Source organism: Podarcis erhardii (assembly GCF_964252035.2).
Source record: "Podarcis erhardii genome assembly, chromosome: 1".
NCBI classification, from domain to species: Eukaryota; Metazoa; Chordata; class Lepidosauria; order Squamata; family Lacertidae; genus Podarcis; species Podarcis erhardii.
The window spans coordinates 8,142,340-8,430,697 of NC_138497.1; the positions used below are offsets into that span (position 1 = coordinate 8,142,340).

The window sequence follows — 288,358 nt, forward strand, 5'->3', positions numbered from 1 at the left end:
AGTATGAAATTCACAGCATGTAATGCCTTGAGAGAGAATATTATGAAAATGATTTATAGGTGGTACATGACCCCAGTCAAGCTTGCAAAGATTTACCACTTACCAGATAACAAATGTTGGAAATGTAAAGAAAATGAAGGTACATTCTTTCACCTTTGGTGGACGTGCCCAAGGATCAAGGCTTTCTGGGAGATGATATATAATGAAATGAAAAAGGTACTTAAAAATACCTTTCTGAAGAAACCAGAGGCCTTTCTCCTGGGTATGGTCAGCCAAGGGGTGTCAAAGAAGGATAGAACATTTTTTATGTATGCTACAACAGCAGCAAGAATACTTATCGCAAAGTATTGGAAGACACAAGATCTACCCACCTTGGAAGAATGGCAGATGAAGATGATAGACTATATGGGACTGGCAGAGATGACTGGCAGAATCCGGGACCAGGGGAAAGAGATGGTGGAAGAAGATTGGAAGAAATTCAAGGACTATCTTAGTAAACACTGTAAAATTAATGAATGCTAGAATGACGTGGGTTTAGAAGCTTAGATGGTTTTCAGTGGTAATGACCAAGTAAAAAGAAAAAGAAGGTTAAAAAGTAAATGAAAAATAAGGGAGAGGATTTGCTGAATTGATAATTAGAAATTGGGATACAGAAAGGGGAGGTATGAGGAGGTCGGGGAAGTAAGTTATAAGAAAATAAGGATTGAAATTATACTTGTTTTTGTTTGTGTATGTTTGTATTGTTGTTATGTTTATGTGTAATATTTGAAATTTTAATAAATATCATTTTTTTTAAAAAAAGGAAAAGTCTCTCCAGTTATAGGTGCTTGCAGCAGCTGTCACCACTGAGACCAATTCAACAGGTGGATGGAAGCTTTGGTACATGTGGTGCCTCATACGGCCATTGTATGAACTGGATCTTGATGCTGGAGCTCTCAGCCTAATGCATCCATTTGCTTGAGCTGACCTTGAATTAGACGACATTTACAGTCTGTGCCTGACAGTCTTTCATGGCTGATTCACAAAACCTCTTGGAACAAGCTCACCCGATGCTACAAGAAGCAATAAGCAAAGAGTGTGTGTGATCCACAACCAACGTTACTTTAAAGCAGTAGCAGATCAAAACCTTTTCACACTCCAAGCTGCTTTCTAAGTTGACAGAGTCCTTTTAATGCAAATTCACTTCAAACCGTAATTTCAGAGCAAACTTTAAAACCCTCCATAAGGCTTAGAACCTCTACAATGTCTCATTGTTTTTTGTTCCAAAACAGTTGAAAGAAAGACCCTCTCTTTTCCATCTGGAGTCGGCGAAGTTTGGCTTGAAGAAAATAACAATCCCAACACGCAAACGCATTAACTCGAATTGTTAAACTGAAATTCTTCTACAATAAGAGATCAATGAAATTAAAGACCATTCGCATTAAATTACTTCCATCCATTATCCACGACGCATTACATCTGCTGCACTTTTGCCGATGGAATATTACTTTCACTGTTATGAGGGCAAGGAATAAAGATCCCAATAAAAGAACACACACATCAAACATCGGTTCCTTGTGGCATTCCCCTTTGAAGTCTCATTGGCTTGCTTCCAGGATCCAGTCACAAATTGATTTAGAATTTTCATATATATATATATATATATATATATATATATATATCCCAGTCCCCCTTCTGAAGAGTGCTCTGGGACCGTTAACCAAGATGGAAATTCCAGTCTCTGATTGAATCTCCAGCCATGTTGCATTAGTAAGGGTACTGTATTTCAAACGGATTTCTTTCTTTTCAGCCAACCCTGTTTCTCCTGGCTACATATGAAATGCACGGCGTTACCTTTAGCTTGGCCGTGTAGCATTATCAGCCATGAAAGAATTTGAGCTCAACTGGCTCGCTTGATTCAACTGGATGATATGTTTCCATTGGCAAACGTCCCCATTAAAACCAACATCTTGAGAATACTTGGGTGAATTTAGTTCATGTCGGCTCTGTTTTCCCACTGGTTGTTGAGGAAATGCCAGAAACACACGTTCTCTCTCGTAACGCTAGAACCCGGTGTCATCCAATGAAGCTTGAAGAGTGCGGGCTTCAGGGCAGACAAAAGAAATAGCTTATTCACACTGTAGAATTTGCTACCACAAGATATGCTGGCTGTCGCCATCTTGGCCAGTTTCAAAAGGGGGTTAGACGAATTCATGAAGGATAAAGCTATTAATGACTATTTGTCATTACAAGCCATATTACCTCCAGTAGGAATATTCTAGAAAGAACTTGACAATTGGTCTTGAATAGGTTGTTAGGCAACAGAAAAATCCACCCAGCAACAGGAGCCTTTTTTAAGGGCATGTGGTCAATCTGACCAGATTGGTTACAATATCATCAACTCCATGAGATATTTGAACTTGATAAACAAAATAGTTTTGCGACGGAGCCTTCCAGATTCGAAAAAGAATTGATTAGCTCCAAAGGAAAAACTCTTTCTAAAATGTATCGAGGTAAAACCAGTATCGAGTAAAAATGTATCGAGGTAAAACCAGTAATAGTTAAATGGGCTCAAAATCTTGGTGATTCCGGTAACATCCCAATGGATGCTTGGGAAAGACTATGGAAGTTCACCGTGTGTTATGTATTGAAAGAAAATTTTAGGAAAATGTAATTCCGCTGGTATTTAACGCCATTAAACTATCTAAAATGTATAAAAATACCTCAAGTAAATGTTAAATGCTGGAGATGTGGGGAAGCGGAAGGTACAATGCTACATATGTGGTGGAACTGTAAGAAAATAAAGGAATTTTGGGAGGTAATTTCTAACAAGCTCAAAAACATGTTTAAGATCTATTTTATAAAAAAGATGGAAGCTTTCCTTTTGGGTATACTAGGTTCAGACATCCCTAAAAAGGTGAGGAAAATATTCTTGTACGCCACGGTAGCTGCAAGTGCAAGAACTTTAATCGCTAGAAACTGGAAAGGGGACACAATCCCGACCAAACTGGCAGGGTGGGAGCAGGAACGGGAGTCCAGAAGCCAGGAGTCAGGAAGCCAAGAGTCTGAGGGTCAGAGAGCCAGGAGTCAAGAAGCCAAGGGTCAGGAAGCAAGAAGTCACGAAGTCAAGGGTCCAAGTCTAGCAAGGGTTAAATATATTGTTTGATTAACACAGAAATGAAAAATGTAAATGTATTAAAGAAGGTTTAAAATGGAAAATGGCTAAGTGTATGAAGCTAACCTTGACGTTTCCCCAATGTTGTTTTATAAAGGACTCTGAGCTGTAACCAGTTGATCACTTCTCTGCACTGAGAGTGAACCTTTGATCATGTGATGAAGGTATTGAGTTGCAAATCTGCCATCTTGAAAGGGTGGTGGCTGTTAAGTCTTTCTCTGAACGCCGTGGAGAACAAAGCATGTCATCCTGAGTCCCCAGGAGCTGCATAACCTGGAGATTGGAAAGCAGGTTGGAGAGAGAGATGTTTGTTTGGATTATTTCATGTTTTGCAAGATGCTGAACACAAGATATTGTGTGGATATTTTTGATGTTTTAATTCTTTTTTTAAAAAAATAGTTTTTATTAAAGGTTTTATTGGATTACAGAAGTACATGCATTGTCTCCAGGTTCAGATTATAACCCCACCTATCTTCTCCCCTAACCTTAAACTGTGTACAATACTGAAGTCTCGCATCGAATAAAACATTGTTTTCTTTCTGTTTTAAAAAAAGTTCTGCCAGTAAAAATTTGAATAATTTTTCCATAGGCCTGGACAATGCTTCATTTCCAAAGGAGTCAGTCGCTTCAAAGCATTCTAAATTTCAATTTCCAGTTGTTGGAAAAAATTGTTGATTCATTTCATAAAATTCACATGCTGCTTGGTTTTTATTTTTTAACACTCATCAGTGGTTTCTAAAATGCATTTTTTAAACCCTTAGCACACGGAGAGCGCACGCTGTGTGCTGGGGGCTCACATGGGTGTCAATGCACCACCATAGGCACATGTTATGCGCCGGCTTCTAACGCAGGTCATGATAAAACTATTTTGAGAAAACAGTGGGAAAGAGAGGTCAGCCGCCAGTGTAGGGTTGCCATATTTCAGAAAGTGAAAATTCAGAGTTGTTGAGCTTTTGGTGGGGGACAATTTTTTTTGAAGTTGTAAAGGAAATTTTAAGGGACATTTGCCAAAATCTAGCCTTCTGATTCTGCCATACATCCGGAATTCCCCAGACATTTCAGCAATTACCATCCAGACCTTGTTTTCGTCTGCCATATTCCAGATGTATAGCAGCCCTACGCTCACCCTTTACTCCAACCAGCACCCCTGAATTCCAGACTGAGCCTCATGCGGCCTGGCAGGCCTATTTAGTCACCTTAAATGTGATCATGGGTGAACACACACACTCATGTTCCTTCTCCATCTCCATACCCTGAGAAAAGACACACTCCCCCCCCCGGGGTTTTCAGCCCCCCAAAACAGATTTAATGTGTGTTCCAGATTCAAGCTTGCCATGTGATTCTCTAATAAAATAATTAATATGTATGAGCTGACACAATAGGCTAACAGCTTTAAGGCACCCGCCGCGTTCTATTATGTATGACTTGCCGAAAAGCAAATACAATTATTATCCTAAGTTATAATAATTATGTAATATTTCCTTGATGGAAGAAATTGCCATCTATTGTGCTGGGGAGTATTTACAGCCTTCTGAAAACCTTGATGGTCTTTGGAATCTTGAACAGGCAGCAGAAATCACATGTGCATTTAAAACAAAAAAGGGCCAACCTATAACACCGGGGATGATTTCTTCCAAAAATCTGGATGTGCCAAGAAGACTAAGAGGTTAAAGTGGTAAAGGTTAGCTTTAAAATATGGCGTGTTTTTATTCTCTTAGCAGTTTGATGGGGTGCCTTCCAGATGTTTTCAACTACAACTCCCATCAGCCATACCTGTGGCAGATAAAGGCGTCTGATTTTGCTGTTACAGATGCACATAGCATTTCTTTCTCTGTGTAATTCCCCCATTTATTATTATCATTTATCAGGACAGAGAAAAGAAAGTGCTTATTCACGCAGCGCCCAGTTAAAGCTTTTGAACTCACTCCCGCAGGAGCATAGCTGTCAACGTTTCCCTTTTTTTAAAGGGAAATTCTCTTATTCCGAATAGGATTCCTCACAAGAAAAGGGAAAAGTTGACAGCTATGCGCAGGAGGCAGTGATGTCCACCGGCATGGATGGCTTAGAGTTAGACAAATTCACGGAGGAGAGAGCTATCGATGACTACTAGGCAGGATGGCTATGCTCTGTCAGGTGTGTGTGTGCAGGAGCCAGGCCCTGTGACCAGTAGAACTCTGCAGGACTGGCGCCTTCCTAAGTTTGTTCTGAAGAGGCAAGGCTTCGCCACACAGGTGAGGCTGACTGGTAACTCACGGTACCTGGTGGCAAGAGCCAGGAAGGGTCAGCATTTTCCCTTTGGCTCTTTGCCACAGCAACACGTTCCCTGCCTTGCAGCGTTTGATTCCTTGCTTCTTGATCCTCGGACCCCTGACTTCGTGACTCCTTGCTTCTTGATCCTTGAACCCCTGACTTCGTGACTCCTTGCTTCTCGCCCCTCGGACCCCTGACTTCGTGACTCCTTGCTTCTCGTCCCTCGGACCCCTGACTTCGTGACTCCTTGCTTCCTGACCCTCAGACCCTGACTTCGTGACTCCTTGCTTCTTGATCCTCGGACCCCTGACTTCGTGACTCCTTGCTTCCTGACCGTCGGACCCCTGACTTCGTGACTCCTTGCTTCCTGACCCTCAGACCCCTGACTTCGTGACTCCTTGCTTCTTGATCCTCGGACCCCTGACTTCGTGACTCCTTGCTTCTTGATCCTCGGACCCCTGACTTCGTGACTCCTTGCTTCTTGATCCTCGGACCCCTGACTTTGTGACTCCTTGCTTCTTGATCCTCGGACCCTGACTTCGTGACTCCTTGCTTCTTGATCCTCGGACCCCTGACTTCGTGACTCCTTGCTTCCTGACCCTCAGACCCTGACTTCGTGACTCCTTGCTTCTTGATCCTCGGACCCCTGACTTCGTGACTCCTTGCTTCTCGCCCCTCGGACCCCTGACTTCGTGACTCCTTGCTTCTTGATCCTCGGACCCCTGACTTTGTGACTCCTTGCTTCTTGATCCTCGGACCCCTGACTTTGTGACTCCTTGCTTCTTGATCCTCGGACCCTGACTTCGTGACTCCTTGCTTCTTGATCCTCGGACCCCTGACTTCGTGACTCCTTGCTTCCTGACCCTCAGACCCTGACTTCGTGACTCCTTGCTTCTCGCCCCTCGGACCCCTGACTTCGTGACTCCTTGCTTCTCGCCCCTCGGACCCCTGACTTCGTGACTCCTTGCTTCTTGATCCTCGGACCCCTGACTTCGTGACTCCTTGTTTCTTGATCCTCGGACCCCTGACTTTGTGACTCCTTGCTTCTTGATCCTCAGACCCTTGGCTTCTTGACTCCCGACTCTCGGATTCTTGGCTTTCTGACTCCTGGCTTCTGGACTCCCATTCCTGCTCCCATCCCGCCATCTTGCCCCCGGTCCCGACGTCCCCAGCTGGGACTTTGATCGCCCGTGAACCAGACCGTGACATGCTCTGCCTCCAAAGTTGTGGGAAGCAATGCTTCTGAACACCAGTTGCTGGAAACCATGGGAGGGTAGAAGGATAATTTGCTTGCGAGTTTCCTAGACGCATCTGGTTGGCCAATGTGACGACAGGACGCAAAACTAGATGGGCCAGCAAACTCTTAACTGCTAGCCATCAGTAGTGTTGAAACAATCTCCAAGGTCACGGTGACATAATCATTGCTATAAAAGAAGTTTGGCAGTGATTTCATAGAATCATAGAATCATAGAGTTGAAAGAGACCACAAGGGCCATCGAGTCCAACCCCCTGCCAAGCAGGAAACACCATCAGAGCACTCCTGACATATGGTTGTCAAGCCTCTGCTTAAAGACCTCCAAAGAAGGAGACTCCACCACACTCCTTGGCAGCAAATTTCACTGTCAAACAGCTCTCACTGTCAGGAAGTTCTTCCTAATGTTTAGGTGGAATCTTCTTCCTTGTAGTTTGGAACTATTGCTCCATGTCCGCTTCTCTGGAGCAGCAGAAAACAACCTTTCTCCCTCCTCTATGTGACATCCTTTTATATATTTGAACATGCTTATCATATCACCCCTTAACCTCCTCTTCTCCAGGCTAAACATGCCCAGCTCCCTTAGCCGTTCCTCATAAGGCATCGTTTCCAGGCCTTTGACCATTTTGGTTGCCCTCCCCTGGACACGTTCCAGTTTGTCAGTGTCCTTCTTGAACTGTGGTGCCCAGAACTGGACACAGTACTCCAGGTGAGGTCTGACCAGAGCAGAATACAGTGGCACTATTACTTCCCTTGATCTAGATGCTATACTCCTATTGATGCAGCCCAGAATTGCATTGGCTTTTTTAGCTGCCGCGTCACACTGTTGGCTCATGTCAAGTTTGTGGTCAACCAAGACTCCTAGATCCTTTTCACATGTACTGCTCTCAAGCCAGGTGTCACCCATCTTGTATTTGTGCCTCTCATTTTTTTTGCCCAAGTGCAATACTTTACATTTCTCCCTATTAAAATTCATCTTGTTTGAAAGAGGGAGGGTATTCCAAACACACGGTTCATGTATCGGCTCAGTTTTCTAAAATGTTATTCTGACGCTGGTCTGAAAATATTCGGTGCTGAAAACGTAACAATATGAAAAATGTCACTTTCCTTGCTCTGCCATTCGCAAAAACACACCACAGAAATCTGAGATGAAGACGCAAGTTGTTTGGACCATTCTTATTCCGCACTGGACAGTGTTTTCCAAAGGATTTCCTGAGGAGGAATAAGAGATGCTTAGGGAATAAAACGAAGCTCCAAAGACATAAAATGTAAAAGACTTTGGTCCTGCCGTGGTAACAGTTTGTGTTTCATGGAACGGGCTGGAGATGACGGAAAGGGTCAAGAGAGAGGTGGCAAAAAGGCAGACATGGGTGGGTGTGGAGAGGCCAAATGGAAAACACACACGCACTCACAAAGGGGCATGTCTGAACTGCTCCACCCCATGTCAGGTGTGCATGCAGGAGCCAGGCCCTGTGACCAATAGGACTTTGCAGGACTGGGGCCTTCCTAAGTTTGTTCTGCAGAGGCAAGGCGCAGCCACACAGGTGAGGCCGATTGGTAACTCACAGCACCTGGTGACAAGAGCCAGGAAGGGATATAAGGTCAGCATTTCCCTTTGGCTCTTTGCCACAGCAACACATTCCCTGCCTTGCGGTGTTTGACTCCTTGCTTCTTGATCCTTGGACCCTTGACTTCGTGACTTCTTGCTTCCTGACCCTTGGCTTCTTGACTCCCGGCTCTCTGACCCTCAGACTCTTGGCTTCCTGACTCCTGGTTCTAGACTCCCGTTCCTGCTTCCAGCCCGCCATCTTGCCCCCGGTCCCGACGTCCCCAGCTGGGACTTCGATTGCCCATTAACCAGACCGTGACACCCCAGCTGATTTAGAAAGGCCCAATTAAAAGAAATTTCTACCAAGATCATGTGGGGGGCCGGGTGTTTTCTACTACCATCCCCTGCTGCAAGCCCACCACCCGTTCCCCAAACTTGCTGCACCAAGAGGTGTGGCAGCCATTTGCACATTGCACACACACAAGGAAAGGTGCGTCCATCACCACAAAAACGACATAGATATGCACATTTAATATAGGTGTATAGATGCGAATTTAGAAATAACTACCCAAACTTAGATCAATAGCTAGATGCTATTTCTATTTATCTATCTTTTTCACTCTATGCAAGAAGAAAGGAAGGCTGTGGCCAGGTGATAACTGCTGTCAGGCTGCTTCAAAGACCCTGCAGCTCGGAGGGCAATTTATTTATCCATTTCAGAATGGATATATGTATTGCTTTCAAAATTGGTTTACAAAACCAACTGCAGTACAAACAATGTGGCTGGGTGGGGGGAATAGATAAGAATCATCCTTGTAATAATAAAAGAAACATATAATGGAGTGGGGGTCGGGGGCGAAAAGTTCACAAAAATAAAAACTCTCATTGGAAATCATTATTTGCCTTTCTGTTTGTTGATCTACTGAACTGCAATTCTGACATAGCTGGAAAAGGGCTAACGCTAGGGAGGCAGTATGGTGTAGTGGTTAGTGTGTTGGACTAGAAACAGGGAGACTGGGGTTCGAATGCCCACTCAGCTATCTTTCTTCTTCTTTGGCGACCACTCGGAGCTGAGTGTGTTTGTTCCAAGTTTATTTATTTAGAGAGAGAGGGACAGGGAGGTTGTTGACTGCAACCACCGAGAGATGATTCACCATGGAATCTATTCAAACACTTTGGGGAACCGACTTCTGAATTTCAAGGGCTGCGAAGAGCCAGGAAGTTCAGTTTCCAGTGTCTTCTGGTCTGGCCCTAATTCTAACGTATCGCCAGTATGTCCTCCACCCCCAGATATCTTTTTACTTAAAAAAACAACAACAACCAAACACTTAAGAGATGATTTGTTCTCTTCCAATCCCCCCCCCTCCATTTTTGCAAGGTACTGAGCTGCATAATCTCGTACAACTCAAAGAGAACAAGATTAGAGTGTATTCCCCAAGCCTCCTAATGAGATGAGGAATTAATATTTGAAAAAAGTGAGGAAATCCTGGCTTAACACACTTCTGGGAGAATGTGCTGCAGCCAGCCAGTCGCTCGGCCATGGTAAATCCTCCTTTCTTGGTTTTTGTGATATGAGGATGCCTCCCTTTAAAAAGGGGATTTAGCTGGAATTCAACATGACCTATTAGGTGGGAAAGGACTTGAATAAGGGACTCTCCGAACCATATCCCCTGTTCTTTGGCCAGCTCTTTAAACTGTGATGCCCAGAACTACATACTGTACAGTACTGCAGGTGGGGTCTGACCAAGGCAGAATAGAGCAGTACAGTGGTACCTCGCAAGACGAATGCCTCGAAAGACGAAAAACTCACAAAACGAAAGAGTTTTTCGTTTTTTAAGTTGCTTCGCAAGACGGATTTCCCTACGGGCTTGCTTCGTAAGACGGAAATGTCTTGCAAGTTTGTTTCCTTTGTCTTGCAAGTTTGTTTCCTCTTTCTTAAAACCGTGCATTCACTTCGAGGAGCAACTCATAGCACGCGGTGTGGTAGCCTTTCTTGAGGTTTTTGAAGACTTTGGTGATGTTTGGAGCTTTTCCAAAGTCCGTGCTTCGCAAGACGAAAAAGTCACAGGACGGAAAAACTTGTGGAACGAATTAATTTTGTCTTGCGAGGCACCACTGTACTATTGCTTCTCTTGAAGAATCAGAGACTGGCCTTAGCTGAGAAATTCTATAAGGCAAATATAACTGATATAACGACCCAGAGGCTACCTTCTGAGCTTGGAAAAAACTTTCAAAGTCATCAGGTTCCTCCAAATGTACACAAACAGAGGAGAGAGACGGCTATCTTCAGGACCAGTTCCACTTGATATGCGCAGACCTCTCCAGCATGAAAAAAATTCTAACAATAAATTAAAACAACAAAACAAAGCACTAAAAGGAGTTAAGAAGTAAAATGGAAGAGAGGATAAAAACAAGTGCTAAGGGTTGGTTATAGAGCAGAAACTTGCCTTAGAGTTGGCCTTAGAGCTCAAAAACCCTGCTTCAGGCATTCAGCAGCCATCTTGACTCATTTATGTGCATAAATTGATAAGAAAACCATGCATCTGTAAACACATCAGATTTAGCCTGACCCTTTGCTAATCTGACACTGTGCATTCGTTTTCCCATTAAGACTAATCTCCAAATGCAATAGTACCAGTTATAGAAAATTCCAAGGATATGGCACTGTCGTTCTGGCACCTACTAATAAAAGGACACAACCCCACCCCACCCGTCGAACCTGCCACCATCATTCTGTTGGCTGGGGCCCACTCCCAGGCAACCCTGACCCTCTCCCCTTCAAAACAGAATACAAACTATACAACAAACCAGTAAGACAGTAGAAACCAATAAAAAATTAAAAATTTATGTTTATACTAAAATTAAACTAATCCCTAATCCCAACTAAACGTTTATCCTACCCTCAACAGAGCAAAAACAAAACAAAACAAAACCCCAACATTTAAAACGCCACAGATTAAAAACTATTTTAAAACATTTAAAAGAATTTTTAACACAGTAGTGTTAAGTTGTGGATGAACATATCAGAAGACACAGCGATTCTTCAAACAGCTCTTGTTTATTCACAGGCCAGGACAGAACTGAACTGAAGGGTTCAGTCAGCCTGCTTATATAGAGCTCCAGTACAACGTTACTGTAACAACTTTCTAAAACTATCCAATCACTGAACGTCACTTTCAATCCCTTATTTGCATAACTATCTACAGTATCCCCCTGCTGGTCCAGGGTGAGAACTTCAGTACATAACAAGTAGGGCAATGTCTCTCCGGCCTCCCTGAAATTTGGGAACAGTGCGGTGACTGATTCTGGAGAGATATTTAAGTAGATCTGCAAAACTGAGCTTACTATCTGTGATTATAAGGAGACAAACGTTCATGCAACTTAATCTTACTGGGGTGAGATACCAGTGGCATATAAGATACATACCTGCATATATCTTATTGCTGCAATCCCCACGGGGACCTTATGGTAAAGATAAAGTCAGGGAAGAATAAATGGAAAGGAAGCAAGAAGTAAAGCCACAGGTAACATACCTGTTACCTGGATGATGTGTTGACGTTGGATGGGGTAAAAGGGCCTTTTAGTGGTGGCACCCCAGCAGTTGGCTGCCCTCCACAGGAGCTCAGTGTCTCCTCTGTTGTCATCTTGACCTTAGCTCCCCCTGCCCCTGCCAATATATTCCCAAACTCTTTCCCAACAGGCTATCTGGATTTCATCAAGAAGAAAGCATTGCAAAACATAATTGGATGCAAACACCCAACTAGGTTAAAGGAAAGGAGGCAAGCTGTTCCTTTTAGACGCACCCAATAGCAAAAGGCTGTTATTTCTTCTTCGTTCAATTAAGATCTACAAAATAATACAACAGCAGTTACCAGCCAGTTACAAAACCTTTGCCACAATTTGGATGTCGGCCGCAAAGTCTCTTCTTGGTGCCCAGAAACAACTTCTGAGCTTCTTCTTCTGTTGTTTTAAACAAAGAGGAAGTTGCTGTTCTGACTACTGATGGGCCTCGGGGACATGTTCCTGGGTCACTGGTCATACCCTTGGCTCTTGTGTGTTAAAAGGAGGAAGGAAGGCTAACTTTCGTTAATGACACAAGGGGATACAATTCTTCCACCAGTGCACGTTAGGAAAATATACAGGCCGGGCTTCAGGTTTTTGAAGGCCCTGAGAGGAAAAGATCTCCAGTGTTCCCTCACCCCCATCTCTCTCTCTCTCTCTCTCTCTCTCTCACACACACACACACACACACACGGTGACTCTACTATGGAGGAAGTTTAATAAATAATAATTTCATTATTTGTATCCCACCCATCTGACTGGGTTGCCCCAGTTTGCAGTGCTTGGGACATTTTACTTGAGAGAAAAGGCAAGTAAGGAGAGATACCACCAAAGTTTATAAAATTATGGCACAGATTAAGAAAAGGTTTCCTTCCTTTCTCATTCCACTATACTGTAACTTCGTTGTTCTGTATGGGACAATGACAATAAAGATTATCGCATCGTATTACATATGGTATGTACAGTTGTTTAATTTTTTTAATATTATTTTTGCTGTAAAAATGTGTGAGATTACGATATTGTATTTATTTGCATTACCTAGAGCCTCTTCTACTGATGAAGCCTAGGATGGCAAAACAAGGCGAATATTCCAGAAATCCTTGTCTTAGACACTGTGAAATGATTCTGTGGAACTGTAACAGCCCTTCATGTGGATTATTGGACTCTATGAACAGACAGGTGGAATAGACACTTATACATGTATGGACCTTATGCATGAACTGACCAGAGAATGAACTGATCCACTGGGTCTTCTGCTTTTTTCATTGAACTTTATGAAATCTACAATTTGATACAATAAATAGTATACCTTATTTATTCAAAAGTACGGCTGGTTACGTCTTGTGTGTTTATTGAGTATGTTTCACGTAACCATAGGTTTGTTGTTGTTGTTTTGCCTTTGGACAACGGCACGTTCCTCCTGGTCTTCTGCTGCAGCAAATCTGCGCATGGGACTCCCAGCCCCTTCCTTTGAAGAGATTTTCTCCAGGGTCTGGGCTGGAGGGACTCCTGACATCATGTATTTGGTGCTTTGCAAATACTCCAAGGTGCAAAACAATTGAGCCAAAGTATATCTGGAATTAGTAAGGGATGTGGGTGGCGCTGTGGGTTAAACCACAGAGCCTAGGACTTGCCAATCAGAAGGTCGGCGGTTCAAATCCCCGTGACGGGGTGAGCTCCCATTGCTCAGTCCCAGCTCCTGCCAACCTAGCAGTTCGAAAGCACATCAACATCCAAGTGCAAGTAGATAAATAGGTGCCACTCCGGCGGGAAGGTAAACGGTGTTTCCGTGCGCTGTTCTGGTTCGCGAGAAGGAGCTTAGTCATGCTGGCCACATGACCCGGAAGCTGTACGCCGGCTCCCTTGGCCAATAAAGCGAGATGAGCGCCGCAAACCCCAACTGGTCCAGTTGGCCACGACTGGACCTAATGGTCAGGGGTCCCTTTACCTTTACCTATATCTGGAATTAAGAACGCGTGAGAGTTCCAAGCCACCTCCGCTGGAGAGCTTTCCATGACGACAAGCTTCTCTTTCAACTCTGTGGCTTTCTGTGTTCAAAGTTGTGTAAACTTCGGGAAGGATTCCCGATTGCAAAACCAAGCTTAGCACCCAAGGAGAGAGTGTGTGTTGTGGTCTGCGGAGACGGCAGAACAGAGATTGCGAACAAAGAATGGGGCGAAGGGAGTGGCAGAGAGGCAAAGGGAGGTCAGCAACCAAAGTGGCTTAGCTGTGGGAACTGTGTACAGCCCGTTGATTGGTTCTAAATATATACCAAATTCCTCCTCGAAAGCTATAATTAAAAAAACTCCCATCTATTTCAGGGGACTTGTGTGCCAGAAAGAAGATGATTTAATTACAGCTTTCAAAGTGGAATTTGACCATAAGATATACAGAAATCAATAAGCAAAGAGCAATGCAGTTCCTATGCAACATGCAATAATGTCATGTATCTGCTGACCTTTGGGAACTCTTGCTACGATGCCTCGAACGAAAAGGAATATGCTCCTATCAAAGGGAAGGTAGAGGAGATGGCCAGCCTGGGCAGCTGTTTCAGAGGTCAATTCCTCACATTAAAAATAAAACAAAATCCTTCCACCAAGACGTTCAGGGTGGTGTCCATATTTGCTCTCCCCTCTTCTTTAACAACGGGACGCGGGTGGCGCTGTGGGTAAAATCTCAGCGCCTAGGACTTGCCGATCGCATGGTCGGCGGTTCGAATCCCCACGGCGGGGTGCGCTCCCATCATTCGGTCCCAGCGCCTGCCAACCTAGCAGTTTGAAAGCACCTCCGGGTGCAAGTAGATAAATAGGGACCGCTTACTAGTGGGAAGGTAAACGGCGTTCCGTGTGCTGCGCTGGCTCACCAGATGCAGCTTGTCACGCTGGCCACGTGACCCGGAAGTGTCTGCAGACAGCGCTGGCTCCCGGCCTATAGAGTGAGATGAGCGCACAACCCTAGAGTCTGGCAAGACTGGCCCGTATGGGCAGGGGTACCTTTACCTTTACTTTACCTTCTTTTACAACAACCCTGTGAGGTAGGTTAGGCTAGGTTGAGAGAAGGTGACTGGCCCAGGATCACCTTGTGAGCTTCATGGATGAGTTTACTGAGGGTGGGGGTAATCAATTTTTAAGCAAACACTTTGGATTAGCATATCCAATTTAATAAAGGAGATTCAAGGAGTGTCTGTGTTTACGTTTTAGAGATTTAGTGGTTGAGGACAGCTGGTAGTGAGAATCTTAACACGGGCAAGAAGAGGAATTTCAGCAAGATGGAAATTTACACAGATGTCTTGGGGAAAACATGGAATGGGTCAACACTGACTAAATTGAGCAATTTTGTGGGAATCAGATCTTTATGGGACACCACTGCTGAGGTGCAACATGAGATCTGTGTTATCCCCCACCCATTCTCTACTCCTTCTTTCTTAGCCAACTTCTGCTTCTAAGACACCTGCCCTTTTATTCCATGACTGTGAAGTTTATGTAGGAGCTTCCAGTAAAGGGACTTTCTCTAAATATTTTTGGAAGGCCAATCATATGATGTACTTGGACTGCTCTTATCTACGGATTTGCTTGTAGCCTTTTAAAATTCTTTCAGGGTTACTTGCCGACTGTAAAGCGGGTCTGAACGTTATTGTAAAAAATAAATTTGGGTCACTGGGGAAAGAGCTAAAAGCAGAAGAAATCCTTGAAAAAAGTAAAAGCCTATGTCCTATCCAAACTAAAAGCAACACACACACAGAGAGAGAGAGAGAGAGAGAGAGAGAGAGAGAGAGATTAAAGCAGCACAGTACTTGTAAATATAGCCAGAGTTCTGTGATTTTATAGCATTTCATATTTATGAATTATGGTTCACTACAACCATTTAAAACAGTATCACTAAACCCCACTGATCCTCTGGGCAGGCAGTGAGATGGTTCTCACTGCTTTACTGCCTGCAAACAACACTAACAAAAAGAATTCTGCTCTGGTCAGACCTCACCTGGAGTACTGTGTCCAGTTCTGGGCACCACAGTTCAAGAAGGACACTGACAAACTGGAACGTGTCCAGAGGAGGGCAACCAAAATGGTCAAAGGCCTGGAAATGATGCCTTATGAGGAATGGCTAAGGGAGCTGGGCATGTTTAGCCTGGAGAAGAGGAGGTTAAGGGGTGATATGATAGCCATGTTCAAATATATAAAAGGATGTCACATAGAGGAGGGAGAAAGGTTGTTTTCTGCTGCTCCAGAGAAGCGGACACGGAGCAATGGTTCCAAACTACAAGAAAAAAGATTCCACCTAAACATTAGGAAGAACTTCCTGACAGTAAGAGCTGTTCGACAGTGGAATTTGCTGCCAAGGAGTGTGGTGGAGTCTCCTTCTTTGGAGGTCTTTAAGCAGAGGCTTGACAACCATATGTCAGGAGTGCTCTGATGGTGTTTCCTGCTTGGCAGGGGGGTTGGACTCGATGGCCCTTGTGGTCTCTTCCAACTCTATGATTCTATGATTCTATGAATTATAGGTGATGTGTTGCAGCTCTGCCTACAAAAACACCAAGAATGTTACACAGGGCCACAACAAAAGCATCTCCCTATGGAACAAGGTTTCATCTGAGCCCCGATGTTGAATAAGTAATTCAAAAGTTCAGAGTTACCCTGCCCACCACCTGCCCCCCCGCCCATCCGTTGGCATGGGCCAGCCAAAGTTAAGCACTTGCGTTGATGCCTGAGAGATGTAAGGATGTGATTTGAACGCTTGACAGCATTTGACACTTCTCCCTACCCTCCCATTAGGTCCGTTCCCCATCCCCCTCTTAGAATTTGGACTGCAAACTGCTTGGGGCAGAACCTTCGCTTCTTGCTTATTTAGGGTCCTATGGAATCCACCCCTTTGCACAATTGGTTCCACGTGGCCAAACCATGGGCTCACCATGCAAAAACAACTGGCTGATTGCCAGAGGGTGTTGGGTAGGTGGGTGGGGATCTGCTCTTTGGGGGGGGGATTTAGGGCTATCTCTAATCTACTCTTTGACTCCTGAACCATAATGGTAACAGGAAGCCGTGATTGCCACCAAGTTGGTATCCTTAACCTAAAGGTAAAGGGACCTCTGACCATTAGGTCCAGTCATGGCCAACTCTGGGGTTGCGGTGCTCATCTCGCTTTATTGGCCGAGGGAGCCGGCATACAGCTTCTGGGTCATGTGGCCAGCATGACTAAGCCACTTCTGGCGAACCAGAGCAGCGCACGGAAATGCCGTTTACCTTCCCACCGGAGCGGAACCTATTTATCTACTTGTACTTCAACGTGCTTTCAAACTGCTAGGTTGGCAGGAGCAGGGACCGAGCAACAGGCGCTCACCCCGTCACTGGGATTCGAACCGCCGACCTTCTGATCCACAGTTTTAGACCACAGCACCACCTGCGTCCCAAGTTGTTAGATATAGTGATTTAATTTAATGAAACTGGGAATACTTCAATGCATTACAGTGTTTTTAATTCTGAAATGTTCCCCAGTAACTCTCATGTGATTGGTTAGCTCTGGTCACACGAGAGGTATCTTATTACAGTGGTACCTTGGGTTACATACGCTTCAGGTTACATACACTTCAGGTTACAGACTCCACTAACCCAGAAATAGTACCTCAGGTTAAGAACTTTGCTTCAGGATGAGAACAGAAATCGTGCTCCGGCGGCGCGGCAGCAGCAGGAGGCCCCATTAGCTAAAGTGGTGCTTCAGGTTAAGAACAGTTTCAGGTTAAGAACAGACCTCTGGAACGAATTACGTTCTTAACCCGAGGTACCACTGTACTTGGATGCCTTTAAAAGATGACAGCACAAATTCGTGAAGGCTACTTGTGGCTACTATCTGTGACAACTATGTTGACTCACTACTCGGGAAACAGAAATGCTTATTTCCAATTCTGGAAACCTCAGGAGGAGAGAGGGCACTTGTGCTAAGGTCCTGCTCGCAGGTTTCGCTAGGGCATCTGGTTGGCCACTGTGAGAACAGGATGCTGGACTAGAGGGGCCCCTGGTCAGATCCAAGAGGACTCTTCTTACCTTCATCAAACACAATCTCCATTCATTTTGGTGCAAAGGAAACACAACACAAATGGTCTCTGTTTGCAGATCAGTTGCCTATCATTTGTTGCTTAAGGCCCACAACAGCAGTAAATACCAGTTGCATTTGCTGAGCGGGTTTCCATTCCAGACATGGGGCAAATAAGTGAGTGTTGACAATTACTGCTCCCACTTTTGTCAGAGTTATCTGACACCTCTAGTCCCTATTAGTAGTACCTCAGAGAAGGGGTTAACAGGATTCTTCACTGTAACGGCAGCTATCCTGCATCCAGAATCTTAGGCTGGGCAAAAGGAACTCTGGGAAGGAAGCAAAGGGCAAGGGGAAGTTGAGCTGGGCGAGGGTTAAGCAGAAGTATTCCCAGACCTGAACTCTCCACTGAACATCTTGTTTTAAGTCCTGCGCCCGCAGATGCAACCAAAAGGCAGCAATGGTAGTTGGCCCTCAAAAATTTCAGCCCTCGAGTGCCTCAGTGTTTTGGATGGTGGCTTTGAAATCCAATCCATTTCCTAGAACTGGAAATGAAGAATTAATCCTTGAACTGTAAAAATAACATCCTGCATGGGAGAATTAATGGAAACAAGTAACAGGCCAGCCAGTAAGACACTTTCATCCGAGATTTTTAATTCTCTGGTTTATTTTGGACCAAACACTCGAAGTGTGCATTGTTGTTTTTCTCCTTGCCCGCCCCCCTACTTTCTTGGTATCCAATGTACACATGATGGTTGCAATAAATTAGAATATTTGGCGGTTTGAACTCTTAACAAAACACTCTCCTCCTCCGCCTTCAGTTATGTTCCTTTAGGCTGTCCCCAAGCCAAGGGCAATTCAGATCTCAGGCAGATTTGGGCAGCATATGCTCAAAACATGTTTCAGCTGCTGACCTCACCAACCCAACACATGAAAGCTAAAAATAAACTTGGGATGGCAGAGCTAGACAAATGGGAGCCCACATTCCTTCCTGGGAAAGGAAAGAGAGACAGCGACTCCTCTGATCTGTTTATTGTAGGAAGATAAGATCTGATGTCAAATGTCCAAACGGAGATTGACTTTCTGGATTCTGTCTTCCGGACAGCACAGTCATCTTCTAGATGATTCCTCTGAGAATCCACAGTGTTCTCCATCTCCATGTTGCATTGAACCAAATCCACAATTATTTCCTCGACGTCCCCCATGCACTTATTTAATCTACCTAAATGGCTGGTTGAAGATCCTCTTTGCAAACTCTCTAGCAGCCCAGCCAATTATTCCACTCTTCTGGGCGCTGGGGGGAGGACCTGATGCTTAAACCATCTCCCTCTAGTTGAGTGCCTTCTAAACAGACATGGACCACAGTCCTCTCAAACGGTGTGTTGAATGACTGTAATGCGCGCGCGCACACACACACACACACATATATATATATATATATATTAAGGTTCATAGAGGAAAATACAAAATTTAATATCTTCTCTCATTTTTTAACCAAACCAAGACTTTTATCTAGATACAATAAAAACACCAAAAAGGGGGGGGGGGGAGAAATAGATAAATGATATCCCTTGAGTCCGCTAGATGACATCGCAAGGGATCGTTGCCTTAGGAGAGTGAGAAAATTTCTCAGGGATGACTCACACCCCAGCCATCACCTCTTTAATCTTCTACCCTCAGGAATGAGATATAAAAGCACAATCAGCCATACCAACAGGCTAAAAAATAGCTTCTATCCGTGGGCTGTTAGGCTGTTGAACAGAAAATAACAGCGAAACTGACTTGCGAGGTGGTGTGTTGTTTGATAAGCACACAGAGTGCAATGAAACTGAGTGTTTTTTGGGGGGGGAGGCTTGTTTAATTTCATTGTGCACAGGTTGTACAATAACAATAAAGGTATTATTATTATTATTATTATTATTAAAGAATTAAAGAAAAGAGAGTAGAAAAGAGAAAGATAGAAAAATATGATTTAGAAAGTAAAGTACTTTCGATTCTTCATCTGTCCGCCATATAAGAAAACAATATTCATTTTGCCCAATCCAATATAACAATGTGCTTTTGATATGCACATATGAAGATTATACTGGCCTTGCAGAAATGGAACATTTATATTACGTTTTAACTTCAATGTGCTTTCTGTGCTATTGGTTGACCCGGTATGTGCTTTACCGTCTTGTCAAACATCTTTTTTAAAAAAATAAAAATGAAAAGGTGTGTGTGTTCTGCACCAGGCAGGAGAACAGCCTGTAGAATGAGGTCAAGGGCTCCAGCTAGTCCAATACTCTGTTCTCACAGCGGCCAAGCAGAACCGGCAGGTGACAGCATTCTCCCCAGCCATGTTCTCTAGCACTCAACGGCATTACTGCCTCCAGGTATGGAGGCAGCGCACAAACATCAGGCCCAGTAGCCATTGATAGCCTTACCCTCCACAAAGGATGTAACTCACAATAAGACAAGATAGAAATTGATATGTATGTATATATATATATATATATTGTGGTTGTTGTTTAGTCATTTAGTCATGTCCGACTCTTTGTGACCCCCATGGACCAGAGCTTTCCAGGCACTCCTGTCTTCCACTGCCTCCCGCAGTTTGGTCAAACTCATGCTCGTAGTTTTGAGAACACTGTCCAACCATCTCGTCCTCTGTCGTCCCCTTCTCCTTGTGCCCTCCATCTTTCCCAGCATCAGGGTCTTTTCCAGGGAGTCTTCTCTTCTCATGAGGTGGCCAAAGTATTGGAGCCTCAGCTTCACGATCCATCCTTCCAGTGAGCACTCAGGGCTGATTTCCTGAAGAATGGATAGGTCCAAAACAAGCTGTAATCCTGGGGAACTTGTGCAAGAGGAAGTTGTGAAGCAAAGCACCCTGCGCGCCTGCAAATAAACAAGGCGTCAAACAAGCAAAGACTTTACCGTGTCCTTTTGAATGCAGTTTTGAATTGTGTTCCCCTTTTCCGTATAGCAGAACGCATCTCATTTCTGAATAGTGGCAAGGTGAATCCTTGGAAGCGGTGCTGATGATTCACAAGTTGTCATTAAAGCAGATTTGAAGCCACTCCCCAACACATACTGAGTTTGGCTAGGGGTGCTCTCTCTTGTAGGGCTACATCACAGCATTGTGGTGAGTACAGCTCTATTCACACAGCTCACGTCTGTCAAAGCAAAATGAAGAGGGGGTGGAGATCTATTCACGTATATTTTTTTCTCTACTCATTTTTGTGTCCTTTTGTTTTTTCTTTGCATCTTTATAACTGAAAACTTTTCAGTATTGATATTTGATATTAACATTTAAAAAGAGGGGGTATGGATGCAGAATGCTGCCTCCTGGTCTCATCCCTGACTTCTATACTGTTAGACTTATAGGGGAGCCCCCCCCCAAAAAAACCCCATTAATAAATGGTAGGATTTTTATTAGTTGGGAGTATTGAAGAGAAAATTGCAGGCCAGTGGAAAATACAGGCTAAGCTTCCTTTTCAAGCCAGGGCTTCACCTGAAAAAATAGAGGCATTAACATGACAAAAGTTGTTGATAGCCCATCTAAGAAGAATTCTTGGGCCTGGGCAGACAGAGGTTGCCATGGTGAAGGGGTGTGCGTTTGAGGTGTCAGGAAAAGAGTCTTTTCAGCAAGGTGTGCTGGGGAAAAGGAGGAGAGGAAAGGGACAGATCCATCTTGGGCAGGTTGGCTGAAGGCTGGCTGGGAGAGAGGCCTTGCTGTGGGGAACAAACCTTTCTTGAAATGACCATGCTCTAAGTTCTGGACTCCCTCCACGCAGACAGAAGGTGTAAATATGTAAATAAATTGTATTTCATATTACCAACAGCATCTACAATATTGCTGGAAGTCTTGGAAGTATCACAAGATTCTTTACTGTTGTTCTATCTTGGGAAGGTTTCAGGGATGGGTGTTTTACTTACTTCGTGGCAAGGGGTTAGCTGTTCTAAACACCATCAGCACTGGGGAAATAAACATCATTTCAAGCCTCCTTTTTTAAAAGGTGAAAGAAAAGCACGGGGAGCAGCTACGAAACAGTACAAGGGACGGGAATGGAAACAAAGAGAAAGGAAATCCCTTATTTCATAATGGGGCAAACAGAAGCACTGGGAGGAATACATCAAGTGAAACCTAAAACCATCCCTAATGCATTTAAGAGGAGGCAAAATGCGAAGTATATCCTGCCTCTGGGAATAATACTGGTAGGAAGCTTTCACCAGGAAGGCTGGAGGACTTTCTATTTGCCCTGGAATTTGAGCTGTTGTTTGCAAAACCTTCCCAAGAGTCCGCTTTTTTTCAAGTGTCCTATACTTTTGACCAATCTGTTTTCCAGAATGACCGCTTTCTCTCTATTACGTTATCAGAAGCCAGGAGTTGTGAGAACCAAGTGAGGAAAGCAACAACCCTTCTGCCCCAGATGCAGGACGACAGGGGAGAACAGGGATTTTTGAGCAAAGTATCTTATGCGGCTTCATGCTATAGGAAAATAGGAAGCTGTCATCTGTTGAGCGAGACCAAATGGTCCATCTAGCTCAATACTGTTGACGCCAACTGTCAGCGACTCTCCAAGGTTTCGGACAGCGAGGCACTTCTAGCCCCATCTGAAGATGCTGAGGATTGAACCCTCTGCACACAAAGCTGTTCTCTCACTGAGCTACAGCTCTATATATAGACAGGAAGAGCAGGACAGCTGAAAAGGCAGCAACCCTCAATCACAACAGGATTGCAGAAGGCAACATATTTTTACAGTGCCGTGCTTGGCACGAAATGCCCCAACAAAAACTCCAGGCTGGTGTTTTATTGCAGGCAAATTCTGCAACATCTTCTTGAGTTAGGCTTCGTCTGCACTATGCATTTGAAGCAGTATCGTACCACTTTAAACCATCATGGCGTCTCCCAAATAATTATTGGAGCTGCTGTTTGTCTAGGTGCTGGGAGTTGTTTGGTTTGCAAACTACAGTGGTACCTCAGGTTAATTTGTTCCTGAAACTGTTCTTAACCTGAAACTGTTCTTAACCTGAAGCACCACTTTAGCTAATGGGGCCTCCTGCTGCTGCATGATTTCTGTTCTTATCCTGAAGCAAAGTTCTTAACCCGAGGTACTATTTCTGGGTTAGCGGAGCCTGTAACCTGAAGCATATGTAACCTGAGGTACCACTGTATTATTATAAAATGTAAAATACCTTGAATGTTTTGTTTCAAAAAGGGGGATATAAGCATGGCAAATAAATACAAAGGTCCAGAGGATCTGAATGCAGAATTCACAGATGTGGGCCCAAGGGTGGACCTGGCAAGAGGTGCAGGCACTAAAATTTCCCCACACCCTGAAATGTTGCCCCAAACTGAAGCCAAGCTACTTGAACCTGAATTTACCAATGCTTGGATGTCTGCAATAGCAACCACAACTCTTTGGACCTCACTCAAAGTAAGATGTAACCCCCCCCCCGGGGCCATCTCACCAATGCCATTGAAACTAAGGTGTCAAGCAAGGCTGCATACTGGCCCCACTCTTATTTAATTTCTACATCAATTCCATGGTGGGCCACCTCCATAATACAAACTTTCACTCCCCAAAACACATCTCTGTTCTGCTCTATGCAGGCGATGCAGCAATACTTTCAAGAATGGGATCATCTCAATAGATGGTCCTGGTTGCGGGCAAGTTCTCAACCTGGTTCCCCCCCCCCCTGGCGTGGGTGGAGCTATCACCCTCACGCCTTGGTGGCACCACAATCACCCAGGGTTATTGCCCAATCATATCAAAGGGTGATAGCGGGGGGGGGGGAGTATAAAAGCGGCAGCGCAACGTGTGCCAGGCTCCTGCTTCGTGCTGCCAAACAGAGCTGAGACTTCTGTCACCTGCATTCTTCAAAGGCCATAGCTATAATTCTTGTCAACTGTCAATTAATTCCTTTACCTTTTCAGTACATTAACCTTACAGAAAGGCTTCTTTTGCCATTTCTATCCTTCCATTTGTCGTGTTAATCTTCATCCTAGCCCTCCCTAGCCCTCCGGAGCAGTGCCCTTGCCGCGTTAATTTTTCCACCCCCCACCCCTCAGAAGCGGCTTCGCTGCTTCTGCCTTCCCCTTGCCCAAAACCATAAAGGAATTGTTTAGCTAGCTTGCCTGATAACCCCCCCCCCCATACCCATTGTGTGTGTGTTCATTATTTTGCCTGTGTTCCTGCTTCGTTGCCCTCTGCAGTGGTACCTCGGGTTAAGTACTTAATTCATTCCAGAGGTCTGTTCTTAAACTCATCCTGAAGCAAAGTTCTTAACCTGAAGCACTATTTCTGGGTTAGCGGAGTCTGTAACCTGAAGCGTATGTAACTTGAAGCATATGTAGCCTGAGGTACCACTGTATTTTGCTCTGAGCTGTCATTCCTTATCTCCAATCTGCGCTCCGTTTTCTTAACTCCAATTTGGGGCGCTTAACGCTTGGGTCTTTTTTGGACTTTAGTTGTTATTGTGGTTGCACATTAAGAATTGTAAAGTCAAACTTGTATTTTGAGGGTTGGGGGAAGAAGCGGGGGGGGGGGGTAGTGGCTTATTGGGGGGCTGTGGGGGGGGGAATTGGGTTTGAGGGTTAAGTGTTCCTTGTTGCCAATTTTACTTTATTTGAATTGGGTTGCAAGGTTTGTTTGTCAAGAGGATTCTGTGGCATTTGAAGTGCACGCTCTTGTATTGCGAAGGAAATCTTTGCTTTGTTATTGCGGGGAGCGTAGCTAACTTGGGTGTCTTATTATTTGACCTGTTGAGTTTTTGTGCAGGTTAATGTAGCACAACACTAAATTGAAGGGGCGGTTTTGCAAGCGCTATTTGTGGAGTTAATTCTTGTTAAAACTGCACTAGTTTGAGTGGCATCTTGGGCAGTTTATTTTGGCGCGAACAGCCATTTTACTGGTAATTTGCTGTGACCGCTATTGTCTAGAGCAATCTATTTAAAGGGGGGGGCTCATTAAAAGGGACTGCTCTTGTTCCTCTTTTTGCCAGTCAATTACAGTGGTTTTGCTTTTGTTTTTGCTTTTGTTATTCCTTCGCCTTTCACCTTTGCAATTTGGCTGGTTTGTATATCTGCTGTTTGTGGTGCAGCAGCGCCACCTTGTGGAAAGCTAAATAATAGCAGGGACAGTTGCAAGCCCAGCTAAATGGACTGTGATTAGCAATTGCTTCAAAATAAAATTCAAAAAGGCAAATGGAATCTACCAGATGGTTTGACAATGAGTGCAAACAGGCTAAGAGACACCAGAAGAGAGTTTACCGCAAATATAGGAACTCTAAATCCCCCCCCCACTCCTATTCACTGCATATGTGTGATGGCCTGGGAATCTGATTCAGCGGCTGAACCGGAGGAATCCCAGCCTGCACAGGAATCTCTGCCTCCAGGGCCGGCTGAGCCGGGGCAGGGACTTGAATCTGAAGGGCCCGCGCCTGTGCCGGGTCCTCAGGAGCAGACACCAGATGAATCCACTCTGGCTCCGGGGGTGATTGAGGACCCATTGCCTGCAGGTGCTCCTCTCCCAGCCCCGTCAGGGGAAGCTGAGGTTGCCTCTGAGTCCAGCAACCCTCCAGCCTCTCCTGAGCTGCAGAGGCTCAGGGCAGAGAGGCAGAGGGAACTAAGTTCTATCAGGAGGAGTGCTCGCCTTAAGGCCAGGAGAGGCAAGGCACCTGTGGGCCGGGACCGCCCTATGCCTCAGAGGAGATAAAAGCCAGACAGCCCAGTCCCAGGTTACGGGAGCAACGTCGTAGGAAACCTGTTTCTGCCAGCACCCAGACCTGTTTTTCCGGAGTTCCTGACCATGCCCAGCTTCTTGCTTTGGACCCCGCTTCACCCTTGGTGGACAGTCTCCAGACCCTCGACCCAGGACCGGACTCTGACCATGCCTCATGGTAACCCCCCCCCCCCAGGACCAGCACAATATGTCTCCCTCAGACAGAAGTATAAACTTCCAATAGAATGGAAAAGACAAAAAGCAGAAACGCTTGGCTCAGCTTAATAAAGGCCTCGCGCGACAAGGACACCTCCCTCTTTTGGCGTACTATATCAGGCCTCCTGGAGCATGATCGCAATGTGCCAATTCTGTGCCTCAGAGGTGTCCCAGAGATGCAAGAGGAAGACATAGGAAAGAAATTAATAAAAGAACTGGCAAATTGGTTGGGAGTTGAAGAGGAAGAACTGCTCTTAGACATAGACAAAACATTCAGAATAAGGACCGACAAATCTAAGACGTATAAAGGGCTAGGTAACTGTATGATTTTCTTGAATTCTGGATTACTTAAAGATAAGATTCTACAAAAAAGGAAGTTAGTGACTGAAGGAAGAAACATAATATACAAGGAAATCCCAAAAGAGACAGAATTATAGTATCATAACAGGGGCCCTAAGGAAAAACGATAATAGGTTCTGTTGAGACATTGAGTTCATACAGCTTTTGGAGTAGACAATTAGTAGGTCGGCAACAAGCCAAGTTAAACAGAGTACGCGAGAAAGTCTGCTTGGGGACAGGGAAGCCTAGCAACAAGCGTTGATTGGCTAAGTTCTCCCTTCTAAGCAGTATGACACAGCAGTTTTGTTGGAGTTTTGAGTAGGAGTTTGAATCTCGTCTGTGTATATAGTACCTTGTATAAAGCTGTGCTTTACTCTGCGGTATATAATAAAACTAACTAAAAATCAAGTTACTCGTCAGCAAGTTCTGTTCCTGTTTGTCATCCTGGAATTCATTGATTTGGCAGCTGGTAGCAAGAGTTACGGTTGAGATCCATCAACAGGTTATGGAGCGCTGCATGTCTGCAAGGTGCTAGCCAAGTCGTGGACGCAAGGGTCGGAAGTCTCCCAGATTCCTATCGAAGGAGTTGGTGAGGACGTGTCGGTGGTGATCAGTGGTAGAGTGTCATGGAGTCAATGCTAAGAGCTGATCAGTGTATTTTTGGTATTTGTGGAAGCTGCCCAGAGTGGCTGGGGAAACCCAGCCAGATGGGCGGGGTACAAATAATAAATTTATTATTATTATTATTATTATTATTATTATTATTATTATTATTATTATTATTATTACAGGATGACTGGATGCTGACTAACACAGACACCAGCTGCTGTATGCTGTAGCTGATTCTCAGCTGGAGCTGTGAGTGGTCATACTGGTTCCGGGTTTGAGGAAACACTGCTCCGAAAGCATGGCACATCCATTTGCATTGCCTTTCGAACTGCTGAACAATAACATTTACTTGTTGTGGTCCCAGCGGATGCAAGCTACTCTACAGAGATCTCTGGGATGCTGTAGCCAAACCTCCTCTGAAACCTGATGCCGAGGAGTCAGAGCGGGACCAGAGGGTGAGAGCCACTATTGCCCTGGGGCTGGATGATTTACAGTTGCCCCATGTGTGTGAGTGCAACTCTGCGAAAGCTGTGTGGGTGGCTCTGCGAAATCTCCATGTGCGGAAAACAGACAGTTCAAAGCTTTTGATTAGAAAAGCTCTTTATAAATCTCTACTTCAACCAGGTGTGTCAATGCAGGACCATCGTCATGAGTTGTATATGAAGTTTGTTGCTCTTCAGGAGAGAGGTTGCAATTGACAGGAAGAAGAGAAGGTCTGCATAATTTTGAGTTCTCTTCACAAGTTGGGACAATCTTGTTCTTTCGCTGGAGTCTATGCGTGAGCGGGATTTGACTCTGGACTGTCAGTGGAAGGTTGCTTGAGGAATGGCAGAAGTAGGAGTGCAGGCAGCTGGCAACTCTGGGTGTAACAATGGGTAGTCAGTCTGTGAGAAATGCCTGTAGTTTGTCTGATGAGAAGCAGCTGTCTCAGCGTTCTTGAGAAGCTATCAGCGAGGAGTTTGCGTTTGCTGTGCATCACTGCTACAGATGTGGTTCTACAAAACATCTGAGGAAAGTGTGTTCCAAGGCGGCAGGTTCCGAAGGTCAGAGACGTCGGCAGCAGAAGCAGAGACAGCGCAATTCATCACCACGGTGGTCAAGTGTTCAGAAGATTAACGACACAACACTTGGATTATAGATTCGGGCAGTTCCAGGCTGTGATGGCCTGGGACTTGGGCTCGAACTCAGAGCCAGAGGAGTCTGAGTCCGCACTGCACCCTCTGCCTCAGGCGGCAGCTGAACCTATTCTGGGGCCTGATTCTGAAGCTCCTGTCTGCCATAATGGGCGACCAACCAGAACTCCTTGCTTCTTGATCCTCACACCCTTGACTTTGTGACTCCTTGCTTCTTGACCCTCAGACCCTTGGCTTCTTGACTCCCAGCTCTCGGACTCTCCGCTTCCTGACTCCTGGCTTCTGGACCCCCGGTCCTGCTCCCACCCCACCATCTTGCCCCCCGGTCCTGACGTCCCCTGCCGCGACTTTGATCGCCGGACCATAACACACAGAGGGTCTTATCCTCACAGTCAGAGAGTAAGCAAGAAACCTTTTCAGCTAGTCCATGCTAATGTATGTGGTCCTTTTAAACCTAGAAGGGGTAATTCCCGATATGTGCTTGCAATAACTGATGCTACAAGGTTTTGCTGGGTTTATCCTATGAAACATAAGGGAGGGGTGTTCTCCAAGTTTAAAGACTGGGTAGCATATGTGGAGATGCAATTTTCCTGTAAGGTACAGAAGTTGCAATCTGACTGAGGTGGAGAGTTTTTATCTAATGTGTTTCAGTCTTTGTTGGGAAGACATGGAATAGGGCATAATAAAACAAACTCTCAGAGTCCTGAGAAGAATGGAGTCGCAGAAAGGAAAACTTTAAACCCTGGAACTTGGAAGCACAAAACCGAAGCTAAGCAAGATAACTCTGAAGAAGTGTATCTGAAGAAGTGTGCATGCACACGAAAGCTCATACCTAGAACTGACTTAGTTGGTCTTTAAGGTGCTACTGGAAGGAATTTTTTTATTTTGTTTTGACTATGGCAGACCAACACGGCTACCTATCTGTAACTCTATCATATTAGGAAAGGAATTCCCCAGGAAGAAAAGAGAACCTGGAATATAGTTGGAGTTGGATTGGATATAAGTGCTTACTGAAGACCAGGGAAATTTATTGCAACACTCCTTGCCAATATGTAACTTTTTAACATTTTCTGACATTTTTGGATGCATATCTCTTAAAGCTTAAAATTTGAAGATTTGGACTATAATATACTGGATTACAAAGTTAAAGAAGTGGACTATAACATATTGGATTACAATTATAAAGTTGGACTATTCTCCATTCACCGCCACCTTCTTGAAAAGGAAAGGAATTATTGAAGAGAAGTATACAATTTTGCACTAATTGTCTGTGTTGGTTTTGCTTATCTTTCAGTCTTATTCCATGTATGAACTGTCCTGTTTGATATATGGCCAAACAAGGTTTGTAGCCAGCATCCCGTCGAGGCTTTGTTCAATTTTAGGTTTTTCTAATTTTTTCCCCTTAAGCGTTTTTTTATTATTATTTAGTTTATTTCCACAAAATAATATTTCTAGTCGATTACTTCTCGTTTCAAAGAAGATTACTTCTTGTTCCAAAAGAGAAAAAAGCAGTTTGCTTTAAAAAAGTAGAAACAGAATTACTTGAATATGCAGATCAAAAAATTATCTTAACGGGAGATTTAAATGGCGTTCCATCATTAGAACAGAATAGATCAGCTAGCAAAAGAGATACAAAAGAAGGCAGATTACCAAAGACTTTTTTTGATTTGGTTCAAACCTTAAATTTGATAGATATCTGGAGAGTAAAACATTTGTTCGATAAACAGTTCACTTTTCATTCTTATGTCCATGATAGCAGTTCAAGGATAGACACTTTATGGATTTCCAAAGAGTTGGAATCCAAAGTAAATAAAAATTGAAATTAATCCCAGAACATTATCAGATCACAATTCCATGATAATGGAAATTCAAAAGGAAAGTCAAACTACATTTAGATGGAGACTAAATGAAGATTTATTCGAAGACCAAATTTTTATGGAAAAAGCAAAGACGACCTTGGGGGATTATTTTGAAATAAATCTCCAGGGCCAGACTAAATCACAAATGATCTGGGATGGAAGTAAGGCGGTGATGAGGGGATTGTTTATACAACAAAATTCAATTGAAAGGAAATAGAAAAAAAAATATAGATGAAATTATGAAAAAGGAGAAGGAATTGCAAAAAAGCTAATAAAGAGTCAGTAAAGCAGGCAATTACTCCATGATAGTTAAATAAGAAATCAGTTGGAAAATAAAAAGAATGAAACAGACATATTTTGAACATGCCAATAAATCGGGAAAACTGCTAGCGTGGCAACTGAAAAAAGTGAACAAAGAAATTTTATAAATAAAATCAATATAAATGGAAAAATTACAGATAAGATGAAGAAAATAAGAGAAGCATTCGTGAAATACTTTTCAGAATTGTATAAGAAAAGAAATGAGAAAACTTTTTAAATAGAGGAATATATAAAAAATAGCAATCTGCCAAAAATAAAAGAGGAACTATTAGTGATTTTAAATACCCAAATAACAGTTCAAGAAGTATTAGAGGCAATAACTTGGACAAAAAGTGGTAAGTCTTCAGGACCAGATGGATTAATGGCAAAATATTACAAAAAGCTAAGTGAACAATTAGTAAACCCATTGAAAGATGTGATGATGGATTAAATTAATAAGAGGCCAGAGATAAATACTGAGATATAAAAATTTAAAGGTTTCTTTTCGTCTTCTTCTCCCTCTGTACCTTCATTGTGGTGGATTAGGCCGACTAAGGGGCTGAAGATATTATTGAAAGACTGAGTTAAGGATTTTTCTTTTTTCTCCTGTTGCGTTTCCATTACGTAGATTAGGCTGATCAAGGGGCTGAAGACTTTATTGAAAGACTGAGTTAAGATTTTATGGAAGAATAGAAGAACAGAAGAGGACTTTTAATTGGACTAATAATAGGAGTCTTTATGTATTTTTTCTATGTTTTTTTCTGCTCCTTTATTTTTGTAACAAATTATTGAAGTGGAATTGTTAAGGATTTGGTATTAATTGGAGTTGGGAACAAAGAGATAAAGTGAAAGTCACTGTGGAGGAGGGGAGTGAGAAGGGGACATCTAGAGGTACAGTGTTGAAATTACAAGGTTGTTTTGTTTTGTGGAGACTTTCCCTGCCCTCTAGTGGACAAAATTGAGTATTACAGCAAAAGACTGAAAATGTCAGGGGAAAATGGGGAAAAAATTGGGGGGACACCAGGTGAAAGGAAAATTTCTAGACAAGAAGAGATTAAAGATTTGGATATTTTGTGGTTAAAAATAAGGAATTTAAACAGAATGAACAGCATATGGAGAAAAAAATAGGAGAAGTACAGGAAACGGATAAAAAAATAGAGGGAGTGGTGGGAGATCTCTCAAATAAAATTAAAGACTTGATTGTTAGGTCCAAGACGATTGAGGAATCAACGAAAAGGATTCAAAAGGAAGTTAAAGAAAACAGGAAAGAGATGGAGAAAATTAAAGATGAAGTGGTAGATTTAAACAAAACACAGAAGCAGGTCTGGGACAATTTAGCCTTATTGGAGATGCGTCAAAAGCAACTTAACCTGAAATTTAGAGGCGTAAATGAGGAAATGAATGAAAAAGGAATGGGGAAATGGGGAAATAGGAAAGCCACTTCCGGACCTGGCCAAGGAGGTGGGGTTGCGAGCTTCACACCCACCCCATGTGCACAGGGGCCAGGTCGCAGCCCCCACGATAGCAGGGGAATCCCAGCCACGTCGTCCGCCCAGCCAGCCAATCGTGTGGCTGGGGGGGCGTTGCCGGGGTTTGCCCTCTTTTGCCGGCCAGCCAGCACATTTTAGGTTTGTATTGGGATCCTGTGCTTGACCTCGTGCTCACCTTTCTTTAGAATTGTGTTTTGCAGGGTTGCGGCTTTCCTGTGGATTTGCCTTCACTGCAGTGTCCAAACGCCCTCGGTGGCAAGAAAACCAGCAGAATTCCGCTGTAGCCAGGGGGGCACAAGGGAACCGGGAGGGGTCTCAGGCCCTGGTAATGCCATGTAACCCACAGGCATTTGCACAGTTCTTCACTGCTTTTGAGGCATTTTATAGGCAATGCAGGCCTGCAGGCCAGGCTGTCACATATTCCACGCGGCGCTTTCAGCGAAACACTAAGAGTTCCAGGTTTTTCCAGTGCAGTCTTTTTAATGCGAGCTATATACAGGCATTTACAAAAGAAACAGTCCATACAGAGTACTTACAAACGAATACTCTCCACCACAGCACCACCACACTACAGCACAACCACCACTACAACCACACCCACTGTTAAACAGGCTTTCCTTTTTAAAACAGGTGATAGCCGATCCCACTAATCACACTCCTGCTGAGTCACTCTGACTCAGCACTTCACAGAGTATTGCATCATCCTGTTGAAGCCTGCAGACTTATTCAGTATCCTGCAAATCCCAACACTCCTCCTTAAGTCAAAGGCTTGAGACCTAATAATTCTCTTAAGTCTCGAAATTTAGGAGCATCCAAACATTTTGTATACAAATCTGCCACATTACATTTTGTGTTACAGTGCTGTACCTTTAACACATTTCTTTCCAAAGCATTTTTCACATTTCTGTATCTTATAGCAATATGTTTACTCTTGCTTTTAAAGTTCTGTTGGTTGGCAAGCTGTTGTGCAGCCATGTTGTCACTTAGCACAGTGATTGGCATTTCAGAAGGTATTCCAAGTTCCTTTGTTAGACAAGCAAACCACTCTATTTGTGACACACATTCGCTTATGGCTGAGTACTCTGCTTCACAAGTACTTGTGGCAACAAATGTTTGTTTCTGGGATTTCCACTGAACCAGGGCATTTCCAATATATATGGCATATCCAGTGGTAGACTTTCCATTTTCTCTGTCCCCCCAACTGGCATCAGCGTATGCATGCACTTGCTGATCATATCCTGTATCCAGCACCAGTTTGTAATCTTTTGTGCCTTTCAGATACCTTAGGATTCTTTTAAGTGCTACCCAATCTCTCTGAGCCGGGTCTGCACTTCTTTGGCTTAACATGTGCACTGCCAATGTTATGTCGGGTCTTGTCCAACAACTTAAATATAACAGAGAACCCATCAGAGAATGAAACGCTGTTGCATTCTCACATTTTTGCCCTTCTGGTTCATTTTTGTACTGGGTAGTTATGGGAGTGTCAACCTCATTTGCCCTCTCCATTCCATATGTCCACCGGTGGCGCTCACCCAAGAATGCATCCCGGATACTCCACCTAGTGATTTGGATCACCCCAGCACCTCGGCGGCCACCGCGGCAGTTCTAAGAACAGCCAATGATTCAACAGACCAGCCCTATACGCAAGCACAGACCGCCACCTCAGGGTAAGAAGGGCAAGGCTGGTACTCAGGGCTCTAGTACTACTAACCCACAAAAGGACGCAGGTCTCCCTAGTCTTTTTCAGAACCCACCACCGCAAGTGGCACCAGCTGAGGGCGCCTCAGGCTCCTCTTTGGATGAGGAAGCACAGGGGCGGCAAGACGCACAGGCGCCCAGTGTACCGGCACAAGCCACGCTGGATGGACAATCAGGGAAGAGGAAAGAAGGAAGCATACATCAAAGAAGAGCAAGAAGAGTAAGTGGTCTGAATCGAAGGATGAATCAGGTACCTCTTCATCTGACTCAGATAGCGATACTCCTATGGAGGAGTACTGGGGCCATGGGGAGGATAGCTCAGGTCTCCCTTTATGGGTGCACGAAAGGAGGGCTAGTTCATACCGCAAGTCCTTTAACAGTTCCCTGGAATGGAAGGACAGGGCACTAGTTCCAGATGTAAAAACTGTTACCAAAAAGGAGCAATGCAGCAGCGAGCAGCAGCTTCTTCAGCTGCAGGTGGCTGGAAAGCCAAACAGGATGTTTGTGACTGTTACCATGGGAAGAAAGGGGCAGTCCATTCACCGTACTGAGCGCCGGATGTTAGCTCAGTGTGTCATCTGACCTGTACTGGAAGTACATGGGAGGAGTTATATTCTCTCTGCTGTTGATGTAAAGTGAGTGCAGACATGTTTCTCTGTACTGCTGCAAAAGACAGAAATAAAAGCATGTAAATACATTTCTGTCTGTCTCTTTCCCCTCCCTGGGGATAGCAGGGAGGAGAGTGAAGGAGTGGTGTGTTCTTCTCACGTCTGGGAAGGATCGCCGATTACAGACCTCGCCTGTTTTCCTGCCGGGAGTCGCAGGGGGAGGTCAACAAGGAATTCAGCCGGTGCCTGGAGAGTGGCACATTCCTCTGACTAGGCTCGGATTCCAACAACCAGCTCAGGTCTCCCTTTATGGGTGCACGAAAGGAGGGCTAGTTCATACTGCAAGTCCTTTAACGGTTCCCTGGAATGGAAGGACAGGGCACTAGTTCCAGATGTAAAAACATCCACAAACCTGTCTACTGATTTTATCTTGGGGAATCATTTATCTCAGAGGAAGAGAAAGAAGATTCTTAATGGTGACTTTGTCGACATATTCACATTGTTACCACCAGCTAAGCTGACGGATAAAGGGGAAAAGAAGCGTAACTATGGGAAGCATAGGTACAGAACACCCAGAGCCGAACGTAATTTTGAAAATTGGCTGGACGGGTTCCAGGTGTTCATGGGTGTGGTCAGCACGGCTTATCCCAAGCATGCGATGCATCTAATTGCTTATCTGGCCCATGTTCGGAGGGCGCAGGAATTGGCGGGGGAGACCGCTGCACTAAATTATGATGAAGATTTCCACAGAAATGCTTCTCTGTTATCTTCTACGCACTGGGACTTGAGGGACCAGAACTGCTGGTTGGAGCACATTGGTCCTTATGTAGAAAAGAAGTCCCAAGAGTCGTCTAAATCCTGGAAGACCAGTGCAAAACAGAGGCGGCTGTGCTGGGAATTCAACAAAGGGGTTTGTGTGTGGCCTATCTGTATGTATAGCCACGAGTGCGAGAAATGCCTCAGAAACCACCCAGCCACTGCCTGCATTAAAGGGAGGCAGCCCTTTCGGGGCGGGCAAGGCTTCTTCAACCAGGAAGCCAGAGGTGGCCATGGAGCTCCATTCAGACCTCAGGGAAACCGACAGTAATTTCGATCTAGGCCTGGCTTTCTCTCCCATCAAGCTGACCCTGTTAAAAACCCTTTTGGATCTTTATCCCAACAGAACAGCTGCATTGTATCTGTGGGAAGGTTTTAGTACCGGTTTTAGGATCCCAGTAGATTTCCTCCCCAATTCAGGTGACCCACCAAATCAAGAATCAGTGAGGGAGATGCCTGAGGTAGCCCGAAAGAAAATTAGTAAGGAAATTAAACCAGGGAGGGTAGCTGGTCCCTTTTCCATCCCTCCCATAGTGGGTCTTCACATATCCCCTCTAGGCATTGTCCCCAAAAAAGCACCCGGTGTGTTTTGCATGATTCACAACCTTTCTTACCCAAAAGGAGGGTCTGTCAATGATGCGATACCACAGAAACTTTGCTCTGTGAGGTATGCCTCCTTTGACCAAGCGGTCAAACTGATTCACAAATTTGGAAATGGTGCACTGCTGGCAAAATGTGACATTGAGTCTGCTTTTAGACTCCTGCCAGTACACCCAGAGGATTTCCGGTGGCTGGGTTTCAAATTTGAGGGGGCTTATTTTGTGGACAAGGCAATGCCCATGGGTTGCTCAGTGGCATGTGCAGCCTTTGAGGCATTCAGTACCTTCCTGGACTGGGCGCTTCGCTTTAGAACAGGCTCTGAGGGTGTGTTGAAATACTTGGACGACTTTATCCTCGTAGCTAATAGTGAACCTAAGTGCTCGGAACTTCTTGAAGCCTTCATTTCTTTAGCGGGGGAGTTAGGCGTCCCTCTAGCCGCAGACAAAATGGAGGGCCCAGCTACAACTATGGTTTACTTGGGTACTGAATTGGACACTGTCGCCCAGACCTCTAAACTGCCCAAAGAAAAATTGATCGCACTCGAGGACCTCATTTGACAACTTCTCCCCCTAAGGAAAGTTACCCTCAGGCAGATTCAGTCACTATTAGGTCATTTAAATTTTGCTTGCCGTGTGGTTTCCCCTGGTCACCCATTCTGTGGCCGCCTAGCGAGACTGTCAGCAGGTCTGTGATCCCCTCATCACAGGGTTCGCCTATCAAAGGAGGTATAATCCGATCTGGAAGTCTGGTTGAAGTTTTTGAAAAATTATAATGGAATTTCCTTGTGGCAGGATAACATGTCGCTGCAAGCTGACTTCCAGGTACACTCGGACGCGTCAGGCTCTCTTGGGTTCGGTGTTTATTTTAGGGGGCAATGGTGTGCCCAGCGCTGGCCCGCAGCCTGGCAGGGAGGCCCCATTACCTGAGACCTAACCTTCCTGGAATTCTTTCCGATCGTAGTAGCGGTGCACTTGTGGTCTAAGGAATTTAGTAACCATAGGGTATGCTTTCACACCGACAACCAGGCAGTAGTAGCAGTCCTTTCCAAGCAGGCCGCCCGGTCTCCAAGGGTGGGGGTCCTTCTTCGTTCCTTCGTTCTCCTATGTTTAGAGCTCAATATCCACTTCTCTACCAAATTTGTGCCTGGTGTTAACAATGACATTGTGGATGCCCTATCTCGTTTTCAGATGGACCGCTTCCACTCATTAGCCCCAGATGCACAACAGCTTTCTCAGCCGTTCCCGGAGCACTTATGGAGCCTTGGGAACCAGAAGTGATTCAGGGAGTATTAGCCTCGGTGGCGCCTTCCACGTTAAGATCTTATAAGAAAGCTTGGTCGGCATCAGATTCGGCTGGCACGCATATTTGTGGCGCAATAAGGAAAAGGTCCACAAAGGATTCTTTAATCATATTATTAGAGGGCCACTGTTGGAAGTATGGGAGAGAAATAAAAAATTATTGGAAAGAAGCACTCCCTGGTGGTTATCGCCAATCGACATCTTAGCAACAACAAAAATAAATATTGAAGGAGAAAGATGGACTTATGAAGATCTGTTAGTAAAAACAGAAAAAGGATGGAAGATCAGATCATATGAAGAGATAAAGAATAAACTAACAGGTTGGATTCAATTTCATCAAATTAATGCCTTGTGGACCGAAGACAAAAAGATCGGGATGAACGAAAAAAATCCAGATTCCAGGTAGAAATATTGGAAGGCAAATCTCCGGAACCCCTCTGGAGCCCTCCCTCTCCCTCTGGCTCCGATGGCAGTTCCCTGACAGCAACAAAACCAGCAAAACCAGAGCCTAGTGCACCAGCAGGAAAACATAGCCCCTATTGAGACTCAACTTCATTTGAACGACAGAGAGGACTTTTTCTCCATAGAAGAACATGCCCTAATAAATCAGTTTTGGTCACTGCAGATGCCAGCCCAAAAGGAAATCTTGGTTAGACTGGACACCCTGAGAAGCAGACTGATCAAAAAGGAGGCCCATGTTGAGACTACGGAAGGCTCACACACACAGCCTATATCCCCCAAGTGCCTAGTGGACAAGAGGACGGTGGGAGGCACCTTTAAATGTGTAGATTCAGAAGACCAATCGCAGCCCCTGCTGGTGTATGGTAAGGCAAAACTAAAAGATTGTCACATCTCCGAGTACCTGGTTCAACTATCTAAAACTCTCCCCAAATGAAATAGCTACTGCCCCAAGTCCAAATCACCCCCTTAAGCCCCCAAGAGTTATGAATAATCATTCCCTTATGCAGCAGATGCCTATTGACAAACTTAATGGGAGTGTTTTTTTAGTAAAGGGGTCACTGGACACCGTGGACCCAACAAATCTACACCATGGAGGGACAAAGAATTAAAGCTGCTGTCCTGGAACATTGCAGGATGGCGCGCTAAGAAAAACAATCAACAACTTGCAATGTTTCTTAAGCGATTCGATATCATCCTCCTGCAGGAGACCTGGCACAGCAACCCCATTCTGTTCAATGGGTATTCTTGTCACTCCCTACTTGCTACTCCATCTGTGAGGGGAGGTAGGCTTAGTGGAGGTTTAGCTAGCCTTATCTCCACAGAGCTTGAACATTCCTTAAAAGCCCTCCCAAACGGCAATTCACTAGCCACGGCAGTCCTACTCAAATTTAAGAGAGATGCACTGGTAGTGGTCAATGTCTATCTGCCCCCCTGCCAAAAAAAATCTATAGTGAAAGCTAACTGGGCAGAGTTAGAGGCATTCCTAGAGTCCATAGAATCTTCCCACCCTTCTACACCGATTATAATCGGGGGGGATTTCAACACCCGTATGGGAATTGATGATAACAATCTTTACAGCCAATATAATCAGATTCAGGACCCTGAAAGTCCAACCGAGGCAGGCGTTTCACGACTTTCTAAAGATAATAAATGCAACTTCCCGGGGCTATGTCTAGCCCAGGGAGCTGATGATATTAAACGGTAGTAAGGAAGAGGATCGCCCAGGGGAGTATATCCATTTTTCAAAGATGGGAGGAAGTGTGATAGACTATATTCTGATATCAAGATTCGCCTATAACTCTGTGTTAAAGTTTCAAGTGGGACATAACACCGAAAGCGACCACCTCCCACTAATTTTAGCACTCAATGGCCCATCGTTTAACAAACCCACGGCTAACCTTTACTACACCTCCATCGTCAATCTGGGATCACTGGCCCCCAGAAGAATTAAATGGACCCCCATGCTCAATACAGAGCTAACTTATCTCCTCCATTCGGAAGACCATCTACTCAGCCATTGTATCAGCTAATACCGGGAAAAAGGAAAAAGGCCATGGACTCGTTCAACGAGCAAGACTAAAGACCTTCTTAACAACTGAGATACTTAATTCTGTTACAAAGCGGGCAAAGGATCAAGAGAGATGGTTTGATTTGGAGTGTAGACAGGCAAGGAAACGTCTGAGATCAACCTATCGGAATTACAGAAACCCCGGAGCACCCTCGCTATTTATGGCTTACATCTATTTAAGATGAAACTACAAACAGCTATTAAAGGTAAAAAAACAAAAAGCTGAGAGATTGGCCTGGTGTAATTTAGTGAAGGCCTCGAATGAGAAAGACTCAACCTCCTTCTGGCGTACCATTATGGGCCTCCTGGGCCAGGAGCGGATTGGTCCCACATGTACTGTAGAACCCCAGGAGTGGATGAAATATTTCCAGACCCTCTTCTATGACAACAAAGCTCAGCACATTGATCCAAGTGCCTACTCCGAGAATTTACCATATTGGCCTCCTGTCTCCATAGAGGAGGTGGGGAAACTAATTGCCCAACTGAAAAACAACAAAGCCCCGGGCATAGACCACATTCCAGCAGAGCTCATGAAGAACAATATCAGTTGGTGGGCTCCTATAATGGCGTCAATATTTACATACATCGATTCAACAGGCATAATACCTGGTTGCTGGACAGAGGCAGTAATTATTCCAATATATAAAAAGGGTCCTATGGCAGATCCAGCGATCACAAGTCAAACTTTGGGCTAAACTCAATGCCACCAACATTGACAAAAGATTACTATTCTTGATAAAAAGCCTATATAAAGACTCCAAGTTATATGTAAGAACCTCAGTAAATGGGCAACTAATTGGCCCTGTACCAGCCACCAAAGGAGTCAAGCAGGGCTGTATTTTAGCCCCGGCCTTATTCAACTTATATATAAATGACATGGTCAAATACCTAACATCCCCGGAGTTTCATGCCCCCAAATTGGCCGAAAAATCAATTTCAGTGCTCCTCTATGCGGACGACGCGGTTCTCTTATCACGAACTAAAGTAGGCCTCAAAAGGCTACTAAGAGAATTCTCAGCCTACTGCAGGAGAGATCAACTGGTGGTTAATCACCAAAAAACCAAAGTCATGGTCTTCGCTAGGAGACAAAGACATCACAGATGGGAGGTGGACAATCAGCTAATAGAACAGGTCAAAATTTTCAAATACCTCGGAGTAGTTTTCCAGTCAACAGGGGCCTGGGAGGCCCATCATAAATATGCTAGGGAAAAAGCATCTCAAAGCGCCAAAATACTGTCTCGCTTTTACTTTATGAAGGGGGGCAGACATATCCCAGCAGCTCTGGAGGTCTTTCAAGCAAAACCCTTGGCGCAATTACTCTACGGGGCCCAAATCTGCACGGGAAATCATTGCCGCACACTTGAAACGGTCCAGTCTAAATTTTTAAGACAGATTCTAGCCATTCCACCATGCGCGCCAAATGCGGCCCTACGGCTGGAGACTGGCCTCCTCTCCGTCGAAACCCGGACCTGGTTAAGAACATTCAACTATTGGTGGACTTCCGGTGCAGCGCGATCTCGTCGCAAGCGGGGATTTTTCCGTGAGGGAGATCCCGGGCTATTTTGGAGGAAAAAGGGGTGCTACAGGGCGCGGTGGCCCCCAAAAATACCACTGGTGGGTGTCCAGAGGGTCAGGATCCCAGCGGACCAGGAGCGGTCAGCCCGGCCGTCAGGTAGCTCCGAAAGGAGCGAAGAGAACGGCGGAGCGGACTTGCGGGTCGAGGGAAGCCATTATCTGCCTCCAGAATAGCGAAGCCCCGAGCTTGCCGAGGAAGCGCTACGCTCTCAAACTAAAGAAATCCGGTACCGAATAAGCAGAAATTCGAAGCTATAAAACAAGGAAGTCCCGGAGTAAAAAGGAGAAGTTGCGGAGCTCAGCTGACAGCCGAAATCAACTTCGACGCAGCACTTTTTGCAGAGCTGGGAAAAGTGAAAGTGAGTTGCCCCAGCGGATACCGCTTTTCCCCCTTGTCTGAACTCTGTTAAAAAGTAACTGATTTCAAAGATACTGTTATAGCAAAGGGGGGAACAGAAGTTTAACTGTTTCTAACTGAAGTCCTGGGTGAATCGGAGGGTGTAAGCGACAAAAGGGACGCTTCTCTACTTGTACGCAGCAACAAAAAGCAGCGAAACGGAAGAGAAGGTCCCGACGCCATTACAGACATTCTATGCGTCACGTATGGACATCTCAGCGGAATATTTTTGAGCAAGATCGAGCAACATCAGTTGGTTGGTGCAAATCGTCCTGCTTACTTTTTTTTTTTTTTTTTTCCCCGCTTTTTTTGTCTATTTTGGGCTTTTCTTCCTCAATTACTTGTGGAGTTTAATTTTTTATGAATTGGGGGCGCGGAGACTGACGGCGACGGATACTTTCCTTTGCTTGCCTTTTCTTTTCCTCAGTTGGAGTAACGCTATACAGACTAAGACCTCTAGTGGATAAAGAGAGGCAGCACAATTTGTTCTTTATTTTCCATTTTTCACTCAATTGACAGACTTTGATTGTCGTTCAGTAGTTATCTAAGCGATTGCTCCTGAATACATAATAGGACCACCTTACTTCAAAGGGGTAGAGGGCTCTGAAATACCCTTCTTCCATCCCCCTCCAACTGAATCTGATGAACTAGTTACTAAACTGTTATCTCAAATATTATACCTCCCCCCTTCGTGTTTGATAGGACCTTACTAAATGAACATCATTAAAAAAGGATTAGCCTGAGTGGAGGCAAGAAGACAATACAGCGGACTATTATTCGAACTTCTGGTGGTATATTCATAAGTTGTAAAAGCCATAAAGACTACTTAAACTTAAATAATTGTTAAATTGTACATAACTGTGAAATAACTGTGAAAGGACAGAATTGGGATAAGTTGACAAACTTTGTTGGGAGGAGGTTGTGGCTGAGGGTTAGGCAAGAAGTTGTTGGTGTGAGGGGAGAACCACTGGGTCATAATGTCAAACCCAACAAAGAAAGGGGCTGAGGGGGGGACACCGGTAGAGAGGAAAGGATCTAAACAAGAGATAGACTTTAAAGCAGATATTCTAAGAATGTTTGCGGAAATAAAGCAGAGTGAAAAGAACCTAGAATCTAAATTAGAACAAGTAGATAATAAAATTGGAAAAATGGATAAAAAAATTGACGAAACAGTAAATGAACTGAAAGGGCAAATGAAAGAAGTGTTTAGAAGGACTCAATCGGTTGAGGAGGGATTAAAGAAGACAAGATTAGAAATGAAAGAGGTTAAACGGGAAGAAGAGAGATTAAAAGTAGAAATGACGGATTTAAATAAAGCACAGGAAGAGATAAAGGATGTGATAGCGATGAACGAACTTCGGATGAGGGAGGTGAACCTGAGATTTAGAGCGGTGCCAGAGACTCAAGGAGAAAATATCAAAGACAAACTAATAACAGAACTGGCAAACTGGATGGAACTACCTACAGGAGAGATGGCAAAGGCGGTCCAAAGTGCATTTAGAATGAAAGTGAAGACAAATAAAGCAAAAAGATTTACAGGGGATTGCCTGATTACATTCAAGGATAGAGAGATGAGAAATTTGATCCTGCAGAAGAACAGAGAAAAAAGATTGAATATAGATGGGAATTTCATAATCATTTTTAAAGATATACCAATTAGGCTGCTTAAACGAAGAGACCCTTACAAACTGCTGACCCAGACATTAAAGAGAAACAATATTGAGTTCAGGTGGGAATTCCCAGAAGGAATTTCATTTATGTATAGAAGTAAGAGGCACAGACTGACAAACCCAGAAGAAACTGGGAAATTTTTGAGGAAATATAAAGAACTCAAAGTTGATCCAGAGGAAAGTAAAGGAGCAGAGGGAAGAACACCAGAGCAACTAAAACCAAAGGCGGCGGAAGGAGAGAATGGAAAGGAAACGGACGAGGAAGAAGACGAGGAAGAAGAAGAGGCAGACAAATTATAGGCAAACAGCTAGACTTTATTCAAAGTAAGATATCATGGCGCTAAAAATTTGGAATTGGAACATAAATGGGATGAACGAAAAAAAGAAAAGGAATAGTATTGAACAGTTTCTAAAAAGGAAAAATTTAGACATCATATGCCTACAAGAGACACATGTAGCAAGAAGACACAAAAAAATTTTAATTAATAAAAGACTGGGAAACGAATTTGTATCGTTAGACAAGGAGAAAAAAAGAGGAGTGGTCTTATATATTAGAAAACAAATTGAAGCGAAACAAATTTTCAAGGACGAAGAAGGAAGGATAATTGCGGTTCGAATCATCTGGCATGGAGAAAATCTGATTATTGTGGGGATCTACGCACCGAACGGAAATAAAACAGAATTTTATAAGGTGTTAGAAGAGAATCTATCTGAATATATGGATCAAAAAATCATTTTAATGGGTGACATGAATGGGGTGACCTCATTAGAAATGGACAGATGCAGAGAAGGAATAAGTAAAGAAGGAAAACTACCAAAATCCTTTTTTTCGATGATTGAGAGTTGCAATTTGATAGATATTTGGCGCCTCAAGCATCCATTAGACAAACAATTTACATTCTATTCTGAACCAAATAAGTCAATGTCAAGGATCGACCAGATTTGGATCTCGAGTGAACTGACACCAAGAACCCAACGGATAGAAATTCAACCGAAAGTAATCTCTGATCACAACCCGATAGAATTTGAATTAAGAAGCTTCGAAGAAGGAACCTTTAGATGGAGATTGAAAGATTATCTCCTAGATGATCAGAAAATAGTAGAAAAAGCGCAAAAGGAATTATCAGAATATTTCATAGCCAATTGTAACAAAGGCACAAAGGATAAAGTAGTATGGGATGCCAGCAAGGCAGTAATGAGAGGCTTCTTCATTCAGCAAAATTCAATTAAAAACAAAAATAGAGAAAAAGAGAAAAAAGAAATTTTGAAGCAAATTATGGATAATGAACAAAAATTAATTAAGAAACCAAACAATTTGGAGATAAAAGAAAAAATTAAAATTCTACAATCACAGTTTGCCATTATAATAAATAGAGAAATAGAGTGGAATATAAAGAAGTTGAGACAAAGAAACTTTGAATTTGCGAACAAATCAGGAAAATGGCTCGCATGGCAATTAAAAAAAAGGAAAGAACAGAATACAATAAATAAGATTATAATAGAAGGAGAAGAGATTACCAACCCAAAGGAAATAAGAAAGGGATTCTTGGACTACTATAAAAGACTATATAAAAATACAGAAAGAAACAACTCGAGGAAAATAGAGAGATACCTGAAAGAGAAAAAGACACAAAAGATCCCGACTGAAAAAAGAGACCAACTGAACACTCCAATTGATATAGCAGAGATAAAAGAGGTGATTAAAGAGTTAAAAAGGGGGAAAGCACCAGGGCCGGATGGCTTCACTGCCTGTTATTACAAAGAAATGGAACCAATTTTGATAACACCATTGAAGGAAGTGATGAACAATATTCTAAAAGAGGGAGAAATCCCGGAAACATGGAAGGAGGCGTTCATTACATTCATCCCAAAACAGGACTCAGATCTAACCCAAGTCAAAAACTACAGGCCGATTTCACTCCTAAACTTAGATTACAAGATATTTGCTGCAATTCTAGCAAAGAGGCTGAAAAAGATTCTGTCAGAAATCATACATAAAGACCAGGCCGGCTTCTTACCAAACAGACAGATGAAAGACAACATAAGATATATAGTTAATGTGATGGAATACCTGTCTGATAGGATTGATAAAAGAGCCGCAATGATCTTTGTAGATGCCGAGAAGGCATTCGACAACATAATATGGGACTTTATGATGAGAAATCTAGAATACATGGAGATAGGCGAAGACTTTCTTAAGGGAGTCAGAGCTATTTACACAGATCAGAAAGCTAAACTGATTATAAATAATGTAGTTACAGAAGGAATAAGGATACAAAAGGGAACGAGGCAGGGATGCCCTCTCTCGCCGTTACTTTTCATAACGGTATTAGAGGTTCTTTTGAATTCGATCAGACAAAACAAGGCTATAAAGGGAGTGACAATCGGACAGAATGAGTACAAGACCAAAGCATTCGCAGATGACTTGGCTATAATGATTGAGGAACCAACAAGTACGATAAAAGCAGTTTTGGAGGAAATGGAACAGTTTGGAAATCTGGCAGGCTTTAAACTCAATAAGAAAAAAACAAAAATAATAGTAAAAAATATGGATCAAGACCAAATAGAAACAATGCAACAAATAACCCAAATAGAGGTGGTCAAAAAGGTAAAATATCTGGGTATTTGGATAACTCCCAAAAATATAGATTTATATAAAAACAACTACGAACCAGCTTGGAAGGGAATCAAAAAGGACTTGGAGGTGTGGGCAAAATTGAAATTGTCATTTTGGGGAAGGATCTCTACAATCAAAATGAACGTGCTCCCAAAATTACTGTTCCTATTTCAGACTATCCCCATAATTAAGGGAATTAAGATCTTTAAGGAGTGGCAAAGAGTGATCTCAAAATACATCTGGCAGGGCAAAAAACCGAGAATCAAATTTAAATTGCTAACAGATACAAAAGAAAGAGGAGGTTTTGCCCTGCCAGATCTGAAATTGTATTACGAGGCTTCATGTCTTTGCTGGACGAAAGAGTGGATTAAATTGAAGAATAACGAACTGTTGGATTTGGAGGGATTCAACAACAGATTTGGGTGGCATGCTTATCTATGGCACGAAAAAAAGAGAGTCCATAAGGGTTTTGAGAACCACATATTCCGAGGTCCCTTAATTGAGGTCTGGGACAGATACAAAAATCTATTAGAACTTAGAACACCACGCTGGTTTTCACCCTTAGAAGCAAAGAGTATAAAGAGATTAAATATGGGAAGTAAATGGATAACATATGACCAACTGTTATATAAAGAAGGGGAAAAGTGGAAAATAAAACCGTATGAGCAGGTGAAGGAATATGTTTATGACTGGATGCACTATTTCCAAATGAATGAGGTGTTTAAAAAAGACAGTAAAGAACGAGGTTTCATGGACAAAGAATCGTTATTTCAAAGCGAGGTTATAGGTAATGATACGAAAAATTTATCAAAAATGTATAAACTGTTATTGGATTGGAACCTGGTAGATGAAGAAGTTAAGTCGGTAATGATTAGTTGGGCAAAGGATGTGGGCCACAATATACAATTTGAGGAATGGGAAAAATTATGGAAGGAGGGCTTAAAATTCACGGCATGTACGACGTTAAAAGAGAACACGATGAAGATGTTTTATAGATGGTATATGACACCGGTGAAATTGGCGAGGATGTATAAGACATGCAATAGATGCTGGAAGTGTAAGGATAAGGAGGGTACATTCTATCACATGTGGTGGGGCTGTGGGAAGGTGAAAGACTTCTGGGAGAAAATATACAATGAGTTAAAGAAGATCTTAAAGTATACGTTTAGAAAGGAGCCAGAAGTCTTTTTACTAGGACTAATAGGAAAGGAAATAAAAAAGGAAGACTGTAAATTTTTTAGATATGCAATCACAGCCGCAAGAGTGTTATTGGCCCAGAGATGGAGACAACAGGAAATACCGACCATAGAGGATTGGAGAACAAAATTGTTAGAATACGCAGAGTTAGATAAATTGACAGGAAAGATTAGATACTTAAGAGACCAAAAATTCATCGGGGACTGGAAGAAATATGTAGATTATCTGGAATGCTTAAGTAAAGGAAAGATGACGCTTAAGGGATTTAAAGAAGCACTGTAAAAAAGTAATAAGTATTGATTAAAGGGAATAGGAGGAAAAGAGATAAATAATGTCAATACAAGATTGAGGAATGCGTAATGAAAGTGATGAATACGGATGATTTACGGGACAGCTGAGGGAAGTTTGAAAGAAAATGTAGTGATGAAAATGATGTGAAATTACTGTATATATATATATTATTTTTCGTTGTTGTTGTCGTTTGTCTTGTTTTATGTTTGTGTTTTATGTTTAATAATAAAAATTATATGGCAAAAAAAAAAAAAAGAACATTCAACTATTGGCTTCGCTTAAATTTAAACCCATCCGGACAACTGCCTCTAGTAGCACGAGATGCTCATAGAAGTCGGTGGTCCAAAGTAGTGCATCAAAAACTACTTACATGTGGCCTCCAAGCACAGCATCTCCTGAAAATGGGTCTCCCCAAGGCAAAAACCTTTATTGACCAGCGCATGAAGGATATTGAGCAGCAGAATAATCTGGCCTATATTAAGAAATTTAGTGCTTGGTACGCTTATCTGCCCCCCTCCCACTTTGATTTTCGGGCACCTTATTTGTCTACCTTAACCATTCCAAAACTCAGGTGGGCCTTTACACTGGCCAGACTAAATATGTTACCCTCAGCTGTTCTTGAAGGTAGATATCTAAAAATTTCATTCAAGAACCGGCTCTGCCCCTGTGGAGCTGGCTACGTAGAGACTGTGTCACACGTTCTCTCGTCTTGCTCCCTATATAAAGATCTCAGGGACGAGACCATCACGCCGCTCCTATCTGCCATCCCGGGACGCTCTTGTGAAGCCAAATTGTTCTCACTCCTAGCCGACCAGAACAGCTCGACAACAGAGAAGGTTGCCAAATTTATCGAGAGAGCAATGAGACTGAGAGCGGCTATCTGAATGACATCAGTGTCGTCACCCAGAAACCTCGCCTAGGATCTTCTTATTATTATAATTACGTTTTATTATTATTATTTTATTACCTCTGCCAAGTTTTAAGTACTGAGATTATTAATTTATCTGCATCTGGTTATTATTATCTTTCTCCCTGTCCTGACCATCCCTCCAAGGTTATATTTATATTTATAATCTTTCAATTTGGCTGGTCTATTCACTTAACCGACCTGGAACAATCTACCAGAGAAAAGGCCGCCGCCCATGGGACAGAGGGTCATGGAGGAATAATAATCCAGCTTCTACCCAGGGTTTTAATAGGTCATAAGATTTTATGGTAACTATATTCGTAATGTATTTTTGTCGGTGTTTGTCTTTTGATGCTATGGCCTGTCGGCTACGCAAATAAAGTCTATTCATTCATTCTCTCAATGGTGAAATGGGTGATAGACTTTGGATACAATGTGGAATACGATAGTTGGAAGAAACTTTGGAATAATGGCATGAAATTTTCAGCTTGTACAACACTTAGAGAGAACATGGAAAAAATGATGTACAGGTGGTACATCACACCTGTAAAATTAGAAAAAATGTATAAAACCGGAGACAAAACATGCTGGAAATGTAAAATTAAGGAAGGCAATTTTTACCACATGTGGTGGACTTGTGAGGTAATTAAAAAAAATTGGGAACTTATTTACAATGAATAAAAAAAAATTTAAATATACCTTCACAAAAAAACCTGAGGCCTTCCTCTTGGGGATAATTGGAGAAGAAATTAAAAAGGAAGACCAAATATTATTCCAATATGCAACAGTAGCTGCTAGAATATTAATAGCACAAAATTGGAAGACACCAAAAACCCCAACTGTAAATGATTGGCAAATTAAATTATTTGAATACATAGAATTGGCAAAAATGACACAAAAAATAAGAAACCAAAAAGGTACAAAGTTTAAGAATGAATGGAATAATTTTTTGACATATATTGAAACGGGTGTAAGAAATTTAAAAATCACAGTAGGCTCGATATAGCGCCTGCGACGTAAAGATATTTAAGAAAGTGAAACTGCAGAAAGAAAACCTTTTGTAACATAGTCCAAAACTGAATTGAAGGGAAGTCAACTATTGTCGTGTTATTTAGTTATTGTATGTTTAATTTGTTGGTGTTTTTTGTTATTGCAATGTTTTTTTCTTTTTTTGTTCTTTCGTTTTATTAGTTTTTGGTGTTGTATGGTGAACTGAAACTAATAATAAAAAAACAAAAACAAAAACACATAATTTTAATAGCAATATACTCAAGTCATAAAAAAAGAAAAAAAGAAAGAAAGCTTGGTCAGATTTCTTAAAATTCTGCAGTAAAACCTATGCCGCTAGAAGCAATTCCCCTCCCGTCAAGTCAGAGGTTCTTTCCTACTTAGTACACTTGAGACGCTTGGGCCGCGCCCCTAAAACCCTCAACCTACAGGCGGCAATATCATTCTTTTGCAAGGCAGTTTATTCCTCTGACCCATGTGCCGATTTTGTCATGCGGAAGGCCTTGGAGGGCTGGCGCAGACTGCAGCCCCCCAGCTGCAATACAAAGGCCAATATCATTTGACATCCTTTGCCAGATTCATAAAAAGTTGAGAACTGTTTGCTGGTCTAAGTACAAGGCCTGCTTATTCTCAGCGGCATATTCCATCGCCTTTTTCGGCGCACTTCGTGTTGGTGAGGTGGTATACGAAGAGGGTCAGCGAGGTTCCTCCCGGGGTTTGCTATTAAGCGATGTCACGCTATCACAGGAGGATCTAGTCTTGCGGATACACAGTTCCAAAACAGATCAGTACGGGAGGGGGGCTTTGGTTCGGCTTTTGGCAACCATAAAATCAGGCCCATGCCCGGTTAAGGACACTAGGCACTTCTTGTGTTTGAGGGCTAATTCAGTAGGACCACTATTGATTCACGCAGATGGCTCACCCCTAATGCGGCACCAGTTCACTCGTGTCATGTGCTTAACAGTTGCAGAATGTGGCTTCCCCCCTGCAGATTTCGCGGCGCACTCTTTTAGGATAGGAGTGGCTACCACGGCAATTCACCTGGGCCTGACTGCTGAGAGGATTAAGGAGCTGGGCCGCTGGAAATCGGATGCTTATAAGCGCTATGTTAGAAAAAATTTATAACTGCTTACCTGGGGTTACCTGACCTTGGCCTGTTCTTTCAATTTTCTTGCAGGAGGGTGCGCATCTGGATAATCGGGCACAGCATTGTCCATTGGGCCAGGGTCCGCGCCATCAATTCCGGTCTCGGGCCACGCCTTAACTTACCGCTTGACATCCATATATCCTGGATCTCTCGGAGGGGAATGCGCTGGGCCGAAATGTTGCCCGTGATTAGGGCCAGAGCGGCAGCGGAGGGGCCCCCCTGGATGCTTTAGTTATCCAATTAGGCGAAAATTATCTAGCCTACCGAAAGGCAGTTGACTTGATGTGGCATATCTTTAGTGACTTTGGGCAGTTCCCTCCCTTCAGAAACAAATCCCCCCCCCCCAAGCTTTAAGTCCCAGAGTGGAATCCGCCTCCTGGTTTCCGGGAGACCCCGACTCAGAGGCAGAGCTGGTGGATGCCAGCGAGTTAAGTACTGTCCGGAGGGGTAGGCGTAAGTCCTGTAACTTGGAGAGAGCGAGAGGCATGCCAGTTACCCAAACTTTGTCACCTCATGAGGAAGTGGATGCTGGGATGGCCTCCACGCATCCTAAAGGGAACTATCTTGTTTATGCAGAGCCTCAAGAGATGGATATTTCAGTGGGCGCTGTAGAGTGGGTACGAGACCCAGTGCACAGTGGATATCGGTGCAGGGACAAATATCCGAAGATGGGCCAGTCCATTCTGATGGCGCCAAGAGCTAGCTGGATGGCTTATGAATATCAAGACCTGCTGCGGCAGCTGCAAGAAGTGACTGTGGGAGACTGCCGTCGAGGACTTTCAGCGCACGACAGTCACCGGATGGTGAGACAGCGTTCACCCAGCCCAGGTTGAGTCTACTCGCCAGTAAGAGCTCGGGAGGTGCGTGTGCCGGTGCGACGGTATGTGGCAGAGGAGGAGGAGGAATTTCTCCAGGGACCTTCGCGTGGATACGCAACAGCGGCAGAACATTTGTGTCTGGAGGGACGAGCGCCTCGACATTTTGTTCCAAGGTATGACTATAGTCCCGAAAGGGGAAGAGACTATTGTAGACAGTCTCCTCAGGGGCTAACCCTGAGCAACCTTAATTAGAGGGCATTTCTGAAATATTAGCCCCCCCCCACTGACGTTTTGAGTTATCTGACTCTTTTCGAAGTAACTTGCCAAGATATGGGGGTCGCCCCGAAAATTTACATGCCAATCTTGCATTCCCTAGTCTGTGGGGACTTAACTGAACTGATGGGTGACCTCCCCTCGTCCCAAATCAACGACTATGAGAGCTTTAAAAAGCTGGTCATGCAAAGGTATGGACTGCATCCTGAGAACTATCGGAGGGCTTTCCGAATAGGGGAGAAAGCTAGTCCCACAGACAATACTGCTGTGTACTCGGCGAAAATGGAACAGAACTTTGAACTTTGGCTTGCAGCCGAGGGGGTGTGTGATTTTGGAGAGCTTAAACAGCTGATGTTAATTGAGCAACTTATGCGGTATTTACCCCCAGAATTTGCAAGTTTGGTTGCTGACCAGTCCCCACGAACTTTATCAGCAGCTACAGAGCTTGCAGAATCTTTCCGGCTAAATCGTTCTCATCTAACCAACAGGGGACCGGGTGGTGGGTACAGACCGGCAGCTCCAACTGGAAAGTCTGCCCCCCCCCCAGTAAAGATCAAAGTAAAGGCTTCCCAACGCCTTCGAAGGACTCTACTGCAGCAGGTGGGGAACGTGCTAAATTGTCTCCAAATTCAGGATTGTGTTTTTACTGCAAAAAGTCGGGGCATGTGAAAGGGGCTTGCCCCCAATTGAGTGACAAGAAGCCTCCCGTTCTGACTTCAACTCCTGCCGTGCGCCTGATTCAGCAGAGGAGGACTTGGAAGAAGAACCACAAAAACCCAGAGTTGGGGAAAGCCCAATCCTGGATGGGAAGGGTGGGGCAACTCCTGACTCTATGGCTTCTGAAACAGCTGCAGCCCCTGTAAATGCTGTTACAGTAGGACCTGTAGGTACCGGTGCTAATCCAAGTGAGCCTCATGTGGAGTGGGCTAACTCAAAGTTTACAGCGCCCATTGAGATCAACAGAATTGCTGTGAACTCTTTCAGAGACACTGGATCTGATATTACCAGTGTGTCCCGTGATCTGGTTATGCCTATACAAATGCAGGCTAAACCCTTAAAGATTAGCCCCTATGGTGTGAATGAGATTTATCAGCCCACTGCTATTGTATCAGTAGCCTATAAGGGGTTCCATGGAAACCTGTTAGTTATAGTACATGACCCAAAGGTGTGTAAAAGTCCTGTCCTGGTAGGAAACGATTTGGGATATCAGGTTTACCAACAACAGCGTACAGTAAACAATTAAAACATATGAAGAATTAAAAGATGGGTTGACAGGATGGTTACAATACCACCAGGTAAACGGTTTATGGAATGAGGATAAAAAACTAGGAATTAGCGAGAAAAAAATCTAAATATCAAATAGAAATTTTGGAAGGAAGAACAAAACTTTTATCTAAAATGTACAATTTGTCATTAGAGTGGGATACTAAAGATGAGCTAATAAAAGAAGTGATTTCGGTTACAACATAGAATATGATAAATGGGTAAAGTTGTGGAACAAAGGGATGAAGTTTACAGCATGCTCCACTTTAAGGGAAAACCTTGAAAAAATGATGTACCGGTGGTATATCACCCCGGTCAAATTGGTGAAAATGTACAAAATGGGAAACAAAGCCTGTTGGAAATGTAAACGTAAGGACGGGGATCTCAATCATATGTGGTGGGTATGTGATGAAATGAAAATGATTTTGGGAGCTTATATATAACAAATTAAAGAAACATTTTAGATACCCATTCCCACCACCCTTCTGAGTAATACCCCTCCCCACCTTCTCACTATATAGAAAGGTCCGGTGACTTCTGTTTCAGTGTATCTGAAGAAGTGTGCATGCACACGAAAGCTCATACCTAGAACTAACTCAGTTGGTCTTTAAGGTGCTACTGGAAGGAATTTTTTTATTTTGTTTTAAAAAAACCAAAGGCATTTTTATTAGGGATAATAGGAGACAAAATAAAAAAGGAGGATCAGAAGTTATTTCAAATACGCTATGGTGGCAGCTAGGGTTCTCGTAGCCCAAAAATGGAAGTCATCAGAGATCCCAACAGTCACGGAATGGCAGGCAAAATTTTTTGAATACTCGGAATTAGCAAAAATGACAAATAAAATTCGACACCAAAAAGGGGCAAAGTTTATAGAAGAATGGGGCAAATTTGTAACATATATAGAATGTAATTGCAGAAGTTTAAGAACTACAGCAGGATGAACATAAATCTTGTGACGTATACAGAAAAGTAAAAGAAACTGTAAGAGAAGATGTATATTAAGAAAACCACAACTGGGAAGGAAGGAAGTCGAGGCGTGATTTAACGCAATGTTAATAAGATGATATTAAGAATGAATGTAAAGATGGTTTAATTTTGCTTTTTTGTTTTCGTTTTTTGGAAAACGTTAATAAAAAGCATTATGGATTTTTTAAAAAAACTGGCTCATGTTAAAGAAGAGCATTGTGGGAGAGCCAAATGCTGTAGAATCCTGGGAAAGTGTATCTGTTTCTTTAATTGCAGACTTTCTGTCTTTAAGAGTGTAAATAAGTTATCTTCATATCATAAGGGCTGCTGCTGCTGCCCAGGAGGATTCCCCTGCGTGAGTGCCTAAGGGCCCCGCTCCTGTCATTCACCACCTGGGCCAGGGCGGGGCCTGACATGCCTCAAAAGGACTGCTCTGCTACCCAAGAGGACTCCCCTGTGTGAGTGCCTGAGGGCCCCGCTCCTGCCATTCACCACCTGGCCCAGGGTGGGGCCTGACAGGCCTCATAAGGATGGTTGCTGCTCTGAGAGATAACGATCTTTGGAGCTCGATCGTTGAGCCGTGGCCTCTGATAGCTTTACGATCCCAATCAGTCGTTTACTGCGTCCAGCACACTTCCTTCTGTGCTGCGCAACAAATTCTGCTGTCTCTTTAGCCACGGCTTAGCAGAGTAGCATACAGCGGTGTAAAGCAGTCTTTTTCTCCCTTGCTCCATGCAAGCATACACAGACAGGTTCGTCTATTTACAGCTCTTTATTGAAACATTTCAGCCCATCGCTGCTTGCAGCCATCTCTCTCACAGACACAGAGAGAAAATGTCCGTCTCTCTCAAACACAGAGAGAACAAAAACAGAAAGTACAGGAACACAAGCTCCTCCTTAGCTTCCTGACGTCAGAAAGTGACGCACACCTCAGAACACTTAACCAGTTAAGTTCTGAACTCTCACAGCTGCTACTGCTGCTGCTGTCCAGGAGGACTCGGAGGGGCACGGAGTTCTTTTTAAAATGTTTTTAAATTTTCTTTTTCCCTTTTGAATTTTTTGTATATGGGGGGGGGGAGGATGTTTCGTTGGGCTTGGGAATTTGTTTGATTTTGATATATTTGTAATTTTTACAGTTTTTTTGTTTGTATTGTTTTATTGTGGTTTTTGTGGTTTTTTAAAAAGGTTTTATTTTGTTCTTAAGGGGAGGGGTCAGGGCTGCCAGGGAGTGGGTCCCAGCCAACAAAATGGCTGAGGCATGTTCCACGGAGGCGATGCACTGGGGCAACCGATCTCAGTGATCACGGGTAGGAGGAGGAGTTAGGCTAAGACCAGACCACGTCCTTACAGAGGAGGCAGGTTTAGTCATTGTCTGAGGACTATCCCTACCTCCGGGTCTGGTCCTGACCGGACGGATACTAGAATCAGCAAGGGATACCCACATGACCTGAAAGTGCTGCTATGCAATGCCAGGTCAATGATTCATAAGACCACTGCCATCCATGACTTGATCATGGATGGAGGACTTGACCTGGCATGTGTTACAGAGACTTGGTTGGATGAAGCAGATGGGCCTGTCCTTGCCGCTGCTTGTCCACCAGGTTTCTCTTACGCACAGCAACCCAGGCCTTGTGGGCGGGGAGGGTTGGGTTGCAGTGATTTTAGGAAGTCATTAGTTTGCACCAGGTGTCCTATTGGGAAGACCCAGTTCTCTGAGTGCATGTTCTGGAAGTTGGGCAATAGGGGCAGTACAGGATTCCTTTTGGTGTACCGACCTCCCCGCTGCACCAAGGATTCCCTGCCTGAGCTGCTTCAGGTCATGGCGGACGTTCTCCTGGAGACACCTAGCTTGGTTGTCCTAGGGGATTTTAACATCCATGCCGACATGACCTTACACGGGGCTGCTCGGGACTTCATGGAAAGCATGGCCTCCATGGGGCTGTCCCTGAATAAGTCTGGCCCAACCCATAGCTGTGGACATGCCTTGGACCTGGTGTTTACCTATATGGATGTTGATGATCTGACACTAAGTAAAAGCGAAACGAAAGAAGTGCCATGGTCAGATCACTTCCTGGTGCAACTGGACTTCTCCATGACCCTTCCCCTCTGCAGGGAGGTGGGACCGATTCGGATGGTCCGCCCCGCCACTTAATGGATCCAAATGGTTCCCAGAGAGAGGTAGGGGATACTTTATCCCATGTTGATGGCCTTTCAGCTGATTCCCTGGTGGCCCGCTGGAATGTGGAGTTAACCAGGGCTATTGACTGTTTGGCTCCAAAGCGCCCTTTCCGATTGCATGGAGCCCAGACAGCCCCATGGTTTTCCACGGATCTGAGGGCAATGAAACAATCGCTGAGACAGCTAGAGCACCAGTGGCGGATAACTCATTCTGAAGCTGACCGGACATGGGTTAGAGCTCAATGTCGAGCCTACCAAGTGGCGGTAGCGATGGCGAAGAAGACTTTCTTCACCGCCTCTATTGCATCTGCAGAAAACAGCAGCAGGAGACTTTTTCAGGTGGTCCACAATTTAGCGGAACCACCTGCTACATCGGGGCCCAGTACGGGCCACATGATCTCCTGCAATGAATTTGCAAAGTTTTTTGCAGATAAAGTCGCTCAGGTTCAGGAAGAGGTAGACTCCACCGTATTTCTGTGTTTTGTGCCTTCTGCCGGGGAAACTAAACCAGCACCTAACCACTTAGTTGCCTACCAGACCTGTTGAATTTCTGCGTGTATTTGTGGTAAAGCAATACAGGACGGGGCAGCCCGGTAACGCTGAAGAGTAATCTCCTTCCTTAGGTTGCTTTTCTGGGCTGTTCTGAGATAAGGAAGTGGTAGCAGCAACTACTGTTTCTGTTTGTTTTGTGTTCTGGAAAAAAAAGTTTCTGCACCCCCCCCTCTCCCAACCAGGCCTTGCCGGACTTGGAGGGCAGGTAGGGGAGGTGGGGGAGTGCGCACTAATGGTACAGCGACAGAGAAAATAGAGTGAAATCTGGGAAAAAAGCCAAAGCAAACAAGTGGCCAGGGCATTGTTTAGTACAGTGTTTCCCAACCTTGGGCCTCCAGCTGTTTTTGAACTACAATTCCCATCATCCCTGACCACTGGTCTTGCTAGCTAGGGATGATGGGAGTTGTAGGCCAAAAACATCTGGAGGCCCAAGGTTGGGAAACACTGGTTTAGTAACATTTACCTCAAACCGAATAAGGGACAAAATCTTGAAAAGAATTGGAAAACAGAAACTTAGAATATAGGAAAATGAAATTATAATATTAAAGGAAATCCCACATCAATTATTAAAAAAGAAAAATATCAATTTATCGCAACGGCATTAAAAAAATCACAACGGTAATATTTAGATGTGAGTTTTTCTGGAGGGTATCGCCTTTCATTTTAAAGGTAAAAGATGGAGGTTCAGAACGGTTAAAGATGTGAATATATTTTGGAGGAAATACTGGAAAGAATTGGGGGGGGGGACCTGGGAACAGTGAACTAAATATGAAGTCAGTAGCCTCAGTAGAAGACTTAGAAAGCAAAAGTTAATAAGCAGTCAAACGATTAAGGAATAACAGTAAATTTAAATAATTAACTCTGAGCCCTTTGGCTTCCCACAGGTTTTCTTTTTTTCCAATAATGTTTATTAAGTTTCTTACAAATATAACACAAACTAAAAAAACAAACCCAATAAAAAATAGAAAGAGAAATAAAACAAATAACAACAAAAGATATAACTGTGAGGAGAACCTGAGCTTACAGGGTTAAACAGCTCAGAGTCTACGTCCTGCCTACTGTGGGGTGGGGAGACTGCATCACTTCCGAGAGTCTCAGTCCTTTGTTCTATTCTGCTTTCGCTTTTACGTGAAGCAGACGTGTCTCACGATGCTGTGTGCTGTGTTAGACAATGGACCGCTTTTCTATAAATAAACTGCTTTTAGTTTCTTAGTATCTCTGTGTGAGACTCTGGTTTATGCACACAGAAGCACAGAAGACTGATTTCTCTGGACGCTGCTAAACTCTGCTCTTTTGCTCAGAGCATTGGAATGCGGACTTTGGAATGCAGGGGTTCCGACGCTACGTGCAAATTGGGGATAAAAGATCTTGGGAATGGCTGAGAAGGCGCACTCTGCAATCCGCAAATCGCCCGGCTGCTGATGTTCCAACTAAGTAAGCCGTCCTTTCGTCCTTTGTGATGGAGAATTGCGAAAGCCTCTGAATGCGGAACATTGAAAGGACTTTAACTATTCTATCTGTGTCTTAGTCGTGAGTATGTAAGTCAGTTAGATTTCACAATGTTCTTATTTTCTTGCTTGTATCTTACTAAAGAAGTGCCTGCTATTTTAGCATGTTTTCTTATGTTTTTTTAAAAAAAAATTAAAGAAGAAACTGTTTGGTTTGTGTGCCTTTCCGGGGGAAGAGCTAATTCCTAGCCTTATGCTTGGTTGCGCTCTACTGTAGAATTTCTGTCTGCAAGTCTGTGGATGCAACTTGTGGAGGGGGGGATAACCAGCAATAACGGGGCACAGCTTCTCCCTGGGTTGTGGCTCTGGGTTCCCCGGAACTAAGGGAGTGGTGGCAGTCCTACCGGTTCTAATTTGTTCTGTTTCTGTAAAACATAGATGCGCCTGCCAGCCCTGCTCAAGAAACCTGGTCTGGCCGGAGAGCAAAGACAGGCGAGGGAGGGGCGAGCGGCTGGGGGCAAGTTTACCACATGTTGGCAGCGTGGTGGGATCGAGCTTCCCTGTGGAAAGGCACTTTGATTTTTTAAAATTGGCACGTATCCTTTGTAGGTTACAGGTAGTTTATTTTTTGGGGATAGAGATAGTTAGGAAAGATGGAGGAGGAGGCCGCAACTCCTCAGGAATGCACAATGAAAACGTTAGACCAGGGGGGATTGGTGGGAGAAGGCAGTTCCCTTCCTCTGGAGACCAATCCCCCCCAAGCTTTAAGCCCCAGAGCGGAATCCGCTTCCTGGTTTTCAGAAGAATCTGATTCAGAGGGGGAGCTGGTGGACGCCAGCGAGTTAAGTACTGTCCGGAAAGGTCAGCGAGAGCCCTGTATTGTGGAAAGAGCAAGGGGCACGCCAGTTACCCAACCCCTATCACCTTGTGAGGAAGTGGAAGCTGGGATGGCCTCCACATGTCCTAGGGGGAATTATCTTGTTTACACAGAGCCTAAAGAGATGGACTTCTCAGAGGGTCATGATGTGGAATGGATGCGAGATCCGGTGAATGGTGGATTCCGTTGCCGAGAGAAATATCCAAAAATGGGCCAGTCTATCCTGATGGGGCCGAGAGTCAGCCGGATGGCGTATGACTACCAAGACCTGCCGCATCAGCTGCAAGAGGTGACCGTGGGAGACTGCCGCCGAGAGGCGTGCGCGCCCGACGTCCGCCGGATGGTGAGACAGCGTTCACTCAGTCTGGGTAGAGTCTACTCGCCAGTCAGAGCTCAAGAGGTGCACGCGCCGGTGCGTCGGTATGTGGCAGAGGAAGAGGAGGAGTTTTTTCAGAGACCCAAGCGTGGATACGCAACGGCAGCTGAACAGCTATGCCCGGAGGGGCAGATGCCTCAAAACCCTACACTGAGGTATGAACTTGTTCCTGCGAGGGGGGGGGGGAACACCGCCAACAGTCCCCTCCAGGACTGACTTTGAGTACTCTTAATTGGAGGGTGTTCCCGAAATATCAGCCCCCCACTGACGTTCTGAGTTATCTGCCAAGACACGGGGGTTGCTCCGACATTGTATATGGCCGTCTTGCGTCCCCTAGTCTGTGGCGACCTGGCAGAGCTTATGGGTCATCTTCCCCTAAATGAACTTAATGACTATGAAAGCTTCAAAAAGTTGGTCATGCAGAGGCATGGACTGCACCCCGAGAATTATCGAAAGGCTTTTCGAAAAGTAGAGAAATCGGGGCTCAATGACAATATTGCAGTTTTCTCAGCAAAAATGGCTCAAAATTTTGAATTGTGGCTTGCAGCCGAGAAGGTGGAAGATTTTAGGGAGCTTAAACAGCTTATGTTAATTGAGCAACTGATGCATTCCCTGCCCTCAGAAATTGCTAGTTTGGTTGCGGATCAAAAGCCACGATCCCTAGCGGAAGCCACCACCTTTGCTGAGTCTTTTAGGCTTAACCGCTCCCATCTGACCAACAAGGGACCAAGTAATGCGTACAATCCCGCAGCTTTGACGGGACGGTCTGCTCCCCCCATTAAGGAACAAAGCAAAGGTTTCCCTACGCCTGCAAGAGACTCTGCTACAGCAGGTGGGGAACATACCAAACTGTCCCCAAGCTCTGGACTGTGCTTCTTATGTAAAAAACCAGGGCATGTGAAAGTGGTTTGCCCCCAGCCGGGTAGCAAAAAGCCTCCCGTTCTCTGTGGAGGACGGCAACTGGGAGCGTCCATCCCATGACAGTCGCAGATCGGTGAGACGTCGTTCGCCTAGCCCAGTCTGGGTCTACTCACCAGTAAGAGCTTGGAAAACCTGTGGGGCGGTGCAACGGTACAAGGAGGAGGAGGTCGAACCTCACCCCAAACCCTTGCGTGGATATGCAGAGGAGGAACTTCAGCGTCCGGATGGACAGGCGCCTCGTTATCGTTATGCTTCGAGGAATGATTACAGCCCAGAGCCACAAGGAGCAATTTCCAGACAGGCTCCTCTGGGACTTGCTTTGAGCAACCTTAACTGGCGGGCATTTCCTAAGTACCAACCCCCCACCGATGTTTTGAGTTACTTAACTCTCTTTGAAATGTCTTGCCGGGATTGTTGGGATTCACAGGATGCTGTGTGAGTAAGTCTGCAGGCTTCAGTTTGCAACAGGCTGATGCAATACTCTCTGTGGAAGTGCTGGATGACTCAGCAGTAATGTGATTGGCTGTCACCGGTTTAAAAGTAAAGCCAGTCCAATAGTAATTGTGGTGGTGTAGATGAGTGTGGAGTCTTCTTTTGCCTCAAGGTGCAGCCAGGTACTCTGTCTGATTATATGAACTGCTTCTGTAGATATTTGTATATATATTTAGCTCACAATAATAAATACTGCACTAAAGAACCTGGGACTCTGAGCATTCTGCTAAAGCACCACGAGGAATTCGCAACAGGGACATGGGGGTGCTCTTAAAAATGTACATGCCTATTTTGTGCTCCTTAATTTGTGGGGAGCTAGCCGAGCTGATGGGCCATCTCCCTTTGTCTCAGGCAAATGACTATGAGCGTTTTAAAAAATTGGTGATGCAAAGGCATGGGAAAGGGAAGGAGGAGAAGAAGAGGAGGCAGAAGAGGGAGAAGAGAGGGAAGAAGAGGAAGAGGACCTAAGTGACAAAACCACCCAAATTTGAACTCAGTTACAATTAAGGCTGATTTGAATATTTTAAAAAATGACTTTGAAATTAATAACTTGGAATGTGAATGGTTTAAACGAGAAATCTAAGAGAAATAAAGTTGAGAATGTACTGAAGAAAAAAAATCTTGTAATTTGTTTACAAGAAACACACGTTGCAAAAAAACATAAGCACATTTTGAAAAATAAAAGGCTAGGGGCAGAATTTATTAATTCAGATGTGAATAAGAAAAGAGGAGTAGTGCTTTACGTCAAAGAGAAATGGGAGCCTAAATTAATTTGTAAAGATGAAGAGGGGAGAGTAATAGGGGTACAAATTAATTATCAAGGGGGGGAAATTAATGTGGTTGCCATTTATGCGCCAAACACAAACAAGGCAGAATTTTATAAGAAGTTAGAAGAAAGATTGACAGAAATAGAAGATCAGAAGATAATATTAATAGGAGATTACAATGGTGTGGCAACACCAGAATTGGATAGACTAACAAAAAAGAAGAAAGTTAACCAAGGGAAATTGCCAAAGTCCTTTTTTAATCTGGCAGAAAAATTGGATTTAATAGATGTTTGGAGACATAAACACCCAACCACAAAACAATTTACTTTCTTTTCGGAACCACACCAGAGTTGGGGAAGGATAGATCAAATTTGGATTTCAAGGCATCTAACTCCAAGAACATTGAAATGTGAAATACTGCCACAAACATTATCAGACCGTAACTCCATAGTTTTGGAGATAAAAAGCAACATGGAAAGTACATATAGATGGAGGATGAATGAAAACCTCTTTGAGAATTTAGAAGTAATTGAAAAAGCCAAGGAGACTCTGAAAGAATATCTTAAATGGAACTTAAATAAAGAAACAGATTTGGATATTGTTTGGGATGCAAGCAAAGCTGTCATGAGAGGTTATCTGACTCAACAAAATAACTATAGAAGAAAATTGAGAGTAAAGAAAAAAGAAGAAATCCTAGACTGGAATCCAACATGGCGAACGGCACTTAGTCAGCGTGAGTGTGAGCTCTCTGACTTATTTTTATCTTTTATCTTTCAAATTTGTTTTAATGAGTATAGAAACCTATTAACTTTTAACCTTAGTTTTTAGTTTTTAGTTTTAGTGTTAACTAGTAAGTAGGACGACGCCTCTTTCTATCGAGGAGACAACCATTGACCCTGAAACTTGGGGCGGCTGCATGAAGAGAGAAATGACTAAGCAATTATACAGCCCTGCTTGTGGGAGAGAGGAACTGGGAAACGTACCAGAGATTCCAGAGATTTAGACGACACAGAGGAACTGAGATGCCTGCCTCTTGCTAAACAAACAAAAATTAGTGAATCTGAAAGTACAAAGGGTATTTTTAATATTCCGGTTTCAAACTCTTTCACACTGCTAGCAGAGATGAATGACGAGGAAACCATTGCGAAAGAACCTTTTGATAACCTGCCTATTAAACCTTCAAGCAATAATAATACTGGTATCCACTTGTATGACTGCACTAGAGCCCGTGAAAGTTGCATTGATGAGATACTATTTGAACACTCGACTACTCTAGACCTAGTTGCTAAAACAGTGGACTGTATCTTTAAATACATAAAAGACATCCGAGGATCCTTGGAGAAGATTATCTCGCTTGTATCCCTAACAGGTAAAGACAGTTCCCCTGATGTACCACCTGAGATGAAACCCAGACAAATGTCCAGAGCACCCGTTTTACCTCACACCTCCTGTATAATTTCTCAAGTTGTTGGCAACCAGAAAAGTGAGCAAAGTGAGCAAAATAAGAAGGAACAACACTATGCACCTCCTTACAAACTGCTGCTGCAAGCTACTAAAATCTGCTTAACGGTTTGCCCCTTTAGAGGCAGGGTGATAAACTTGTAGAGATAACAATCTTTGGAGCTTGATCGTAGAGCCGTGGCCACTGATTTCTTTACGATCCCAATCAGTGATTTACAGCGTCCAGCACACTTCCTTCCTAGCTGCGCAACAAATTCTGCTGTCTCTTTAGCCACAGCTTAGCAGAGTAGCATACAGCGGTGTAAAGCAGTCTTTTTCTCCCTTTTTCTCCATGCAAGCATACACAGACAGGTTTGTCTATTTACAGCTCTTTATTGGAACATTTCAGCCCATCTAAAACCGGGGCTTCTTTCAGCCATGGTAAAACATGTCCGTCTCTCTCAAGACACACAGAGAGAACAACAAGAAAGTACAGTCTCCTCCCAGACTCCTCCCAGCTTCCAAGCTGACGTCAGAAAGTGACGCACATCTCAGAACACTTAACCAGTTAAGTTCTGAACTCTCACACACCCCCTTGCGTTGCTTTCTGACAAGACCTGTGTAACATCTTCAGCAACACCCTGCGAGATCAATCCCTTCCCCAATGCCTTGCGCCCTACCTTGGCGTACCTGTTAGGCATCTGTGGAATCACCTCACAACTCTCAGAAACGCACTGTGCGAAACTTACCCACGCACCTGTGGCCTGGTACCTCTCAGGTGGAATACCCTTGGTTGTGCGACTGGATCGCCTGGGCACAAACTCTGGTGTTTCCTCTGGCTCACTGTCACCAGCAGGTGTGTCCTCTGCATCACGGGATTCCCCCTCTGACTTAAAGCGTCTTCGAATCCTTTCCATTACACTCACAGGAGAACTAGGCTCACTCTTGGGCTGTCCTTTTCTAACAACTTGTGGAGACGCCCCATCCTGCTCCCGACTCTGGTCAGTGACCTGATCGTCATCAGCAGACTCAGCCTCTCCTTCCTCCTCAACAGAACTGTCCTCTGGATCAGAGAGACATTCTGAAAGAACATCACGCTGTGCAGAAATCTTTGGCCTTTCATCCTGCTCAAAGAACTCAGCGTGTTTACTGATCAGCACCTTACTCTGATCACCTGACGGGTAAGCAAATCTCCATGCATGAGCGTCTGGCTCATACCCACAGAAGATCATTTTCTGGACTTTGGCTCCATCTGGCCCTTGCAAAGCCTTAGGCACAGGGACAACCGCAGGAGATCCAAACTTGCGCAGAAAGTGAACCTGGGGTTTTCTGCCATTCAACAAAGAATACGGTGTGTCACCTACCAGTGAGTTGTAGACACGATTCCAGGTGAAAGACACACATCGGACTGCCTCCAGCCAAAACTTTGGAGGTAACCTAGCTTCTGTTAGCATCACCTGTGCAGCCTTAACCAGAGCTTCACTCCTCAGCTCTGCCACCCCCCTCTTACTGGGTGAAGTAACTGTGTAACTTATCCCTCTTTTGTGAAAGAACTGCTGCAAAGCAGAACCAGTGTACCTAGCATTTCTGTCACTGACGATTGCTTTCACCTTGGTGGAGAACCTTAGTTCCACCCCCTCAATCCAGCTCTTGATCAGCTGTGCTGCATCCTCCCTGGATTTGAGACCGTGAGTCCAGGTGCTCTGCGAAAAATCATCCTGAAACGTTAGCAGATACCTGGCCCCCCCTAGACTCTGTTCCCTGACAGGATTGAACAGATCTATGTGTACCAGCTGAAAAGGTTTAGTGGTTACCCGTTCCACCTTTGGGTAACTGCACCCTTGCACCTTTGCTTGTCTGCAAGTGGCACAACTAATGGCACGTCCACAATCTCTAATTTTACACCCTCTGGTAACCTCAGGAAGCACTTGCAGTTCTTCTAGAGAACCATGAAAAGTCCTCTGATGCCATACGCAAGCACATTGAACATGAGCGGGAACTGTAGCACGCTGCGCCTGTGCTCTCTCAACATTCCCCTCACCCCCAAGAGACGTTTTAAGAATGAAAAGATCATTCTGCCCCTTCTTCTTCGCCTGCTTGCCTTTGCAGGCTTGTTGCCATGGAAACCCGCCTGATTCCCATGAGAAGTGTCCTTCACAACATCCTGCTGTGCCTGTGTGCTCCGGTGGGGGCAACTGCCACGCAGATGTTGAACTCCAGTGGAAAAACACTGCCTGGGGCTCCTCCCAGCTGGCCTGGCCTTCCTTCTTCTGGAACGGCGCCTCCCACCAGCCTCGCCCCCCCTGAAGCTGCTCTCCGCTTCAGGACTTCCTGTGGAAAGTTTCTTAAACTTGCCTTTGGAACTCTTCGCCCCCCCGATCTGCTCACCAGCGCTCCTACAGGCCGATACATCGGGAAATGGGCCTGCCAGTCCAGCGTCTCCAGGGCTCTGGCCTTCTGCTGAAGCTTCACACAAGCCCTTCAGCACATCCCAGGCAGCCCTTGCTGACTGTACACCCTCCAAATGAGGTTTCAGCGATGCATGAACGCATGATCTGAGCATATCCAGCTCTTGTTGCGTTTTCTGCTGGCCATCTTCCCAGCTAAGGGGTGCTGCTTTTGGCTCCCTCTGGCTTCCTTCCCAAAGCCCATGGACCAGGAACCAGCCCCTTACTCTTCTGCTCCAGGTTGCCCAACTTTTTAAAGTGAGCTTCTCCACCGGAATATCCTGGCTCTCTGCCATATTCTCCCGTTCTCCCAAGGTGCCCCACAAGCTGTACTCACTCAGTACTCAGTACCAGCTGCTCCGGCTTTCCCTTCAGTGGAGAAACGATTTCAGCTGCTCTTAGCTGCTCTTAGCTTCCAGCTCTGTCTCTCAGCAGCTCTCTTGCCTCTCAGAAGCAGGCAAAAACTCCCTCTGCTTCCCGGCATTAGGCTAGACTCACGGAATGCAGCTTCCAACCTCCGGCTAGCTTCCGTGCGGACTTCAAAGCATTCCAGTGGCTCAAAGCCGACTGTTTTACGAGCGTTTACTGACCTCCATAACCTGTAGAGATAACGATCTTTGGAGCTTGATCGTAGAGCCGTGGCCACTGATTTCTTTACGATCCCAATCAGTGATTTACAGCGTCCGGCACACTTCCTTCCTAGCTGCGCAACAAATTCTGCTGTCTCTTTAGCCACAGCTTAGCAGAGTAGCATACAGCGGTGTAAAGCAGTCTTTTTCTCCCTTTTTCTCCATGCAAGCATACACAGACAGGTTTGTCTATTTACAGCTCTTTATTGGAACATTTCAGCCCATCTAAAACCGGGGCTTCTTTCAGCCATGGTAAAACATGTCCGTCTCTCTCAAGACACACAGAGAGAACAACAAGAAAGTACAGTCTCCTCCCAGACTCCTCCCAGCTTCCAAGCTGACGTCAGAAAGTGACGCACATCTCAGAACACTTAACCAGTTAAGTTCTGAACTCTCACAAAACTGGCATTATAAGAGTGATATAAGGAGACACCTAGCGGAGCTCCTGGGGGTAATCCCTAGTTCTAGTGACCTGAAGCATACTGACCATATTAGCAGCAGACCTCAGAGGCAGAGAGTGCTGCTCTCCTTTAAAACCAAAAAGCTCCCTGTACTTATTATGTCCTCAAGAAGCCTTCTAATTAACTATGGAATCCTTGCTACAAGAGTCTTTACCAATACCAAGATCTGCCCCCTCTTACCAAACTGCTTGTTCAAAAAGAAAGCAGACAAGTCTGAGGGTCCACCAATTGCCACGACTCCAACTCCCCTGGCCGCAGATCTAATTAGCTGGACTGACACACACCCCCCCGCCTCCACTGACAAAGGCTATACATCTGGATAATTCTACGGAGCGTGAGTTACTTCTATCCTTCTCCCAATTGCCAAAACTGGAGCGAACAGAGATAACGGACAGACTGGACGAGTTGCTACTCTGTCTCGTTACTCAGAAAATCATGCTCATGTAAATAAGATGAATTCCTCACCAATTGAAGAGCAGCCTACACAAGCCCAAGTGGAACCCGTTTTAATGACCTTTGATCTGCAACCTGGCTGTACACGGCCTCGGGATGTCAAGCCCGGCAGGATACAGTGAAAGATTCGACAACCCTCTGGTCAAACTCAGAAGCTGTGGCAAGACTTACTGCATGTTCCCTACAGCAACCGCTAACCCAAAAGGCCCACGCCTCTCAATTTTACAGCATACCTTAAAAGCAGAGTCTATGGACCTGTCGTTAAGTGATACTCCCGTGCACCAGAATCCATCCCTGCAGCTACCAAAAATTAAGCCTCAATCCATGGCTGCTGCTGCGGTAAGTGGTGTTTGGAAATTGCTGGGTAAGCAAGCTACAATTACTTCCTTCTTCCAGCCTATTGCCCCCCCCCTCGCCGCATGCATTCCCAGGTGGATCCTGCCGTGCTGGTTCTGCAAGGCCCAGCATGACTCGAAGGGGTGACCAGGAGATCACTTACTTTCTTATCCTGGAATGTAGCTGGCATTAAACCTAAGCTGATGGACCCATCCTTTGTCGCCTACATAAAAGGCAGTCGCATTCTTTTACTGCAAGAGACCTGGGCTTGTGAGGGCTTCTCCTTATCAGGGTATAAGGGCTTCTACCTGAATGCACAACAGAATTCACTATCACCTGGTAGACCACAAGGTGGGTTGGCTACCTTAGTTTCTTTGGCCTTAAATCTGCAGGTGGAACAAATCGACATCCAGTCGTCATCCATGCTGGGTGTAAAGCTACAAACAGCGGAGGAAGTGTTCGTGGTGATTAATGTTTATTTGCACCCAACCTACAAGAAAAACCTGGTGGACCAAAGATGGAGGGGAATTCAACTGACTCTTGAAATTCTGCTAGAGAAATATCCTGAAGCCACCTTTCTAGTTGCAGGAGATTTCAACGGCTGATTGTCTCACTCTGATAAATCATTATTTGCTAAATATAATAAATTTCCCCCACTACCCATTTTAACCTCAGACCTTTTACCCAGGAACTTTAAAGACAGTGTTGCTACATACGCAGGTTTTAAATGTAGACAAACTTTGATGGCTCTTAATTTTCACCTTCTAAACGGAGCTCTCAGTTCTGATTACCCTGCCGAATTTACTTTCTGGTCAGGCTCCCGAGCCTCTACCATAGATTTTATTTGGACATCAGTAGACCTAATTCCCAAAATTTCCAACTTTAGGGTGGTAACGAGGCTGGAAAGTGTCCATTTTCCATTAGAACTCTCTCTGACTCTGGATAGAGAATTGGCTACCTATTCCTGTGTGCCTATTACAAATAACCAGCTTCAGATGAGGCCTACTGCCTTAAAATGGACCGACAATTTGGCTCAATGGATAAATGAACTCCTTTGGTCTGACCAACTGCAAGAGACAAGGGACTCCCTTGTCCAGGCAGTTGAGCCACTTCCAATATATGACAATTTAGTAGAACTGCTAAAACCTTCGTTGGCTAAGGCCTCGGTAATGAATAGTAACCATTTCTCTCATAAAAAGTGGTTTGACGAGGATTGTAGACACTTCAAGAACAACCTATATAATGAATTCTTGGCATATAGGGCATCAAATGACCTCGCACCTAGCAGTCACCTTATGAACCTCAAGAGAAGGTATAAAGCACTGCAGCAGAAAGAAATGATTGGAATAACCTTCTAAAAGCTGCAGAAAATAGAAATCCCTCCTCCTTTTGGCACCAAATTTCTCAATACCTGGGTAGACCGTGGTCAAGGATAGAACCCCAAATTTCAGCTGACACCTGGGAAAGCTTCTTCTCCGATTTATATGCAGCTCACGGAATGTATAACTTGCTGTTAAAATGGAATACTCAGGATGAAACAGTTAAATCAGCTATGATTAAATGGGCACAGGACATTGGTCATAACATTATGTTTGCTGACTGGGAAAAGTTGTGGACCACCGATATGAAGTTTACGGCATGTAATGCCTTAAGAGAAAATATTATGAAAATGATTTATAGGTGGTACATGACCCCAGTCAAGCTTGCAAAAATTTATCACCTGCCTGACAACAAATGCTGGAAATGTAAAGAAACTGAGGGAACATTCTTTCACCTTTGGTGGACGTGCCCAAAGGTCAAGGCTTTCTGGGAAATGATCTATAATGAACTAAAGAAGGTATTTAAATATACCTTTCCTAAGAAACCAGAGGCCTTCCTCCTGGGCATTGTCGGCCAATTGGTGCTAAAGAAAGACAGAACATTCTTTATGTATGCAACAACCGCAGCAAGAATACTCATCGCAAAGTATTGGAAGACACAAGATTTGCCCACTCTGGAAGAATGGCAGACGCAAGTGATAGACTATATGGAATTGGCAGAAATGACTGGCAGAATCCGAGACCTGGGAGAAGAGTCGGTGGAAGAGGACTGGAAGAAGTTCAAAGAATACCTCCAAAAACATTGTAAAATGTTTGAATGTTAAAATGATGTTGGATATAAAGATAATATGGCATCAGTGACATAGCTAAAAGGAATATGCAAAAACGTTTTAAAAGAAAAGGGTGAAAAGACCAGAGTAAAATTATGTCGAAATTAAAGAAAATGATATAAGGGATTAAGTTCTAAAGAACATGTAATAATGGATTTAAAAGGAAAGGAAAACGGAAGACATAATAGGCTGAAATGTATAATATTGAATAAGATTTGAAAGAGGGTAAGGAATTGCTGAATTTGATTGTGTAAAGGGGAACACAGTAAAGGGAGATGTGAGGAAGTCAGGAAAGAGGGTTATAAAGATAATAAGCAAAAAAACTAGATTTTCTTTGTTTTTTGTTTTTTCCTATTATTTTTTTCCTTTTTCTCTTATGTTTTTTATTGTGCTTTTTTGTCTTGTTGGATTGTGCTGTTTTTTATTGTATTTCTCTTTTGTTTTGTTTGATTGTGATATTTGTTTTATTATGTAAAATCTTAATGAATATCTTTTTTTTAAAAAAATTATATGCAGCTCATGCTGCCAGCGGAGGAAGGATAGGATTGGCCCCCTTGCCTGAGTGGGATCCTGTTACCTGCTCTGAAGTGGAAACACTTATAGGCCAATTTGAGGCAGGCAAGGCACCCGGAGACGATCCTATTTCCATAGATGTTATTAAAGCCAATAAGGATTGTGGTGTTCACCCTTAGCAGCTCTTTTTACTTATATAAACAAAACAGCACAATTTCCTCCAAGCTGGAACTCTGCACTGATTGTGTTAATTCACAGGAAAGGGCCGCGCACAGACCCGGCCAATTTTAGACCAATTAGCCTGCTAAATGTTATTGGGAAGATCTATTCAAGATTTCTACTTAACAAATTAACGACCTGGATGGAAAGCAACAATATCATCGCAGAGGAACAGGCGGGTTTCCGCCCTGGAAGATCAACAACAGACGAAATCTTAATCCTAAATCACTTGGCCACCAAGTACGCTGACAATGGCCTAAAAGCCCTCCACGTCGCCTTTATAGACTTTAAGCAGGCCTTTGATCTAATTCCCAGGAACCAGCTATGGGCAAAATTGGCAGCGACATCTATCGACCGCTGCCTTCTCCTGCTGATTATTAATTTGCATACAAATACCTTCCTGATGATTAGGCTAGATAGCAAGGGGCTAGTCTCCAATCCGGTTGCCACCACAAGGGGGGTAAGACAGGGCTGTTTGCTTGCCCCTGCTCTGTTTAATTTCTATATTAATTCGCTAGTGGTGCATATGGCAAATGCTGATTTCCATCCACCAAAACTGGCAGGACAAGCCTTGAATGTCCTACTGTATGCGGACGATGCCGCCCTATTAGCTACCTCCCCCATCGGATTAAGGAGGATGCTTCGAGCTCTTCATGAATATGAGACCCAACATGAGCTCCAACTAAATTATGCCAAGACCAAAATAATGGTCTTTGCTGCTCGACTGAAACCTAATTTATGGTCAATTAATGGTATTCCTTTAGAGCAGGTCAGCTGCTTCAAATACCTGGGTCAGGTAGTAAGATCAAATAGGTCCTTCTTGGCGCACAGAGAATACATAGCCTCGAACGCATCGAAAGCAGCCTTGGTGATTAGAACCCTGTACTCCAAGAAACAGGCACAAACTGTCAAAGTTGCCTTGCGACTCTTTAAAATGAAATTCCTCCCTCTTCTGCTGGTGGGCATTGCCTTGGGCTCACGTAGGGACTCTGAAAAATTGGAATCTATCCAAACCCAATTCCTCAGGGCCATACTCAGGATCCCCCCCTCCGTGGCAGGTGCGATAATGAGATTGGAAACCGGTTGTCAAGCCTTTAGGTATGTGGCCCTGAAAGCGAAGTTATGGCTACGGCTCAAGCTCTGTTTCAGACCGGTGGGTTTGGCCCCCTTGATTCTGAGGGATAACTTTAAATCTCCATGGGAAGGGGAGATAGTGGAGGAAGTGCAGAAGTGCGGGTTGTCCTCCCTTTATATAGAGTCCATGACGTATAGCCACGCAAAGGCGGTTAGAACAGTATCTTGACAAACTATCAAATCAATTTCCTGATGCCTCTGTAGTGGTGGCTGGCGACCTAAATGCCAGAACTGGACAATCTGATGGGGCTTTGTATGCCCATTTCCATGAAACAGCCCCCATTATAGAGGAAGCCCACTCAATACCAGCTAGAATCTCAAAGGATAAAGGCTGTAATTATGCTGGCTTATGCCTATTACACCTGGTCAATAAGTTGGACTTGGTTATACTGAATGGCCGTACTGAGGGGGAGAAGGTCGGAGAATTCACATTTATATCTAACAATGGCGCCTCCACAATTGATTATATAATCGTGTCGTATGATCTTCAAAACAAAGTTCTGGAATGCAAAGTGGAGGAGCGCTTAGATAGTGACCATCTGCCATTAAGTGCACTTGTAGTTGCGGGAAAGGATTTATCCTGCGCTGAGAAAATCGAATATTCGAGCCCTACAGCTTTGGAGCTCAGATATTCTCGTATTAGATGGACAGATGAACTGCATAAGGAAATTTCAAGTAGGCTATGCTCAAAGGAATTCCTCACTAAGAGAGATAACCTTATAACTTCCTCAAGCCATGAATTAAAAATAAATTTATTTCAGGAGTTAATTTCACTCCTTCAAGATTCCCTGAAGGAAAAAAGGAACAAGTCAAATAGGCAATCCTCAGTATATAAAAACTCCAAACCCTGGTTTGATCAAGAATGCCAGGACATGAAGCTAAACTTACTGAAAAAATACAAGAATTATAGATCTGCCAATTTACCCCAACTTCCCACGGTCTGGTTTGAAGATAAACGAAATTATAAAATCCTGATTAAAAACAAAAAACTCCTGGCACAGAAAAGAGAATGGAAATGCCTAATAGATGCATCCAGAGAGAGAGACTCGGCCACCTTCTGGAGAATGGTAGCGAATGGAGTGCGATCTACCTCCTCAGAAGTGGAGTATACTATACCTGCAGGGACTTGGGAGGCATTCTTCCAATCATTATATTCAGCTCTGCCTTTGACACAGCCACTAACACAGTGTGCGGCAGGTGATGAGTGGCCTCCGGTGTCGGTTGCGGAGGTCAGGAGGCTTATTCAGGCACTCAAATACAGAAAAGCCCCAGGAGCAGATAATATCTCCCCTGAGCTTCTCAAAGCCAATATTGACTGGTGGGCCCCAGTCCTTGCCACCCTATTCACCAGCATAGATCAAACAGCAATAATACCAGAGGACTGGGGATTGGCAATCATCGTTCCCATTTTCAAGAAAGGCTGTAAACTTGATCCAGCCAATTACAGACCAATCAGTCTCTTAAGCATTATTAGCAAACTTTACGCAACTCACTTACGTGAAAAGTTTGCGGACTGGCTGGAATGGGAGCACATCCTTAAGGAAGCCCAGGCTGGTTTCAGGGCACATAGATCAACTTTAGACCAAGGACTGGTATTGCAACATCTAGTGGAGAAATACACCTCAAAGAAAGGAGGCTCCCTCTATGTAGCCTTTATAGATTTCAAATCAGCTTTCGATTTGATACCCCGGCACAGACTTTGGGAAAAATTAAGTGCCACAAACATCGATAGACGTCTTTTGCTTCTCATCCGTAGACTACATGAAAATACTCGGATCCGTGTTAGATGTGACCGTTATGGGAACCTATCAAAGGAAATCCAAAGTTTCCATGGTGTCAAGCAAGGCTGTGTTCTTGCCCCTATTCTATTTAATTTCTACATAAACTCCTTAGTTAGAAAGATGGAGGATGCAAGTACTCATCCCCCAAACCTAAATAATATACCAATCCCAGTCCTTTTGTACGCAGATGATGCGGCACTTATTTCCTTCTCTTGTGTGGGACTAAGAAAACTTTTACGAGCTCTTACAGAATATTGCGAAGCTGAACACCTAATAATAAATTACACTAAATCAAAAATTATGGTGTTCTCCAAGAGAAAACTCCGACATAAATGGAAAATTAATAATCAACCTATTGAGCAAGTAACATCCTTTAGATATCTTGGAATAATCTTTGATGAGAAGGGATCCTGGTGCCATCAGATTAAGAATTCCATTGCAAATGCGCAAAGATCTTCCAGAGCTATCATAAGTTTCTTTTATAGAAAAGGAGGTCAGTATGTTCCTGCTGCCTCCCAGGTCTTTGTCGCAAAAATACTTCCACAACTGATGTATGGCACCCAGATATTTAATTGTCAAAAACTCAAGTCCCTGGAATCTGTACAAACTAAATTTTACCGCTCCCTACTAGGGTTACCTACCTGTGTTTCCAACACAGCCATTAGGCTGGAGGTAGGTCAACTCCCTATCAATGCAAGGATATGGATCCTGAAGATTCACTTCTGGCTAAAACTCATATTTTTCCCAGTGGGAGTGGCTCCTTTGACTCTATTAGACCCGTTCCAGTCTAAATGGAGATTGTTGCTCTATGAAAAATTGAAGGGCCTGGGGCTTTCCCCACAAGAACTTATAGCCTCAGGTTTTGAAAAGGCTAAAAGGATGGTGAGCCAGCGAATAGGAGATGTAGAGCTTCAGGACCATATGAGCAAGATAGATAAATATCCAGCTATCCAAGATTATGGAAAAGGGTTCAATCTAACACCATATTTGCTGGATTTACAAATCGCAAAATACAGGCGGGCGTTTACCCTTACCAGATTTGATGTACTGCCATCTGCCTTACTAAAGGGCAGATACGTGGGCAAACCCTATGCTGAACGAGTCTGCCCATGTGGTCTGAAAGAGGTGGAAACGGCTTCACATGTGTTGCTACACTGCGACCTCTATGGGGATATCAGGTCACTGTTTATTTCCCCTATCGTTCAGAAATTTCCAGGTCGATCTGAATTTCAGCGGCTGAAAATCCTACTAGGAGATAAAAACCCAGAAGTAACACTGAAAGTGGCCAAATTTTCTGCGGCTGCGATCAAGCGGAGGGCATTAGCTGTAAAAAAGTAAAAGACTTGACCCCTGGACAAGCCCACTCTTTTTTTAAGTCTATACATATATTGTAGCGCGTGTGTGCGTGTGTGTGTGTGCATATGTGTATTGCTTTTATGTATAATTTTTTTAATTGACACCATTACTCCCCTTGTAAACTACCGTTGTTTTTTGTTGTTGTTTTTCTGGTCTATGACCGTAATAAATTAATTTCATTTCATTTCATTTCAAACTGTTATCTAAGATGTACAATTTTCTATTAGAATGGGATACTAAAGATGAGTTAATAAAGGAAGTGATGGTAAAGTGGGCAATCGATTTCAGTTACAACATAACGTAAAGGTAAAGGTACCCCTGCCCATACGGGCCAGTCTTGCCAGACTCTAGGGTTGTGCGCTCATCTCGCTCTATAGGCCGGGAGCCAGCGCTGTCCGCAGACACTTCCGGGTCATGTGGCCAGCGTGACAAGCTGCATCTGGCGAGCCAGCGCAGCACACGGAACACCGTTTACCTTCCCCGCTGGTAAGCGGTCCCTATTTATCTACTTGCACCCGGAGGTGCTTTCGAACTGCTAGGTTGGCAGGCGCTGGGACCGAACGACGGGAGCGAACCCCGCCGCGGGGATTCGAACCGCCGACCATACAATCGGCAAGTCCTAGGTGCTGAGGTTTTACCCACAGCGCCACCCAGTTACAACATAGAGTATGATAAATGGGTAAAGCTGTGGAATAAAAGGATGAAATTCACAGCATGTTCAACTTTAAGGGAAAACCTGGAAAAAATGATGTACCGGTGGTATATTACCCCGGTCAAATTAGCGAAAATGTACAAAACGGGTAACAAAGCTTGTTGGAAATGTAAGTGTAAGGATGTGGTGGGTATGTGATGAAATGAAAAAATTCTGGGAGCTTATATATAATGAATTAAAGAAACTTTTTAGATATACCTTCCCAAAAAAGCCAAAGGGATTTTTATTAAGAATAATAGGTGATGAAATAAAAAAGGAGGATCAAAGGTTATTTCAATACGCAACAGTGGCAGCTAGGGTTCTTGTAGCCCAAAAATGGAAGTTATCAGAGAGCCCTACAGTTATGGAATGGCAGGCAAAATTATTTGAATATACAGAATAAGCGAAAATGACATATAAAATCCAGATGTCCTAAGGGACTGCTACCTTGCTTCCTGGCCGCAGTTCCCTATCCTCCTTGGCTTATGCAAATAGCTAACAAGATCAAACAAATTGGCCTAAACCTTGAAAATCTTTTTCTCGGAACTCAGAACAAGGCAAAGGCAATTATCATTCAGAGACTTTACGATGTCGAATTACAACAAGAAGACGCTCTACTCCCGGAGACATATAGATGTTTAAAAGCTTGGCCTAACTTTGCAGCTGCCCCTTACTTAACTAACATCACTAACGAAGCTTATAGATGGGCTTTCTCTAGAGCCCGCTTTGAGACAATGCCCTCAGCAGTGCTGTACGGCAAATTCACGTGGGTACCAATGCATGCACGTCTCTGCCCCTGTATGCCTAATAAGGTAGAATCTGTCACTCACATCCTTCTATTTTGCGAATTTTATAGTGAAGAACGAGCTCAACTCATTTTGCCGCTTTTATCAAAATTTATACCCCTACAACATTATTTGGAATCCTCCCCCGAAATTATACGAAAATACCTTCTGGAAGATTCCTCAAGCTCAATATCATATGAGGTGGCCAAATTTTGCACTTTAGCAATCAGGAAGCGTAAATTTCTTTTGTTGAGTGGCACACTGCGAAGTTCCCTTGTGTAATCTTTTTTCTTCTTCTTCTTCTTGATGTTGTTGTTGATTTCTTTTTGTTTGGTCTTGTGGTGTTTGGTGTCGCTGGCTTTTGTCGCAATAAAACTTGGTCTGGTTCACAGGAAGAGAGCCCTGAAGTCACATATTCAGTCACCAGATATTGCGCTGCCATGATAGATATTTGATGAATAATGATCTATGCTACAATTCAATCCTAAACTGAAGGCCCATATTATTAGATCCGCACTTCTGAAGCCCAACCCATATAGCTGTGTTAACTGATCTTTTAATCTTTTAATCTTTCTTATAAATTTTTAGACCCATTGTCTATCCTTAATTAAGTACTCTATGTATATGTTTAAATCTACGTTTGGTTCTAGCTCCTATTTATTTAATAATTATTCGCCTGGATTCATACTGTTATACTATCTATGTATATGTTTTGTTTATGCTGGTCTATGACCGTAATAAAGTACTTGACTTGACTTGACATATAAAATCCGACACCAAAAAGGGGCAAAGTTTATAGATTGGAGTAAATTTGTAATGTAAATAGAATGTAATTGTAGAAGTTTAAGAACTACAGCAGGACTAATATAAATCTTGCGACGTCTACAGAAACGTAAAAGAAACTGTAAGAGAAGAGGTACTTCAAGAAAATCGCATCTGGGAAGGAAGGAAGTCGAGGCATGACTCAGCGCAATGTAAATAAGACGATATTAAGATTGATTGTAAAGATTGTTTTGTATTGTTTTTTGTTTCGTTTTTTTATTGAAAAATGTCAATAAAAAGCATTTTTAAAAAAACACCAAAGGCATGGGCTTCATGCTGAAAATTATAGGTGGGCCTTCCGGAAGGAGGATAAGTCCATCCCCTTAGACAGTCTTTCTGTGTCTTCCGCGAAAATGGCTCAAAATTTTGACTTGTGGCTTTCAGCTGAAGGCGTTGATACTTTTGAAGGCAATTGATGTTAAAATAACAGTTTATGCGCCAATTGCCTCCTGAGATTGCGAGCCTGGTCGCTGATCAACACCCCGCTACTTTGGACCAAGCGACCGAATTCGCAGTCATTTAAACTGAACTGGTCCCATTTGGCAAATAGAGGACCGTCGGGAGGGAATAGAGCGGCGGTGTCAGCTCCAGACAGGGGATCTGATCCTCCCGCCAAAGACCAAAGTAAAGTCACTCCCATGCCTGCAAAAAACTCCTTTGTAGCGAGAGGGGATTGCTCTAAACTGGCTCCTAGTTCGGGACTGTTTCTATTGTAAAAAAAACCAGGCCATGTGAAGGCAGCTTGCCCTCAATTGAGTGATAAAAAGCCTCCAGCTCTGACATTAACCCCTGTGGTGTGCATGATCCAGCGACCGGCAGAGGATTGGGAAGCGGAGCAGCAAAGTTCAGGAGCTGGGGGAAAACCGGATCCGGATGGAAAGGGTGGGGCAGCGCCTGACGCTTTAGTTCCTAAGACTGCAAGCGCTGTTACAGTGCGGCCTGTGAATACAGGAGCAAGACCAAGGGTGCCACATCTTAATTGGGATAATCTGGAATTTTCAGCACCCATTGAAATAAATAAAGTTGTTGTGAACTCTTATCGAGATACAGGGTCTGATATCACCAGCGTATCCAGAGATTTGGTTTTGCCCATACAGATGCAGCCTAAACCCTCGAAGATCAGCCCGTATGGCGTAAATGAGATTTTCCAGCCTACCACCATCGTCCCTGTTTCCTATAAAGGTTATACTGGAAACCAATTTGTTATAATACATGACCCTGAGGTGTGTAAAAGCTCTGTTTTGGTGGGAAATGATTTGGGGTTTCAGGCTTACTTGCAGCAGCAGTTAACAGTAAACTCTGTAACCGTGGAAACCCCCTCCATCTCATCCAATGTGGGTGAGGACTCAGCTGAGTCAAGCACAGGGTTGAATGGAAAATCCGGAGGGGAGGGAAAACCCTCGACACTCAATCCGGAGTCAGTTGAGGAATTTGATGCCTCTGCTAGGTTGGGAGACCTCGGAGAGTTTGCAGCAGAGCAAAGATCGGATCCTTCCCTACAGGATTGTCAGGAAGTGGTCCGAGCTCCGCTCCAAGGGGAACAGAGAGTCTAATTTGTGTATCAAAGGGGACTCTTATATTGCCAGTTCGCGCCAAAGAAAGTGAAGTATAAGGATTTTGTTTTGCAGTTGGTGGTTCCGGAGAAGAAAAGATCAACGGTCCTGAGCCTGGCCCATGAGGACGGTTTGGCAGGACACATGGGTTTGCAAAAAAATTTAGAGAGACTCAGTCATTATTTTTATTGGCCTGATGTGTATCAAACCACCAAAACTTATGTACGTTCCTGTGTTGATTGTCAGAAAGTGGGTAATGACCGTGATAGTTGGTCTAATGTTTTGCAGAATGTTCCCTTAGAAGCAAATTGGCGGCCTCTCTATCTGCCACCCAAACATCAGAGTGGACATTTCTGGGCTGTTCAGGGCAGAGGGAGTGCGTTTGACCCTCTCAGGAAACGACCTCTGGTTGCGCGATGTGCGCCAAGACCTCAAGGACTGAGTGGACGGCAGGGTATGACTCTTCTGGGGGGGGGGAGCTTTCAGCTGTAGATTTCTTGGTGGCGAGATCTCTTCTCAGGGTCTCGGGTGGTGGTTTTAGGTCTTGGTCAGTATCCTCACCTACCTTTGAGATGGGGGTAACATCTTCATGCACCCCCAGACGGTGGCATTTGCAGGGCCAGTTAAAGGGGTGATTGCAAGAGTCACTGGCCCTAGAAAGGAGGCATATAGGTCAAACTCCTGGCTTTGGTGAAGTGGGAAGGAATGCTGTGTTAAGTTCACGCTTTACAGTCCCTGTTATGGAGCGGAAGGGTGTGTGTCATATTTCTTACATTCCCATTCCCAGGATGGCTGTAGAGGGTTCGAGGCGATGACCTCGAGGGCACCCTGCCCTACTGAGCCCCTCCAGCCCTTCCATTGTATCACACCAAGCACCACACGAAACCCAAGCCCTGAAATAAAATTGCCTTTTCCTCCCTCTCTGCGCCCGTCCATTTTCATGGGTAGACCGGGAGAAGCAATCAGCGTATTTTATGAATGAAAAGACTATTTGCGTATGGGAACGTCCCGACCAATCAGCCTGCGCCGAACGGAGGCTGCAGCCAATCAATGCAATGCATTTCGTCTGCAGAGCCAGCTCAACTCGAGCTCTTGAATGCCTCGTTTACCTTCTGACAAGCTATTGACAGCTCCCTGCTGTGAGAATAATGGACTGACGACTTCCGCTTGGTGTGCCCGATCACGGCAGACAGGAACCCTTTCATGGGAAGGGCACCGGCACTTTGAAGATAGGGGAGAGCCGCTGGAGCACAGTGGCGCCCAAAAAAATCCTCAGATCGAGCGTTCTGAGGACATGGAATTCCTGCATGTGCTGGAGAAGACTCCCCTGCTCTAAAAAAGCTCTAAAAAAAGAGCGCTGAGAGCGGGTGGGGTGGAGACAGTGGCACTAGGGAATCAACTCGCTTCCTTCAAAAGCGTGAAGCTCTGAGTCCGGCGATTGTGAGCTACCAAGTCCTCTAAGGAAAAAAACAAAATAAAAATCTGGACTATCCTTCCTGGAAACTGTGAGTAAAAGGATTGAATTTGGAACTTCGATTGGGGAAGGAAAGAGATTTAAAAAACGGAGGTCGATCTCTTTCACTGAAGTAAAAACAAAAGCAGCTAACATAACCAAAAGGACTTCATACATTTCTTTTTCTACTGCCCTATTTATGAGCCAATAAGAACTAAGCTCCTCCTCTTGATCCCGTCCTCCATCACATCTAAGGAAGACTGTTTGAAATCACTTCTTGTGGACGCAAATCCCCAAGTTTCACGTGGGGTGGCAATCTTTATAGTGCAGGCCTTGAAATTCAGGGCTACTCTGACTGGGTAGTGTGTCCTAGACCTGGACCTGTTTTAATTCTTTTATTACCTTTTTAACCTAATGTGCCGAGCCTATTTTGGGGCCATTATATGCTTTATATACATCCGCATTCTAGATTCCCGGCGCCGGCAACTAAATCTTTACATTATTGTCTTAGGGTAATTTTAAATGTCATAACCCCAGTAATATCGCTTTGAATTTTGTTTGGTTGCTTGTCTCTAGCATTTTTGTTTTATCCTGCTATGGCTGTATGCTAATGCGATAAAGGTTTGATTGACATTGACAGAACCAAAAGCCGTAACTTTAGACTTATTGTTTAGAAACTTTCAAGTCTTTCCAATATCCCTCCTCCTCGCAGGGGGAAGGGGGGAAAGATAAAAAACAAAGCTACCTGCAGAAGAATTAAGGATGTTTCCTGAATTGTATCTTCTTTGTGGAAGCAGACCCCCCCCCCCCGGGTGGGGGGAGGCTAGACTCCATTGTGAAGTAACAAAGGGATCGGAAGCTTTCAACTTTCGTCTTCCACTTTGCATAATTACAAAGTAACCACGGCTGCCAGAGCTCATAAAATATCTGGAACTGTATCTTCTACCCTCTGCAATTAAATTAAGGACCTGGATTTAACTTTTGGGGACTGTTTAAAGGAGAAAATAAAGACTTGTATCCTATTTACTAAACTGAAAGATTGTGGACAGGAAAGACTCTTACTCTGGAGTGGGGATTTCTGTAGTTGGGAAACAGCCTGTTTAGCCATCAGGCTCCCTCTTGTGACTGTAGCTGACCTTGAAAAAATAAAACAACTATGGGTGGTGCTGACAAACCAGGTAAGACAGAGAGGTTAGAAAAAGGAAAAAGTAAACTTAGAACAGAAGTTAGAGGGAATCAGAAAACCATCCAAGAATTGAGGACTGATTTCTCTGAAGTGAAAGAGGATTTGAAAGCACTGAGGTCCAATATGACCTCGCAAGAGGACAGAATTACACAACTGGAAACAGTAAAAATACGGGAATTAGAGTCTGTTCAGCAACAGGCATTAACTTCGATTGCGTATTTGGAGCTAAAAGACAAAGAAGCCCATCTGAGGCTGAGGGGAGTGGTTCAGAAAGAACAGGACAACTTGAAGGCTTGGCTCATTGAGGAATTTTCAATTTATTGGGGGATTTCAAAAAAAGAGCTGAATTTGTGGATTGATAAAGCATACAGATTTGGTCCTAAATAGGACGCAATACCACACTGGACTTGTACATTGACTGCTTCCGCCACAGAATCCAAACAGATGTGACCAGAAAACACCATCGCTTACAACAAAATCTAAACCATGCTGAAAGGAGAGCCATAGATAATCTCAGAAACAACCCAGACATTATAATTAAAGAAGCGGACAAAGGTGGAGCTGTCGTCACCATGAACAAAACTGACTACATTCAGGAGGCTCACAGACAACTTTCCAATACCGCCTTTAACATAAAATTGGACTCAGACCCCACACAAGAATACAAAAAAGAACTGAACAAGATTGTTAAGGAGCTACCCCCACACATCCAAGAACAGATCCTCACTAACACACCAACAGAACCGCAACCAGGAACTTTCTATCTTCTACCTAAAATACACAAACCAGGAAATCCAGGACGCCCCATCATTTCAGTTATTGGCACTATTACAGTGGGTGTCTCCGGTTATATGGACTCTGTTCTGAAACCATATGCCATCAGTGCTCCCAGCTATGTACGTGACACCACAGATTTTCTGAGGAAAATACAATCTTTAAATAATCTTCCTAACAATACTATACTAGCTACTATGGATGTGGAATCTCTGTATACCAACATCCCACACAACGATGGTTTACAAGCTATAAGGAACACCATTTCAGATAAAACCACAGCGGACTTTGCTACCAAACTCTGCCAATTTGTCCTTACCCACAACAACTTCAAATTCGGTGATGACCTGTTCCTTCAGATCAGCGGCACAGCGATGGGCACCCGCATGGCCCCACAGTATGCCAACATCTTCATGGCAGATTTAGAACAACGTTTCCTAAACTCCTACCCACTCAAACCTCTCTTGTACCTGCGATACATTGACGATATTTTTATCATATGGACACATGGTCAACAGGCCCTGGACACCTTCCACCAGAAATTCAATGATTTTCACCCCACAATCAACCTAACAATGAATCAATCTATGCAAGAAATACATTTTTTGGACACTACTATAAAAATACAGGATGGGCGCATAGACACCACCTTATACCGTAAACCAACTGACCAACAAACATATCTACATGCCTCTAGCTACCATCCCAAACATACCAAACAGTCCATTGTATATAGCCAGGCACTACGTTACAGCCGCATCTGTTCCAATTCTACAGACAGAGACTCTCACCTAAGAGATCTACAGCAAACCTTTTTAGAACTAAAATACCCAGCAGATGAAGTTAGACAACAGATCAACAGAGCCAGACTGATACCCAGAGAGAACTTGCTGCAAGACAGACCCAAAAAAGAAAATAACAGAACACCTCTAGTCATCACATACAGCTCCCAAGTTAAAACAGTACAACGCATCATCAGAGATCTACAACCTCTCCTGGACAATGACAGTTCTCTTTCTCAAGCTCTGGGAGGAAGACCTTTCATTGCCTACAGACAGCCACCCAATCTTAAACAACTCCTAACCCACAATAATACTACTACCAGACTTAACACGGACACTGGCACCAGAGCCTGCAATAAACCCAGATGCCAACTTTGCTGCCACATACACCCGGACAACACCATTACTGGCCCCAACAACATCACACATACCATCTCGGGACTATTTAATTGCTCATCGTCTAACATTGTGTATGCCATCAAATGCCAACAGTGTCCTTCAGCTCTCTATATTGGACAAACAGGCCAAACCTTACGCCAAAGGATAAACGGACATAAATCTGACATCAGAAATCACAAGACAGAGAAACCAGTAGGAGAACACTTCAATCTCCCAGGACATTCTATACAAGATCTCAAAGTAGCTGTTCTATTACAAAGGAATTTCAGAAATAGACTGGAAAGAGAAGCTGCTGAATTGTAACTTATTACCAAACTTAAAACCATGGAGAGACCTGGTCTGAACAAAGACATTGGATTCTTATCTCATTATACATGACAAAGCCATTTTCACCTTCTCACCCCTTGCTTTTTCCTGTAAGACCTATTGCAGTCGTAAGAGTCGTCAACAGGAGAGAAGGAGAGGTTTTTGGAGAAAAACGCAAAAGAGCTTGGTTTGGAAAGTTCTCTCCCTCTGGGTGCAGAGGCTAAAGGACCCTAAAAAATCAAGATGTCTTTAAGAATTTATTCCTGGAATGTGAATGGCCTTAACTCTTCAAGAAAGAGAGGCCAAATTTTTCATATTTTGGCAAGAAACAATTTGGATATAATATGCTTACAAGAAACTCATGTTACTAGATTACATAGAAAAATTTTACAGAATAAAAAACTCGGACAGGACTTTATTTCATCAGATAAGGTAAAAAAAAAAGAGAGAGAGAGGAGTGGTGTTCTACATTAAAGAAAAATGGAACCCCAAGTTTTTGTTTAAGGACGAGGAGGGGAGATGCATTGCGGTTGAAATTACAGCACAAGGCGACAAACACCTTTTATTGGGAATTTATGCACCAAATGACGGAAAAGTGGACTTTTTTTAGAAATTTGGACTTGAAGCTTAACGAATATTTGGATTATGAAATAATATTGATGGGAGATTTGAATGGAGTAGTTTCCACATTAATGGATAAATCACAAGAACAAAAAGTACAAAATGCAGGCAGACTCCCAAAATTGTTTTTTGAGATGATGGACAAATATGACTTGTTGGACATATGGAGACTAAGAAATCCGATTGAAAAAGATTATACATTTTTCTCAAATTTTTCCCAAACATTTTCACAAATTGATCATATATGGGCTACTAGAGATATAGTTTCAAGGGTATCCAAAATTCAAATGTGTCCTAGGACATGCTCCGATCATAATGCAGTGTTATTGGAAATGAAACTGTATCTGCAGGGTTCTTTTAGATGGAGGATGAATGATGGGTTGTTGAGGAATGACTTGGTGGTGGGAAAGGCCCAAAAGACTCTAAAGGATTTTGAATTAAATATAAATACAGAGGTAGAAGCAAGAGTCGTTTGGGATGCTAGCAAAGCTGTTATGAGAGGTTTCCTCATACAACAGAATGCTATAAGGAAAAAATTTCAAAAGGAAAAAAAGGAAAAAAATTCTTTCCCAAATAAATGAGAAAGAAAAGGAATTAAGATCAAAGCCTAAAAGCCAACAGATACAAAAAGAAATTAAAGCCTTGCAGATTCAATTTTCTCAAATTATAAATCAACCACTTGAAAGAACCAACTAGGCCTAGGACAAAATTAGATTTATATGTATAATTAAGAAAATGCACTATAAGAAAGGTAAAGAAAGTGGAATATAACTGTAATATTGTTTTATGAAATAATGATATTGGAAACTGTTACATTCGATTTAAGAGGAAATTCAGATGGAGGAGATTAGAGGAAGTCAACTAAAATGTTTATGAAAATGGATCTTAAATAATTAATTGATTCTTTTTTCTGTTTAGGTATGTAAAGTCTGTTATTCTTTTTTCTTTTTTATTTCTATATTGTTATGTTGTTGTGTTGTTGTATATTCTTTTTTGTTTGTTTGTTATGTTTATTGAAAACTAATAAATATTATTGTAAAAAAAAGAGAGAATAATGGACAGACCTCGTAAACTTGCTAAGCCAATCAAAATTGATACAAAATGGACTGCCACTGTTTTAAAGGGCTAAAATATATAAAAATTCACAGAAAATCGCCCGAACCTTCAATTCTCTTGCTTCTAATGCCAATCTGCTCCATTTCCTTAGGACTTTGAAACCACCCAGTGCCCTCCATAATCCTTCGAGCGGACACAAGAAGGACCTCATTGATGCCAACTCACCCGAACCTAGCCCTTCCTCCAGGCTGGGCCAGGTGGCAGACTATGTAAACTAAGATCCATTGTTTCCTTATCGTCGGTACTTAAAATGTGCCCTTCAATACATGTTCCAACTCTGCATGTTTCCCCCCTCCCTTGCCCATATGTTAATCCTGTATAACCCACCCCTTCTCTGATGTAACTGTGATGTAGTGATGATGCTTTTGAACTGTATCTTGGGTAATGGTGGGAAGATTAAAAAGTTCTTGACACCCCATCCTAGGGGTTCAATCTTGCCTTGAACCTGTTGCGCAATAAACGTGGATCTTCTCCAACTTGCTCCGGTTTCTGGCTGCGCTCCTTTTGTTCCGCAGGGACCCGTGGACTTAGTCCGACGAGCTAGGTGGCAGAGCAGCCTCGCACCTAGATTTTCCGTAACAGTCCCCTCTGTTGGGATCCACAGAATGCTCTGTGAGATAGTAAGGCTGCAGGCTTGAGGTTGCTAGCTGATGCAACTGGCTGGTGAAATCAGCCTGCAATACTTTCTATGGAGGTGCTGGGTCAGAATGACTCAGCCGTAAGGTGCTGACAGTTGATTGCCTGTCATCGGTTTTAAAGGTCCAGCAGTAAAGGTGGTGGTGTAGAGGCGTGTGGTAAGAAAGAGAGAGTCTTCCTATTTGCCTTAAGGTGCAGCCAGGTACTCTGACTATATGAACTGCTCGTGTATTACAGCCTGTAGATATAGCCTGTATATATATTATAGATTATAGCCTGTAGATATATATATATATATCACAATAAATAGCTCACAAATAAAAATAGCTCACAAATAGCGCTCGCTCGCGCGCGCGCTCTCTCTCTCTCTATATATATATCTCACAATAAATATACTGCACTGAAGAATCTGGAACTCTTGAGCATTTCTGCTAAAGCGCCGCAAAGAATTCGCAACACCCTCCCACTGCAGCTGCCTGCCCTGCACATCCTCAGCCCCTGTTGGGTTGAGAGGAATACCTTCAAAGGCCTAAGCCAAGGTTCCTACACCTGAAATTCAATAAAGTTGTGGCCTAATTTAAACCCATACATTGTTATCATGTCTCATTTCTGGGGGGTAGGCTCCAGGGACAGAGTTTAGCGTGTGGATTCGCAGTTCAACCTTTTTTCTTTGTGGAATTGTTTGAAGGTTGGAGGGTAGTGTTTGATTGTTGGCTGAGGAAACGCAGCCCGCCTTACGGGGTCAGCCCCTTTTGGTCACCGCTTCAGGGAGATATTGGGGCAGGGGAGCCCCCACATTGTCAGTCAGTTTACACAAGTATAGGCCAGGCACCGTGCGAGAGGCATGTGACCCTCAAACCGGGGCAAAATCTAGGTTTCTCTTAAGTGAGAGCCAGGGGGAGGAGAGTAGCAAAGGATTTAACATTACTTCCGACAGTGTCGCACTGGGACTTAGCTTACTCTTCTGTGCCCCAATCCTCCAGGTGAAAGGCAGAGCATTAATGCTTCCGGGTGGTCACACAATGTGTGGGAAACACGCAAGACGAATTTGAGCTTTTAAAACAGGATGGCAAATATGACCTAGGAGGCTCATGACTGGAATGTAGGAATTGACAAAGATTCTGGACTATATGGACTTTGGACCAGCCTAACTAAAGCAAGGCGAGCTTCTTCCACGTAGAAAAAGAAATCTGAAAAGCTGCAGCAGCAGGATTCTTAATTTTATGTTTAATTCTTGACTTTTTCTAGAATTATGATAGACATAAAAGAGAAGTTGAGAAATTTAAACAATGACCAAATGGGTAATTAATATGTGGCATAATATTGAAATGAATCAGTGGGAAAAAATATGGGATTCAACAATGAACTTTTCAACATGTTACCAAATTAGAGAAAATATGTATAAAATGAAGCATAGGTGGTATTTGACACCAATTAAACTGGCTAAAATGTACCCCCAAAAATCAGCAATGTGCTGGAAATGTCTGGAAGTAGAGGGTTCCGTTATTCATCCATGATGGAAATGGAAAAGGGTGAAAGAATTTTGGGAGATGGTGTACAATGAGTTGAAAACTTTCAAACTTATCCTTCCCAAGAAACCGGAAGCATTTCTTCTAGGTGTAATTGGGAATGAATACCTAAAGAAGGCCACAACCTATTTTTATACACAACAGCAACAGCAAGAATAGTAGATGCAAGGTATTGGAAATTAAGAGAAATCCCTATACAAACTAATTAAATATGCAGAGCTTGCCAGTGTGACATTAAAATAAACAAATTGACAAGCAGTGAGTGGGAGTACCTAGGGGAATATTTATAAAAATTGGACCTTAAATATACATTCCAGGTAGGGGGTAGTTTGTGAACCAACAGCTGTTGACATGAAAGATAAAGAGTGGGAAATTGGGTGAAGGAATCAATGTATATGCAGCCAAATAAGATGTATAAAAAACTGTCATGAAATGCTGGATTATTCCATTATAGTATGGAAAAGAATATGCAACTGTAAAACTGAAAAATAAAGGACTCCCTACCACCCCGCCCCCCACTCCAAGACTTTGGCCACCTCATGAGAAGAGAAAACTCCCTGGAAAAGACCCTGATGCTGGGAAAGATGGAGGGCACAAGGAGAAGGGGACGACAGAGGACAAGATGGTGGGACAGTGTTCTCAAAGCTACCAGCATGAGTTTGACCAAACTGTGGGAGGAAGTGGAAGACAGGAGTGCCTGGTGTGCTCTGGTCCAGGGGGTCACGAAGAGTCGGACACGACTAAACGACTAAACAACAAGCTGACCATTGGTGAATTTAAACATAATCAATAATTTTGATTGGATCTGAGTTCCGTTTCCACGTGAGGTTTTAGAAATAAAGACCCTAGGAAAGAAGCTGTAGGTGCGCTCTGCAATCCGCAATTCGCCCTTCTGTCAGTTGCCATCCTGACAGTCGCCTTGTTGCATTCACACGCGTGTCTTTGTGATGAAGATTCTTACTATCTTTGAGATGCGGATTCCACTGAGGACTTTAAAACCATTCTAACTTTGCCTTTGTTCTCACTTTCTAAGTATGTTAGCTAGCCATATTCTACAACGTTATTGTTTTTTCTGTTTGAAACGTATAAGAGATGTGCCTGCTTTTTAAGTATGTTTAATCTTGTTTTTTAAATAATTTTTTAAAAAAGAGAACTTTCTTTTGTCTTGTGTGCCATTCTGAGGGAAAGCCTGAATCCAGAGCCTCTTTTAATATGGACTCTTTTTGACTGCCATTGAGACTTGTATAAAACAATTGTTGTGTACTGGTATTTTATGTACCTTTATACTATATCACTGCATATTTGAAACTACATTATTTCTGCACTTAAACGTTGTGTTTAAATTTACTATTATTTTAAAACTGTCGCACTTATACGTTGTGTTTAAATTTACTATTGGTTTAACACTGGTATTCTTAGCAGAATATACACGTTTTTCTTTTCAACTCTCGAGTAGGAATTATTCCTTGTATTGAAACTTTTGGCCAGAGCTCTTGGTATATCCTGAATCCAGAGCCTGACTAATCAGCCGCCTACTGAATTTGTTGAATTTCTGCCTGCAGTTTGTGGAAGCAACTGCAGGGTGGGGCAGCCGGTAACTAGGAACGATACCCTTCTCCCTTGGGTGAAGCCTTCTCGTGCCCCTGGTACAAGGGAGTGGTGGCAGCAACTACCTTTTTTGATGAGTTTTGTCCTGTAAAAAGTATATGCCTCCGACCGCCGTTTCTCTAAACCTGATCCAGCTGGGTGGTAGGACAGGTGAGGGAGGCGAGTGGCCGGAGCATTACTACATATCCCATGGTCAGAAATCCTTTTTATTATTTATGCCCCACCAATACATAAAGAGCTTACAGATAAGCCGAGAGTTAAGAAGGGAATGTGTAAGAAATGGGAAATCTTGAAGAATCACGAGGAAGTAGCAAGTGCCAGGGTGGCTAAAGCTCAGAATGAGCTCAGGCTTTCAAGAGAGATTACAAACAATAATTAAGAGTTTCTTTGGCTATGTTCAAAGCAAGAACAAGCAAGTGGTAGGTCTTCTGCCTGGAGAAGATAAAGAAATGCTCATGGATGAAACGGCTCAGCACCTACTTTTGCCTCTGTCTTCACCCAAAAAGAAAGCAATGCACAACCTGGTGATAATAGAATGATTTTGGCTATCCAATTGAGACAGAAAAATGGGAAGAGTTATGGGAAAAAAGACTTAAAATTCACCACGTACTATCTGATAAAAGAAAACCAGGAAAATGATTTACAGATGGTACCTGACCCCATCCAGATTAGCAAAAATAAATAACAGCAATATGTGTTGGAGATGTAAACAAAATGAAGGAACCTTATTCCACATGTGGTGGACATGCCCCCAAATTTTTAAAGAATGAAACATGATTGTTGTTTTAAGTCTCTTTTTCCTGTCCCCGCCCCCCTTCCAAGTTTGAAGTTTTTGGTGGCAATTTTCCTCTGCACCAGTTGTTTAGGGCTGAAACTCCAGCTCATTAACCACTTGGAAAAGATTGCACTCTTGCATATATATTTTTCTTATTTCATATGCAAATAATGTTTTCTGCCTATTCCTTGGCAAGGCTTAAAATTTCACCCACTTTCCCCCCAGAAATAGTTTTTTGTTTGGATTTTCTTGGCTCATATGCTTGACACCAAATTGATCTATGCAATGTGCATGGAAGACCATGAGAGGCTGCGTCCTGCAATTTCACTCAGATTTGGTAGTTCTTCTCTTAAACTAAAACGGCTGGGGGAATTCCAGTGGACCAATGCAGGATTCAGGATTGGTCAAATTATAGTTAATTTTAATCTTGCATATTGTAATGTTTGCATGTAACTGGTATTCTCCAACACATATTCTATTTTTCCTGGCCCAAGATTCATTTAGGCATTTCCCCTAGCTAATACAGTCTGAATAAATCTATCCAAATGGATTTTAGCTTCACTGGATTTTAACACAGTCACTACCTTCTTGCTATAATTTAGGAAACTCAACACTCAAGTTGCAATTATTTAACACAAGATCGATTTACAGCATTAAATTACCTGTCTCTTGGACACAGGTAAGAGGTACACAGCCCCCTTAAGTAGGTTAGAGCCTAAGAAATGCAAAATGACTTAAACACAGTTTTAAATTTTATGGGGAGATCTCCCACTGATTACTGAAAGATTGAATTATAGTGAAGTCCAGGTAATAAAAACATATGTATTGTAAAACAGCTAACAAAAAGCAAACATCAGAAAAGAAGGGTGGGAAGTCAAAGAAAATTTTGTTGAGGAGGGGAATTTATAAGACAATAAATGTTTTGGAGATTTAATAAAAATGAGATAAAAGGAAAATCTCAACCCTGAAAATAATCTAGGGTTGCAAGGTTTTAAAAGTCTACGAAGTTTTCAGCTTCCTTCCAAAGATTCCAAGCCAGGGAATGGTTTACAATCTCAGGGTGAGAGGACACAGCAAATAAATCTGTGCTAAACTAGTATCCCCAACAGCCCCGCCCTTCAAAGACCAGTTAAACCATTCAAAAAGCTGAGCCCCACAAACCAATGTTAGCCATCCTGAGTGGCTAACAGTATCACACGGTTGAGTTTTTACAGCATTAAGAACGGGAGCAATTATTGCTTAATTTCTTGTAACACTACCCAATATTCTTGTAGCAAACTTCAAATTCCTCTCTGCGTTTGCCTGGAAGTGACACACCTCAGAGTTCCTCCCAAACTAAATTCTTTTTTGTGCTCTCCGCCCTCTACAAATGCCTCGGCTGGTGTGTTTCTCGTGTTTTGTTTGCAATAAGCAGCTGCAGCCAATAACTTTCAAAATGAGATTGAATGCTAAAAATTCCTCCACCCAAAAGCCTTAGTTGCAAAACCTTGCATTCAGCAACGTGAAAACTGATGAAAACCGCCCTCGGCCCCTCCCTCCTCATCCAGATTCACTTGAATAAACTCCTGGAAAATGCAGGATCTTGCTCGAGCTAGCCAGACTGTTCTTAAGCTTTCCTCCTCAGAATTTTTAGTCTTACTTTCCTTCCTTTGCCATTTCCACACCCACCTTGAGTTTTTCAAGGCTGCAGCCCAGACTGCATTTTATCTGCAAAATAATGCAAACAAGATAGTGCAAGAACACATCTGCTGCAGAAAAAAAATGTGTTCACCAGAAGGCTGTTTCTGCAAACATCCTGGGTTAATCTGAAACTACAGGAATACTGTGTTTCATCACATAAAAGAGGCTGCACTTGTGTTGCTTGCAAGTAAGTCCTATGGAACTCATGGGGACCTGCTTCTGCACAGACATGAATAAATGCAATTATATCACTGAAGGGTGGTGGGTCCCCCCCCCCCGGCCCTGCCTTCCCCCTCTTTGTTAGCTAAAACTAGTGAGGTCGGTTTGTATTCTGGAATTAAACTTCAAACCTGAGGCTCGGAAACATAAGATGAGACTTGCTACGGTCATGCTCTTTTACATGCTAGATTATTATTTTGGTCTTTATATAGTTTTATTTAATATACATCCTAAACAGAGGATGGACAAGCTCAGAACATTACCATCGCAGCAAATCTTGCCTCAGTTTGGGGCTTTCCTGCAGACCTAAATTGCAGAGCTCACTTGAATAATGATTTCTCTTTAAAAAATAAAATAAAATCCCTATAACTGAAGAGAAGCCAGACCAGCAAACTTTGTATAATAAGTCATTTTCCTGTGCTCTCAGTTAGAAGCATTGAGACCCCCTGGGTATAGGGAGGTATATAAATTCAACTAATAATAATAATTAGATGCACTCAAAACAGCATTTTCTGCACTGACTGGAACAGCAGAATTTCAGACTAGGGAGAACCCTAACCTCACTGGGAGATACCAGGGATTGAACCTGAAACCTTCTGCATTCAAAGCAGATGCTTAAATAAATAAACCTAAAGCTTCCCTCATCTTCACAGCTATTATAATTGTTGCTTATACTGATATCCCAACCTTCTTCCCACACTGGGGGCTCAAGGCAGCTTAGGCAAATTAAAACAGATAAATTGCAAAAAAAACAAACCAACCTAAAAAAGTAAGAACGTGAAAGGGAAGCTCAAAAGCAAGCAACATCTAGTAGAATTAAAATAGTAAATTTTATAAAAAAGCAAAAATTTCACAGGCAGCAAAGCAGCACTGCTCTGTCAAAAGCCCTTTCCTTTTAGGAACCACCAGTAGCATGATGTGCTTTTATAAATGTTGTCTAGATTTCTGCATCGAGGGACCCACAACATCCACACCCCACCAACCCAAGCCTTTGCTCATCACTGTGAAGGCCAGCAGTTTGGGAAGTCAGCCTTTAAATAGCAATGAAGCTTCACATCACCTGCAGGGGAGGACCAAATTGGCAGAGGGAGGTGGTTAACCCTTGGCTCGCCCAAGCTGCTTTCTGGAAGGGAATTAGTCCCTTACCTCATTAAGCTGCTGATAGACCCACGGAGGCAGAAAAGGCAAGGACCCATATTATACCTCTTATTTTTCCCAGCAGAGCTAATAACAGGTTATTAGTTTCAGGAGTGCATTGGTACAAGACAGAGATTTCAGCTGGGAAATTGGTAATTATTATTATCATTATTATATAAAATAGTGTTTAAAAAAGTGAAAATCTGGACACTTGTTGAGCTTTTTTTTTTGCAAAAGCTCTGAAAAAAGATGAAGCTTTTGAGCTATGTATTGGGGACAATTCACACCAAAAAAAGAGTTTTTTTCTTTTTTAGTGGTTTTATTTCAGTTTTATACATTTCAATAGTTTTACAATCATTTTAACATTTCAAAACTTGACTTCCTTCCCTCTTTTTCTGCGGTTCCCTGAATTTGTTATATATATATCTATCTATATATATATATATAGATATATTCTGCACATTCCAAATTAACATAATGGTCTGGTGCGTCTTATAGAGCAAAAAATACGGTAGTTACTCAGAAGTAAGTCCCACTGGATTCAATGGGGCTTACTCCCAGGTAAGTGGGGGGGGGCTGCATCTTAAATGAAACCTGACTATTTTCAGGGATGGGGGGGAGGGGTCTGTGCAAGAACTCACTGTAGTAGTGATATACTATCTAGGAGTCAGCAGAATTTTGAGAATACCGTATTGGCCCGAATATAAGCTGCAGCTTTAAAATTGGAGGGGGGGGGAGGAGAAAAAATACCTGAATATAAGCCACTCCCTTCCTGGCTGCATACCGGGTGGGGGGGGGGACATACTGTATTGCCTTTCCCCTTCCTCGCTCTCTCCCTTTCTGGCCTTGGGGGAGAGGAAAAGGGAATAACGTGTGGGGCAGCACTGCTTCACTGCACTCCTGGCCCTGTTTGCTCCGCTCTCCTGGCTGCATACCGTAAGGTCATGAATATAAGCCACACTTTAACTTTTTGTGGTCGGAATTTATTTATTTGGGGGGGGGGAGAGTGTGGCTTATATTCGGGCCAATACAGTAACCCCCGTGTGACAAGTCAGAAATTAGGCATTGGGTTAGAACAAAAGGACACATTCTATTCCTGTAAAAACACCAGGCAGGCCCCACACATAACCCAGAGGTGCATTTTCAATAAAAGGACACATTCTACTCCTGTAAAAACACCAGGCAGGCCCCACAAATAACCCAGAGATGCATTTTAAATAAAAGGACACATTCTACTCCTGTAAAAACACCAGGCAGGCCCCACAAATAACCCAGAGATGCATTTTAAATAAAAGGACACATTCTACTCCTGTAAAAACACCAGGCAGGCCCCACAAATAACCCAGAGATGCATTTTAAATAAAAGGACACATTCTACTCCTGTAAAAACACCAGGCAGGCCCCACAAATAACCCAGAGATGCATTTTAAATAAAAGGACACATTCTACTCCTGTAAAAACACCAGGCAGGCCCCACAAATAACCCAGAGATGCATTTTAAATAAAAGGACATATTCTACTCATGTAAAAACACCCTGATTTCCGGACCGTCCACAGGCCCAATTGAGAAGGCGATCGAGCCGCACCTGGCCCCCGGGCCTTAGGCTGCCTACCCCTGCCTTAGAACGAAAAGGTTTAGACCCTTGTTATGCATAATGGCCCATAACCATTCAACTTTAACAGCAAATACTTGCTGGAGCTTTTTCAAAATGCAAGGGTTATATGGAGCACGTGGCCTGAGCAAGCAAATCACATGAATACATTGAGTTTAGCAGGTTAGTCTGTATGATGCCCGAGTTGCATCTCATTCCTTTTTATATACATATAAATAAATTTTATTTTCAATGCAAAATTAGAACAAAAATTACAAACATTGTATCCAAAATAATACTATACAAACAAGAAAGAAAAACAGAACACAGAAAAGAATCATAGAATCATAGAATCATAGAATTGGAAGAGACCACAAGGGCCATCGAGTCCAACCCCCTGCCAAGCAGGAAACACCATCAGAGCACTCCTGACATATGGTTGTCAAGCCTCTGTTTGAAGACCTCCAAAGAAGGAGACTCCACCACACTCCTTGGCAGCAAATTCCACTGTCAAACAGCTCTCACTGTCAGGAAGTTCTTCCTGATGTTTAGGTGGAATCTTCTTTCTTGTAGTTTGGAACCATTGCTCCGTGTCCGCTTCTCTGGAGCAGCAGAAAACAACCTTTCTCCCTCCTCTATGTGACATCCTTTTATATATTTGAACATGGCTATCATATCACCCCTTAACCTCCTCTTCTCCAGGCTAAACATGCCCAGCTCCCTTAGCCGTTCCTCATAAGGCATTGTTTCCAGGCCTTTGACCATTTTGGTTGCCCTCCTCTGGACACGTTCCAGTTTGTCAGTGTCCTTCTTGAACTGTGGTGCCCAGAACTGGACACAGTACTCCAGGTGAGGTCTGACCAGAGCAGAATACAGTGGCACTATTACTTCCCTTGATCTAGATGCTATACTCCTATTGATGCAGCCCAGAATTGCATTGGCTTTTTTAGCTGCCGTGTCACACTGTTGGCTCATGTCAAGTTTGTGGTCAAAGAAAAACAAAAAACAAAAGAAAAGAAAAAGCACACATCTACAAATAAAACCATATTTTCATTCTAATCTAGTCATTACATACATATACACATATTGTCTTCCTTCCTTTGTTCTAGTCCACCCCCCCCCACCCCGTTTAAAATCTAAGGGAGGACTCCAATGTAGATTAGCCAGGCCAGCTTCTTGGTAAGTTGATGGGCCTGAGTATGGACATTAGTGTGACAAAGGATGTGGCTTTTGTGAAGGGGAACAAATGAATCCCCTCCCTCCCTGGCTGCTAGTGAGTAAGACAAAGTTTGGGGCAGTAGAGTTGTGAGAGACAGAGCCCTGTCTGATTTCTGGTCTGTGACTGGGAGAAACAGGACCTTCTGGGGCGTTGATGCTGTGAGCCCCTCCATCTTAGCCTCAGGTTATATACCTGCCTGCGAGCACTCCAGTTGGAGAACAGCCTTTACCAAAGGTGTCATGGGCTTTGAAGACACTCGAACTCAGGACGCAAGGGAGAAACGTGCTAAGAGGAAGGCACGCTTGGCAAATCCACACCGTGATCAACTCCTGCACGGAAACCCATGTCCCCACTGTGGAAGGATGTGTGGATCCTGAACTGGCCTCCATAGTCATTTACGGACTCATTGTTAAAACCGTGTTTATGGAAGAAAATCTTACTCTGCTAGGAGTGATCGAAGCAGAAGAATGTGTAAATAAGCCATATATCCTGAAGACACCAAAGACTCTGCTGCACATCAAACTCTAGATAAGGAACCCTGGAAGCTTGCAGCACTTGGAGATTGGGGTGGCATGCAACAATATATAATCATCATCATCATCATCATCATCTTTTATTTATATCCCGGCTGAAGTCGGGCTCAGGGCAGCTATCATCCGATAGATAACATTAGTATGAAATCAAACAATAATTAAATTACCTCCTAAAAACAGGTCAAATCAAATTGAATTGTAATTAGATGGCTTTCTACAGGGTTAGGGTTGGGAACAGTAAATGGCCCAACTGTTTACGCTGATCTTATATGGATGGGCCTGTGAGAATGCTGGGAGGCCTCTTTTATTCTTATACAAAAAGAGAAGGGGAGTCAAACCCTGACCAAAGGCCTGGCGGAACAACTCCGTCTTGCAGGCCCTGCGGAAAGATGTCAAATCCTGCAGGGCCCTGATCTCTTGTGGCAGAGCGTTCCACCAGACCGGGGCCAGGGCCGAAAAGGCCCTGGCCCTGGTCGAGGCCAGCCTAATCTCTCTGAGGCCTGGGATCTCCAAGGTGTTGTTATTTGCAGACTGTAAGGTCCTCCATGGGGCGTACCAGGAGAGGTGGACCCGTAGGTACGAGGGTCCTAGGCCGTACAGTGGTACCTCGGGTTAAGTACTTAATTCGTTCCAGAGGTCCGTACTTAACTTGAAACTGTTCTTAATCTGAAGCACCGCTTTAGCTAATGGGGCCTCCCGCTGCCGCCACATCGCCACCGCACGATTTCTGTTGTTATCCTGAAGCAAAGTTCTTAACCCGAGGTAATATTTCTTGGTTAGTGGAGTCTGTAACCTGAAGCGTATGTAACCTGAAGCGTATGTAACCCGAAGTACCACTGTATAGGGCTTTAAAATAAAACATTGGTCATGCGATCCTATATTTCAGGGGAGGCTATACTTCAGGGGGTGGGCAACTCCCAGTTTGGGAGCTTAATCTAGCCACCAGACAATTTTTTTCTGACCCTTCAGGACCCCCCCCCCACTATTTTTGGTGACGACACATATATCTAAATAGTAGGTGAGGCTCAGCGCCCTGATGGGGTATCCAGGGGGTGGGGAGTTTGAACGCCCATCTATCTTTTGATGAATGGGGGTGCAGCTGCCACCTCCACCTCAGCTAGTCTTCACTGCTTTGGTGAGAGGGGGGACTCTGTGTCTCTGTGTGTGTTCACAAGCAGGCATGGACACGTGAGGGTGTGCAGCGCTCACTGGAAGGCAAAGGCCAGTGTGGTCTTCAAGACAGAAAATTCCACCACTTCCTGCCTGCTTTACGTGGGGACCCTGTGCCTCTCCTGATGTTGGACGAAAATGCCCCTTAGAATCATGGAATCATAGAATTGCAGAGTTGGAATGGGTTCCAAGGATCATCTAGTAAATAAAACACTTTATTGAATGGGTCATTCATAAAGCACAGGCAAGCCATTCACGAGGAATGTCGACAATTCATTCAAAAATTTGCCCATTCCGAGAATTGTCAATAACTGTATCTTCAAACAACAACAGGAGCCAGGAATGCCCGATCATTACCAGTGATGCCCGTCCGGCTCTTTAGCCTTCCATTACTTCACCAAGCATCGCCTCTGGCATGTCCACCCCGTCATAGGCGTTCACACATGTGAGGGTGTGCAGTGCCCACTGGAAGGCAAAGGCCAGTGTGGTCCTCAAGCCAGAAAATTCCACCACCTCCCTCCCACTATACGTGGGGACCCTTTGTCTGTCCCAATGTTGGACGAAAATGCCCCTTAGAATCATGGAATCATAGAAATCATAGAGTTGGAATGGGTTCCAGGGATCATCTAGTCCAACCCCCTGCAATGCAGGAATTTCAACTAAAGCATCCAGGAAGATGGCCATCCAACCTCTGCTGAAAAAAACTCCAAGGAAGTCCACCACCTTCCGAGGGAGCTCGTTCCACTGCTGAACAGCTCTTACTGTCAGAAAGTTCTTCCTGATGTTTAGTTGGAGTCTCCTTTCTTGTGACTTGAAGCCATTGGTTCGAGTCTTGCCCTCCAGAGCAGGAGAAAGTAAGCATGCTCCCTCTTCCGTGTGACAGCCCTTGAGATATTTGAAGACGGCTCTCATATCTCCCCCAGTCCTCTCTTTTCCAGAATAAAAATACCCAGCTCCTTCAACCACTCCTCATAAGGTTTGGTTTCCAGACCCTTGATCATCTTGGTTGTTCTCCACTGCACACATTCCAGTTTTGAGAATCCAAGTAAGACCCTCCCTTTCCTTTCTCTCCTTATTGCTAAAACACAATACATATCCTGTAATGAAGAGGCATTATAATCTGATGCAGAAAACCCATCTATTTCACAGTTTATTAGGAATTACCGTATTTTTTGCTCTATGAGACTCACTTTTTCCCTCCTAAAATGTAAGGAGAAATGTGTGTGCGTCTTATGGAGCGAATGCAGGCTGCACAGCTATCCCACAAGCCACAACAGCAAGAGGGATTGCTGCTTTCACTGCGCAGTGATCCCTCTTGCTGTTCTGGCTTCTGAGATTCAGAATATTTTTTTTCTTGTTTTCCTCCTCCAAAAACTAGGTGCGTCTTATGGTCTGGTGCGTCTTATAGAGCGAAAAATATGGTACTAACTTATAGACCAGCTAGTCAGTTTTTAAGGAATCAGTTGAATGTCACAGTGCCATATGATTATAAAAAGCTCAGCGGAAGTTCTTGCGTGTAGCTGATTTTTATGTAATTTTTTAAAATAACAATTTATTTTCCAAAAAGATGACATCAAAAGTAAACATAAAAGCAACAGTATATAAAACTGATTTTTATGTAATAGCCACCCTCCCTCTCTTGGTTGCCGAAACATGGCTATTTCACAGTTTATTAGGAACTGCATAACTTACAGAGCAACTAGTGAGTTTTTAAGGAATACGCAGAATGTCACAATAGCATATAATTATAAAAAGCTCAATGGAAGTTCTTGAGTACAACTGATTTTTATGTCAATCTCCACGAGCCTGCAATGATGTACTTGTACTCTCCGTCACTGAAAATCTAACAGACTGACCCCTTTGGGACAGTGTTATGTTGTCCAAACTACTCTCTCTTCGTGCGCTGCTCCTTCTTCTTACTGGAGCTGGCGGTTCAAGTAATGAGGATACGAGGTCAAACAGCACAGCTATCCAGGCCAGACCAATGACGATCCAAGTGGCTGCGACTAGCCGGTAGCCCACAAAATATGACCTGTCATGCTTCCTCCCTGGAGACACAGAGAAAAGTAACGGTAAAGTGTGAGGAGGTGATTTAAAGGACCCGCCAACTCAGACTTCCGGCTTCCGACAATGAGATATGGCAGCCTCCCTCAAGAGATCAGACAAACAGCTGTGCCAGCAATTCAGGGTTAAATAATTAACCCTGACACACACATCCCAGGAGGGGGGGAGCTGCACCGCACCACCCGCAGACCGTAGGTTATCTGCATCCAAGGCACGAATTTAGCAACTCTCCAACGTCAGTCCCGTCAGCCGGGAGTTCCTGCTTCCTAAAAATTAAAAGGTTTGGCAAAAAAAATCCAGGCGTGTTATGGACGGAACGAGTTAAAAGAAAAATCTGCTAAACTACACAGTCGCTGGAGGCCAAGTTTCGGACTTCAAAAAGACTCCTATCTTGTCGTTTTGATGAATGAGGTGAGCAGCTGCCGTACTTTTATATTTGTTATATTTGGTATTTCATGACTTGGCGAACCCCACCAAGAAAGAATTAATTACCCAAAGGAAACGCAGGAGGCGTAATATAATTGGACTTATTGGCATTATCGCAGTCCTCAACGAAGAGCCCTGATCAAAATTGGCAGAGCAAGATCAGATATGATCAGATCAGCTCGGGATGAGGAGGAAATATGGCGACAGTAGAAGCTCTGACACAGTAAGAAAAAGGATATGATCAGAAAAAGTCTCCTTCAACGGGGGGAGATTGGAGATATATTTTTATTGGAATTACAAAAGGGGTGTTCTTTACAGAGGATGCATTTACTTGCATGGAATTCAGTGGTACCTCGCGTTAAGAACTTAATTCGTTCCGGAGCTCCATTCTTAACCTGAAACTGTTCTTAACCTGAAGCACTACATTAGCTAATGGGGCCTCCTGCTGCCGCTGCGCTGCCGGAGCACGATTTCTGTTCTCACCCTGAAGCAAAGTCCTTAACCTGAGGTACTATTTCTGGGTTAGCGGAGTTTGTAACCTGAAGCATCTGTAACCTGAAGCGACTGTAACCCGAGGTACGACTGTATTACAGTTTGAGAAGAGAGTGGTGGTGAACTCTGGATGCCTGCCAGCTGTCCGAGGGCCCCGGAGAGCTGGCGTGGGTTTTTATGGGAAAACCAGAACAATCTTTGTGACTTACTGATTGCCAAGTACACTCCTACAATACATTTGAAACATTAAAGATCAAAAGACAGTGCGAAGTCGCTAATGAACTTCAACCTTGGATGGAAGTCCAGAGCCTATTAGAACAACAATCAGCAGAAAAAGGGGTCATCGAAGGAGGACTGTGCTTCAAAATATTAAGACTGAGAACAATGTGGAAAAAGCCCTCTGCATGATTATAGAAATAAGGAATGGTCAAATAAAACAAGATAGTTATACCAGCGACTGACTGATCGAGAGAGGAAATTGTCAATATCAGGACTGGAAAATTGTGAAGTAACAAAGAAGACAGCAGAAAGATAAAGGATGGACATTTAGCTCTTGAATCCAGAACACGGGAAGTCCCATTGAAATTAATTAATTCGGATTATATAATTCCTATTTTGTTTTTGAATGTGGAAATATTTGGTTTGATTTGTTATTAATAATGTTTTTTAATTGGAAAATGAATAAAAATTATTTACAAAAAAAAAAAAAAAGGACTCGCCAACTCAGTTTATCTAAACTTTGTTAGGTCATGTTCACACCATACATTTAAAACACATTTCTACCACTACACATAGGAAACTACCAATGTCCTATTTGTGATGGTTTAGGCTCATGATGATGTTTGAGCCTGTAAAGGCTTTGGTGTGGTTGCACTACCAAATATCCAATCAGTGCACATCCTGTAACTTCCTGCTCAATGATGATGATATTAATAATAATAATTTTATTATTTGTACCCCAACCATCTGACTATACAGGGGTGCCTTCAGATGTCTTCTAAAGGTTTTGTGGTTCTTTATCTCCTTGACACCTGATGGGAAGGTGCCACACCTCTTCCTGGTTCCCTGCATCCTCACTTCTTGCAGTGAGGGATGGGCCCCAGGCCCTCAGAGGTGGACCTCAGTGTCTGGGCTGAATAATGGGGGTGGAGACGCTCCTTCAGGTATACTGGGCTGAGGCCATTTAGTGCTTTACAGGTCAGCACCAACACTTTTGTGCTCAGAAACGTACTTGAATAGAAGTATAACCACCCCACCCAACCCCACTTACCATTCCTCCCTCCACCTCTTTCCCCCTCTTTTCTTCCTAATAGTTTAAACCAATTCATGAACCAAGAAATTGGTTCACTAATAATGAACCATGCGTTGTAGATATTACTCCACATTTATTATTTTTGTGATATACAAATGACATGAGAAAACTTGGAATACTTATTTGTATAACATTATTCTTGTTTATAAAACTGAATAATAATAATAATAATAATAATAATAATAATAATAATAATAATAATAATAGAAATGTAGAAACATTTATTTTCATCCAACATTTGTTGGCAACAGTTTGTTCCAGTTGTTGGCCTCAGGCAGCAGTGGTTGCAGTTGCTAGAATGGTGCAAAATCTATTCATTTTGTTAGATTGTGCCCAATTCTCCAGGTCATTCTGAATTCCGGTTCTGTCTTCTGCGGCATTAGCTATCCCTCCCAGTTTGGTGTCGTCTGTGCATTTGATAAACATCCTCTCAATTCATTCATCCAAGTCATTTATAAAGACAAAACCCTGTGGCACCCCACTTGTCCCTTTTTTGCAGGATGTCAACGAACCATTAATGAGTACTCTTTCGGTTCGGTCAGTCAGCCTGCTACAATCCACCTAACGCTTACCTTCTTCAACCCACATGTTACCTGCTTCCTCTGGAGAAAATCATGCAGTACTTTGTCAAAAGCCTTACCAAAATCAAGGTCTAATGTGTCCACAGCATTTCCCTGACCCATCAAGTTTGCAATTTGATCAAAAAAAGAAATGAGATTCTTCTGGCATGACTTATTTTTGAGAAAGCCATGCTGGGTCTTAGTAATCACAGCATCCTTTTCTAAATGCTCACAGACCAAATGTTGAATTATCTGTTCTAGGATAGGGATGTCCTTAATAGTAATAATAGTAACAATAGGAACAATAAGTTTATTGTTTATACCCAACCCATCTGACTGTGTTGCTCCAGCCACTCTGTGCGGCTTTCAACATATAGAAAAGCATAATGAAAAAGTAAACTTTAAAACACTTCCCTATACAGTGCTGCCTTCAGTTGTCTTCTAAAGTTTACTTATCTCCTTGGCTCGTGGGTCATAAAGCTCCATACCCTTCAATATTTCTCCAATTAAAATAGGGACGTCTTAAGGAAAAGCAGGACATTCCAGGATCAAATCAGAAACTGGGATGGCTTCTGTAAATCCAGAACTGGTCCTGGAAAATAGGTATACTTGGAGGGTCTGTACTTGAGAAACTTAAAATATGGTTTGGGTTCCAAATTATAATCATTGCCAACCATCATTTTGTATGACACCTGATCTGAGCTTTCATATTCTTCAGCACAACAGTGAAGCCCACAATATGAAAGTATTTTGAAAGCCTTACCTATTAGATAGTCTCCAAAACCAATGGTGCTGAGTGTAATAAATGTAAAATAGACAGCTTCACTATAAGTCCAGTCCTCCATCCATTGAAAGAGAAACGAAGGCAAAATAAGAAACATTTGAATCCCCAAAACCACATAGAAGAAAAGATATTTTGCTGTTTTCTGAAAGATAAAGCAAAAAAGGAAATTAAAAATGTAGGTTTGATGCAACAGAGCTCAGTGTTCTTGGCCTCCAGCCATGCACAGGGATTTTAGGCTACATTAACAAATAAATAATAATAATTCTACCCTAGTTAGACTTCATCTGGAGCACAATACCCAGTTCTCCATATGACACATAAGCAAACCACGGTTTAGTGTGGCAGTGCAAGGGTGCAAGTGTTGGAGAAAATAATAATTTAATAAAACTGTATTTTGATCATTCCGTGTTCTTTTGAGTCTATGGCCTGGCTGAACTAAAAAGGCCTGTACCTGCCTTTTTAGTACAGTACGGAACTTTTACAATACAGAACTACCTGCTTTGAGGTACTGTGCATAGTGAATGTCCGTTCGCAAACACTGTTAGAATCTATGGGTTCCACTGTATCCCTAAAACAAGAATCAGCTAGGCATGGCAATTGTGATCAGTCTTGAATTGTTTTGTTAAAAAAAAAAAAAAATGAAAGAGGAAGAAATTGGAAAACTTGTAATGAACAGGAGGACCATGGTCATCGGAATGTGAATGTATGGTTATCGGAATGTGAATTTGACCTGGCAGGGCCCCCTGAGATACAGATTGGCAGGCCTGTGGAAATCAACGAACAGACTGTGGGAATGTTCTCTACGGAGGTGTGGAAATGGCGTCTGTCCTTTATGTGATATGGCTCTTGGAGAGTGTAAAATCCACACAGGATATGTTTGTTTTCAACCCGCTTGTGAAGATTATCAGAGATCACAAAGAAAGGAATATATGATAACAACAACAAGATGAGGAAAATAATAAAGAGACTATCTGGACAGAACTGGACAGAACTGTGAAATTAAAGCAGCAGCAAGAGTGATGTTTGGATCCCTTTTGGAGCTCGAAGTATGGGTACCCCCAACAATTTTTTTTAAAAAATTGGCTGTATAATTTGGAACTAATCTGATTTGGAATTAATGCGATTTGATTGGCCTGTTAATAAAAATTATTTTTTAAAAAAAGAAAAATGGTTGTATGTAATCACACGGCATTATGATGAGGGCTGATCTGAAGAACCAAATGATTTGAATTGGTTCAGGATGACGACATGGGGTTGCACCTGTTAAGATTGCTGTGATCCTTAGATTGGTAAATAAAAATGACGTGTGTAATCTAGAAATGTATAAAGAACATGGCTTTGGATGTGGTTCTTGGCAGCCTTCTTCTTATGTGTGAGGCTGTCCCTATGCACATTTCTTTTTCAGTAAAGGCCTATCATTTCACTTGGAGGCTGCATCCTTTTCTTTTGGGTTGCTCTGTGGGGAAGCTACAGTCGAGGAACCTCCTTTTAAATTTCTCCAAGACAGGCTCCAGGATAGGAGATGGTGGCTGCTTTGGCCACAAACTAAGGCATGGTTTGGCTTAGCATGTTTGTCCAAACTCAGGTTCATTGTGCCTGCAGACAAACCACAAGCTGTAAGCAAATAAGAAACCTTCATTTTAGAAACAAGCAAGTATCTAAAAGCCTTGGTCTGTCGTAATCCCGTGTTAACTTGGCGAACTTGATTTTCTAAACATTGAAAAAAAATGGAATTATAGAGGAAAGTAATCTCCGAGTTTGTAATATCCAAACTGAGTTGTACATTTTGTTAACGCTTACGCTTCAAAAGGTGACAATTCAATTTTTGTTCAGCAATTTTTGCACCCACCCTCACACCCACTAACATTTTGGAGAATTAAGAAGCATTAAATTCCATGAATTTGAGAAGATATATTTTGCAAATTTATACTGGAGCCATTTTCACTAAAGGCAAACAGCTGTGTTCCAAAAATATGTACTGCTAAAACAAATAATTGAGGGAGTTTCTCTCATTCCTATTTGAAGGCAGAGCGAGAGTTTATCTTCCTTACTTAATTAGAGGGCATAATTCACATGTCTAATTTATTCTTGTCTTCCTCCTATTATAGAGGCAGCTAATTATATATGCATATGTATATGCAATATAATAGAAGAGGAGCCCTGCTGGATCAGGCAAGGGCCCGTCTAGTCGAGGATCCTGTTCTCATCGAAGCTGACCAGATACCCACAGGAATTCTGCATACAGGACCCGAGTGCAGCAGCAGTCTATGTCACCCTCAGTCTTGTGACTGGTAAGATTAGAAATTATCTCCAGATGAATTACCTTGTTTTCTTTCCAATACACTTTCTCTGCACAGGTTTCACAGATTCTTGAGACAAAAAAGCCAATATAGTTCAAGCAGATGAGGTTGAAGGGGATTCCAAAGAGAGCAAAAATAACACAAAAGATCTGACCATCTGCTGTTTGGGGACAGAGGTTTCCATAGCCTGTTAAAAGATTAAGAAAGGGTTGCAAAGGACGTCAGCAACTGTCGATTTGCCAATTACCTTCACAATTTTCAGTTCTTCAAAATTTGTGACACAGTTATTGGATTAAAAAACGAATTACAAAATTCTTACTTCTTTGGGGATAAATTTAGAAATGTATTTGATGATATGTCTTTGGTGGTGAAATTGGGCATGCAAGGAGCGTCTTAGATAGAGTTACCACCATCGTGCCCAGATAACAGCCCATAACAGCCCTCAGTGTAAGCCTTCAGGGCATCTGCTCAGACAAACCTCCCTTTTAGGTTATTTTGAGAATGGACTCAATTATGACTTGGCTGATACATCTGCCAATTCATTCTTATTAAATGATTCTTATCCAGAATGTAAATTGGGACTTCCGGCACGGAATGCCATGGCGTGCAGCGGTCCCATAATAGCAGATCCCGATTCTGCACTTAATCAAGGATAAAAATGAGAGTAATTATCCTTCTGGAAACACACACACACACCCCAATCGGAGGGGCGAGCCTTCACTTGCGGGTTGTCCATTAACTGTATCTCGTTCCGACGGAATACTAGGGCAGGAGCACTTAAAGAACAGGCATGTTTTGGAACAAGGAGACATGGGAACCTGCTAAATGAAATCAGCCATTGTGTGCCAAGGTTTTGATCTGGAGAGGACTTCACCGTAACAGGATTATTATGTAAGTGAAGGGGAGCTTTTTGTTCTCTTTTTATATTTATATTATATTTGATGTTCTGTGATCCAGCAAACCTTCACTAAAGACATATTAAGAAATTATTAGTGGACTGAGTTTATTATTGGAGTACAACTATAAAGGGAATGCAACAGGGACTTTAAAAAAAAAAGACTTTAGAATCTGCCTACAGAGTTCTTCAAATGAAAGACTGTGAAATACTGTGATGCTTTGTGGCACTGTCTCCTATAGGTAAAGATAAATGGACCCCTGACCATTAGGTCCAGTCCTGACCGTCTCTGGGGTTGCGGCACTCATCTCGCTTTATTGGCCGAGGGAGCCGGCGTATAGCTTCCGGGTCATGTGGCCAGCATGACTAAGCCGCTTCTGGTGAACCAGAGCAGTGCACGGAAATGCCGTTTACCTTCCCACCAGAGAGGTACCTATTTATCTACTTGCACTTTGAGGTGCTTTCGAACTGCAGGTTGGCAGGAACAGGGACCGAGCAATGGGAGCTCACCCCGTCAAAGGGATTCGAACCGCCGACCTTCTGATCGGCAAGTCCTAGGCTCTGTGGTTTAACCCACAGCGCCACCCACGTCCCTACTGTCTCCTATGGAGAGTGTTAATTTGGATCTACAACTGCTTTGGTGAGACATCAGCTTGTTAAAAAAGTTGGGAAGATTAAGAACAAAGAGCTAGATGTCAACCCGGAGCATGGCATGATGCCAGTATGCTTTTGGTTCAGATAAACAAGATGGTGACAGTGCTGGCTCTGACGCACTTTGAAAAATCACTCTTGAAGGGAGACAGCGCGGAAAAAGGATGATGCATTATAACATGAAAAGAAGTACAAAAGAAAAGTATTTTACACAGAAAATTATAAGCTTTAAATGCCTCTTGCAAGTTAATGGATATGGATTTTTCAAAATACGAGTGACGTTGTTACATTGGCGGCTGCAAAAAAACAACAACAGAAGAAGGGATCGAGATAGGAATTGTTATTTTCGGATTACATATGAGACTATGTGTGGGGCTTTGGAATAAATTATCTCCGAAAGATCAAAACACAGGAAGCCATCTAATGTGTTTAATTTGGAATGTATAATGGGTTTTATAAATTGTATTATGATTTGGTATGATTTGATATCCCCCTTCATGGATCACTGCCTTGCCGTGGCGAAGGGGCTTGAATAACTCAGAGTAGCTATGAGTTTTGACCAAATGTGATCCACCTGGAGCAGGAACCGGCAAGCCACTCCAGTATCCCTGCCAAGAAAACTCCATGGACAAAGATTACCATAATAAAAGACAAAAGTGGAAAGGACCTAGCAGAAGCAGAAGACACCAAGAAGAGGTGGCAAGAATACACAGATGAACTATACCAGAAAGAAATGGATGTCTCGTATTCCCCAGGTAGTGTGGTTGCTGACCTTGAGCCAGACATCCTGGAGAGTGAAGTCAAATGGGCCTTAGAAAGCACTGCTAATAACAAGGCCAGTGGAAGTGATGATATTCCAGCTGAACTATTTAAAATTTTAAAAGATGATGCTGTTAAGGTGCTACACTCAATATGCCAAGAAATTTGGAAAACTCAGCAGTGGCCAGAGGATTGGAGAAAATCAGTCTACATCCCAATCCCAAAGACAGGCAGTGTCAAAGAATTTCTCATTTCACACGCTAGCAAGGTTATGCTTAAAATTCTACAAGGCAGGCTTAAGCAGTATGTGGACCGAGAACTCCCAGAAGTGCAAGCTAGATTTCGAAGGGGCAGAGGAACCAGAGACCAAATTGCAAACATGCGCTGGATTATAGAGAAAGCTAGAGAGTTCCAGAAAGACATCTACTTCTGCTTCATGGACTATGCAAAAGCCTTTGATTGTGTCGACCACAGCAAACTATGGCAAGTTCTTAAAGAAATGGGAGTGCCTGATCACCTCATCTCTCTCCTGAGAAATCTCTATGTGGGACAAGAAGCTACAGTTAGAACTGGATATGGAACAACTGATTGGTTCAAAATTGGGAAAGGAGTACGGCAAGGCTGCATATTTTCTCCCTGCTTATTTAACTTATATGCAGAATTCATCATGCGAAAGGCTGGGCTGGATGAATCCCAAGCCGGAATTAAGATCGCCAGAAGAAATATCAACAACCTCAGATATGCAGATGATACAACCTTGATGGCAGAAAGTGAAGAGGAATTAAACAACATTTTAATGAGGGTGAAAGAGGAGAGCGCAAAATGTGGTCTGAAGCTCAACATCAAAAAAACAAAGATCATCGCCACTGGGCCCATCACCTCCTGGCAAATAGAAGGGGAAGAAATGGAGGCAGTGAGAGATTTTACTTTCTTGGGCTCCATGATCACTGCAGATGGTGACAGCAGTCACAAAATTAAAAGACGCCTGCTCCTTGGGAGAAAGGCGATGGCAAATCTAGATAGCATCTTAAAAAGCAGAGACATCACCTTGCCAACAAAGGTCCGTATAGTTAAAGCCATGGTTTTCCCAGTAGTGATGTATGGAAGTGAGAGCTGGACCATAAAGAAGGCTGATCACCGAAGAATGGATGCTTTTGAATTCTGGTGCTGGAGGAGACTCTTGAGAGTCCCATGGACTGCAAGAAGATCCAACCTCTCCATTCTGAAGGAAATCAGCCCTGAGTGCTCATTGGAAGGACAGATCATGAAGCTGAGCCTCCAATACTTTGGCCACCTCATGAGAAGAGAAGACTCCCTGGAAAAGACCCTGGGAAAGATCGGAAAGATGGAGGGCACAAGGAGAAGGGGACGACAGAGGACGAGATGGTGGGACAGTATTCTCGAAGCCACAAACATGAGTCTGACCAAACTGCGGGAGGCAGTGGAAGACAGGAGTGCCTGGCGTGCTCTGATCCATGGGGTCACGAAGAGTCGGACACGACTAAACGACTAAACAACAATGATTTGATATCATAATAATGTGGCCCATATTGGAGTGTTATTAATGAAAATTAATAAAAATTATATCTAAAAAAAAAACAGAATTCAATTTGGCTGCTGGTGTAAGAGGCATTAATTAAGAGGCTGAAAAACAAAGCAAAAAGCTTATCTTAAATTATTGATGCTCAATAACGTTTACCAATGGATAAGGATTAGTTTAAAATCTTCATCTTATATTACTTTTAACTCTCCATTCCTTCAGTGAGATTAAATCCATTAGCATGGGAATAACAATATAATTGTAATTTATTATTTATGTCTCGCCCATCTAACTGGGTTGCCCCAGCCACTCGGGGTGGCTTCCCCTGTCCCATAGAAACAATACTTCCCATAGAAGCAATACTTCGGTCTTGTCTGGATTCAGCCTCAAACCGTTGGAATGGAATGCGCTGTTTACTTAAAGGGACAGACACAAGTTTTCAAAGCAGAGGCTGCTAAGGGAGAGATGAACAGAACTCAATATGGCAAAGACATGGCTGAACACACCATTGATTGTTAGTATCATCCCACAGTTATTGCATAAGCAATTGCAAGAGTTTAGTTTGGTTTTTATTGTATGTTGAAAAGTTTAAATATATAACCAACATGCTCCATGCATTTGTAAGGACCAAACTTGAGTTGTTTTCAGCTGAGATTCCATGAAGATTTTGCCAAGCACCTCTGAATAATCAGAGACCCAATTAGAAGACTAATAGTATCTACTGATTGAAATTTGCAAGTGGAAAGAGTCAAGAAATGAAGACTCCTGGGATACCTCAAGTCCAAAGGCTGAGAAACAGATAAGCCCTTCTCTTGGGTCTCAGAAGCCGCAGCTTTATGGCCTGCACTCGAAGAATGGATTATTTTATCCCTAGCACACTCAAATCAACAGTTTGTGCTTCACACCAGAAAGCTTACCCAGAGCTTTCCAAACGGTGTGTCACGACAAGTTAGTGTGTTGGCTGCAGTGTGTAAGTGTGTCGTATGAATGCTGGAGAGGGGTTAGTTTAACCACCGGTTTGCTAAAGGTAAAGGGACCCCTAACCATTAGGTCCATTCATGACCGACTCTGGGGTTGCGGCGCTCATTTCATTTACCATCCCGCTGGAGCGGTACCTATTTATCTACTTGCACTTTGATGTGCTTTCAAACTGCTAGGTTGGCAGGAGCAGGGACCGAGCATCGGGAGCTCACCCCGTCACGGGGATTCGAACCACCAACCTTCTGATCGGCAAGCCCTAGGCTCTGTGGTTTAACCCACAGCGCCATCCGCGTCCCTCTACCAGTTTGCTAGTAAAACTCAATTACTGTGTCACAAATTGATGCATGTATAAAAACTGTGTCACCAACCTGAAAAGTTTTGAAAGCTCAGGAGTAAACAGTGCTAAAAGGGTAGGTTCGCCCACTCATTCAGTGCATGGTTTTCTGCATTGAAGGCATTCATCTAGACATAAAGGGTGTGTGGTTTCTTGAGTGTATTTTGTAGCTTACTTGAAAGAAGTAATTTGCATTGGGAGATTTGAACTTGTTTCCCTAGCCCAACTACTTTCCACAGGGTGATTTTAATAATAGGTTGACCCCAGAAGGGTGGGGAATAAATAACTAATCAGGGAATGGGCTCATTGGGCATATAATAAATGAACTATTTATTTGGCCAGAAAGGGCAAGACAAAGATGAGATGTGAAGGATGATGAAAGAGCAAAAGCAAAGCCTGCACCTTAACACAATTTATCTAAGCGAGAGCAGTTGAATGCCCTGCATACTATATTCGGGGAGAAGCCAGAACCAAATGACAGTACCTATTGTGGCTAACATAGTTCCCACGAAGAAGAAAGAATTAGCGAAATCCCAGCTGCTGTGTTTATCATGAGGTTTGGTTCCTATTGGATCTATTCCCAACCGAACAGCTTTTACCAGTTTCTGCAATTGAAGGCAAGACTCAGTTTGAATATTCCAACAATAAGAATAGCCCCTCCTCTGATTATCACTAGATACTGCTAACCAAATTGCTATGCACTCAGAAGGGAAGTTCGTCTGGATCCGTCGAGCAACCATGGCATTTCTTTCAGCCAGAACTTTCTGGAACTCATTTCATTTCTCTCAAGTAGGAGCCTTTGCCGTTAGAGGGGAATGAGGGAGGTTTCTCTCCCTTGAACCCAAGAGAGGGTTTTGTAGCAATGCATAAATGGCTTGGCTTGCCTGTCTTCATAAATTCTTTTGGACAGAGTCTGCTTGGAGTATTGGCTCTCCCATATTCTCAGTCAACAAAACAATGGTGAGACTACCCCATCTCCCACCCTCTGGTCTAAGGCACAAACACACTTTTCATGGCAGTTAACCAGACAATTCTTCAGCTTTTCTGTGACCTTGAACAGAGTCACCTGTTTTGCAACTGCTATATGACGTATGTTCTCCTTTCCCCAATATAGTGGTACCTCGGGTTAAGAACTTAATTCGTTCTGGAGGTCTGTTCTTAACCTGAAACTGTTCTTAACCTGAAGCACCACTTTAGCTAATGGGGCCTCCTGCTGCCGCTGCTGCACGATTTCTGTTCTTATCCTGAAGCAAAGTTCTTAACCCGAGGTAATATTTCTGGGTTAGCGGAGTCTGTAACCTGAGGCGTATGTAACCTGAAGCATATGTAACCCAAGGTACCACTGTATATTCTTTGCAAAATATGTTTCCCAACAAATGCAGTACAAATGCTAACAAAAACCTGCTCCTTATAACTGAATCGGAGAAAACGTCAATTTGCGTTTTCAATGGATTGCCGTTAACAAGCTGGTTTTCACGAGGAAAGCCCCAGAACAACGAAATGGTGCTCAGACACGGAGCTTTAAATCATGGCCAGGCCTGGAGAGAGTGGAGGAAAGCTCAGTGTGGAGAAGCCTATGCTGCCTCCAACAGTGTTGGCAGAACACAGCCATAATGTCTAGTAGTCATTCCTTGTCTTATCCTCCAACAATCTGCCTAATCCTCCATGGGGATAAATTTTCACATGCAGAAGGAAGGGTGAGTCCTTATGGCTCTATGCTGGCCACTGATTCGGTCGCCACCTCAATTCCCACCTCCTAAACTGTATTCCCCCCATATATACTTTCTGATCTCTCAACCTCTGGTGTCCTGCCACGCTCTATCCTTTCAGTCTTGCTAAAGTAATGCCTTACCTGTATGAATACCTCCACCTCTTCTGGGCTGAGAGCGGTGTAGTTTGAAAAGAATTGTGCTTTCATGCGAAACGTTGCTTCTTCTAGTCTTTCGTGGTGATCGTTCTCCAGAAGCTCAATGACAAGGGCACCCATCACTATGTAAGTCATGTAGCCAGCCAGCAGTAGTATGCCCTGCTTCCTGCTGACACGCATCTTGTCCTGTGTGGGAATGAGAGCCAAGGAAGAAGCAGACACAAGAGCGACTATAGTTTAGTAAGCAAGTCCTTATTTGTCTTGACCCAGACTCAACAGTACAGCCCCATAGCTGAGCACTCTCCATAGCTGGATCCAAGCTAACCAAATGAATTTCAACAGGGACGAATGTAAGGTTCTGCACTTAGGCAGGAAGAACCAGATGCACAAATAGAAGATGGGGGACACATGGCTAAGTAGCAGTACATGTGAAAAGGATCCAGGGGTCTTGGTGGACCACAAGCTGAACATGAGTCAACCGGGTGTTATTAATACCTCAAGGTTTATCTAAATTAGTATCGTTAAACATCAACAAAATGTAAATGACATTCCCAGAGGAATTGAAGGAGGCAGTGGTGTACCCACTCTTAAAGAAAACATCATTAGATCCTTTAGATCTATCCAATTACCGCCCAGTTTCGAATCTTCCGTTCCTGGGTAAGGTGATTGAGAGAGCGGTTGCTGAACAGCATGGTGGGTTTCTGGATGAAACCTCGGCTCTGGATCCATTCCAATCCGGCTTCCGCGCTGGTCATGGGACCGAGACGGCTCTGGTCTCCCTAACAGATGATCTCCGTAGGCAGCTGGATCGAGGCAGGTTGGGGCTGCTGATTCTTCTAGACCTGTCAGCAGCCTTCGACATGGTCGATCACGAACTCCTGGACCACCGCCTCTTCAACGTAGGGATCCAGGGCACAGTCCTTCAATGGCCGCGCTCGTTTCTCTCTGGTCGGGGATAGAGGGTGGTGCTTGGGAGGGAATTGTCATCGCGCCACTCCTTGGTGTGAGGAGTGCTTCCGGGTGTGATACTCTCCCCGATGCTTTTCAACATCTTTATGCGCCCCCTCGTCCAGTTTGTCCGGAGTTTTGAGTTGGGCTGCCATCAGTACACTGATGACACCCAACTCTATCTGTTGATGGATGGCCATCCTGACTCGGCCCCAGACATACTGATCAGATGTTTGGAAGCTGTGGCTGGATGGTTACGTGGGAGCCGGTTGAAGTTAAATTCTTCGAAGGATGGATGGCGGCTAACAAATTGAGGTTGAATCCTGACAAGACAGAAGTACTGTTTTGGGGGGACAGGAGACGGGTGGGTGTGGCGGACTCCCTGGTCCTGAATGGGGTAACTGTGCCATGAAGGACCAGGTGCACAGCCTTGGAGTCATTCTGGACTCCATGGAGGCACAGGTCAATTCTGTATCCAGGGCAGCTCTTTATCAGCTCCATCTGGTATGCAGGCTGAGACCCTAGCTGCCCACAGACTGTCTCGCCATAGTGGTGCATGCTCTAGTTACCTCTCACTTGAACTACTGCAATGCGCTCTATGTGGGGCTACCTTTGAAGGTGACCCAGAAACTACAACTAATCTAGAATGCGGCAGCTAGACTGGTGACTGGGAGCGGCCCCCGAGACCATATAACACCGGTACACTGGCTCCCAGTACGTTTCCAAGCACAATTCAAAGTGTTGGTGCTGACCTTTAAAGCCCTAAATGGCCTCGGTCCAGTATACCTGAAAAAGAGTCTCCACCTCCATCATTCTGCCCGGACACTGAGGTCCGGCACCGAGGGCCTTCTGGCGGTTCCCTCGCTGTGAGAAGCCAAGTTACAGGGAACCAGGCAGAGGGTCTTCTCGGTAGTGGCACCCGCCCTGTGGAACACCCTCCCCTCAGATGTCAAAGAGAAAAATAACTACCAAACTTTTAGAAGACATCTGAAGGCAGCCCTGTTTAGGCAAGCTTTTAATGTTTAATAGGTTATTGTATCTTAGTGTTTTGTTGGAAGCAGCCCAGAGTGGCTGGGGAAACCCAGCCAGATGCACAGGGTGTAAATAATAAATTATTATTATTATTATTATTATTATTATTATTATTATTATTATTATTATTATTCGAAGACAGAGGTACTTTGGCTGGGTCAGGACGATATGGGATTGGGGGAGGGACTCCCATCTCTTGCAGGGGCGCAATTAGTGCCAGCACTGTCCGTTAAGAGTTTTGGGTGTAGTCTTCGACACCTCCCTTTCCATGGAGGCGTAGATTGCAGGCTATAACAAAGGTGGCATTTTTTCATCTCTGCCAAGCTAAGCAGTTGGCTCCTTACCTCTATTACCCTGACCTAGCCACTGTGATCCACGCGACGGTCACCTCCAGTCTGGATTATTGTAACTCACTCTATGTGGGGCTGCCCTTGAGACTGACCCAGAAACTCCAGCGGGTGCAGAATGCCGCGGCGAGACTCGTTACGGGGTCCTCGCTGCGGGATCACATTCACCCAGTGCTATACCAGCTGCACTGGCTCCTGGTGGAATACAGGGTCAGGTTTAAGGTTCTGGTTTTAACCTTTAAAGCCCTATATGGCCTAGGACCCTCATACCTACGGAACCATCTCTCCTGGTATGTCCCACGAAGGACCTTATGGTCTTCAAACAAAAACATCTTGGAGATCCCAGGCCACAGGGAGGTTAGGCTGGCCTCAACCAGAGCCAGGGCTTTTTCGGCTGTGGCTCCGATCTGGTGGAACACTCTGTCACAAGAGACTAGGGCCCTGCGGGATTTGACATCTTTCCACAGGGCCTGCAAGACAGAGCTGTTTCACCAGTCCTGTGGCCAAGGCTCTTGCTTTGGTAATCCTCACAGAACTCTAGCCCAATTGTTGCCATTAATTTGATTTAAACTGATTTTATAATGAATTGATTTTAGAATGCTGTATTATTTTACTGTTGTTAGCTGCTCTGAGCTCGGCTTTGGCTGGGGAGGGCGGGATATAAATAAATTATTATTATTATTATTATTATTATTATTATTAATCAATGGATATCAAGAAATGGCAGTCATTGAACCTGACCCTGTGGGGGAAAGTCAATGCTCTTAAACTGAACATAATACCTAGACTAGTTTATATCTTAAGAGGAATTCCAATTCACAAAATTAAATATTTGTTTAGAAAATGCCTTTGGGACTCTTCAGTTCCAAGAATATCGATTCAAAAAATTCAAATATTGATAAAGGAAGGAGGATTTGGGATCCCAGATTTAGGACTGTATCACTAAAAAAGACTGAGACTGATGAAATGGAAAAATATAAGTGAGGTTCCCTTCCATGATTGGATTTAAGACATACAAACTTGCAACATAAGAGCAACTTGCATTTAAAGCAGACTTGCCGTGGACAAATTCAATGATATGTTGAATACATTCTTACAAATACTGTACGTAGTAGGTTAAGATCTGGTGAATTAAAATAACAACTCTGTAAAGGATACAGTTTGGTTTTTCCTCTCTCCCCTCTTTACTTTGCCTTCTACATGGTTTGAAAAAAAATGTCTCTAGAAAATGATTGCAAGGAAGCTCTCAGATGACAAAAGCATATGTGAATATGTTGCTAGAAAAACTCAAAAAAAAATCTTCTTCATGTCGTATAGGTGTCTAAAATAAAAGATTATATTCTCTGTGCAAAAAGCAACTGCTTCAATTACTTCCTGGGAAAGTTGTTTGGAGTGTTAGGATACTGCATGTCAAAACACACTTTCTCTTTCCAGATTTGGTTTGGTTTGGTTTGGTTTGGTTTTTTTAAGAAATACAGTTCATTGGGAAACATGGAGGAAGAAACCAGGAGGTTTTGTCATGTTGGAGCTAATGTGTTTTCCCACATCCATAACCAGCCCCGGGGTCATTTGGAGGGGGAATTGAAAGGAGGGGAGAGGTCTTTGCTTGGCTCATCACTCACCCTGATAGGGACATTCGCTTCCAAATCCTCTTAAATGATCCACTTCTTTGACTTCCAATATCTGATGGGAGAGTCTCAGTGCTTCCCTTTCACTAGGTAGCTATTTGGTAGGAGCAGCCTGACCACACCTTCATGGGCTCTATGAGGTCATGGGTATATTACTCTCTTTTGTGGACTGGCTTACCTGGTCCTCTGTGAGGTCATGCCCTCTGTACCTGCTGTGCTGCTGAAAGCCTCCAGGTCTGAGAGGCTGGTAGGAAGATCGGACCACAATATTTTAGAAATGTACAGGGGCCAAATTTGACCTATTGCTACTTCGAGCAATGGGAATGCTCATCAGATTTGCAGATGGCACCAAACTGGGAGGGGTAGCTAATGCCACAGAAGAAAGAATCAGGATTGGGGGTTGCCATTTGTCCTCTTTGTCCTCATGGGCATTTGTCCTTATAGGCAGAGTCATCATAGTGATCCATAGTTAAAAGCAGAAGTCAACAAATGTGTCCTCTTTTTTGCAACCCTACATTGAGCCCCAACTAACAAAATGTGTATCTGAAGAAGTGTGCATGCACACGAAAGCTCATACCTAGAACTAACTTAGTTGGTCTTTAAGGTGCTACTGGAAGGAATGTTTTTATTTTGTTTTAACAAAATGAATTTCAATAGGGACAAATTTTTGGTTCTGCACTTAGGAAGGAAGAACAAGATACACAAATATGGGGGACACCTGGTTTACTAGCAGTACATGCGAAAAGGAACTAGGAGTTTTGGTGGACCACACGCTAAACATGAGTCAGTTGTGTGATGCAGCAGCAAAGCTAATACTATTGTTAAACCCTCGGAATGAATAAATGCTAGGATTTTGGTTAATTGGGATATGGATTAGAACATAAACTGCAGAGCTGTTCCAGACAGATAATTCCTGGGCTGGCATATGCAAATCAACCTGGCTGACCCAGGGCTATCAGGAGTACTATAGGGGTCGTTAACAATACAAGGGAACTTCCCTCTTGACCCTAGGTGTGAACAAAGACTGGGGATTTGGTAGGTTGCCAGGGTACCTGCTCTGGGGGAAGGCATGGGGTCTGGGGGGGGGGAAAGAGGGGGGAGGAGAGATCCATCTTGGAGAGAGAGGCTGTATGCCTGTACTGCTGCCTCTTGAACTGAACAAGCCATAAGATCTAGACTCCTTCCATGCAGACTGAAGGTTTAAATAGCTGAATAAACCCTATTTCTTAAAGTCTGACAGTTTCCGCCGTGTCTTCTATTCTTCAAAGTGACTCTTGGCTACATATCAACAGAAGCATAGTGTCCACATCACAGGAAGTAATAAAGGTATCCAGAGTCTAGAAGCCAAACCTGATGAGGAACGGTTGAAGGAGCTGGGTATGCTTATTCTGAACAAGAGGAGATATGAGAACCATCTTCACATTCAGGAGGACCCAACCAACATAGAGGGTGACTATTGAGGGGGCTGAAGACCCTTCCACCCCTAGAAGTTGGGACGCCTGTCCTAAATCCCATCAGCTGGCAGACCATAGGAAACAGCCTTAAATCAAGTCAGATAATTGGTTCGTCTGGATGAGCATGAGCTACACTGGCCGGCAGAAGCTCTCCCGGGTTTTTAGTCTTCCCCAGCCCTACCTGGAGGGGCTACAGATAGAGTCTTGAACATTTAGCATTTAAAGCATGTTCTCTGCCACTAAACTGTGACCCTTCCTCATCTCTTGAATATCGGATTATGCCTTCAGAGCCTTTCCAGGCAATCGGTTTCTCCCAGAAGGAATACTGTGGTGTTTCTAAATTGCAAGGGGAGGTACAGCCATCTTTCTTCCAGTTAGCATCTCTTGTCGCAAGTCAATTGCATTTCCCCAGATATGATCCACAGCATTTGATCTCTGTGAAATGCACCCAGCTTGAACTTGCTTTGCACTAATGAAGTGCTTTGTGGCCTGGCAGCACCATCCCTGTGATAAACAGCAGTCCCCCCTTTTTCCTGCGCCGTGTTATGACTCTCATTTAAAACCTTTCTATATCTGAGGGCTGGGAAGAGAGGAGCATTTGGGTAGCTGTTTAAAGACAAATGCCTCTGAAAAGGCAAGGAACAACAGCAATGCCATCCTCTTCCCTAATAACTAGGATTGACAGGTCTCATGGGGCCAGTGAAGTACAGTGGAACTTCGGAAGCCGAACGCCTTGAAACTCGAACGTTCTGGCTCCCAAATTTCAGGACTCCCCTGCACCCCCTCCATGGAGTCCCATTTTAAACATTTATTTCTACATAGTCTTCCATACTCCAATTTTTATATCAAAACATATTATCCATAGTAATTGTTACACTACAAGTGAAATCAAAATTCTACTAATGTTTCCATCTGCTTACAGTGGTCTCCTAAATAACTTATAATTCCCCCCCCCCATCTGAAACCCAAGGTTTACCAAATGTGAAATATATCTGCATATTATTGTAATGATCTCAGGCAGGTAAGCAAGTTCCGATAAAAATTTATGACTCTCTGGCAGTTTTATGGTACGCTTATTTACAAATTAAACCCAGAGCACGGCTCTGAGCCTGCCCCTCTTTGCTACGAGTCGGTCACTTTGAGTCTCCTTTCCTGTCACACCACGAAGGGTGCCAAAGTCCAGACCTTCCTCTTTTGCACTTCTATTGCACTTTAACCCTTTCAGCCCTTCTGATTCGGGGAGAAGGTGGGTAGATTCCCTCCCGCTCTCAGAAGAGCCCACTGAACGCTGTTTCTCTGCTGGTTGCATAGCAGCCCCCTCAATGCCATCTATCTCTCCCCCTCCTCTTGCCTGCGAGCTGTCTGAGTCTGCTGCTCTATCTGAGTCTGGGAACTCTTGGTGAAGGGGGTGCCGAGCTAACCCACTCCTGCTCTGTCTGCATTCTTTCGTCTCCAGAGTCAGACTCTGGCTCTCTCTGTACTGGCATTCCTTCATCTTCAGAGTTTGACTCTTCCCAGGCTTTCGATTCAGTCACGTCCCTGACAATTATTTTCAGCTATCCTACCCCACTAATGAAAATAGTGCTGTGCTGTACTCTTAAGAACATCATCGACACCCCAAAATGCCTTGCTTCCCCATTCTGTTTCTAGGCCAGGGAAGACAACAAGGACCCTTGCACTACCTTAACAGCATGAAACAAGGTAAGAGGAAGATATTTAGCTCTCCCAGAAGCAGAACGTCTCTGCAAATGTAGTAAACAGGAACCTGATACTTTGGAGCATATTTTCTTTTCTTGTGATTTTGGCATTTATGCCAGAAGACAATTGTTAGAGGCCTTACAACTCAACAGGCTCAATTCTATGCCACCAATGGTTCAGGACCTGCTCTCGGACAGGAATGATCAAATTACTTTAATAGTGGCTGAATTTTTGAGTGCTGTCCATGTAGAAAGGCTAGGCCATTATAAAGAGATTTAGTGGTTCTTAATTGATTGGCGATGTGGTAGTGTTATATTGTATTATTTATGCAAATTGATTTTCTCTGGCGTTAAAGATCTGACTGGGACAAACTTTGTTATGCTGAGCTCGTATTTTGCACAATTTGTATACGGTGTTTGTTTGATAATGTGTGGTTTGCTATGCCTAATAAAAGATTGACTTATTATATGAGCCACCCTAGCCACTAGAAGGCTGTGAAAATTTGTGACCCTCCTCCTGACGGTGGTGACAAACTACTCCTTTATGTTTGTATTGTGTAGGAGTTGTCGTTCTGAGTCCCAACTTTCTCTCTGGGTTTCCAGTCATTATTTTTCTTGAAGGGACTGGGTACTAATGCTCCCCCTAAGTCTCCTTCGATTTCATCTAACAAGATAGAGATTTCAGTTACTGTTTCCAGTTTCTTATCTTTAAGGAACCAGCGTAGGTGTGCAGGAACCTGTCTATAAAATTGCTCTAAACTGATCAACTGTTTAAGTTCATCAATGGTTTCAATTTTACTTCCTTCCACCCATCTGTCCAGAGCTTTATCAATACGGCTACTCAGTTGGGCATAAGTCTCTCCTGGTTTTCTTTTAATGTCACAAAAGGCTTTTCTGCTTTGCTCTGCAGTTAAACCAAACCGCCCTTTCATTCTTTCTTTGAATGTGAGATAATAAGAGGTTTCATCTTCTCTTAAATCTGAGTATATTTCACTCAAAGTTCCACATATCTGTGGGTGTAAATACAGCATCCAGTTTTCCTCAGGAATATTTAAGTCCTTACAGGTCTGTTCAAAACTTAGCAGGAATGCCTTTGACACACTTAGGGAAATCTCTTCACATTAGCTGAGGTAAAGTCTCCACCCCCTACCAATGGATGTGGCAGTTCTGCTCTCAGCTTAATTTCCTCCATTTTTAAAAGAAACATGTCTTTTTCATAGGCCATCTTGGCCTCCCTTTCTCTTTCTTCTTGGGCTAATCTGGCATTTCTTTCTTTTTCTTTTCCCTCATGAGCTAATCTGCTCGCTCTCTCTGCCATATCTCTCTCAGCCTGTATCTGTGCTGACCGAATGTCAGCTGCAATTCTGGCCTGTTCAGCTGCTAATTTTGCTTTTTCCTTTCCTTTCTCTGCTTCAACTTATGTCTTTCTTTCTTTCTTTCTTTCTTTCTTTCTTTCTTTCTTTCTTTGCTTCAACTTTAGCCAATTCTAATACTAGCCTCAGCATTTCTAATTCAGTATTAGGATTCTCCTCAGATGCAACAGCTCCCTGTACTGGGTCATCCCGAGTCTCTTTTGCCTGGTGCTTGCTGGCCATTTTCTGACAGAAAAAAATTCTTCTTTCAGTAAAATAACCTCAGTACTTTATTAAACTGGATGTTCTATATCTGCACGTTTCTGTGGGGTTTTTAACTTCATATCACAGTGCTGCCACTACTTAATATGCAACGGCGCAATGGCTCTCTCTTTCCCTGGCACCGCTGCGCCAGCCCTCTGTTTCCCTTTCCCTCAGGTGAAATCCCCAATGGAGAATGAATCACGAGTGACAGTCAGTATTTTCCATCACAACATGCCACTCTTCTTTTCAGAAGCTTAGTTTGATCAGCATCGAGTACACAACTCGATGCTGATCAAACTACAAACTACATTACTTCTGGTAAATGAGCCACCTTAGCCGCTAGAGGGCCATGGAAATTTGTGTCCCAGACTGTTTCTTGTCTGCCCGTGTTGTATCTGAAACCCGAGGAGCACATTGATTGCCAGATGTGAAATACATTGGCAATATTTGCATTAAGGGGCATGACGAACTCAGATCTATTAATTTTTAGTATGCCTGTTCTTACGGCCTTTTAAATGTGCTTGTGGGAGTGGAGGGCATTATTTTGTTTTGTGCTTTGTTTTAACTATTTGTTTTGTCCTTTTACCCTGTATTTTTTTTCTTGTGAACCTCCCCGAGACCTTCAAATGAAAGGCGGTGTATAAATTTAATAAAGAATGAAAAACAAAATTAGTTGGCTACAGCCCCTTGTTGTCGTTGTGGGAGTGCTTCCAACTGAACATTCAACCACCAGCATTGAGATGGAAGACTCTCCTTTCCCAAACTGAGTGGTAGAACATCTGCTTAGCAGGCAGCGAGTCCTGAGTTCAAACTCCAGCATTTCCAAACTCCTGTTTGAAATTCTGAATTGCTCCTCGGCGTCAGTCTAGACAGTATTGTGCCAAATGTCCCACTGGTCTGACTCTGTGTAAGGCAGCTCCCTGTGTCCCTAAACATTCTAAATGGAGTGCATTTGTTAAGGAATGCAGACTCTCCAAGTTTCCGTCCCTGTTTCTGATATGATCCTTAGGATGTCCCTATTTCCACTGGAGAAAAGCTGGGGAGTATGGGAATGACTCCATCTCACTAAGAACCAGGAGGCTACCAAGAAGCTGGGAATAATGTGGGATGTAACTTGCCCAGGTTCCCTCAATATTGTGGGCCATTGTTCTTTGAATATTGTTGAAACAGATTATGATTCAAATTCTGCATTGGGTTGAGATGAAATCTCTCCTAACCCGGATAAATAAATTAGAACTCTCCCCCCCACACACGTTTTTTTTTAATGGAAAAAAGAAGAAACAATTTAGCACAGCATCCACAATGTCTTCTATCTGCAAAGTATGTTTTATCTATGCATATAGAATGTTTTTGTTGTGTGTTTCTCTGGGTATTACAGTCATACCTCATGTTGCATTTGCTTCGGGTTGAGCGTTTTCAGGTTGCTTCCGGGTTTTGGCACTCACGCATGCGCAGACACACAAAATGACATCACTTGCATGCGCAGATGCGGCGAATCACAAACTGCGCACGTGGGTTGTATTTTGCTTATGTTGTGAACAGGACTCCGGAACGGATCCCGTTCTCAGCCAGAGGTACCACTGTATAGAAATTACACTGAGTGCCACTTTCAAATAAAAGTCCAACTTTGAGAAGCCTTTATCTTCTGGCCATGATAGGCACATCACAAGGGGGGGGGGTGAGATTGTCCGCATTTGATTAAATTGTCTTTATTTGGGGCATCTTCTGTTTCTGCACAAAGCATGTGTTGCTGCCACCTGTGCACATATATGCGCATATCTCCATAGCAAAGCTATATTTAGATTATCTTCTTTATAGTGTGCTTTTTTATTTGTCTTCTAGTGGAGGCCCGAGGTCAGCGGTGACCAACTCCCAGTTTGTGAGCTTGATCTGGCCCCGAGACAATTTTTTTCTGGCCCTTCAGAACCCTCTACTGTTTTTGGTGATGTCGCATATATTTAAATAGTGAGTGAGGCTCAGCCCCCTGGTGGGGTGTCCTGGGAGGGGAAAGTTTGAATGCCCATCTATTTTTTGATAAGGAGGGGTGCAGTTACCACCTCCACCTAAGCTGGTCTCCACTGCTCTCGTGGGGGGGGGGTTGTGTCTCTGTGCATGTCTGCCTGTGTGTGCGCGCACGTAGGCGTTCACACATGTGAGGGTGTGCAGTGCCCACTGGAAGGGAGAAGCCAGTGTGGTCCTCAAGCCAGAAATTCCACCCCCCCCTCCCACTTTACATGGGGACCCTTTGTCTGTCCTGATGTTGGACGAAAATGCCCCTTAGAATCATGGAATCATAGAGCTGCAGAGTTGGAAGGGGTTCCAAGGGTCATCTAGTCCAACCCCCTGCAATGCAGGAATCTCAACTAAAGCATCCCTGGCAGATGGCCATCCAACCTCTGCTGAAAAAACTCCAAGGAAGGAGAGTCCACCACCTTCCGAGGGAGACCGTTCCACTGCTGAACAGCTCTTACTGTCAGAAAGTTCTTCCTGATGTTTAGTTCAAATCTCATTTTTTGTGACTTGAAGCCATTGGTTTGAGTCCTCCCCTCCAGAGCAGGAGAAAGCAAGCATGCTCCCTCTTCCATGTGACAGCCCTTGAGATATTTGAAGATGGCTCTCATATCTCCCCCAGTCCTCTCTTTTCCAGAATAAAAATTCCCAGCTCCTTCAACCACTCCTCGTAAGGCTTGGTTTCCAGACTCTTGATCATCTTGGTTGCTCTCCACTACACACATTCCAGTTTTGAGAATCCAATTAAGACCCTCCCTCCCTCTCTTGGTTGCAGAATACCCAGCTATTTCACAGTTTATTAGGAACTGCATAACCTAAAGAGCAACTAGTGAGTTTTTAAGGAATCAGCAGAATGACACGATGGCATAAAATTATAAAAAGCTCAGTTGAAATTCTTGAGTGCAACTCATTTTTATGTCAGTCTCCACCTGAATGAAATGATAAATTCTTCTCGAGTGGTCATGTAGCAGACTGACTCCTTTGGGGCGGTGTTATTTTTACCCTCTACTGTCTTTTTGTGAGCTTGGTTTCGGATCCACAGGTGCCAGGAATGAAGATACCAGTTCAAACAGCACAGCTATCCAGGCCAGACCAATGATGATCCAAATGGCTGAGAGCAGCCGGTAGCCCGGAAAATAGGTTCTGTCCTGCTTCTTCCCTGGAGACACAGAGAAAAGCAACAATAATGTGTGAGGAGGTGATTTAAAGGACCTGCCAACTCAGTTTATCCAGACCTCATTAGGTCATATTCACACCATACGTTTAAAAGACATTTCTACCACTGAATTGTGGGAAGATGAACACGGGAAACTGCCAATGTCCTTATTATTGACTATTCATGATGGTTTGGGCACATGATGCTGTTTGAGCCTATAAAAGCTTTGGTGTGTTGCACTACCACATTCCCAATCAGTGCACATCCTGTAAATTCCTGCATATATATATATATATATATGCAGGTTTTGGTGTCCTCGGGTGTCTTCCCGTGTAAAAGTTGGGGTGTCTAGGCGACGTTTCGACGAGGTCTCACTCGTCATCTTCAGGCTGGTGCTTTCGGCTTCTTGTTACTGGAACAGAGCAGGATCTCAGTGTTTGAGTTCCTATAAATACTGTAGAGGGGGTGTGGTGTATAGCCTCCAATGTTCTGGGCAGAGAGGAAGTTCCCAGGCTAGTGTGCCTTTTCTTCTTTTGTTCCTTAATTACTTGAGAGATATCTTGAGTGATTTCTTGAGTGATATCCTGAGTACCACTTAGGTGGGTCATTAGGTGTGGATTAGTTGTTAAAGTCTTTGTGTCTTGACCTCTTGAACTTTGTGAAGAGTTTTCCTGAGAAGATGGCTGTACTGTATTTAGTTGTGCTCTGGCTTGGCTTCGTGTATAGGGGCGAGCTGTGGTTTTGTGGCTTGTGTCAGCCAGATCTGTGTAGGGATTGCAGGGGGGTGCAGCATCCGGAGGTGCCACCATGGATTGGCTACTGGATGGTGTCTGTAATTCATCTGTGGAGAGGGTCTGGGTTTGGGTCTGGTGTGGTTGATTGGTGTTGGCGTTCTGTGTGCCTCTGGATCTGGTGTCAGTTTTTGTGGGGAGGGCTAATTTCCAGATGTCTGGCAAGCGGGATGTGTCGTCACGCTTGTTCATGTTGTGAGGGTGTTTCTCTATCTCGATGGCTTCCATGATTATTCTCTTGTGGTGATGTTCCGTGTTAAAGAGCAATTTGGAATCTGCAAAATTAATTTCGTGTCCTGTTTCTTTCATGTGTTGGAAAAGAGAGGAAGTTTTTTCTTCTTTTTTGACGGCATTCTTGTGTTCTGCGATACGTGCATTTATTCGTCTGTTTGTTTGTCCAATGTACGTGGCTGGGCAGACTTTGCAGGGTATTTCATAGATCCCTTGGTTTTCCAACTGGATTTTATCTTTGGGGTTTCTGAGGATATTGGCTATTTTTTGGTTGGTGCAAAAGGCTGTTTTGATATTGTGTTTATGGAGGATTTTGCTAATTTTATCTGTAGTGCCCTTGATATAAGGAAGGAGGGCCATGCCATTGTTTTCTTCTGTGTCTTGGTTTTTGGGGGGTGTTTCCTTTTGGATTAGCTTCGTAATCCTGTTTTGCTGGTATCCATTGGCAATTAACACGTTTGAGAGATTCTGTAACTCAGTTGTCAAGTGGTCTTTGTCAGCCAGGCGTTTGGTTCTGGAGATGAGAGTCTTGGCTACGGAGTTTATTTGTGCAGGGTGGTGGTGTGATTGTGCATGTAAGTAGCGGTTGGTGTGTGTTTTTTTCCGGTAGATAGTGTGTCCTAGGGAGCCATCAGGTTTTTTGTAGATTAGGACGTCAAGGAAGGGAAGTTGGTTGTTGGCTTCTATTTCCATAGTGAATTGTATTTTGGGGTGTAAGTTGTTGAGATGTGTGAGGAAGCTATCCAGTTTTTCTTTCCCGTGTGGCCAAATTACAAAGGTGTCGTCAACATATCTGAGCCAAAGTTTGGGTTTGTGTTCTGACTTGTCTAAAGCATTGGTTTCAAAGTGTTCCATGTACAGGTTTGCGATGACCGGTGAGAGGGGTGATCCCATAGGTGCTCCTTCTATCTGTTTGTATCTTTGTCCATTGTGGATGAAGTACGTGTTGGTTAGGCAGTGGTTGGTCAGGTCCAAGATGTATTCGGGGGGATTGTATTTGTTTTGAATAGCTGTCAAGGCTTCATTAATGGGCACTTGTGTGAAGAGAGATACAACATCGAAGCTCACAAGTAGGTCATTAGGATGTAGGTTTTGCTTCTTTATTGTTTCTATGAACTGGAAGGAGTTTGGTACGTGTGAAGAGATGGATTCTGCATAGGGCTGAAGTTGCTTGGCGAGAAATTTAGCGAGATTTTGTAGAGGTGAGCCTATGGAGCTGACTATTGGTCTGAGTGGTGTTCCTTCTTTGTGTATCTTGGGGAGGCCGTAGAGTTTGGGGCATCTGGATGATTTTTCTCTGGGGATGATTCTTAGCTGGATTTCTTCACTGATAGGAGAGGCTTTTATTTTGGATTTGGTGGTTTTTTCCAGGTAGGTGGTGGGATCTGTTTTTATAGGTTTGTAGGCAGGATCTTGGAGTAGATTTGATAGTTTTGCTTGGTAGTCCGATGTGTTCATCACCACTGTGGCATTACCTTTGTCTGCTGGGAGAATGATTATGTTGTTGTCTTTCCTCAGGTTGGTGAGTGCTTTCTGTTCTTCTTTGTGTAAATTGCTTCTGGGTGGTTTGCTGGAGCAGAGGATGTTGGTGACTTCAAGTCTGATTTTATTGGCTTCATCTGGGTTGATTTTGGTTAGGCTAGCTTCGACTCCGCATATGATGTTTTCCGTGGGGATGCGTCTCGGGGCGACTGCAAAGTTGAAACCTTTGGAGAGTACTTTGGTTTCAGTTGTGGTGAGGATCCTGTCTGATATGTTATGTACTGTTTGTTTCATGGGTTGCTGTGGAGGGTGGCTGGGCTTCTGGCGTTTCTCTAGTTTGTGGAGTTTGTTGGTGTGTGTGTCTGTCTTATGTGAGGTCTCCGTTTCAGCTCTCCAGACGGCTAGTTGTTTGCATTTGTCCCAGAGTGCAGGGTGGATTTTGTTACAGAGTTTGAGGTGAAGAGTGAGTAGATCTTTGTTGGTTTGGTCTAGTAGGTATCTTTTCTTGTGTAGTTCGTTTCTGATTAGGGATAGTTCAGTTCGTTTCAGGATCCTTTCGGTGGCTGGGGTTTTAGAATGGAATGAGAGTCTTGGCTACGGAGTTTATTTGTGCAGGGTGGTGGTGTGATTGTGCATGTAAGTAGCGGTTGGTGTGTGTTTTTTTCCGGTAGATAGTGTGTCCTAGGGAGCCATCAGGTTTTTTGTAGATTAGGACGTCAAGGAAGGGAAGTTGGTTGTTGGCTTCTATTTCCATAGTGAATTGTATTTTGGGGTGTAAGTTGTTGAGATGTGTGAGGAAGCTATCCAGTTTTTCTTTCCCGTGTGGCCAAATTACAAAGGTGTCGTCAACATATCTGAGCCAAAGTTTGGGTTTGTGTTCTGACTTGTCTAAAGCATTGGTTTCAAAGTGTTCCATGTACAGGTTTGCGATGACCGGTGAGAGGGGTGATCCCATAGGTGCTCCTTCTATCTGTTTGTATCTTTGTCCATTGTGGATGAAGTACGTGTTGGTTAGGCAGTGGTTGGTCAGGTCCAAGATGTATTCGGGGGGATTGGAAAAGAGAGGAAGAAAAAACTTCCTCTCTTTTCCAACACATGAAAGAAACAGGACACGAAATTAATTTTGCAGATTCCAAATTGCTCTTTAACACGGAACATCACCACAAGAGAATAATCATGGAAGCCATCGAGATAGAGAAACACCCTCACAACATGAACAAGCGTGACGACACATCCCGCTTGCCAGACATCTGGAAATTAGCCCTCCCCACAAAAACTGACACCAGATCCAGAGGCACACAGAACGCCAACACCAATCAACCACACCAGACCCAAACCCAGACCCTCTCCACAGATGAATTACAGACACCATCCAGTAGCCAATCCATGGTGGCACCTCCGGATGCTGCACCCCCCTGCAATCCCTACACAGATCTGGCTGACACAAGCCACAAAACCACAGCTCGCCCCTATACACGAAGCCAAGCCAGAGCACAACTAAATACAGTACAGCCATCTTCTCAGGAAAACTCTTCACAAAGTTCAAGAGGTCAAGACACAAAGACTTTAACAACTAATCCACACCTAATGACCCACCTAAGTGGTACTCAGGATATCACTCAAGAAATCACTCAAGATATCTCTCAAGTAATTAAGGAACAAAAGAAGAAAAGGCACACTAGCCTGGGAACTTCCTCTCTGCCCAGAACATTGGAGGCTATACACCACACCCCCTCTACAGTATTTATAGGAACTCAAACACTGAGATCCTGCTCTGTTCCAGTAACAAGAAGCCGAAAGCACCAGCCTGAAGATGACGAGTGAGACCTCGTCGAAACGTCGCCTAGACACCCCAACTTTTACACGGGAAGACACCCGAGGACACCAAAACCTGCATTCCTGTACCCGTGAAAATCTACGAAAGCATATATATATATATATATATATATATATATATATATATATATATGGTAAAGGGACCCCTGACCATTAGGTCCAGTCGTGACCGACTCTGGGGTTGTAGCACTCATCTCGCTTTATTGGCCGAGGGAGCCGACGTACAGCTTCCGGGTCATGTGGCCAGCATGACTAAGCTGCTTCTGGCGAACCAGAGCAGCACACGGAAACGCTGTTTACCTTCCCACCGGAGTGGTACCTATTTATCTACTTGCACTTTGACGTTGGCAGGTTGGCAGGAGCTGGGACCGAGCAACGAGAGCTCACCCCGTCGCAGGGATTTGAACCGCCGACCTTCTGATCAGCAAGTCCTAGGCTCTGTGGTTTAACCCACAGCGCCACCTGCGTCCCATATATAATGTTGTTGTTTTATTTGTATCCCACCTCCACTCAGGGAGGCTTCCAGCATATATAAAAACATTATAAAACATAAAGCATTAGGAATCTCCCTATACAGGGCTGTCTTCAGATGTCTTCTAAAGGTTGTGTAGTTCTTTATCTCCTTGACATCTTCCTGGTTCCTTGTAACCTCACTTCTTGCAGTGAGGGACCCACCAGAAGGCCCGCGGAGATAGACCTCAGTGTCCGGGCTGAACAATGGGGGTGGAGTTGCAGTTCCAACCAAGAGAAAGGTGCAAAATCACTGTCCAGTAAAACATATTGAGCATTTTCCTTTCTTTCATGTTTGATGCATCCAGCCCAACCCTCTGCAATGCAGGAATCTCAGCTAAAGCATGCATGACAGATGGCTATCCAACCTCTGCTTAAAATACCCCAGGGAAAGAGAGTCCACCACCTCTCAAGGGAGTCTACTGCACGGCCAAACCACTCTTATTGTCAGAAAATTTTAATGAATGTTCAGTCAGAATCTCGTTTCTTGTAACCTGAAGCCATTGGTTTGAGTCCTACCTTCAAGAGCAGGAGAGAAGAAGCATGCTCCCTCTTCCATGTGACGGCCCTTAATATATTTGAAGATGGCTAACATATCTCCTCTCAGTCTCTTCTTTTCCAGGCTAAACATAGCCAGCTCCTTCAACCATTCCTCATAAGGCTTGGTTTCCAGACTCTTGATCATCTTGGCTGCCCTTCTCTGCACATGTTCCAATTTGTCAACAGCCCAGAACTGGACCCAGTATTCCAGATTGTCAGATTGTTCTGACCAAGCAGAATAGAGTGCTACTATTCCTTCTCTTGATCTGGATACTGTACTTCTGTTGATGCAGCCTAGAATACCATTAGCTTTTTTTCCTACTGCATCACACGGTTGACTCATATTAAGCTTGTGGTCCACCAAGACCCCTAGATCCTTTTCACATGTACTGTTAGTAAGCCAGGTGTCCCCCATCCTATATTTGTGCAGCTGCTTATTCCTGACTAAGTGCAGAACCTTACATTTATCCTTATTGAAATGCATTTTGTTAGCTTGTGCCCAGTTCTCCAATCTGTTAAGGTCATTTTGAATTGTGATTCTGTCTTCTGTGGCATTAGCTACTCCTCCGAGTTCAGTGTCATCTGTACATTTGAGAAGCATCCTCTCAGTTCATTCAGCCAAGCATTTATAAAGACGTTGAACAACAACAGGCCCAGGACAGAACCTGGTGGCACCCTACTTGTCACTTTTTTCCAGGATGTCAATGAACCATTAATTACTCTTTGGGATAGCTTCTGTAAATCTGGAGCTGTTCCTGGAAAATACGGATACTTGGAGGGTCTGTACTTGAGAAACTTAAAATATGGTCATTTCATTTTTTGTATGAAACCTGAACTGAGCTTTCATATTCTTCAGTCGAGCAGATTGGTTCCCACTAGTACCTTGAGGTCACAGATGACCTAGCTTTATCTCTAAAACCAGTTAAGCTCACAATATGAAAGTATTTTGAAAGCCTTACCAATTAGATAGTCTCCAAAACCAATGGTGCTGAGTGTAATAAATGTAAAATAGATAGCTTCATAATAACTCCAATCCTCCACCCGTTGAAAGAGGGCTGATGGCAAAAGAAGAAACACTATAATTCCCATAGCCACGAACAAGATAAAATATCTTGCTGAATTCTAAAAGATAAAGAAAAAAAGAAAAGAAATAAGGTAGGTTTGATGCAACAGAGCTCAGTTTTCTTCGTTCCAGCCATGCACAGGGATTTTAGGCTGCATTAACAGATAAATAACAATAATTCCATCCTAGTTAGACTTCATCTGGAGCACAATACCGAGTTCTACATTCACATGCAAGTGCTTGGTTCACATCTATTCACTGGGAACCTACATCCTTTTCTTTTGGATTGCTGTGTAGGTAAGCTACAGTCTAAGAACCTCCAGGAGAGCAGATGGTGGCTGCTTTGCTCCCCCTCTGGCGCTGCCTGGCCACAAACTAAGACATGGTTTGGCTTAGCATGTTTGTCCAAACTCAGGCTCATTTTTTGTGCCTGCAGACAAACCACAAGCTGTACACAGAAACCTTCGTTTTAGAAAGAGGCAAGTATCTAAAAGCCTTGGTCTGTCGTAATCCCGTGTTAACTTGGCAAACTTGATTTTCTAAACCTTGAAAAAAATGGTGATGATGCAATTTTTGTTCACTTGTACGTTGTTGCATACGCCCTTGCACCCACGAGCATTTTGGAGAGTTAAGAACAATAAATTCCATGAATGTGAGAAGATATATTTTGCAAATTTATCCCAGAGCCATTTTCACTAAATGCAAACAGCTGTGTTCCAAAAATCTGTGCTTCTTGAAACAAATAATTTGGGGAGTTTCTCTCATTCCTATTTGAAGGCAGAGCTCGAGTTTATCTTCCTCATTTAATTAGAGGGCATAATGCATATGTCTAATTTTTTCTTGTCTTCCTACTACTATAGAAGCAGCTAATTATATATGTATATGTATATGAAATATAATAGATATAAGAAGAGCCCTGCTGGAACAGGCAAGGGCCCTTCTAGTTGAGGATTCTGTTCTCATCGAAGCTGACCAGATGCCCACAGGAAACCTGCATACAGGACCCGAGTGCAGCAGCAGTCTATGTTGGCCTCAGTCTTGTGACTGCTGGATTAATAATAATAATAATAATAAATTTTATTTATATCCCGCCCTCCCCAGCCGAAGCCAGGCTCAGGGCGGCTAACAACAATCAACAATCAAACAATCAGATATTAGAAACCATCTCTAGATAAAGTAACTGAATTACCTTGTTTTCTTTCCCATGCACTTTCTCTGCACAGCTTTCGAAGACTCCTGAGACTAAAAAGCCAATATAGTTCAAGCAGAGGAGGCAGAATGGGATTCCAAAGAGAGCAAAAATAACACAAAAGATCTGACCTTCTTTCGTTTGGGGACAGAGGTTTCCATAGCCTGTTGTAAGATTAAGAAAGGGTTGCAAAGACGTCAGCAACTGTTGATTTGCCAATTACCTTCAGATTTTTCAGTTCTTCAAAATTTGTGATACAGTTACTGGATTAAAAATGAATTACAAAATACTTATTTCTTTTGGGATAAATTTAGAAATCTATTTGATGATATGTCTTTGGTGATGAAATTGGGCATGCAAGGAGTGTCTTAGATAGAGGAACTACCATTGTGCCCAGATACCCCATAATAGCTCCATAAAAGTCTTCAGGGCATCTGCAGTGAGGAGGGAAAAAGAGTTCCTCCATTCGTCACCATCAGTTGGCTAGAATCAGTTGCAATTCCCAAGTCCCTAAATTCTTTCAAGAATGCTCTAAGAATATGATTTCTTTCAACTGCAGTGTGACCTGACCTGATCAGTATGCCCAGGTGAGAGCTGGGATGGATAAGGGTTAAACTCTACCTCTGATAGAGGGCTCTGAATCTTTTCCCCCTTATTCCCACCTTCTTTCCTTCCTTGCTTGCTTCCTTCCTTCTTTGATTTATTGATTTATTGATTTGTTATTTATTGATTGATTTCTCTCTGTGTGTGTTTCTTCTTTTCTTTTACTTTATATCAGTTTGGTTTTTATTGCATTGTATGTTGAAAAATTTCAATAACTAAGCAGCATACTCCATGCATCTGTAAGGACCAGACTTGAGTTGTTTTCAGATTTTGCCAAGCACCAGGAATAATCAGAGAACCAATTAGAAAACTAATAATATCTACTGATCCAGATTCTCAAGTGGACAGAGTCAAGAAATGAAGCCTCATGGGATACCTCAAGTTCAAAAGCTGAGAAACAGATAAGCCCTTTTCTTGGGTCTCGGAAGCTGCAGCTTTATGGCCTGAACTCGAAGTGCAGATTAGTTTATCCCTAGCACACTTGAATCAACAGTTTGTGCTTCACACCAGAAAGCTTCACTAGAGCTTTCCAAACTGTGTGTCGCGACAAGTTACCGTAGTCTGTCAGCTGCGGTGTGTACTATAGGTGTGTCATGCAAACGCTACAGAGGGGTTAGTTTAACCACCAGTTTGCTAGTAAAACTAAATTATTGTGTTACAAATTGAAGCATGTATAAAAAGTGTGTCATCAACATGAAAATTTTTGAAAGCTCTGGATTAAACAGTTCTGGATTAAGCTCTGGATTAAAGGGACGCAGGTGGCGCTGTGGGTTAAACCACAGAGCCTAGGACTTGCTGGTCAGAAGGTCAGCGGTTCGAATCCCCGCGACGGGGTGAGCTCCCATTGTTCGGTCCCTGCTCCTGCCAACCTAGCAGTTCGAAAGCACGTCAAAGTGCAAGTAGATAAATAGGTACCACTCCAGCAGGAAGGTAAACGGCGTTTCTGTGCGCTGCTCTGGTTCGCCAGAAGCGGCTTAGTCCTGCTGGCCACATGACCCGGACGCTGTATGCCGGCTCCCTCGGCCAATAAAGCGAGATGAACACCGCAACCCCAGAGACGGTCACGACTGGACCTAATGGTCAGGGGTCCCTTTACCTTTACCTTTACCTTAATAAGGTTGGTTCTCCCACTCATTCAGTGCATGGTTTTCTGCATCCAGACAAAAAGGGTGTGTGGTTTCTTGTGCATTGTGTAGCTTACTGGAAAGAAGTTGCAATCCTGTGCAAATTTATTGGGGAGCAAGTCCCACTGAATGCATAGGGTTGTGCTGAGAGAGACGGATTTGCATTAAGTTGACCCCAGAAGGGTGGGGAATATATAACTAATCAGGGAATGGTCTTGTTGGGCATACAATAAATGAACTATTTATTTGGCCAGAAGGGCAAGGCAAAGATGAGATGTGAAGGATGATGAAGGAGCAAAAGCGAGAGCAGTTGAATGCCCTGCATATTACATTTGGGGAGAAGCCAGAACCAAATGACAGTACCTATTGTGGCTAACATAGTGCCCACGAAGAAGAAAGAATTAGCGAAATCCCAGCTGCTCCTCTGTTTTTCATGAGGATGGGTTCCTACTGGATCTATTCCCATGTGAACAGCTCTTACCAGTCTCTGCAATTGAAGGCAAGACTCAGTTTGAATATTCCAACAATAAGAATAGCCCCTCCTCTGATTATCATCAGATACCGCTAACCAAATCACGATGCATTCAGAAGGGACGTTCTTCTGGATCAGTCCAGCACGTTCTTCCCCCAGGGACCAGCCCAATGATCATGGGAAGCCCACAAACAGGACCTGAGCACAACAGCCCTCCCCTTACTTGTCACCCCCAGTAACTGATAGGCAGAGGGCTTTTGCATACTTAACTTTTTCTCTACTGTTATGTACTGAGTTGAATAGGATCCAAACTGCAGCAGTCTGATTGGTCCTAGAACAATAGGATCCAAATTGCAGCAGTCTGATTGGTCCTAGAACAATAGGATTCAGAATGCAGCAGTCTGATTGGTCCTAGAACAATGCAGCAGTATGATTGGCTGGCAGGAAACACCCAATCATGCTCCAGATATAAGTGAATCCACAACCTGATTGGCTTACAGTAGAATTCCAGAATTAGCCAATCATGTGCAGCCCATTGTGTAAATAATGTATATAAAGCAGATACTTTGAGGGGACATCCATTCATTCCTCCTCACCACTATGAGCTGAATAAAGAGCATGAAATCACTTTGCGACTCTGAGTATATCTCACTGGCGACGAAGGTGGGATCTCGCTGAGCTGACTGCCACACACAGCACCGCAGCACCGCCACCTGCCGCACTGCTGCCTCGCACCGTGTATCCAGGCTTCAGCTCCGGGACACAAGGAACTCAGAATGGCAACCAACAGCAGCTTCTCGCCGTTCAACCCAGCATCTGGAGACTGGGAAGCGTACGCCTCCCGTTTCACCTTCCTCCTAGAAGCCAAAGGGGTCACCGATGAAGAAGACGCCAAAAAGAGGGCGATATTCTTCAGCGTCTGCGGAGAGGAGACGTTTGAAATCGCCCGGGCTCTCCTTGCACCTGAAGACGTCGCTACTGTTCCATACAGAACAATAATGAAACAGCTGAAGGGGCACTTTTTGCCGCAGCCCTCAGTGGTGGCTCGTCGAAATGCCTTCTACGCAAAGCGGCAAGCCCCTGGGGAAACCATAACTGGGTTTGTGACCTCTCTCCGCCAAGCCGCCCGGTTCTGCAACTTCTCAGAGCTGGAGAACATGCTTCGGGATCGCCTCGTCGGTGGCCTGAAGGATGAGAAGCTGCAACGACGCCTCTACGCTAAGAAGGACCTAACATTCCAGGTCGCTTTGGAGGAGGCCCTGGCAACGGAAGCTGCCAAGAGGTCGACGCAAGAAGCACGGCAGAGCCTGCCATCCCAACCGAGGGTCCACCATGAAGACCTCACCGACGACTCAGGATCTGACAGGGAGGAGGTGCACCGAGTACAGCAGCGCACTCAAGCAGCCCACATACCACCGCTGCCTCGACGAGAAGGAGGGAACTGCGCAAGCTGCGGGGAAAGTCACGAGAGGAGGACCTGCCGTTTCCGCAACGCAGAGTGCAGGCAGTGCAGAAAATCGGGACACATTGCCCGGGTGTGTCGAGCTCGGCCCACCCGACGCCAGGCATCAGATGACCAATTCAAGAGCCCCAGGTCCCGGGGCCCAACGCACCAAGGCAACTCGACGGAGCTCACGGACTTCCAGGTATACCAGTTGCCCCACCCCAACGTAGAGAAAATTTATATAGAGGTACAGATAGAGGGGGCCCCATGCCGCATGGAGCTTGACACGGGTTCAACTCTATCCATAATCTCGGCAAGGACCTTAAGGAAACTGTGTCCTACTGGGGGTCCCAAACTCAGGCCGGCCCCATTCACCCTCCGGGACTTCCAGAAACGTAAGGGTGCAATACCGAGGGCGGACGCGGCAACTGGACTTGCTTGTGGTCAAGGGCCCCTACATTAGCTTACTGGGATTGGCATGGTTTGGACCACTGGGGCTAGCCATCACCGGAGTGAACCACACAATGTTACAAGTGGACGTGGACGCCATATGCAAGGAATTTCCAGGGGTTTTCGATGGGAAATTGGGACAGTATACGGGCCCCCCCATTGCTCTACAGCTTGACCCCGCAGTACAACCGGTCAGGCTCAATGCCTGCCGGGTCCCGTTCGCCCTGAAACCCCGTATAGACGAGGAATTGGACCGGCTAGTGGAGCAAGGAGTGCTGGAGCCGGTGCCTAATGCCCCCTGGGAAACCCCAATCGTCACACCCGTCAAGCCTAATGGCTCGGTCCGCATCTGCGCAGACTACAAATGTACCATAAACAAGGCCCTCACGGCCCATGCATACCCAGTGCCAGTGGTCAGCCATGTCCTTGCCACCCTGGCTGGGTCGAAAATTTTTGGCAAGCTGGACTTGGCCCAAGCATATCAACAGCTACCAGTAGATGAGGCCACAGCAGAGGCACAGACGATTGTGACACACAGAGGAGCGTTCAGGGTAAAGCGGCTGCAATTCGGTGTCAGTGTGGCACCAGGCATATTCCAGAATCTAATGGACTCGCTCCTTAAAGGGATTCCTGGCGTCACCCCCTTCTTCGATGATGTGTTGATTGCTGGGCCCACACCAGAGGAGTTTGAGGACCGCCTCCGCACCGTTCTGCACCGTTTCCAGATGGCGGGTCTCAAGGTGAAGCGGGAAAAATGTCTACTAGGAGTGCCTCAGGTGGACTTTCTGGGATTTATGGTGGATGCAGAAGGGGTCCACCCGACTGGGGACAAGGTACGGGCCATTTGTGATGCCCCAGCGCCCAAGAGCAAGACTGAACTTCAGGCCTTCTTGGGACTATTGAACTTTTACCATTCCTTCCTTCCCCACAAGGCGGCGGTAGCGGAGCCCCTACACAGACTCCTGGACAAGCGGGCCCCTTGGGTGTGGGGCCAGCACCAGGAGGCTGCATTCCAGGCAGTCAAGGACTTGCTTGTCTCAAACTCGGTCTTGGCACACTTCGACGAGAGGCTGCCGGTGGTGCTAGCATGCGACGCCTCACCCTATGGCATTGGTGCTGTCCTGGGACACCAACTCCCGGATGGAAGAGAGGTACCGGTAGCATACTTTTCCCAGACACTCAACGCAACCGAGCGGAATTACTCGCAAATAGACAAGAAGGGTCTGGCAATCGTGAAGGTAGTAAAAAAATTCCATGATTTCTTGGACCACAAGCCGTTGCTTGGCTTGTTTGCCCCCGAAAAGCAGACCCCCCAAGTGCTGTCTCCTCGCGTCCTCAGGTGGTCAATTTTCCTTGCCAGCTACCAGTATGCGCTGATTCACCGCCCGGGGAAGGCGATGGGCCATGCGGACGCCCTCAGCAGGCTACCACTACCGGAAATAGGTCCCGACCCAGCACCTGCACAAGAGGTTATGAGCCTGGAGCTGCTTCTCGACCGCCCCATTCAGGCACAAGAAGTTGCACACCATTCCAAGAAAGATAGGGTCATCTCCCGGGTCCTGGACTGGGTGTGGAGGGGATGGCCCAGCAGCAGCCCTGGGTCAGAATTTACTGGCTACACAACCCGCAAACATGAACTGTCGGCCCACAAGGGGTGCCTGTTATGGGGAAGCAGGGTTGTTGTTCCCCAGCCCCTCCGCAAAAGGGTCCTCACAGCCCTACACGAGACACACCCAGGGGTAGTAAGAATGAAAGCCCTGGCCAGGAGTTATGTGTGGTGGCCGGGAATCGATGGAGACATAGAGGCCTGGGTCAAACACTGCCAGGCCTGCCAAGAATCCCGCCCAGATCCCCCAAGGGCCCCAGTCCAGTCCTGGGAGTCCGCCCGAGCACCATGGTCACACCTGCATGTAGACTTCGCTGGCCCCTTTCAGGGGAAAACATTCTTCATAGTGGTGGACTCCTACACCAAATGGCTGGAAGTCGCACTGGTACCGTCCACTTCTACATCCGCAGCCATCCGGGTACTACGCAGGCTGTTTGCAACCCACGGACTCCCTGACACTCTCGTCTCAGACAACGGGACTGCATTTACGTCAGGAGAATTCCAAACCTTCGCAGCGCAGAACGCCATCCGCCACATCCGTTCGGCGCCATTCCACCCTGCCACCAATGGCCAAGCAGAACGCATGGTGCGGACCACCAAGGACACCCTTCGCCGCATCTACTCTTTCCAGGCAAAGGCCCACACTCCAAGAGGTGCTTGTTGTGGTTTGCACCAAGCTTTCCCAGTGAAAACTGTGATCTATGTTTGAGTTGTTGAGAGGGATAAAGTAGACTCCTTACACAAGACTTGAAAACAAGTCTTGACTGGCCAGGATGACAACTTGGGCTTTTTTCAGCAGGAACTCTCTGGAACTCAGTTCTGGCACCTCTCAAGTAGGCGCCTTTGCCATTATAGGAGAAGGAGGGAGGTGTTCATGGTGAGTTCCGGGAACTTCCGATACCTCTTTTCCTAGAAAAATAGCACTGATGGCAACACTATAACAAGCTGTGTTGTTTATATCTCAAGTTCAATGCTAAGTGTTTCTCTCCCTTGACCCCAAGAGAGGGTTTGGTCTTCTTGCTCCAAAAACACACTTTTGTAGCAATGCATAAATGTCTTAGCTTCCCTGTCTTCATAAATTCTTCTGGACAGAGTCTGCTTGGAGTATTGGCTCTCCCATATTCTCAGTCAACCAAACAATGGTGAGACTACCCCATCTCCCACCCTCTGTTCTAAGGCACAAGGACACACTTTTCACGGCAGTTAACCAGACAATAATTGAGCTTTTCTGTGACCTTGAACAGAGTCACCTGTTTTGCAACTGCTATATGATGTATGTTCTCCTTTCCCCAGTATTATCTTTGCAAAATACGTTTCCTACCTTGGTTCTCGGACACCTTGGTACTCGGACATTTTGGCTCCCGAATGCCACAAACCCTGAAGTGAGTGTTCCGGTTTGCGAATGTTTTTCGTTAGCCAAAAGTCTGATGCAGCTTCCATGGCTTCTGATTGAGTGCAGGATGTGCCTGCAGCCAATTGGAAGCCACACCTTTGTTTTTGAACCGTTTCGGGAGTCGAATGGACTACCGGAATGGATTAAGTACAATAACCAAGGTTCAACTGTAGAAATATTAACAAAAACCCACAATTTATAGCTGAATTGGAAGAAACATAAATTTGGGTTTTCCGTGGCAATGATTCAGCTTTTCTGTGACCTTGATTGGAATCACCTCTTTTGCAGCTACTACGTGACGTATGTTCTCCTTTCCCTAAATTATTCTTTGCAAAATACAGTACAGTACAACAACAAATATTATTATTATTATTATTATTATTATTATTATTATTATTATTATTATTTGTACCCTGCCCATCCCGGTTTAAAAACCGGGCTCAGGGCAGCTAAAAACAATATAAAACATTGATTAAAATGTGACTTATTAAGAGCATAAAACAGCATAGAATACAACATAAAATGCAGCATCAATATCAATAAATTTCAAAAATTCAGGGGTCATTTTTGGAAAAAGAAAAAAAAACCCCAGTCAGTAGACATTGATTGATCACCAGGGCTAACTGGCCAAGTTGGTCCTACTAGGGCCAGCAAGGAGACCAAGGAAGAATTTAAATGTGGGGGTCCCACAAAGGGTTTCTTCACAGAAGAATAAAGGGAAAAGAGAATAGAGGATCAGGCTACCGTAATTCAGATTGAAGGCCAAGCGGAATAACTCTGTCTTACAGGCCCTGCAGAAGGAGATTAAGTCCTGCAGGGCCCTAGTCTCAAGGGACAGAGCATTCCACCATGTCGGAGCCCTCACTGAAAAAGCCCTGGCCCTGGTGGAGGATAGTCTGGCTTTCTTAGGGCCCGGGACCTTTAAGCTATTATTATTCATGGACCTTAGGGTCCTCTGTGGGTAAGTACGAGGGTCCAAGGCTGCATAGGGCTTTAAAGGTCAAAAAACAGCACCTTAAACCTGACCCTATACTCCAACAGGAGCCAGTACAGCTGGTAGAGCACTGAGTGAATATACTCCCATGGCAAGGACCCCATGAGGAGCCTCGCTGCAGCATTCTGCACCCACTGGAGTTTCTGGGACGGTTTCAAGTACATCCCCGCGTAGAGTTACAGTAGTCAAGCCTGGAGGTGACGGTTGCATGGATCACTGTGGCCAGGTTGGAGAGGGAAAGGTAAGGGACCAACCGCACCATATGGTACAAATACTAAGAAAAACTCCTTATAACTGAATCAGAGCAAAAGTAAATTTGGGTTTACAATGGATTGCCGTTAACAAGCTGGTTTTCACGAGGAAAGCCCCAGAGCAACGAAATGGTGCTCAGACACGGAGCTTTAAATCATGGCCAGGCCTGGAGAGAGTGGAGGAAGGCTCAGTGTGGAGAAGCCCATGCTGCCTCCAACAGTGTTGGCAGAACACAGCCATAATGTCTAGTAGCCATTCCTTGTCTTATCCTCCATCAATTTGCCTAATCCTCCATGGGGATAAATTTTCACATGCAGAAGGAAGGGTGAGTCCTTATGGCTCTATGCTGGCCACTGATTCTGTCCCCACCTCAATTCCCACCTCCTAAACTGTATTCCCCCCATATATACTTTCTGATCTCTTAACCTCTGGTGTCCTGCCACGGTCTATCCTTTCTAAAGTAATGCCTTACCTGTATGAATACCTCCACCTCTTCTGGGCTGAGAGCGGTGTAGTTCGAAAAAAATTCCTCTTTCATGTGAAAAATTGCTTCTTCTATTCTTTTGTGGTGATCGTTCTCCAGAAGCTCGAAGACGAAGGCACCCATCACCATGTAAGTCATGTAGCCAGCCAGCAGTAGGACGCCCTGTGCCCTGCTCACAAACATGTTGTTCTGTGTAGGAATGAGATCCAAGGAAGAAGTAGACACAAGAATGACTATAGTTTAGTCAGCAAGTCCATATTTTTCTTGACCCAGACTCAAGCGTAGAGCCCCATAGCTGGGCACTCTCCATAGCTGGGCCCAAGCTAACCAAATGAATTTCAGTAGGGACAAATGTACGGTTCTGCACTTAGGCAGGAAGAACCAGATGCGCAAATAGAAGATGGGGGACACATGGCTAAATAGCAGTACATGTGAACAGGATCCAGGGGTCTTGGTGGACCACAAGCTGAACATGAGTCAACCGTGTGATATTAATACCATGAGATTTATCTAAATTAGCATCATTAAACATCAACAAAATATATCATGAGGTATCGGTGGATATTGACAAATGGCAGTCATTGAACCTGACTGGGGAAAAGTCAGTGCTCTTAAAATGAACATAATAGCTAGACTAGTTTATATGTTATGAGGAATTCCAATTCACATACCAAGAAAGGAAGAGGAAGAGATGGATGAATTTGGGTATATTAATGTTAGACCAGCTGATAAACGAAGAGGCTATATTTTATATATATTCTGTCTTAGGAGACAAATACAGATTGCCTACAAATGCTCAATGGCAATATCTCCAGATAAAACGCTTGCTAACCACAGACCAGCAGTTTTTACAGCCTCAGAGAACCCAAAGATATTGAAGCAGTTGATTAATTCTCATGCAACAAAGGGCCATGAACGTATATAAATCTATGTTACTAGCAAACGAATTTGATATACAGGTATTGAGGGAGGGATGGGATAAAGAATTAGAGACCTCAGTTTTCACCTCACAGTGGGAAACTCCTTTTAAGTGCTTTGACAGGGGTTCTCTGGACCTTAAATTGAGGTTCATACAACAAAAAATAATATTTTGAATATACTGGACACCATCACGTTTGTTTAAAAAAGGGCTATCTAAGGTATCTAACTGTTGCTGAATTGCAACTTATTACCAAACTTAAATCCATGGAGAGACCTGGTCTGAACAAAGACATTGGATTCTTATCTCATTATACATGACAAAGCCATTTTTCACCTTCTCACCCCTTGCTTTTTCCTGTAAGACCTATTGCAGTCGTTAAGAGTCGTCAACAGGCTCATCACAGCTATCTGCCAATCACCCATTCCCACCACCCTTCTGAGTAATACCCCTCCCCACCTTCTCACTATATAGAAGGGTCTGGTGACTTCTGTTTCAGTGTATCTGAAGAAGTGTGCATGCACACGAAAGCTCATACCAAGAACTGACTTAGTTGGTCTTTCAGGTGCTACTGGAAGGAATTTTTTGTTTTGACTATGGCAGACCAACACGGCTACCTATCTGTGTTGGAGATGCAATCAGTACAATGCTCCCCCAAAACCTATGTGTTTTTCATTGTCCTATATTGAAAGATTTTAGGCAGATGGTAACAGAAACTATCAACAGAAGTGTACGGAATAATCTTACATTTACAGTGCAAAATATCCTTTTGAATTATATACCCAGCACATGGAACCATACAAAAGGACAATATGAGTGGAGTTTCCGTGCCCTTACCATGGCAAAAAGACGGATACTGATGAATTGGAAAAATAAAAATGAGGCTTCCTTCTACCTTGCATTGAAGACAAACTCACAAAATATGAACAACTTGCATATAAATGCAGACTTGCCATGGATAAATCAAAGGATATTTTAAACCCATTCTTACAAATACCATAATAGGTTAAAATTAAAAAATAGTCCAGTAGCACCTTAGAGACCAACTAAGTTTGTTCTAGGTATAAGCTTTCGTGTGCATGCAAACTTCTTCAGATACACCAGATGTTTTGGACATGCAGTTTTAGGAACATTGCATGTCCAACACATTTTCCCTTTCCGGGTTTGGTTTGGTTTTTTTAAGAAATACAGTTCATTGGGAAACATGGAGGGAGAAAACCAGGAGGTTTTGTCATGGTGGAGCTAGTGTGTTTTCCCACATCCATAACCAGCCCAGGGGTCATTTGGAGGAGGGAATTGAAAGGAGGGGAGAGGTCTTTGCTTGGCTCCTCACTCACCCTGATAGGGTCCTTTGATTTTAATTCTTCTTAAATTATCCACTTCATCAACTCCCAGTATTTGATGGGAGAGTCTCAGTGGCTTCCTTTTACTGGGTAGCTATTTGGGAGGAGCAGCTTAACCCCCTCCCCCATGGGCTCTATGAGGTCATGAGTACATTGCCCTCTTTTACTTACCTGGTCTTCTGTGAGGTCACCACCTCTGTACCAGCTGGGCTGCTGATAGCCTCTCTAGGTCTGAGAGGCTGGTGGGAAGATCAGCCCACAGTATTTTAGAAATGTATAGGGAGCAAGCTCTGATGAGCAATGGGAATGCTCATCAGATTTGCAGATGGCACCAAACTGGGAGGGTAGCTAATGCCACAGCAAAAAGAATCAGAATTTAGGGTTGCCATTTGTCCTCTTTTTCCAGGACGCGTCCTCTTTTTCATGGGCAGAGTCATCATAGCAATCCATAGTTAAAAGCAGAAGTCAACCAATGTGTCCTCTTTTTTGCAACCCAACATTGAGCCCCAGCTAACCAAATGAATTTCAATGGGGACAAATGTCAGGTTCTGCACTTAGGAAGGAAGAACAAGATACACAAATATGGGGGACACCTGGTTTACTAGCAGTACATGCGAAAAGGAACTAGGAGTTTTGGTGGACCACACGCTAAACATGAGTCAGTTGTGTGATGCAGCAGCAAAGCTAATGCTATTGTTAAACCCTCGGAATGAATAAATGCTAGGATTTTGGTTAATTGGGATATGGATTAGAACATAAGCTGCAGAGCTGTTCCAGACAGATAATTCCTGGGCTGGCATATGCAAATCAACCTGGCTGACCCAGGGCTATCAAGAGTACTATAGGGGTTGGAAACAATACAAGGGAACTTCCCTCTTGACCCTAGGTGTGAACAAAGACTGGGGATTTGGTAGGTTGCCAGGGTACCTGCTCTGGGGGAAGGCAAGGGGTCTCGGGGGGGGGGGGAGAAAGAGGGGGGAGGAGAGATCCATCTTGGAGAGAGAGGCTGTATGCCTGTACTGCTGCCTCTTGAACTGAACATGCCATAAGATCTAGACTCCTTCCATGCAGACTGAAGGTTTAAATAGCTGAATAAACCCTATTTCTTAAAGTCTGACAGTTTCCGCCGTGTCTTCTATTCTTCAAAGTGACTCTTGGCTTCTTCTCCCCCCCCCCCCATGTTTCCGGAATTTCTCCTTCTCTTAAAATGTTGTTCATCACTTCCTTCAGTGCCGTTGTCAAAATAGATTTCATTTCTTTATAATAACAAGCGGTGAATCCATCAGGCCCTGGAGCTTTTCCCCTTTTTAATTCTTTAATTACTTCTTTTATCTCCTCTGTTTCAATTGGGGTATTCAGTTGCTCTTTTTTATCAGTTGGGATCTTCTGCACCTTTTTATCTTTCAGATATCTCTCTATTTTCCTCAACATTCAGGAGGACCTCGCTGACCTACAGCTATCAAGAGTACAATAGGAGCCATTAACAATGCAAGGGAACTTCCCTTTTGCCCCTAAAGGTAAAGGACCCCTGGCAGTTATGTCCAGCTGCGGACGACTCTGGGGATGCGGCACTCATCTCACTTTACTGGCCGAGGGAGCTGACATTTGTCCGCAGACAGTTTTTCCAGGTCATGCGGCCAGCATGACTAAGCCGCTTCTGGTGAAACCAGAGCAGTGCACGGAAATGCCATTTACCTTCCTGCCAGAGGGGTACCTATTTATCTACTTGCACTTGGACGTGCTTTTGAACTGCTAGGTTGGCAGGAGCTATGACCGAGCAATGGGAGCTCACCCCGTCACAGGGTTTCGAACCACGCCCCTAGGTATGAACAAACACTGGGGATTTGGGAAGTTGCCAGGGAGCCTGCTCTGGGGGAGGGCAAGGGGTTTCTGGGAGAAAGAAGGTGGGGGGAAGGAGAGATCCATCTTGGAGAGAGAGAGACAGAAGGATGCCTGCACTGCTGCCTCTTGAACTGACCATGCCGTAAGATCTGGACTCCTTCCATGCAGACTGAAGATATAAATAGCTCCATAAACTCTATTTCTTAAAGTACAACAGTTTCCTCCGTGTCTTCTGTTCTCTAAAGTGACTCTTGAAGCATAGTGTCCAGATCATGGGAAATAATAAATGTATCAAGAGATCAAGAATCTAGAAGCCAAGCCTGATGAGGAACGGTTGAAGGAGCTGGGTGTGTTTATTCTGAACAGGAGGAGATATGAGAGCCATCTTCACGTTCAGGAGGAGCCAGCCATTGAACTATGCTCAACATAGAGGGTGCCCAGCTGCCTGCCAGCAAATATGGAGGGGGCTGAAGACCCTTCCACCCCTAGAAGTTGGGACGCCTGTCCTACATCCCATCAGCTGACAGACCATAGGAAACAGCTGACTTAAATCAAGTCAGATCATTGGCTCATCTAACTGAGCATCACCTACACTCGCTGGCAGAAGCTCTCCAGGTTTTTTACTCTGGAACCTTTAGCATTTAAAGCATGTTTCCTGCCACTGAACTATGACCCTTCCTAATCTCTTAAGTAAAGCAGGATGTAAGAGACCCTAACTGCAAGAAGCTGAGCTCTGTTCTTTGGGATGTGTCGCCATTGCTTTCCTTCCTCCTCATGATTGAGAGGAGGGATGCAACAGAGAAATGCCCACCCAAAGGGGTTTGCTAAAACCCTGTGTGAAGGACACAGCTTTGCTTCAGTTTTGCCATTGCCTCTACCTTTTGCTCATCAGGCTCTGTGCCTCAACCCTTTCGAAAACAGCAAGAAGTCCCCAAAAATGTAGTGTAGTAGGAGAGCTGGGGGGAAAATCACATCTGGCAACAAATCTGCCCCTTTGGTTATAGCTTTGTTCCTAGAGCATAATATACATCAGGAGGCTTCGTTTGGTCAGAATTGAATATACACCTCCAGAGTTGATGCTAAATACATTGCTCCTGGCAAATGAGCCACCCGAAATGCTAAATGCTGTGAAAATTTGTGTTGTGGACTTTTTAGACTTGTCTACCCATGTAACGAAGGGACACGGGTGGCACTGTGGGTTAAACCACAGAGCTTAGAGCTTGCTGATCAGAAGGTCGGCGGTTCGAATCCCCGCGACGGGGTGAGCTCCCCTTGCTCAGTCCCTGCTCCTGCCAACCTAGCAGTTCGAAAGCACGTCAAAGTGCAAGTAGATAAATAGGTAACACTCCAGCGGGAAGGTAAACGGTGTTTCTGTGAGCTGCTCTGGTTTGCCAGTAACGGCTTAGTCATGCTGGCCACATGACCCGGAAGCTGTACGGCGGCTCCCTCGGCCAATAAAGTGAGATGAGCGCCGCAACCCCAGAGTCAGCCACGACTGGACCTAATGGTCAGGGGTCCCTTTACCTTTACCTTTACCTTTACCTTTACCTTTACCTTTACCTTTACCTTACCCATGTAACTATCTGAAACTCAAGGGTTGCCACATGTTAAATATATTGGCATATTATTTTCAGCTGTCCATTCCTACTAATGAAAATAGTGCTGTGCTGTACTCTTAAGAACATCATCGACACCCCAAGATGGCTTGACTAAACTGACTAATGTGGGGGAGGGAGACAGTGCTCCTGAAGGTAGGAGTCTATCAACTGATGAAGATGATCATCCAAATGTCATAGACCAAATGGAGCAAACAGCACGCAGACCTAGTGGTGGGAGGAAAAAAATCCTTAAATAAGAGACACGGGGGAATGATTAATGGACTTCAATGTCTGTACACTAATGTGCAAAGCATAGGAAATAAACAAGATGAGCTTGAGCTCTTGGTACAGCAAACTAAATATGACATAATAGGCATCACTGAAACCTGGTGGGATAAGTCCCACGATTGGAATGTAATAATGGTGGGATACAATCTATTTCAGAGAAACAGACCAGACAAGAAAGGAGGAGGAGTGGTGTTATATGTCAGGGATGTGTATACCTGTGAAGAGATCCAAGATTTAGAACCTCAAAGCCAAAGTGAGAGCATTTGGGTCAAAATTAAGGGAGAGAAGAATAACAGTGACCTCATTGTGGGAGTTTACTATAGATCCCCAAGGCAAACGGAGGACATAGATGATGCCTTCCTGGAACAGATGGCCAAGCATGCAAAAGGAAGGGAGATAGTAGTAATGGGGGACTTCAATTACCCGGATATTTGTTGGATGTCAAACTCAGCCAAGAGCATAAGGTCAAACAGATTCCTCACTGGCCTTGCAGACAACTTCATTGTCCAGAAAGTGGGAGAAGCAACAAGAGGAACAGCCATTTTAGATCTGGTCCTAACCAATGTTGATGACCTGGTTAGTGGGGTAGAAGTGGAAGGATCATTAGGCGCGAGTGATCATGCTCTTCTGAAGTTTACTATACAGCGGAAAGGATCAGCCAAGCATACTAGGACTCAATTTCTTGACTTTAAGAAAGCCGACTTCATAAAACTTAGGGAAGTGCTGGGTGAGATCCCATGGACAGTAATACTAAAAGGAAAGGGAGTTCATGATGGCTGGGAGTTTGTTAAGAGGGAGATAGTAAAAGCACAACTTCAGGCAATACCAATGAGACGGAAACATGGAAGGTGCCTAAAGAAGCCAGGGTGGCTATCTAAAGAACTTTTAACTGAGTTAAGATTAAAAAAGGATGTGTACAAAAAATGGAAAAGGGGGGAAACCACCAAAGAGGAATTCAAACAAATAGCCAGCACGTGTAGACACAAAGTCAGAAAAGCTAAAGCACAGAATGAACTCAGGCTTGCTAGAGAGGTTAAAAGCAACAAAAAAGGCTTTTATGGGTATGTTCGTAGCAAAAGGAAGGACAAAGAAACAGTGGGGTCACTCAGAGGAGAAGATGGTGAAATGCAAACAGGGGACACAGAAAGGGCTGAACTCCTCAATGCCTTCTTTGCCTCAGTCTTCTCCGATAAAGAAAACAATGCCCGACCTGAAGAATTTGGAGCAAATGATTCAGCAGAGGAAACACAGCCCAGAATAACTAAGGAGATAGTACAAGAATACTTGGCTAGTTTAGATGCATTCAAGTCTCCAGGGCCAGATGAACTGCATCCAAGAGTATTAAAAGAACTGGCAGATGTGATCTCAGAACCACTGGCACTCATCTTTGAGAATTCCTGGAGAACAGGCGAAGTCCCGGCAGACTGGAGGAGGGCAAATGTTGTCCCTATTTTCAAAAAGGGGAAAAGAGAGGACCCAAATAATTACCGCCCAGTCAGTCTGACATCAATACCAGGGAAGATTCTGGAGCAGATCATTAAGCAAACAGTCTGTGAGCACCTAGAAAGGAATGCTATGATCACCAATAGTCAGCATGGATTTCTGAAAAATAAGTCATGTCAGACTAACCTGATCTCGTTTTTTGACAGAATTAGAAGCCTGGTAGATGAAGGAAACGCAGTGGATGTAGCCTACCTTGATTTCAGCAAGGCATTTGACAAGGTGCCCCATGATATTATTGTAAAGAAGCTGGTAAAATGCAGTCTTGACTATGCTACCACTCAGTGGATTTGTAACTGGCTGACTGACCGAACCCAAAGGGTGCTCATCAATGGTTCCTCTTCATCCTGGAGAAGAGTGACTAGTGGGGTGCCACAGGGTTCTGTCTTGGGCCCGGTCTTATTCAACAACTTTATCAACGACTTGGATGATGGACTCAAGGGCATCCTGATCAAATTTGCAGATGACACCAAACTGGGAGGGGTGGCTAACACCCCAGAGGACAGGATCACACTTCAATGTGAGAAATGTAAAGTATTGCACTTGGGCAAAAAAAATGAGAGGCACAAATACAAGATGGGTGACACCTGGCTTGAGAGCAGTACATGTGAAAAGGATCTAGGAGTTTTGGTTGACCACAAACTTGACATGAGCCAACAGTGTGACGCGGCAGCTAAAAAAGCCAATGCAATTCTGGGCTGCATCAATGGGAGTATAGCATCTAGATCAAGGGAAGTAATAGTGCCACTGTATTCTGCTCTGGTCAGACCTCAGCTGAAGTACTGTGTCCAGTTCTGGGCACCACAGTTCAAGAAGGACACGGACAAACTGGAACGTGTCCAAAGGAGGGCAACCAAAATGGTCAAAGGCCTGGAAACGATGCCTTATGAGGAACAGCTAAGGGAGCTGGGCATGTTTAGCCTGGAGAAGAGGAGGTTAAGGGGTGATAAGATAGCCATGTTCAAATATATAAAAGGATGTCACATAGAGGAGGGAGAAAGGTTGTTTTCTGCTGCTCCAGAGAAGCGGACACAGAGCAATGGCTCCAAACTACAAGAAAGAAGATTCCACCTAAACATTAGGAAGAACTTCCTGACGGTAAGAGCTGTTCGACAGTGGAATTTGCTGCCAAAGAGTGTGGTGGAGTCTCCTTCTTTGGAGGTCTTTAAGCAGAGGCTTGACAACCATATGTCAGGAGTGCTCTGATGGTGTTTCCTGCTTGGCAGGGAGTTGGACTCGATGGCCCTTGTGGTCTCTTCCAACTCTATGATTCTATGATTCTATGGCTTGCTTCCCCATTCTGTTTCCAGGGAAGACAACAAGGAACCTTGAAGCACCTTAACAGCATGAAACAAGGTGTGGTGGTGGTCTGATTGATCTCAGGGTTCCCCACTCCAGCTGCTGGGTCCCTGGTTGTGAGGCTGCATCCATGTCATACATTTAAAGCACACTGCTTCCCTCAAGGGGTCCTGGGAACTGTAGTCTGCCTCTGGCAGAGCTACAGTTTTGGTGTACACCTTCCAGAAGCCCAGCAAGCAGATCTGAAAAACAGAATTTCATAGTACAATCCTATTAATATTTACTCAGAAGGAAGCACTCTTTGTTTTCGCCCAAAGTAAATGTGCATTGGATTGCTTGGCAGCCTTAAGGCTGCGCCGTTTTACTCAGAAGTGACTCCCACTAAATACCTGGAACGAAGACGGGGTGTCTGTGGCCCTCCAAACTTCCTTGGGCTCTGGCTCTCATCTGCCCCAGATCAGAAGAATCTTTATTTGCATCAACTACTAGCCATAGCAATAAATTAAAATAAAATAAAAAGTACTGAAGCTAGAGCTAAAAACATAACTATACAAAATTCATTTTGGAGGTTTACATTAATAATCAAATAACCAGCCAAAGGTCAACAATGATGGGAGTTGTAGTTGAAGAACACCTGAAATTGTGTTCAGGATTGTATGACAAACACTGTGGAGAATGTTAACTACTTTGGTGAACTAAAAGATCCTTTAAAACATACATAGGGAGATGGGGCAGAGAATGTGCAGTGCCTGAACTCAACAGCAGGCTGTAACATTTAACCTTGAAGACTCCCAGTTGCAGAAAAGTGTTCTGTGCAGAAATATGACAGACACTAGTCTTAGCACTTTGTTCTGTTCTGCTTTGCAATGAGCCTCTGTCAGGCTTTATTATAGCAACACCTTGCAGAGATCAAAATATAAAACTTAAAAGACTGTAATGTTTTATACCAAACCCTAAATATGTGGTAGTCGAGGTGTGATGGAGGGAAGTGGTGGGGCATGGTGATGGGTAGTCACAGGGGTGGGAATGACTTTTGTTCGTGTAAAGAGTCATTTATTTTTGTCTATGTATTTCATTTTATTTCATTTTATTTCTTTTTCTTTCTGTAACATTAAAATTCAATAAAACAAACAAATAAACAGTAAAGATGTTACAAACACAATATTCAGTTATTCTATTCTATTCAAGGAATAGAATAGAAAATAAAAAGGATGAAACAGAATTTTTTTTGAATATGCTAATAAGCCAGGCAAATTACTGGCATGGCAGTTAAGGAGAAAACAGCAAAAATTTAATTAATAAATTAAATGTAGTGGGGAAAGTAAAAGATAATCCGAAAGATACACAAAGGCAATTTGTAAGATATTATACAGAATTGTACCGAGCGAGTTCTGAAAATAAAGAGAAAATTGAAGAATATTTAAAACAAAAAAATTCCAAAAGAAAAAATAGATTTTCTAAATGCACCATTATCGACACAGGAGGTACAAGAGACAATTACAGAAGCTAAAATAAGTAAAACGCCAGGGCTAGATGGACTGTCAGCAAAGTACTATTAAAAAATTGCAGGACCTACTGGTACAACCACTTAAATAGTTAATGAATGAGATACCAGTGACTGGGGAAACACCCAGTCACTGGTATCTCATTCATTCTGAAAAGTTCTGAAAAAAGGCCTATATCACATTGATTCTGAAGAAGAATGCTGGCTCACTTTTAGTTAAAAATTATAGGCCAATTTCTTTTTAAAATAATAATTATAAATTATCAGCCAACATGCTAACCAAATGAAGAGGGTTTTAGTGGACTTAATTCGTCAAGATCAAGCAGGTTTCTTGCCAGGCCACCAGATGAAGGATAAAATAAGAAATATCATTGATATCATAGACTATCTAGAGGTCGGGAATGAGAAACAAGCAGCTTTAATGTTCATAGATGCAGAAAAGGCCTTTGATAATATTTCATTGACTTTTATGAAGAAGATGATAGAAATGATGAACATCAGGGAGGCTTTTGGTAGAGGTATGGAGGCAATTTACTCAGACCAACAAGCTATGCTGATTGCGAATAATGGGATTATGGAAAAATGTAAAATAATGAAAGGGACAAGGCAAGCGTGCCCCCCGTCACCATTATTATTTATTTTGGTGTTAGAGACCTTAGCGAGAAAAATACGATTCTCTTCCTTATGGTGTGTTTCATCTCCTTTCATTGGTTTGAGTCCTCCCCTCCAGAGCAGGAGAAAGCAAGCATGCTCCCTCTTACATGTGATAGCCCTTGAGATATTTGAAGAAAGCTCTCATATCTCTCCCAGTCCCCTCTTTTCCAGAATAAAAATACCCAGCTCCTTCAACCACTCCTCATAAGGCTTGGTTTCCAGACTTTTGATCATCTTGGTTGCTCTCCACTGCACACATTCCAGTTTTGAGAATCCAAGTAAGAGCCTCCCTTTTTCTCCTTGTTGCTAAAAAAATTATCAAAGCACAATATATATTTTGTAATGAAGAGACATTATAATCCGATGCAGAAAACCCAGCTATTTCACAGTTTATTAGGAATTACTTTAACTTATAGACCAGCTAGCCAATTTTCTAAGGAATCACTTGAATGTCATAATGCCATATAATTATAAAAAGCTCGGGGGAGGTTCTTGAGTATAGCTGATTTTTATGTCCGTCTCCACCAGAATACAAAGATAAATTCTCCTCCAGTGGAAATGTAGCAAACTGACGCCTTTTGGGCAGTGTTAGTTTTGCCCACTACTGTCTTTTCGTGAGCTTGCTTTTGGATCCGCAGGTGCCAGTAATGATGATACCAGTTCAAACAACACAGTTATCCAGGCCAGACCCATGACGATCCAAAAGGATGCGATCGTCCGGTAGCCCGGAATATACGTCCTGTCATGCTTCCTCCCTGAAAACACATAGAAAAGCAACAATAATGTGTGAGGAGGTGATTTAAGGACTCACCAATTCAGTTTATCTAAACTTCGTTAGCTCACATTCACAGCATACATTTAAAAGACATTTCTACCACTGAAGTGTGAGAAGATGAACACAGGAAACTGCTAATGTCTTTATAATTGCCTATTCGTCACAGTTTGGGCTCATGATGATGTTTGAGCCTGTAAAGGCTTTGGTGTGGTTGCACTGTCGATTTGCAAGCCCCCTCCATAGAGGCTGGCTCATCTCACTGTCCTCGGAGCTTGCTTATATCCAAACAGACCAGGGAGATTTTGATAGGCGACATTTTCCCAAGCATGGGCAAAATGCACAACCCCTCCCTCCTGCTTCTGCAGGGGAAAGAAAATAAGTCAGAAATCTATTTACATGATGTTTATTTCTGACATTACAGCACTAGAGAAAAACACGTCCTTTCAGTTCAGTTCTTCCAGCAAATCTGACAAACTTCCTGAACATGCGCACACAGAAGGTTTCAAGTTACACTCTTCACAAAGACTTATCCAGCCTGTGAACGTCCTGGGAAATTCTTCTTTCCCACAGATAAGTGCATCATGTGGTGTCAACAATCTGGCTGTCTGCAGCGGTGATGTTTCAATATATTGACATCTTCCCCCATATGAATCATTGTTAGCTGCGGACAAAGCTTGATCCAGAGAAGAAAACAAACAGTTGTTATACATGTAACAATCCCCTGTCGTTTCAGTTCCACCCTTGGAACTACCCGCCACTGGTTTCACCAATGCAATTCTCTGGTTGTCTGATTTCCAAGGAATGAGTGCTTCTGTATTACCTTGGTTAGGGAACGTTGTGTTATGCTTAGCAACTCCCTGTTGTGTCTTTGTCTCTGACTTAGACACAGCTTCAACCTGTCTTGAGTTGTCAACAATAGTAACACATGCAACAGCTGAGTTAGCAAACTCTTTTGAATACCTCTTGGGTGGTAAGCCCTTTGTGATTCTCTCAGACCTGCGTATGAGGTGTTGATCCTCTTTGCTGACTTGCTCAGTCTCAGGACTTTTCGAAGAACCAGTTCCAATAGTAAACAGTAGGTCATCCTTAACCTGTGAAGATCTAGCTTTTGTGTGTGAACCTTTCTCAATAACTGTGTCAACAGAACTCTCTGAGCTTTCTGTGTCACTTTCAGTATCACTATAATCAGAATAATCAAATTCATCATCTGAATCATCAGCAGTGGGATATGTGTGAAAAATTACTCTCTCCTGTCCAGGAGCACTCTCTAGAAATTTTGTGAGAATCACCTGACCAGATTCAGACAAAATTACTCTGTAGAGACCCTTTTCATAATCCACAAGAATGCCTCTGGCATTCTTCACCCCATCTGGAGTTTCTGTTCTGATTTGAGATCCAAAAACCCTAAAATGTGAGACAGAAGGTTTTCTGCGGAACAGCCTCTCAAAAGGAGAACATTCCATACCTTTTGAAACCTTTCTCACCCAAGTGTAACAAGATAAAGATTCAGCCCAAAACTCATCTGGCAAGTGTGAACTCAGCAATTGTGCCTTCATGAACACCTTGTTCACTTTTACACACACAGTTTTGTTCCATGCAGCTTCTGAAACAGCAACCTTGTGCTCTCTCCCTTGATTCTCAAGGAAATCCTGAAAATCCTGTGAAAGAAAAATTGGCTTCTCATCTGTGTAAAGAAAATCAATATTAGCATCATGAACATTCTTAACCTTATCACAAAACTCCTTAAACCTTTCTAAGGTTTCTCTGGGAGATCTCAATGTGTAAATCCATACATATTGAGAAAAATGATCAACAAATACAAGATCGTATTTTGCATTGCCTCTAGAAGGTGCTAAAGGACCAATTACATCAGCATGAACTCGCTGAAAAACTTTGTTAATCTTTGTTGCCTTTCCTCTCGTGTCTTCTTTCGAGATACCTGCAAGAGAAAGCATTTTAGATTCACATGCTGTGCACATTTTATAATTCGATTCCTCAAATGTCAACAGATACAGCCCGTCTTTCTCTCTGGCAGAAAGATACAGCTCTCCATCTTTGTAGATTTTGCAACTTTCCTCATCATAGGATAACACCAGTTTCTTCTTAGTGATTTGAGAAACACTCAGCAAATTGTACTTTAAACCTGGAACAAAATAAACATTGTTTATAGTCAAGTTCAGGCTTTCTAGATACACAGTTCCAATCCTGGTTGCTTCCATTTCCTGACCATTGGCCAATTTCACAGTGAAGCGTTGCTTCTCAAATGTAGAAAACAGTTCTCAATGTGATGTCATGTGTTGCGTGCACCCTATGTCATTATAAATGAGTTCTCCACGGATGCTGTGGCTTTTAGTGACATCAAAGCCATATCTGGTTTTGCCTGGGACTGGGTACGACCTTTGCTTGAAGTCTGAGGCTTTACAGAGCTCCCTCTAGTTCCTTTCTCCTGACGTGGTGTCTCCTGACAAACAGCGTTCTGAGCTACAGCTTTCTCCTCTGTAGCAATAGTAGTGGGGGTGCTTGATTCCCGAGCTTCACTCCCCCCATCAGCAACAGCCATTGCAGCAGTAGCAGGATCATTAACAGCAACAGCAGCAACAGTCCCTTCACTTCCTTGTTGTGGCTCAAAGCTCCTCCCAGCTTTCGATGAGCTCTCAAGAATTGGGCTAGCTTCATCTTGGCTCTCCCCCTTTGGCGCAACCAATTCTCGGTCCTTGCTTCCCACCCCAGCTTCACAAGCTTTGCGGAGTGACTCTCAAGCGACCCTTGGTTCTGCTGCACCCTTTAGGACTGGCTCAAGATAAGCGTCAACATTTTCTGCCAAAATTCTCAGGACACGCTGCTTCAATTCACTTTGAAGTGCAGCCTTCTTCCCCTGTGCTTGTACAGCAACAGGCTGTGGGGTTTGTACTAAGTCCCATAATTGCTCTCCCACCAGCAAAAATTCCATTGCAAATGACCATTCTAGCCAGTTTTGGCTATTCAGTTTCTGAGATAACAGCCATCTTTAATCCCAAACTGCAGCTTCAGCTACAAGCTGGAAAATCCAATAGTCTATTGCCTGTTTACAAGCTGCTTTGCACCTGGCAGTCAGCCTCTGCTGCCTGGAATTTTCCCTTCCACAGAGAATCTGTAAACAATAAGCCTTCGCTGCAATCCAACAGCAATCAGCAAGCTGCGCTCTTCTTGGAAAGTCCCCTTTCCAACAGTTTGTTTACAACAAGTGTCACTGAAAAACACAGCCTTGCTTTCACTTTTGAAGCTTCTATTCTCTCTATGCTTTTTAAACTAACCAGCTCATAAATTTAGCTCAAAAAGTACTCACGACTTGTCGCATAGCAACGGAACTTCTTATCAGCTCTGGAATGCGAAGTATGTGGCCTCTCTGCTCTGTTTTATCCAAAACAGGAGCCTTTTTTTCTCAGGGAACCGAAGACTTTTCAATTTGCGTTCACCATCCAGCCATAAATCAGCATCGCAGAGGTCCGTGGATCGCTGCTTATCAGCAAAAAAAATCGTCTCCCACCTGGTGCTCAGCTGTCTTGTTGTTGCAACCATCCTCTGCTACCACTTGTCAATTTGCAAGCCCCCTCCACAGAGGCTGGCCCTTCTCACTGTCCTCGGAGCTTGCTTACCGGTAACCTCCTCTGGCTGATATCCAGACAGACCAGGGAGATTTTGATAGGCGACATTTTCCCAAGCATAGGCAAAATGCACAACCCCTCCCTCCTGCTTCCACAGGGGAAAGAAAATAAGTCAGAAATCTATTTACATGATGTTTATTTCTGACATTACAGCACTAGAGAAAAACATGTCCTTTCAGTTCAGTTCTTCCAGCAAGTCTGACAAACTTTCCAAATTTCCAGCAAACTGACCAAATTTCCAATCAGTGCACATCCTGTAACTTCCTGCTCAATGATGATGATGATGATGATATTAATAATAACTTCCTGCTTAATAATAGTAATAACAACAATAATAATTTTATTTGTACCCCACCCATCTGACTGGGTTTCCCCAGCCACTCTGGGAGCATATATCAAAACATTATAAAACATACAACATTATAAAGTTCCCTATACAGGGTTGCCTTCAGATGTCTTCTAAAGGTTGTGTCGTTTGTTATCTTCTTGACATCTTCCTGGTTCCTTGTAACCTCACTTCTTGCAGTGAGGGACCCACCACAGATGGACCTCAGTGTCTGGGCTGAATAATGGGGATGGAGTTGCAGTTTCAGCCAAGAAAAAGGTGCAAAATCACTGTCCAGGAAAACATACTGGGCATTTTCTTTTCTTTCAAGTTTGATGCATCCAGGCCAACCTTCTGCAATGCAGGAATCTCAGCTAAAGCATCCATGAGGAGGCCATCCAACCTCTGCTTAAAATACCCCAGGGAAAGGGTCCACCACCTCTCATGGGAGTCTATTGCACAGCCAAACCGCTCTTTCTGTCTGAAAGGCCCTTGATCATCTTGGCTGCCCTTCTCTGCACATGTTCCAACTTGTCAACAGCTTTCTTAAACTGTGGTGCCCAGAACTGGACACAGTATTCTAGGTGTGGTTTGACCAAGGCAGGATAGAATAGTACTATTATTTCTCTTGATCTGGACACTATACTTCTGTTGATGCAGCCTAGAATACTGTTAGCTTTTTTTTTTGCTACTGCATCACACGCTTGACTCATGTTAAGCTTGTGGCCCACCAAGACCCCTAGATCCTTTTCACATGTACTGCTAGTAAACCAGGTGTTCCCCATCCTATATCTGTGCAGCTGGTTTTTCTTGACTAAGCGCAGAACCTTACATTTGTCCCTATTGAAATGCATTCGTTAGCTTGTGCCCAGTTCTCCAAACTGTTAAGGTTATTTTGAATTGATTCTGTGTACGCCACAACAGCAGCAAGAATACTTATTGCAAAGTATTGGAAATCACAAGATCTACCCACCCGGGAAGAATGGCAGACGAAGGTGATGGAATATATGGAACTGGCTGAGATAACTGGCAGAATCCGGGACCAAGGAGAAGAGTCGGTGGAAGAAGATTGGAAAAAAAATAAAGTTTATCTTCAAAAATATTGTAAAATTAAGGATTGTTAGAAAGATGTTGGAAAAAGAAAATTATGTGGTTTTGGCAGAAATGATATAAAGGATTAAGTAAAAATGAATTGATGAAAGAGAGAACGTAAAATTACAGTATATTAAAACAAATTATTAAGATAAAAACAAGGTTGGAAGGATTTGCTGAAATAACAATTTGAATTAGAATACAAAAATGGGAGGTGTGAGGAGGTCAAGGAAATAAGTAAAGGAAGAAAGCTATGTAAAGGTTTGATTTGTTCTTTTTCTTTTTTAAATGATTGTATTTTTTCTGTCTTTTTTCTTTTTCTTTTTTCTCTTTTTTCTTTTTGTAACCTTTAAAATTTTGAATAAATATTATTTAAATATATATATATATATATATATATTGAATTGATTCTGTCTTCTGTGGCATTAGCTACCCCTCCAAGTTCAGTGTCAGCTGTACATTTGAGAAGCATCCTCTCAGTTCATTCAACCATGCATTTATAAAGACGTTGAACAACAACAGGCCCAGAACAGAACCTGGTGGCACCCTACTTGTCACTGAACTGAGCTTTCATATTTTTCAGTAGAACAGATTGGTTCCCACTAGTACCTTGAGGCCACAGATGACCTAGTATTATCTGTAGAACCTGTTAAGCCCACAATACGAAAGTATTTTGAAAGCCTTACCTATTAGATAGTCTCCAAAACCAATGGTGCTGAGGGTAATAAATGTATAATAGACAGCTTCATAATAAGCCCAACCCTCCATCCATTGAAAGAAGAATGATGGCAAAATAAGAAACATTAGAAGTCCCAGAACCACGAAGATGAAAATGTATCTTGCTGATTTCTGAAAGATAAAGCAAGAAAAGAAAAGACAAGGGCACTTTGATGCAATAGAGCTCAGTTATCTTGACCTTCAGCCATGCATAGGGATTTTGACTTCATTTGGAGCACAATACCCAGTTCTCTGTTCACAGGCAATTGCTTGCTTCACATCTTCTCACTTGGAGCCTGCATTCTTTTCTTTTGGGTTGCTGTGTGGGTAACCTCCAATCTAGGAAGCTCCTTTTAAATTTCTCCAAGACACGCTCCAGGAGAGGAGATGGTGGCTGGTTTGGCCACAAACTAAGGCATGGTTTGGCTTAGCATGTTGTCCAAACTCAGGCTCATTGTTTTTGCCTCCTCCAGACAAACCACAAGTTGTAAACAAAACAGAAACCATCGTTTTAGAAAGAGGCAAGTATCTAAAAGCCTTGGTCTGTCGTAATCCTGTGTTAATTTGGCAAACTTGATTTTCTAAACATTGAAAAAAATGGCGATGATTCAATTTTTGTTCAGTTGTATGTTGTTGCATATACCCTCATATCCAAGAACCCATGAGTTTCTCTCATTTCTGTTTGAAGGCAGAGCTCAAATTTGTCTTCCTCAATTATTTAGAGGGCATCATGCACATGTCTAATTTATTCTTGTCTTCCACCTAATATAAAAGCAGCTAATTATATAGTGGTACCTTGGGTTACGAACTTAATTCGTTCCAGAGATCCGTTCTTAACCCAAAACCATTCTTAACCTGAGGTACCACTTTAGCTAATGAGGCCTCCTGCTGTGAAAAATAATAGATAAGAGAAGAGATCTGTTGGATCAGGCAAGGGCCCATCAAGTTGAGGATCTTGTTCTCATCGAAGCTGACCAGATGCCCACAGAAAACCTGCATACAGGACCCGAGTGCAGCAGCAGTCTATGTCGGCCTCAGTCTTGTGACTGCTAGATTAGAAACCATCTCTAGATAAAGTAACTGAATTACCTTGTTTTTTTTCTTCCGATACACTTGCTCTGCACACCATTCAAAGATTCCTGAGACTAAAAAGCCAATATAGTTCAAGCAGATGAGGTAGAAGGGGATTCCAAAGAGAGCAAAAATAACACAAAAGATCTGACCTTCTTTCGTTCGGGGACAGAGGTATCCATAGCCTGTTGAAAGATTAAGAAAGAGTTGAAAAGGACATCTGCACCTGTCGATTTGCCAATTACCTTCAGATTTTTTGAGAAACAGATAAGCCCTTTTCTTGGGTATCAGAAGCTGCAGCTTTATGGCCTGAACTTGAAGTACAGATTAGTTTATCCCTAGCACACTTGAATCAACTGTTTGTGCTTCACACCAGAAAGCTTCAATAGAGCTTTCCAAACTGTGTGTCATGACACATTAGTGTGTGGGCTGCAGTGTTCAGGTGTGTCATGTGAACGCTAGAGAGGGGTTATAACTGTTACGATATGAGAGCAACGCAGCTGCAAACTGGCAGCTGGGTGAAAACATCACATGATGTGGCTGACTGTGGGAAAGAATGTTACAGCCAGTTCACAGGGCGATTCACCGGAATTTGCTCTGTGTGTAATATGAGACCTTCCTGTTGCGTATGTAAAGGAAGTCTTACTCACTTGCTTGCTGAAGTCTGAACTGATCGGACATGTTTTCTGTAGTGCTGCAAAGTCAGAAATAAAGAGATGTAAAAGGATTGGTGTTATGTAGTGAAGTTTCACCCTGGGCCAGCAGGGGGATACTGTATATAGTTTTCACTCAGGTCTGTCGATAGTTTTCCCTCAGGTCCGCGTCAGTTATTTTAGGCGGGAACTCTGGGCTGTTGTTGTTACAATGTTGACAGCCGGCTGCCTATAAAAGCAGGCCGGCTGAGCTGTTTGCAGTCAGTTCTATTCCAGCTTACGAAATAAAGAGCTACTTGGAGAAATCGCTGTGTCATCGGCTATGTCAACCCACAACTTAACACTGGCGACGAGGATGGGATAGATGGACATCAGAGCACAGCCAGATGCGGCCAGCCTCTGAACTGAGCTGAATCACAGAGCGAAATCACTGAGCGAAATCACTGGACAGAACCAATTCAGAGCTGACTGTTCTGGCTAGAGCACTGTGTTCCATCCATCGCCCTTCACGCCAGCATCGGAATAATGGCTTCACTTGTGCCTCTACCGCCGTTTGCGCCAGCCTCTGAATCATGGGATTCCTACCTCGCTCGGTTCGACTGCTACCTCCAAGCCAACGAGCTGACAGCAGTATCAAAGGATCGTAAGCGGGGCCTATTCCTCAGCCTCTGTGGGCCTGAGGTGTTTGAGACGGCCCGAGCATTGGTTGCGCCCGAAGCAGTCCAGGCAACACCATGGGACACGATCCAAGAGAAGCTCCGCAACCACTACGCACCAAAGCCGTCCAAGATTGCTGCCCGCCATGCGTTCTACCACCGGAACCAGGCAGAGGGGGAGTCAATCAACAACTACACCACCGCCCTGCGACAGGCTGCAATGCACTGTGAGTTCCGAGACTTAGACGATGCCCTGATGGATCGAATCGTCTGCGGGGTCCGGGACATCCATCTGCAACGGCGTCTCCTCGCCAAGCCAGACCTCACACTGCAGAAAGCCATTGAGGAGGCTGTGGCCTCAGAAGCTGCTGAACGCTCCGCCCAGGAGATCCGCAAGTGCAGCAGCCCGCGTCTTGCTAGGGAGCCAGTTCCGGTGCATCATGAAGAGGCCAGCAGTGATGAGGCATCCTCCAGTGAAGGCGATGACGTGCACCAGACAAAGCGGGAGCACAGGAAGTTCCAACAGAAGTCCAAGGGCCAACCGGAATGTGCCGGCTGCGGAGGCAACCATTCCCGTGCCAAGTGTCGTTTCAGAGACGCCATCTGTAGGAAGTGTTCCAGAAGGGGCCACATCGCTAAGGTCTGCCGATCGGCTCCGTCTGACACCCCCCCTTCATCGACTCACAAGTCCAAGCCTTCACTCCAGTCTGCCAAGGAAAGTTGTTTCGCTCTCACCAACTGCCGCTGCCCGTCTGGAACCACGATTGGCCAAACCGACTCGCCTACGCGACGCAAGCTGAACGTCACGGTGCTCATTGAAGGAGCTCCATGTGACATGGAGATCGACACCGGGTCTGCCCTGTCCATCGTGTCGTGGAGCACCATCAAAAGACTGGTACCCAGAGTGTCCAAAAGGCAACTCGACTCTCACCGCGTACACCTGAGAGACTACCAGGGAAATGACATTCCCGTGGTAGGCGTTGGCCGGTTCCGGATTGCCTTCAAGGATTTTTCGGGCCTGCTCCGGTTGGTGGTGGTCGAAGGTCAGCGGCCAAGCCTCCTAGGGCTAGACTGGTTTGATGCCCTCGGCCTGGAAGTCACCGGCATCAACTGCATCTCTAACGCAGAGACTGAGGGTCTGGTCAAAGACTTTGCCGAGGTTTTTGACGGCACCTTGGGGCAATATACAGGTACGCCCATCTCCTTTAGCCTTGATCCACAAGTCGCCCCCATCAAGCTAAAGCCACGCCGGGTTCCCTTTGCTCTCAAGGCTAAGGTGGACGAACAACTGGACAAACTGATCGCCCAAGGAGTTTTGGAGCCGGTTGACCACGCCAAGTGGGAAACCCCCATCGTCACGCCTGTCAAGCCAGATGGGTCGGTGAGAATCTGCGCTGACTACAAGTGCACGATCAACAAGGCACTTCAGCAGCACGCTTATCCGGTTCCTGTTGTCCAACACCTGCTGCATTCCCTGGGTGAGGGTAAAGTCTTCGCTAAGCTGGACCTTGCCCAAGCCTATCAACAACTGCCAGTCGATGATGCCACTGCTGAAGCTCAGACGATCGTCACCCACCGGGGGGCATTCCGTTGCCGCCGGTTGCAGTTCGGGGTGAGTGTGGCTCCTGGCATTTTCCAAAGCCTTATGGAGCGTCTCCTGCAAGGGCTTCCGGGCGTGGTACCATATTTTGATGACGTCTTGGTGTCTGCAGACTCACACCAGCAGCTGTTCGAGCGCCTCCGTGCCGTGCTGACCAGGTTCCAAGAGGCCGGGCTCAAGGTAAAGAGGGAGAAGTGCCAGATCGCCGTTCCACAGGTAGAGTTCCTGGGCTATCTTATCGATGCCTCCGGCCTTCACCCGACCACATCCAAGATCCGCGCTATCCAGCAGGCCCCCACCCCAAAGAACAAGACGGAGTTGCAGGCGTTCCTGGGGCTGCTGAACTTTTATAACATGTTCCTGCCCCACAAAGCCACAGTGGCTGAGCCTCTTCACCGACTCCTTAGTACAAAGACGCCTTGGGCCTGGGGTCATCGGGAGACGGCGGCCTTCAACGCGGTTAAGGCTCTCCTTTCATCAGACAGTGTGCTGGTACAGTACAGTGAATCCAGGCCGCTGGTCCTTGCCTGCGACGCCTCACCTTTTGGCATCGGTGCTGTCCTTAGTCACCGTTTTCCAGATGGAAGAGAAGCACCACTCGCCTACTTTTCCAGGACACTATCTCTGACGGAACGGAATTACAGCCAGCTCGACAAGGAGGCATTGGCACTTGTGGCTGGAGTGAAGAGGTTCCATGAATACCTCTATGGCAGGACTTTTGACCTCATCACTGACCACAAGCCACTCCTGGGCCTCCTCGCCGGTGATCGTCCAACTCCACCGGTCCTCTCGCCACGCATGCTGCGATGGACTGTTTTCCTGGCTGCCTACCACTACCGGCTCATCCATCGCCCGGGGAAATCGATGGGCCATGCCGACGCCCTCAGCCGTTGCCCTCTTCCAGCATTTGTGGAAGACCCGGCTCCAGCTTCATCGCTCCTTCTGATTGAGGATCTTCCGGCAGCGCCTGTATCAGCTGCCACTGTGGCCTCCGCGTCTGCCCAGGATCGCACCATCAGCCGGGTGCTCAACTGGGTGTGGAGGGGGTGGCCACAAGGGCCTTTTGCATCGGAGTTCCAGCCCTTCGCAACCAGACAACATGAACTCTCAGCTCATCGCGGCTGTCTGCTGTGGGGAGACCGCGTCGTGATTCCCCAGGGACTCCGTCAGCGCGTCCTGGAGGCTCTGCACGTTGGCCACCCGGGAATTGTCAAAATGAAGGCGTTGGCTCGGTGTTACGTCTGGTGGCCTAATATGGACGATGCCATCACTGCCTGGGTGTCCGCCTGTCAAGCATGCCAAGAGTCGAGGCCTGCACCACCGGCAGCTAAGGGACACACCTGGGAGACGCCAAAGACACCCTGGTCGAGGGTGCACATCGATCTGGCTGGCCCCTTTCACGGCCGGACCTTTATGGTAGTGGTGGACGCCTATTCCAAATGGCTGGAGGTCGCCCTGATGCCCTCCACCACTACCGAAGCTGTCATCCGGGTGCTGCGAGGCCTGTTTGCAACGCATGGGTGTCCTGATGTCCTTGTCTCTGACAACGGACCACAGTTCACGTCAGGCACGTTTGAGCGGTATCTTTTGGGACTGGGCATCCGCCATGCCCTAACGGCACCCTTTCATCCATCCAGCAACGGGCAAGCGGAAAGAATGGTGCGCTCAGCAAAAGAGGCACTGGCGCGCCTGGACCGGGGAGACTGGCATGAGCGGGTCGCCGAATACTTGTTCGTGCAACACATCACCCCTCATGCGGCCACAGGGAGGAGTCCTGCTGAACTGCTTATGGGCCGTCGCATCAGGTCACCGCTCGACCGGCTACACCCGGACTTTGCCGTGGCTGAACCACCAGGCTGTGCCAACGCGCCACGGTCATTTGTCCCAGGAAAACAGGTCTTTGCCCGGAACTATGTGGGGGACATTCCTTGGGTGCCAGCCATAGTAGTGGGAGTCACTGGACCTCGCTCGTACCAGGTGGCACTCGAAGACGGACGCTTGTGGCGACGGCACATAGACCAGCTTAGGCGCAGGGTTGGGGACTTGGACACTACCGAGGTGCCCCCAACTGCGCTTGCGGCTCCAGAAGAGACACGTACAGATGGCGAGGCCCCACCTACACCTCCCTCGCAAACTGCCAGCGTGGAGCCGAACCAAGCCGCTTCAGAGGGTCTGCCAGACTTACCACAGACTCAGACCACTCCACTTGCGGAGGCTCCACCCACAGCAGCGGATCCAGGGGAGTTGGTTCCAACGCCACCTAGGGTCGCACCACAGCCTCAGCAAGAACTGTGTGGCCCTCCGGACTTGGCTACCAGTCCCCGGCGGTCTGGCAGAGTTCCCAAGCGCCCAACTTATTTAAAGGACTATGTTGTTGGACATGTATCACTGTTGGTCTAAGTATGGGAAATGTAACCGATATGCTTTTGTGCCTAATTGAACCATTACGCGTAGTGCTGTATATAAGGAAACCATTACGATTGTAACTAACGCCTTATCTCGGTGGGGAGGGGTGTTATGTAGTGAAGTTTCACCCTGGGCCAGCAGGGGGATACTGTATATAGTTTTCACTCAGGTCTGTCGATAGTTTTCCCTCAGGTCCGCGTCAGTTATTTTAGGCGGGAACTCTGGGCTGTTGTTGTTACAATGTTGACAGCCGGCTGCCTATAAAAGCAGGCCGGCTGAGCTGTTTGCAGTCAGTTCTATTCCAGCTTACGAAATAAAGAGCTACTTGGAGAAATCGCTGTGTCATCGGCTATGTCAACCCACAACTTAACAATTTCTGACTATCTCCTTTCCCTGCTAGGGAAGCAAGGAGGGAGGGGGTGTGCATATTCCACACTGGGAAATGTCGCCTATCGAGATCTATCCTGGACTTGCGGGGATTGCAGCCAGGGCAGATCACCGGTAAGCAAGCCAGGAGTCTGGGAGAGTTGCCATCCTCTCCCTAGGAGGCTTGTTTGCCAACAATAACCACCAGTTCACTAGCAAAAGTGAATTACTGTGTCACAAATTGATGCATGTATAAAAAGTGTGTCACCAACATGAAAAGTTTTGAAAGCTCTGGATTAAACAGTGCTAATAAGGTAGGTTCTCCCACTCATTCAGTGCATGGTTTTCTGCATTGAAGGCATTCATCCAGATATAAAGGGTGTGTGGTTTCTTGAGTGTATTTTGTAGCTTACTGGAAAGAAGTTGCAATCCTATGCAAATTTATTGGGGAGCAAGTCTCACTGAATTCATAGGGCTGTGCTGAGAGGGACGGATTTGCATTGGGGGACCTGGCATTGGGTCAGTTGCACAAGGTGGGATTTGAACTTGTTTCCCTAGCCCAACTACTTTCCACAGGATGGTTTTAATAATGGGTTGGCCCCAGAAGGGTGGGGAATAAATAACTAATCAGGGAATGGTCTTGTTGGGCATATAATAAATGAACTTTTATTTGGCCAGAAATGGAAAGACAAAAATGAGATGTGAAGGATGATGAAGGAGCAAAAGCAAAGCCTGCAGCTTTACACAATTTATCTGAGAGCAGTTGAATGCCCTGCATACTATATTCGCGAAGAAGCCAGAACCAAATGACAGTACCTATTGTGCATAACATAGTTCCCACGAAGAAGAAAGAATTAGCGAAATTCCAGCTGCCTTGTTTGTCATGAGGTTGGGTTCCTACTGGATCTATTCCCATCTGAACAGCTGCTATCAGTTTCTGCAATTGAAGGCAAGGCTCAGTTTGAATATTCCAACAATAAGAATAGCCCCTCCTCTGATTATCACCAGATACTGCTAACCAAATCACGATGCATTCAGAAGGGAAGTTCTTGTGGATCAGTTCAGCATGTTCTTCCCCCAGCGGCCAGCCCAATGCTCATGGGAAGCCCACAAACAGGACTCGAGCACAACAGCCCTCCCCTCACTTGTCACCCCCAGTAACTGATAGGCATAGGGCTTACGCACACTCAACTTTTCCTCCACTCTTTCCAGGCAAAGGCCCACACTCCAAGGGGTGCTTGTTGTGGTTTGCACCAAGCTTGGGTTGTTGAGAGGGATGCAGCAGTTTCACCTTCAAAGCTTAGTGATAAAGTAGACTCCTTACACAAGACTTGAAGATGAGTCTTGACTTGTCAGGATGGCAACTTGGGCTTTTTTTCAGCAGGAACTCTCTGGAACTCGGTTCTGGCACCTCTCAAGTAGGCGCCTTTGCCATTATAGGAGAAGGAGGGAGGTGTTCATGGTGAGTTCTGGCAACTTCCGATACCTCTTTTCCTAGAAAAATAGCACTGATGGCAACACTATAACAAGCTGTGTTGTTTATATCTCAAGTTCAATACTAAGTGTTTCTCTCCCTTGACCGCAAGAGAGGGTTTGGTCTTCTTGCTCCAAAAACACACTTTTGTAGCAGTGCATAAATCATTACCCCTTGGCTTGCCTGTCTTCATAAATTCTTTTGGACAGAGTCTGCTTGGAATATTGGCTCTCCCATATTCTCAGTCAACCAAACAATGGTGAGACTACCCCATCTCCCACCCTCTGGTCTAAGGCACAAACACACTTTTCATGGCAGTTAACCAGACAATGATTCAGCTTTCCTGTGACCTTGATTGGAGTCACCTGTTTTGCAGTTGCTATATGACGTATGTTAAATTATTATTTGCAAAATATGTTTCCCATCAAATACGGTACAAATACTAACAAAACCCTGCTCTTTATAGCTGAATCAGAGTAAACATCAATTTGGGTTTACAATGGATTGCCGTTAACAAGCTGGTTTTCATGAGGAAAGCCCCAGAGTAACGAAATGGTGCTCAGACACGGAGCTTTAAATCATGGCCAGGCCTGGAGCGAGTGGAGGAAAGCTCAGTGTGGAGAAGCCCATGCTGCCTCCAACAGTGTTGGCAGAACACAGCCATAATGTCTAGTAGCCATTCCTTGTCTTATCCTCCATCAATTTGCCTAATCCTCCATGGAGATAAATTTTCACATGCAGAAAGAAGGGTGAGTCCTTAAGGCTTTATGCTGGCCACTGATTCGGTCCCCACCTCAATTCTCACCTCCTAAACTGTATTCCCCCCATATATACTTTCTGACCTCCTAACCTCTGGTGCCATGCCACAGTCATCCCTTTCAGTCTTGCTGAAGTAATGCCTTACCTGAATGAAATACTCCACGTCTTCTGGGCTGAGATTGGGGTAGTTCGAAAAAAATTCCCCTTTCAGACGAAAAATTTCCTCTTTTACAGATTTGTGGTGATCATTCTCCAGAATCTCGAAGACAAAGGAACCCATCACCACGTAAGTCATGAAGCCAGCCAGCAGTAGGGCGCCCTGAACTTTGTTCACACGCATGTTGTTCTGTGTGAGAATGAGCGCCACGGAAGAAGCAGACACAAGAGCGACTATAGTTTAGTAAGTAAGTCCATATTTTTCTTGACCCAGACTCAAGCGTACAGCCCCATAGCTGGGCACTCTCCATAGCTGGGCCCAAGCTAACCAAATGAATTTTAACAGGCTCAAATGTACAGTTCTGCACTTAGGCAGGAAGAACCAGATGCACAAATAGAAGATGGTTTCCTAGCAGTACATGTGAACAGGATCCAGGGGTCTTGGTGGACCACAAGCTGAATATGAGTCAACAGTGTGATATTAATACCATGAGATTTATCTAAATTAGCATCATTAAACATCAACAAAATATATCATGAGGTATCAGTGGATATCGACAAATGGCAGTCATTGAACCTGACTCTGTGGGGGAAAGTCAGTGCTCTTGAAATGAACATAATAGCTAGACTAGTTTATATCTTAAGATAAAGGAAAACATTATGAAAATGGTATATAGATGGTATATCACTCCCGTTAAATTAGCAAAAATGTATAAGACATGTAACAAATGTTGGAAATGTAAGGAAAGGGAAGGGTCATTTTATCATATGTGGTGGGAGTGTAAGAAAGTAAAAGGCTTCTGGGAAATGATATATAATGAGTTCAAAAAGATGTTTAAATATACATTTGTGAAGAAACCAGAAGCCTTTTTGTTAGGAATTACAGGAAGAGAAATTAATAGAAGTGATTATAAACTTTTTCAATATGCAGTGACTGCGGCAAGAATTTTAATGGCTCAAAAATGGAAACAAGAAGAATTACCAACATTGGAAGAATGGAGATGGAAACTGACGGACTTTGCTGAATTAGATAAACTGACAGGAAAAATTAGATGCCAAAAAGATCACAAGTTCACACAGGACTGGAGAAAGTTTACGATTTATCTGGAAAATATTTGTGATGAACAGACAACGCTAGTTGGATTTAAAGAGGCTTTGTGAGGAGAAAGGGTATTGTAAGAGGGAAAAGAGCTGTAAAGATTTATTAACTGGCAATACAATTATAAAGGAAATGTGAATCAAATTTAAAATTATGAGGATTGTGGAGGGAGCGGGGGAAAGTCTAACAGAATTTTGTATTATATTGGATACGAATGTGTTATTTAAACTTGTAAAAGAAAAATTTTCTTAAAAAATTAATAATAATAAATATATATATATATCTTAAGAGGAAACTGGGAGGGGTGGCTAACACCCCAGAGGACAGGATCACACTTCAAAACGACCTTGACAGATTAGAGAACTGGGCCAAAACAAACAAGATAAATTTTAACAGGGAGAAATGTAAAGTATTGCACTTGGGCAAAAAAAATGAGAGGCACAAATACAAGATGGGTGACACCTGGCTTGAGAGCAGTACATGTGAAAAGGATCTAGGAGTCTTGGTTGACCACAAACTTGACATGAGCCAACAGTGTGATGCGGCAGCTAAAAAAGCCAATGCAATTCTGGGCTGCATCAATAGGAGTATAGCATCTAGATCAAGGGAAGTAATAGTGCCACTGTATTCTGCTCTGGTCAGACCTCACCTGGAGTACTGTGTCCAGTTCTGGGCACCACAGTTCAAGAAGCACACTGACAAACTGGAACGTGTCCAGAGGAGGGCAACCAAAATGGTCAAAGGCCTGGAAACGATGCCTTATGAGGAACGGCTAAGGGAGCTGGGCATGTTTAGCCTGGAGAAGAGGAGGTTAAGGGGTGATATGATAGCCATGTTCAAATATATAAAAGGATGTCACATAGAGGAGGGAGAAAGGTTGTTTTCTGCTGCTCCAGAGAAGCGGACACGGAGCAATGGTTCCAAACTACAAGAAAAAAGATTCCACCTAAACATTAGGAGGAACTTCCTGACAGTGAGAGCTGTTTGACAGTGGAATTTGCTGCCAAGGAGTGTGGTGCAGTCTCCTTCTTTGGAGGTCTTTAAGCAGAGGCTTGACAACCATATGTCAGGAGTACTCTGATGGTGTTTCCTGCTTGGCAGGGGGTTGGACTCGATGGCCCTTGTGGTCTCTTCCAACTCTATGATTCTATGAATTCCAATTCACATACTAAGAAATGGTTGTATGGAAGAGGTGGATGAATTTGGGTATATTAATGTTAGAGAAGATGGTAAACGAAGAGGATGTATTATATATATATTCTGTTTTAGAAGACAGATTAAGATTACCTTCAAATGCTCAATGGCAATATCTCCAGATTGATTAATTCTCATGCAACAAAAAGGGGCCATCAACAAATATAAATCTTTGTTACTAGCAAACCATTTAATATACAGGTATTGAGGGAGGGATGGAATAAAGAATTAGAGACCTCAGTTTCGAGCTCACAGTGGGAAACTCTTTTAAGTGCTTTAACAGGGGATCTCTGGACCTTAAATTGAGGTTCATACAACAAAAATAATATATTGAATATACTGGACCCCATTATGTTTGTTTAAAAAAGGGCTATCTAAGTTATCTAACTGTTGGAGGTGCAATCAGTACAATGTTTTCCCAAAACCTATGTGTTTTTCATTGTCCTATATTGAAAGATTTTAGGCAGATGGTAACAGAAACTATCAACAGAACTGTACGGAATAATCTGACATTTACAGTGCAAAATGTCCTTTTGAATTGTATACCCAGCACATGGAACCGTACAAAAGGACAATATGACTTTGCCTTCTACGTGGTTAAAAAAAAATGTCTCTAGAAAATGATTGCAAGGAAGGTCTCAGATGACAAAACCATATGTGAATATGATGCTTGAAAAACTAGAAAAAGGAGTATTTTGAAAAATGTGCTTCCTGTTGTATAGGTGTCTAAAATAAAAGATTATACTGACTGTGAAAAAACAAAACAAAAAAAATTCCTTCCAGTAGCACCTTAAAGACCAACTAAGTCAGTTCTTGGTATGAGCTTTCGTGTGCATGCACACTTCTTCAGATACACTGAAACAGAAGTTTCCAGACCCTTCTGTTTCAGTGTATCTGAAGAAGTGTGCATGCACACGAAAGCTCATACCAAGAACTGACTTAGTTGGTCTTTAAGGTGCTACTGGAAGGAATTTTTTTTGTTTTGACTATGGCAGACCAACACGGCTACCTATCTGTAACTGTGAAAAAACAACACTGCTTCAATGACTTCTTGGGAAAGTCGTTTGGAGTGTTAGGACACTGCATGTCATAATGCATTTTCTCTTTCTGGGTTTGGTTTGGGTTTTTTTAAGAAATACAGTTCATTGGGAAACATGGAGGGAGAAAACCAGGAGGTTTTGTCATGGTGGAGCTAGTGTGTTTTCCCACATCCATAACCAGCCCAGGGGTTATTTGGAGGAGGGAATTGAAAGGAGCGGAGAGGTCTTTGCTTGGCTCCTCACTCACCCTGACAGGGTCCTTTGATTCCAATTCTTCTTAAATGATCCACTTCAACTTCCAATATCTGATGGGAGAGTCTCAGTGCTTCCCTTTCACTGGGTAGCTATTTGTTAGGAGCAGTTAACACACACACCTCATGGACTCTATGAGGTCATGGGTATATTAACCCTCTTTTGTGGACTGGCTTACCTGGTCCTCTGTGAGGTCACCCCCTCTGTACCAGCTGTGCTGCTGAAAGCATCCAGGTCTGAGAGACTGGTGGGAAGATCAGCCTTCAATATTTTAGAAAATTACAGGGAGCAAGCTTGATCTATTGTTACATCCAGCAATGGGAATGCTCATCAGATTTGCAGTTGGCACCAAACTGGGAGGGGTAGCTAATGCCACAGAAGAAAGAATCAGAATTTAGGGTTGCCATTTGTCCAGGACATGCCCTCTATTTCATGAGCAATGTCATCATAGTGATCCATAGTTAAAAGCATAAGTTGGCAAATGTGTCCTCTTTTTTGCAACCCTACATTGAGCCCCAGCTAACAAAATGAATTTCAATAGGGACAAATTTTTGGTTCTTCACTTAGGAAGGAAGAACAAGATACACAAATATGGGGGACACCTGGTTTACTAGCAGTACATGCAAAAAGGAACTAGGAGTTTTGGTGGACCACACGCTAAACATGAGTTAGTTGTGTGATGCAGCAGCAAAGCTAATGCTATTGTTTAACCCTCAGAATGAATAAATGCTGGGATTTTGATTAACTGGGATATAGATTAGAACATAAGCTGCAGAGCTGTTCCAGACAGAGAATTCCTGGGCCTGCTTATGGAAATCAACCTGGCTGACATAGGCTATCACGAGTACAATAGGGGCCATTAACAATGGAAGGTGTTGTAAACAAAATTTGCCCTTTCCCCTTACGAGGTAACCAAGAACCCATATAGAGTCCTTACAAAGGTTCCCTATTGGTAGGAGAAGATAACAGAGGCCAACCAGAGAATATTGAGAAGCAAAGCAGCTAGTAAGCCTGATCTTTATTGATCTGTTGCAACAGGGTGCTCCCCTCACATGCAGGAGAGGAGGAGGAACCCAGAAAAATGGTGTGCAAGGCCTTATAAAGACTTTTGAAATTGCCACCCTGTAGATCAAGACCACCCCCAGAAACATCATACATACATCACAGAAGGGGTGTAATCTAAGACCACCCCTCAGATACCTCAAACCTACATCACAGAAAAGGCGGTCTTAAAACAGAAATTTAAATGTTGTTTATCTCCTGTCTGCCAGGTTACTTGATTGGATTTCCTGGGGAGCCTGGCCATTCTTTTGTAATGATAAATACTTAGTTCCTGGGCCTTGTCACAGGCTCACACCCTATTCATATATTAAATGTGCCCTTAAGACAGGATTTGTGAGGAAAGAGACAATGGGAGGCTTCCCACTTTGACCTTGCAGAGAAAACATTTGCTCAGTTTAGGAATCAAAATGGTTCCAGGTCGGTCTTCCTGTGCTGATCTATGTACGGGCTTGGTTGGTACGTTTATGAACATTACCATATATCTAAGACCATAAAATTCCTATCACAATATTGTAGCACTATGGCAGTTACAGATAGGTGCTATCTGTAAGGTGCTACTGGAAGGGAAAAAAAATTATTTTGTTTTCACTATGGCAGTGTGAGACTAGAGGAGTTACACCCCTTCTGTGATGTATGTATGTGCCAAATGTCCCACTGGTCTGACTCTGTGTAAGGCAGCTCCCCGTGTCCCTAAGCATTCTAAATGAAGTGCATTTGTTAAGGAATGCAGACTCTCCAAGTTTCTATCCCTGTTTTTGATATGATCCTTAGGATGTCCCTATTTTCACTGGGGAAAAGCTGGAGAGTATGGGAATGACTCCATGTCACTAAGAACCAGGAGGCTACCAAGAAGCTGGGAATAATGTGGGATGTAACTCGCCCAAGTTCCCTCAATATTGTGGACCATTGTTCTTTGAATATGGTTGATCACCAGTGTTAAAGCAATGATTCTTCAACATCAACTTCGTTGGACTGGTCATGTTGTGCGGATGCCTGATGATCGTCTTCCAAAGCAACTACTCTATTCTGAATTTAAAAATGGAAAATGTAATGCTGGTGGTCAACAAAAGAGGTTTAAAGACTGTCTCAAGGCAAATCTAAAAAGAAAAGTAGTATAAACACTGACAACTGGGAAACACTGGCCTGCGAGCACTCCAACTGCAAAACAGCCTTTACCAAAGGTGTTATGGGCTTTGAACTCAGGACGCAAGGGAGAAACACGCTAAGACAAAGGCATGCTTGGCAAACCTTCACCATGATCAACTTCCGCCTGGAAATGAATGTCCCCACTGTGGAAGGACGTGTGGATCCAGAATTCACCTCCACATTCACTTACAGACTCATCGTTAAAACCGTGTTTATGGAAGACAATCTTACTTGGCTATGAGTGATCGCCACAGAAGAAGAAGAAAGAAGAATATTGTTGAAACAGAACATGGTTCAAATTCTGCATTGGTTGAGATGAAATCTCTCTTTACCCAGATAAATAAATTCGAACTGTTTTTCCCCAAAAATATGTTTTTTTCAAGGGAAAAAAGAAGAAACAATTTAACACAGCATCCACAATGGTTCCATCTGCAAAGTATGTTTTATCTATGCAAATAGAATGTTTTTTGTGTGTGTTTCTCTGGGTATTATAGAAATTACATTTAGCACCACTTTCATATCTAAGCAAATCTACATTCACCAAGGGCAGTTGTGAGATTGTGTGAACATTAAATTGCCTTTATTTGAGGAATCTTCTGCACAAAGCATGTGTTGCTGCCACCTGTGCACAAATATGGGCATATCTCCATAGCAAAGCTATATTTAGATTATCTTCTTTATGGTGTGTTTCATTTCCTTTTTTCTTTGTCTTCTAGTGGAGGCCCGAGGTCTTAAGCATTCAGAATTCCCCGCTCTTTGTCCAAACAAGTGCCAAGAGACATTGGCTGTCCTCATTTTCGACTTTGCTCCGATTATACTATGACCCTAAAAAGGCTGCGAATTCAGGGATGAAAAAGTGTGGGGTGGGAAAGGTAGGCATACGCAGAAGGGGGTTTTCCTTCTGGTGGCGGCTGGACAGTCAATACCGTGGAACGGGAAAAGTGACCCAAGCAAAAGCACAGATCCCTTCTCCCCAGAGATGCATTCACACACACTTCACTTGGCAGTACCTGAGAACATTCTTTCCTCTCAAAACGTTCCAAGAGCTTTCCCCTGCAATTCCATATTTCAGGGGCGGTTATACTTCACTGATGGCCAACTCCCAGTTTGGGAGCTTGATCTGGCCCCTAGACAATTATTCTTTAGCCCTTCAGAACCCTCCACTGTTTTTGGTGATGGCACATATATATAAATGGTGAGGGAGGGAGACTGTTCCACTGCTGAACAGCTCTTACTGTCGGAAAGTTCTTCCAGATGTTTACTTTCTTGTGACTTGAAGCCATTGGTTCGAGTCTTGCCCTCCAGAGCAGGAGAAAGTAAGCATGCTCCCTCTTCCATGTGACAGCCCTTGAGATATCTCCCCCAGTCCCCTCTTTTCCAGAATAAAAATACCCAGCTCCTTCAACCACTCCTCATAAGGCTTGGTTTCCAGACCCTTGATCATCTTGGTTGCTCTCCTCTGCACACATTCCAGTTTTGAGAATCCAATTAAGACCCCCCTCCCTCTCTTGGTTGCAGAATACCAGGCTACTTCACAGTTTATTAGGAACTGCATAACCTAAAGAGCAACTAGTGAGTTTTTAAGGAATCAGCAGAATGACACGATGGCATAAAATTATAAAAAGCTCAGTTGAAATTCTTGAGTGCAACTCATTTTTATGTCAGTCTCCACCTGAATGAAATGATAAATTCTTCTCGAGTGGTCATGTAGCAGACTGACTCCTTTGGGGCGGTGTTATTTTTACCCTCTGCTGTCTTTTTGTGAGCTTGTTTTCGGTTCCACAGGTGCCAGGAATGAAGATACGAGTTCAAACAGCACAGCTAACCAGGCCAGACCAACAACGATCCAAACGGCTGCGAGCATCTGGTAGCCTGGAAAATAGGTTCTGTCATGCTTCATCCCTGGAGACACAAAGAAAAGCAACAATAATGTGTGAGGAGGTGATTTAAAGGACCCGCCAACTCAGTTTATCCAAACCTCATTAGGTCATTTTCACACCATACATTTAAAAACACATTTCTACCACTGAATTGTGGGAAGACGAACACAGGAAACTGCCAATGTCCTTATTATTGCCTGTTCATGGTGGTTTGGGCTCATGATGCTGTTTGAGCCTGGTTGTGCTACCACATTTCCAATCGGTGCACATCCTATAACTTCCTGCTAAATAACAATAACAATAACAATAACAATAACAATAACAATAACAATAACAATAACAATAACAATAACAATAAATTTTAATTATATCCCGCCCTGCCCAGCCGAAGCCAGGCTCAGGGCAGCTAACAACAGTCAAATAATCCAACATTCTAAAAACATTTCATTATAAAAATTAATTAAAATCAAATTGGTGGCAACCATTAAGCAAAATTCTGTGCAATAAAAATAATTTATTATTTTTACCCTACCTATCTCACTGGGTTTCCCCAGCCACTCTGGGAGGCTTCCAGCATATATCAAAACATTATAAAACAAACAGCATTAAGAACTTCCCTATACAGGACTGCTTTCAGATGTCTTCTAAAGGTTGTGTAATTCTTTATCTCCTTGCATCTGAAGGGAGGGTGTTCAACAGGGAGGGTGTCACCACTGAGAAGGCCCTCTGCCTGGTTCCCTGTAATCTCACTTCCCACGGGGGGGAACCACCAGAAGGCCCTCAGAGCTGGACCTCAGTGTCCGGGCTGAACGATGGGGGTGGAGACGCTCCTTCAGGTATACAGGGCTGAGGCCGTTTAGGGCTTTAAAGGTCAGCACCAGCACTCTGAGTTTTATACCAGAAAGATTCTAGTTTATTTTGTTAGCAACAGTTTGCTCCAGTTGTTGGTCACAGGCAGCAGTTGTGGCAGTTGCTAGCTAAGAGAACTGTGCAAAATCACTGTCCAGGAAAGCATTTTCTTTCTTTCATGTTTGCTGCAACTAGCCCAACACCCTGCAACGCAGGACTCTTAAGGACAGCATCCATGAAAAATGACGATCCAACCTCTGCTTAAAATCCTTCAAGGAAAGAGAGTCCACCACATCTCATGGGAGTTTGTTCCACTGCTGAACAGCTCTTACTGTCAGAATTCCCCCCCCCCCCAATGTTTAGTCAGCATCCCTTTTCTTGTAACTTGAAGAGATTGGTTTGTGTCCTCCCCTCCAGAGCAGGAGAAAACAAGCATACTCCCTCTTCCATGTACATACTCCCTCTTCCATGTGACAGCCCTTGAGATATTTGATGATGGCAATCATATCGCCTCTCAGACTCCTCTTCTCCAGGCTAAACATACCCAGCTCCTTCAACCATTCCTCATAAAGCTTGGTTTCCAGACCCTGGATCATCTGTACTTGAGAAGCTTAAAATATGGTTTGGGTTCCAAATTATAATCATTGCAAGCCATCATTTTGGATGAAACCTGATCTGAGCTTTCATATTCTTCAGTACAACAGATTGGTTGACACCAGTCCCTTGAGGCCACAGATGACCTAGTATTATCTGTAGAACCTGTTAAGCCCACAATATGAAAGTATTTTGAAAGCCTTACCTATTAGATAGTCTCCAAAACCAATGGTGCTGAGGGTAATAAATGTAAAATAGATAGCTTCACTATAATTCCAGCCCTCCATCCATTGAAAGAAGAACGCTGGCAAAATAAGAAACATTAGAATTCCCGCACCCACGAACACGAAAATGTATCTTGCTGTTTTCTGAAAAATAAAGAAAAAGAAAAGAAAAGAAAAAAGGCAGGTCTCATGCAACAGAGCTCAATTCTCTCGACCTACAACCATGCACTGTGATTTTAGGCTGCATTAACGGATAAATAATAATAATTCCACCCTAGTTAGACTTCATCTGGAGCACATTTTCCTGTTGATGTCACAATTTATGGTGGTCGAGCTCTATGATGGTTTCACTCATTCTTATTTGAAGGCAGAGCAAGAGTTAATCTTCCTCGCTTAATTAGAGGGCATAATGCACATGTCTAATTTATTCTTGTCTTCCTAATCATATATGCATATATATATGCAAAATAATAGATCGAAGAAGAGCCCTGCTGGATCAGGCAAGGGCCCATCTAGTCAAGGATCCTGTTCTCATCGAAGCTGACCAGATGCCCACAGGAAACCTGCATACAGGACCCGAGTGCAGCAGCAGTCTATGTTGGCCTCCATTTTGTGACTGGTAAGATTAGAAATGATCTCCAGATAAAGTAACTGAATTACCTTGTTTTCTTTCCCATACAGTTTCTCTGCACAGCTTTCGCAGATTCCTGAGACTGAAGAGCCAATATAGTTCAAGCAGAGGAGGTTGAAGGGGATTCCAAAGAGAGCAAAAATAACACAAAAGAGCTGACCTTCTTTCGTTTGGGGACAGAGGTTTCCATAGCCTGTTGAAAGATGAATAATGTGTTGCAAAGGACGTCAACAACTGTCGATCTGCCAATTACCGTACCTAGAGAAGTTAGTATGGAAGTGAGAGCTGGACCATAAAGGAGGCTGATCGCCGAAGAATTGATGCTTTTGAATTATGGTGCTGGAGGAGACTCTTGAGAGCCCCATGGACTGCAAGAAGATTAAACACATCCATTCTTAAGGAAATTAGCCCTGAGTGCTCACGGGAAGGACAGATCCTGAAGCGGAGGCTCCAATACTTTGGCCGCCTCATGAGAAGAGAAGACTCCCTGGAAAAGACCCTGATGTTGGGAAAGATGGAGGGCACAAGGAGAAGGGGACGACAGAGGATGAGATGGTTGGACAGTGTTCTCAGAGCTACAAACATGAGTCTGACCAAACTGCGGGAGGCAGTAGAAGACAGGAGTGCCTGGCGTGCTCTGGTCCATGGGGTCACAAAGAGTCGGACACGACTAAACGACTAAACAACAACAAGAGAAGTTACAGAGCAGGGTCCCTACGAAGGGTTGTTTCCAGTGGAGAGCAGCATGTACATTGAGACTGACTGTTCCTTCCTTTCCTCTCTCCTGTACAACCCCCAAATCTGCTCCAGAGGATCCCCATACCCTCTGGAGCAGACATTGAGGATGCTCAGAGGGGTACAGAGAGGAGAAGAGGGGTAAGTTTCATTGTGCAAGCAGAGGTCTGTGCACAATTGAAATGGCAGCCTTGAATACGGCCCAATGTATTTATTTTATGTACTGCACTCACTGACCTCCTTTATGCCGATGCACTTGGTGTTAGGATAATTATGTGGGAGCTTCAAGTCTCTCCCTCCTGTTCCTTGGACTGGACAGGCCCACTGTAGAAGAACTGACCTGAGATGCAATGGAAGAGGCCAAGTGTGCAGGAATGACTTTAGAGACCTTGTGAAACATTGGGTGAAATGGAGACTCATCATGGCAACCCTTTAAAAAACACACCAAATGATTGATAATATATTTGTAATGTGAATCAGGAGTTCACTGCATTTTCATGGCAATGAAAACAAATGTAGGTTCATCTGCAGTGAGGAGAGAGCGGAGGTCCTCCATTTGTCCCCATCATGGCTGTCAGGGAACTGCCATCAGCTCAGAGGCGAGAGATGGAAGGGCAGTTGGGTTACAGGGAGCCTCCAAAGATTGTGCGAAGCAGCTCTTCCTCCAGCGAGGAGGGGATGCAGGGATCGGAAGATGTTAGAGAGAGCCGCAACACCGAGCCTGAGCAAAGCGGGGGGAGGCAAGTCCCCCTTTGCTAATGCCCTCTCTGCGCAGTCGGTTTACGTGCAGAGAGGGGAGGAGAAGGATGAGGGTCAAAGTTTATGCTGGGGAAAGTTTAAGGACTGCCCACTCCCAGATTCTGCTAGCGACTGAGCAGACATGGACTTGAGACGCTCTGCACTGTAGATGTTTTTGTACCGATAATAAAGCCTGGAAAAGACCAGTGGAAGACTTGCCTCTTCGCTCTCGAGCAACCACGCTGGCACATAACAATGGCTAAAATCAGTTACAATTCCCAAGCCCCAAAAGACTTGTAAATGCTCTAGGAATTGGATTTCTCTCAATTCTAGTGTGACCTGACCTGATCTGTGTGCCCAGACTGGCCTGTGAATTGAAACATGCTTAACCTTCAGGTTTTTCAGTTCTTCAAAATTTGTGATACAGTTATTGGATTAAAAAATGAATTACAAAATATTTATTTTGGGATAAATTTAGAAATGTATTTGATGATTGGTGATGAAATAGGGCAAACAAGGAGTGTATCAAACAGAGGAACCACCATTGTGCCCAGATACCCATAATAGCCCTCAGAGTAAGCCTTCCGAGCATCTGCTCAGCAAAACCTCCATTTTAGCTTCTTTTGAGATTGCACTCAATTAAGACTTGACTGATCTATATACTTAATTCTTGTTAATTAATTCTTATCCAAAATGCAAATTGGCTGCTGATGTAAGAAGAGTCATTAATTAAGAGGCTGAAAAACAAAGCAAAAAGCTTATCTTAAATTATCAATGATCAATAACGTTTACCAACGGATAAGGATGATCTTGTTAGCTTAAAATCTTAATCTTATATTACTTTTAACTCTCCATCCTGGTGCTGCTTATAAAAGATTGAATCCACTAGTATGGGAATAGTAATAATATAATTTTAATTTATTATTTATGTGTCGCCCATCTGACTGGGTTGCCCCAGCCATTCTGGGTGGCTTCCCCTGTTGCGCAGAAAGAAATACTTCGGTCTTGTCAGGATTCACCCTCAAACCGTTGGAATGGAATGCACTGTTTACTTAAAGGGACAGACACAAGTTTTCAAAGCAGAGGCTGCTAAGGGAGAGATGAACAGAACTCATTATGGCAAAGACATTGATTGTTGGTATCATCCCACAATTATTGGATGAACAATTGCAAGAGCTCACAGATGAGATGCACAGAATGGGGAATGAAAATGTATCAGAGAAAGACCAGAATTCTTTAAAACTCATAGAACCTTTGGGGGAAAATATTGATCAACATATGGCAGAGATAGAGAGAGAAAGGATCTTGTGTACAGGTAGAATTGAACTCACAGGGAAAAACCACCAAGCATCTGGCAATTCATAGAATCGTAGAATAGTAGAATTGTGCTTCACACCAGAAAGCTTAACCAGAGCTTTCCAAACTGTATGTCACAGCACATTAGTGTTTCAGCTGCAGTTTGTAGATGTGTCATGCAAAGGATGGAAAAGAATTAGTTTAACCACGAGTTTGCTAGTAAAACTGAATTACTGTGTCACAAAATGTATAAAAAGTGTGTCACCAACATGAAAAGTTTGGAAAGCTCTGGATTAGACAGTGCTAACAGGGTAGGTTCTCCCACTCATTAAGTGCATGGTTTTCTGCATTGAAGGAATTCATCCAGACAAAAAGGGGTGTGTGGTTTCTTGTGTATTTTGTAGCTTACTGGAAAGAAGTGGCAATCCTATGCAAAGATGAGATTTGAAGGATGATGAAAGAAAAAAAGCAAAGCCTGCAGCTTAACACAATTTATCTGAGCGAGACCAGTCGGAGGCCCTGCATATTATTTTCAGGGAGAAGCCAGCCAGAACAAATTACCTGTTGTCACTTCTGGCTAGTTGCTACGGAAGATGGCTGAAAATTCCATCGTCTCCATTTCACACGGGTAATTAGAGGCTGAGATGGGAGTAATCAGCCTCCTAAACCCCTCCAGGGCCGGAGGGAGCAGTCTGATCTGTGGTCGCCCAACACCTGGCCCCAAATCCAGAAGGAATAAGGGGCTGGGGGGGGTGTTGGATGGAAAGTCCCAACACAATTCTGTCACTCTCTGAAGCTGTCTCCACGAGCAACAAGTCTCCGTTTCTTAAGATGAAAAATTGGATTTAAACAATTAATTCAGCCTCTGAAGACTTGAATGGAAAAGGGATTATCATCTGAGGTGCCAGTCTGACGGAACAGAAAGTGGGTGTGAGCCTTTATTTACTTTACTTCGATATTTGCCTACGTGATAACATTTGGCAAATCCCCTCTGGAAGGAACGACTAGCGGATTTTTTTATGAAAGCAAGCGAGATTAAAAATCTTGCATTTGTTGATATAATAAGGTTTTAACAACTCTAATAATTACTAACTGTGTGGAAATTACTGGGGGGCGGGGGAGGAAAATCAAGGTTTTTGACTGTTGGTTTCCTGGAAGAAGATCAAAAGACTCCCTGGTTTATTATATTGGAGTAGAAGCGACTTCTCATTAACAACTGGAGAGATGCCAAAGAGTTCTGGATATTTGCCTGGGAGATTTGTTACGCAGCATTAATTTGGCAGGGAGCCAGGAGGGAAACTGAAAGTAGATTGACCAGCTAGCTGAATCAAATTGTATAGCTACGGGGGTGTGGGGGTGTGTAAACCTCTAATATTTTACTCTTCGATACTTGTATTTACAGATTTACTTGGTAAACCACCTCCGAGAAAAGCTAATGTTTGAATAGCAGCTGGTTAAGGAACAACATAGGGAAGACGCCCTGATTTGATTCTATTTGGACTGCATGTCAATATGGCAGCCGCCTACAGTGGAAGTCTCCTGGACTGATTTGGCAGAAACACCAGCTTGAGAAGAGAGGATGTGAATTTACATAGAGGAAGCTTGGATTACAGATTGGGAGCATAAAGAAGAAGAAGGGGGGGGGACATAAAACCCACACAGAAATATATTGTTTTTACTTAACTCACTTGCAGAATGAACGCAGAGGCTGTTGAAAATAATGATTAACATCAGAATGAATTATGGGAATTATTGTAATGATTATGAAAAGCAGCAGAATTATGAGGTGATTAGGATTCCCTCAGATCTCGAAGCATGGGAAGTCAGCTCAAAATTTATTAGGCATAATATTGGAACTGTTCGATTATTGGATAATTTGTATAATTTGGAATATATAATATGGTTTGATTGGATTGTTAAAATGGAAATTTAATAAATATTATTTAAAGAAAGAAAGAACCAAATTACCAATTGTGGATAACATAGTGCCCACGAAGAAGAAAGAATGAGTGAAATCCCAGCTGCTGTGTTTTTCATGAGGATGGGTTCCTACTGGATCTATTCCCGACCGAACAGCTTTTACCAGTTTCTGCAATTGAACGCAAGACTCAGTTTGAATATTCCAACAATAGGAATAGCCCCTCCTCTGATTATCACCAGATACCACTAACCAAATCACGATGCATTCACAAGGGACTTTCTTCTGGATCAGTCCAGCACGTTCTTCCCCCAGGGACCAGCCCAATGTTCATGGGAAGCCCACAAACAAGACCTGAGCACAACAGCCCTCCCTTCACTTGTCACCCCCAGTAACTGGTAGGCATAGGGCTTATGCACACTCAACTTTTCCTCCACTCTTTCCAGGCAAAGGCCCACACCCCAAGGGGAGATAATAATAATAATAATAATAATAATAATAATAATAATAATAATAATAATAATAATAATAATTTATTATTTATACCCCGCCCATCTGGCTGGGTTTCCCCAGCCACTCTGGGCGGCTTCCAACAAAACACTAAAATACAATAACCTATTAAACATTAAAAGCTTCCCTAAACAGGGCTGCCTTCAGATGTCTTCTAAAAGTTTGGTACTTATTTTTCTCTTTGACATCTGGTGGGAGGGCGTTCCACAGCGCGGGTGCCACTACCGAGAAGGCCCTCTGCCTGGTTCCCTGTAACTTGGCTCCTCGCAGTGAGGGAACCGCCAGAAGGCCCTCGGCACTGGACCTCAGTGTCCGGGCAGAACGTTGGAGGTGGAGATGCTCCTTCAGGTATACTGGACCGAGGCCGCTGCTTGTGGTTTGCACCAAGCTTTCCCAGTGAAAACTGTGATTTATGTTTGAGTTGTTGAAAGTGATGCAGCGGTTTCACCCTCAAAGCTTAGTGATAAAGTAGACTCCTTACACTCCTTACACAAGACTTAAAGACAAGTCTTGACTTGTCAGGATGGCAACTAGGGCTTTTTTTTAGCTTGAACTCTCTGGAACTCAGTTCTGTCACCTCTCAAGTGGGCAGCATTGCATTTATCGGAGAAGGAAGGAGGTGTTCATGGTGAGTTCCAAGATCTCCCGGCACCGTTTTTTCAAGAAAAATAGCACTGATGGCAACACTGTCAGAAGTTGTATTGTTTATATATCAAGTTCAATACTAAGTGTTTCTCTCCTTCCTCCAAAAACATACACTCCATCAATTTGCCTAATCCTCCACGGGGATAACATTCCACATGCAGAAAGAAGGCTCTATGCTGGCCACTGATTCTGTCCCCACCTCAATTCCCACCTCCTAAACTGTATTCCCCCCATATATACTTTTTGACCTCTTAACCTCTGGTGTCATGCCATGGTCATCCCTTTCAGTCTTGCTAAAGTAATACCTTACCTGTATGAATAACTCCACCTCTTCTGGGGTGAGAGCGGTGTAGTTCAAAAAAAATTCCTCCTTCATGTGAAACGTTGCCTCTTCTACTTTTTTGTGGTGATCGTTCTCCAGAAGCTCAAAGACGAAGGCACCCATCACAACGTAAGTTAAGAGGCCAGCCAGCAGTAGGACGCCCTGTGCCCTGCTCACATGCATGTTGTTCTGTGTGGGAATGAGGGCCAAGGAAGAAGCAGACACAAGAGCGACTATAGTTTAGTAAAGCAAGTCCCTATTTGTCTTGACCCAGACTCAACAGTACAGCCCCATAGCTGGGCACTCTCCATAGCTGGGCCCAAGCTAATGAAATGAATTTCAACAGGGAAGGTTCTGCACTTAAGCAGGAAGAACCAGATGCACAAATAGAAGATTGGGGACACATGGCTAAGTAGCAGTACATGTGAAAAGGATCCAGGGTTCTTGGTGGACCACAAGCTGAACATGAGTCAACCGTGTGTTGTTAATACCACAAGGTTTATCTAAATTAGCATTGTTAAACATCAATGAAATGTATCATGACTTATCAATGGATATCAAGAGATGGCAGTTATTGAACCTGACCCTGTGGAGAAAGGTCAATGCTCTTAAACTGAACATAATACCTAGACTAGTTTATATCTTAAGAGAAATTCCAATTCATATACCGAGCAAATACTTTCACAATATTAAATCTTTGTTTAGAAAATGCATTTGGGGCTCTTCAGTTCCAAGAATTCATAAAAAAGGAGGATTTGGGATCCCAGATTAAGAAGTGTATCACCAAGCATATTTACTGTCAGGTACACAACTCTGGAGACCCACAACTGAATATAACTGTCCAGATTGGGTACCTTAGAATATTCCTACGTAGCACTGCAAGAAAGATGGGCGGCACTCGGGTCTAAATACGTTAAGGTACTATTGAAACAATAACATCAATTTGAACAATATGGCATCACATGTCCAAAAAATATACATTTGACCTCTTCTCCCATGACAAAATGACTTTGTGGGGAAACCCATCTTTAAAAATCAGGAAAGAAATGGTTGTATGGAAGAGGTGGATGAATTTGGGTATATTAATGTTAGACCAGCTGATAAATGAAGAGGATGTATTTTATACATATTCCTTTTGAAGAGACAAATACAGACTACCTACAATGGCAATATCTCCTGGTATTGCTAACCACCATCTACGAAACAGCTACTTTTACAGCCTCAGAGACCCCAGAGATAAGAAAGCAGTTGATTCATTCTTATGCAGCAAAAAACGGCCATCAACATATATAAATCAATTTGATATACAGGTACTGAAGGAGGGATGGGATAAAGAATTAGAGACCTCAATTTTCACCTCACAGTAGGAAACTCTTTTAAGTGCCTTAACAGGGGATCTTTGTACCTTAAATTGAGGCTCATACAACAAAAAATAAAATTTGGAATATACTGGGCCCCATCACATTTGTTTAGTAAAGGGCTCTCGAAGGTATCTAACTGTTGGAGGTGCAATCAGTACAATGTTTTCCCAAAACCTATGTTTTTATCATTGTCCTATATTGAAAGATTTTTGGCAGAAGGTAACAGAAACTATCAACAAAACTGTACGGAATAATCTTACATTTACAATGTAAAATATCCTTTTGAATTATATACCCAGGAAATGGAACCTTACGAAAGGACAATATGAGTGGACATTCCATGCCCTTACCATGGCAAAAAGATGAATACTGATGAATTGGAAAAATAAAAGTGTGGCACTCAGATGACAAAAACCATATGTGAATATGTTGCTAGAAAGAGACTAGAAAAAGTGAGTATTTTGAAAATGGTGCTTCCTGTTCTATAGGTGTCTAAAATAAAAGCTTATATTGAATGTGAAAAATCAAGACTGCTTCAATGACTTCTCGGGAAAGTCGGTCGGAGTGTTAGGACACTGCATGTCAAAACACACTTTCTCTTTCCGGGTTTGGTTTGGTTTCTTAAGAAATACAGTTCATTGGGAAACATGGAGGGAGAAAACCAGGAGGTTTTGTCATGGTGGAGCTAATGTGTTTTCCCGCATCCATAACCAGCCCAGGGGTCATTTGGAGGAGGGAATCGAAAGGAGGGGAGAGGTCTTTGCTTGGCTCCTCACTCACCCTGATAGGGTCCTTTGATTTTAATTCTTCTTAAATTATCCACTTCATCAACTCCCAGTATTTGATGGGAGAGTCTCAGTGGCTTCCTTTTACTGGGTAGCTATTTGGGAGGAACAGCTTATCCCCCTCCCCCATGGGCTCTATGAGGTCATGAGCACATTCCCCTCTTTTGCTTACCTGGTCCTCTGTGAGGTCACCACCTCTGTACCAGCTGGGCTGCTGACAGCCTCTAGGTCTGAGAGGCTGGTAGGAAGATCAGACCACAATATTTTAGAAATGTACAGGGAGCAAGCTTGATCTATTGTCAAGCAATGGGAATGCTCATCAGACTTGCAGATGGCACCTAACTGGGAGGGATAGCTAATGCCACAGAAGAAAGAATCAGAATTTAGGGTTGCCAATTGTCCTCTTTTTCCAGGACATGCCCTCTTTTTCATGGGCAGTGTCGTCATAGCGATCCATAAAAAAATGTTCAGTAGCACCTTAGAGGCTAAGTATGTTCTGGGTATAAGCTTTGGTGAAGCTCTGAAGAAGTGTGCATGCACACAAAAGCTTATAACCAGAACATACTTAGAGACCAACTAAGTATGATCTCTAAGGTTCTACTGGGCAATTTATTTATTTATTTCGACTGCGTCAGATCAACACAGCTACCTACCTGAATCTAATAGCGACCCATAGTTAAAAGCAGAAATCAGCAAATGTGTCCTCTTTTTACAACCTAAACTGAACCCAAGCTAACAAAATGAATTTCAGTAGGGTTCTGCACTTAGTCAAGAAGAAAATGCACAAATATAGTATGGGGGACACCTGGCTTACTAACAAGTACATTCAAAAAGGATCTAGAGATTTTGGTGGACCACAGGCTGAACATGAGTCAACAGTGTGATGCAACAGCAAAGCTTATGCTATTGTTAAACCCTCGGAATGAATAAATGCTAGGATTTTGATTAATTGGGTTATGGATAAAAACATAAACTGCAGAGCTGTTCCAGACAGATAATTCCTGGGCTGGCTTATGCAAATCAACCTGGCTGACCCAAGGCTATCAAGAGTACTATAGGGGTCATTAACAATTCAAGGGAACTTCCCTCTTGCCCCTAGGTATGAATGAACACAGGGGAGGTTGCCATGGTACCTGCTCTGGGGGAGGGCAAGGGGTTTCTGGGGGGAAGAAAGAGGGGGGAGGAGAGGTCCATCTTGGAGAGAGAGGCTGCCTTTTCTATACTGCTGCCTTTTGAACTAACAATGCTGTAAGATCTGGACTCCTTCCATGCAGACTGAAGGTGTAAATACTTATTTTTCCATGTAGAAGACTATATTTTCCCCCAAATTTTTTAAGTTTAAAATTGGGTGTTGTCTTATACACAGAATGTTGTAATTATTTATTTCTTAATTTTGGGCTCAAAAAATAGGGGTGGGCTTATATATGGGGGTGTCTTATACACAGAAAAATACGGTAGCTGAATAAACCCATTTCTTAAAGTACGACAGTTTCCACCGTGTCATCTATTCTCCAAATTGACTCTAGGCTACATCAACAGAAGCATAGTGTCCACATCACAGGAAATAATAAAGGTCAAGGGTCTAGAAGCCTTGGACTTCCTGTTTCCGGCAGTGGGAAATGGTTGACACCCATAAGACCGGACACTGGCCGTGCCGATAATTCAGGGCTGATATGGGGGTAATTAGCTCTGGCAGCCTCCCCAGGGTAGGGGAGGACTGTCTCGAAGACCTGCGGCTTGTCCGAGATTGCCAGCGTGCATTAAGGTGCAGCCGGCAGGACACTGGGTCAAAAGAGCATGGCAATGGTCAGCAATCCCCGATGCCACTCCCATAGCCAGTCACATCTGTTTGGGAAAATATATAGATTTGGAAAACAAACAGACACGGTCTGAATCAAAGAAGCTGGGGGAAAAACCCTGCAGAATATACCGCCTCAGCTTGGCCGAGCGGAGATCCCGACACATATTTGCATATGTTGTGGAAATGTGAAAAAAATCAGAGCGTTCTGGGACATCATATATGTCAGCTACGTCCCTTTGCTGACAGAGAATGGGAATGCTGGCAGACAGGGAGAAGAGATAAGGCTGGAATGTGGAACTGAGGAGGCGGCGGCAGGCCATAACTTGATCTCTGAACACAGAGATCAAAGAAGGGAGAGTCCAAAGTGGAAAAACGCAGCCTGTCAGCTCAAGCACAGACTCAGACTCGGAAAGACCGCCTATCACCTCTCCAAAGACTCGTAGGCTCTCGAGACTTTGCAAGAGGCGAGAAAAGGAAAGAAAGTGGAAGTGGGGAGTTTCTTGTTAGGGGGAAAGGGGGCGGAGCTCAGTCCTGGCAACTGCTTCTTTGAAGGATGACACTAAGTAGCTGAGCTCCATCATGATTTGTTTGTTTAAGCAATAAATCTGAAATCATTGACTGCCGGAGTTGTCTCGCATCTGTGGGAGAGACCCAAGCCATGTTACGAAAAAGGAGCAATGCAGCGAGCTGCAGCTGGCTGGAAAGCCAAACAGGATGTTGATGTTTGGGACTGTACCGTGGGAGCAAAGGGACAGCCTATTCACTGTACTGAGCACCGGATGTTAGCTCAGAGTGTCACCTGACATGTACTGGAAGTACAGGGGTGGAGTTTCTCTCTCTGCTGTTGGTGTTTGGAGAGTGCAGACGTGTTTCTCTGTACTGCTGCATAGACAGAAATAAAGGCATGTAAATACATTTCTGTCTGTCTCTTTCCCCCTCCTGGGGAAGACAGGGAGGAGGGAAGAGTGGTGTGTTCTTCTCACGTTTGAGGAGGATCGCCGATAGAGACCCCGCCTGTCTCCTGCCGGGAGTCGCAGACAGGGAGGTCAATAAGTAATCTAAGCCAGGTGCCTGGAGAATGGCAAATTCCTCTGACTAGGCTTGAAGATTACAACAAGCCATTACAATACATAATGAATTTTAAAAGATATTCAAATTCCCTTTCACAAAAAGACTAGACACCCACAAAATCAGAATGGCAGGTAAAAATGTTAGAATATATTCAACTGGCAAAAATGACGGGGAGAGTTAGAGGGTACTCAGTGCAGAAGGTGAATAATGAATGGACAATATTTAAAGAATATTTTAAAAATTATTGTGATAGCAAAAATCTCCTGGCAGACCTTGACTTATTCTTTTAATGTATAGACAATAAACAAAACAATAAAATTCTGAATGAAATTAAGGAAACAAAATATAATGATATGATACTGTGTACAAAATAACAATGAGACTCAGTTTTTTGAGAACAGTTTATTTTATCTTTCTTATCTTTATTTTTTACTTTCTTTTTCTCTCCTTTTCTCTGTATCTTTCTTTTTCTTTTTCCTGTAGTGTTTGTGCAGGTGGTTTGTATAAACTGTAGCATGGTAATATTGTTGTGAAAATATGTGTTGAATGTTTAATAAAGATTAAAGAAAGAAAGTAAATTTTACTGTATATCACTGTAAACGTACCTGCTCAGTTAAATGCGAACGCAACTTAACAGCTTGCCTGCTTTGACATGTTTGACAGATCCACAGCGCCACCTACACATCCAACACACCAATCCATAAACTGAAACACTTTATTGAATGGGTCATTCATAAAGCACAGGCAAGCCATTCACGAAGAATGTCGACAATTCATTCAAAAATTTGCCCATTCCGAGAATTGTCAATAACTGTATCTTCAAACAACAACAGGAGCCAAGAATGCCCGATCATTACCAGTGATGCCCGTCCGGCTCTTTAGCCTTCCATTACTTCACCAAGCACCGCCTCTGGCATGTCGACCCCGTCATAGGCGTTCACACATGTGAGGGTGTGCAGTGCCCACTGGAAGGCAAAGGCCAGTGTGGTCCTCAAGCCAGAAAATTCCACCACCTCCCTCCCACTATACGTGGGGACCCTTTGTCTGTCCCGATGTTGGACGAAAATGCCCCTTAGAATCATGGAATCATAGAATTGCAGAGTTGGAATGGGTTCCAAGGGTCATCTAGTCCAACCCCCTGCAATGCAGGAATCTCAACTAAAGCATCCAGGAAGATGGCCATCCAACCTCTGCTGAAAAAAAACTCCAAGAAAGGAGAGTCCACCACCTTCCGAGGGAGACCATTCCACTGCTGAACAGCTCTTACTGACAGAATGTTCTTCCTGATGTTTAGTTGAAATCTCCTTTCTTGTGACTTGGTTTGAGTCCTACCCTCTGGAGCAGCAGAAAGCAAGCATGCTCCCTCTTCCATGTGACAGCCCTTGAGATATTTGAAGACGGCTCTCAAATCTCCCCCAGTCCCCTCTTTTCCAGAATAAAAATACCCAGCTCCTTCAACCACTCCTCATAAGGTTTGGTTTCCAGACCCTTTATCATCTTGGTTGTTCTCCACTGCACACATTCCAGTTTTGAGAATCCAAGTAAGACCCTCCCTTTCCTTTCTCTCCTTGTTGCTAAAAAATGATCAAAACACAGTACATATCCTGTAATGAAGAGGCATTATAATCTGATGCAGACAACCCAGCTATTTCACAGTTTATTAGGAATTAATAATTTATAGACCAGCTAGCCAGTTTTTAAGGAATCAGTTGAATGTCACAATGCCATATAATTATAAAAAGCTCAAATGAAGTTGTTGAGTATAACTGATTTTTATGTCAGACTCCACCTGAATGCATTGATAAATTCTCCTCCAGTGGAAATCTAGCAGACTGACTCCTTTGGGGCACTGTTATCTTTGCATTTTACTCATTTTTTGAGAGGCTGCTTTTGGATCCACAGGTGCCAGTAATGATGAAAACAGTTCAAACAGCACAGCAATCCAGGCCAGACCAATGACGATCCAAATGGCTGCAAGCAGCTGGTATCCCACAAAATAGCTCCTCTCATGGTTCCTCCCTCGAGACAGAAGAGAAAAGCAACAGTAATGTGTGAGGAGGTGATTTAAAGGACCAGCCAACTCAGTTTATCTAAACTTTGTTAGGTCGTGTTCACACCATACATTTAAAAGACATTTCTACCATTGAATTGTGGGAAGATGAACACAGGAAACTGCCAATGTCCTTATAATTGCCTGTTCATGATGGTTTGGGCTCATGATGATGTTTGAGCCTGTAAAGGCTTATGGACCACTTACCAACCCTTGTTGGAGCCATATCCAGCATGGTGGCTGTTGCCATTAGAAGCGTTTTCAATTTAAATAATAAATATGTCAGAGAATTGGGCAACATATAAACAAGTAGTAAGATAAGAGCAGGGCCAGTTAAAATTGAAAACAATTGAAGAAATTAGGTACCATCTCACGGGCTAGCTCCATCATCATCAACTAAATAACGTTTTTACCTTGGATAAAAAAAAAATCAGGCTTTAAAGAAGAAAAATCAAAATTACAAAAAGTATTATTAGGAAGTAACAAAAAATTACTATCTAAAGTATATGATTTATTACTAGAATGGGATCTAAAGGATGAATAAATAAAAGAAGCACAGATCAAATGGGCCCAAGATATCAGACAGGCAATAGAACTAGACCAGTGGGAAAGACTATTGAAAATTGACTTCAGATTCACTTCCTGTTATTCTATAAAAGAGAAATGATGAAGTTGTCTTATAGATGGCACATGGCACCATTGAAGATTGCCAAAATCTATAAGACCAAATCCAACCTTTGCTGGAAGTGATGCCCTTATGGTGGGGATGCAAAAAAGGGGGGTGGGGGGAATTGAACCTGCATCCATGAAGAATTAAAAAAGATGCTCAGAATATCTATAGGAAAAAACCCTGAGACATTCCTGCTGAGCATAGTTGGAAAGAAGGTACCACAAGATAGGAGAAAATTATTCCTATATGCAATCGCAGCAGCCAAAATACTCCTTGAAAAGAACTGGAAAGGAAATCACATACCTACAAAAGAGGATTGGTTAATTAAACTAACAGAGTTTATAGAATTATCAAAATTAATTATGGTAATAAAGTATCAAACACACCAGAAATTAAGGGCACAATGGTTATGGTTCGAAGAATATATGAACAAACACTACTCTGAAGATAACAAGCTGATATGTTTAGACTAAGCTTGTAAGGTGACTTGATGTTATACCATAATAATACTATAAAAGAAGTAATTACAGTGATAAATGATAGCAATGAAAATAAGAACTTAAATGACTCAAAGATGTCGAGTGCTGGTGGAGGGGAGTCAAATGGGTGTGGTACTTCATCCCTTTTTCTTTCTTACCCTTTCCCTTTACTCTCTTTCACTTTTGGGGTTAAGTGTGTGTACTTTAGTGTTTGTTTGTTTGTTTGTTTGTTTGTAAATATACTTAAATAAAACATTATTTTTTTTAACAAAAAATGAATTGTGGGAAGACGAACACAGGAAACTGCCAATGTCCTTATTATTGCCTATTCGTGATGGTTTGTGTTATGTACTGATGTTCTCACCCTGGGCCAGCAGGGGGATACTGTAGATAGTTATGCAAATGAAGGATCGAAAGTGACGTTCTGTGATTGGATAGTTTGTATGCAAATGAAGGATCGAAAAGTGACGTTCTGTGATTGGATAGTTTTGGAAAGTTGCAACAGTTACAATTGTTCTGGAGCTCTATATAAGCAGACTGACTGAGCTCCTCAGTTAGTTCTGTTCTGGCATCTGAATAAAGAAGAGCTGTTTGAAGAATCGCTGTGTCGTCTGATATGTTCACCCACAACTTAACAGTTTGGGCACATGATGATGTTTTGGCCTGCAAAAGCTTTGGGGTAGTTGCACTACCACATTTCCAATCGGTGCACATCCTATTACTTCCTGCTTAATAATAATAATAATAATAATAATAATATTTGTACCGCACCCATCTGACTGGGTTTCCCTAGCCACTCTGGGAGGCTTCCAGCGTATATCAAAACATTATAAAACATACAGCATTATGAACTTCCCTATACATTTACAGGTAGGTAGCCGTGTTGGTCTGCTGTAGTCGAAACAAAATTTTTAAAAACACATCTGAAGAAATGTGCATGCACACGAAAGCTCATACCAATAACAAAATAGTTGGTCTCTAAGCAGCTACTGGAAGGATTTTTTTTATTTTGTTTCCCTATGCAGGGCTGCCTTCAGATGTCTTCTAAAAGTTGTGTAGTTCTTTATCTCCTTGACATCTTCCCGGTTCCCTGTAACCTCACTTCTTGCAGTGAGGGACCCACCAGAAGGCCCTCAGAGATGGACCTCACTGTCTGGGCTGAACAATGAGGGTGGAGTTGCAGTTCCAACCAAGAGAACGGTGCAAAATCACTTTCCAGGAAAACATACTGGGAATTTTCTTTTCTTTCATGTTTGATGCGTCTAGCCCAACCAAAGCATCCATGACAGATGGCCATCCAACCTCTGCTTAAAATTCCCCAGGGAAAGGGTCCACCACCTCTCATGGGAGTCCATTGCACAACCGAACCGCTCTTACTGTCAGAATTTTTTAATGAATGTTCAGTCAGAATCTCCTTTCTTGTAACTTGAAGCGATTGGTTTGAGTCCTACCTTTATAGTATAGTGTATTTTAAAATGGGGTTTAGAGTTTTTAGGGGTTTTTGAATGTTTTATGTACTTTTTATGTAGTTTTATGTAGTTTTTCAATTTCATTGTTCCGCATGGGACAATGACAATAAAGATATCGTATATTGTAAGAGCAGGAGAGAACATGCCACGCTCCCTCTTCCATGTGGCAGCCCTTGAGATATTTGAAGATGGCTATCATATCTCCGCTCAGTCTCTTCTTTTCCAGGCTAAACGTTCCCAGCTCCTTCAACCATTCTTCATAAGGCTTGGTTTCCAGACCCTTGATCATCTTGGCTGCCCTTCTCTGCACATGTTCCAACTTGTCAACAGAACAGCCTTCTTAAACTGTGGTGCCCAGAACTGGACACAGTATTCTAGGTATGTTCCGACCAAGGCAGAATAGAGTGGTACTATTCCTTCTCTTGATCTGGACACTGGACACCTATTGATGCAGCCTAGAATACCATTAGTTGTTTTTTTTGCTGCTGCATCACATGGTTGACTCATGTTAAGCTTGTGGTCCACCAAGACCCCTAGATCCTTTTCACATGTACTGTTAGTAAGCCAGGTGTCCCCCATCCTATATTTGTGCAGCTGGTTTTTCTTGACTAAGCGCAGAACCTTACATTTGTCCCTATTGAAATGCATTTTGTTAGCTTGTGCCCAGTTCTCCAATCTGTTAAGGTCATTTTGAATTGTGATTCTGTCTTCTGTGGCATTAACTACCCCTCCGAATTCAGTGTCAGCTGTACATTTGAGAAGCATCCTCTCAGTTCATTCAGCCAAGCATTTATAAAGACGTTGAACAACAACAGGCCCAGGACAGAACCCAGTGGCGCCCCACTTGTCACTTTTTTCCAGGATGTCGAGGAACCATTGATGAGTACTCTTTGGGATGGCTATTATTATTATTAAATTTTCATACTACATAAATTAAAAAAGTAAGATACCCTTTCAATACAAAAGAAAAAACACATAAACATATATAAACCTATATCCTCCCCCCCCCATGAATTCCCATCACCCCACCATATCACTCCCCTCCACCACACCTCAACTTCCTTAACTTCTAATTTCAGTACTCTCATTGCAATCTTTATGTTATTGAATTTTAAGTTCCTTATCGCATCCTAATTGGTTTTATCCTTTCCTCTTTACTCATTTAGTCTAAGCATAGCAACATGTTCTGTTTTGGTTTGTTTGCCTTCTTATATAGGCAGTTAGCATGGCCATTTCTATCAACTCAGTTAGTTTGTATAACCATTCTTCTTTTGTGGGTATTGCTTCACTTTCCATTTGCTAGCGTATATTATCCTGGCAGCTGCTGTAGCATATAAGAAAATTCCTTTCATTTTCTGAGGTATGTCTTTTCCCAGTTAGCCTAATAAGTATGCCTCTGGTTTCTTTTCTATAGATGCTTTTAACATTTTTATCTTCATGGATAACACCCCAAGAACCAGTTAAGCTCACAATATGAAAGTATTTTGAAAGCCTTACCTATTAGATAGTCTCCAAAACCAATGGTACTAAGTGTAATAAATGTAAAATAGACAGCTTCATAAAAAGTCCAGCCCTCCATCCATTGAAAGAGGAACGATGGCAAAATAAGAAACATTAGAATTCCCACAACCACGAACATGAAAATGTATCTTGCTGTTTTCTGAAAGTTAAAGCAAGAAAAGAAAAGAAAAAAAGAAAGGTTTGATGGAACAGAACTCAGTTTTCTTTCTCAGTTTTAAGCTGCATTAACAGATAAATAATAATAAAAAGGTAAAGGGACCCCTGACCATTAGGCCCAGTCGTGACCGACTCTGGGGTTGCAGTGCTCATCTCGCTTTATTGGCCATGGGAGCTGGCGTACAGCTTCCGGGTCATGTGGCCAGCATGACTAAGCCGCTTCTGGAGAACCAGAGCAGTGCATGGAAACGCTGTTTACCTTCCCGCCAGAGCGGTACCTATTTATCTACTTGCACTTTGACATGCTTTGGAACTGCTAGGTTGGCAGGAGCAGGGACCGAGCAACGGGAGCTCACCCCGTCACGGGGATTCAAGCTGCCGACCTTATGATTGGCCAATCCTAGGCTTTGTGGTTTAACCCAGAGTGCCACTTGCATCCCTATAAATAATAATAATTCCACCCTAATTAGACTTCATCTGGAGCATGGTTTGCTGCTGTCATGATTTATGGTGGTCAAGCTCTACTGCCCTCTGGGGCAGAGGAGCTGTTCAGGCAGGGGAAAGCCAGGATTTATGAGGTAAGATTCCTGGTTCTGGGGAGTTCACTGAATCCCACGATGTCGTTTAAGCCCGTTTCTGCCAACTTGAAAGGCAGAACAGGTTTGCCCTGGGAAGGGTGTCCTTGCCATGGACGAACCTCCATCTCTGGCATGATTTGTGATCACCAGTTTGGAATATTGCCGTTAATCATGAGGCACTCCTGAAATGGTATATGATAATGGGCTGCAATCAATCAGATGCCGAAAGGATGGGATTTGGTTCTTCGAAGGTATTTGAATGTTTTTTTCCTGAAGCTTGAAATTCCTTACAGCAGCCAAAAAGGAAAGGGGAAGACAAATGATTCTTTTTTGGTACTTTCTTTTTTTGGTACTTTCTTACCAAGGAAAAGAAGGGGGAGGCTTTGATTTATGCTTAATAAGGAATTTAACAAGGTTTTACTATGCCCGCCCCCCGACTGAGGCTGAATGGACTTTATTTTAAAATGATTGTTGGACCGGAGCGGGAGTGTGAGGGGGAAATGCTGAGTAAAGAAGATAGAACGGATAGGATAAGAGGCTTGGGAAAAAAGGATTTCATTTTAGAAACAGGCAAGTAACTAAAAGCCTTGGTCTGTCGTAATCCCAAATTAACTTGGCAAACTTGATTTTCTAAACACTGAAAAAAATGGAACTATAGGGGAAAGTAATGTCCGAGTTTGTAATATCTAAACTGTGTTGTACATTGTGTTAACGTTTATGCATGAAAAGGTGACGATTTGTTAAGCTGTACATTGTACATTGTTAAGCTGTACATTGTTGCACACACCCTCGCACCCACTAACATTTTGGAGAATTAAGAAAAATAAATTCCATGAATTTAGGAAGATATATTTTGCAAATTTATACTGGAGCCAGTTTTACTAAAGGCAAACAGCTATGTTTCAAAAATATGAGCTTCTTAAAACAAATAATTTGGCGAGCTTCTCCCATTCCTATTTGAAGGCAGAGCTTGAATTTATCTTCCTCACTTATTTAGAGGGCATAATGCACATGTCTAATTTATTTTTGTCTTCCACCTCTTATTGAGGCAACTAATCATATATGCATATGTATATGCAATATAATAGAAGAAGAGCCCTGCTGGAACAGGCAAGGGCCCATCTAGTTGAGGATGCTGTTCTCATCAAAGCTGACATAATAATAATAATAATAATAATAATAATAATAGTAATAATAATAATAATAATAATAATAATAATAATAATAATAATTTTTATACCCCGCCTTCCCCAGCCAAGACCGGGCTGGGTAACAACCGATAATAAAAAAAAAGTTGATTAAAATACAATTTAAAAATCAAGATTAAAATACAACATTAAAACATTAAGATGCAGCTTCTTCACAGGAGGAGAAAGGAAAAAGAAAGAGGGGGAGGGAATTAAATTGGCTCTAAGCCAAAGGCCAGGCAGAACAACTCTGTCTTACAGGCCCTGCGGAAAGAAATCAGATCCCGCAGGGCTCTGGTCTCATGAGGCGGAGCGTTCCACCAAGCCAGAGCCTCAGTCTGACTGGTCAGATTAGAAATCATCTCCAGATAAAGTAACTGAATTACCTTTTTCCCTTTCCCAAACACATTCCTTGAACAGCTTTCGAAGAGTCTTGAGACTAAAAAGCCAATATAGTTCAAGCAGATGAGGTTGAAGGGGATTCCAAAGAGAGCAAAAATAATACAAAAGATCTGACCTTCTTTCGTTTGCGGAGAGACGTTTCCATAGCCTGTTGAAAGATTAAGAAAGGGTTGCAAAGGACATCAGCAACTGTCGATTTGCCAATTGCCTAGAGAAGTTACAGAGCAGGGTCCCTACGAAGGGTTGTTTCCAGTGGAGAGCAGCATGTACATTGAGACTGACTGTTCCTTCCTTTCCTCTCTCCTGTACAACCCCCAAATCTGCTCCAGAGGATCCCCATACCCTCTGGAGCAGACATTGAGGATGCTCAGAGGGGTACAGAGAGGAGAAGAGGGGTAAGTTTCATTGTGCAAGCAGAGGTCTGTGCACAACCGAAATGGCAGCCTTGAATACGGCCCAATGTATTTATTTTATGTACTGCACTCACTGACCTCCTTTATGCCGATGCACTTGGTGTTAGGATAATTATGTGGGAGCTTCAAGTCTCTCCCTCCTGTTCCTTGGACCGGACAGGCCCACTGTAGAAGAACTGACCTGAGATGCAATGGAAGAGGCCAAGTGTGCAGGTATGACTTTGGAGACCTTGTGAAACATTGGGTGAAATGTAGACTCATCATGGCAACCCATTAAAAAACCCCAAGAGATTGATAATATATTTGTCATGAAAATCTGGGGATCACTGCATTTTCACGACAATGAAAACAAATGTAGGTTCATCTGCAGTGAGGAGAGAGCTGAATTCCTCCATTCGTGACCGTCATGGCTAAAATAAGTTGCAATTCCCAAGCCGCTAAGCACTTTAAGAATGCTCAAGGAATTTGATTTCTCTCAATTCCAGTCTGACCTAGCCTTGCCTGTGAATTGAAACATGCTTAACCTTCAGATTTTTCAGTTTTTCAAAATTGGTGATAGTTATTGGGTTAAACAATGAATTACAAAAAACTTATTTGCTTTGGGATGATCTGTCTTTGGTGGTGAAATAGGGCATGCAAGGAGCGTCTTAGACAGAGGAACCACCATTGTGCCCAGATACCAGCCCATAATAACCCTCAGGGTAAGTCTTCTGCTCAGAAAAACCTCCATTTTAGTTTCCTTTGCGATTGGTCTCAATTAAGACTTGGCTGATCTATCTGCCAATTAATTCATATTAATTAATTCTTATCCAGAATGCAAATTGGCTTCTGGTGTAAGAAGAGGCATTATTTAAGAGGCTGAAAAACAAAGCAAAAAGCTTGTCTTAAATTATCAATGATAATTTATTTGGGGAGCAAGTCCCACTGAATGCATAGGGTTGTGCTGAGAGGGACGGATTGCATTGGGAGACGGGCATGGGGGTCAGTTGCACCGGGTGGGATTTGAACTCGTTTCCCTAGCCCAACTACTTTCCACAGGGTAGTTTTAATAATGGGTTGGCCCCAGAATGGAGGGGAATAAATAACCAATCAGGGAATGGTCTTGTTGGGCATACAATAGATGAACAGGGAGGACAAAAATGAGATGTGAAGAATGATGAAAGAGCAAAAGCAAAGCCTACAGCTTTACACAATTTATCTGAGAGCAGTTGAATGCCCTGCATACTATATTCGGGGAGAAGCCAGAACCAAATGACAGTACCTATTGTGGCTAACATAGTTCCCACGAAGAAGAAAGAATTAGCAAAATCCCAGTTGCTGTATTTTTCTGAAGGGTGGGTGGCTGCTGGAATTATGCCCTTCCGAACAGATCTTATTAATTTCTGCAATTGAAGGCAAGACTCAGTTTGAATATTCCAGCAATAAGAATAGCCCCTCCTCTGATTATCACCAGATACTGCTAACCAAATCACGATGCATTCAGAAGGGACGTTCTTGTGGATCAGTCCAGCACGTTCTTCCCCCAGCGGCCAGCCCAATGCTCATGGGAAGCCCACAAACAGGACCTGAGCACAACAGCCCTCCCCTCACTTGTCATCCCCAGTAACTGGTAGGCATAGGGCTTATGCACACTCAGCATTTTCTCCACTCTTACCAGGCAAAGGCCCACACTCCAAGAGGTGCTTGTTGTGGTTTGCACCAAGCTTTCCCAGTGAAAACTGTGATCTATGTTTGGGTTGTTGAGAGGGATGCAGTGGTTTCACCCTCAAAGCTTAGTGATAAATTAGACTCCTTACACTCCTTACACAAGACTTAAAGACAAGTCTTGACTGGTCAGGATGGCAACTAGGGCTGTTTTTCAGCAGGAACTCTCTGGAACTCAGTTCTGGCACCTCTCAAGTAGGTGCCTTTGCTATTATAGGAGAAGGTGGGAGGTGTTCATGGTGAGTTCCAGGAACTTCCGATACCTCTTTTCCTAGAAAAATAGCACTGATGGCAACACTATAACAAGCTGTGTTGTTTATATCTCAAGTTCAATGCTAAGTGTTTCTCTCCTTTGACCCCAAGAGAGGGTTTGGTCTTCTTGCTCCAAAAACATACACTCCATCAATTTGCCTAATCCTCCATGGGGATAACATTCCACATGCAGAAGGAAGGCTCTATGCTGGCCACTGATTCTGTCCCCACCTCAGTTCCCACCTCCTAAACTGTATTCCCCTCATATATACTTTCTGACCTCTCGACCTCTGTTGTCATGCCACAGTCATCTCTTTTCAGTCTTGCTGAAGTAATGCCTTACCTGTATGAATAACTCCACCTCTTCTGGGCTGAGATTGGTGTAGCTCCAAAAGAAATTCCTCCTTCATGTGAAATGTTGCCTCCTCTTCTACTTTTTTGTGGTGATCATTCTCCAGAAGCTCCTGAGCACAACAGCCCTCCCCTCACTTGTCACCCCCAGTAACTGGTAGGCATAGGGCTTATGCACACTCAACTTTTCCTCCACTCTTTCCAGGCAAAGGCCGCACTCCAATAGCACTGATGGCAACACTATAACAAGCTGTGTTGTTTATATCTCAAGTTCAATACTAAGTGTTTCTCTCCCTTGACCCCAAGAAAGGGTTTGGTCTTCTTGCTCCAAAAACATACACTTTAGTAGCAATGCATAAATCATTGCCCCTTGGCTTGGCTGTCTTCCTAAATTCTTCTGGACAGAGTCTGCTTGGAGTATTGGCTCTCCCATATTCTCAGTCAACCAAACAATGGTGAAACTACTCCATCTCCCACCCTCTGGTCTAAGGCACAAACACACTTTTCAAGGCAGTTATCCAGACAATGATTCAGCTTTTCTGTGACCTTGAACAGAGTCACCTGTTTTGCAGTTGTTACATGACGTATGTTCTCCTTTTCCCAATATATTTTTATAAAATATGTGTCCCAACAAATATAGTACAGTTGAACCTTGGTTTTTTAATGCCTTGGTACTCTGACATTTTGGCTCCCAAATATCGCAAACCCAGAAGTGAGTGTTCCAGTTTGCGAATGTTTTTCGTAAGCTGAACGTCTGATGCAGCTTCCGTGCCTTCCAATTGAGTGTAGGATATGCTTGCAGCCAATCGGAAACCACACCTTGGTTTTCAAACCATTTTGGGAGTTGAACGGACTACCGGAACAGATTAAGTTCCACAACCAAGGTTTGAATGTACAAATATTAACAAAAACCCGCTCTTTACAGCTGAATTGGAGGAAATGTAAATTTGGGTTTTCCGTGGCAATGATTCAGCTTTTCTGTGACCTTGATTGGAGTCACCTGTTTTGCAGCTGCTACATGACGTATGTTCTCCTTTCCCTAAATTATTCTTTGCAAAATACGTTTCCCAACAAATACAGTGCTAATACTAACAAAAACCTGCTCCTTATAGCTGAATCGGAGCAAAAGTCAATTGGGGTTTTCAATGGATTGCCGTTAACAAGCTGGTTTTCACGAGGAAAGCCCCAGAGCAACGAAATGGTGCTCAGACACAGAGCTTTAAATCATGGTCATGCCTGGAGAGAGTGGAGGAAAGCTCAGCGTGGAGAAGCCCATGCTGCCTCCAACAGTGTTGGCAGAACACAGCCATAAATGGTTAGTAGCCATTCATTGTCTTATCCTCCATCAATTTGCCTAACCCTCCATGGGGATAAAATTTCACATGCAGAAGGAAGGGTAAGTCCTTATGGCTTTATGCTGGCCACTAATTCTGTCCCCGCTACCAGCATGAGTTTTGACCAAACTGTGGGAGGCAGTGGAAGACAGAAGTGCCTGGCGTGCTCTGGTCCATGGGGTCACGAAGAGTTGGACATGACTAAACGACTAAACAACAACAATTCTGTCCCCACCTCAATTCCCACCTCCTAAACTGTATTCCCCCCATATATACTTTCTGACCCCTTAACCTCTGGTGTCATGCCTTAGTCATCTCTTTCAGTCTTCCTGAAGTAATGCCTTACCTCAAAACAAAACAAATTCCTTCCAGTAGCACCTTAAAGACCAACTAAGTCAGTTCTTGGTATGAGCTTTCGTGTGCATGCACACTTCTTCAGATACACTGTGTTTTGACTATGGCAGACCAACACGGCTACCTATCTGTAACTAATGCCTTACCTGTATGAATAACTCCACCTCTTCTGGGGTGAGAGCGGTGTAGTTCAAAAGAAAATCATGTTTCAGGTGAAACACTGTATCTATTACTTTTTTGTTGTGATCCTTCTCCAGAATCTCAAAGACGAGGGCCCCCATCACCACGTAAGTCATGAAGCCAGCCAGCAGTATGACGCCCTGTGCCCTGCTCACACGCATGTTGTTCTGTGTGGGAATGAGGGCCAAGGAAGAAGCAGACACAAGAGCGACTATAGTTTTGTAGAGCAAGTCCTTATTTGTCTTGACCCAGACTCAACAGTACAGCCCCATAGCTGGGCACTCTCCATAGCTGGACCCAAGCTAACCAAATGAATTTCAACAGGGACAAATGTAAGGTTCTGCACTTAGGCAGAAAGAACCAGATGCACAAATAGAAGATGGGAGAGCCAGTGTGGTGTAGTGGTTAAGAGCGGTGGACTCGTAATCTGGTGAACCGGGTTCACTTCCCCGCTCCTCCACATGCAGCTGCTGGGAGACCTTGGGCTAGGCACACTTCTCTGAAGTCTCTCAGCCCCACTCACCTCACAGAGTGTTTGTTGTGGGGAAGGAAGGGAAAGGAGATTGTTGGCCGCTTTGAGACTCCTTCGGGTAGTGATAAAGCGGGATATCAAATCCAAACTCTTCTTCTAAGTAGCAGTACATGCAAAAAGGACCCAGGGGTCTTGGTGGACCACAAGCTGAACATGAGTCAACTGTGTGTTTTTATTATTACCACAAGATTGATCTAAATTAGCATTATTAAACATCAACAAAATGTATCATGACTTATCAATGTATATCAACAGATAGCAGTCATTGAACCTGACCTTGTGGGGGAAAGACAGTGCTCTTTAGAACTGTATCACTAAGCATATTTACTGTCAGGTAGACAATTCTGGAGACCCACAACTGAAAATAACTCCAAATTGGGCTACCTTGGAATATTCCTATGTAGCCCTGCAAGAAAAATGGGTGGCACTCGGGTCTAAATTCATTAATATTGAAGATACTACTGAAAAAATAACATTAGTTCAAACTATATGGTATCACATGTTCAAAAAAATATAAATTTGACCTTTTCTCCCATGACAAAATGGCTTTGTGGGGAAACACGTCTTTAAAAACCGGGAAATACTGTAATAGGTTAAGATCTGGTGAATTACAATAACAACTCTGTAAAGTATAGAGTTTTGTGTGTTTTTCACCCCATCTCCCCCTTTACTTTGCCTTCTACACGGCTGCTGTTTCTCCCCCCAAAAATGTCTCTACAATATGACATTGCAAGGAAGCTCTGAGGACAAAACCATATGTGAATATGTTGCTAGAAAAACTAGGGGAAAATGTGCTTCATGTTTTATAGGTGTCTAAAATAAAAGATTGAAGACAGAAGTGCCTGGCGTGCTCTGGTCCATGGGGTCGCGAAGAGTCAGAGATGACTAAACGACTAAAAAACTAAACAACAACAAAATAAAAGATTATACTGCCTAAAAAAAAAACACTGCTTCAATGACTTCCCGGGAAAGTTGTTTGGAGTGTTAGGATACTGCATGTCAAAACACACTTTCTCTTTCCAGGTTTGTTTTAGGTTTTTTTAAGAAATACAGTTCATTGGAAAACATGGAGGAAGAAAACCAGGAGGTTTTGTCATGGTGGAGCTAATGTGTTTTCCCACATCCATAACCAACCCAGGGGTCATTTGGAGGAGGGAATTGAAAGGAGGGGAGAGGTCTTTGCTTGGCTCCTCACTCACCCTGACAGGGTCCTTTGATTCCAAATCCTCTTAATTGATCCACTTCAACTTCCAATATCTGATGGGAGAGTCTCAGTGCTTCTCTTTCACTGGGTAGCTATTTGGGAGAAGCAGCCTGACCACACCTTCATGGGCTCTATGAGGTCATGGGTATATTACCCACTTTTGTGGACTGGCTTACCTGGTCTTCTGTGAGGTCACCACCTCTGTACCAGCTGGGCTGCTGAAAGCCTCTCTAGGTCTGAGAGGATGGTAGGAAGATCAGACCACAGTATTTTAGAAATGTACAGGGAACAAGATTGATCTATTTTCAAGCAATGGGAATGCTCATCAGATTTGCAGATGGCACCAAACTGGGAGGGGTAGCTAATGCCGCAGCAGAAAGAATCAGAATTAAAGGGTTGCCATGTGTTCTCTTTTTCCAGGACACGTCCTCTTTTTCATGGGCAGAGTCATCATAGTGATCCATAGCTAAAAGCAGAAGTCGGCAAATGTGTCCTCTTTTTTGCAACCCTACATCGAGCCCCAGCTAACAAAATAAATTTCACTGGGGACAAATGTCAGGTTCTGCACATAGGAAGGAAGAACCAGATGCACAAATATAAGGGGGGGGGGGCGCCAATCTGGCTTACTAGCAGTACATGTGAAAAGGATCTAGAGGTTTTGGTGGACCACAGGCTGAACATGAGTCAGTTGTGTGATGCAGCAGCAAAGCTTATGCTATTGTTAAACCCTCGGAATGAATAAATGCTAGGATTTTGATCAATTGGTATATGGATTAGATTAGAACATAAACTGCAGAGCTGTTCCAGACAGGGAATTCCTGTGCTGGCTTATGCAAATTATCCTGGCTGATCTCTTGCTATCAAGAGTACAATAGGGGCCATTAACAATCAAGGGAACTTCCCTCTTCCCCCTAGGTGTGAACAAAGACTGGGGATTTGGGAGGTTGCCAGGGTACCTGCTCTGGGGGAGGGCAAGGGGTTTCTGGGAGAAAGAAGGGGGGAGGAGAGATTCATTTTGGAGAGAGAGGCTGTATGCCTGCACTGCTGCCTCTTGAACTGACCATGCCATAAGAGCTGGACTCCTTCCATGCAGACTGAAGGTGTAAATAGCTGAATAAACCCTATTTTTAAAAGTACAACAGTTTCCACCATTTCTTCTATTCTCCAAAGTGACTCTAGGCTACATCAACAAAAATAGTGTCCCGATCACAGGAAGTAATAAATATAAAAGGTAAAGAACCCGAGGATGGTTAAGTCCAGTCAAATTTAACTATGGGGTGTGGCGCACATCTTTGCTTTCAGTCCGAGGGAGTCGGCATTTGTCATCAGATACCCCTGGTAGTGAGGCTGCATCCATGTGATAAGGAAAAAAAACCTGCTCCTTTTCCCTTATGGCGTACTCAAGAGCCCATAAAGAGTCCTTTTGTAGGCTCTCTATGGGTAGGAGAAAATAACAGAGACCAACCAGAGAATATTGAGAAGCAAAGCAGCCCGTAAACCTGATATTTATTAACTGTTGCAACAGGGTGCTCCCCCACATGCAGGAGAGAGGAGGAGGACCCCGAGCCATGCGTGCAAGCCCTTATATAGACATTTTAAATTGCCCGCCCTGGAGTCCAAGACCACCCCCAGAAACATCATACCTGCATCACAGACTTGAAGCCATTGGTTTGAGTCATAGCTGTCAACTTTCAGATTTGAAAATAAGGGTTCAGCAGCCTCACCTTTCCCAGGCACTCCTGTCTTCCACTGCCTCCTGCAGTTTGGTCAAACTCATGCTGGTAGCTTCGAGAACACTGTCCAACCACGTTGTCCTCATGGTTCAATGTTACTAGTGAGCAAAGTTACCCAGTCAGGATTTGAATCTTGGTCCTAACTTTGGGGTTTAAGTTTCTATTTAGCTGTCCATTAATACTGACAAACCATATCTCCCATTCATCTCTCAGATCCCCTTATAAATCTAAAGTACTGACCTCACCACATCCTGCGGTAAAAAACTTCCCCAAGTTAATTACACATTGTGTGAAGGTAAGTGTGTGAAGCTACAGCATTCCTACTATCAGCTTAAGTGACACATTCACTCTCTCTCTCTCTCTCTCTCTCTCACACACACACACACACACACGCACACACACACACACACAGAGAGAGAGAGAGAGAGAGAGAGAGAGAGAGAGAGAGAGTGGAGCCCCTCTGAGCCAAAAGCCCAAAAGCAGAAAGCCCAGCCAGCAGCCAAACGAAGCCTCAAGCAGTGGTTCCTACAGCGCAGCGACCCGGCAAGGGGATACAGCAGCAAGGAAAACCACACCGTCACCTCTCCGCTGGGAAGCGCTGAGCAAAGGCGAGTCCCCAGGCAACACAGCCGATTTGATTGGCACAAGGCATGCAAGCTCCACCCCCCCCCAGTCGTTCTCAGACTGCTTAGTGGTGAGCAACGCAGCCAAGCAACACAGTTGGAGCCTCCCTCCTCCCTGGCCAGCAGGGACAGGAGCTGCTTCCTTTGAAATCCTGGAAATTTACGCGATATCAACAATCCGGGGTAGCAGCGGGAAACGGCGCTGGAATAAGGGAGTTTCCCTCCAAATAAAGGAAGGTTGACAGCTATGGTTTGAGTCCTCCCCTCCAGAGCAGGAGAAAGCAAGCATGCTCCCTCTTCCATGTGACAGCCCTTGAGATATTTGAAGATGGCTCTCATATCTCCCCCAGTCCCCTCTTTTCCAGAATAAAAATACCCAGCTCCTTCAACCACTCCTCATAAGGTTTGGTTTCCAGACCCTTGATCATCTTGGTTGCTCTCCTCTGCACACAGTCCAAGTAAGACCGACCCTCCCGCTCTTGGTTGCAGAATACCAGGCTATTTCACAGTTTATTAGGAACTAGTGAGTTTTTAAGGAATCAGTTAAATGTCACACTGCCATACAATTATAAAAAGTTCAGCAGAAGTTCTTGAGTTTAGCTGATTTTTATGTCTGTCTCCACCAGAATGCAATGATAAATTCTCCTCCAGTGGAAATCTAGCAGACTGACTCCTTTGGGGTGGTGTTATCTTCACCGTTTACTCTTTTTTGGTGAGCTTGCTTTTGGATCTACAGGTGCCAGGAATGAAGAGACCCGTTGAAACAACACAGCTATCCAGGCCAGACCAACGACGATCCAAGCGGCTCCGAGCACCCGGTAGCCCGGAAAATACGACCTGTCCTGCTTAATCCCTGGAGACACAGAGAAAAGCAACAATAATGTGTGAGGAGGTGATTTAAAGGACTCACCAATTCAGTTTATCTAAAGTTCGTTAGCTACACATTCACACCATACATTTAAAAGACATTTCTACCACTGAATTGTGGGAAGACGAACACAGGAAGCTGCCAATGTCCTTATTATTGCCTATTTGTGATGGTTTGGGCACATGATGCTGTTTTGGCCTGCAAAAGCTTTGGGGTGGTTGCCTTACCACATTCCCAATCTGTGCACATCCTATAACTTCCTGCTTAATAATAATAATAATAATAATATTTATACCCCACCCATCTGACTGGGTTTCCCCAGCCACTCTGGGAGGCTTCCAGCATATATCAAAACATTATAAAACATACAGCATTACGAACTTTACTGTACATTTACAGGTAGGTAGCCGTGTTGGTCTGCCGTAGTCGAAACAAAATAAAAAAAATCCTTCCAGTAGCACCTTAGAGACCAACTAAATTTGTTATTGATATACCGTATTTTTTGCGCCATAACACTCACCTTTTTTCCTCCTAGAAAGTAAGGGGAAACGTCTGTGTGTGTTATGGAGGTAATGCCTACGGGTGGCGGGGGGATCTGCTGCAGTTGTGAGCAGAGGATCCATGGTTCCCCTTCCTTCCCTCCTCCATGGCTCACTTTGAAACAGCAAAGCGGGAGAAGAGCCGCTGAGTGGGGAGGAGAGAGGGACAGAGAGCCTGCTTCTTTAAAGGAGCAAAGCGGGAGAGGAGAGGAGCCGCTTACACTCCTGTCCGGTTGGTTCCTTTAAAGCAAGCAGGCTCTCTGTCCCTCTCTCCTCCCCACTCAGCTCGCTAAATAGCAGCAAAGTTTTTCAGCCCTCTAAGCCGGGGATGAGCAGGGAGGAGGGAGAAAAGCAGAGCCTGCTTGCTTTAAAGGAGCAAAGCGGGAGAGGAGAGGAGCCTTCTCCCCTTATACCCCTCTTCTGCATTATTAGCAGCATCCTTCTCCACCCACCCCACGCGTGCTTCTTCTCCCCTTAAACCCCTCTTCTGCATTATTAGCAGCATCCTTCTCCACCCACCCCACGTGTGCTCCTTGTCCCTTGAGTGCTTTTCCTTCCCTCCCCACTTAAAACGTGGTTACAAAGCACGGATCCACATGGTTCCTCAGGATTTTTGCACTGGGTCACCCCAAATTCACCATCAGATCACATAGCATGTCCATGGCTACATCTTGCACCAAAAAAATCACGCACCCACTGTTGCCTGGGGCCACAGTGGCACGTGGTTACAAAGCATGGATCCACATGGATCCTCAGGATTTTTGCATTGGGCTACTCCAAACTCACTGTCAGATCACATGTCTGTGGCCACAGCATGAACCACAAAAATCATACATCCACTGTTTCGTTTAGATTTTTTTCTTGTTTTCCTCCTCTAAAAACTACGTGCGTGTTATGGTCAGGTGCGTGTTATAGAGCGAAAAATATGGTACATCTGAAGAAGTGTGCATGCACACGAAAGCTCATACCAATAACAAACTTAGTTGGTCTCTAAGGTGCTACTGGAAGGATTTTTTTTACAGTGGTACCTCGGGTTACATACGCTTCAGGTTACATACGCTTCAGGTTACACACTCCGCTAACCCAGAAATAGTGCTTCAGGTTAAGAACTTTGCTTCAGGATAAGAACAGAAATCGGGTTCCGGTGGTGCAGCAGCAGCAGGAGGCCCCATTAGCTAAAGTGGTGCTTCAGGTTAAGAACAGTTTCAGGTTAAGAACGGACCTCCGGAACAAATTAAGTACTTAACCCGAGGTACCACTGTATTTTGTTTCCCTATACAGGGCTGCCTTCAGATGTCTTCTAAAGGTTGTATAGTTCTTTATCTCCTTGACATCTTCCTGGTTCCTTGTAACCTCACTTCTTGCAGTGAGGGACCCACCAGAAGGCCTTGCAGTTCCAACCAAGAGAAAGGTGCAAAATCACTGTCCAGGAAAACATACTGGACATTTTCTTTTCTTTTATGTTTGATGCATCCAGCCCAACCCTCTGCAATGCAGGAATCTCAGCTAAAGCATCCATGACAGATGGCCATCCAACCTCTGCTTAAAATACCCCAGGGAAAGACTCCCTCTCATGGGAGTCTGTTCCACTGCCAAACAGATCTGACTGTCACAATTTCTCCCAAATGTTTAATCCGAATCTTCTTTCTTGCAACTTGAAGCCATTGGTTTGAGTCCTACTTGTCAGGGATCTAGCAGGGTCAGACGAATGGGAGGGGTCTGACTTGGACAATGAGAGAACACAATCACAGGCAGGACAGGAGTGAGTTAACTTGACCCCCTTCCTTCTCAGTCTTACAAAGTTGGCAGAGTAACAGAGAATCAGACCCAAGGGAGAGACATCTTGAGGTTACTAGGCAACCATGAAGGGAAGAGAGTTCAGGGGAATCTTCAGTGGAGAACAAAAAGAGGGAGTTCCTATGGTCTCCTCACAGTAGGAGGGAGGAGAGGGTGAGAAAGCTATGTAAGGGTCAGAGGAGTAGGGCCAGACGTTGTCAAACCTTGTGTTGTCTGAGGAACGGAAATTCAGAGCACCTGATTACCAGAGATTGAGTGGTGTGTGCCGCGCTTTGTTTCTTTGATCTGTAAATAAACGTACATGAATTTCCAGAGGCTCGTTACTGCATACTGGAGCCATCTGACTGCCTGAGATCATTATACTACCCTAAAGATCAAGAGAAAACAAGCTCCCTCTTCCATGTGACAGCCCTTGATATATTTGAAGATGGCTACCTTGTCTCCTCTCAGCCTCCTCTTTTCCAGGCTAAACATATCCAGCTCCTTCAACCATTCCTCATAAGGGTTGGTTTCCAGACCCTTGATCATCTTGGCTGCCCTTCTCTGCACATGTTCCAACTTGTCAACAGCCTTCTTAAACTGTGGTGCCCCAAACTGGACACAGTATTCTAGGTGTGTTCTGGCCAAGGCAGAATAGAGTGGTACTGTTACTTCCCTTGATCTGGACACTATACTTCTACAGATGCAGCCGAGTTAGCTCCCCCCCCCCCACACACGCACTGCTGCATCACACGGTTGACTCATGTTAAGCTTGTGGTCCACCAAGACCCCTAGATCCTTTCCGCATGTACTGCTAGTAAGCCAGGTGTCCCCCATCCTATATTTGTGCAGCTGGTTTTTCTTGACTAAGCGCAGAACCTTACATTTGTCCCTATTGAAATGCATTTTGTTAGCTTGTGCCCAGTTCTCCAATCTGTTAAGGTCATTTTGAGTTGTGATTCTGTCTTCTGTGAGATTAGCTACCCCTCCGAGTTCAGTGTCCTCTGTACATTTGAGAAGCATCCTGTCAGTTCATTCAGCCAAGCATTTATAAAGACCTTGAACAACAACAGGCCCAGAACAGAACCCAGTGGCGCACCACTTGTCACTTTTTTCCAGGATGTTGAGGAACCATTGATGAGTACTCTTTGGGATGGCTTCTGTAAATCCAGAACTGTTCCTGGAAGATATGGATACTTGGAGGGTCTGTACTTGAGAAACTTAAAATATGGTTTGGGTTCCAGATTATAATCATTGCAAGTCATCATTTTTTATGAAACCTGAACTGAGCTTTCATATTCTTCAGTACAGCAGATTGGTTGCCACCAGTACCCCCCCCCCTTTTTTAATTAAAGACTTTATTGATTTACAAAAGTGTGTGCAATCTCTCTCTCTCTCGTATTTTTTCCATGTAACATTTTTACAAATCAGTTTCATTTGCTGAGACATTAGGAAGAAAAGGGGAGGAAGATGGGTGGGGGTGGGGTCGGGTGGCGATGTTTCTCTTTTACTTACTATATGTAGGGTTTGGTGTCAGCGTTGCTTGTGCAGGTTCTTTGCTGTTCGCTTGTGTTCCTTTGGTGGTGAGAGAGGTTGGGGTTGGCCTAGGATGTGGTTATTCATTTGTGGTTGGCTGTGGTGGTCTTTGTTTTCATGTGTGAGTGGGGTGGGTGGGTGTTTTGGATCAGGTTAGCCATATTGATTTGTATGCTGTTGATGGGTTTTTGTCATTGTCTTGTTGGGCTGTGTACGTGATAAAGGGGAGCCATACCGGGTTGAAGGTGTCTTCTTCTATTTGTCCCCTTGTCAGTTTCAGCTTATTGGATAATTTTTCTAGTCAGGCTGTTTCCCATACTATTTGGTACCATTGGTCCATGCTTACTCCTGACAGGTCTCTCCAGTGTCTGGCTATGGTGCTTCTGGATGCTTAAAGTAGGTAGGTTATGAGTTCTTTGTGGTGTACGTGGGCATTATTGTCTTGGACGATGTTTAGTAAGGCCAATTCTGGGGTGGTTTCTAATACTTGCTTGGTTATTTTACTTATTTCTCGTATGGTTCTTGTCCAGAATAGTTGGATTTTGGGGCACTCCCACCACATGTGGAGGTATGTACCTGTGGATGTGACCCTCTCCAGCATTTTGGTGAGGTTCCTGGGCATATTAGCTAGTTTTCTTGGTGTTAGGTACCACCTGTAGGTGAGTTTCAGGGTGAGATCTTTTCTTTTCATTGATATGGATTTAAAGGGGGGTTTAGAACACATTTTGTTCCATTGAGTGGGGTTAATCTCATAGCCTATGTCATCCTCCCATTGTTTTTTTGATTGCGTCTAGGGAGTTCGTGGGATTTTGTAGTAGTATTTTGTATATTCTGGATGCCATTCCTCTACCTGTCCCTTTGTTGTTAGAAGGAGGTTTTGAAGGTTGCCAGGGGCCTAGTTGCTGTTGATTTTACTGCTGGATTGTTTAAGAGGGTATGCAATTGGTGATGTGTTAACCAGGACATTTGGGTGTCTTCTAGTTAGTCTTGTACTTCTTGTGTTGACAAGGATTTGTTATTTTTGTAGAAGTCTATTAGGCAATATAAGCCTTTGGTTTGCTAGGTTTTAATCTGGAGGTTTTGTGCTGTGTGGTGGAATAGTGGGTGGTGCAGCAGGGGAATTAGTGGGGATGGGATTGGGGACAGTTTGCCTATTACTGCCACCAGTACCTTGAGGCCACAAATGACCTCACTTTATCTGTACAATCAGTTAAGCCCACAATATCAAAGTATTTTGAAAGCCTTACCTATTATATAGTCTCCAAAACCAATGGTGCTGAGTGTAACAAATGTAAAATAGATAGCTTCATAATAAGCCCAGCCCTCCATCCATTGAAAGAAGAACGCTGGCAAAATAAGAAACATTAGAATTCCCACAACCACAAACACGAAAATGTATCTTGCTGATTTCTGAAAGATAAAGCAAGAAAAGAAAAGAAAAAGGGAGGTTTGATGCAACAGAGCTCAGTTCTCTCGATCTACAGCCATGCACTGTTATTTTAGGCTGCGTTAACAGATAAATAATAATAATTCCACCCGTTAAACTTCATCTGGAGCACAATTTCCTGCTGATGTCACAATTCATGGTGGTCAAGCTCTATGGTGGTATTTCATTCCTAATTGAAGGCACAGTTCAAGTTTATCTTCTTCAGATGGCATAATGCACATGTCTAATTTATCCTTGTCTTCCACCTCTTATAGAGGCAGCTAATCAGATATGCATATGTATATGCAATATAATAGAAGAAGAGATCTGTTGAATCAGGCAAGGGCCCATCTAGTTGAGGATCCTGTTCTCATGAAAGCTGACCAGATGCCCACAGGAAACCTGCAAACAGGACCTGAGTGCTGTCTATGTCTATAGCAGTCTATGTCAGCCTTAGTCTTGTGATTGGTAAGATTAGAAATCATCTCCAGATAAAGTAGCTGAATTACCTTCTTTCCTTTCCCATACACTTTCTCTGCACAGCTTTCGAAGAATCTTGAGATTGAAGAGCCAATATAGTTAAAGCAGAGGAGGTTGAAGGGGATTCCAAAGAGAGCAAAAATAACACAAAAGAGCTGACCTTCTCTCGTTTGGGGACAGAGGTTTCCATAGCCTGTTGAAAGATTAAGAAAGGGTTGCAAAGGACGTCAGCAACTGTCGATTTGCCAATTGCCTAGAGAAGTTACAGAGCAGGGTCCCTACGAAGGGTTGTTTCCAGTGGAGAGCAGCGTGTACATTGAGACTGACTGTTCCTTCCTTTCCTCTCTCCTGTACAACCCCCAAATCTGCTCCAGAGGACCCCCATACCCTCTGGAGCAGACATTGATTATGCTCAGAGGGGTACAGAGAGGAGAAGAGGGGTAAGTTTCATTGTGCAAGCAGAGGTCTGTGCACAATTGAAATGGCAGCCTTGAATACAGCCCAATGTATTTATTTTATGTACTGCACTCACTGACCTCCTTTATGCCGATGCACTTGGTGTTAGGATAATTATGTGGGAGCTTCAAGTATGACTTCGGAGACCTTGTGAAACATTGGGTGAAATGGAGACTCATCATAGCAACCCTTTAAAAAACACACCAAATGATTGATAATATATTTGTCATGAAAATCTGGGGATCACTGCATTTTCATGATAATCAAAACAAATGTAGGTTGATCTGCAGTGAGGAGAGAGCTGAATTCCTCCATTCGTGACCGTCATGGCTAAAATAAGTTGCAATTCCCAAGCCCCTAAAAACTTTAAGAATGCTCAAGGAATTTGATTTCTCTCAATTCTAGTGTGACCTGGCCTTGCCTGTGAACTGGAACATGCTTAACCTTCAGATATTTCAGTTCTTCAAAATTTGTGATACAGTTATTGGATTAAAAATGAATTTCAAAAAAATTATTTATTTTGGGATAAATTTAGAAACGTATTTGATGTGTCTTTGGTGATGAAATAGGACATTTTTTTTCAAAATTGGTTATAGTTATTGGATTAAACAGTGAATTACAAAAAACTTATTTGCTTTGGGATGATATGTCTTTGGTGATGAAATAGGGCATGCAAGGAGCGTCTTAGACAGAGGAACCACCATTGTGCCCAGATACCAGCCCATAATAACCCTCAGGGTAAGTCTTCTGCTCAGAAAAACCTCCATTTTAGTTTCCTTTGCGATTGGCCTCAATTAAGACTTGGCTGATCTATCTGCCAATTACTTCTTATTAATTAATTCTTATCCAGAATGCAAATTGGCTTCTGGTGTAAGAAGAGGCATTATTTAAGAGGCTGAAAAACAAAGCAAAAAGCTTATCTTAAATTATCGGATGATTGGGATGATCTGGTTAGTTTAAAATCTTCATCTTATATTACTTTTAACTCTCCATCCCTTCAGTGAGCTTGAACCCATTAGCATGGGAATAATAATATAATTGTAATTTATTATTTATGTGTCGCCCATCTGACTGGGTTGCCCCTAGCCACTCTGTGTAGCTTCCCCTGTTCTGCAAAAACAATACTTCGGTCTTGTTGGAATTCAACCTCAAACCGTTGGAATGGAATGCACTGTTTACCTAAAGGGACAGACACAAGTTTTCAAAGCAGAGGCTGCTAAGGGAGTGATGAACAGAACTCAATATGGCAAAGACATGGCTGAACGCACCATTGATTGTTAGTATCATCCCACAATTATTGGATGAGCAATTGCAAGAGCTCAGAGATGAGATGCACAGAATGGTGAATGAAAATGGATCAGAGAAAGACCAGACTAAAGAATTCACAGGACCTTTGGGGGGGAATATTGATCAACATATGGCAGAGATAGAGAGAGAAAGGATCTTGTGCACAGGTGGAAATGAACTCAGAGGAAAAAACCACCAAGCTTCTGGCAATTCATAGTCACAGAATCGTAAAATTGCAGAGTTGGAAGGAACCCCAAGAGTAATCTAGTTGAACCCTCTGCAATGCAGAAATCTCAACTAGAGCATCCATATCACATGGCCATCCAACCTCTACTTAAAAACCTCCAGTTAAGCAGAACCCACTGCCTATAGTGAACAGTGGTTCTCGATCAGAGCCTTCAGAGGGTTGCAGAGAGGCCTTAGCACTCTTGAAATCCTCTGAACCATCTGAGTCAGTTTCAGAATCAGAATCAGAACCTTCATCAGTGAGTGTTGGGCTTTGCTGCTGTTTATCCTCCGACTCTTCACTGTCATCAGGATAACATTGGAAAATTCCCACATTCTTCCCCTGCTTGCCATTGTACTCAATACTTCTAGTGAGCCTAACTGTATTAGAGTCAGTCATCATTACTCTGTAAGAACCTTTCTGATATCCTAGAAAAATACCATGCAAACCACGTTTGCCTAACTTGGAGCTTTGTGGTGTGTGAACCCACATGCCAGAACCAAATATTCTCATGTGCTTGATGTATGGTTTCTTGCCAAACATCTTTTCATAGGGGGTAAAACCAATCAGTGATGACAATCTGCGATTAGAAGTATAAACAAAACAGCTGAGCACTTCTGCCCAATAACTCTGTAAGATTGGCGTCATGTAGCAAGGTTATCAAGCCTTGAAGCAATGTTTGTTTTGCCCTTTCACAAAGTCCATTCATCCAAGGAGACCGTGGACTTGAAAGGTCATGCTGAATTTCTTTCTCAGTCAGAAAAGCTTCAAACTTTTGAGAAGTGAATTCTCCCCCTCGATCTGTAAATAAACATTTCACCTGTTTATCATGCACATTTTTCAACCAAGCACAGAATTCCTTGAACCTAGGAAACGCTTCTGATTTCTGCTTGAGATTGAACACATGAATATATCTGGAATATGAATCAATAAGAACCATGAAGTACCTGGCTCCACCCAAAGAGGGTGTTAGTGGACCAACAAGATCAGCATGCACTACCTGGTATGGTTCTGTAGCTTGTCTACTAGATACCTTACCATTTGCAGTCATTTTGACCTTGTTTGCTGCGCATGCCTTACACTTCATGTGGTACCTGCAGGGTTTAATAGTCATACCTTCAACTAAGGCAGGCATTTTGGAAACTGCCTCGAAGTTTAAATGACCAAGGTTCCTGTGATAATCATGAATACATCCTGCATGCAAAACCTTGTTAGTATTTGCAATACAACAAGTTTCATCCTGCACAACATCAACAGAATCATCATAATGTAATACAAACAAATGATCAACATAATCAGCATGCAATACAAAGTCATCTTTCTTGGTGATGGTGCACTTCCTCTTCTTGAAGGAAACATCTATGTCCTGTTCAGTCAGCTGCGAGGCGCTCAATAGGTTGTGTGCAGCATCTGGAACAAAAAGAACGTTGCGTATTGATGCACCCAAACTGTGAAGTACAACCGTTCCGTAGCCTTGACTGGAGATCGTGTGGTCATCCGCTTGGTGAATCGCACCTTCCTGCAGAGTAATGGACACGAACAGGTGTTTGTCTTTGCTGACGTGCCGGGTGGCTCCCGAGTCTATGATGAAGAAAGATCTAGATGTCTTCTGGACCTTTGGAGTGCAGCGTGAGACCATGGCCTTGTGTGCTGATCCCGGGGGGAAGGTTACCAAAGGCGAAGTCAGAGTCCGGTCCTGGGTCACTAGCCTGGAATCAGTCCACAAGGAGCGGGGCGAGGTCCGAAACAGGAAGCCGGGCAGGGACAGGAGCACTGAAGAGTCAGGTCTGGGTCCGGGCAGGAACAGGAACTCAACGACGTTGCTCCCACAACCTGGGACCGGGCCGACTGGCCTTTATCTGTTCTGAGGCTAGGGGCGGTCCCGGCACCCAGGAGACCCGCCTCTCTTGGCCTTTAGGCGAGCACTCCTCCTGGGAGCAACCAGTTCCCTTCGCCTCTCTGCCCTGAGTCTCTGCAGTTCAGGAGAGGTTAAAGGGTTACTGGGCCCAGGGGGAGACTCACCTACAGGCACTGAGTCCTCAACCACCTCTGGAGCCAGAGTGGGATCACCTGGTGCCTGCTCCTGAGGATCTAACACAGGTGCAGGCACTTCAGAATCCAGGCCCTGTCCCAATTCAGCCGGCCCTGGAGGCGGGGACTCCTGTGCAGGCTGGGATTCCTCTGGTTCAGCCTCTGAATCGGAATCCCAGGCCATCACACCTTGTGTTGCATTGTCCTGGACTTCTGACCCTTGCCTTTTCCACGCATTGAACTTTCGCTGCGTTGCTCTGTTGCCTTGGCATTGGGATGTTTACATTCCCCCTTCATGTGGCCTAGATGCCCACATAGTAGCATTTCACTGCCTTCAAAGCTCTGGCGCCATCTAGTGGTTGCACTGCATTCTGGGATGACGTCTGTGAGGATTCCCCCTTAGTGATGCAGCTAGCAGTACACCGATCCGCTTCATTCAACACCATTGCAGTAAATTGCACTACCGTGAGCTGAGCAGTAGGCAAAACAGCAAGCTGGCTGGCAATCGCTTCCCAACTTGAACCCAAAAAATGTAGAATCATGAAGGAATACACAGCCTCCGGAAAGGTGATTCCACGCTGTTGCAACTCATGCCTTAGATTCTGCATTTCCATGAGGTGAGCACATACATCTGCTCCATCAGCAAGTGCCATATCATGCAACTTGGCATAAAAGAACAAAGAAGCTCCCACCTCTGTTCTTAAATGTGACTGTTGGAGACGTTTCCGAGCACAATTCAAAGTATTGGTGCTGACCTTTAAAGCCCTAAATGGCCTCGGTCCAGTATATCTGAAGGAGCGTCTCCACCCCCATCGTTCTGCCCAGACACTGAGGTCCAGCTCCGAGGGCCTTCAGGCGGTTCCCTCACTGTGAGAGGCCAAGTTACAGGGAACCAGGGAGAGGGCCTTCTTGGTAGTGGTGCCCGCCCTGTGGAATGCCCTCCCATCAGATGTCAAAGCGATAAACAACTACCTGACATTCAGAAGACATCTGAAGGCAGCCCTGTTCAGGGAAGTTTTTAATATGTGACATTTTGGTGTATTTTTCATCTTTGTTGGAAGCTGCCCAGAGTAGCTGGGGAAACCCAGCCAGATGGGCGGGGTACAAATTATTATTATTATTATTATTATTATTATTATTATTATTATTATTATATCTCTTTGGCTGAGGCCTTGTCACGCAAAAGACAAAACTCTTCAGGGGACACAATAAGCGTTAGAGTTCCCATTGCTTTAGAATCCTTAGCCTCCCATTCTTGGGTAACTGGAGCTGGGGGGGGGGCGCATCTGTTATGACATTAAACAGACCCTCTTTTCTTAGCAGGGCTTCTGCATACTGCACCCATTCCTGATAATTCCCTTTTGAGAGCTTTGGTATCCCCATCGCAAATTGAAGAGCCTCCTGTACTTTTGGATTGGCCATTGTGTCTTTAAAGCAAGCTCAGTCTGTTTCCCAGCAGCTGCATTTCAAACAGCACCCTTCTGCCGCAGCCGGTTAGTGCTTTGGATTGAAGTTCAAAGTCCACCCTTATTGCCAATTAATTAGGGACTGGCAGGCTTCCCGGGTAATGAGCACCTACCTCCCATCAATCTTCTTGACACGCAGAGAAGATAATCTGCATTCCATTCTTCTGGGCCCAAAACCAAAAATGTCGGAATCTCCGTTCGACCGAGCTCCTCCAAGCTCCTCCGGAATCGCCTCCGACAGTAATTAACAACCTGAGCCTCTTATAAGGCTCCAAGCACATTCCCATTACGCAGAGTATCCAGCACAGGGAAGGACGAGAAGTATGAGCTACATGTTAAGAGTTTTATTACTAAGCTATGGAGACAGAAAAGAAATACATCATCTCTCTGCGAGAGCAGAGAGCAACTGAACAAACAAAGGAACAGGAAACCCGTAATGTCACATCTGTCTCCCGTCTCCCGTGAGACTTCCAACAGTATGGAATCTCTGGAATGCAAAACAGGCTCTTGTGACTCCAAGCAACTGCACAGTGGCAATACACAGAAACTAACACCCACAACCTCATGATGGAGTGTGTTCCATTGTCAAACAACCCTTATTATCAGAAAGGTCTTACTGTCAGAAGTTTTTAGAATCATAGAATCATAGTTGGAAGAGACCACAAGGGCCATCGAGTCCAACCCCCTGCCAAGCAGGAAACACCATCAGAGCACTCCTGGCATATGGTTGTCAAGCCTCTACTTAAAGACCTCCAAAGAAGGAAACTCCACCACACTCCTTGGCAGCAAATTCCACTGTCAAACAGCTCTCACTGTAAGGAAGTTCCTCCTAATGTTTAGGTGGAATCTTTTTTCTTGTAGTTTGGAACCATTGCTCCGCGTCCGCTTCTCTGGAGCAGCAGAAAACAACCTTTCTCCCTCCTCTATGTGACATCCTTTTATATATTTGAACATGGCTATCATATCACCCCTTAACCTCCTCTTCTCCAGGCTAAACATGCCCAGCTCCCTTAGCCGTTCCTCATAAGGCATCGTTTCCAGGCCTTTGACCATTTTGGTTGCCCTCCTCTGGACACGTTCCAGTTTGTCAGTGTCCTTCTTGAACTGTGGTGCCCAGAACTGGACACAGTACTCCAGGTGAGGTCTGACCAGAGCAGAATACAGTGGCACTATTACTTCCCTTGATCTAGATGCTATACAGTGGTGCCCCGCAAGACGAATGCCTCGCAAGAAGTCCTCTGCTGTCCCAGGGTTTTTTAAAATGCTGGGGGTGGGAAGAAAAGCCCTTGTCCCCACCCCCACCCCCAGCCTTCAGAAGGGGTCGGGGGACAGACTGTCCCCAGACCTGGTCTGAAGGCGGTTTCCATAGGGACGCATTGATTGATTTTCAATGCATTCCTATGGGAAACCGTGCTTCGCAAGACGAAAAACTCGCAAGACGAAAAAACTTGCGGAACGAATTGATTTCGTTTTGCGAGGCACCACTGTACTCCTATTGATGCAGCCCAGAATTGCATTGGCTTTTTTAGCTGCCGCGTCACACTGTTGGCTCATGTCAAGTTTGTGGTCAACCAAGACTCCTAGATCCTTTTCACATGTACTGCTCTCAAGCCAGGTGTCACCCATCTTGTATTTGTGCCTCTCATTTTTTTTGCCCAAGTGCAATACTTTACATTTCTCCCTGTTAAAATTCATCTTGTTTGTTTTGGCCCAGTTCTCTAATCTGTCAAGGTCGTTTTGAAGTGTGATCCTGTCCTCTGGTGTGTTAGCCACCCCTCCCAGTTTGGTGTCATCTGCAAATTTGATCAGGATGCCCTTGAGTCCATCATCCAAGTTGTTGATAAAGATGTTGAATAAGACCGGGCCCAAGACAGAACCCTGTGGCACCCCACTAGTCTCTCTTCTCCAGTCTGAAGAGGAACCATTGATGAGCACCCTTTGGGTTCGGTCAGTCAGCCAGTTACAAATCCACTGAGTGGTAGCATAGTCAAGTCCGCATTTTACCAGCTTCTTTACAAGAATATCATGGGGCACCTTGTCAAATGCCTTGCTGAAATCAAGGTAGACTACATCCACTGCGTTCCCTTCATCTACCAGGCTTGTAATTCTGTCAAAAAACGAGATCAGGTTAGTCTGACATGACTTATTTTTCAGAAATCCATGCTGACTATTGGTGATCACAGTATTCCTTTCTAGGTGCTCACAGACTGTTTGCTTAATGATCTGCTCCAGAATCTTCCCTGGTATTGATGTCAGACTGACTGGGCGGTAATTATTTGGGTCCTCTCTTTTCCCCTTTTTGAAAATAGGGACAACATTTGCCCACCTCCAGTCGGCCGGGACTTCGCCTGTTCTCCAGGAATTCTCAAAGATGAGTGCCAGTGGTTCTGAGATCACATCTGCCAGTTCTTTTAATACTCTTGGATGCAGTTCATCTGGCCCTGGAGACTTGAATACATCTAAACTAGCCAAGTATTCTTGTACTATCTCCTTAGTTATTCTGGGCTGTGTTTCCTCTGCTGAATCATTTGCTCCAAATTCTTCAGGTCGGGCATTGTTTTCTTTATCGGAGAAGACTGAGGCAAAGAAGGCATTGAGGAGTTCAGCCCTTTCTGTATCCCCTGTTTGCATTTCACCATCTTCTCCTCTGAGTGACCCCACTGTTTCTTTGTTCTTCCTTTTGCTACGAACATACCCATAAAAGCCTTTTTTGTTGCTTTTAACCTCTCTAGCAAGCCTGAGTTCATTCTGTGCTTTAGCTTTTCTGACTTTGTGTCTACACGCGCTGGCTATTTGTTTGAATTCCTCTTTGGTGGTTTCCCCCCTTTTCCATTTTTTGTACACATCCTTTTTTAATCTTAACTCAGTTAAAAGTTCTTTAGATAGCCACCCTGGCTTCTTTAGGCACCTTCCATGTTTCCATCTCATTGGTATTGCCTGAGGTTGTGCTTTTACTATCTCCCTCTTAACAAACTCCCAGCCATCATGAACTCCCTTTCCTTTTAGTATTACTGTCCATGGGATCTCACCCAGCACTTCCCTAAGTTTTATGAAGTCGGCTTTCTTAAAGTCAAGAAATTGAGTCCTAGTATGCTTGGCTGCTCCTTTCCGCTGTACAGTAAACTTCAGAAGAGCATGGTCACTCGCGCCTAATGATCCTTCCACTTCTACCCCACTAACCAGGTCATCAACATTGGTTAGGACCAGATCTAAAATGGCTGTTCCTCTTGTTGCTTCTCCCATTGTCTTTTTGGACAATGAAGTTGTCTGCAAGGCCAGTGAGGAATCTGTTTGACCTTATGCTCTTGATGTTTAGTTGGAATTTCCTTTCTTGTCTTTTGAAGCCATTGCCTCGAGTCCTACCCTCCAGAGCAAGAGAAAACATGCATGCTCCCTCTTCCATGTGACAGCCCTTGAGATATTTGAAGATGGTTCTCATATCTCCTGTCAGTCTCTTCAACCATTCTTCATAAGGCTTGGTTTCCAGACCCTTGATCTTCTTGGCTGCCCTTCTCTGCACATGTTCCAGCTTGCCAAAATCCTTCTCAAATTGTGGTGCCCAAAACAGAACGCAGTATTTCAGGGGTGGTCTGACCAAGACAGAATAGAGTGGTACTATTGCTTCCCTTGATCTGGATAAAATACTTCAGTTGATGCAGCCACCAAAAACCCAGATCCTTTTCACATGTACTACTAGCAAGCCAGATGTCCCCCATCCTATATTTGTGCAACTGCTTCTTCCTGACTAAGTGCAGAAGCTTACATTTGCCCCTATTGAAATGCATCTTGTTGGCTGTGGCCTAGTTCTTCAATCTGTTGTTTGGAATCCCAATTTGTGCTTCACACCAAAAAGCTTAACCAGAGCTTTCCAAACTGTGTGTCCAGTGGCGTAGCGTGGGTTGTCAGCACCCGGGGCAAGGCAAGTGATTTGCGCCCCCTAACCCGTGGATTTGCGCCCCCTAACCCGTGGATTTGCCCTAACCCCAGAAGTTGCGCCCGGTGCGGCCGGCCCCCCCTGCACCCCCCACGCTACGCCACTGTGTGTGTCACAACCTGTTAGCGTGTTGGCTGCAGTGTGTAGGTCATGCCAACGCTGGAAAGGGCTTAGTTTAACCACCAGCTTGCTAGTAAAACTGAATTACCATGTCACAAATTGATGCATGTATAAAAAGTGTGTCACCAACATGAAAAGTTTTGAAAGCTCTGGATTAAACAGTGCTAATAAGGTAGGTTCTCCCACTCATTCAGTGCATGGGTTTCTGCCTTGAAGGCATTCATCTAGACATAAAGGGTGTGCGGTTTCTTGAGTGTATTGTGTAGCTTACTGGAAAGAAGTTGCAATCCTATGCAAATTTATTGGGGAGCAAGTCTCACTGAATTCATAGGGCTGTGCTGAGAGGGACGGATTTGCATTGGGAGACCTGGCATTGGGTCAGTTGCACAAGGTGGGATTTGAACTCGTTTCCTAGCCCAACTACTTTCCACAGGGTGGTTTTAATAATGGGTTGGCCCCAGAAGGGTGGGGAATAAATAACTAATCAGGGAATGGTCTTGTTGGGCATATAATAAATGAACTTTTATTTGGCCAGAAATGGAAAGACAAAAATGAGATGTGAAGGATGATGAAGGAGCAAAAGCAAAGCCTGCAGCTTTACACAATTTATCTGAGAGCAGTTGAATGCCCTGCATACTATATTCGCGAAGAAGCCAGAACCAAATGACAGTACCTATTGTGGTTAACACAGTTGCCATGAAGAAGAAAGAAGTACTGAAATCCCAGCTGGCCCTTCCTTCATCATCATGTCTTCCTATAGGATCTACTCCGATCTGAACATATTTTACCAGTTTCTGCAATTGAAGGCAAGACTCAGTTTGAATATTCCAACAATAAGAATAGCCCCTCCTCTGATTATCACCAGATACTGCTAACCAAATGGCTATGCATTCAGAAGGGAAGTTCTCACAAACAAGACCTGAGCACAACAGCCCTCCCCTCACTTGTCACCCCCAGTAACTGATAGGCATAGGGCTTATGCACACTCAACTTTTCCTCCACTCTTTCCAGGCAAAGGCCGCACTCCAATAGCAGTGATGGCAACACTATAACAAGCTGTGTTGTTTATATCTCAAGTTCAATACTAAGTGTTTCTCTCCCTTGACCCCAAGAGAGGGTTTGGTCTTCTTGCTCCAAAAACATACACTTTAGTAGCAATGCATAAATCATTACCCCTTGGCTTGGCTGTCTTCATAAATTCTTCTGGACAGAGTCTGCTTGGAGTTTTGGCTCTCCCATATTCTCAGTCAACCAAACAATGGTGAGACTACTCCATCTCCCACCCTCTGTTCTAAGGCAGAAACACACACTTTTCAAGGCAGTTATCCAGACAATGATTCAGCTTTCCTGTGACCTTGAACAGAGTCACCTGTTTTGCAGTTGCTACATGACGTATGTTCTCCTTTTCCCAATATATTTTTATAAAATATGTGTCCCAACAAATATAGTACAGTTGAACCTTGGTTTTTTAATGCCTTGGTACTCTGACATTTTGGCTCCCAAATATCGCAAACCCCGAAGTGAGTGTTCCGGTTTGCAAATGTTTTTCGTAAGCTGAACGTCTGATGCAGCTTCCGTGCCTTCCAATTGAGTGTAGGATGTGCTTGCAACCAATCGGAAACCACACCTTGGTTTTCAAACCATTTTGGGAGACGAACGGACTACCGGAACAGATTAAGTTCCACAACCAAGGTTCAAATGTACAAATATTAACAAAAACCTGCTCTTTACAGCTGAATTGGAGGAAATGTAAATTTGGGTTTTCCGTGGCAATGATTCAGCTTTTCTGTGACCTTGATTGGAGTCACCTGTTTTGCAGCTGCTACATGGCGTATGTTCTCCTTTCCCTAATTTATTCTTTGCAAAATACATTTCCCAACAAATACAGTACTAATACTAACAAAAACCTGCTCTTTATAGCTGAATTGGAGCAAAAGTCAATTTGGGTTTACAATGGATTGCTGTTAACAAGCTGGTTTTCACGAGGAAAGCCCCAGAGCAACAAAATGGTGCTCAGACACGGAGCTTTAAATCATGGCCAGGCCTGGAGAGAGTGGAGGAAAGCTCAGTGTGGAGAAGCCCATGCTGCCTCTCCAACAGTGTAGGCAGAACACTGCCATAATGGCTAGTAGAAAGGGTGAGTCCTTATGGTTCTATGCTGCCTACTGATTCTGTCCCCACCTCAATTCCCATCTCCTAAACTGTACTCCCCCCATATATACTTTTTGACCTCCTAACCTCTGGTGTCATGCCACGGTCATCCCTTTCAGTCTTGCTGAAGTAATGCCTTACCCGAATGACTAATTCCACCTCTTCTGGGGTGAGAGCGGTGTAGTTCGAAAAAAATTCCTCTTTCAGCTGAAACATTGCTTCTTCCTTTTTTAGGTAGTGATCCTTCTCCAGAAGCTCAAAGATGAGGGCCCCCATCAGCAAGTAAGTCAAGATGCCAGCCACCAGTAGAAGGCCCTGTACCCTGCTCACACGCATGTTGTTCTGTGTGGGAATGAGGGCCAAGGAAGAAGCAGACACAAGAGCGACTATAGTTTAGTAAAGCAAGTCCCTATTTGTCTTGACCCAGACTCAACAGTACAGCCCCATAGCTGGGCACTCTCTATAGCTGGGCCCAAGCTAATGAAATGAATTTCAACAGGGAAGGTTCTGCACTTAGGAAGAACCAGCTGCACAAATAGAAGATGGGGGACACATGGCTAAGTAGCAGTACATGTGAACAGGATCCAGGGCTCTTGGTGGACCACAAGCTGAACCTGAGTCAACCGTGTGTTATTATTACCACAAGATTTATCTAAATTAGCATTGTTAAACATCAACAAAATGTATCATGACTTATCAATGGATATTGACAGACAGCAGTCATTGAACCTGACCCTGTGGGGGGAAGTCAAAGCTCTTAAACTGAACATAATACCTAGTTTATATCTTAAAAGAAATTCCAGTTCACATACCAAGCAAATACTTTCAAAATATTAAATCTTGGTTTAGAAAATGCATTTGCGGAAGTGGCAGGATTTAAGCTAAATAGGAATAAAACGAAATTATTAGTTAAAAACATGAAGGAAGAACAAAGAACCGAATTAGAACAAAACATTGAGATTGAAGTCCATAAAAAGGTTAAATATTTAGGGATTTGGTTAACATCAAGAAATATAAACCTATTTAAAAATAATTATGAAAAAAATTGGCTTGAGGTAAAAAGAAATTTAGAAATATGGAGCAGAATGAATCTCTCAATGTTAGGAAAAATATTGGCGATTAAAATGAATGTGCTGCCAAAAATGCTATTTCTTTTTCAATCAATACCAGTCATCCTGAAAGATGAATGCTTTAAAAAATGGCAGAAAGAGATTTCAAGATTTATCTGGGGGGGCAAAAAGCCAAGGATAAAACATAATATACTTACAGATGTAAAAGATAGAGGCGGGTTTGCCCTCCCAGACCTTAAATTGTATTATGAATCTGCTTGTTTGGTATGGATCAGGGACTGGATGAGATTGGATAAGCATTAGAACTAGAAGGACATGATAACAGATTTGGCTGGCACGCATACTTATGGTTCGGGAAAGGAAAGGTTCATAGAAGTTTTTACAACCATATAATCAGGAAATCACTAATGAGAGTATGGGAGAGATACAAAGACTTATTGGAACAAAAGACCCCGTGGTGGCTTTCACCACATGAAGCATTACTGCTCAAACCACTTGGAAAGAAAGGAAAATGGCTCACATATGCTGATTTATTAAAGGAACATGATGGAAAATGGAAATTAAGAGATTATGATGAGATCAAAGACCACTTTCAGAGTTGGTTGCATTATCGACAACTATATGAAACACATAAAGAAGACAGCAAGAAAGGATTTAGTTATACTAGATCTAGGTTTCAAACGGAAGTGATTGAAGGGAAAGTGAAACTACTGAAGGCCGCATACAGCATATTATTAGAATGGGAGATGAAATATGAAGAGGTAAAATCAGTTATGATTAAATGGGCACAAGATGTAGGGCATAACATTATGATGGAAGATTGGGTTAAATTATGGAAAACTGACTTAAAATTTACAGGCTGTTCCCTATTGAAGGAGAATTACATGAAGATGATGTACAGATGGTAAACAACACCAGTGCAGTTAGGGAAAATGTACAAAACTAGTTCAAATATATGTTGGAAGTGTAAGGAAAAGGAGGGGACATTTTATCATATGTGGTGGGATTGTAAGGTAATTAAAAAATTTTGGGAAATGATTTGCAATGAATTGAAGAAAATGTTCCATTTAACATTTGTTAAAAAACCTGAGGCATTTTTGTTGAGGATTGTAGAGAAAGACCTGCCAAAAAAGTTGAAAAACATCTTCATGTATGCGACAACTGCCGCGAGAGTTCTGGTAGCACAAGGATGGAAGACTGAAGAAACCCCAACAAAAGAATCAGGGCAACAAAAATTGACGGACTATGCAGAACTGGCAAAATTGACATATAAGCTACGGGACAAGGATAACTGTGACTTTAAGAATGAATGGGAACCCTTTACAAAGTATCTGAAGACGCAACGAAGCAAACTGGACTCCTTGGCAGGTTTTGAATAAACATTCACAAACCTTTTACAGTGGTGCCTCGCAAGACGAAAATAATTCGTTCCGCGAGTCACTTCGTCTTGCGATTTTTTCATCTTGCGGAGCGCGGATTCCCCGACTATTAACAGTTTTACGAAAAAGGAAGCAAGCCCATAGGGAAATTCGTCATGCGAAGCACCTCGAAAAACGGAAAACCCTTTCGTCTAGCGAGTTTTTTGTCTTGCGAGGCATTCGTCTTGTGGGGCACCACTGTATTGATAATAATCAGCTAAATAGTTTGAGGATCTGTACAACTTTGTAACATGCATAAAACAGCATTCTTAGAGAAACCAAAGACTGGAACTGAGGGAAGTCGGGGTGGGAGGGTGTGTGTCAGGGAACTGCAGGCAATGAGGGAGGAAAGAAAGGGAGGATATAGAGAACGATCCCCTCTGATTAGCAGTTTCTCGTCCTCAGAGGAGAGAGAAGAGGAGAGAAGAGTGAGTCTGAGCGGGACGGGCTACTTCCGAGAAAGACTGCTCCTTGTCACAGGGAAAGACGGAAGGGGCTAGGCAGATGGCTGTGCTGGGGGGAGCGAGGGAGAAAAGAGGCCAGTCACTTGGTTTATTTCTGCCTGTAATTGAGTCAGGAGGCAATAAAGAGTGAGATTTATGGCCGGCTGCCTGGAATGCTTTCTCTGCTGAGAGCAGCAACACGAAGCAGCTGGAAAGCTGAGAGTGTGGGAGAGGGGAGGAAGGAAAAATGGGGGGGGGAACAAGGATGATATGTTTATGTTTTTGGATAATATGTCTTGTTATAATTTTGAATAATTTTTTTAAAAAAAAATGCATATGGGGCTCTTCAGTTCCAAGAATATCTATTCAAACAATGCAAAAGTTGATCAAGGAAGTAGGATTTGGGATCCCAGATTTAGAACTGTATCACCAAGCATATTTAATGTCAGGTACACAATTCTGGGGGATGCAGGTGGCACTGTGGGTTAAACCACAGAGCCTAGGACTTGCCGATCAGAAGGTCGGGGGTTTTAATCCCCGCGATGGGGTGAGCTCCCATTGCTCAGTCCCTGCTCCTGCCAACCTAGTAGTTCGAAAGCACATCAAAGTGCAAGTAGATAAATAGGTATCGCTCCAGCGGGAAGGTAAACGGTGTTTCCGTGCACTGCTCTGGTTCGCCAGAAGCAGCTTAGTCATGCTGGCCAAATGACCCGGAAGCTGTATACGCCAGCTCCCTCGGCCAATAAAGCGAGATGAGCACCGCAACCCCAGAGTCGGCCACGACTGGACCTAATGGTCAGGGATTTCTTTACCCTTTACCTTTACACAACTCTGGAGACCCACAACTGAAAATAACTGTCCAAATTGGGCTACCTTGGAATATTCCTATGTAGCCCTGCAAGAAAGATGGGCGGCACTCGATTCTAAATATGTTTATATTCAAGAAACTATTGAAAAAAATAACATCAGTTTGAACAAAATGGCATCACATGTTCAAAAAAATATAAATTTGACATTTTCTCCCATGACAAAACGGCTTTGTGGGGAAACACGTCTTTAAAAATCGGGAAATACTTTAATAGGTTAAGATCTGGTGAATTACAATAACAACTCTGTAAAGTATAGAGTTTTGGGGGTTTTTCATCCCATCCCCTTTACTTTGCCTTCTACACGGCTGCTGTTTCTCCCCCCCCCAAAAAAAGTCTCTTGAATATGACATTGCAAGGAAGCTCTGAGGACAAAATCATATGTGAATATGTTGCTAGAAGAACTAGGAAAAACCTATTCATGTTGAATAGGTTTCTAAAAGGACTCCCATATATTGACTGTGGAAAAAACAACTGCTTGGGAAAATCGTTCAAGGTGTTAGGACACTGCATGTCAAAACACACTTTTTCTTTCCAGGTTTGGTTTGGTTTGGTTTGGTTTCTTAAGAAATACAGTTCATTGGGAAACATGGAAGGAGAAAACCAGGAGGCTTTGTCATGGTGGAGCTAGTGTGTTTTCCCACATCCATAACCAGCCCAGGGGTCATTTGGAGGAGGGAATTGAAAGGAGGGGAGAGGTCTTTGCTTGGCTCCTCACTCACCCTGTCAGAGTCCTTAGAGTCTAATTCTTAAATTATCCACTTCATCAACTCCCAGTATCTGATGGGAGAGTCTCAGTGGTTCCCTTTCACTGGGTAGCTATTTGGGAGGAGCAGCTTAACCCCCCCATGGGCTCTATGAGGTCATGGGTACATTACCTTCTTTTGCTTAGCTGGTCCTCTGTGAGGTCACCACCTCTGTACCTGCTGGGCTGCTGACAGCCTCTAGGTCTGAGAGGCTGGTAGGAAGAGCAGCCCACAGTATTTTAGAAATGTATAGGGAGCAAGTTCTGATGAGCAATGGGAATGCTCATCAGATTTGCAGATGGCACCAAACTGGGAGGGTAGCTAATGCCACAGAAGAAAGAATCAGAATTTAGGGTTGCCATTTGTCCAGGACATGCCCTCTTTTTCATGGGTAGAGTCATCATAGCGATCCCTAGTTAAAAGCAGAAATTGGCAAATGTGTCCTCTTTTTTGCAACCCTACATTGAGCCCCAGCTAACAAAATGAATTTCAGTAAGGACAAATGTCAGGTGCTGCACATAGGAAGGAAGAACAAGATGCACAAATATAGGATGGGGGACACCTGGCTTACTAGCAGTACATGTGAAAAGGATCTAGGGGTTTTGGTGGACCACGATCTTAACATGAGTCAACCGTGTGATGCAGCAGCAAAGCTAATGCTAGTGTAATAGATTGGGGGGGGAGTCCGTCCCCCCCAAACCCTAGGAATGAATAAATGCTAGTATTTCGATTAATTGGGATATGGATTAAAACATAAACTGCAGAGCTGTTCCAGACAGGGAATTCCTGGGCTGGCTTATGCAAATTAACCTGGCTGATCTGTGGCTATTAACAATGCAAGGGAACTTCTCCCTTGCTCCTAGATGTGAATGAACACTGGGGATTTGGGAGGTTGCCAGAGTACCTGCTCTGGGCGACAGCAAGGGGTTTGGGGAGGAAGAAGGGGGGAGGAGATCCATCTTGGAGAAAGAGGCTGTATGCCTGTACTGCTGCCTCTTAAACTGAGCGAGAAAGCTAGAGAGTTCCAGAAAGACATCTACTTTTGCTTCATTGACTATGCAAAAGCCTTTGACAGTGTCGACCACAGCAAACTATGGCAAGTTCTTAAAGAAATGGGAGTGCCTGATCACCTCATCTGTCTCCTGAGAAATCTCTATGTGGGACAAGAAGCTACAGTTAGAACTGGATATGGAACAACTGATTGGTTCAAAATTGGGAAAGGAGCATGGCAAGGCTGCATATTGTCTCCCTTGTTATTTAACTTATATGCAGAATTCGTCATGCGAAAGGCTGGGCTGGTTGAATCCGAAGCCGGAATGAAGATCGCCAGAAGAAATATTAACAACCTTAGATATGCAGATGATACAACCTTGATGGCAGAAAGTGAAGAGGAATTAAAGAACCTTTTAATGAGGGTGAAAGAGGAAAGCGCAAAATATGGTCTGAAGCACAACATCAAAAAAACGAAGATCATGGCCACTGGGCCCATCACCTCCTGGCAAATAGAAGGGGAAGAAATGGAGGCAGTGAGAGATTTTACTTTCTTGGGCTCAATGATCACTGCTGATGGTGACAGCAGTCACGAAATTAAAATACGCCTACTCCTTGGGAGAAAGGCGATGGCAAACCTAGACAGCATCTTAAAAAGCAGACATCACCTTGCCAACAAAGGTCCGTATAGTTAAAGCCATGGTTTTCCCAGCAGTGATGTATGGAAGTGAGAGCTGGACCATAAAGAAGGCTGATCACCGAAGAATTGATACTTTTGAATTATGGTGCTGGAGGAGACTCTTGAGAGTCCCATGGACTGCAAGAAGATCAAACGCATCCATTCTGAAGGAAATCAGCCCTGAGTGCTCACTGGAAGGACAGATCCTGAAGCTGAGGCTCCAAGACTTTGGCCACCTCATGAGAAGAGAAGACTCCCTGGAAAAGACCCTGATGTTCGGAAAGATGGAGGGCACAAGGAGAAGGGTACGACAGAGGACGAGATGGTTGGACAGTGTTCTTGAAGCCACAAACATGAGACTGACCAAACTGCGGGAGGCAGTGGAAGACAGGAGTGCCTGCCGTGCTCTGGTCCATGGGGTTACGAGGAGTCGGACACAACTAAACGACTAAACAACAACAATGAACTGACCATGCCGTAAGATCTGGACTTCCTCCATGCAGATCGAAGGTGTAGATAGCTGAATAAACCCTTTTTCTTAAAGTACTGTTTCCACCATGTCTTCTATTCTCCAAAGTGACTCTATGCTACATCAGCAGAAACATAGTGTCCAGATCGCAGGAAGTAATAAAAGGAAAAATTAAAGAACCCAAGGATGGTTACATCCAGTTGAATTTGACTATGGGATGTAGTGCACACCTCTGCTTTCAGGCCCAGGGAGCCGGCGCTTATCATCAGATAGTCCATGCCATACATTTAAAGCACACTGCTTCCCTCAAAGGCTCCTGGGAACTGAAGTTTGCCTCTTGCCGAGCTATAGTTTTGGTGTACACCCTCCAGAAGGCCAGCAAGGAGATCTGAAAAACAGAATTTTATAGCACAACTCTTAATATTTACTCAGAAGGAAGCCTTCTTTGTTTACAGCCAAAGTACCATATTTTTTGCTCTATAAGACACACCCGACCATAAGGAGCACCTAGGAGGAAAACAAGAAACAAGAAAGCAACGTAAAGCCTCTTGAGCGAAGGAGCGCTCTGGAGGCTTTGTGTGGCCATCCCTGAAGCCAGAAGAGCAAGAGGGATCAGTGCGCAGCAATAGCTGCGCAGCCTGCATTCACTCCATAACACGCACACACATATTTCCCCTTACTTTTTAGGAGGGGGAAAGTGCATCTTATAGAGCAAAAAATACAGTAAATGTGCATTGGATTGCTTGGCAGCCTAACAGCTGCAAAGTTTGCTCAGAAGCTATTCCCACAAAATACCTAGAACAAAGGTCTGCGGCCCTGCAGACTCTCATCTGCCCCAAATTAGAAGAATCTTTATTTGCATCAGCCACTAGCCATAGCAATAAAATAAAATAATATAAAATAAAATGTACTGAAGAAAGAGGTAAAATCTTAACTATACAAAATAGATTTACATTAATAATCAAATAACCAGCATGACCAAAAGTCAACGATGATAGAAGTTGTAGTCCACCTGAAATTGTGTTCAGGATTGTATGACAAACACTGTGGGGAAATTTAGCTATTTTGGTGAACTAAAAGCTCCTTTAAAACATACATAGGGAGATGGGGCAGAGAATGTGCAATGCCTGAACTCAACAGCAGGTTGTAGCATTTAACCATGAAGACTCCCAGTTACAGAAAAGCGTTCTGTGCATAAAAATGACGGACACTAGACTTAGCACCTCGTTCTGTTCTGTTTGGCAATGAGCCGCTGTCATGCTTTATTACAGCAACTCCTTGCAGGGCAAAGGCTCTCCACAATCACACGTGTCCAACTAGAGCTGCAACACTGACCAGTGAAAAATCTCTGGGAAATTTAAGATCTTGACCTTGATGAATTGGGCATTGCCTCCAAGCTAACCCACAAACCAGCCTGTTGAATTTAGAACCACTTGTGAACCTGCTGGGGCAGAGCTTTGTTGGCACAACTGGATGCAGACAAAACTCAGTTGGACATGGGGACGTGCCACTCTCCTTTCCGGAGACTTAGTTTAGTCAGCATTGAGTATACACCTCCAGAGTTAACACTCAATGCATTACTTCTGGTAAATAAGGCCCCATAGCCGCTAGAGGGCAGTGAAAATTTGTGTCCCAGGCTTCTTAGACTTGTCTGCCCATAATTTATCTGAAACCCAAGGGGCGCATTGTTTGCCAGATGTGAAATATATTGGCATTATTCTCAGCTCTCCTACCTTACTATTATTCCTACAAAGAAATTAAGGAACATGACGGACTTAGATCTATTAATTTCGGGTGGTTTAGAAAAAAAAAATGTTGGCTACAGCCCCTTGTTGTCGTTGTGGGAGTGCCTCCAGCTGTATGGGAGCTGAACATTCAACCACCAGCATTGAGATGGAAGACTCTCCTTTCCCAAACTGAGTGGTAGAACATCTGCTTAGCAGGCAGCGAGTCCTGAGTTCAAACTCCAGCATTTCGAAACTCCTGTTTGAAATTCTGAATTGCTGCTTGCAGTCAGTCTAGACAGTATTGTGCCAAATGTCCCACTGGTCTGACTCTGTGTAAGGCAGCTCCCCGTGTTCCTAAGCATTCTAAATGGAGTACCAGTGGCGTAGCGTGGGTTATCAGCACCCGGGGCAAGGCAAGTAATTTGCGCCCCCTAACCCATGGATTTGCGCCCCCTAACCCGTGGATTTGCGCCCCCTAACCCGTGGATTTCCCTAACCCCCAGATGTTGCGCCCGGTGCGGCCGGCCCCCCCTGCACCCCCCACGCTACGCCACTGTGGAGTACATTTGTTAAGGAATGCAGACTCTCCAAGTTTCCATCCCTGTTTCTGATATGATCCTTAGGATGTCCCTATTTTCACTGGAGAAAAGCTGGAGAGTATGGGAATGATCTCACTAAGAACCAGGAGACTACCAAGAAGCTGGGAATAATGTGTGATGTAACTTGCCCAGCTTCCCTCAATATTGTGGACCATTGTCTTTGAATATTGTTGAAACAGAACATGGTTCAAATTCTGCATTGGTTGAGATGAAATCTCTCCTTAGCTGGATAAGTAAACTGTTCCCCCCCCCCATTTAAAAATAAAATAAGGGAAAGTAGAAGAAACCATAGGGGACGCGGGTGGCACTGTGGGTTAAACCACATTGCCTAGGATTTGCCAATCAGAAGGTCAGCAGCTCGAATCCCCGCAACGGAGTGAGCTCCTGTTGCTCGGTCCCTGCTCTTGCCCACCTAGCAGTTTGAAAGCACGTCAAAGTGCAAGTAGATAAATAGGTACCGCTCCGGCGGGAAGGTAAACGGCGTTTCCGTGCGCTGCTCTGGTTTGCCAGAAGTGGCTTAGTCATGCTGGCCACATGACCCTGAAGCTGTATGCCGGCTCCCTCGGCCAATAAAGGGAGATGAGCGCCGCAACCCCAGAGTCGGTCACGACTGGACCTAATGGTCAGGGCTCCCTTTACCTTTTTAGAAGAAACCATTTTAACGCAGCATCCACAAGGGCTTCCACCTGCAAAGTGTTGTAACCTTAATAGAATGCTTTTGTTGTGTGTTTCCCTGGGTATTATAGAAATTACATTTGGCGCCACTTTCAAATCAAATTCCAACTTCGCCAAGCCTTTCTCTCCTGGCCATGCTAGCCACATCACAAGGGGGTTGTGAGACTGTGCACGTTATTAAATTGCCTTTATTTGGGGCATCTTCTGTTACTGCACAAAGTGTGTGTTGCTGCCACCTGTGCACATATTTGCGCATATCTCCCTAGCAAAGCTATATTTAGATTATCTTCTTTATGGTGTGTTTCATTTCCTTTTTTCTTTGTTTTCTAGTGGAGGACCGAGGTCTTAAGCATTCAGAAATCCCAACTCTTTGTCCAAAGCGAGTGCCAGGAGATCTTGGCTGTCCTCATTTTCAACTTCACTCCGATTATACCATGACCCTAAAAAGGCTGCGAATTCAGGGATGAAAAAGAGTGGGGTGGAAAAGCTAGGCATACGCAGAAGGAGGTTGGACAGTCTATACCGTGGAACAGGAAAAATGACCCAAGCAAAAGCACAGATCCCTTCTCCCCAGAGATGCATTCACACACACTTCACTCGGCAGTACCTCAGGACATTCTTTCCTCTCAAAACCTTCCAAGAGACTTCTCATGCTTCCAACACACTCAGCACCTCGGGATCCACTGCTTAAGTCCAGCCAAGCTACTGTGGTGTTGTGGTCAGAGTGTTGGACTAGGACCTGAGTGGCCAGAGTTCAAATCCCTGCTCAACTCTGAAGCTCACTGGCTGACCTTGAGGTCAGTTTGCAGGCTCTCAGTGTAGCCTGCCTCACAGGGTTGTTGTGCGGATGAAATGGGGAGGAAGAGAACCACCACCTTGAGCTGAGAAAAGGTGAGATATAAATGACAAAAGATCAATGAATGAACGGCAGTTAGACTGGTGATCATATAACACTGGCCCTAAAGGATCTACGTTGCTCCCTGTATGTTTCCGAGCACAATTCAAAGTGTTGGTGTTGACCTTTAAAGCCCTAAACCGTCTTGGCCCTGTATATCTGAGGGAGCATCTCCACCTCCATCGTTCAGCCCAGACACTGAACTCCAGCTCTGAGGGTCTTCTGGCAGTTACCTCATTGCAAGAAGTGAAGTTAGAGGAAACCAGGCAGAGTCTGCCTCCGAGTCCAAGTTCCTCCCCATGGAAAATGGTGCCTAGCTGGCTGCAGAGTGGAGGAGGAAGAAGAGTCCGTAAGTGACAGTGGAAACCAATTCTGGATCCACACATCCTTCCACGGTGGGGACATAGGTTTCCGGGAGGGAGTTAATCACGGTGTTTATTTGCCAAGCACGCCTTCCTCTTAGCATGTTTCTACCTTTCGTCCTGAGTTCAAGCATCTTCAAAACCCATGACACCTTTGGTAAAGGCTGTTCTCCAACTTGAGAGATCGCAGGCCAGTGTTTCCCAGTTGTCGGTGTTTATACAGTACTACATTTTTTTAGATTTGCCGAGAGAGAGTCTTTAAACCTCTTTTGTTGACCACCAGCCTTACGCTTTACATTTCTAAGTTCAGAATAGAGTAGTTGCTTTCGAAGACGATCATCAGGCATCCGAACGACATGACCAGTCCAATGAAGTTGATGTTGAAGAATGTAGTGCATGTGATGTCACTCATCTGCATAGTGGCAGTGGGCACCCACAATCCTGTGGGTGAGAAGGAATCTCTGGTGACCACACACATGCATCGCACCGAACCAGGAAGTGACCCCCAAATGTCATAAAAAGGGGCAGAGTGGGGGCAGAACGAGGTGTTTGCAAGCTTTTTCAATGGGTGTTCTGACTGCACACAATTCATGCAATGACTCAAAATGCAACCGCCACAGAAGTACTGTTTTTGGGGGACAGGAGGCGGGCAGGTGTGGAGGATTCCCTGGTCCTGAATGGGGTAACTATGCCCCTGAAGGACCAAGTGCGCAGCCTGGGAGTCATTTTGGACTCACAGCTGTCCATGGAGGCACAGGTCAAATCCGTGTCCAGGGCAGCTGTTTATCAGCTCCATCTGGTATGCAGGCCAAGACCCTATCTGCCTGCAGACTTCCTCGCCAGAGTGGTGCATGCTCTGGTTATCTCCCGCTTGGACTACTGCAATGTGCTCTACTTGGGGCTACCTTTGAAGGTGACCCAGAAACTACAACTAATCTAGAACGCGGCAGCCAGACTGGTGACTGGGAGCGGCCGCCGAGACCATATAACACTGGTCTTGAAAGACCTACATTGGCATCCAGTATGTTTCTGAGCACAATTCAAAGTGTTGGTGCTGACCTTGAAAGCCCTAAATGGCCTTGGTCCAGTATATCTGAAGGAGCGTCTCCACCCCCATCGTTCTACCCGGACACTGAGGTCCTCCTTCGAGGGCCTTCTGGCGGTTCCCTCACTGCGAGAAGCCAAGTTACAGGGAACCAGGCAGAGGGCCTTCTCAGTAGTGGCACCCTCCCTGTGGAACGCCCTCCCACCAGATATCAAAGAGAAGAACAACTACCAGACTTTTAGACGACATCTGAAGACAGCCCTGTTTAGGGAAGCTTTTAATGTTTGATGTATTAAAGTATTTTAATATTTTTTGGGAAGCCGCCCAGAGTGGCGGGGTATAAATAATAAATTATTATTATTATTATTATTATTATTATTATTATTATTATTATATAAATGGAGTTGCCTGCACTTCATGCCATATAGCTCAATATTGTCCACACGGACTAGCAGCAGCTCTGCCAGGTTTCAAGTACGGTAGGCATCTAGGTGGAGATGCTGGGGGCCGGTGTTTAAACCTGAGATTCTCTGCATGCAAAACAGATGCTCTACCAGGAGCTATAGCCCTCCTGCCTCCCCCTGCCAGGTTTGTGTGTGTGTGTCCCTGTGCTCCTCCAACCCAGCATTTCCCACAGAAGGCAGCTGCTTAGAATCAAGGAATCACAGAATTGTAGAGTTAGAAAGGACCCCAAGGGTCATCCAGTCCAACCCACTGCAATGCAGGAATCTCAGCTAAAGCATCCGTGAGAGATGGCCATCCCACCTCTGATGAAAAGCCTCCAAGGAGTCAGGGTAGACAATATGGAACTAGATGGACCAATGGTTTGACTCTGTATGAGGCAACTTCCTAGGTCCTTATATTTCACACATCCATCCATATTCTGATTTCCTTTAATAAGACAAGCCTTGTGGCTGGGCAGATCTTTGCTATGTTCTAGGGGGCGGGGGTAATGTTTTGCAGGAATTATTCATAGGGAATAATTTGTTCTCTGTGGCCTTCTAGGCACATCCAGTTAAAATCTACACCGCCACCCCCGCCAAGAATAATTTCAACCAATTAACTGTTGACAAGATGTAAAGTTGCAAATCTCAAGGGGTCTGTCTGCATGAGGAAATGCAAACTGCAGGAGGGGGGGTGGTCCTCTTACTTTCTTCTCTCCAGCCCCCTCCACGCTGCTCTTCCAATCCTGGGTGATCGGATGGAAACTATTCCTGTCTTGTTTAGCTGGGAAAGAGCTCTTTGCTAGAAACAAGGGAGACGCACAGACAGAGAGAGAGAGAGAGAGTGGAAAGCAGGCATCCCAAAATAGGCCAGTCGTTCAATGGTAGTAGGTAGCACAAACAGATCAATCACTCGACATATGCTTGTCCCACGCTGCATTTAAAATGTCATGCACACACAAAGGAGCTGATAAGGAGCAATGGAGACTCTTTTCTCTCTGCACATAATGAATTGTACGTGCGAGACTGAATGGAGGGGAAACCGCCTCTCATCTATATTATAATCTATCCTCCTCCTTGGCCTCCTCATCAAACATCATCATCCTCTCTTTATTGAAATCGGCAATGTTTCCTTTAGGTCCCTGAAAGACTAACGGATCTATTAGGGCATTGGGCTACGCTTTTACACAAAAGTTTATGCCCCTCAACATTGACTAGTCTTTCAGGGGCCAAGAGAATAACAGAACTGTAGAGTTGGAAGGGACGAGGGCCATCTGGCCCAACCTCCTGCAATGCGGGAATCTTTTGCCCAATATGGGACTTGAACCCACAACCATGGGTAGACTGTGTGAGAGAGAGGAAGCTCCTCGTCTGAGCACTGACACCAGGAGCCAACTGAGGCAAACCAAGGCAAACCTGGTAATCTCTGGACCTGGGTCTGGCTCAAAAGATTTCAAGGGCTGTGATGTCCTCTATACTGGCAGCCTGTTTTATTTATTAAATGATTTCCATGTTGTGTATTCTACATTGGGTGTATGGAGGAGGAGTACCTCTGGTGGGTGATACATTGTACTCCTTCTGGAGTAGTCTTTCCATCTTTGGTCTCCACCCTGCACTTGGCTCTCACCTGTGGCTCCTAGAAGCTGTCAACATGTGACAGTGGCCACACCCCGGGAATGGTTTCGACTGGCTGGCTAAACCAGGTGAGGGGAGCTGGTGGGTCTCAAACCCTCGGTGAGCTAGGGGCTTCCCCTTCATGTGAAGACAGGCTCCAGTGGACGAGACCAAGAGTGGGTCCGATGGTCAAGAAGGTGGTTTCTGCATGTGCTGTAGAGGGAAGTGAGGGGCAGGTGGGGCTCGTCCACCTGGGAAGGGAGACCATACAGGAGAAGGAAGACTCTGATCCTCAACCTCTGCTGCCTTGCGGAATATCTTTGGGAGAAGAAAAGGCTCAGGAGTAAGCCCTACACAAATCTGGAGTGGAGTCCCTAAGACAGTTGAATGGCACCTTGCAGCAGCCCCAGGCTCCTTTTTGAAGCAACACGTCTTTAGGTCTAAGCGATCATTGTTCTTCCTTGTTTTGTAAACAAATAAATAAAATAATAAGAATGGTTGAGCCAGCTTAGAGATTAACAAGCTCCAGCTGTTGCTCCAATGATTAAATATAAGCACATTTTTGAACCCCCTAGCTCAGATTTTATTCTTCCATGTGTTTTTCCTTGACAGGGCCAGAACAAATTAGGGGCGGTTTTGTGCACAATGACACTCACAAAGAAACCACATGCGCAGAGGGTTTCGGACTATTTTAAGCTGCTTATCTAAATTCGGCAAATATTTTTAGGTCAAAACCACTTTATTTTGGTTCGAAAGGAAACAGGCAAGCTGTTTGAAGTAAAAGGAGCTGAAACTGGGCTGCACAGCTTTATTTGAAAAGGGTTAGTTCAACTTATGCCCCTCAATTGCTAAAAAAGTAGGGCAATTAAGTCTTTGTTGGGTTACTTTCTCTCCCTCCCCCCAACATCGGTTCAATTGTGAAGTTATGAAAAATTGGTATAAACAGGGCTGGGAACATGCAAAGTTTTATTTTGCTCTTTGAAATCTAGGGATAAAAGCTGCTTTATCCTGAGTCAGATCACTGCTCCATCTGGGTCATGCACACTTAATCCTAAAATGGGCATTTTGGTACATATTACCCAGCCAGAGAACTGCATTACAAAATTTGGAAAGCTGCAAATTTCAAAGGGTGGCTATGTTTAGCTCCTTGATTAATTATTATTAATTACCATATTTTTTCGTGTATAACACGCCCCCATGTATAAGATGACCCCTATTTTTTTGAGACTTCAAATTAATGGGGGAGATTGCCCAGAGTTGTTTTTTTTGGGGGGGTGGAGACCGCAGCTGCCAATCGCATGCTTTGCCGAAGCCACCAATCGTCTGTCCGCTCAACGCAGACATCCAACAATCACCCGATCCCCGCTCTGCACTATCCACGTATAAGACGTCCCCCAATTTTTATTTTTATTTTAGTAACAAAAAAAAATTGTCTTATACACGGAAAACTACGGTAAATTTCATTGAAATTTATTGATTCATTGAAATTCACTGATGAACTACCATTCATCCAGAGATCTCAGGGTGGTTCACAGCATAGCAATACAATATAAAGACACAAAATACATAATAAGAACAAAACAAACTGATAAGCCGCCTCCCACAACCACATTAAAAAGGATAAAAGATGTTAGCCAGCCCAAAGCCCATTTGGAGAGGACCGTTTTCACCTGGCACCCAAAGGTGTCTACTGTAGGCACTGAGCAAAACTCCCTGGGGAGAGGTTTCACATTTCAGTTTTAAACTGGGTGCTAAGGACCCAGAGGAGGGCAACCAAAATGGTCAAAGGCCTGGAAACGATGCCTTATGAGGAACGGCTAAGGGAGCTAGGCATGTTTAGCCTGGAGAAGAGGAGGTTAAGGGGATATGATAGCCATGTTCAAATATATAAAAGGATGTCACATAGAGGAGGGAGAAAGGTTGTTTTCTGCTGCTCCAGAGAAGCGGACACGGAGCAATGGATCCAAACTATGAGAAAGAAGATTCCACCTAAACATTAGGAAGAACTTCCTGACAGTAAGAGCTGTCCGACAGTGGAATTTGCTGCCAAGGAGTGTGGTGGAGTCTCCTTCTTTGGAGGTCTTTAAGCAGAGGCTTGACAACCATATGTCAGGAGTACTGTGATGGTGTTTCCTGCTTGGCAGGGGGTTGGACTCAATGGCCCTTGTGGTCTCTTCCAACTCTATGATTCTATGATTCTATGACCTCCTAGGTAGTTGTGTTATTGCAGATGGAGGGGGGAGGCAACAGAGGAGGAAGGCAACAGGCAGTGCCAACCACTGGACTGTTTCTAAATAAGAAGGCAAGCAGCTGCCGGCTGGCTAAGGTTGCTGGGATGGAGCCTATTTGCCTTAATGCAAACCTGCCTCCGTTGCGCTCTTTAAAGGAAAGAGGATGGTAATTTAGCATGAAAGGGGATTGTGCATTTTGTGACCCTGGCATACAGTCCTCGGTCTTGAATCTGTCTTCACTGGACTCTGATCTTTCTCGTGGTTAATCTTTAACAAGCTAATGGTGAGTGGACAAGGTCAGGTTTGCACCAGGAGTACTGCTTGGAGCCGATGGGAGTTGTAGTCTGAGCTGCCCAATGCTGCAGTCGGACTGCAAGGATTTCTTCAACCTTCTTAGGCTGCTGCCCACACAGAGAACTAACAGTATCCAATCTCAGCAGACCGAGACGGAATCTGCATCCTTCCCAGGCACAGGCATGTTGATAAATAAGATCTGGAGCTGGGCACAGAATGCTCTCTCTTCCTAGCGTGTTCTGCCTGGCCCCATCATTAACATCCTTGGGGGGCCAAGGAAAAACCTCTCTCTTTCCCAAGGCATTTGACGCGATGGGGATAAATATTCTGTTTCCTGAAAACTGTGTTCTGCTGCTTTTTGCTGTGCCACTGCGACAGTTGTATTGCAATGCAGTGCCAGTGCAGTGCCAGTGTGGTGTAGTTGTTAAGAGCGGTAGTCTCGTAATCTGGGGAACCGGGTTCGCGTCTCCGCTCCTCCACATGCGGCTGCTGGGTGACCTTGGGCCAGTCACACTTCTTTGAAGTCTCTCAGCCCCACTCACCTCACAGAGTGTTTGTTGTGGGGGAGGGAGGGAAAGGAGAATGTTAGCCGCTTTGAGACTCCTTAAAGGAAGTGAAAGGCGGGATATCAAATCCAAACTCCTCCTCCTCCTTTTCTTCTTCTTCTTCTTCTTCTTCTTTGGTTTTACAATATGCTTTTGACGCGTAATTTTTGGAAGTCACTTAGGAGTCTCCTTTGCATCAAGTAGCTAATAAATGATAGTGATGATGATGTTGTTATAGTTTTTTTGGGGGGGAACCCCCTAATCCCTATGGGAGAATAGAAGTTGCAGATGAATTTCTGGGCTAGCCTATGCAAAATGACCTGGCCAAGCTAGGGCCATTAAGCAACAATACAGGGCCATTGAAGGCCATTGGCAATGCAAGAGACCTGCTCTCCCCCCTCGCCCTGAGGTGTGAACAGAGACAAGGGGTTAAAGGTTGCCAGGGTAACTGGGTGTGAGTTGATGGGGGGGGGGAAGAGTTTTTAGCATGGTGTTCTGGGTAGAAGGGAGAACAAAGAATGGGGTCAATCTTGGGCAGGCTGGCTGCAGGCTGACTGGGAGAGATGCCTTGGACTGTACTGCTGTGGGGTACAAGCCCCTCTTGAAATGACCATGCTGTAAGATCTGAACTCCCTCCATGAAGACTGAAGGTGTAAATAGGTGAAAAATCATATTTCTTAAAGCTAGGACAGTCTCCTCAGTGTCTCAATTCTCCAAAGGACAACAGACCCTGGGTGTGTGCCTGGAACTTCATGGGCTCTTGCTACTGCTTGGCAGAGAGAGGGGGAGGCACCCAATTTTTATAACAACAACAACAGAATCCACATCTTAAGGCTATGATTTCACAATGTGGTTGTCTGAAATGTGAGTGGGGGGCAAGTTCAATGTCTTCTTCTTTGGCGATCACTCATAGCCGAGTAAGATTGTCTCCCATAAATGAGTCCGTAAGTGACTGTGGAGGCCAATTCTGAATCCACACGTCCTTCTACAGTGGGGACATAGGTTTCCGGCAGGAGTTGACCATCGTGAGGGTGTCCCAAGCATGCCTTCGTCCTAGCGCGTTTCTCCCTTTTGTCCTGAGTTCGAGCAATGCCCATGACACCTTTGGTAAAGGCTGTTCTCCAACTGGAGCACTCGTAGGCCAGTGTTTCCCAGTTGTTGGTGTTTATATTACATTTTTTTATATTTGCCTTGAGACAGTCTTTAAACCTCTTTTGTTGACCACCAGCATTACGCTTTCCATTTTTAAGTTCGGAATAGAGTAGTTGCTTTGGAAGATGATCATCAGGCATCCGTACAACATGACCAGTCCAACGAAGTTGATGTTGAAGAATCATCTCTTCCACACTGGTGATCTTCCAGAACACTGGCATTAGTTCACCTGTCTTCCCAGGTGATGTGTAAAAATTTTCGGAGACACCGTTGATGGAATCTTTCAAGGAGTGGGGCACATGTTCAATGTACAAGAAGCTGAGCAAGTACAAATAGGAACGGAACAGACAGTCCCTCATACATTGTGATTTTTTGAAGCAATATTTCATGAGACCTTTCATGGGTACTGTAGAAGGCACACTGGCACCTGAAGGTAACCTAGCGTACATTCATCCCACTATCTCTTCTGATAAGAGAAGATCTTCAGGTTTCAGTTGTGTTGCATAATCCTGCTGAACCTGTTTGGCCAGACAAAAGAAACATGGTCCTTCCTAACTAGACCAAGGTTGTGTCTGTGCCAAACTGCTTTCGGCTCTCTTAGGAGTTATCGCCTGCACCTTGCCTTGTGCCACACACTCTTCATTGATTGAGCAATTGATTAGATTTCCTTGCCACCTTCCCCTGGAACGCTTTGTGAAGAAGTGCAATTTTGAAAAGCGCCATAAAACAACCAATAAATGAGTGGAATAAAAGTGGCAATAAAACCAGATGATAACGCTCGACGAGTGAGGAAATGAAGTCTTCAGGTGAGGCTAAAAGGACATCAATGTGAGATGGGCTTTCTAGAAAGAGGATGCCACATCAACAGGATGCCACAAGAGGAGAGGCTTCACGCCAGCTGCCACCAACCTTGGGTCAGATGGCAGAGGCAGCAGGAAGATCTCCAGAGCAGAAGTGGCCACAGGAATTTGACTTTACTGAGACAAACCACTGATCCACGTAGCTCAGCATTGCCTACACTGACTGGCAGACACTCTCCAGGATTTCAGACAGGGGACATTCCCAGCCCAACCTGGAGGTGGCTGGAGTAAGGGTAGCAAAAACAGTGCTGAGAAGCTCAAATCATATATATGACTGATACCCTTCTTTGGAAATTGAACCAGTGTCCAGACTATAATATTCAAAACCTTTACTTGAAGAAACATAGCTATAGATGAATTCAGTGCTTTTTTTCTGGGGGTACGCAGGGGTACGAATACCCCTAAACCAGACAGAGGGCCTTCTCGGTAGTGGTGCCCACCCTGTGGAACGCCCTCCCATCAAATGTCAAGGAAATAAACATCTATTTTACATTTAAAAGACATCTGAAGGCAGCCCTGTGATGTTTTATTGTGTTTTTAATATTTTGTTGGAGCTGCCCAGATGGGCGGAGTATAACTTTATTATTATTGTTGTTGTTGTTGTTGTTGTTTGACCTCATTGAGTAGGAAAATGAAAGTACCCCTAAACATTTTTTTTTAAAGAAAAAAAGCACTGCATGAATTAAAACATGATATTTACAGTCACCTGCTTCTCTAAGCACGGGCTTACAGTCTCTTCTTCTAACTTCCAAGCAATCTCATTTTCCTCTCTTTCCAGAGCTCAGCATTTTAGGCCATGCCTTGCAGCTCCTATGAGAGTTTCCCACTTTTATCTTCTCCTGCAGCTTTGCTTTCCTTCTTCCAAGCAGAGAAGATGCTCTCTAACACTCTATTCAACGTAGCAGTGTTCACAATGGATTCTAAAACACAGTCATCTCGTTTCATGTAAAATGGAGTCTCTCCTTCATGTGACCGACATTAGCCAGAACTGCTAGAGAACTCTCTAGAATTCAGTTACCAGCCAATCAAATTGAAACACATAATGATGCATACAAGCATTTACAATTTTAGTGAATTAGATTACTATACTGAACAGAGATACCACAGATCAAACCTGGGCCTACCACTGAGCTGCAGCCCTTCCCTGTTATGTGTTAGGACATGCAAACGTGATTCAAAGGGGGAAACTCTGCCGATTACATCCTTGCAGCAGGCCCCTGTTGTTCGACTTGGAAGAACTCTTGTCTCCAGGATTGACAGTGTCTTGGTCAGACCATCCCATGCTTTGCCCTGTTGTCCTGATCTCAGAGACAGCAGGACTCAAGCCAGGGTCTGTTATTGCTGGCCGAGCTATCCGGGAGAGGTCAGAGCAGAGAATCAGGTGGCGCTCCAAGGTGGCCATCACATGCGAGTGTGAACTGGGACAACCTTGGGCTCCAGCTGTGCAGCCTGCGTCTGGCAAGGCTTCTGGTGTTAGGCAATATGGCATGTTGTATAATGTCTCTTTCCTCCCCTGTTAGATATGCATTCCTCCAGCAGAGCACAAGCCAGGGGAGTGCAAACGATTTTAGAGAAGTCGCATCGGTTGTGGGATCTTATCAGGCTGCATTTGGCTATGTCTCATGCCTGCGCATTGAGTAGTGGATAGTGTGCTGGATGGGGACCAGGGAGACCCGGGTTCAAAAACCCCTCCCTCTGCCATGCAATTATACCCTCCAATATTTTTCTGATGGAAATAGGGACATCCTATTCCATAATAAGAGCAAGAGCAAGAATAAGAGTAAGGATATGACTAAGAATAAGAATTATACCCCACCCATCAGACTGGGTTGCTCCAGCCACTCTGGACAGCTTCCAACATATATAAAAACATAATAAAACATTTAACATTTATAAATTTCCCTATACAGGGCTGCCTTCAGATGTCTTCTGAAGGTTGTTTAGTTACTTATCTCCTTGGCTTGGGGAATCGCATAACTCCAAACACTCCAACATTTCTCTGATGAAAATAGGGACATCCTAAGGAAAAGCAGGGCTTTCTGAGATCAAATCAGAAACCAGGATGGCTTCTGTAAATCCAGGACTGTCCCCGGAAAATCAAGACACTTGGAGGGTCTGTGCAACTGTGTGGATGGCCCTGAGCTAGTCAATCTCTCTCTCTTTCTCTCTCTTGGGGCGTAACCTGACTTCCCAGTGAGAAGAAAATGGAAGCAAAATGTGCAGCTCTGACACTGTGTGATCCTATTGCACCATCTCTGTCGTGCTAGCCACTTACTTTATAAGATTATTAGACCAATTCATGGAGGAAAGGCTGTCAATGGCAACTTGCAACAATGCCTAAGCTCTCCCTCCACGGTCAAAGGTATTATGCCTCCGAATGCCAGTTTCTTGGAGTCGCAGGCGGACAGTGTGCTGTTGCGCTCAGGTCCTGCTTGCGGGTTTCCCACAGGCGCCAGGTTGGCTACTGTGAGAACAAGATACTGGACAAGACGGTCCATTGGCCAGATTCAGCAGGGCTTTTCTTGCAGTTCCTGGATATCTTTTTGGGTTCCAAGAAGCTGTTGTGGGCATCACACAACTCTGCAACAAAGCACATGTCATGACCTATTTTGTTGGTGAAATATACTCGGAGTCGAGAGTGGATTTCATGCTCTTTATTCAGCTCATATGGTGAGGAGGAATGGAAGTTCCCCCAGAATGTCTGCTTTATATACATTATTTACACAATGGGCTAATGATCCAGGATTCTCCTGTAGGCCAATCAGGTTGCGTATTCACTTTCACCTGGAGTTGGATTGGGTGGCTCCTGTGGACCAATCAGACTGCTGCATTCTGGATCCTATTATTCTAGGAGCAATCAGACTGCTGCATTCTGGATCCTATTATTCTAGGACCAACCAGACTGCTGCATTCTGGATCCTATTGTTCTAGGACCAATCAGACTGCTGCATTTTGGATCCTATTCAACTCAGTACACCTGGTGATGATGCTTCTTCTCAAGCCTAATTTCAGTGGGAGAGAGGACCGGGGACCCCCCATGGAACAGGGAAGGTCTCTTCATGCACTTGTGTACTGACAGGCCCCATGTTGACCATCCCTGCCTTAATACACATCCCAGCTGAGGCTGCAGAGCAAGGCAGGAGCAGTCAGAAGACCTTAGGAAGCTGCCTTATAATACCCAAACAGACCATTGGTCCCTCCAGCTCAGAACTGTTGACGCTGCCTGGTAGCAGCTCTCTCTGTGACGGAGGCAGGGTTTTCTCTCAGCCTTTCCTGGAGATGCCAGGGATTGAACCAGGATGCCAAGCGTGTGGTCCACCAATCTGGACAACCTGTCCCAGAGAAATTCCCCAAGAAATCCTAGGGCATCGCAGGAAGAGTGAGTCCTGCTCAGAGGGCAGCTTGTGTGACGTGCTATCAAGAGTAGACATTTTTGAAAGGTTGCTCATAGTTGACCTATTGATCACAATCTCCCCAGGGCACTTAACTGGCTGACATTCCTCAGATTAGCCTAATCCGTCCAGCTGTTGCAAGGGTGCCTCTCTAGGCAGCAAGAAGAAAGAAGCAGCCAATTAACTGGCAAAAGCCTCTTCCCAGGCTAGTGCAGTGGGAATTCTGCCAGTAGCTTTGGCAAGAGCAGGACCTCAGCCCTTTCCAGAGAAACATCTGCGGCACTTGGTCAGAGCCCAGCCTCTTGAATGAAGTTGGCTTCTCTTGATCACGAAATATTATTTTAGCGTAAGCCAGAAACCTGGGTAACCACTGGCTTCTTGGTAGGCCACTAACACATCCTCCCTATAAACCTGTGTAAGCACCAGCTTCTTGCAGACCCTCCAAGTGTTTCTAATTCCCAGGAACAGCACCGGAGCCACCCCGGTTTCTGATCTGATCCCGGAATGTCTTGCTTTTCCATAGGACGTCCCTATCTTCATAGGAGAACCAATGGATTCAAGTTATAAGAAAGGAGATTCCAAGTAAACATCAGGAAGAACTTTCTGACCCTAAGAGATGTTCGGTAGTGGAGCTGTCTCCCTCAGGAGGTGGTGGACTCTCCTTCCTTGGAGGTTTTTAACCAGAGGATGGATGGCCGTCTGTCATGGATGCTATAGCTGAGATTCCTGCATCGCAGGGGGTTGGACTAGATGATCCTTGGGACCCCTTCCAGGCCTACAATTATTTCACTCCTTTGTGTTGGACACAAATTTTATAAACAAACATCAAATTCAGTCTTCATATCCCTTTACCTGCCCACTACATTGTAGATAGCCCTGACAGCAAAAGGCAGGGTGTAAATAAATATGTATTGTCTCCTAAAATGCATTTTGGGGGGGGGGAGGAGGGTGGATGTTGAGTGCACTTTAAAGTATTCTGGGATGGAGAGGATGGGATTTGGCCTAACTTCAAATCTGCACTCATGCATGAAGCTCCCTGTGAAGGAAGGGGAGAGGGGGTGTTTAGTAAATAAGTCTCAGTTTCTCAGTCTTGCTTACCTTAGAAGGCTTTTGTGCAGATGAATTAGATTAGGACGATAACATCCCTTCCGATGCCACAGAAACTATGAATAGTATTAGAACAATAAATGCTTTGAGAATAAGCTACTCTCAGAGGCGAGCAAAGCCATTGGTAGGCAACTCTCCTTTGTAACGTTTATGTAGCTTGAGTTATGCATAGCGATTCATGTATATTTATGGGGTTTTTCCTCAATGTGAGCAGATTCAGATGCTCTGAGGAGGCACGTGGTACAGCCCTCCCGGGGCTTCCGACTATTTAGGATGCAGGTTAGTATGTCAGAGGGAAGTGCTGGCTGCAACACATGATTTTCCTAAATAACTTTAGCAGCTCTTAAATTGGAACGAGCTCTTAGAAAGGACGCACGTGGCTGCCACTCAATTCGACAGCACAGTGTGGTGTTTTGCCCTGCCTTTGGTCCAATACAGTGGTACCTCAGGTTAAGTATTTAATTCGTTCCGGAGGTCCAGTCTTAACCTGAAACTGTTCTTAACCTGAAGCACCACTTTAGCTAATGGGGCCTCCTGCTGCTGCCGTGCCGCCAGAGCACGATTTCTGTTCTCATCCTGAAGCAAAGTTCTTAACCTGAAGCACTATTTCTGGTTTAGCGGAATATGTAACCTGAAGCGTATGTAACCCGAGGTACCACTGTATTTTCACCAGTGATGTTGTGGGACAAGGATGGGATGAAGCACATAATCTCCCAGGGTGCTACATGAGGCTGGATGAATATCGCCCAGCTGTGGGGCGTGAAGGCTGCTTCCTGCAAGGCCCTTTCCTCCTGGCCTAGGGGGCAGGGCCCACCCTCACCAGCCCTACTATGTTAAATATGTATTCTGTAGTTGACCTCCTTTGTAATGTTTTATTTTGAAATTTTCAAGATAATATTTTAGTTTTCTGTTATGTTGCTTTGACTGTATACTCTACTTTCTTCAGATTGTTTTATGTATGTTTTATTGATTTAATATGCTGTAAACCGCTTTGAGATTTTTCTTTAAAACATAAAGTGGTACAGAAATTTTAAAAATATAATATAAATAAAAAAATGTGCCAATCCACTGCACCCCAAAGTAATTTGAGAGAGAAACTCACCAAATAGTTTTCCAGCCAAGTAGTGGGGTAGGAGAGCTGGGGGGTGAAATCACATCTGGCAACCAATGTGCCCCTTTGGTTTCAGAGAGTACATGGGTAAAGGTAAAGGGACTTCTGACCGTTAGGACGACTCTGGGGTTGCGGCACTCATCTCGCTTTATTGGCCGAGGGAGCCGGCATACAGCTTCCGGGTCATGTGGCCAGCATGACTAAGCCGTTTCTGGCGAACCAGAGCAGCGCACCGAAATGCTGTTTACCTTCCCGCCAGAGTGGTACCTATTTATCTACTTGCACTTTGACGTGCTTTTGAACTGCTAGGTTGACAGGAGCAGGGACCGAGCAACGGGAGCTCACCCCGTCACGGGGATTCAAACTGCCGACCTTCTGATCGGCAAGCCCAAGGCTCAGCGCCACCTGCGTAGAGGAGTCTAAAAAACCTGGGACACAAGTGTTCATGGCCCTCTAGCAGCTACGGTGGCTCTTTTTCCAGAAGTCATGTTTTTGGAATTAACTCTGGAAGTGTATACTTGATTCTGACCAAACAAAGCTTCCTATGTATATTTTGCTCTAGGAGGCTTAGTGTAAGAGATGCCCTGGGTGACCTCTGACCTACCTCACAGGGTTGTTGTGAGGTTGAAATGGGGACAAGGAGAGCCATATACATCATCTTGAGGTCCTTGGAAGATCAGGGTGGTATATAAAGGTAATAAGGAATACAGTGGTACCTCAGGTTAAGTACTTAATTCGTTCCGGAGGTCCGCTCTTAACCTGAAACTGTTCTTAACCTGAAGCACCACTTTAGCTAATGGGGCCTCCTGCTGCCGCTGCGCCACTGGAGCACGATTTCTGTTCTCATCCTGAAGCAAAGTTCTTAACCTGAAGCACTATTTCTGGGTTAGCGGAGTCTTTAACCTGAAGCGTATGTAATCTGAAGCGTATGTAACCTGAGGTACCACTGTAAAGCATAATATAAGAATGTGAGGAACTAACCACATAACACACTGTCTGTCTGTCTCTTTCAAAACTGTCAAAGACAGATTTGATCAGCTTATCATTCCAGGCGTTTGAATGAATGAACTAAAGTAGACTTCCTGTTTGTATCATGGGTCTAGCAGGCAAACAGGAAGCAGCAGTTAGGATTTAATCCGTAGGCTGTGCGTATGTCATTATGAGAATGAAAGCAAGAAGACAGTGCTCACTCCACAGCCAAAGAACTTCTATTGACGGATACATTTGCCTTCACCCATGACAGTCTTCGGTTGCCAGAGAGAACCCATGATCCCGAAACAGAAATCAAGCTTCAGAAGCAAAATCCCTGAATGGAATGCAGTTAGTCTCTACACAATGAATTTTGACCAAGTAGATATCATATGGTCTCATCTGATTCGCATCTCAGTTCTCTTTTAAAGCCATTCAAGTTGACCATCACTGCCTCCAGTGGGAGCGTGTTCCATAGTTTACGATTTGAAATCACAAGGTTACATGATTAACATTAAAACATGTTACAGTCAGAAGAATAGGGCGGATCCTAAAACATATCTCTCAGGTGTCAACGGTCACGGAAATGAGGTTTGTTGCCGGCATGTGCCAAAAACTAAACAATGAAGGTGCCAGATGCAGCCTGAATAATGAATTTTGTTTTAAGGTGAGTGAATTAAAAAAGTAGTCACAAGATCGGGGATGAAGAATGGTTGTTGGACTCCATCTCCCATCATCCCCGGGGGCTGAAGAGACCTGTAGCGCAAAACACCTGCATACCCTCCAACATTTCTCCAATGAAAATAGGGGTGGCCTAAGGAAAAACGTAAGGAAAAAGGTCCGTATAGTAAAAGCTATGGTTTTCCCAGTAGTGATGTATGGAAGTGAAAGCTGGACCATAAAGAAGGCTGATCGCCGAAGAATTGATGCTTTTGAATTATGGTGCTGGAGGAGACTCTTGAGAGTCCCATGGACTACAAGAAGATCAAACCTATCCATTCTGAAGGAAATCAGCCCTGAGTGCTCACTGGAAGGACAGATCCTGAAGCTGAGGCTCCAAGATTTTGGCCACCTCATGAGAAGAGAAGACTCCCTGGAAAAGACCCTGATGTTCGGAAAGATGGAGGGCACAAGGAGAAGGGGACGACAGAGGACGAGATGGTTGGACAGTGTTCTCGAAGCTACCAGCATGAGTTTGACCAAACTGCCGGAGGCAGTGGAAGACAGGAGTGCCTGGCGTGCTCTGGTCCAGGGTGTCACGAAGAGTCGGACACGACTAAACGACTAAACAACAAAAACAACAACAAGGAAAAACATGACATTCTGGGATCAAATCAGAAACCAGGATGGCATCTGTAAATCCAGGACTGTCCCTGGAAAATAGGGACACTTGGAGGGTCTTCATGTGAGGTGAGGGAAACAGGAGGGAAAGAGGACTAGGGAGAAAAGGCGGCCGTGATTTCAAGCATAGTGAAGCAGTTGGGAGTGTGCTCTTCCCTCAAAGGCAGTGATTGAACGGCACTTCAGTGCCCGGCTGGGCTCTCCAAGAGAGTCTGAGGGGGTTCAGTCTCCTCTGAGGATAATTGGAGTGTATTTATGGAACTGGAGAGATTCTCTTTGGCTGGGCGCCAACAATAGTTTTCCTGATGAATAATTGGCCCGATAAGTATGTCTTTAAAAAAAAAAAAAAACAACCACCGCCACCACAAAACCATTAACTCACATTGGGAGCGGCTTGGATCCTGAGTTAATATTCCTACTCCTTCCTTCATTTTGCTGCACCAAACTCTAGGCTTCTAGTTAAGTGACAATGCAATGCTGTGGCTTCATTTCCCCAGGGAGGTTTGCCTGACACCTTCATTGTGCGCCTTTAGGCACCAGGCAAAAACGTTCCTCTTTAACCACGCCTTTGGCTGAGTGGCAGCGGCATGCAGTGCCCTTTTAAAATGTGCTGGAGAGAGGGGTTTATTGGGTTGTTTTGTTTTTGTTTTTATTAAGTCTTTTAGTGTTTTTATATTGTGATTTTATGTTGTAATCGCCCTGAGACCTGTGGGTATAGGGCGGTATATAGATTTAATAATAATAACAATAATAACAACAACAACAATAATAATAATAATAATAATGCACTTGAGTCTAAGCAGACTGTGCTAAGTTTTGTTCACAGAGTGAATGGGCTGGGAGGTTCCTGTTGCTGAGCGTCATTTTGAGACACATCTCAGCATCCGTCTGGGAAGCGCTAATCAGAGACCATGAAAGTTTCCACCTTGGCTTACGTAGTGCCACAGCACAAGCCCATTTGTTTGGCGGCAGTGAACCCTCCGAGTCGTCTCGGCATGAGAGAATGCCAACAGACAACCGCGTCAAAGCATTGAGAAAAAGCCATTGAGACGGTTGGGCAGGCGCTTAAATCTCAGGTTATTAATGGCTTCCGATGTCATTAGCAAGACAGTGAATTCCGTACATCCCATTATTGCTCCTCTGAGTCATTCGGTCTCTGCAGGTTTAAGCTGTTTACAGAAAGGAAGCAGTAAAAAGAATTGCACCAGCGACAATGCCTGTGATGGACAGCACTCGTGTTCCATTCAGGCCCTCCAAAGTCCTTTACGGCAAATTCTGTTCCTGGATTTGCATCATGAGAGCCCATGAAGAATGCAGAAGGGATCTAGCATCCCGCAAAATTACGCTGATAGTGTGCTCCCTTTATCTCTGACACTTGACCTTTTGTTCAAAAGATTCAGCAGACTGATCTCTGGCTTTTCTCCACCCCACCTCCGTCTGTGCCCAAGCGAGAGTTTGCATTCTGGGATAACCCAAGTGTGTCAGAGACTGGGGCTGCAATAACATCTGGACCCTGTGTCAGGTTGCAGGCCCTAGGCAGCATTCATGGGACAGGGAGACATGGGAAGGGCGGGGCCCAAGCATAGGTGCTGTCACAGAACCAGGTTCATGTGGACATGGGTTGTAAAGGTAAAGGGACCCCTGACCATTAGGTCCAGTCGTGACCGACTCTAGGGTTGCGGTGCTCATCTCACTTTATTGGCCAAGAGAGCCAGCATACAGCTTGACTAAGCCGCTTCTGGCGAACCAGAGCAGTGCACGGAAACACCGTTGCTAGGTTGGCAGGAGCAGGGACCAAGCAACGGGAGCTCACTCCGTCACGGGGATTTGAACCGCTGACCTTCTGATCGGCAAGTCCTAGGCTCTGTGGTTTAACCCACAGCGCCACCAGTGTCCCTGGACACGGGTTGTACTATGGTCTAAACCACTGAGCCTCTTGGGCTTGCTGATCAGAAGGTCAGCGGTTCAGATCCCCGCGATGGGGTGAGCTCACGTTGCTGTGTCCCAGTTCCTGCCAACCTAGCAGTTTGAAAGCATGCCAGTGCAAGTAGATAAATAGGTACCACTGTGGCAGGAAGGTAAACGGTGTTTCCGTGCGCTCTGGTTTCCATCACGGTGTTTCCATTGCACTAGAAGCAGTTTAGTCCTGCTGGCCACATGACCTGGAAAGATGTGTGGACAAACGCCAGCTCCCTCGGCCTGACAGCAAGATGAGTTCTGCAACCCCACAGTCACCTTTGACTGGACTTAACTGTCCAGGGGTCCTTTACCTTCTTTTTTAACTTATGTGGACACCTAACTAAGGTTGGCTGACTCGAAGATGAGATGCAACCCAGGAAAGAAAGAACAAGGAGCGTTGAGGGTAAGCAGGTTCAAAGAAGGCGGTCAGAGCATCGGACGGAAGGTGAGGAACCTTTTCCAGCCTTAGGGTAGCTTTCACTTCTGGGCAACTTTCTGGTACCCGCATGCCAATAGCACCTGCTATGGTTGTAGAGACCGACAACGTGGGAGACAGCAGTTACGAGTTACCGGTTTTTGCAGCCACTGCAGGCGCTGTGATACCCCAGCACTTTGGGTTCACCCAAGAGGCACATACCATTGTTTCTTGAGGCAGATGGACGCCAACGCCAACAACAACATCACTATTATTAGTAGTAGTAGTAGTATACAGTGGTACCTCTGGTTAAGAACGGGATCCATTCCGGAGGCCCATTCGCAACATGAAAAGCCCACAACCTGAAGCACCGTATCAGTGTAGGTGCGCGGCGTGATTTGGTGCTTATGCGCATGCGCAAAGCGCGATTTAGTAACCCTTTCCGGTACTTCCGGGTCACCGCAGGACGCAACCTGAAAAAATGTAACATGAAGCATAACATGAGGTATGACTGTACTGCCCTATAACCGCAGGTCTCAGGACAAAATGAAATAACCACACCCACACTTAGGGATGGCAGGAGCTAGATTGAAAGCAACACGCTGCGGATGAGCAGGAATGATTTGGCATTTTTGTGCTACGAACAGGTGAGCTGATTAGCAAGCGATTGCCACCCACCTGAGACAGAGATGATGGTTAGTTTCCCAGCTCTCCCAGACTCAAACATAAGTGAGCCGAAGGAAATTAAGAGACCCTTAACGTGAAACAAATATCTTCTCGGACAACCTTGCCAGCTAATTAGGAGTGGCGCACGGCAGTCAATCAAGACGCAAACATCGTTTAACGCATTCCAGCCTCTTGGATTGTTTACACCTGTTTCGGAGGTTAATCGGAGGGTAATGGATACTGGGCCCACTGGAAGGACAGATCGTGAAGCTGAGGCTCCAATACTTTGGCCACCTCATGAGAAGAGAAGACTCCCTGGAAAAGACCCTGATGTTAGGAAAGATGGAGGGCACAAGGAGAAGGGGATGACAGAGGACGAGATGGTTGGACAGTGTTCTCGAAGCCACAAACATGAGTCTGACCAAACTGCAGGAGGCAGTGGAAGACAGGAGTGCCTGGCGTGCTCTGGTCCAGGGGGACACGAAGAGTCGGACACGACTAAACGACTAAACAACAACAATGGATACTGGAAGGTTGATAGATTCCCAGTTTTGTAGCCTCCAGCCGCCATCCTCTCTGACGTTTGGCATGCTGGATGAGGCTGATGGGAATGGGAAGCAAAAGAATCTAGAGGGACCAGGTAGAGGGAGGCCGCTGCCCACTAAAGAGCTAGTTGTACTGGGAACCAAGCTGTGGGCACATCTCAGACTGGTGAGCAGAGGGGTAGCAGGCGGCAATTCACCCTGCATTCTGCCACCTAACTGGGGCTAAGGGAGAGCACTGCAATAGCCTCTGTAATAAAAGGGTGCGGAATCTGTGGCCCTGCAGAGAGCGGGTTCGCTTCCCCGCTCCTCCACATGCAGCTGCTGGGTGACCTTGGGCTAGTCACACTTCTCTGAAGTCTCTCAGCCCCACTCACCTCACAGAGTGTTTCTTGTGGGGGAGGAAGGGAAAGGAGATTGTTAGCCGCTTTGAGACTCCTTCGGGTAGTGATAAAGCGGGATATCAAATCCAAACTCTTCTTCTCTCTCATATATATGAAAAATGATTTTCAGTTTTATACATTTCAATAATTTTACAATAATTTTAACATTTCAAAACTTGACTTCCTTCCCGGTTCCTTTCTGCGGTTCCTTAAACTTATTTTTAATATTTTCTGCATATCCAAATTAACTTAATTTGTTAATTTATTCATCTACTTTACATATATACCCTTATGAAACTGCAGGTTGTTCTAATAATCATGCCAATATTCTTATCTGTTTACTATTTGCTTGTAAATATTCCATAAACCATTTATAAAAAGTTTGTCATCTTGATTTCTTATTTTTCCAGTATGTTTCACCATTTCTGCATAGTCTAAAAGTTTTTGAATCCATTCTTCTTTTGTTGGGACTTCTTATTCTTTTCATTTTGTGGCAAGTAATATTCTTAATTAATTGGGATATGGATGTAAAAGGTAAAGGTAAATGACCCCTGGACGGTTAAGTCCAGTCAAAGGGGACTATGGGACTGCGACGCTCATATCGCTTTCAGGCCGAAGAAGCTGGCGTTTGTCCACAGACAGCTTTCTGGGTCATGTGGCCAGCATGGCTAAACTGCTTCTGGCGCAACGGAACACCATGACGGAAGCCAGAGCGCACGGAAACGCCGTTTACCTTCCTGTCGCAGTGGTACCTATTTATCTACTTGCACTAGTGCGCTTTCGAACTGATAGGTTGGCAGGAACTGGGACAAAGCAACTGGAGCTCGCTCCATTGCGGGGATTGAAGATCGGCAAGCCCAAGAGGCTCAGTGCTTTAGACCATAACGCCACCTGCGTCCAAGTACCCGCTTGTACTAGGATGAAAGTAGAAACTGCAGAGCTGTGCCAGACAGGGAATTCCTGGGCTGGCTTCTGCAAACCAGCCTGGCTGACTTAGTGAAGAGCAAATACTGTATTTTTCACTCTATAAGACACACCAGACCACAAGACACACCTAGTTTTTGGTGGAGGAAAACAAGAAAAAAAAATTCTGAATCTCAGAAGCCAGAACAGCAAGAGGGATCGCTGCACAATGAAAGCAACGATCCCTCTTGCTGTTCTGGCTTCTGGGATAGCTGCGCAGCCTGCATTCGCTCCATAAGACACACACACATTTCCTCTTACTTTTTAGGAGGGGCAAAAGTGAGTCTTATAGAGCAAAAAATACGGTATGTTAACATGACAAAAGGTGTTGATGGGACACTGGGGAGAAGAATCCTTTAGCCTGAGGAGTGAGATGTTAGCAAGATGACGGGTTGTGTGTTTGAGGGGACAGGAAAAGGGAGCTTTCCAGCAAGGGGTGCTGGGAAGAAGAAGAAAGACTGGAATCCACATTGGAAAGGCTGGCCAATGAAGTTATTGCCAAGGATGTTGGAAATCTAGTACGCAGTCAAGAAGGTGGTGTGGTGGATCGACAGCTGGCACCCCAGGGTCAAATCTAGCCTTTTGGAGGACACTGCCTGTCCCATTGCTGATCCAGAGGCAAAAGTGTGTGAGGAAGGAACAATGAGGACAGTCATGGAACTTGACAGCTGTCCACCTTGGGTAGCCGTGTGCAGACTTGCCCTGCCAACTTAGACAATAAGCTCATTGGGGAAAACAGTTACCGGTAATTCCGCTCTCTTATGAAGCTCCAGGAAGGGAGGTGCTCCTTCTGTAGACTTCTTGGTCAAAGTTTCCTTAGTGTTTCCCTCCATGGCTTCCCCCAGCAACCTGAGTGTCTCTGCTTAGTTCCATCATAGCAATCTCCTCCTCCTCCTCCTACTGATGCAGCTTCATTAACGTGACCCCAAAATTCTAGATCGCCCCCCAAACTTATGCCAAAGTTTAGTGCCAACTTGTGACCCTGATTTGCTGTGTCAGTTACTCGGTTTGGGCGAAAGTGACACAAAACTTGGGCTTTGTGGCACAAAACGGGTACTAAACTTTGGCATCAGTTTGGGGGGGATCCAGAATTTTGGGGTCACACATTAATGAAGCTTTCAGATGCCCCAACAATAGAATAAGTTGTTGGCAAGGGCTTTAGGGTCATCCCAAAGCCTTGCCTTGGCACAGACTGAAGCTGCAGACAGTTGCTTTGATCTTCAGAGCTTGGTTTGCTTTCGATACGTCATTAATTTCCCTGCATGGATGAAGTGCCCGTCCACACAGCCTTATCTTATCTAAATAGGTTGTTACAGCAGACTTTCCACTCCTGTCGCTTGGGTTGGGGTGTTAGAAGAAAGGAGGAGGGAAAAGGGTGCTGACTTAAGCGAAATGCAGGGGGAAAGAGCAATTTGCAAAATGCAGAGCGACAGACGGAGAACATTGCAGGTTAAGGAAGTTGACTAGGAACACTTAAATCACCAAGCTGACAACTATTCCTCTCAAGGCCAGGGCTATAGGAAAGGTCTCAGCTTGTACCTACATTGGTTGGCATCCATCTGTCTTGGGAGATGATGAAAGGGTCCACCTCCAGGGACGAAGTCAAGCTGTTGGAGAGTTACAGCTCCTGCTGTGGCCATAGAGACCAATACAGGAGAGACATGTTTTGTGGCAGCTGGGGCAGATGAAGGCATCCTGTTGGGCTGCTGCAGATGCACCACGACATTTATTCTCTCTGTGTTGCTCCCAGAGGTAGAGCTGGGAGATATATCAATATATAAGGGTCTCTTCCAACTCTGTGATTCTGTGATAAAGGGCACATCGTGATTCTTGTAATTTGTCTCATCTCCAGGCACACGGGAAAATGCATCATATTTTTGTTCCACTTTTTTAAAAAGTGCTTTTAATAGCCAAAGACTCTTGCAGCAGGACCCAGATTTAAAAACTCTAGCATGTCTTTGCAGCAGAGAGCAGTGGTGTTGGTTTTGGAGGTGGACACCCCCTTTAGACTCATTTTCCACAGCAAGAAAGAGATGCTAATTTGAGCGAAGTTTTCCGCAATTAAGAGGAAAATGAGAACACCCCGCTGCTTGCGTGATTTAGAATGCAGTTATTACTACAACAGCTGACAGGCCTGTCTCCCTGACATGAGAAACTGCAAAGGCTGTGGGTTTCACAGTGTTATTTCTAGTGAATGGCCCTGTTATTTTGCCCGATTAGCCTAGTGAACTGTGCACCATAGTTTGATCTAACCCCAAGTTTTACATTGTTGTCGTCGTCCTCGATTCTCCACCCCCACCCAATTATGCAATAGACTAGGAGAACTGGAGTGAGAAAGGGCTTTTCTTTTACAAGCCACCCCTACTACTAGAGTGGATGCATAGTAAAATCCACCCCCTCTATCTACTGAAAGCAAATGGAGTGTAGTGTAGATACAGCAAAGGGACTCTGTGGATTTTTGCAAAATAAAAAAGTGGCAGTTCAACCCTTAGTTGTAGAATCATGGAATTGTAGAGTCGGAAGGGACCACCAAGGGTCATCTAGTCCAACCTCCTGAGGCAGGATTCAGAATCTTTTGTTCAACGTGGGTCTCGAACCCACAACCCTGAGATTAAGAGTCTCATGTTGCAACAACTGAGCTATTTATGAATGTTAATAATGTCACCTACCTTTTCCTTTACTTGTTCCCAGTACGTTTCTAAGCATAGTTCAAAGTGTTGGTGCTGACCTTTAAAGCCCTTAATGACTTTGGCCCAGTATACCTGAAGGAGCGTCTTCACCCCCATCGTTCAGCCCAGACACTGAGGTCCAGCTCCGAGGGTCTTCTGGCAGTTCCCGCACTGCGAGAAGTAAAGTTATAGGGAGCCAGGCAGAGGGCCTTCTTGGTAGTGACACCCGCCCTGTGGAATGCCCTCCTTTCAAATGTCAGGGATATAAAGAATCACATAACACTTAGAAATCATATGAAGGCAGCCCTGTTCAGGGAAGTTTTTAATGTCTGACATTTTATTACTTTTTTATATTTTGCTGGAAGCCACCCAGCGTGGCTGGGGGGTGTTGCGGTGCCGTCCCCTTAGAGCAGCAGGGCGCTCAGGGCTGCGCAGTGGAGGTGGCGGGCAGGAGGGCGATTGCAGCTGTGGGGCGGAGGTCAGTGGCCAAAGTTTTTATTTCCCCCCTGCAGCTAAAAAAAGCTAAACAACTGTGAGTGGGTGCTCCCCCTAATAAAAGGTCAACAAGTTCCGGCACCTCTTTTTCTAGAAAAGAAGGAGCCCTGTTGGACACAGTATTCCAGTTGTGGTCTGAAATTCATTTTGTTAGCTTGGACCCAGGTCTCCAATCTGTTCGGGTCATCTGGGTTCCTGATCCTGTCTTCCGTGACACTAACTACCCCTCCCAGTTTGGTGTCAAATCGCCTCTTTTGCTGACCGAAACGAAACTCCCCGTCTTGGTTTTTGGGGAAAAGTCAGCCAAGCTACGGCAGCAGCAGCTGGTGCTTGCTGGAGAGGGAGGGAGACCGCGCCGTGCTTCCTGGGAAACGTAGTCCTTCCCGGAGCGCCGCGCGTGCCCAAGAATCCCGTCCTCGGACTCCATCTCCCGGCTGCGCGCGGGGCGGCAGGCAGGCGGGAGCGCGCGGGGGGGCGGGCGGCTTGGTAGGAGCGGCTTGCACCGCGCGAGCCTCCCTTTACGCACAGCCGGAGACTCGCATTGCATCCTATCGGGCCAAAAGGGGATGATGTCACCTGCGGGCTGGTAAGGCGAGGAGAGGCAGGCGCTGCTGCCGTTGCTGGTGGCGGCGGCAGGAGGAGGAGGAGGAGGAGGAAGCGAAATCGAGCCTGGTCCCCGGGCTCCTTTTGTAAGCAGCCGCGGACAGAAGGAGCCGAAGCAGCCGGAGTGGGCTTCGCCTCCTCCGGGATGGAGCGAGCGCCAGGTAAGCCTCTCCTGCGCCCCTCGCCATTCATCGGACGCGCCGCTCGCTTGGAGAGCCGGGCCGGGCTCTGCGTTTTTACGCACGGGGCCGGAGGAAGCGGCGCTACCTTCCGGGGAGGGGGAAGCGCTGGTGGGGAAGGTGAGCTCCGGAGCAGCGCTTTCCTTCTCCCTTTTCCTCAGGGGAGAAGGACCCCGAAGGAAACGAACTATTTTGGGGGGTGGCGGCGGCATGGGGATGCGGTGTCCGCTCGGGCGAACGGGGGGCGGGTGGGGTGGGAAAGGGAAGCGCCCAAGTCTGCCAAGGGGGCGGCACGGGCTGGGAACAAAACCAGCCAAACTTTAAACTCCCAGCCTTTCCTGGGGAGGGGGGGTCTCTCCGGGCGCTGGAGGCTCTGCATCTCTGGGAACAGCTGGGGGCGGCGGCCGGGGAGGGGGCGCCCTGGGTTCGTGCGGCTTCCCCGCTGCAGTTTGCGCCGGGAGGAGCGAGCCTGTGTGTGTGTACGTGTTTTTGTGCCTGTGTGTGGTTTTTTTGGCTAACAAAAGGGGCAGATGCGGAGAGGGCGGGTGGAGAGAGGCTGCTCCCTTTCTTTTCGGCTGCGGCTTTCTTTTCCTTTCAATGGGACCGGCCGGGGTGGGGTGGGGTGTCGGTTGGAGAGAGGGAGAGGTCGAGTAGAAAACCACCTCCACGAGTTCTCTCACTCTCTGTCTCTTTTTTGGGAGGGGCGTGTTAAAATGTGCTCTCACCGCACCCCTACCCCACCCCTCGGGTTCAAAGGTGCCGGGGGGGGGGGTTGGGGAGGAGAGTTTTGATTCCTGCGAATTTCTTGGGGTGGCTTTTCTCCATCCAGGGGAAAAGGAGGCGTGGATGTCTCCACTGGTTTTAGCAATACCGCAGTATGGGAGCGTGTGTCTGCACGCGTGTTGCCACCTCGGGATCACAACACCTTTCTCCCGTTTTCTCACCTTCCCAATTACCTTTCCTGAAGAGTTGAGCTACACGCTTGCAGAAGGAGTTGCAAAAACAGAAAAAAGAAAATAAAATAAAAGCAAGAACGCCTCCTGGTTGTGGACAGTGCTCCCTCCCCCCTCTGATGTTTCTTACAGTCCCTTTAAGAACATAATAGCAACCCCCCCCCCACCGCTGGATCAGGCCCATCTCGCCCAGCATCCTGCCCTCATTCTGACCAGCTGGATGCCCCCATGGGAAGCCTGCCAGCTAATATTAATGACTACGCTAATATTGAAATGCTGATACCCGGTGTCTAAGGAATTGGAATCCTTAATGATGAAGGAATTGGATGTCTAGGAGACAAAAGTTGCAAGGCGGAGCCAGCGCTGCCTTTTCAGAAATATGAGTTTGGAATGCCATTCAGGAAAAAAAATTGAGACTTCCATGTTTACGCATGCACAGATGCACTCTTCCTTTTAAAAAACACTGTTGCTTCACATTTTCAGGGGAGGACATGTCTCAATCTGTGCCCTCCCTGTGTTTTGATAAAGAGCAGCCAGGGTTCCAGATAATCAGCTATTTAAACCTATTTTCTCCAGGGGAAAAGATGGGCTAATCAGGGGGTTTTTTTCCTCCCCCTGTGGAAGATGCAGAAACTGCTGTTGGCTGTTCCTGCCACCTGGTCTCTCTATCTTCCTTCCCTTCTCTCTCCCCCCACCCCCCGCCACCCAAAGGATTTAGGGAGATGAGGCTTGCTTCCGCTCTTTGCCTTATTATAACTAGGTGCACCTTTAACATACCCACTGAGGGATCTGGGTGGTCTTTCCACGCTCCCCAGATTCAGGGGAAATGAATGAGTTGCACAATTGCTTGGGCGGCAGGCCGTCAGAAAACCAGTGGCCAACTAGGTGAGGCAGGAATTGCCTGTGTGCATATAGATGTATCTGTTGAATTTCAGTTCCATTTTCTCCTATGTGCGCTGCATGCTGTGTCTCCCCCCCCCCCAGTGGTAACAAAACCTCATCCGAGTTGAGGATTTTTGAAGGAGAAAGTGTCTGCAACAGGAGAGAGAGGGGAGGGGGCATTGGAAATCTGGTTGCTATGGTTACTCTTGCAGTTGGAATCATTGCGATTTTTCACGCACAGAGCCCCCTCCCCAGTAGATCTGGAGTCTTCTCCACCCCTTTGCCTGGTAACTGGGAGGGTGTGGTCTCCCCCACAAAAAAAAAAAAAAAAATCTCTCAAAAGACAGAATTCAGATGAGTGTCTGCGGTCTTGAGTCTTGTGACGGCTGTGTTTCGTTTTATGGTTGAAAGAAAAATGAGTGTCTGCCTGTAGCCGTTTCATAGCTTTATTTTATTTCACGGCGACAGTGCAACTGAGAAGCCCATTTTGCTCTCTCTCCTTGCTCTGCCCCTATATTAAAGCAGGGAATATGGGTGGTTTGGGCGTGTGTTGTACAACACGCTGTGAACAAGGAAAGCTGCTTTATTAGCAACGGGTGTGGGTGGGTTCCCCTGTTACGTTTGTGGAACAGCCTTGAGTACCTACTCATTTTCTAGAGCTGTCTCCGTGCAGATGCGTAGGCAGGCATCACACACTCTTAATCCCATGGGGTGTTTCCCTCTCCTCCTCGCTGACTCCACTCCACGGTGACACTGTTGCTGCTCACTGGCACTTGTTGCAAGAGACAGTGGGGAGAAAGACGGTTCAGCTTTGTTCTTCTTGCACAAGCTCTTCGATGTGCGAAGCCTTGCAAAGCCTGGGTGGAGGCCGAGACTGTTGGAAGAAACTCTTGCAGAGAGGGCGTTGTGAAATAGCTTTGTTGGTTACGTTTTCTTACATGAGTTAATAGCTCGCCTTGCTTCACATCATGGAAGCCAGGGCAGTGTGTTTTGTGCAGTGATAGAAACTCAGGTATATAAGCTAGGCGCCAAATGGCTCCTTAAACCAAGGCTGCAGTCGCCAAAGCAGAATGTCTAGTTGCCATTTTGGGGAAAGACGGCTCCAAAGTCGTCTTTTTCAAATGATGGACTGACTGTGATTGATTCTCAGTTAAACATCTGGCTAGTTCAGATGACTACCTTGAGCTAGTTTAAGAGCTTTGAGAACTTAAAGAAGAAAAGTCACTTGATCCAGGGACAGTCCACACATATATTGACCTATTCCGACCTCTTTTTCTTAATGTTGACACGGACCATTCATAATGTAAGAATATTCTTCACAACTGTGAGCAGGGCAGTGGGGTGGGGGTAAGTGAAGACAAACTATAACGACTAACTAGAACATTGTTCACTGTTCCTGCTCAGGCTGCACAGAAAAACAGGCATTTTGGTTCCTGAAGTTTATTCTGATGGTGCAGATGAAACATAACTGATAGAATTCTACAGGATGGGGTATTAGTGTGAGAAAGCAGTCCAGAGCCAATGATCCCCAGATGGTGGAGATGTCAGGCACCATCCTGGCACCCAGGAATCTTCACTTGGTCGCAAGTGGCCGATAGCCAGGTGCAAAATGCGCGTGGCGCCTGGCTAATTTCAAACACTGGTTATGTATAGCTCTTGGGTACTCTCCCACCCAGGCACTGGCCAGATGTGGCCCTCTGCTTAGCTTAGGTGGTGCTGGTGGCCTCATTTGCCTTCATACCATCCTCTGGGATTGCCCGCAGCGATGTACAATAAGAATCTTGCTTCAGAGCTCTTCATTGTATCCGAATTTCACCCCTGCACTAAAACTTGCTCTGTAATTCCATTTTCTCTGCAGGATCTGTGTAAATATATACAAATGCAAAGTCTTCTTTTTATGCTCAGCGTAAGGTGTGGTCATAGTTCAGCAGCAGAGCAAGTGTAGAAGGCAGAGGAGGAAGAAACCTCTGCCTGGGGCCTTGGATGTCGTCTGCCAGTGACAGTAGACAAGGCTGGCCAAGACAGACTGACTTTAATAGCACAGACACTCTGTGTAAGTCCTAGCTTCCCTCACCGAATCTGGAGATGTGGTTTGTTAAGGGGGGGCCAGGGTTCTTGTTGTGGTTTAGTGGTTTAGTCGTGTCTTCTCTTCTCATGAGGTGGCCAGAGTATTGGAGCCTCAGCTTCAGGATCTGTCCTTCCAGTGAGCACCCAGGGTTCTTAGGAGACCCCTATACTCCCCTTGCAGAGCTACAATTTTCATAGGGCACTCTGGGCATTGCTGTTCTGCGAGGGGAATAAGGGTTTCCTTAACAACTCTCAGCTCCTTTAACAAACTGCAGTTCTCAAGGTTCTCTGGGGGAAACCCACGGCCGCCTAGAGTGGTATGATATTGCTTTAAATACATAGTGCAGATGGGGCCCAAGTCCAGGCAAAGGAAAGAGGAGAGCAGTCTCTGATGCTGACTTCTGGACCTTTGTGTTGTAGCTCTGTGCATTTCAGAAGAACGCTTCTTTCAGGATCATGGAAAGCTTGCAAGGCCTAGAAATTTGGGGAAGGATCCTTAAAATCTGACCGACTCAATGGCCAGCTTGAGAGAGTGGCAGAGTCTCCTCCCTCCCCAGGCGTCTGATTCCAACATATATGGCCGACACGATTTGTATGCATGTGCATACCTGGATGTGAAATGGACATGTGCCCATGTCATTTGCACAAGATGTTGGCCAACAGTCAATAGCATCCTTATCTCAGAAGCTTCAAGTGAGCACTATGCGTTTATAATCCTTATCTCTTTTGAGTCCAGTAACCCTGTGAATGACATGATGATGATTCCCTGCCTTTTTATGTAGGGAACCGGAGTCCAGGATTGGTGGCTTAGCCCAGTCTCCTGTTGAGTTCAGAGACAGGCAGGGAGTTGAACTTGGGCTGTTGAGACCATTGCGCTACTTGATGCAGCTCCAGGCTGGACAGTAGATACAGTGGCGTAGCGTGGGTTGTCAGCACCCGGGGCAAGGCAAGTAATTTGCGCCCCCTAACCCGTGGATTTGCGCCCCCTAACCCGTGGATTTGCGCCCCCTAACCCGTGGATTTGCCCTAACCCCAGATGTTGCGCCCGGTGCGGCCGGCCCCCCCTGCACCCCCCACGCTACGCCACTGAGTAGATATTCTCACTCGGCTGATGTGTTGCCAATTTTGATGTAGCTGAATTGACGCTCAGTCCATGTTCAGGCCAAGGGGCTGAGGCAACATTGATGTTAGCGGGAACTGACAGGCTTGAAACAACATCTCAGGAGCAGGCCGTATGGCATGAGGGAATAAGTCCCAAGTTTCGGCAGCGGTCAAACAATAGACCTTAAAACTTTTACTGGACGGATTTTGCAGGGAGTGACATTTGCACTGAGATGTACCACATTCATTTGTCACCATGGACTTCTTTTTGGCATTAGGGGGACAGAAAGAGCATGATGGGAGTTGTAGGTGGGAGGATGATGGGAATTTATTTTTATTAATTGCATTTATATCCCACCTTTTCCTCCTCAAGGTGGTGTATATGGGTCTCCCTCTCCTCATTTACGTCACATAAAAGAATCCAGAATAAAATTCATGCTTCAAGGAGAACATTTCAGATCCTTCACTAAGTGCTTTCCCCATATTTATTTGTCTACTCAATTTATAGTGCTGCCCCATAGCAGAAGTACTATAAGAAGCCACTATGGTGTAATGGTTAGAACAGAGGTCAGCCTCACCTGGTTTACCTCCCCTGGGCCAAGGTGTGCTGATCCCGGGGAGAAGGTTACCGTTGGCGTAGTCAAAGTCCGGTCCTGGGTCACTAGCCTGGAATCAGTCCACAAGGAGCGGGGCGAGGTCCGAAGCAGGAAGCCGGACGGGGACAGGAGCACTGGAGAGTCAGGTCTGGGTCCGGGCAGGAACAGGTACTCAACAACGACATTGCTCCCACAACCTGGGACCGGGCCGACTGGCCTTTATCTGTTCTGAGGCCAGGGGCGGTCCCGGCCCCTAGGAGACCCGCCTCTCTTGGCCTTAAGGCGAGCACTCCTCCTGGGAGAAACCAGTTCCCTTCGCCTCTCTGCCCTGAGCCTCTGCAGTTCAGGAGAGGCTGAAGGGTTACTGGGCCCAGGGGGAGACTCACCTGCAGGCACTGAGTCCTCAACCACCTCTGGAGCCAGAGTGGGATCACCTGGTGCCTGCTCCTGAGGATCCGGCACAGGTGCAGGCGCTTCAGAATCAAGGCCCTGCCCCAGTTCAGCCGGCCCTGGAGGCGGGGACTCCTGTGCAGGCTGGGATTCCTCTGGTTCAGCCTCTGAATCGGATTCCCAGGCCATCACACAAGGTTTACCTCGCCTGGGCCAGTTCACTCCCACGAGATCGCTCCATGGGCCGGATTGCATCTGCGCAGATGCGATTCCTGGCGCTGCGGAGGCAAGTCCCCACTCTGTGCTGCACTGGTTTAGCGCAGTGCACTGGGACTCACCAAGTGGGCACCTCAGTTTGGGGGCGGCTTGTGGGCCTTTTAAACAACCCCTGCGGGCTACTTCTGGTCCATGGGCCACAGGTTGCCGACCCCTGGGTAAGAAGAGGAAGAAGAAGAGGAGTTTGGATTTGATATCCCGCTTTATCTCTCCCCTAAGGAGTCTCAAAGCGGCTAACATTCTCCTTTCCCTTCCTCCCCCACAACAAACACTCTGTGGGGTGAGTGGGGCTGAGAGACTTCAGAGAAGTGTGACTGGCCCAAGGTCACCCAGCAGCTGCATGTGGAGGAGCAGAGACGCGAACCCGGCTCACCAGATTATAAGTCCACCGCTCTTAACCACTACACCATGCTGGTGTTGGAGTAGGACCTGGGGGATCAGGGTTCAAATCCCCACTTCGCCCTGTCTAAACGGCACCATCCTTTTCTCCCTCTGTCGAAATAAAGGCCAGTTGCAAGCTCATTGCAGGCAGGGACCTGTTCTCATATTGCTCTGACACGCCATGTATATAGGTGGCAATGTCGGTAATAGAACGATTGTGCCCACAGTCTTTCAGCATGGCCAAAAGGCCTGGGCACGCTCCCAGCCAGTCACTGTCCTTTAAGCCTGTCTTCCCTAAAGTTGGGGTTGCCGACATCTTAGCAAAACCGCCTTTTCCACGCATTCCTTCGCAGCATCTTGGGCGATCTCTGCTTGCCTCGTTGAACTGGTTGTTTCCCCAGCTTTGCTTTAAACAGAGATCAGGCGGCAGAGCTGCTTCCCCCACTTTCTTTCTCTGTTTGCTGGTGGCTTGATTGCTAATTCTGCCATCTGTGTAAAGAGTCTGCATAGCTCTAGGCAGGGGTGGAGACGGGGCTTTTGCAAGAAATCCAGGGTGGTTTATTATTGATTACAGAGCTTGTTGCAAATCCGCAGAGCTAGCATTTGCTCCCTGAAGAAACGCTACCTTGGGTCGCTGCTAAGCTAGGACCGCTTCCAAGTTGTTTGGGTACAGGTGGGGAACATCGAGCATATTCTGTTGCCATGTTCAAATTCCACGTCCTCCTGGATCAGATCCAGGGCTTGCTTTTGCACATTGTTCTCTTTATAGCAGGGGCTAGCCAGATTTTTATGGGAAGCATACAGGTAGCAAAAAGGCAACATGCGCCATCCCTGTCCCCTAGGAATAGATGCCCCCCATGGCCAATTGAAGGGCTGTAGAACTGGCATTTGAAGAGGAACCCTAAAGGCTTACAGACGGAGATTCCTGCATTGCAGGGTATTGGACTAGATCAGAGGTAGGCAACCTAAGGCCCGGGGGCCGGATGCGGCCCAATTGCCTTCTCAATCCAGCCTGTGGACGGTCCGGGAATCAGCGTGTTTTTACATGAGTAGAATGTGTGCATTTATTTAAAATGCATCTCTGGGTTATTTGTGGGGCATAGGAATTCATTCATCCCCCCCCCCAAATATAGTCCCCTCGCCCAGGTTTGAGGGGCAGTGGACCGGCCCCCTGCTGAAAAAGTTTGCTGAGTCCACTAGATGAATCTTTGGGTCCCTTCCAACTCTACAATTCTGTGGTAAAGGTAAAGGGACCCCTGACCATTAGGCTCAGTCATGGCCGACTCTGGAGTTGCGGCGCTCATCTTGCTTTATTGGCTGAGGGAGCCGGCGTACAGCTTCCGGGTCATGTGGCCAGCATGACTAAGCCGCTTCTGGCGAACAAGAGCAGCGCACGGAAACGCCGTCTGCCTTCCCGCCGGAGCGGTACCTACTTATCTACTTGCCCTTTGACGTGCTTTCGAACTGCTAGGTGGGCAGGAGCAGGGACCGAGGAATGGGAGCTCACCCTGTCGCGGGGATTCAAACTGCCGACCTTCTGATCAGCAGGTCCTAGGCTCTGTGGTTTAACCCACAGCGCCACCCACGTCCCACAATTCTATGATTCTGTATTAAAATATCCTGTTAGATTGCAGGCAGCCTTGGGGAGGAATCTGAGTTAACCTAGCAAAAAGAGGAGAGACCCAATCGTGTCTAGTCCATTAAGGCAGGGTTTCTTGAACTTGGTTCTCCGGGTGTTTGTTGGACTCCAACTTCCATCATCCCTAGCTAGCAGGACCAGTGGTCAGGGATGATGGGAGTTGTAGTCCAACAGTAGTTGGGGACCCAAGCTTAAGTCTGCCCTCACCCACCCTGCACCTTCCTGTCTGCCTTCTTCCTTCGAAGCAGTCCAGAGGAGTGGAGCTGGTTGTCTGTTTTCTCAGCCTCAGTGTTGCCCTTCTCGAACTCAGCAGGATGGAGATGAAACTGGAGCTTCTCTTTCTCCAGGGAGCTCAAGGTGGCATCCATGGTTCTCTTCCGCATCATTTCCCCCCCCCACAACTACCCTGTGAGGTGGGCTAGGCTGAGGGACCTAGGTCTGGACCTAGGTAACCTAGGGAATTTCATGGCCAAGTGGGGATTTGAACCCTGGTTTCTCTCAGGTCCCAGTCCGACACTCTAACCACTACACTGGCTCACTACCCCGGTTGATTCTGTCTATTATTATGCTCTGTACAGTCATACCTTGGTTCTCGAACGTAATCCGTTCCAGAAGTCCATTCGACTTCCAAAATGTTCGAAAACTAAGGCATGGCTTCCGATTGGCTGCAGGAGCTTCCTGCACTCAAGTGGAAGCTGTGTCAGACGTTCGGCTTCCGAAAAACGTTCGAAAACTGGAACACTTTCTTTTGGGTTTTTGGCGTTCAGGAGCCAAAACGTCGGAGTACCAATATGTTCTTAATGTTGTGCACCGCCCTGGGATCATTGGATATAGGACAGTATATAAATTTAATAATAATAATTTTTTATTTATACCCCGCCCATCTGGCTGGGTTTCTCCAGCCACTCTGGGTGGCTTCCACCAAAATATTAAAATACAATGGTCTGTATTTTGTGTGTCGTGTAGTGTGGTATAGTGGTTAAGAGCGGTGGACTCATAATCTGGGGAACTGGGTTCGCTTCCCCGCTCCTCCACATGCAGCTGCTGGGTGACCTTGGGCTACTCACACTTCTCTGAAGTCTCTCAGCCCCACTCACCCCACAGAGTGTTTGTTGTGGGGGAGGAAGGGAAAGGAGATTGTTAGCCGCTTTGAGACTCCTTAGGGTAGTGATAAAGCGGGATATTAAATCTAAACTATCTTCTTCTTCTTCTTCTTCTTCTTCTTCTTCTTCTTCTTCTTCTTCTGTTAAACAATAAAAGCTTCCCTAAACCGGGCTGCCTTCAGATGTCTTCTAAAAGTCTGCTAGTTATTTTTCTCTTTGACATCTGGTGGGAGGGTGTTCCACAGGGTGGGCGCCACTACCGAGAAGGCCCTCTCCCTGGTTCCCTGTAACCTCGCTTCTCGCAGCGAGGGAACCGCCAGAAGGCCCTCAGCGCTGGACCTCAGTGTCTGGGCAGAACGATGGGGGCGGAGACGCTCCTTCAGGTATACTGAACCGAGGCTGTGTTTCCATGTGTTTCCATGCTCCGGATCAGAGTATGCTCTCCTAGACTGCTGTTCCTGTAGCTTCTCAGAATTTGTCATCTTCTGGGTCCCCCAAGTAGCTGAGCTAAGCATGCAGCAGCCCAGAACTGGTCTGACCATGTGTTGGAAGGGTGGGATAAAGGAAACTTGACATGTGCACAACACCTTGCTGGGTCAAGACCCAACACTTGCAGGTGTGTAGTTATTCAGTTATTTTACAAGCGATGCTCCCAAGTTTTTATTGCTATTTTTAAAAATGCAGTGGGCTTCCAAGATCAGAGGCTGCCTTTGACACACAGTGTTTTCCTTGAAGTAGCTTGTATTTACGGTCTGTGCCCGGGAGTTATTGCTGCCTCCGCCTCCCGCCTTTCTGAAAATGTGGCAACCTTTCTTTTTTTGATAGCGGGAGAAGCTCAGCTGGGAACAGGGTGGGCCTTTCAAGCAGCGACTTAATCAGTTCTGCAGGGACTAAAAATAACTCTTCAATGCCACGGCTTATCACAGAAGTGAAAGCAAACCTGGATCCCAAACTGGCCGTGTGTGTGTGTGTGTGTGTGTGTGTGTGTGTGTGTGTCTGAGAAAGAGAGGGAACGGCACTTGCGTACAGAGACATACAACTTGCAAAATGTAGGACTGGAAGATGGTATGGAAGCAGTTGTGTCCACAGGGAAATACAGTGGTGCCTCGCAAGACGAAATTAATCCGTTCCGCGAGTCTCTTCGTCTTGCAGTTTTTTCGTCTTGCGAAGCACGGCTATTAGCGGCTTAGCGGCTTTAAGAAAAAGGAAAAAACTTGCAAGAACTTGCAAGACGTTTTCGTATTGCGAAGCAAGCCCATAGGGAAATTCGTCTTGCGGAACGACTCAAAAAACGGAAAACTCTTTCGTCTAGTGAGTTTTTTGTCTTGCGAGGCATTGGTCTTGCGGGGCACCACTGTACAGTGGACGCTCGGGTTGTGAATGTGATCCGTGCGGGATGCACGTTCGCAACCTGTGTCTGCACGTCTGTACACGTGCGGGTTGCAATTCGGTGCTTCTGCGCATGTGCAAAGCACGATTTAGCGCATGCACGACCGCCGAAACCCAGAAGTAACCCGTTCCGGTACTTCTGGGTTTTGGCGGTCCGCAACCCGAAAAAACGCAACCTGAAGCATCTGTAACCCGAGGTATGACTGTATCCTATTTTGGGGGAAGAATGCTTGCGGACATCACATGCTCCTGAAAAACACAATGCTGGCTAACACTTGGTGGAAGTTAATTCATTAAAATAAATAATATCTAATAGATGTGAAATGGGATGTGGGTGGCACTGTGGTCTAAACCACAGAGCTTAGGGCTGGCTGATCAGAAGGTCGGCGGTTCAAATCCCCGCAACAGGGTGAGCTCCCGTTGTTCGGTCCCAGCTCCTGTCAACCTAGCAGTTCAAAAGCACGTGAAGTGCAAGTAGATAAATAGGTATCGCTCCAGCGGGAAGGTAAACGGCGTTTCCGTGCGCTGTTCTGGTTTCACCAGAAGCGGCTTAGTCATGCTGGCCACATGACCCGGAAGCTGTACGCCGGCCCCCTTGGCCTATTGAGCGAGATGAGCGGCGCACCCCCAGAATCGTCCGCGACTGGACCTAACGGTCAGAGGTACCTTTACCTTTTAATAGATGTGAACATAAGAGCAGACCTGATGGATCAGTCCAGCAACTTGTTCTCACAGCCCCACGTCTTTAGCAAACCCTCCATCAGGACCCCTAAGCACAACTGCACCCTCCCCACTTGGGAATTGTAGAAACTGGTATTCAGAGTAGAGAGGAATGGATTTGTCCATCTTCACTCTCTTGGTTTCTCATCTTTCCATTTGTAAATTCAGTTCTCCACATTTCTGTGTTTGTTTTGGATTGAAAATTATTGTTACCGTTATCATTATTTATTTGCATACCGCCCAAACCTGCAGGTCTCAGGGTGGCTGCAACGTAAAATCACAATATAAAAACACAAAATACATAATAAAAACCAAAACAAAAGCAAATCAATAATCCCCCCTCCCCAACACATTTTAAATGTGCATTGGATGTCAAAGGCCTTGTTAAAGAGGCCTAAAGGTGTAGAATAATAATAATAATAATAATAATAATAATAATAATAATAATAATAATAATATTTTATTTATATCCCGCCCTTGCCAGCCGAAGCCGGGCTCAGAGCGGCTAACAACAGTAAAAATAACACAGTTTACATAAAATCACAATCAATTAATTGAAATACATTCTAAAATCAATTCATTCTAAAATCAATTAAAAATCAAATTGATGGCAACCATTGGGCTAGAGTTCTGTGAGGATTGCCAAAGGAGGGGGTCAGGCTGTGCCTTGGCCAAAGGCCTGGTGGAACAGCTCTGTCTTGCAGGCCCTGCGGAAAGATGTCAAGTCCCGCAGGGCCCTAGTCTCTTGTCTCTTGGGACAGAGCGTTCCACCAGATCGGGGCCACAGCCGAAAAAGCCCTGGCTCTGGTTGAGGCCAGCCTAACCTCCCTGTGGCCTGGGACCTCCAGGATGTTTTTGTTTGAAGACCGTAAGGTCCTCTGTGGGGCATACCAGGAGAGGCAGTCCCCACAAATGGGGAGCCACTGCAGAAAAGGCCCGTTCTTGTGTTGCTGCCTTCTAGACCTCTCGTGAAAGAGGCACACAATTTCAGCTAGGGGTGGCGGTAGGAGGCGGTTCAAAGGCTACAGAGGTCCTGGCTTTTAGGGAATTGTGAGTTGCCTTCATCCATCTAGGTCAGGAGTCGGCAAACTTTTTCAGCTGTGGGCTGGTCCACTGTCCCTCAGACCTTGTGGGGGGGGGCGGACTATATTTTTTTTGGGGGGGGGGAATGAATGAATTCCTATGCCCCACAAATAACCCAGAGATTCGTTTTAAATAAAAGCACATATTTAAATAAAAGCACTACTTATGTAAAAACCCCAGGCAGGCCCCACAAATAACCCAGAGATGCATTTTAAATAAAAGGACACATTCTACTCATGTAAAAACACGCTGATTCTTGGACCGTCCGCAGGCCGGATTGAGAGGCGATTGGGCTGGATCTGGCCCCCAGGCCTTAGTTTGCCTACCCATGATCTAGGTTGAGTGCATTGCAGGGGGTTGGCCTAGACAACCTTTGGGGGTCCCTTCCAATTCTACGATTCCAGGAGTGTACGACTGCAGCGTGTCCCCAGCAGCGTGTGGCTGGAGCAGCCTTTGTATCTCCCGTTTCCAGGAAACCCTTCTTCTCTGCTAGCGTGGCAGACGATTGCGTAGCGTTGTGCTTGTGCTGTTTTGGTCCCAGAAACCTACTTTGCATCTCCTAAGTAGGTTATGTTTATGTTTTCCTGGCTTCCCCCTCAGCCTGTCACTTTCTCTCTTTCTCCCTGACCCCCCCCCTCTCCCCCCATCTGCCAAGTGGTTTTTCCTGCTACAGCTCCTGGAGGTGTGAAAGAGATTTGCTGAAGGGCGGTCAGCCAAGGTGGTTCACCTGCTGTATCCTTCTGTCTGGGTTCAAGAAGGACACTGACAAACTGGAACGTGTCCAGAGGAGGGCAACCAAAATGGTCAAAGGCCTGGAAACGATGCCTTATGAGGAACGGCTAAGGGAGCTGGGCATGTTTAGCCTGGAGAAGAGGAGGTTAAGGGGTGATAGGATAGCCATGTTCAAATATATAAAAGGATGTCACATAGAGGAGGGAGAAAGGTTGTTTTCTGCTGCTCCAGAGAAGCGGACACGGAGCAATGGATCCAAACTACAAGAAAGAAGATTCCACCTAAACATTAGGAGGAACTTCCTGACAGTAAGAGCAGTTCGACAGTGGAATTTGCTGCCAAGGAGTGTGGTGGAGTCTCCTTCTTTGGAGGTCTTTAAGCAGAGGCTTGACAACCATATGTCAGGAGTGCTCTGATGGTGTTTCCTGCTTGGCAGGGGGTTGGACTCAATGGCCCTTGTGGTCTCTTCCAACTCTACGATTCTATGATTCTATGTAAGTGCCGGCCTTTCCTGGAGTTGTTAGCAGTTCCTAGGCTCTGGACAAAGTCCCTGGACAATCCTTTTCTCTCTCTCCCCACTGCCTGCCCCTCTTCCAGCACCAGACTTCCAGGTTTAAAAACTGCTGAAACATTTGCTCCTGCAAGGAAAGGGCTATGCTGGTGCTCTCAGAAACCCCTCCCTCTTGCCTAGAAATCTGCCTAGATTCAGAGCCCGGACTCTGAGGTTTCACCAGGAATTGTCCAGTGCACTTTGGGGAGAGGTGGAAAAACAATTCCTTATGGCCTAGAAACTTGATTTAAAAACAACAACAAAACCCCCCCTGAAATGACATTCCAGGGGTACCTCTGGTTGCGAACGGGATCCATTCCGGAGGCCCGTTTGCAACCTGAAAATGGCGCAACTTGAAGCGCCGTATCTACACAGGTGCACGGCGCGATTTGGCGCTTGTGGGTTAAACCACAGAGCCTAGGACTTGCCGATCAGAAGGTCGGCGGTTCGAATCCCCGTGACGGGGTGAGCTCCTGTTGCTCGGTCCCTGCTCCTGCCAACCTAGCAGTTCGAAAGCATGTCAAAGTGCAAGTAGATAAATTCTCTGCCGAGCCGGGAAGGTAAACGGCGTTTCCGTGCGCTGCTCTGGTTCGCCAGAAGTGGCTTAGTCTTGCTGGCCACATCACCCGGAAGCTGTATGTCGGCTCCCTCGGCCAATAAAGCGAGATGAGTGCCGCAACCCCAGAGTCGGTCACGACTGGACCTAATGGTCAGGGGTCCCTTTACCCTTTACCTTTAAATACAGTAAATAAGATATTCTGTTTAGGATTAGGGTTAAGGTTAAGGTTAAGGTTAAGGTTAAGAAAGCTGGAGGGGTCAGCCAGATGAAGATGTCAATCTCCAACCTGGCATCTAGAGATCTCCATGTGGTTGGAACTGGACCCACGCCATTCGCAAAATGCGCCTGGTACCTGGGGGGATTTCAAACACTGCTTGAGGAATGGGCTTATTTATGACTGCTAGCTTGACAGCTTTTGACGTGGAGATCTAACCCACCTCCATCTCTATAGAGGTGCACTTGGGGCACATCTGGACTGAAGTTGTGGATTATTATTTTTTTAGATGAGTCTGCAATGAAACTTCCAGAGTACTGGACCCTAAAACAAGACACATAGTTCTTTCTCACTCAGCAATTGGGTACTAATTTAATCCAGGGATGCGGGTGGTGCTGTGGTCTAAACCACTGAGCCTCTTGGGGTTGTCGATCAGAAGGTTGGCGGGTTGAATCCCCGCAACAGGGTGAGCTCCCGTTGCTCGGTCCCAGCTCCTGTCAACCTAGCAGTTCAAAAGCACACCCGTGCAAGTAGATAAATAGGCGGGAAGGTATACATCTTTTCCGTGCTCTACTCTGATTTTGGTGTTCCATTGCGCCAGAAGCGGCTTAGTCCTGCTGGCCACATGACCCGGGAAAACTGTCTGCGGACAAATGCCAGCTCCCTTGGCCTGTAAAGCAAGATCACCCCAGAGTCGTCTGCGACTGGACATAACTGTCAGAGGCCCTTTACCTTTTTAAAAATATAATTTCATCAAAGTGGTTTCACTAAGTCTCCGGTAGTGCAAAACTGCAGGGATACTGTATAGAGCCTCACTAGGAAAGTAAGTGAGTAGGCGGTGGAATCTAGCAAATTGGCATTCTGTTCTGACCTTGGGAATGTCTTAAAAGTAGCTGTGGAGCCTTATCATTATGTATAAGAAGGCTGGGAACAAACACAGTTAGAAATGCATAAATATCCTAAAAATCTTGCTGGCTACAAAAGTCCTGCTGATTGTTCCTTCTGGAAGAAGAAAAAGAGCAAAAGGTTTCATAGTTTCAGCAAGCCCTGGGGTGGATTATATGCAACACCTCTCATAAATTAGGATTTTTGCAATGCTTCTGGGTTTCTGCCTTGATATCTATAACCCACCCTCTCTCTCTCTCAATATATATAGTGCATTTTGCCAGTTTTACAGCTCACCAGGTTTAAGCAGAAGGTGGTTTCTGTTTGGTGGTTGAACCTGATTTTAAAAGGAATGACTTAAATGTGGCACTTAAAAAAAGAAAGAAATAAAATCTTTGTTCATGCTGGAAAATCTACATGGGTTTGCTTCTGTAGCTGGTTAAACAGTGCTAGTATCAAACCGCTTTTGCTGTTCTTAATAATGAAAAGGGCTTTGTATCAAGGCAGTGTCACTCCAGCTTGTGGGTTTGCATCTGCAAAAAGTTGCTTCAAGCCTTTTTCCCAGCCTTGTGCTGCAAAAATGGTTAGTGGTTGAACCATGCAACGCTTAGTGCATTCTGTTTCACAGTACAGTCGTACCTTAGATCCCGAATGCCTTTGTAGTCGAACATTCTGGCTTCCGAACACCACAAACCTGGAAGTGAGTGTTCCAGTTTGCGAACATTCTTTTGGAATCTGAACGTCCGACGGGGCTTCCGATTGGCTGCAGGAGCTTCCTGCAGCCAATTAGAAGCCGGGCCTTGGTTTCTGAATGTTTTGGAAGTCAAATGGACTTCCGGAATGGATTCCGTTTGACTTCCGAGGTACCGCTGTAATCAGAAGGGCTGATGTCAAAGGATCCAAAAGCGACGTCTGCTATGATATTCCTGTGATAACTGCTGACACCTCCTGCTTAACAAGCCAAAAGTCAGGCAGGGCGCAACACTCTGCATTCACTGTTTTCATCCTGAAAATCAAGATTAAGTGAGGTTTCTGCTCTACCTGAGCTCGCCTTAGAACACCTGCATTATGGTTCAACAGGTGTACTAACCCCAATCAGACTCCCTCCCTGATGCGCTTCTTGGAGCAAGAACTGAGAAGCCCCCCTTGGGACTCAACCTGCCCATCCACCTCTCCGAGAAAGTGAAAAAACAAAAAGACTTGATATCCCTGTCTAACTAGTCCCTAGTTAATTAGCATCATGCTGACGAATCCTCGCGGCATGTGATCTATAGCTTACTTGTATCACATGATTTAAGGTCTCTGCTGTTTGACATCCTCTGCTACATAACCATCCTTCTTCCTTTGGCCAAGCACAACCGTGTACAAATCCATAGCTTGATGGAGTTCGGGTAGTTTTTCATGGAATCAGAGTTGTAGAGTTGGGAGGGACCCAGAAGGTCATTTCATCCAGCCCCCTCAATGCAGGAATCTCAGCTAAAACATCCAAGACAGATGGCAACCCAACCCCTGCTAGCATACAATAAATGTCAGCATCTGTATCTGTTAGCTAGCTTCCTTCTTTTATGAAATCCTTTTTATTTGATTTTACAAATGCAGTGGTACCTTGGTTTACAAACTTAATCCGTTTCGGAAGTCCGTTTTTAAACCAAAACCATTCTTAAACCGAGGCGCGCTTTCCCTAATGAGGCCTCCCACCGCCTGTGCCCTTCCACCATTCGTTGTTTTTTTAAAAAAATATATAATTTTTATTAACCGACCACCAATCAAATCAAATCACATCACATCACATCACATAAATTCCGAATTACAAAGCCGAATTTTAAATTTTTGTTGAGGGGACCCATATTTCAAGTTCCGAAGGGGGATTCTGATCATCTTGCTACTGCGTTAATATCCAAATCAGTCCAAATAAAGTTCATAATTCTATCCAGTCTTATCTTGCTGTTTCCACATCTCATCTTGTTCGTATATTTTTTCTTTTTTTCTTTATGATCTCTTCTGATAATATCCTTAAGCAGATAAACACCAATTATATCCTGTGTGGATTTTTCCGTTCGTCCAATCCTCATATCGAGATGGTTTCCATATATCATCACTTTCATAAATAGCATCGCTCTTTCCATCATTAATCTCAGGATCTGTCGTTCTTAAGTCCCACTGAGGAGTCTCACCCAAAATATAAAAACAGCTCTTTTCCTCCTCCAAGACTCAAGTCCTCCGACAGAGCTTACCAACATGGCGACGGTATTTTTAACTGTGTCATTCCAAAACTCTTAAACTTTCCACGCTCTTCTTAAAACATGCTTTGGTTAGAAAATTCATCTCCACACAGTCGTAAATCCACAGCTTAAGTCATTAAAACGGCATTTCTGACTTGTGAGGGGGGGGGATTCTTGTTTAATCACATAGAGGAAAGAAAGGAAAGTTTTTTCCCCTCCCCCATCCAGTCCCTTTGCCATACCGAGTCTTGGCATATCTTCTCATGACTGATTCTTGTTCCTCCAACTCGTCTTGTTTATCAGAGAACTCTTCAGTTAGCAGTCTTCCTCCTTCCTTGAAATATGTGCATTTGCTTCTTCCTAATTGTTCCTTTTGAAGTTCCTTTTGAAGTTCTAGCGGCGCGGATCAGAGACAGCGTCCAGGAGCACCGAGATCCACAGGAGGGCATTCTGCCTAGTGCCCCCATCCCCACAAATTCGGGGGTGGTATAGGGCACAGCAGGCAAGGGCAGCCCCCCCATAACCTTGGGGGGGTAGGGAGGCTATTTACTCCCATCACAGCCTCCTAATTACCTCCTGTGGGTCGGAGAGATGTTATTGTCAGCCATCTTCCGATGCGCACCTAGTGGCCCCTCACGCTTCCACCATTCGGATTCCATTCTTAGACCAAGGTAAAGTTCTCAAACCGAGACACTACAGTGGTACCTTGGGTTAAGAACTTAATTTGTTCCGGAGGTCTGTTCTTAACCTGAAACTGTTCTTAACCTGAGGTACCACTTTAGCTAATGGCGCCTCCCGCTGCCACTGCGCTGCCAGAGCACGATTTCTGTTCTCATCCTGAAGCAAAGTTCTTAACCCAAGGTACTATTTCTGGGTTAGCGAAGTCTGTAACCTGAAGCGTCTGTAACCTGGTCCATGGGGTCACGAAGAGTCGGACACGACTAAACAACAACATTATTCTATAATCTGTATTTTATATCAATCCCTATTGTCCATAATATTTGTTACATTACAAGTGAGATTAAAATCCTGCTAATGTTTTCATCTGCTTGCAATGGTCTCTTAAATAGATTATAATTTTTCCTCATTCTTTTAAAATGCTTTTTGTCCTCTTTGTTCCTGAGCTTTCCGGTCAGCTTTGCCATTTCTGCATAGTCTATCAGCTTAGCTTGCCTTTGGTCCGTGGTAGCGACTATTTCTTCTTTCCATCCCTGGTCCAGTAGCATCCGTGCGGCTGTTGTCACATACATAAAGAGACTTTTCTGGTCCGTTGGTACTTCTATACCTATAGTTCCTAATAGAACTCTTCCATTTTTAAAACAAAAATTATTTTAAACATTTTTTCCATTTCATTATATATCATCTCCCAGAAAGCTTTTATTACCTTACACGACCACCACATGTGATACAAGGTACCTTCTTTTTCTTTACATTTCCAGCAGGTGTTTGTACTTGTTCTATACATTTTTGCTAACTTCTTAGCTTCCAGGGAGGCAAAGTGTTTTGCTTACCAAGAAGCACATTGGAGGCTACTTTATACCGAGTGAGACCAGCGCTCCATTTAACTTAGTATTGTCTGCTCTGACTGACAGTGTCTCTCTATGCCAGTGTGGTGTAGTGCAGTGTTTCCCAACCGGTGTTCCGCGGCACACTAGTGTGCCGCGAGACGTTGCCTGGTGTGCCGTGGGAGTCACTAAGACTTGTGCAGGCAGACGCGTCTCTGGCCGCGGGCGTGTTTTGTGTGTGCGCTCGTGGGGACGCCGGAGCCGCCTTGCTTGTGGGTCGGGAGCTCCGTCGGAAGAGCGCACTCCTCGGTGTCTCTCTCTCTCTCTCTCTGCCTCCGCCCCGCGGAAAGCCTCTGACTAACTTGGGTCTCCTCGCTGGCGCTGGCCACACACACTCACTCCGAAGTAGGACACGGCGCCATCTCTCCCCCCCCCCCCCCCCCCGTTGAACTGCAAAGGAGAGAAGAGGCTGGGCTGGGAAGTGGAGGAGCCCTCTGGCTCCGTGCGAGGAGGAGGAGGAGGAGAACGCAATCTGCACGGACGCCTAGAAAACGAAACAAAAAAATATGGGGGGGGGACATGCTCGTTCTTAAGCTGGGCGGGGGAGTGTCTGTGGATCGCGGCGCCCGCCCGCAGGAATCTCTGCGCGCGGTGCATAATTCCTTCCCGGGCGGCGGGAGCAGCAGAGCGAGAGAGAGAGAGAGAGAGAGAGAGAAGTAGGGAAGCGCCTCCAGCCACCCCGCGCCCTCCTTCCCCCCCGTGCGCACGCTTGGGCTCCGATCACGGGAACGGACGGGGTGGGGGGTGGTGGACGGTGGCGCTTAGCCGCCTCGGAGCCAAAGGGGGCAGCCGCCCGCCCGCCTGCCTCCCTCCGCCGTGCGTGCGTGCGAGCGAGCCGAACATGACTGCCAGCTTCCAGGGGCTGCCTTTTTGTCACTGGTGTCACTGACGCGGGAGGGGGAGAGGCGCGCCGTTTAGACGGGCAAAACGGCCAGGAAAAGGAGGTTTGCACAAGCATTACGGAAGTTGCACCCAAGGTGATTGCGGGGCGGGGTGTAGTTTGAAGGACGATCTTGCTTTCGGGGGCCCAGGAATTTCCCATCTGCTTGCTGTTGGTGGGAAGGGGGGGGGGCTTTTTGGAATCAGCCAGTCATTTTAAAGTGCTTCCCGACAGAGACAATATTTGGGTCGGGAGGAAGGGGGGGCTGTGGCCCAGGTTGCGCACTGAATAAAGTATTTTATAATTTTTCATATTTCTGTTTACTTACTATTTCATAATAAAGTAATTATAAAATGCTTTCTTTGTGTTTATTTGATTCCTATTAAAGAGAGTTACTTTATATATAGTCAATATAGGCACAGAGTTAATTTTTTAAACATTTTCTAATGGTGGTGTGCCTCGAGATTTTTTTCATGAAACAAGTGTGCCTTTGCCCAAAAAAGGTTGGGAAACACTGGTGTAGTGGTTAAGAGCGGTGGACTCGTAATCTGGTGAACCGGGTTCACGTCTCCGCTCCTCCACGTGCAGCTGCTGGGTGACCTTGGGCCAGTCACACTTCTCTGAAGTCTCTCATCCCCACTCACCTCACAGAGTGTTTGTTGTGGGGGAGGAAGGGAAAGGGGAATGTTAGCCGCTTTGAGACTCCTTAGGGTAGCGATAAAGCGGGATATCAAATCCAAATCCATTTGGCAGGGTTCTGACCAATTCCATGGAACAAGTCCTTAAAGCACTCACTGTATGCAGAAAAGTGCTGTGTAGATGCTTTTTGAAGGATGCGGCGCTAGAAGTTCTTCACGGACTGCTGAAGGGTGCCCTTTATCTTTTGGGATCTGTGGGGTGGAGATCTGAGTATGCAGAAGACGAGAAGGCAAAACAAAAATCTCCGGAATTCCGAAGCTTGATAATCATCTTCCCCATCCTGCCCAGTGCATCTTGTTTTTCCTGATCTGTGCAATTTGGAGTTACAAGTCTTTGCTCCTGGAGAAGGGGGGAGAATGTCAGGATTTAACTAGAAAATGCTTGTGAAACTAAAATATTGGCGGTTCTCTTTCCTGCCCCATCTTCTCTCTTGCTTGTATTCACTGGTCTGGATGACATGGAAACCGTGGTTTGTTGTGAAAGTGTGGGCTGTAGGAGAAGCGATTGCATCTGATTGGCTCCTTCCCAGACATTTTGTTGCTGTGCCCCTCTGAACCTCAGCCATCGTTGGGCCTAGCACATTGCCCAGGCTGGTGGTTTAGCTCTCTTCAGGCTAAGGTTTAACCAAGGTTCCTCCTATGGTTTGCAGCCCATGGTTTATCTAGGAAACCTAAATCACAAGCCCAGGTTAGGTCAACACGCTAAGCCAAACCATGGTTTAGCTTTGCATGGCTTGAATTCAATTCTCCATAGTTCTGCACTTGCGAATTTCTTTCTCTTTTCATGGCTTTCTAGTGGATATTTCCCAACGCCTTTTTTTTTAATGTAACCTTGCCTAACGTAGAATGTATTTCTGTGTGTTGTTCGCACTAGCATAATAATTTTCATGCACGTTTTCCATAATATCAGCCTTTTGGTAGGAGATCTGTATTGCAGAATTTGGCAAGGGGGGCGGGTGGGCTGCTTCTTCCTCCAGGAGATGACCCCCCCCCCAGTCTGAAGATATCCTCTTTGGGCTCTGGGATAGGTCTTCTGAGGGAGGTGTGTTCCAGCACATTTTGGTTTAGAAAATAATAATATAATAAATTTTTATTTATACCCCGCCCTTCCCGGTTCAAAAACCAGGCTCAGGGCGGCTAACAACAAATCTAAAACACTTAATTATAAAAGCAGCATAAAATACAGTACAAAAACATGAATAACAATAAAATTCAAAAATAAAAAATCAATTTGATAATCCCCAGGGCTAGCTGGCTGAATTAGTCCTATTTGGGCCAGCGAGGAGGCCAGGGGAGAATTAGCTGTGGGGTCTCAGAGCGGGTGATCTTCATAAAAGGGGAGGTGGAGGGAAGAGAAGGGAAATAAAAGATCAGGCTGAATTCAAATTAAAGGCCAGGCGGAATAGCTCTGTCCTACAGGCTCTACGGAAGGAGGTTAAATCCTGAAGGGCCATGGTCTCATAGGACAGAGCATTCCACCAGGTCGGAGCCATCACTGAGAAGGCCCTGGCCCTGGTGGAGGATAGGCTGACTTCCTTAGGGCCTGGACCTCTAAACTATGGTTATTCATGGACCTTAAGATACTCTCCGGTATCCTCCTGAGCCCTTTTGTCTCCCAAAGATATCCCCAAAGACAGCAGAAGTTTAGGATCAGAGTTTCCTTCCCCTGGATGGCTTACCCACCCCCCACCCCAGGTTGAGAAGCCCTATCTGCCCCCCCCCCCCGGGTGACAAACAGTTCTGTAATTGAAAAAAACACACAATTAAAAATAAAATAAAAACATACGTAAAACATTGAAACAGTCAAAACAATAAACTTTCTTTAGATGTTTAGATATGTTCTAAGACCAGATGCGGCCAAGTCCCTGCGTTGGGATAGGCCTGCTGAAACACAACAAAAGTCATTTTGAAAGAGTGCAGTGACTAAGAGTCAAGAGGCAGGGAGTTCCACAGTACAGGTGTTGCAACACCTGTGGAACGACTGCTTACAAATGTGGCAAAGTGGTCTAAGTCCTTATGCTCTAAAAATACTAAGCCTTGTTTTAGCGGAGCTTGCTGTGCTCCTGTCAGCAAATGCATCTTCCTGGAAGGCTCTGCCTCTTCGTTCTCTATAACCTTCCTCCCGAAGCGCGGCTTGCAGAGTTCCTCAGGCGCTCTCTCTGCTATCAGCTCCCATGCTGCGAAGGGTGAAACTCTTGCTCCCTCGGTGCGCTTTGATAGGCAAGTGTCTTCATGCTCCTTATCTCCCCAAAGGAATGTGCTGGGCAGTACACAGCGATGTGCAGGAAGAATGATCAGCTTAGTCACGTCCTCTCTCTGCATGGTTTTAAGAGCTTATGGTTGGGTGCCCTAAATATTTACTCTTGCGTTGCTTTTGAGAGGGAATGAGTGAAGGAGAAGAAGAGCATAGAAGGCCAGAGGTTCTGGAATAATAATAATATTTATTATTTATACCCCGCCCATCTGGCTGGGTCCCCCCAGCCACTCTGGGCGGCTTCCAACAAAACACTAAAATACAATAACCTATTAAACATTAAAAGCTTCCCTAAACAGGGCTGCTTTTAGATGTCTTCTAAAAGTTTGGTAGTCACCGTATTTTTTGCTCTATAAGACGCAACAAACCACAAGATGCACCTAGTCTTTGGAGGAGGAAAACAAGAAAAAAAATATTCTGAATCCCAGAAGCCAGAACAGCAAGTGGGATCGCTGCGCAGCGAAAGCAGCGATCCCTCTTTCTGTTCTGGCTTCTGGGATAGCTGCACAGCCTGCATTCGCTCCATAAGACACACACACATTTCCCCTTACTTTTTAGGAGGGGGAAAGTGAGTCTTATAGAGCAAAAATTGTGATATTTTTCTCTTTGACAACTGGTGGGAGGGCGTTCCACAAGGCGGGCGCCACTACCGAGAAGGCCCTCTGCCTGGTTCCCTGTAACTTGGCTTCTCACAGTGAGGGAACCGCCAGAAGGCCCTCGGCGCTGGACCTCAGTGTCCGGGCAGAACTATGGAGGTGGAGACACTCCTTCAGGTATACTGGACCGAGACCATTTAGGGCTTTAAAGGTCAGCACCAACACTGGAATGCCAGAAGAGGTGGGCACAGGGTACCTACACCTGCTGTGAGCATGATGAAATTATATATTTTTTCAATCTGGGGGAGAGGCAAAGAATGCTGCCCAAGAACCAGTGTGGCGTAGTGGTTAGAGTGCCGGACTAGTCCCTGAGAGACCAGGGTTCGAATCCCCATTCGGTCACGAAACTCACCGGGTGACCTTGGGTCAGTCATTGCCTCTCAGCCTTAACCTGCTTTACAGGGTCGTCGTTGGGGGTGGAAGGAGAAGGGAGGAAAACCATGTTCACCACCTTGAGCTTGTTGCTGAGGAGGGCGTGGAAAGGTGGGAGATAAATGCAATTAATTAATTAAATAAATAAAGCCTGGCAAAAGAACAGGCAGGGATATAAGGGATCAAGAGGTCTTTGAGGGATCCTGGACCCAGATTGGTTAAGGGCCTTGTAAAATAATAATAATAATAATAATAATAATAATAATAATAATAATAATAGAATTTATATACTGCCCTATACCTGGGGGTCTCATGGAGAATAGAAAACCAAATTAATGCAAGAACCTTTGTTCCTGTGTTTGAAATTTGGATTATGAGAACTGCTGCTGTCGCCCAAGGAAGTCATGTAAATCTTTTCATATTGTAAGCCGCCTTGAGCATTCTTTTAACTCTGGAAAGGCGGCATACAAATCAGATGATGATGATATTGGCCAAATATTATTTTCTAATACAGTGGTACCTCTGGTTGCAAACGGGATCCGTTCCGGAGCTCCGGTCGCATCCCAAGGAATTCGCAACCGGAGGTGCCGCTTCTGTGCATGTGCGCGACATGGTTTAACACGTTTGCGCATGCGCACGGTGAAACCCAGAAAAATACTTCCGGGTTTGCTGCGTACGTATCCCGAAGGATACATAACTGGAGGTCAACGCAAGTAGAGGTACCACTGTACTAATACTGTGTGTCTGCCCATATCAAGTACCATAAAAGGTTATTAATTGAATCATAGAATTGTAGAGTGGAAAAAAGACCCTGAGGGTCATCTAGTCCAGTGTTTCCCAACCTTGTGCCTCCAGCTGTTTTTGGACTACAATTCCCATCATCCCTTGCCACTGGTCTTGCTAGTCAGGGATGATGGGAGTTGTAGTTCAAAAACAGCTGGAGGCACAAGGTTGGGAAACACTGATCTAGTCCAACCCCTGCAATTCAGGAATCTCAGTTAAAGCATCCCTGACAGATGGCCGTCCAACCTCTGCTTAAAAACATCCAGGGAAGGAGAGTCTGCCACGTTCCAAGGGAGTCCGGTCCACTGTCAAACAGCCCCTACTGTCAGAAAGTTCTTCCCGCTTTTCTTATTGGAATCTCCTTCCTTGTAACTTGAATCCATTGGTTTGGATCCAACCCTCTGGAGCAAGAGAAAACAAGCTTCAAAGACAGCAATATATAGATACATTGATCCTTTAAGGGTTAATGAGCCATGTTTGCATTCCTTGAGCCCAAGGGGGAAGGTTTTGAATATGAAAAGCTGATCTTGCCTATTTCAGGCTCCGGTAAACAGTATTATTGAGGGCGGCTTAAACTGCATAAATCCCAGAGGACTGTGGAAAAACTCTGTGCATTTTGAATGTGTGCCCTGTGATGTGTGTGTATTGAAAGAAAAGTTTGCATGAGAGATTTGCATACCAGGTGTTCATATGCTTGTGTTTGGATTTGAAAGCCAAACAGGCTCTGTGGTTGGAGGTCAGCGTCTAATCCTGTGTGTACATTCCTCAAGCAAAGGTTGTGGGGGTATTTTTTTTGAAAATAACTGAACTCCATGCATTTGAGAGGGCCACATTTTCAAGCGGTATTTTCAGCCGAAAGGCATCTGACTGAAGCAAAGAGGTTTTCTTCAACTGTCTCCCACACAACCAAGCGAGCCTCGGTTCTCTAGAGTTTGGCCTGCAATATGAACCGAGGTTTGTATGCAGTGAAGTCGCCCTGATTGTGCAAAGACCTCCACTTGCACCTCGGGACTTGCCCTCCTGCTCTGTGCATCATCCCAAATCTGTCCTGCAATTTTTTAAAAAAAATTTGGGAGGGGGTCAGTGAAGAGTCCTCTTGTGTAAGCAGAAGTCCTTGCAGAACTGGGGCGACTTTATTGGCTCCAACCCTGAGTTAACAATGATTGAGGCTGTTGCAAGGTGTCATAGAACAGGGCCTTTTCTGTGTTGGCATCTTGGTTATATAGAATGGACTTCCTTCTCAGTTACAATCAGTGCCATTGTTACTACAGTGGTACCTCAGGTTAAGAACTTAATTCGTTCTGGAGGTCTGTTCTTAACCTGAAACTGTTCTTAACCTGAAGCACCACTTTAGCTAATGGGGCCTCCTGCTGCTGCAGCGCCGCCGGAGCATGATTTCTGTTCTCATCCTGAAGCAAAGTTCTTAACCCGAGGTAATATTTCTGAGTTAGCGGAGTCTGTAACCTGAAGCATATGTAACCTGAAGCGTATGTAACCTGAGGTACCACTGTATTTTTTTTTACTTACTGGTGTCAGTTGAAGACTTTCCTTTCTTTGCCCAGGTCTTTACTGTGGCACGATTCAAATTGTGGTCAGCTGGAGATAACGGATTGTCTCCAATTTTTATCATAAAAATTGTTCTGGGTTTTTATTTGATGCTTAGTCTTCACGTTTGGTCTCTGCCCTGTGTTTTTTGTGGCTCGCAATTTGCATTGTAAGCTTGCCCGGGCATGTAGGGTTGGCTAGAAATTGAAATTAATACCTTAAAGTGCTACCAGTTTTCTATTTTCTCAGGTATTCCCTCTACCTGTACTGTTTAGGTATAGATTCATGGGTGAAAGCAGTCTTGCCCATATGCTACTTTCTCCTTGGGTGGAAGCTGAGCATGCCTGAAGCGAGACTATCCTGCATCTATTATGGGATAGAAATGCTCATTTAAACAGGCCACGGACAACACTTCTGAAAGGGACCTATTTGCTTAACCTTGGAAAGTTTCCAAAGGGTTTGATTTCTCCTCGTTTGGTTTACATGGTGATTCTGGTTGCATTGGAGGACCCGAGAAAAGTTCTGGAAGTATTAAATTTATAGTCGCTTCCTCCTGCAGAGGGGTGCCCTGGAGCATCTAATGACAGATTAGCAACTCTTATTTGCCGAATAACCCTTTCTTGCCCAGGTCTTTCTGAAGCCCAATTAAGTCTGCCTTGATCCCTAAATGAGATTTTTGCCAGCCGTCTTGTCCAGCTGAAGTGTTTGCTTCCACTAATAGCAAAGAGGATTAATTAACGGAATGTCCTGACCAAATATAGAAGCACACTTCGCGGTGTTTATTGAGTTGCGGTGTGTATTGGGTTTTCCTCTCGCACGATTTCTCAAAACTGTGAAGCTTCCTTCAGTGATGAGCCGTCTCGAGGGTTCTGCTTGCGCAAGCATGTTGGCTTGCCAGGTGGAATTATCCCCCCCTCTTTCCCGCATGTGCTGTTCTGGGGGTTCTCCTGACCTCCCAATTTCGGGGGGGGCGGGTGCAGATGAGGAAAGGAAGGGAAGCTCCCTTGTGGAAGTGGAAATCCTTGCTCAGGGCTTCCACTGAAGGAGGCCGTTTGGGTGGGTGAATCCTGGCCACTGTTTTCACATCTGTTCCTACCTACATGAGCCTATCACAAAACGGCTGGCATAAAGGAATTAAAAGAAATTCCTCGCTGCATCTCCTGGAGACAACTCTTGTTGCCGCAAGTGAGCAGTGATCTTGCAAGTCTGGCGAGTTTTACCACGTGATCCCATGTCTACAGGTGCCAGGGCTAATTCTTGAGCTGGCACTGTTGCATTTATATTTGATTTTAAATGGGAATTACTTGCCAGGTGTTCCCTGTGTGTGCTTTTAAAAACCACGGCTGTTGAATATCTCTATAGAACACATCATTTCAGGATTTTCACTTTGCTTTCCTTCTCACAACCGCCTCGTGGTCCCTTCCAACTCTACAATTCTAAGCCCTGTATGGTATGTTAAGTTGTTTTAATGCCCACCAGGGGTTTTTTGGGTTAAAGATGAGGTGCCAATACTCACTGCTTGGTATAAGTGCCCTTGGTGCCTCCCCATGAGGAACACTATAGCTAGAGCACAGATCGCCAACATGGTGCCTTTGGGCACAAAGAGGTCCTTGAGATCTTCTCCTGAAGCCTCAGATGTTTCTGAGCCCTTTCCCCTCACTGCCCCCTTGGTCATGCATTGGTGAAGGTTGTTACCTTTTTCTCCCCTGAGAAGTAAAAAAGGTAAAGGGACCCCTGACCGTTAGGTCCAGCCGCGGACGACTCTGGGGTTGCGACGCTCATCTCGCTTTATTGACCGAGGGAGCCAGCGTACAGCTTCCGGGTCACATGGCCAGCATGACTAAGCCGCTTCTGGCGAAGCAGAGCAGCGCACGGAAACGCCGTTTACCTTCCCGCCGGAGCGGTACCTATTTATCTACTTGCACTTTGACGTGCTTTCGAACTGCTAGGTTGGCAGGAGCAGGGACCGATCAACGGGAGCTCACCCCATCGCGGGGATTCAAACCGCCGACCTTCGACCTTCTGATCGGCAAGTCCTAGGCTCTGTGGTTTAGACCACAGTGCCACCTGCGTCCCTCCCCTGAGAAGTAGGTGGAGCTAAAGAAGGAAGTTTGTAGAGGGACACTCTTTAATCTCTCTGTGCTTTTCAAGGTTCAGATTAAGTCCACCAGATCTGGATTTTGGTCCCACTACTTGGAAAAGCAATGTGTGCTTACATGCGTTCCTTTTGTGGGGGTGGCTGGGAGGATGTTTCAGGGATGGGAGAGATGGGTCTGCTGTTCAGCACAGGAAGCCGTCAGATACTGAGTTGGACTACAGTGGTACCTAGGATCTCAGACAACTTGGTACTCAAACAACTTGGAACCCAAACACTCCAAACCCGGAAGTAAGTGTTTGTGAACTTTTTTGGGAAGCCGAACATGCTCCGTTTTGAGTGCCGCATTTCTGTTTTGAGTGCTATGCTGAGGTCTTGTCTGTTTTTGCTATTTATTTTGCGTTTTTGTTTTTGCAGCTCTTTTTTGTTTTGTTTTTGTGACTGTGTGGAACCCAGTTCAGCTACCAGTTGATTGATTGTGTGACTGCAGTACATTGCTTATTGCTTTCATTTTACGGATCAATGGTCTCGTTAGATAGTAAAATTCAAGTAAAATTCCTGTTTTAGGGGTTGTTTTTAAAAGTCTGGAACGGATTAATCCATGTTGCATGACTTTCTATGGAAAAGCATGCCTTGGTTTTGGAACGGACTTCCGGAACGGATTAAGTTTGAGAACCAAGCACAGTGGTACCTCGGTTTAAGAACAGCCCTGTTTACAAACTATATGGTTTACGAACTCAGCAAAACCGGAAGTAGTGTCCCGGTTTGCAAACTTTACCTCGGTCTAAGAACGGAATCCGAACGGTGGAAGGGCACCAGCGGCAGGAGGCCTCATTAGGGAAAGCGTGCCTCGGTTTATGAACTGTTTCGGTTTAAGAACGGACTTCCAGAACGGATTAAGTTCATAAACCGAGGTACCACTGTATTGGGCTGTGTTAGGATTGCCATACGTCCAGGAAAACATGGACATTTCCTCTTTTGGGGGGTCGACATGCCCATCTGGGTGGATTTTTACATTTTAAAGGAAATGTCTGGGTTCTTTGCTTGGGAGTGGCTTGGGCTCAGGCTGCTCTACACGCTGCAGCCGCTGCCAGCCCGAGCCGGCGAAAGAGGGGCACGGCGGTGGCCCTGCGTGCCTCTTTCCCCAGCTCGGGCTGGCAGCGGCTTGGGCTGTCCTCTTTTTTGCACTTCAAGATATGGCAACCCTAGTTGTCTTCACTGACTGGCAACAGCTCTCCTGGGTTTGGAGAGATGTTGGGGGTTGACCTGGGCGCTTTCCACATGAAAAGCAGGTCCTCTGCTCCTGAGCTGTGGCCCTTCCCTGGGCTGCAACTCTCATTGTCCCTGACTGTTGTTGATCCTGGTTTGGCAACATCTGGAGGGCACCACGTGTGTGTGTGTGTGTGTGTGTGTGTGTGTGTGTGTGTACACGCACACGTTAGCATTTTGTATCTCTTGACTGTGGCAAGTGCCATGGGAAGTTCCCAGGCAGAGCAGGATGGGATCAAAGATCT

At 44.6% G+C, this 288,358-nt stretch overlaps 6 protein-coding genes and 1 long non-coding RNA gene across 13 annotated transcripts in view; 1 reads left to right on the plus strand and 6 right to left on the minus strand.

The window, feature by feature from the left end:
- Nucleotides 1-97,245: 97,245 nt before the first annotated feature.
- LOC309343438 (potassium channel, subfamily K, member 16-like) lies at nt 97,246-120,058 on the minus strand. 4 transcript variants are annotated; one of them, XM_081864983.1, is made up of 6 exons: nt 119,757-120,058; nt 110,689-110,889; nt 109,321-109,441; nt 103,700-103,863; nt 101,356-101,518; nt 97,246-97,786 (listed from the first exon to the last, which is right to left on the minus strand). In XM_081864983.1, the coding sequence occupies exons 1-6, from the start codon at nt 119,886-119,888 to the stop codon at nt 97,530-97,532; spliced, it is 1,038 nt and encodes a 345-aa protein (XP_081721109.1). In that variant the 5' UTR covers nt 119,889-120,058; the 3' UTR covers nt 97,246-97,529. The 4 variants fall into 4 exon arrangements, with proteins under 4 accessions (XP_081721109.1, XP_081721111.1, XP_081721112.1 ...); XM_081864985.1 differs by lacking the exon at nt 119,757-120,058 and adding an exon at nt 114,653-114,816; XM_081864986.1 differs by lacking the exon at nt 119,757-120,058 and adding an exon at nt 113,028-113,250.
- A 2,270-nt stretch (nt 120,059-122,328) lies between these two features.
- Nucleotides 122,329-227,001, minus strand: LOC309343863 (potassium channel, subfamily K, member 16-like). 3 transcript variants are annotated; one of them, XM_081866014.1, is made up of 6 exons: nt 226,857-226,999; nt 139,044-139,244; nt 132,324-132,447; nt 130,234-130,397; nt 128,941-129,103; nt 122,329-122,594 (listed from the first exon to the last, which is right to left on the minus strand). In XM_081866014.1, the coding sequence occupies exons 2-6, from the start codon at nt 139,236-139,238 to the stop codon at nt 122,434-122,436; spliced, it is 807 nt and encodes a 268-aa protein (XP_081722140.1). In that variant the 5' UTR covers nt 139,239-139,244; nt 226,857-226,999; the 3' UTR covers nt 122,329-122,433. The 3 variants fall into 3 exon arrangements, with proteins under 3 accessions (XP_081722140.1, XP_081722141.1, XP_081722142.1); XM_081866015.1 differs by lacking the exon at nt 226,857-226,999 and adding an exon at nt 141,312-141,438; XM_081866016.1 differs by lacking the exons at nt 122,329-122,594; nt 128,941-129,103; nt 130,234-130,397; nt 132,324-132,447; nt 139,044-139,244 and adding exons at nt 204,629-204,894; nt 210,008-210,170; nt 210,696-210,859; nt 220,860-220,980; nt 222,479-222,679 and having other exon boundaries at nt 226,857-227,001.
- On the minus strand, nt 150,166-169,399 carry LOC309343856 (potassium channel, subfamily K, member 16-like). Its single transcript, XM_081865997.1, has 6 exons — nt 169,277-169,399; nt 165,686-165,886; nt 164,124-164,244; nt 157,637-157,811; nt 156,525-156,676; nt 150,166-150,757 (listed from the first exon to the last, which is right to left on the minus strand). Exons 2-6 carry the CDS (start codon nt 165,878-165,880, stop codon nt 150,591-150,593), a joined length of 810 nt encoding a protein of 269 aa, XP_081722123.1. The 5' UTR covers nt 165,881-165,886; nt 169,277-169,399; the 3' UTR covers nt 150,166-150,590.
- On the minus strand, nt 172,998-184,110 carry LOC309343875 (potassium channel, subfamily K, member 16-like). The gene is made up of 6 exons (XM_081866045.1): nt 183,973-184,110; nt 181,820-182,020; nt 180,405-180,525; nt 175,697-175,860; nt 175,018-175,180; nt 172,998-173,391 (listed from the first exon to the last, which is right to left on the minus strand). The coding sequence occupies exons 2-6, from the start codon at nt 182,012-182,014 to the stop codon at nt 173,231-173,233; spliced, it is 804 nt and encodes a 267-aa protein (XP_081722171.1). The 5' UTR covers nt 182,015-182,020; nt 183,973-184,110; the 3' UTR covers nt 172,998-173,230.
- Nucleotides 188,481-200,110, minus strand: LOC309343850 (potassium channel, subfamily K, member 16-like; the record flags this gene model as incomplete). Its single annotated transcript, XM_081865981.1, has 5 exons — nt 188,481-188,868; nt 193,015-193,177; nt 195,346-195,509; nt 197,036-197,156; nt 199,916-200,110. 5 exons carry the CDS (start codon nt 200,108-200,110, stop codon nt 188,702-188,704), a joined length of 810 nt encoding a protein of 269 aa, XP_081722107.1. The 3' UTR covers nt 188,481-188,701.
- Nucleotides 227,002-229,017: 2,016 nt separating the features above from the next.
- On the minus strand, nt 229,018-242,395 carry LOC309345669. Its single transcript, XR_014158342.1, has 3 exons — nt 242,288-242,395; nt 232,627-232,894; nt 229,018-229,406 (listed from the first exon to the last, which is right to left on the minus strand). It is a non-coding gene; the product is annotated as an uncharacterized lncRNA (long non-coding RNA).
- Nucleotides 242,396-257,984: 15,589 nt separating this feature from the next.
- Nucleotides 257,985-288,358, plus strand: part of DAAM1 (dishevelled associated activator of morphogenesis 1) — a 175,350-nt gene continuing 144,976 nt past the window's right edge. Inside the window, exon 1 of one of the 2 annotated variants that reach the window (XM_081859162.1) lies at nt 257,985-258,236. The gene's annotated coding sequence lies outside the window, so the exon portion shown is untranslated. The remainder of the gene's footprint in view (nt 258,237-288,358) is intronic. The other variant, XM_081859163.1, reaches the window with a different exon arrangement.

Coding starts and splice junctions, on each gene's coding strand:
- LOC309343875 (XM_081866045.1), bottom strand. CDS start 182,014: ATGCATGTGAGCAGGGCACAGGGCGTCCTACTGCTGGCTGGCCTCTTA. Junction 175,861..180,404: donor CACTATGTTATCCACAATTG/GTAATTTGGTTC, acceptor ATCTTTCAACAG/GCTATGGAAACCTCTGTCCC. Junction 175,181..175,696: donor TGTATGGGAAAGAAAACAAG/GTAATTCAGTTA, acceptor TTTATTTTTCAG/AAAACAGCAAGATACATTTT.
- LOC309343438 (XM_081864983.1), bottom strand. CDS start 119,888: ATGCCCCTTAATGCAAATATTGCCAATGTATTTCACATCTGGCAATCA. Junction 110,890..119,756: donor ATGGCCCTCTAGCGGCTAAG/GTGGCTCATTTA, acceptor ATTCCCACACAG/GACAAGATGCGTGTCAGCAG. Junction 101,519..103,699: donor TGTATTGGAAAGAAAACAAG/GTAATTCATCTG, acceptor TTTATCTTTCAG/AAAACAGCAAAATATCTTTT.
- LOC309343856 (XM_081865997.1), bottom strand. CDS start 165,880: ATGCGTGTGAACAAAGTTCAGGGCGCCCTACTGCTGGCTGGCTTCATG. Junction 157,812..164,123: donor AACTATGTTATGCACAATAG/GTACTGTCATTT, acceptor ATCTTTCAACAG/GCTATGGATACCTCTGTCCC. Junction 156,677..157,636: donor AAAAAAAACAAGGTAATTCA/GTTACTTTATCT, acceptor GAAATCAGCAAG/ATACATTTTCATCTTCGTGG.
- LOC309343863 (XM_081866014.1), bottom strand. CDS start 139,238: ATGTTTGTGAGCAGGGCACAGGGCGTCCTACTGCTGGCTGGCTACATG. Junction 130,398..132,323: donor CACTATGTTAGCCACAATAG/GTACTGTCATTT, acceptor ATCTTACAACAG/GCTATGGAAACCTCTGTCCC. Junction 129,104..130,233: donor TGCATGGGAAAGAAAACAAG/GTAATTCAGTTA, acceptor TTTATCTTTTAG/AATTCAGCAAGATATTTTAT.